Below are 288,358 nucleotides of genomic sequence, written 5' to 3'. Positions count from 1 at the left end.
CTATCGTGTCTTTTCAGACCTAACAAATCCACCAACCTCTTCTTCAGAAGACTAGACTCAAGGGTTAACTGAAAGTCTGTAGCCTGTGAACAAAGGCCTGACATTCCTTATCCAAGAGAAGTATAAGGAGCCCAAGACCCTATCCAGTTTGTACTGACTTTAGGGTATACTCATAGCCCCTTCTTCCTGTCCTAAGATTACCTCCTGATATCAGGGGCTAAATTTTGTCTTGTTCTGGTGTTAAGTCTCCACCCCAAAATGAACATGGGATGTATGGTACATAATATGTACAATGTGCATGCTCCATCTTTCTTCATGAATAAGTTCCCCTGCCCTTTGTTATCAATATATATGTGATCTCAATCCCTATGATTATTAAAAAAAACTTGTTCTCTCTGTGTTTGGGTAGGTGGATTGGAGGCTTGTCCTCCCACCTCCACCTTTGGCTGCCTTCTTAGTAAACCCTTTTCTTGCTGCAAGTCTGATGTCTCAGTGATTGGCTTTGCTATGTATCAGGCAAACAGACTTGGGTTCATTTACATTATGAGAAGATTCAACACAATAAAAGTATTCTCTAAATTGCTTTCAGTTGGGATTTGATGTTGCTTTGGTGAAATAAATAGGACTGAAGAGCCACCACTTAAAAGCTTGTGTTTGTGCGTGTGTGCGTGTGTGTGTGTGTACATGCCTGTGCATTTGAATATGATCTGGAGACTTCCTTTGTAAACCTCTGACTATTTACCAAACCACTCTTCTACACTATGGGAAATATAAAGTGTCATAAGATATGGATCCTGCCCTCAAGGACCCTAGATTTGGTTTCAAGAGTTGTGAGAAGACCGGGATGCCTGGATGGCTCAGTCAGTTAAGCAACTGCCTTTGGCTCAGGTCATAATCCTGGGGTCCAGATATCCAGCCCAGCATCAGGCTCCTTGCTCAGCAGGAATCCTGCTTCTCCCTTTGTCTGCTGCTCCCCCTACTTGTGCTTTCTCTCCCTCTCTCTCTCTTTCCCTCTCTGAAAATAAATAAATAAAATCTTAAAAAGAAAGAACTGTGAGGAGGGAGACATTGTTCACATTAGCTGATATATTTAAAAATTAGGCATGAAGGCAACAAAATCTGCTTAAAAGAATTAAGATTTACATAGAAAGAAATGGCATGGTCGGGGGGGAGTACAGTAAGTGTTTAGAAGAAAACAATTTGACTACTTTGGCAGAAATCAAAATAAGTGAACATCAGCCATATGGGACAACTGGAAACCTACCATGTAGTAATAACCAGTATTCATATCTTGTTATATGAACTTCTGGTCTTTTTATGTATCTGTACATTTCCATAAAATCAGGGTAAACTGAATATACAATTATGTAACTTTCTTTTTCCACTTAGCAAAATAAAATTGCCATTTCCCCTATTAGTAGATATTCTTTTTAGCTTCATACTGTTCTTATACAGTTGAATCCCCAGTTTTTGTCATTTCCATTATGATGGTCAAAGAGGAGCACGATTTAAACAAATTCATATCGACAGCAGATGAATTTGATATTTGAAATTTAGACTGTTATTGACAAATTCTGCAATGGCAAAAGACAAGTGGCCATGTTATTTTTGAGACACTGTTATTGCCTTATAAATTTATATAGTGGGTTTGATTAAAGAAACAAAGGAAGAGGATCTATAGACAGTATACTATGCCTTGTTTTACATTCAAATAGTCACTTTACATGCATTACGTTTTCTTAATGAGGCTTTTTGTTACAAGGCTGTGATGGAATTTAGTTGTTTTTTTACTGATGTGTGTTGGAAGAGATGGAAGAGTCCATTAGTATCTGTGCTTCTTCTGACTGTTTGTGGATACTGAGAGGATAGTACACTTTTGCATTTCCTTATGCCGTTAATATTATTTTTGTCTGAAGAGAAGGAAAATGAGTTGTATGCCTGTAACTTTCTCCAAGCTTTTCTCCTAAGTGCTATTACTGGCTTCTCAGTTTTCCTTTCTCTTTTGTACTTTTCTGCAAAGATTTCATATCCTGGGCATCAGGAGAATAATATCTCCGGAAAGGGTGTTTTATCTCTATTTTGTATAAAGAAATAAAAGATGGGTTCTGTGTTGCTTAAAATATATACCATTAACTTAATGGGGAATTGATACAAATAGGAGAAGTGATCAAGATAAATGTACTTTGTAAAAAGTGTGGTTGTCCTCCAAAGAAGAAAATTCAGTTAAAAAAAAAAAAACACATTTTTTTATTGAGTCTATCTCTGTAGCACTTTTGTGTTCTTTAATCTCTTTTCTATTCTTTTTTATCACTTGGATTTTGAAAACTTAATTCTCTGTGCTATACTTCAGACAGTAAAAAGTATATCCAGAATGAGAAAACTTCTTAAATTTTGGTTTTTATTAGAGCAAAGATCACTGAATGGAACAAGAGAGAAACAAACCCTATAAGATTGATGGAAAGAGAAAGAGAATGAGAAGTTGAAGAAACAGAGGTGCTAATAATGAGGATTTGTTTGGTCCCAAACTACAAAGCATTCTACCAGGCAAGCACAAATACCTCATCCTCTTGTGCTAAGTCAAAGAGGCTCCTCTTAATACTACTATTGGTTCTTGGCAGTTATAAATATAATTTTCTATCAATAAATGGGGAAACTATTAAATTACAAGTGAAATGCCTGATCAGTTTTCTGGAACTCAAAATATACTCCTGACACATGACTTCTTAGTAAATTAATAATATGCAATCTTAATTTGTTTTCTGATATAATTTACCATTTATGTGATGATTTGACTTCAAGTCAGTTAAAAAAAAAAAAAAAGGAGTAGGTTGGCAATTATTTAGATAAATTTCACAGGACAGTAATGTCCCAAACCCAAATCAATGTTTACTAAGAATCACCATGCATTTGTTTGGTGAACTATAAGATAGGAAAGTCATGCTTGAAGACATTCTCTTCCAAATGTAACATTTTGGTTCAGTGTGAGTTCTACTTAGAATAAATCACTGATAGTCAATATGATTTATTTAGTGAATTGGCCTATCTATTTGTTGACAGGTTTTTTCTTTTCTAAGCACACAAAATGGATTCTGAAAAGTACTCCTCTTTCTGGGACCTCCTGTGCTCTGTTCTATCCACAGTGCTATGTCAGGGGCTATGGAGAGCAGAAGGATAATTCAGACCAGATATTAAGGACTTAATGCGTAAATTATGTGATTATTTAACATAGTGTTTTTGTAAATAGATTTGATTTCTTATTAAGTACATAAATCATAATTATTAGGCTAGTGCTAGAGGAGATACTATAGCTTTGGGGGCTTAGGAACTTAGATTCAGATTTTAAACCTATGTTTGCTGGTGAAGAGTTATGTTTTTTTGGGTAAGTCACTAACATCTTCAATACTTCATGACTCATTCATAAAGTGGAAATAATAATATCTAATGTATACAGTTGCTGTTAGGAGGAAATAAGAGAATACCATTAAGTAAATTATACTATAGTAGTTCAATGCATAAAAAGTTTCAAAATCCTCTCCTAAAAGCTCCTCAAGGCTAGAGATTTTATCATACTCCTTTAGCAACTTCTCTGTATGGTATCATACAGATTATGGACAAATAGGCTAATGTCTCTGTATGAATGCAAAAGTAATTGGGAAGATAAATATTTAGTCACTTCAACTTCTGTTCATTTTCAAATCCTTAGTTTTATTTTAAATCCTTTTAGATTTTATTTACATGAGGCCTCAGAGCTGTTATCTTAGGTAGTACTGCAAAAACTTTTAAAAACATTATTAAATTTAGAAACAGTCACAAATCGTGCTTTGCCAAAACTTTTTTCCTTCCTTCCTTCCTTCCTTCCTTCCTTCCTTTTCCTCATAAAAATGTAGTATATCCAAATGGATAGTGTTTCTTTTTCTTAATCTTTTTCTGGTATAAAATATGTTCAGGTAAGCAGAAAAAATATATATGATTTTCATCTATCACTTCTAAGTATCTGAGAAATTGCAGGATATGGCACTTAAGTCATACTTGAGATTTTCACACAAAAAATATAAAGCCATATATATTATTACTAATAAATCATAAATTAAAATAAGCTCTGATCTGGAGAGTAGTAATCTCATGTGTCAAATATATTTAAAGGTTAAATAGACTAATGAAAGAGTTTATCTCCATATGCTTATTAATTTGTTTTCTCTTGTATTACAGAACACTGAAGCAGCTTTTAAAACATATCTTGTCTAATACACATGCTCAATATTGTGATTAGCTAGTCAAATTATCTGTGCTTTAGTAAGCATGGACATCCAGCCAGCACTGAAAGAAATCCTGGTGTAAACTTTAAATCTTGGGAAAACCATGTCAAAAATATTAGATTATTTTTGATATGTGCTTCTGTCTATGGTTAATTTTCAAAAAAAATTTAGCAAATTTAAAAAATGGTGGTAAGCTAATAAAAGTAGACTATAATCATTGTCCAAATTCCAGTCTACAGTGGGCTACAAAGTTTCATCTCTTTCCTAGGAAGCAGAATTCTAACAGAAGAAAGTGAAAATTATTTTAGGTCAAGTTGATCAATCTGGCTTCTCTGCCATAGGTTGTGTTTGGGATGCTCTATATTTTAGGTATTTGCTGACTGTGTAATTTGTAGAAATCCCATTACTGATGTGTTCAACCAAGAGTTCCAGTTCAGACGGGCCCATATCAACTAAACCATAACTTTGCAATATCCGACTAATATTAAAACTTATAAAAACTCTTGGGTATTAGTACAATGCCTCTGGATTCTTGATTCCCAACTTTTGATTAAGGATTGTATTGGAGAAGAGGAAATTCCTTTGATATGACCTGGATACCAATTGTCCCAACTCCAGTAGAAAATTAGTTGCATGACCCATGCTTCCTTTACCAGCAACAACAATATAGTAAATATCAGTTAAGTTTCCTGATCATCATGGCAGCCACCCCTGTGGCTACCCTCTTAAATTATATTCTTGCCTGAGGGAGAAAGAGACTGCAGGTGTGAAGTATACTTTGAATAATATCCAGACTCCTTGTAAGACTGCATGGCCTGACCCTTAGCACTCTCTACAACTTCATTTGATACCACTTTTCCTCTTATTCAAACTCTCTCTGCAGTGTTCTCTCAGGTTCCTGGAAAAAACAGCCAGTTCTTGCCTTAAGACTTTGTACATAATGTTAACAGAGAAGAAATTAGCAAGAGTGCCATTTCAGATCAAGGCCTTGGAAGGTAGCTTCACACTGATCTCACAGGATCCAAGGACTTCATACTCCCACTACTCTCAACCACTGGCTAAGGGCCTCAGGTGACAGGGGATGTCAACTCTCAAGCACTCCATTCTCCATGTCTACAGGAGAAGTGTCTGCAACAGCCCCTGGTAGAGTCTGCCAAATAAGACTTGCAGGTGCAGGAGATTGAAATCAAAGGCACACTGAAGCTGGAGGAGGGCAACTCAGAAAGGAGAAAAAAGAATCTGGGCAGTGCACCAAAAGGTCTTATGGCATTCATCTCATAAAGAGTGTTTTATCTCTAATAATGATCTACTCCTCCTTTGTGTTTTGATTCTTCTAATCCATACTCACAACTCTGGGGCTAATTGCTAAAAGGAAAAGTGTTACACATCAGTGAGTTGTCCAAGTAGTACTGGCAATTGGCCTGAGTTCTAAGTACAGAGTAGAAGATAAAGGATTCAAATACAAAGGATAAATCAAAACATTTTCAATTTCAACAGTAACAGCAAAAGATGATATAAATAACTGTGGAAGTAAAGTTCCTTTAAACCTGGGTGATGGACATTGGGGAGGGTATGTGCTATGGTAAGTGCTGTGAATTGTGTGAGTACTGATGAATCACAGACTTGTACCCCTGAAACAAATAATACATAATACAATAATTTTTTAAAAAATCAAGGATATAAGAAAACAGAACTGATGGCAGTCAATGGAAGACTGGCATATTAAAACAGGTTCCTGGTTTAGCAGACCTTTTCCTCTGCTAGAAGGAAAACTCCTTAAGCATCTTCATAGCCCTGCTAGGCAAGAGAGATATGCGATTGGATGCCTGGCCCAGTTGTCTAAGACTGAACAACCACTTTATTTCATAAATTAAAAAAAAAAGAAGTCTCTATAAGCAAGAAGAGAAACAACACTCTATTATATATTCCAACTAAGAACTCCTTAGAATGTAAAAGAGAATTTGTAAGATACACTGAAGAATGGTAGAGCCCCAGGTTAAGTAAATGGATGGGTGATTTGTTTTGCTATTCCACATTCATTCTGCCTTCTTTTGGTGACAGCACAGTAATTTCTTGTTAAAGAATTACTACTCTTCCATTGTAAGCAATATGGTGGAACTGTCAGGCAAAGTGCACTTTTCTTAGCCAAGGAGTGAATATGTGATGCATAGTAGGTCAATCCAACATTCTCTCCAATCTCCTGCTGGTCTTTGAATCAAGCAGAGGAACACAAGAATGAGAAACAATTGAAGTCCATGCATTCTAGTGTCAATATTCAAGTAAAATGGAATCCTGGTAGCAGGGTGATTTGAACAGCAATTGTTTCTGTTTCAACTATGGTATCCCAGTCATTTCTTTGATTCTGTGATAAATGCAAATTTACAATAAACTTAATTGGTATGAATAGCAGAGAGAATTGGTGGTTAATTAGCCCACCTCCTCTCTGCTAAGGTATAAACTTCAATATCAAAGTTCTTTATTATTTGAAGCAATTTAATTCTAAATGGCTGAGATTCTAGTTTTACTTCCAGAATATGTGTCACTGGAAGTATGCTTAATGAGGGCATTACTCTGTATCCAGAGACTTCCAGACACCTGTTACTTAGCAGGTGTTTAATAAGCATCATATTTACAATAGCAAATTGTGAAGAGAAATAAAAATTATAGGAGTTATATTGAATAAGTCATTTAATGCTTTGAATCTTTTTTCTTTCAGCAGTGAGATAAAAAGACTGGATATCAAGCTGTAGAAACCTATGCTTCTTTCAAATTTTCTCCTCTCCTCCAATGTAACCAATAATTACTGCTTACTGTGTACTGGTTTCTAATCTTAATTCTTTATACACACTATTTCATCTAATTTTTATGATAACCCTATGAGAAAGACATTAGTATAAGTTGAGAATTCATGTGGCCACAAGTGGCAGAAAACCACTTACACTGACTAACTTAGACCCATTAATTTATTTACTTCACACATACACAAAATCTAAGCTTAGGCAGCTGATGTCTTGTTGATGTCAAAACTAGAACTTCTGAAAGAAATTCTCTTGGCTTTTCCTCAAATATTACAAGATTGCATACCCAGCTCCTTGCACTATGTCCCTGTTTGAGGCAAGTAAAACAGAGAAAGGTGGGAATGTCCAGAACTCAGATCTCTTTTCTTTCCCCATCAAGAAAGAACATGCTTTCCTCACAACCAACAGTCAACTTCTCCTTACATCATCTTAGCTAGAACTGTTATGCGGCAACCCTTAGCTTTAAGTGAACTAGATAAAATTTTTAGCTGGAAATATTTCCAGACCTCAGAGTACGGTTCTACTGGCAATGAAAAAGGGAAGAATAAATGTTTGGATGAAAAATGATATTGTCAGCTGCAGTACTTTCCCCCCTTTTTAATTTTTTTTATTTCTTTATTTCTGTTGAGGTATAATTGACATATAATATTGTATTAGTTTCAGGTGTATTATATCGTAACTCAATATTTGTACATATTGCAAAATTATTGGCACACTAAGTTTAGTTTACATCTATTTTTAAAATTTTTTTTTCTGATGAGAACTTTCAGGATCTACTAATGTATCAATTTTCAAATATGCAATACTGTGTTATAAACTATAGTCACCATGTTGTACATTATTTATTTTATGACTGGATGTTTTATACCTTTCGATCCCCTTCATCCATACTTGTGCAGTACCTTTTTAATTTCTATTTTATGCTTGAGGAATGAGGGCATCAAAAGAATAACAATCTCTCACAGATGGTAAATGGGGAAAAGAGGAATTGGAAGCTAAGCAGTCTGATAGAGAATCCAGACTCCAAACAATAGTAGAATCAATGCAATACAGAACCACAGAGAGGCAGCCAAAGCTCTGTAGAATGTCCACCTGCAGTAATTAAGTGTGCAGAAACCAACTGGATCAATGGGGCGAGATTTTTTAAAGATAACTTGTATATCTGGTGTTAATATATTGCAAAAACTATTTTTGTCATCTCATTGTGTATACTGGGTCTTAAATTTCCATTTAAGGAATCTGAATTAAATCTTTCAGGTTTCTAGGGGTGCCTGGGTGGCTCAGTGGGTTAAAGCCTCTCCCTCAGCATAGGTCATGATCCCAGGGTCATGAGACCAAGCCCCGCATTGGGCTTTCTGCTCGGCAGGGAACCTGCTTCCTCCTCTCTCTTTGCCTGCCTCTCTGCCTACTTGTGATCTCTATCTGTCAAATAAATAAATAAAATCTTAAAAAAAAAAACCTTACATGTTTCTATATTTCAAGATCATATGCCACATTCTATCATATAAATATATAATAAGCTTTTAAAGAGAATGTGAGGTGATATAAATAGGCTCATTTCAGGAAGCCAAATCCTAGACTTAAAGCATGACCCAACATTATTTAAACTTCTGTTAGTTAATAAATTACAATGAGATTGTTTATTTATACATAAAAACAAATGATAGTAGATAAACCATTTTTCAGAACAGATTAAACGCACATAAAATTTTTAGCAGAGTACATGGACACACTGTAGACAATGAATGGCAAATTATTTTAATTATTTATGAGTATTTCTGAGATTTTCTCATTACCAGAAGTACATATACATTATACTAAATGTTTTAAAAATAAAAGTAAAATCAAGAAAATACAATAAAGATCAATGTGATTCTTACATATTGTATCACATTTTCCCTACCTGAATAGTTCCTGGAGTAATACATGTCCCCCATAACTAATCAAATTGAGCAGAAAAACACAGTATAAAAAAACCACAATTTACAGTCCCACTCCTCTTCAAACCTAGTTCCACTTTTTTAGGAAAACTCCCAGACTTTAGGTAATATAAATCTATAACTATTTCTTGATCTATCAACTACAGAAAATATCTATTGACTCCCCAATGTGAATAATAAAGATTAAACTAAAACTACTTATACTACACTTTTCATTTTCTCCTTCAGTACTATACAATAATTCTTCTATTGATTATATTTTCAACCTTAAATAATATACTTAAACCTCAATTTCTTGTTCCATTAACATTCAGCTATATTTTCTGACATTTTAAGGTTAGAATTTTAGTTCCCTTAACTCTCTCTTCCACTCTTCTCTGTTCTCTCTCTCTTCCAGGTCAACATACTACCTTTTGTAAATTATGCTTTAATTTTCACACTATTGACATTTTTAGTATTAACATTTTATATTGCACCTTCAACCAAGTTTATCACACATTGTCCTTAGGTTGATGTTAAAAAATAGTTTCACATTTTATGATTATATAAATATGTTTTGGTTATCCAAAAAGTACCGTGGAAAGGCTGTTTCAAATCTTTAAGTATAAACTAGGTTATTTTAAGTTCTCTTCTGTTCTCCAAGTTACTTACATTGCTCTTAGAATAGACTTTATATCTGAGTTTCTTTATTTTTCAATTCTGCTAGGTCTCCTCAGAGACTATTATTTAAGTCCATTTAAGAAAGAGTAATGTGGGTAATAGGTTCTTCCTTTGTAACTGATCATCCGTACAGTTTCCTTTTGAGTTTGCCCACTGATAAGGAACTTTGACCAGAATGTCTACATAGGGTAGAATAAGGCCCAACCTGTTAGCTGGCTGGCCATTGAGTTTCCTCCACCAAATGCCAAAATGACCATGATCCTGTTACTAACACTGACAGTCACATTTGGAGCCTTAACTTTCATCAAACTGTTGCTTGATAGAAAAACCCCACTTGGGAGTTTTATCTCAGAAAACTATCAGATGCCTATGGTCTAAGACTAGGCATAGGAATGCTACTTGGTTTAGTTCTGCACCATGACCATTCGGGTTCCCATTTGCCCTTTGCCCTTAACTGTGGTTACTGCCCCTGACTCCATAGCCTCTAGGGAACCCAGAGAACAGACCGGTTCCAAAATTCTCACCCTTGGATGTTCTGGGATGTGTGGTTTTCTTCACAGTCATCCATAACCCACTCCCATGTGATTTCTAGCTCTTATTCAGTTATTAATCACCTCCAGTTATCCTTCTTGTTAGTATATAATCATCTTGTATTAATTTGAAACATAGGAAATAGCCAGTGTTGAACCATTTTCAACTAAAAAACAGTTTTAAATGGTTCAATCAACGTACTACATTCTGTAAGCTCTGCTTTTCACTATTTTTATGTCAGTCAGTTCTCAAAGAGGACAAGAGGCATAATTATACTAAAGCTATCCATCCTGAATTGGAAGCTTATAGTATTTTTAATGGGAATATTAACAGGGATGTAAATTGAGCCCTGCTAGATTATGGGACCAGACAAAGCCAGTTCTTTCTAGCCTAGGAAGGTTAAAATGGTTTATCATAAGGAAGAGAACTTTTTTTTTTAACTCAGTATTTTTCCACCTAATACCCTGAACATTTTGCAGATCTTAATTAAAATGATAATGGGAAATTTTGGCCTAGTAATCCTCCCTCACTGAAAACAAAACAAAAAAAGCCCTTAAAATACAACTAACAAAACCTTTGTATACCTCAAATACATGCTTTTTCCACAAAAACTTTAGATTAGATAAAGTCTGAGGGTACAAAGTACAGACTTTCTTCCTTGACAAAGAAGTGTAAACTTAGCCGATGGCTATCTTGAAAAGACACAAATAGGAAAACACACCAGGATGTAATCACATGGTTGGAGGCCAGGAAGGCAAAGCAGACGGTCCCTGTTTCACTTCCCTTTCCCACACGCTGGACAAGCTGCAAATGTGGTGAGCCCAACACTGACAGGCCAGAGTGTCAGATTTAGGACTCCCACACAAGGCTGCCCTGCCATCATCTCCAGATTGCTGTACAAGATCTGCAGCTCTGCTCTGCTTTCTGCTGCCAATAAGAGAGACATCAGGGCAGCAGCTCTGAAGAAGACAGGATGTGTTTGCGTGTTTACAACTTTAGATACTGCAGTAGCCTCTCCGACGGCACAGTAACAAGGCGCTCATACTCCTTAGTATTCTCAGTATTTGTGCCCTGGGAGTCTAAGGAGGTGTCTGAAAGAATGCAACCTGGCCCACATGCCAGGAAAAGGTTTAGATCCTGTGTACACATTAATGCTTCACTCATGGACCAATTAATGATTCTGTATAGAGCTGATATTTTCAACTACTTTCAAATACATTCTGCAAAGATCAACTAAACTTCTCTGTTCTACTTAAGTGCTTAAAATCTCAGATTAACCTTTATTCTGCCACGCTGTCTTAAGCTGATTAAGTTCCTAAAGTAGAAATGGGTATCATATTCTGATTTTTTTAAAAGGGTTGGGGGGGGGGCTGGAAATATTGATCTAACTTAGATTATAGCTGTATTGTGGATTGAATAACCTTTGTAATAAACAATTTTTTAAACTGCTAACTTTTACAATAGAAATGTGTTGCTTTTGCCAATCTACATCAATTTTCCTGTAATCTGGTAACAACTTCCAACTTTACATTGATGTGCTGGTTTTTTAGTGCAATTGTCCATCATGGTATCTTGCAAGGATACACACATAATTCACATTTTTCCTCTCCCACTCTCTAGAGAATCTAAACCATGAGCATGGTGAACAACTACTGAAGATAGTTTCAGCTGATTCATTCCAGGGGTAAGTAATGCCCTGAAAAATTTGATCAAAATTTTCTGTTCTCTAGACCCCTGGACCTCTCTCTGTTTTGTCCATTGCCAGCCTTATTCTTCGAATACTTCTTCCATTTTCTGAGCTATCCTTTTTACATCAGTAAATTTATTTATTTATTCTGCTTAAGAAAAGCAGAGTCAGTTCCTAAGAAACTATTAGAAAAAATGTAATGATCTATTAGAATGAGGAGATGCAAAAATATCCAGAAACCATGATGGAGAACCTGGTGTACAAGTCTTATAATTAATGGCAGCTTTTCTTAGCCACCCATAACACTGTAAATGAACCATTCAGTTCAACATTGCTAATTCAGTATCAATTCTGCCCTAAGAAACAGCCCATTCTTACTGAATTGTGCCTCATCCAACTCAAATGCAACAGATTCAAATAAACCTATGACATGATTTTTATGTCACATATGAGGTCAGGTAGGTACAAGGTCAAGATGAAAAGTCAGAACAAGAAAAAATAAGACTCTAGAATAATGTTATCCAATTTTTTCTTCCCTAACTCCTTGCATAAAAACATTAGGGTGATAATGACAGTAAAAAATGACATCATTATGCAGAAGCTGCAGCTGAGGAAGCAACAATAATTTTAAAGAAGGGCAGAGCTGAAGTAAGTGCATATATGTTCAAGAGATGGGGAAGGAAAAGAACACATGCTTCTCCTGGGACTGAGAGTGCATGTAATTTAAAACAGATCTTTAAAAAGAAACTAAGACCAGTCCATCAGCTTTGGTTTCAGCAGAGGGATCCTCTCTGAAGAGTATTTTCTCTTGTAGGAGAATAGTTAGGATACCAGGTGCTACACAGATAAAAGGAATAGTGTACAGATTCATCACTTATTTGAGGTAGGAAACTAAGATGGGTTGAACACTATGAAACATATAAGTGCATTATGAAAATCATCTGAGGACCTGACATTAATGAAATAGGGAAAAACGTTTTATTTAGTGAATTTTAAAAAATTAAAATCTATTAATAAAATTTCATTGAGCTACCTAAATCATTTTCTTCAGTGACAAACATATATTAATATACACATGAATATGTATATATAATACATACATATTAATATAATGTATACCATGTATATTAATACCCATAAAATGTATACTGCTTACAACTGTGTGACTTTGGCTAAATAATGTAACTGTTCTGATTCTTTGCCTGCAAAATAAATATAATACCTACCACATCTAGTTATCATGAGGATTAAATAGGGTAACATATAGAAAGTACTTAGAAAAATATACATGTTATTATATGAATGATAAATCTCATTTTACTTTGATAATAAACATCTCTGATCCCCTTATTATCCCTACAGTACTGTGTCATTAATTAGTGACAGGAAAATAGTTATTATCCCATTGAAATTTTTCTGGGTTTAAAACTTGAAACTTTGTATTATACAACTTTTTTTATACTAATAGACTGGCCTGATTTATGCCGTCAATCACTCAAATAAATAATTTTAAGTAAATACTTTGTGGCCAATCCTGTGCTCTGTAAAACAGATGCAAAGGTGAAAACAAGTGTTCTGCTACAGATTCTCATGATTATGTCCCAGTAGTTGAGAAGAAAGCTCAAATAATAGAATTTAGATGAAACCCTCTGTACGCTGTGTGAATATAATTCATGTGTGTGACTTGGTTTATATGACATGTTAACAATGAACAAATCAAGCTATCTAACCCAGGAAAAGCTTCGGTTCTGTAGGATAGACTTATTGCCTCTTTCTTTGTACCACTGTTAAATTTTTTATGTTAAGAATTAGCATTAGGGCACCTGGGTGGCTCAATGGGTTAAAGCCTCTGCCTTGGGCACAGGTCATGTTCCCAGGGTCCTGGGATCGAGCCCCGCATTGGGCTCTCTGCTCAGCGGGGAGCCTGTCTGCTTCCTCCTCTCTCTCTCTCTGCCTGCCTCTGTGCCTACTTGTGATATCTGTCTGTCAAATAAATAAATAAAATTTAAAAAAAAAAAAAAGACTTAGCATTAAAAATAAAGCTTGAGGAGTGCCTGGGTGGCTCAGGCAGTTAAGTGTCTGCCTTCAGCTCAGTGTCCTGGGATCAAGCCCATGTCAGGCTCCCTGCTCAGCAGGGAACCTGCTCCTACCTCTCCTCCCACCTTGGGCTCTCTCTCCCTATCTGTCAACCTGTTTCTCTCCCAAATAAATAAATAAAATCGCTTAAAAAAAAAAAAAGTACTGTTTAAAAAAATTAAAAAAAAAAAAAAAAAAAAGCAAGCTTGTCTATGTAAGTCAAATGAAGAATGATGGCATTAGGTTCCCAAAACATTATAGGTTAACTGAAGTTGAAATAAAGTGGGTCCATGGGTATTAACATTCTACAAAGCAAAAGCATTTGTATTGTCTTCCAAAAATACATTCTTTGAGCTTGTTAACCACCCTTCCCCTCTGCCAGCTAAAGGATACTTCATTTTTCCTCTGTTGTCAGTGACTTCCTTTTAGATTTGCTTTCCACCCCTAGAAAATTGCTCACTACAACAAAAGAAGATCTAACAATAATCTGAAGCCCAAAGGGTTCAATAGATAAGAGCTTACTATTTTGATAAGCATAAGGCTTTGAGTTCTCCAGATGGGTTATTTATAATAACCACATTAAATCCTTAACCAGTCAAATTATATAAACCATAATACCATACCTTCGGTATTTTAAGGGATATTTATTAGGTCTAGTTGTTGCTGGATACAACCTTCCTCATTTCTTGTCACCCCAATAAAAAGTATATTCTCTCTTTCTTCTTTGGAGGATCACCAAACATTTTTAAAGACTTGGTAAAAAGTTGAGTTCACTGAGCTAAAAATATGACATACCAGTTCACTGCCCATTCCCTGAGCCACACTCTCCAGGCTTCCAGAGCATATATTGGTTGGTCACAAATAATAAAAATATGACTGATATTGAATGGAACAAAAATTTTCTAAATCCTCACTATGAGCTAGGAACCGTTCAGATTCTTTGGAGGCATACTAATGACAACAACTAACAATACTTGATTCACTATTTCTAAAAATTGTTCATTTCCACAGTACATATACTAAAATGACATGAACTTACTCTACGTCATCACAAAATGATTACATATGATTTTTTTAAAAAATCCCTTATTATCAGGCACAACAAAAGCTTTTCTTTCTTTCCAAATGGCTGAGACCATACCAAGCTTTGCCCAAGCTGCACTAATGAGGAAGGGAATTTTTTTCCCCCACACAATAGCCTAAAGCACATTCCCTTATTAATAATGTTATAAGTTTTTTTAGTCTTTACAGCAAATTTCCATTTATGGTTCTGCTTTAACAGACAGCTGGGAAAATTTTGTAAGAGTTCATCATTTTTCCATCTTTTCTGTGCCATTCAGTTATTCTGAAAAGTTAAAATAAAGTACACCCTTGGGGTTACTGCACAAATATGTACCCACAGGATTAGATGTGAAACAATTCTGTGCTGCTTATGTTTTACATTTGTTACTCATTTCCAGAGCTGATAAACATTTTTCACTTTCAGTTGAAAGTAAAGGAGCTAAAAGAAAGCTAGTCTCATTCGGGGGATGTTATAGTCACAGCTCCTTAATGTTCTAATGCCTTTCTTCACACCTAGAAATGTGTGAAGCTACCTTGAGAGTGTGCTACAGGGTTTCAGTTACTTATTAGTATTCTTAACCATGAATCTTACTGTCAATAAGAAAATGAATTTTGCTTGGAAATCACTGATAAAATGGAAGTCTCCTCCTAATCACCTCTTGGGTTAAAGCAAGTCAGAGCTGAGATTACAGAAAGGTGGTGATTTCTTCTTATGGGTTTGTTTTGTTTTTGTTTTTTGTTTTTTGTTTTTTTTTAATTCAGCTTCTTTTCAAAGGATTTTGGAATTAGGACTTAGGTAACTTCTTCAAATTCAGAATATAATTTCAAGTAGGGAGAAACCAAATCAAGTACCTGGAAGGGAGAAAATACAATTTGTCCCTCAACGTCAGGCCATTAAGTCCCAACACCTCACATCCATGTTCTCCTTAAGCAATTATTTTCCAGTGACGGAGGAGCACGCTGAGAACAGACTGAGAGGCAGTCTTGGAGAGTGCCAATATTTTTGCAACTGTAGTACTAGATGTAGAAAAATCAATGGCTGTCCAAGAAAATTCCAAATTACATTTGGGACATGTTTAAAAATGGTATCATTCACTTTGTGGTGCTACTTAACATTTGCACTTAATCACAGTTTGTTTTGCAGTGAATCTACGATTTTAGAAGGAAAAGAAAAGCCTCCCAAGAAAGCAAGAGTGAAGAGAGAAAATATTTACAGTAAACGGTTTGAGGGATAAAGATCTTTGCAATATACAGAAATGAAGATTAAAATGGCTACAAATCTCCAAATCACCCACAACCCACCTCAGTACAAAACCAGTCCAGAGTCAGCAGAGGTATCAAGCTAGAGCTCAATTTTTATCTAATGTCAACTTGATAGGATGGGGAACATGTGATATTTAGAATTAACATAATTCTTGGGGTACCTGGGTGGCTTAGTTGCTTAAGCAGCCAATTCTTGGTTTTGGCTCAGGTCATGATCGCATAGTCGTGGGATCAACTCCCACATTGGGCTCTACACTCATTGTGGAGTCAGCTTCAGATTCCCTCTCCCTCCCTCAAATATCAATAAAATCTTTAATAAGAAGAAAAAATTAACATGATTCTTTATGACCATAAGATCACACAGTGAAGAACTAATAGCAAATTTCTCCACAGTGAAAAATACCATTTTGCTGATCAGTTCTAGAGTTGGGGCAGTTCATCCTTTGAGCTGAAAATAAATTTTTCATTCTCCTAATTAGAAGATGATCATCACCAAAAATAAATGTTTGAGTCCAAAACAAGTTTACTTAAATAATTTCAAGACATCATCACATAATACAGAATGTAAGTTAAAGAGATCCTACAGGGGCACCTGGGTGGTTCAGTGGGTTAAGCCTCTGCCTTCAGCTCAGGTCATGATCCCAGGGTCCTGAGATTGAGCCCTGCATCAGGCACTCTGCTCAGCAGGGAGTCAGCTTTCCCCTCCCCCCTGCCTGCCTCTCTGCCCACGTGTGATCTGTCAAATAAATAAATAAAACATCTTTTAAAAAAAAAAAAAAGATGTATCTTTTTTACATCTCCACTATAATAATGGGATATCAATTTAAAAATTAAAAAGTCTTGGGACACCTGGGTGTCTCATGGGTTAAGCATCTGCCTCATGGGTTAAGCTCAGGTCATAATCCCAGGGTCCTGGGATTGAGTCCTGCATCCAGTTCCTTGTTTAGTGGGGAGTCTGCTTCTCCTTCTGCCTGTTGCTTCCCTGCTTATGGGCTCTCTTTCTCTCTCTGACAAATAAATAAAACCTTAAAAAATAAGTAAAAAATAAAATTAAAAAGGCTAACATTATCAAGTTTTAGAGAGAGTCTAAAGAAAATGTCAGCCTCATTCTGGAAATAAGACTAAAGTAATCTCATGATTTTAGAATGTTTGCCATTTTTTTACCCTATGATCCAGCAGTTCTATAACTCAATATATAATAGAAAGAAATATGTATGTATATGCATCAAAAGACATGCACCAAAAAAAATTCATGGTAGTATGATTTGTAATAGCCCCAAACTAACAAAATCCAAAAGATTCACCAGTAGTTGAATGGATTTTAAAAAGCACAGTAATTTATATAATTATAATTATAATGGATTTTTAAAAGCACAGTAATTATATATTGGATTATATAGTAATTATATATATAATTATATAATTATAGTAATTATATATATAATATATATGTTATATATATATTATATATAATAATGAATAAAAATGGATTTTAAAAAGCACAGTAATTTATATAATATAGTAGTGAAAATGAAAACAGAGCTCACAAAATAAAATATATATTCATGTTTTTATTTATAAAATGTTCAAATTGAATAAAAAATTGGTTGGCTTAAAGCAAATTTATTAACTAACAGTTTTGGAAGCTAGAAGTCCAAAATTAAAGTGTCTTATGGACCATGTTCCCTCTAATAGTCCTAGAATAGAATCCTTTGCCTTTCCTGATATATGCCAGGATTTCAATATACCTATTCTTTAAAAACAGATTTTATTTATTTGAGGGAGTAAAAGAGAGAATGAATGGGGGCAGGGGAAGAGGGAGAAGGAGAAGCGGATTCCTTGCTGTGTGGGGAGCCCAATGCAGGGCTAGATCATCAGGACCCTGAGATTATGACCTGAACTGAAATCAGAGGCTTAATCAACTGAGCCACCTGGGTGCCCCTCTACATATCTTTTTGGAGGGAAACAAACTCAGAACACACTAGAAATTCTTGGTGTAAAAGCAGACTGAAAAACAGCTGAGATTGGATACAAAGCTTTAAGCGTTCCTACATAATATATATAATATATACGTAATATATACCAACAGCCTTTATGATGCCGTGTTAGTCAATAATAACTGAGAAGCCAGCATTCAAGATAGTTTCTCTGAATACAACCATACTTGACTTTCCTACTATCAACACTAGTGTATATAAAGACAACACTGCCCAGGTCTTTAAGCTATATATATATATTCCTGGTTCAAGTTCAAACAATACACAGTCAAGCCATGTTTTTTTCTGTCACAGGACTGATCAGTGATTCTATGATATTAAGAGTGAAGCATCAAGTCATGGAAATGTTAATCTAATGCAGGGATAACACATATGTGGGTTCTGTAAACCATTACAGTCTACATCCAAGGTCATCACAGACCTTAATAAGGGAAGCAGAATACACTCCAACACAGACTTCACACTCTATCTCAATACCACATTACAGGCAACCATTCTTAATTACCTGGAGTTGGTATATGAGATGAAACTTATGATCAGTGCATATTAAACACAGCAAAATCAGCCCTACATTACATGATCAGGTCAGGCAAGTTTGATCTCTGCCACATCCTTCACTTCTTCCATTTGGCCCCTTTTTCCTCCCTTCATATTCTCAGGATTATCTGGACATCTCTGACAATCCGTGACTCAATGGTTTGTAGTCTCAAAACAGATTGCTCACCTTGGTAATTAGCCACAATATTTCTGAACATGGCTCTATTTTCAGCTGCTAACTTTGATCACTTCTGGACTCAATTTTTCTGGTTAAGTAATAGTGTGTTTATTATAACTATAATGTTATGGGGTAATTTATAACTGGAACTATTGAAAATACCTTGACACCAAGGCATGTACTTGATTTTGGTAATAAAGATGATACATTGTAACCATAACCATAACCATGGGCTTTGACTCTTGATTTAATTGGTGAGTTCAAATGCTGACTGGGCCACTCATTCACTTTGGGCAAATAACCTTTCTGGTCTGTGCCTTTGGTTTCCACCTTTGTATAATGAGGATAAATAAAAGTCCCTACCCTCACAGGGTTGTTGAAATGAATGAATGATTTAATACAGAAATGTCTTAAGACATTTTTTGGCATACAGAAAGCATTTCACACTACTTAGTTATTTTAATTGTATAGTTTTGCAAATAAGAGTTCTAGGTATGATGATTAAAATTTAAAGGCTAAAAACAACAAGAATTTTTATTTGGTTTTCATCTATATGTTGGTACTGTATTAGATTCTGGAGATAAAGAGTTGTGTCTTGAAAGAAAATTTAATGAAAGAGAAAGACAAATAGAAATTAAAATGGAATATGGTAGCTGCTATAATGACTTTATTTAGCATTTGTTATAAGAACATGCTGACATGATGCAGTTTTATTTATTTTTTAAATGATATACTAGGTATGTTATTTTTGTTGTTTTGTTTTGTTTTGCTATACAGGAGAGAAACTGTCCAGTTAAATCAAAGAAGTGCTTTTTACAAATGTCTGATTAACATGTCTTCCTGTCTCCTCCCTCTCCCATTCTCTCTTACTCTATGATTTTCTAGCCCAGATTATTATATATTCTTGGACTAATATACTTTACAGATGAGTGAAATTCTTTAATATTTGATATTCGGTTTCTAAGAAACTTCCCTGTAATTCAAAGTTAGGTTTGTTGGTGAGAATTTTATGAGGTTGTTCTACATTAATTCATTTATACTTTGGGAAAAAAATGTGTGTATGAATATACATATAAGAATATATATAATTTTAATTTTGGCTTACAAAAAAGGACATCTAACTAGACACAGCAGGTAATTTATTACAAACATGACATATTTTTTCTCATGCTTTAACTCTGCAATTCTACTTTTCATAGTTCCTAAACAAAAAAAAATATGGTCAATCTTCAAAGATTGTTTTTAACTTGAAATTGCTTTCTAGTCTGTAAAGCAAATAAGAAGAAAAACATCATAAAGGTGTTTTCCTATTTCAACTTGACTTTTTAACATAATAATGAAATACATGCATCTTAAAATATCACTTGATAGTCACCAAATAAACAGGGCCAGGTAGGATAACATGTCTTGGGCTCTAACATTATGCTATTTCACATACATCTTACCATTCATAAATAAATATCAGAGCACCCAATTGTTTGCACATTCTGAAATAGAAATATGTTTAAAGTTTAAAGTCCACACTTAATTGCTTTAGGCATTAGCTAGAATTCTATGATGATAAAGAAGTGTAAAATACTGAGGCTATATGCTAGTGTTCAGTAACATTTTCAAAATACTCCATGAGACCTAAAACTATGTAAAAACTTTGACTACAGGGGTGCCTGGGTGGCTCAGTGGGTTAAAGCCTCTGCCTTTGGCTCAGGTCATGATCCCAGGCTCCTGGGATGGAGCCCTGTGTTGGGCTTTCTGCTCAGCAGGGAGCCTGCTTCCTCCTCTCTCTCTGCCTGCTTCTCTGCCTAGTTGTGATCTCGGTCTCTCAAATAAATAAATAAGATCTTAAAAAAAAAAAAAACTTCGATTACATTTTTTTTTCCATTTTATTTTATTTTATTTCTTTTCAGTGTTCCAGCATTCATTGATTACAATTTCTTAACAAAAGATCTATCTCTGTGGTAAATGTCAAAAGAACTCTAAAATTGCCATTTGCTTTCTTAATAATGGAATGTCTTGAATGAAACTCTTCCCAGCATACTGAAAGAGGACATGCTGGAGCCATGAATCTCTAAGTCACTTTAGTTTCATCCTATCGACAAAATTATTTATGCAAATAGAGAATGAGTTTAATACATTTCTTCCAAATTCACTATTATAATCTCTTTAGCATTTTCCCCATGCTTTTCTAAATTCTTTAGCTACCTATAAACTTAACTCTCTATAAACTTCTTTATGCATAGTTCCAACAACAGATGTTGCCCTTTGAAATCTGCTTTGAAATCACTTCCAAGATGTAACCAAAAGTAAGCAAGTTGGGGAAGAAGGGCTGACCTTAGTTTGCTTTTTATATTGCAATAGCATCAGCCTATTATAAAAGCACATTTTCCTACCCCTGTTTTGTTTGAGACACTGAACTCTCTGTAGCAATTAAAGCAAGAGTGTGTGGTTTCTGTTGGGTAGAGTTTTAAATTTACTCTTTCTGTGTGTTTGCTGGGTAGTGTCAGGCCTGGCCTGTGCTATTCTCATTTTATTTCAAGTTAATTTAAGAAGGTCTTCAGTCATCCTTCAGAAATATGAATGTGTTGTCATAAGCAGCAAAGGATGGTACTCAATAACCATTAGGAAGGAAGAATAACATTGAGCACAAATACAGTTTGTGAATAAAGGCTGTTGTTTTTATAATCCTTTGGAATGAAAGTAAGAATGTTATTATGTTCAAAATAATAAAGAGTTTTTTTATACTGAAAATATTTGGGTCCACCTTGGATTCACCTAAGCTTAGTTTATACTGTTGTCATCATTGAAGCCATGATTTAAAATCAACCAAAAATTGCAGAGTATCAAATAATATTTAAACTTAAATACTATTTTTCATCACTAGTTAGCAATCTTCAGACTAAATAATATTTATTTCAGAAATTATTAATTTATCATGAATCAATAGTTTGGTAGGGCTACTTTGGTCAAAGATTTTATTTATTTATTTATTTTTATTTTATTTTTAGATTTTATTTATTTATTTGACAGAGAGAGAGATCACAAGGCAGGCAGAGAGAGGGGAGGAAACAGGCTCCCTGCTGAGCAGAGAGCCCAACGCAGGACTCAATCCCAGGACCCTGAGATTATAACCTGAGCCAAAGGCAGAGGCTTTAACCCACGGAGCCACCCAGGTTCCCCTGGTCAAAGATTTTAAATATCCTAAAATTTTCTGGCAAATACAATAGTAACTCAATACAATAAAAATTTTAAGAAATAACAATAGCACAAATTGTAGGGCTATTTATATAATACATTATTCTGTACCAATATTCTTAATACATCTATTTTGTATGAGGTGACTTTTTAATTTTCTATTTGGATCACTCTTTATGCAAAAGGGAAATAATAGATTTTTGTTTGTTTTGGGATTTTGTTTTGTTTTCGTGATTTCCATAAATGACTTTCCATTATACAACCTTTAAATACCATCAGAAAACAAAATACACACAGAAGAAATCCAGAGAGCAATCTTTTTAAAGGTCTCACACTACATAAGCTGTACAGATATTTGAGAATGTTTGGTCAACAATAAAAAAGAGAAAGGTATAGCAAGAGATGAGTTATCTTCAAAACTAAAACCTGCAAGAAGAGATTAGATTCATTCCAGGTGCCAAAAGAGTTGCAGAACTGGGAATGAAATAGATCTAGGAATCTTGTGATGATTAAAGCTCTCTGGAAATGCTCAGTGTTACCTCAGTAGGTAATGAGCCCTTGTGACTCTAGGTATTCAAGTAAGTTTGGATGGCAGTGATTAAAACTACATGATTTTCAAGGAGTCTTCTACCTCTGATGTCCTAGGTCTCTATAAGCTGAGTCTAAGATATATAGTTTAATTTTTCCAGTTTTATTGAGTTCTAATTGATATATAGCATTGTATTAGGTGTATAAGGTACATAACATAATAATTTGATATATGTATAGTTTGTGAAATGATTACCACAGGAAGTTTAGGTAAGATCCATCACCTCACATAGTTACAATTTCTTTCTCAACATGAGCATTTTTAAGATCTACCATTAAGTAGAAGCTGTACTTACTTCACTGATCTTTGTTTCACTTTGAGGGAAGGAGCCATACCTGTTTCACTCAACAATACCTAAATCTAAGACAGTTCCTGGCATATTGCACACATACACAATTTTTTTGCAATTTTTAATATTTTTCTCCAGGTTCAATGAGATATTGATATTGAGCACATGTAAATTCAAAGCATACAATGTGATGAAAAGATACATGTATATATTGCAAAATGATTACCACAATAAGGTTAGTTCATGTCTCCAATTTGTCACACAATTATAATTGTGTATTTGTGCATGTGGTAACAACATTTAAGGTCCATCTATACTTTTAAAAACTTCCAAGTATATAATACAGTATTATCAATTATAATCCCCACACTGTGCACTAGATCTTACTTACTAGATCTTAGTTTGTTTCTATTAACCAACTTCCCTCCCATTTCTCTCACTCCCTAGTTCCTGGTAACCACCACTCTACTTTGTTTCTGTAAGTTTGGCTTACATAATTTAATAGATTCCACATGTGTGAGAACTGACAGTATTTGTCTTTCACACTCTGACTTATTTTATTTAGCATAATATCCATGAGGCTCATCCATGTTCTCCCCAAAAAAACCCAACCAACTTAAGACAATGGCCAAATTTCATTAAATTCATTAAAACTGAACTTTTTAAGTTAAACTTTTTAAAACATCATCCCATTTTGGTATCAGAAAGACCCGAAAGAGTAAAGCAACATTTCTTGTCTTCCTCTATCTCTTCTTCATCTCTGTGGAAAGGGAAAAGAGAAAAATTTAGGTCCATTGAGCAAAAAAAAAAACTGATTCCCACAATGTCTAAAGGCAATCCAAGACCCATTGTCTAGCAGTTTTAAGCAAGAGAATTATTTAGAAGCTTATCTTATCTTTTGCTTCTCTTTGTGAGTGTAGACACAGCCTTAGGAAATGTAAGTTGCTCAACCTGACCTCCAGTTGAGAGAAGTCTGCCTTCCATAAGTGAGCACCAATAAAAAAGTGGCCTGTATTCATATGCTTTCATTAGTGGGATATCTAAAAATTAAATTAAAGCTTTCATACTGAGACCATCCTCCCACACACAAAAAGCACTTAAATATTATCCGTTAGGTTTTACTTCTGGTCTCTGTGAAGACCTAATGTGTGACAATTACACCGTATTGTATAGAAATCTACGAGGAGAATTTTGGCATTGTTTATCTTCATGTCTTTTTGTGTTTGTTTTTTTTTTTAAGGATCTAATCTAAACAATAGTGGAGCAAAAAACCCAGCAAAACCACCAAAAGACAATAATTCATTGCATGGAATGAATGATGAATAGAGTTCTTTTATCTCCTGACTTTTTAAAATGTTGTTCTGTTCTCTACTGGCAATTCTTTGAAATTTCCAACCTCTTCAGATCCTCTCTGAGATATTTTTCATCAAGTAGAAAAGAAATAAAGAGAGAAAACAGAAAGGATTAAGCTAAAAAAAATTTAGAGCCGACATAGTCTCATGTTTGTGTGTATTTACTATATTTAAAAACAATAATGAGATTTTTTTCAAAGTATTTCAAGGAATTCTCTATATTCTAAGATTAATGACTATCTAGGCAGGAGCTAATATATTTGTTAACCAATAATGTGCTTTATTGTGTTATGGGTTTAAACATGGTGTTTAATTTTTTTTTAATGACAACATTGTTTCAAGAATCACAATTAAAAAGCCCTTCAAAACACGACAAAGAATTCATTAGTCTAGTAGAGTATATTTTGTGTAATTGATGATAACTGTGTAATGATGTGGTAAGCTGGCAATTAGGCATAATTTGCTTATGCAAGTGAGTTTTAAAAAATGGGGATCAATATTCAATTTACACCTTTGTGAAAAGCAATTAGTTTAATTGATGGGGGGAAAACCCTCAACAATGGCTAATTATTCCAAAATGACCTGAAACACTCATGTAAATTATTAGAATTAATTATACATGAATGATTAGATTCTATAAATCATTTCTAAAACCTTGAAGTTTCTACAGTTAGTCATTCATAAAATGTAGTAGAAAAGGTGATTTCATAATATAATGGATGCAATTTAGAGAATAATCATCAGGTTTTCCCTACATATACTGGCACGAAGCCACCTCAAAACAGACAATAATGGATATAAACAAAACAGGTGCCACTATTTCTCACTCAGGTGTAATAGTTCAACAAAGAAACACTTACCAGTAAAACACCATTTTGTATAATTATTATTTCTCTCTCAAGTCCTACTGAGTGTCTACCTGAATTCCTGAGATACCTGTAACATTTTATATTCTTTTCAAAGGTAAAACTCAAATACCTTGATTTACTTATCATCAGCCCTGGTTTTTGTTTATGAAATAGACGAAAATTTACTCTTATTCTGCGTTCTGTTCTTCACATAACCTTTCCATTCTCATCATTTCTATGAAAGAAGGAGAGCTTCATGAATATCAGAAAACAGCACATTTTCTGTCCATCTGAAATTACTTTTAATTTAGGACTGAGTCTAATTATCAGTATGTCAATCTATTATTGGAATACCTATAAATTCACTGCTTGCCTTTACTGAACTCCAAGTGGCATGACTGAATTTAAATTCAGCGCAGTCACAAACAACAGTGACTACTTGGGTCTGATTTCATTCTTCAGTGTCAAGTTATAAAATTGAAGTTCTGTTGATAGGAGAAGTTTGTTTCAGGTTAAGGTGTTTCTAGCTTACAAAGGTAGTATTTTTTAGGAAGGAAAACACACACACATATGGAAGATAGGTGATGTTTAATTAGGCTGCCAATTTTAGTAGACATTCCATATTTTAGAATATATAGACTTATTGCAATACTTTTCCCTACAGACAGTAAATAAATCCCATCACACAAAGGTTAGTTTTCTTTTAAGCTTGCCTGAACAATGCCACTTGAGTTCATTCTAAGATAGAGTTGGATGTTTTCACTGTTTTTAATTTTTATCCATTACTCTATCCCCAACTCATCAATGGCTTCGATAAAACCTGGTTTTAAAATTTTCAATTCTAGTCTTCATTTTTGCCTTCAACATCACAGCTTTATCCTTACGTAAGTTGAACTACGGAGCTGCACAGTGGCATAATACATTGTTATTAGCATGCTATAAGGACTCTGCACACATTCTCACAAATTATAGAAAGGCATTAAGCATGAATCTCGGAATGCCCAAGTGCATTTTATAATGGCTCTGATAACACTCTGAACTATATTACATTTTTGTTCTGAACAGGAGCCCCTCAGAGAGGAGGTAAAAAGTTATCTGCTGTCAAAAAGCCTTGATGTGTTTCCAGTCATGGAAGTTTCACACTTGAGAACTGAACACAGCTTTGTATAGAATATTCTAACCTTCTCTAGAGAATGAACAAGTCTGAACACAAATAATAGAAACTGTTGGGCTCTAAGCTCTGCCACTGGCTCCTGATCATGGTAGGCCTTTTCGTAGCTGGTTATTGAACCTATAAAACTTTCAGTTATCAACCTTGTGATTCACCAGGACATGTAATCTGGACCTTGGAGGGTAACCAGGGGTGAAAGTTTCTTATCTAAGCATTGCAATAAGAATTTCAAATTTATGATCACCTTTCTGAATTTGAAGTGTAAGTCATTAGGTTTTTTAAATAAGCCCTTTTATGACTTATTATAGGTTTGTATTTTTGTATAAACTACAACTATATGATATGAGTACAACAATGTATGTATATGCTGTTGAGTCATAAATGGAAAAAGAAAATGAGAACTAGAATGAGAAAATGATTTTCTTGGGTTACAGAGAACATTGATCCTAGAACTAGGATTAATCTACAATATTTTATTTCTGGGTGTGAATGTTCTGTATTCGACTGGGCTGCACACCTAAAGAGTTGGTATGATTTGCTCTCTTCAGCAAGCAGAAGTCCACAACTAATGTTCCTGCATCAATCCCAGGTCCCCAGTATATAGCTTACACACAATATATTGAACCTCACCAAATGTTAGGACAACTGACTTCAGAATTTTAAGTCTTAGAATTTATGAAACAGGAGAGATTTTAGAGAATACCTAAATAATCTTAGTTGTGTATTAAAATCCCCTGGGAAGATACAAATACTTACACCTGGGTTCCAGCTGCAGCTAGTTTGATAACTAATTTTGAGGTTCAGCATTGAGATTTTTTAAATTTCTCTACAATATTCTTCTGTATAGCCAAGGTTGAAACCAATGATCTAGAGGTAATATTTATATAAATTTATATACCTATAGGGGGCTAAAATTTACATCCATGGGAAGTTGGGCAGTTATGAGAAAAATAACGAAGTCTCTTAGACCATTGCTTAGTTTTTCCATTCTTGATTGAACAATGGGTAAGAAATAACTGCCACTTATACTTTGCGTGGCAGGTCACAAGAAGTATCAGGTTTATGTTTAAGTAGAGAATGCATGACCATGTAAAGGGGCAAATGCTCTTAAGCTGCAGCTGACTTTGGGCCTAGAGTTTCAGGATCTACTGATTTTGTCAATAGTATAAAATTTAGGATTTTTTTTTTAGGATTTTTTTTTAATTTAAAACTGTCTCATGTTTTAAAAGTTGGCATAATTAATTAATTTAAAATTAAAACAGGAGAGCTTTATGGTCAAAGTGTGGAAGGAAGACAAAGGAAGTGAGCAACTGCTCCAGTCTGTTCTTTTTTTTAAACCGCCGGGTTGGGGTGGAAGTTTAGGTTCCATGTGTGGTCTCCACAGATTCTGCAGTAGGAGAAGGGAGCTCATTACTGCCTGACATGGATGAGAGATTGTTTCTCACTTTGCGTTCTCTGACACCACCCTGGTGGGAGGTTAGAACATCTCATTTCTACCTAGTAAATGTGGCCTAGGCTCCTCATTTGGCTGTTGCTGGTGGAGTGGGACTATAGTCTTTTCAGAGGTGTTTGGCTGGAGTAAAGCAGTATTATCCAAAAGTTTTCCTTCTTGTGAGACTTTTTTTTCCACTCTTTTGGCTAGAGAGAGCAGGCTTTTGTTGAGCCATTTTTGTCTTCACTCATTGACCTTTCTGGATTGCTGACTCTTTACCGCTAAGTCTGGGCTGTGAGACTCAAAAAGAAAACCCAAGGAATTCACCATCATGTTCTCTCTTAGTCCCAAGATCTTTAGCCAGTACACCTTCTTCCCTTCACCTTCAAAGTCTTATATCCATTTTGTATAAAATGTCCAGGGTTTGGGGTTTACTTAGCAGGGAGTAAAGGTGGGAAAGTATGTCAATTCCATTTTTCTAGAAATGAAAGTCTGTTACAATATGATTTTCAAAAGAAGATTCTACAATATCATTTAGTAACTCTTGTAATGTCTACTACCTCTGTTAATAAAAATACCTTTCTTCATAAACAAGTTGTGGTTTTTTTCCATTAAAAAATATATTATCATCTCCTGCTATTGGATAGCACCTGGGACTTATAAAATGTAATCCTTTTCAGTGCTTTGCTTTCAGTTCTATAGCATGAATCTAGGAACCCCACCTCACTACTACAGTCCCTGAAAAGCTGGTATATGCTACAGTATATACCAGCTTGTGTTTACAAAGCGCATGGACAACATTTGCCTGGCTGCACTGGGTTGGATTACATGAAAAGCTCTGCATTTCTATGACATTCTCACCATTTCCCTTCCATTGACATCTAAAATTTCACACAGCAAATAATCCGGATGAGAATCAATCAAGCAAGTAAAATATAAATTAAGGTCTAATCATTGAATTCAAACCCTAGAAAAGCTGGCAAATGCAACATGTCACTGGTATTTATAAAGCTATAAAAATTATACACTAGTGTGTGTGTGGATGTAACAATCTCATAAAACTTTTATAATCATTATTGTAAAATGAATATTCAAATCAATAAAATAGATTAGATACAAAATTATTTTCAAACTCCCAAATCAGCATATTGTGCCTTACTTATGGTCATTGTACAACATTAATAGGGTAAGCTTGTGATTATGCCACTGCCTAAAATTGTGCATGTAGTGTACCCAAAACATGACCCGACTCAAAACAAGGGATCAATAAATGCCTGTTGATTGAATGCTGAATGAATTAAACATGTGCTTTTACCCCACCCCAAGGTTCTCATTCTGGTACTTGGGAACTGTCCCCAAAATGTCCCCAAGTTTCTAGAAGAGTACTACTCCGATTCTCATAACTGTAACAGCTGACAAATGCTTTTGAATGCCCAATATACATGCATATATACTACTTAACTTACAGAATTCCCATTTTACTTTCCTGTCTCAATTTAATATCACTGTGGGTATGTCAGTTCCTTAAGAAGATACATTCCTCACATGTGATTTGACTTTCCTCTGATCTTATGTTTTATGAGCCTATGGATCAACATCTGTACTCATCAGTTTTAATTACCATGCTGACTGTCAAGATTATTTCATTCAGCCATCCCCATGTGTCAGTGTGGGTCAAGAAATATACTACTTCAGAAGACTACCAAAATTTTTGTATTAAATCTACAACTTCCATGTCAGGGGACAGCAGGACCAAATCTCTCACGATATGTAAAAGCACAACAATCAAGACTCTCCTGATATTGCAAGGGCACAAAGAATTAAAAAAACAAAAACAAAACAAACAAACAACAAAAAAAAGCACAATCCCATCTTAAGAAAGTCAATGATAACCTGATGCTAAGCAACTTTAAATAAAATGGTATTCTTCAGCTTCATGAGGTGACTCCACTTACAAAAACACACAAAAGTGTGTTTTATCATAAATATTTAAAGGATTCTCTTGTGCAAGAGGAAAGAGACAGGTTAAATGTTAACAAGGGAAGAGTATGTGTCAACATTTAGAAACTCAGGTGGACAGACTGAGTGTCCATACGAGAAGTAGCTGACCAAGTTGATTTGCTGTAGAAAGTATTCCCTCGGAAGATAATGAGTTCTACCACTCAAGCTACTTAAGTTCAGAGGAGGCATCAAACTCTGGAGTAAAAATGACTCAATTCAAAGGGAAATTCTCAACAGGAATTGACAAGGTTAGGTTAAAATTCCTCCTAACACAAGCATTCTAGGGTTCTATCAAAGATGAGCTCAGATTGTACTGTTTGCCTGCAAAGTCTCACAGAAAGAAAGAAACTAAGAAAAAAAAAAAAAAGTCAAAGCATAAATAACTGAAAATAGATGCTAACATAGAAGTAACACCTACTCTACAACTAATTGCTGGTGTGATTTCCTCTAATTGCATGGCTGTGAATGTGTATTTTCTTTTGAAATCTTCTGCCAAGACGGCTAAACTCAAGCATAGTTTACAGCAGCTCTAATAGGGGGATATATTTTGGAGTAGAATTTGTTGAGCTCCCATCACAAAACCTGTCATTATTCTATTTCATCTGCTAGACTTCAGTAGCATTCTCAGGTGACAGTTTCCAGATTAATGAGTGGATTGTTCACAGAGAGGAAAGTAAAATAAACACTTTTCTCTTAATGTAATGCATTAAAGAATTAACTTTATGTCTGCCCATTTTATAGAAGTGGTATTTCTAAGCCCTGTTAAAATTGTTTTATAGGCTTCCTAACTGCTGTAACACATTAGGGGGTAATCACATTAGATGTTGCCTGCTGAGTCTGGCAAGACTTGGTCAGTAGTTTAAATGAACTCTTCCAATAATACAGTCAGCTCACTAGTAGCTGGGTGACTCTAATTGAAATAACTGGACTGCACCATTAGTCCAAATAAGCACTTCACTTCCATTTATGCTTCATTTGAAACCAAGATTAAGAAGATGCCACTTATAAAAATGATCTTCATTATAATATTGCCCTCAAAGGTCACAATAGTGAGACTATATTATAGGTGAAACCTCATACTGATACACATTTTTAAATCATTTGTCTGTTAGTTTTGATTACAAGTACCAATTAGCTACTTAATCAAATCACAGAGATCTCTATGATATAATAAATCTCAATATATTCATTTCAACTGACCACTGTTAGATGAGGATAAAGCAGACTTTATGTTGATATTCTTGACAAAACCCACTCAGAGTTGATGGAGATCATCCTTTAATAATTGCTCCAAGATTCCCCTGCCCCACCATCCATGATCCCCACCCCTTGCTTCCAGACCCTTATGGAATCATCTTTCACACTATACCAGGGTTGGTCTGTGTAATTATAAAATATAGCATAGGTAATAGTATGTCATTTTAAAAATTAGGTTGAGTTGCTTCTCTTGGATCATTCTTCCTGAGGGAAGCCAGCTGCCATGTTGTGAGGATACTCTGAGACTACTGAGAGGGCTATATGGCAAGGAAGTCAGTTATCCAAATGCAGCAAACTAATAAATGTTTGCTGTTTCAAGCTCCTAAATTTATGACCATTTTTTATGCAGTAACAGGTAACTAAATTTCAGCACTTAATAAATGGGATGTTACAGTAACAATTCTAGAATAGGAGAATGATTTTGGAACTGAGGAGAATGTTGGTAAAAGCTTAAAGTGTCTGGAACACAAGGACTTGAAGGAAGTTGAAGAAAATGTTATAGAAAAATCGAGCTTACCAATATGGTTGCCTATAGTAGTGTATAAGACAAAAAATGTGCTGAAATAACGGGCTGATTTTGCCTACTAAAGATTTTCCATACAAAGTATTAAAAGTGTCCTTTGGTTTCTCCTTGCTGTATATGAGAAAATATAAGGGTAAGATAAACTAAAAAGAAAAATTGTTACATGAAAAGAGGTCATTATCATCGCTAATAATACTGTATTAATATGTAATGAATAGAGATGATAAGACAATTTCAATAAAATACTCAAAATATATAAGTTTTGAACAGATTAACACATAGTAAATCAAAATTATAGTTAAAAACATATTTTTGGTTGAAGGATTCCACTCTACCCTACATTAAAAAATAATACAATTAGGGGTGCCTGGTGGCTCAGTTGGTTAAGCATCCAACTAGATTTCAGCTCAGGTCAGGATCTCAGGGTAATGAAATCAAGTCCCACATCAGGCTCCTTGCTGGGTATGGAACCTGCTTAAGATTCTCTCTCCCCCTTCCTCTGCCCCTCTCCTATCTTGCTGAAGAAAATAATAATAATAATTCCAAATAGATTTACAGGTGAAAATTATCAAACCATCCAGGATAACTTATGCTTATTCCTCCTAGGGCTACTATAATGAAATACCACAAAATAGGTGGCTCAAAACAAGAGAAATTTATCCTTTCCAAGTTCTAGAGCTAGAAGGCCAACATCAAGATGTTGACAAGGCCATGATCCTCTTCTAGCTACTGGAAGATTATTTTTTTTTCTTAACAAACCTTATATTTAGAGCAGTTTTAGATTCATAGCAAAACTGAGTGGAAGGTATAGAGATTTCTCATAAACTCCCTGCCCCCGAACAAGTAAAGCCACCCCCATTATCAGCACCCCCACCAAAGAGATGCATTTATTACAACTGATGAACCTACATTCATAACATCATTATCAACTAAAGTCCAGAGTTTACATTAGGGTTCACTTCTGATTTGGGGCATTCTATGGGCTCAGACAAATACACATGACATGTATCTACCATTATTTTATATTATATTATATTATACAGAGTAGTTTCAGTGAAGTTCAGTGAAGTTTTAATAATCTTTGTCTATTTATCCTTCCCTCTTCCCTAACCTCTGGCGACCACTGATCATTTTACTGCCTCCATAGTTTTGCCTTACCCAGAAAGTCATAAAGTTAGTATCACACAGTAAGTAGTCCTTTCAGATTGGTTTCTTTTACATAGTAATATGCATTTAACTTTCTTCCACATCTTTTTATGGCTTGATAGCTCATTTTTTAGTGCTGAATAATATTCTATTTTCTTGACGTACCTAGGTTATTTATCCATTCACCTACAAGGTTGCTTACCAGTTTGACAATTATGAATAGAAAAGCTATAAACAACCACACACAGGTTTTTGTATGGATATATATTTTCAACTTCTTTTAGCAAATACCAACCAGTAGGACTGCTGGATCATATGGTAACAATATGTTTAGTTTTATATGAAACCACCAAATTGTCTTCCATAGTGGCTGTATCATTTTGCATTCCCAACAATTATGAATCTGAGTTCCTATTACTTCATAACCTTGCCAGTGTTTGGTATTGTCAGTGTTCTGGATTTTGGCCATTCTAATATGTGTGTAGTGGTACCTCATTGGTGTTTATCGTGCATTTCTTAATGAAATGTGGACATCTTTTCTTATACGTATTTGCCGTCTATATATTTCTTTTGGTGAGAGACCCTTTAAGGTCTGTGGCACATTTTAATATCAAGTTGTTTATTTTCTTATTGTTGAATTTCAAGAGTTTTTGTGTATTATGGATAATGATTTTTTTTAAGATTTTTATTTATTTATTTGACAGAGAGATCACAATAGGCAGAGAGGCAGGCAGAGAGAGAGGAGGAAGCAGGCTCCCACTGAGCAGAGAGCCTGATGTGGGACTCGATCCCAGGACCCTGAGATCACAACCTGAGCTAAAGGCAGAGGCTTAACACACTGAGCCACCCATGCGCCCAATAATGATTCTTTATTAGACATACCCTTTGGAAATATTTCTCCCCAGTCTGTAATATGTCTTTTAACTCTCTAGACAATGTATTTTGCAGAGCAGAAATTTTTAATTTCATTGAATTTCAGTTTATCAATTTTTTTCCTTCATGAATTGTGCTTTTATTCTTGTGTTTAAAAAAATCATTATCTAACTCAAGGTCATCTACATTTTCTTATATGTTATCTTCTAGGATTTTTATGGTTCTGTATTTTATACTTAGGTCTTTAATCCATTTTGAATTAATTTTTATGAAAAGTCCTGCCTTTTCCAGTGGCTCCTCCTCTTCTGAGATCCTTTCATATGTTTGTTTGTTTGTTTGTTTGTTTCCTGAAAATCCATCGGAGCTGTTTCAGTCCCTACTATTCTTGGCCATGGTGGTATGGAGACTGGCAGCTGTGAAGTTCTATCACTGTAGGACCAGTCCAAGTCCCTACTGTCGCAAATGGCTATTCCTCTGAGATAGATGAGATCACACTAAATCAAGTGCTTCCCTTAGAAGCTTTCAGGGTCAAGGAGACCAATGCTATATCTGTTGCTGGAGCATTTATTAAAGGAAAATTATTTCTGAAAGAGTTCATGTTAAAAATACATGTACAACCAGGAATCAGTTGATTGAATTGGACATGATAGGGATCACTAACTAGTTTTTCAAAGAGAGGTCTCAATGAAAGAACACAATGTAGACACGCAGCTATCTTCCTTTTAAATAAGTCTTTGGTGTTATTGATGGACACTAAGGGAACATTTGACAGACAGTTTGAGAGATTCAGCTACAATATTTGTCCTTGGCAAAATGATAAGCTTAATATAGATATATGACCTATATATTCCTATCCCAAAATGTCCAAGAGGATGATGATCAGAATCTTCAGCTCTTTGCTGAGTGTGGCTAGCTGGCAGGAGGTAAATATTCCTAAATCCATTTCAAAGCCTGAAATTTTTTCACTGAGAACTGAAGTTACCCAAATGAATCTGGGGAAGCTGATGGCGGCACCAAATTTTTGGGAAACTTCCTAAAGTTTCCAGAGAACCAACATAAGGAACTACAAAATGTTTGAGAAAAAATACATCTTTTCCTATTTCACCAAAATATACTGTTTTCTGCTACCTCATCATGACTTAAAAGGAGCTATCATTCTGTATTTTGATGGAAAATTTAAAGAAATAGATGATGAATTCACCAAAACTTGAAAATACTGATTCCTTGGATTCCTTAGTCCTGAGAGCCTAGATAATAAAAAGATCAGAGAATAAAATCACTTGTCAAAGTCTGGTGGACTACTCCAGACATATAAAATCTGTCAAGATGAAGAATTACCATATCCCCAACCCATGTGCAGGCCACAGCAATAGGCAACAATTTGGTGGCCATAACAACTGTTAAAGACACATGTATCAAAAAGATGAAAAACATATGGTTCTTGTTCTTACTTTTATTGATGTGTTGTATCACATTGACTGACTTGCGGATGTTGAACCAATCTTGCAGCCCTGGAATAAATCCCACTTGGTCGTGGTGAATAATCTTTTTAATGTACTGTTGAATCCTATTGGCTAGTATTTTGTTGAGTATTTTCGCATCTGTGTTCATCAAGGATATTGGTCTATAGCTCTCTTTTTTGGTGGGATCCTTGTCTGGTTTTGGGATCAAGGTGATGCTGGCCTCATAAAATGAGTTTGGAAGTTCTCCTTCCACTTCTATTTTTTGGAACAGTTTTAGGAGAGACACAGAATCTATACTCAGAAAACTATAAAGTACTCATGAAAGAAATTGAGGAAGACACAAAGAAATGGAAAAATGTTCCATGCTCCTGGATTGGAAGAATAAATATTGTGAAAATGTCTATGCTACCTAAAGCAATCTACACATTTAATGCAATTCCTATCAAAGTACCATCCATCTTTTTCAAAGAAATGGAACAAATAATTCTAAAATTTATATGGAACCAGAAAAGACCTCGAATAGCTAAAGGGATATTGAAAAAGAAAGCCAACGTTGGTGGCATCACAATCCCGGACTTCAAGCTCTATTACAAAGCTGTCATCATCAAGACAGCATGGTACTGGCACAAAAACAGACCCATAGATCAATGGAACAGAATAGAGAGCCCAGAAATAGACTCTCAACTCTATGGTCAACTAATCTTCGACAAAGCAGGAAAGAATGTCCAATGGAAAAAAGACAGCCTCTTCAATAAATGGTGCTGGGAAAATTGGACAGCCACATGCAGAAAAATGAAATTGGACCATTTCCTTACACCACACACGAAAATAGACTCAAAATGGATGAAGGACCTCAATGTGCGAAAGGAATCCATCAAAATCCTTGAGGAGAACACAGGCAGCAACCTCTTTGACCTCAGCCGCAGCAACATCTTCCTAGGAACAACGCCAAAGGCAAGGGAAGCAAGGGCAAAAATGAACTATTGGGATTTCATCAAGATCAAAAGCTTCTGCACAGCAAAGGAAACAGTTCACAAAATCAAAAGACAACTGACAGAATGGGAGAAGATATTTGCAAATGACATATCAGATAAAGGACTAGTGTCCAGAATCTATAAAGAACTTAGCAAACTCAACACCCAAAGAACAAATAATCCAATCAAGAAATGGGCAGAGGACATGAGCAGACATTTCTGCAAAGAAGACATCCAGATGGCCAACAGACACATGAAAAAGTGCTCCATATCACTCAGCATCAGGGAAATACAAATCAAAACCACAATGCGATATCACCTCACACCAGTCAGAATGGCTAAAATCAACAAGTCAGGAAATGACAGATGCTGGAGAGGATGCGGAGAAAGGGGAACCCTCCTACACTGTTGGTGGGAATGCAAGCTGGTGCAACCTCTCTGGAAAACAGCATGGAGGTTCCTCAAAATGTTGAAAATAGAACTGCCCTATGACCTAGCAATTGCACTATTGGGTATTTACCCTAAAGATACAAACGTAGTGATCCAAAGGGGCACGTGTACTCGAATGTTTATAGCAGCAATGTCCACAATAGCCAAACTATGGAAAGAACCTAGATGTCCATCAACAGATGAATGGATCAAGAAGATGTGGTATATATACACAATGGAATACTATGCAGCCATCAAAAGAAATGAAATCTTGCCATTTGCGACAACATGGATGGAACTAGAGCGTATCATGCTTAGCGAAATAAGTCAAGCGGAGAAAGACAACTATCATATGATCTCCCTGATATGAGGAAGTGGTGATGCAACATGGGGGCTTAAGTGGGTACGAGAAGAATAAATGAAAGAAGATGGGATTGGGAGGGAGACAAAACATAAGTGACTCTTAATCTCACAAAACAAACTGAGGGTTTCTGGGGGGAGGGGGTTTGGGAGAAGAGGGTGGGATTATGGACATTGGGGTGGGTATGTGCTTTGGTGAGTGCTGTGAAGTGTGTTAACCTGGTGATTCACAGACCTGTACCCCTGGGGATAAAAATATATGTTTATAAAAAATAAAAAATTATATTAAATAAATAAATAAATAAATAAATAAAATTAGAAAAAAAAAACAAAAAACAACAACAACAAAAAAAAAAAGATGAAAAACATCTGTGGGTGTAACAAACCACTTCTATTCCCAAATTACTTGGAGGCCAAATACCTAAGGAAGACTTTGTAAAGCTATTCTGCGGGGTGACAGAGATGCATGGGTAAAAATTTGGCTAGTGTTAGCAGCAGCATTTGGGAAGTAAAAGAGATGTACAAACAGTACCTGTAGGATATTAAGCACAATAATGCAAAAATATCTTCCATGAAACGTATAGCCCTGCCACACTGTTTTTTTGTAATCTTTACCACATAAGTGATTGTTGGTAATAACTAGAATCATTTGGATGATTATTTGGACATTATAGCTCAACTATGCAATATGATAATAGAATTGACCTATATCACCCTGTACTCCTGGGCACATGTTTGGTAGTCCGGAGAACAGGATGCTGTAATAGCTCATAAAGGTGCTGCCTTGGCAGACTCAGCCTTTATACAAGCTTTATAGTACAGCACCAACCCACAAAAATCTGTATCATCAAGGTTTTCCTGCTCTAAAGTCAGATTCTGCCAAACTATCAGAAAGGAAGGAAATTTAATCCAATTTCAAAGAAAAATACAGATGTATAATCAATTTTCGATTAAATATTGACTTTGTCTCTATGCAAGCATTCAAAGTGCTTTCACCAGAACAGAGTAAAATACCAAACACCTCTGAAGACTGAAAAATGGTTTAATTATTTTACTTCAGTGTTTGATAAGCAGATTTATATATACATAGTTAAATCATTTTGTTAGTATGTAGCTTCCTGATTTTGTGTTCAAATACACTGTCATATTTGTCTGTTTATAATGATGGAACTTATATTCTCCTCAAATTCTACCCCTGGGTTTTAATTAAGCCATATACTGACATTTTAAAAAGTTGTGAAAGGTGTTAAGTCTGTGTCTAAATTCTTGTTTTGCATGTGGATGACCAATTGTTCCAGTATTTAAAAGATAGTGCTGGGCGCCTGGGTGGCTCAGTGGGTTAAGATGCTGCCTTCAGCTCAGGTCATGATCTCAGAGTCCTGGGATCGAGTCCTGCATCGGGCTCTCTGCTCAGCGGAGAGCCTGCTTCCCTCTCTCTCAATGCCTGCCTCTCCATCTACTTGTGATTTCTCTCTGTCAAATAAATAAATAAAATCTTTAAAAAAAAAAAAAAAGATAGTGCTTGCTCTATTGTCTTTTCTTGATTCCTTTGTCAAAGATCAGTTGACTCTAACTTAAGCGGGTCTATTTCTGGGCTCTCTATTGTGTTCCATTGATCTAGTAATCTTTTATTTTGCCAATATCAAACTGCCTTGATTACTATCACTTAGAATAAATCTCAAAATTGGACAGTATCAGTATTCCAACTTCGTTTTCCTTCATTACTGCATTGGCTATTCTGGCTCTTCATATAAATTTTAGTAGTAAATCATTCTGGCTCTTCACATAAACTTCAGTAAATCATCAATATTGACCAAATAACTTGCTGGGATTTGGGGTGAAAATGTATTGAAACTGCATAGCAAGTTGGGAATTTATGGCATCCATGAACATAGAATACCTTTCTATAAAGTTCTTCTTTGATATCTTTCATCAGAGTTTTGCAGTTTTCCTCATATAAATTTTATACATCTTTTGTTACATTTACACCAAATTATATCATTTTTGTACATTAATATAAATGATAGGTTTTTTCATTTCAAATGCCACTTGTTCATTGCCATTTTGTAGAAAAGCAATTAACTTTGGCATATTAACCTTCTATCCTGCAACCATTTTATAATTACTTATTATCCCAAGAGATGTTCTGCATATTTTTTGGATTTTCTATACAGATGATCAAGTTATTTGCAAAGAAACATAGCTTTGTTTCTTCCTTTAAATCCTGTATACATTTTACTTGCTTTTCTTGTCTTACTGCATTAAGTAGGACTTCTAATTATAATATTGAAAAGCAGTGGAGAAAGGGAACATCCTTACCTTGTTCCTGGTCTTACTGGAAAAGCTTCAGGTTTCTCACAATTAAGTATACTAGCTGTAGGGTTTTGTGTATGTGTGTTTAAAGATATTATTTATTTATTTGACAGAGAGAGAGATCACAAGTAGGCAGAGCAGCAGGCAGAGAGTGAGAAGGATGCAGGCTCCCTGCTGAGCAGAGAGCCTGATGCAGGGCTTGACCCCAGGACCCTGAGACATGACCTGAGCCAAAGGTGGAGGCTTAACCCATTGAGCCACTCAGACACCCCGCTTTTTTTTCAATAGGTTTTTTGGGGTTGGGGGGGGTTTGTTTTTTACTTGAGGAAGTTCTCTTCTATTCCAAACATAAAACAGTATTGGATTTTGGAAAATGCTTTTTCTGTGTCTATTGATATGATCATGTTATTTTTTTTTTGGAGTACAATGTGATGGATTACATTAATCTTCAAATGTTGAAATACACTTGTACATCTGGGATCCCAGTTGTTGGTAGTGTATAATTCTCATACATTGTTGGATATGATTTACTAACATTTCACGTATTTTTCCATCTATATTCATCAGAGATACTGGTTTGTAGTTTTCTTGTAACACCTTTGTCTGGTTTGGCTATTTGAGTAATAGTGTTCTTATAAAATGAGTTAGGAAGTATGTCCTTTGTTCTATCCTCTGAATGAGATCACAGAAAACTTATATAACATTTTTCTTAAATGTTTGGCAGAATTCACCAGGGAACCCATCTGGGCCTGGGGTTTTCTGTTTTGCAAGATTATTAGTTAATATTTCCAATTCTTTAATAATTGTACAGCTCTATTCACATTGTATATTATTTTTCTGGGACTTTTGGTGAATTGTATCTTTGAAGGAATTGGTCTTTCTCATAGGATATCAAATTTGTGGCCATAGACTTGTTCACTTGTTCACTATTCTCATTATCTTTTTAATGTCCATGGAGTATGTAGTGCTGCCTTCTCCTTCATCTCTGATAGTAACCGTTTGTTTTCCCTCTCTTTTTTTCTTAACTTGCCAGGTTAGACTCTTATTGAAATTATTAATCTTTTCAAACAAACAGGTTTTGGTATTGTTTTCTTTTTCTATTGATTTCCTGTTTTCAATTTCATTGATTTCTGCTCCAGTTTTTACTACTCATTTTCCTCTATTTTAGAAAACTACTTTCCTAAGGTGGAAGCTTAGATTACTTACTTTTTATCTTTCTTGTTTTCTCTTATATACATCTGATGCTAAAAATTTCCCTTTAAGCATGACTTTCACTGAATCCCCAAAATTTTGAAAAGCTGTGTTTTCATTTTCATTTAGTTCAAATATTTTATTTTTTTTTTAAGATTTTATTTATTTATTTGACATACAGAGATCACAAGTAGATGGAGAGGCAGGCGGAGAGAGAGAGGGGGAACAGGCTCCCTGCTGAGCAGAGAGCCCGATTCGGGACTCGATCCCAGGACCCTGAGATCATGACCTGAGATGAAGGCAGAGGCTTAACCCACTGAGCCACCCAGGCGCCCCTTTATTTTATTTTTTAAAAGATTTTATTTATTTATTTGAGAGAGGGAGAGAACATGAGGGGAGAGTTCAGAGGGAGAAGCAGATTCCCCACCAAGCAGGGAGCTCCATGTGGGACTTAATTCCAAGACTCCAGGATCATGACCTGAGCTAAAGGCAGTTGCTTAACCAACTGAGCCACCCAGGCACCAAATTTCAAATATTTTAAAATTTATCTTGTAATATCTTCTTTGACCCATGTGTCATTTTAAGTGTGTTATTTAATCTTTGCATATCTGAGGACTCTCCAGTTTTCATTCTGTTACTGATTTCTAGTTCAATTCCACGGTAGTCTGAGAGGAGACATTGCGTGATTTCTATTTTTTCAAATTTGTTAAGATGTGTTCCATGTTTCTGAATGTTCCATGTGCTGGGGAACTTTGGGGTGACACAAACCAGACCCTAACCTTTCAACCCACCTATATTCTACATTTATCCCATTCTAACATCTCCCAAAGCCTTAACCCTTTCTATTATTATCTCTAAATCTAAGATTTTACTGAAATATAACTTAAAAAGTCCCAAGTCTCATCATCTAAAGCACCTAAACTATGTATGGGTAAGATAATGGATATGGTTCATCCTGGGGCTAAAGTCCTCTCCATGTCTGGACATTTAAAACATAAAAAACAAGTTACTGGTTTCCAAAATGCAATGGTGGTCTAAGCATAAGATACATTCACATTCAAAAGGAAGAAATTTGAAGGAAAAAAGTCCACAGGTTCCAAGCAAGCCTAAAAACCTGTCACAGCAAATTCCATTAGATTTCAAGACCTGAGAATAATCCGCTACAGCTTTGTCTGTTGGGCCAGATCAGGGTAGCCCCGTACTTTAGTCCTCCATGGCAGCATCTCTCCTCTGAGTCCATGGCAGTATCCATCCCACTCTCTCTGGCCTCTGAGAAGAGAGTCTTTCTTTTCTTTCCTTGAAGGATAATACATATTTGCAGTGAACAGCTTTGGCTCCCCAATTCCTACATGTAGTATTGCAGAAGGCCAGCACCTTCCTTCATTTCTTTCTATGTCTTTCCTCATCAGTCCAAATGGGAACATTTCTGCAGACAGCTGATTAGACCCCTAAGTCACATACCTAATCCTTCTAGCAAAAACAGAACCAGGCACATATTTTTTTTTTCCCCCAGAGCACACTTCTGGATCTTTTGAAATATGGATAGACTGAAAATTTTCCATATCATCACGCCCCCTACCACTTTATAACAAGGATCAACTTTCTTTCGTTGTCCAAAATGTGTTCTTCATGTCCATCTAAGATCCCACCAGAAATACCTTTAGTTCATATTCTTTTAAAGATTTTTTATTTATTTGACAGACAGAGACCACAAGTAGGCAGAGAGGCAGGCAGAGAGAAAGGAGGAAGCAGGCCCCTGCGGAGCAAAGAACCTGATGTGGGGCTTGATCCCAGGACTCTAGGATCATGACCTGAGCCGAAGGCAGAGGCTTTATTTAACCCACTGAGCCACCCAGGTGCCCCTTTAGTTCATATTTTTACCAACAGCCTCTTCAAGGAAAACTAAACTTTTTGTAACACGCACCTCAAAAATTCTTTCAGCCTCTACCCATTACCCAATTCCAAAGCGACTTTCAACTTTTTTGTTATTTGTTGTGGCAGTGTGCCATTTTCTAGTACCAAAATCTTAAATGGTTTCCTAGGGTTGCTACAATAAACAATCACATATTGGGTGGCTTAAAACAACAAATTTATTCTCTCATAGTTCTGGGAGTTCGAAATTCAAAATCGGAAATGGGGGAAGGCCACATGCTCACTTCCCCAAATTCCAGTGGTTGCAATCCTTGGTGTTTTTTGGCTTACAGATACCTAACTTCAATCTCCTCTGTTGTCACAAAGCAACCATCCCTTTGTGTGTCTGAATCTTCAAAGAGCATTCTTCTTTTTTTCAATTTGTGTCTGTGTCCTTTTTCTTCTTACAAGGTCACCAGTTATACTGAATTAGGGACCACCCTAATGACCTCATCTTAATTTGATTATGTCTACAAAGACCCTATTTCTTTCTTTCTTTTTTTTAATATTTTATTTATTTATTTGACAGACAGAGAGAGCACAAGCAGGCAGAGTGGCAGACAGAGGGAGAGAGAATAGTAAGCTCCTCGCCAAGCAAGGAGCCCAATGTGGGACTCGATCCCAGGACCCTGGGATCATGACTTGAGCCGAAGGCAGTTGCTTAACCAACTCAGATACCCAGGCGTTCCAAAGGCCCTATTCCTAATTAAAGTTATATTCACAGGTACTAGGGTTAGGACTTTGACATATATATATATATACATACATACATATATATATGTATGTATATGTGTGTGTGTGTGTATATCTATCTATCTATCTATATATATATATATGGAGTTGGAGAAGGATACAACTAAACCCAAGACAGGTGCATTTTATATTTTTTTCTGGGAAATTAGGTAAAAGAACAATAGCTGCTATGATTATTTTAAGAGTCTAATATAATTTTAATTTAAAAATAAAGATATGTATGATTAAATAAGAAAATATTATATAAGAAAATAAAACTTTAGACACATTTTGCTTATTAATAAAAATGCAAAAATCAACAGTAAAGTATTAGCCACATTAATCCAACAGCACACCTACACAACTTACAATACAATAGCAAGTACAGCACTGTGTTCTTATGCTTAATAGTTTCGGGGTAGCTTCAGAGGTTATAGGTACATTTTTCGAGGTATTCAAATATTGTTCTGGTGTCATTCCTGGAATCCCATCTTAGACTTGTTTCTGCATCCATGCAATGATTTTTCGAAAGAACATAGTTACATGTACTAAACCCATTTCTCTCTAAAATACATAAATGAGGGTACCTGGCTGGCTCAGTTGGTAGAGCATGCTACTTGAACTCCGGGTCATGAGTCCAAGCCCCACAATGTGCTGGGTGTGGAGCCTACTTAAAAAACTTTAAAAAAATAAATAAATACATAAAAGAGTTTCCATTTCCTGCATTAGAACCTGATTGAAACTACTAAATAATGAAGAGTTTGCCAAATGGTGAGTATAGGGAAACCTCATGGATTCCTAGAGTAGGGCCATTCTGGAGAGGCACTCCAGTCCCTAGTCAAATTCAGTATAAAAATACCACATTCCAACTACTTTAGATCCTGGGTGTATAAGCCAAATACATGCTCACACAAGTCTGCAAGAAGATGTTGGCCGAAATCTGATGCAATGATACTGGTGATGTTGTAAAACTAGAAGTGAAATGAACACCAACACTTTTTTATTACTAAAAAAGTGATTAAGAGGTTATACATGCTTGTATTAGAGAATTGCACAGCATTAAGAAATGAACTGGGTATACCTGTACCAACATAGATATCTTACAGAAACATATTAAGTCCAAAAGTAAGAAATAGAGTATGATCAACAGTACACTATTTATACAAATGTAAAACAACAGAACAAATGTTAAGAAACAGAAATTAACAAACAGGTACCTATTAAATGCTTTAAAGACTCTGTTTTGCTTTGTTAGGGAAGAGATAATAGAAAATGAGGTACAGGGACAAAATTAATTGGTTTCATTATCTGTCACATAAAAGTAAGTTTCCATGTACTTAGTAGTACATTAATTTCATCCGTCTATACCTGCAGTCAAATAATTAGAATTTTATATACCTAACACAGAGAAGTTACACACTAAAGCTTAGTTGTAGTATATATGGTGTCTCCACAGAAATGATGGTACCCTCCCCCACTGAATAATCTCTGTGAAAGAAAATTCAAAACAGAGTAAGCATTACTAAGAAAGTCATTCAAAATAGAACCAAAAGGACATTCAAAAAGTAGGGCACATATACAACTCCTGCTCCAATTCTCAGAACACCATAAACTTTTGACTTTTGTCAACTATAACCTGTCAACTATAACCCTACCACCTCCAAGAACACAACCTTCTACTTAGCACTGAAATAATATAATAGCTGTTAGCCAAATAGCAAACCATGTACAGATACTTTAAATCCTGTCAGTATCAGTCATAACTCTTTCAAAAATAGTTTATATAACCTTGTGGGTTTTGCCTTTATAAACCTGCATTACCAACTCACAATTCTGAGCACACTTTCAATTTTGGCCTACTGTGCGCCTTCCAGACTGCAATCCTTAAAACACCAAATAAATGCTTTTGATTGCTTTACAGCCTCTTCTTGACTGACACATTTTTGTAGTTAGATAGAACTGACCATCTCCCACTAGAAGGGATAAGACATATCTGGCTAATTCCAAACAGGATATTCTGATTCACTTTTGCCATGATGATCACTGTAGCTAATCCAAATCTAAGTGTCCTACCCTTGGCTGCAAGGATAGCTTCATGGCTGATCCTATGCACAAGAAAGTCAGGATTTATACTGGGAACTCTAGGTCACAGATTTCCCAAAACTGCCATTGACCTTTTGCAAACATAAGGGATGTCTACAAGTAAATTTGGCACACCTGAGGACAAATGTAGGAGACTCACAAGAACAAGGGCCCTGGACTTTATGTTTACATCAGCCAATAAATCTCCTTAAATGTTTAAACCATTGAGAGTTGAATTGTACAGCACAAAGGACATCCTCATTCAACCAAAAAATATACACTGCTTGATCTCTGATTCCTTTTTTTCTTTCTCTTGCTGTCCACTAGTATGTGTATGTGCAAGCACAAATATACTGATGCATGATTTACTTTATTGGCAATACTGAAATACTCCCTATACTGTGGCAATACTCCCTATACTGTGTAGTATAGGGAGTACCCACCACGATATCTAAAGAAGTGACCCCGCATGCACTTACATTTCCATTTGTCTTGCAAATGTGAGGAAAGAACTACTAGATTTTCCAAGTCCTTTCTGGAGGAAAAACAGAACAATACCTATTCCATGTGTAAAACAGGACTATTTTGAAGTTCAAATAAATTTTTTTAAAATTATATAAGTATTTAAAAAACTAGCATCGATAACAGCATTAAAAAAGTAAAACCCCAATCTCCTTGAGTTTATCTTGTACTCTACTCAACTTCCTGCTGCACAAAGGAAGGACAAAATGTCACTTTTAACTTTGAATTCCCCATCTTTTGCCAGTGTGTTTCACAAACTTAACTTCATTTAAGCATAGTTCAGTGGCAAATTTCTATATATAGCTACACTTTCAAGTTGCTTAAAGATATAACATAATTGGGTGTACCTTTAACCCAATGGTTTAAAGTCCTAAAGGAACGAACAGTATGCACACAACATCTTCCAGTATTAAATAGCCTGGGATCAAATAAAATGCAATGAACAATGTCTGCTCCTACTGAACTGGAAATGTTGTTAGTGAGATACTGGACACAGATGACAGTGCTACCTCAAGAAACATAATGAGGGAGTTTTATCAAGCCAAACCTTTTAAATCGTTTGAACTCCATAAAAACCTGCAGGCATGACAGATTAAATGTAATGCTTACCTCTGATTCTGAGCTGCGGCTTGTATCGTCTAATTCCTGTAAATAAGAACAGATGTGCTGTTAGAAGGTTTTGATTTGTGTTTTTATTTTTCAAAACCCATCTAGCATAGTGAGGTTTTTCCATTTGGGGGATGGTGGAGTAGCTTTGTTTTCTCGCTCAAGCATGTCAGAAATGGGAAAGTAAGTCTCACTCATCTCCATCCTATTAAAGGAGAAGCTCAAAACAATTTACAGAGATGGATGTGTTATTTAAAGATGGATGAAAAGAGACTGATCTACCCAAAGACATCTTCAAATATTTAGAGCAGGAGAAAAACATTACTTTAGCAAGTTTAGAAACGTAACAATGATGAGTTTCAACTTGTATGCACGTTATACCGGCAGCAACTTGAGAAGTCAATAATAACCTCAAACAAATAAACAGGGTAAAGATACTGCAGGCATCCCATCTCTAGGTAAGCCATCTACTCCTGTAAATCACATACCCTCTGCTCTAAGGATACTCTTTAGCAAAACACAGAGGCCTCAGCTTTAGCACATACAAAAAATATAATTTACAAGTTTGGCATTTTCATTTCTGCTGATGACAGTTTCATGAGAGCCTCACAAATCTAATTAAACAGTTCACAGACATACAATTAAATATATTCTCATGACAATGCTATGGGGAGGATGATGACAATACCTTTTCCTTATACTGAATATTTTACCCAAAAAAACTACAATAATGCAATAAACATTGCATAGTGTCATAGAAAAACAAATAAATAGGTTTATTACGATTACAGCTACAGAGCTGCATGTAATAAAATAATAGGTTTTATATTTTTATTTTCTGAGTGATAATATTTATATTCTAACTATAGTCTGCAAATTAAAATTATAAGAGAATGAATCGTCAGCTCTCTTAACATGATGCCATAAATGAAAAGCAAATAGTCAACTTATATGTTCCCCCCACACTATGAAATGAAATTACTTTTTAACATTACATTTTTTAAAGTCAAATCACCAGTTTCTTTTGGCATTATGTAAATACAATTTTTGCCTATATATATATATATATATATATATATATATATATATTTGTTGTATTCACATAAAGCCAAAATGTGTGTGTGTATATATATATATATGTATATATAAAATATATATAAATAAAAGTTGTATTTACATAATGCCAAAATGTGTGTGTGTGTATATATACACACACACACACATTCTATTGAAAATTACATATTTTAAAAATAGTAAGCAACCAAGAATACAGGCAAAATACAATAAAGCCAGAAAGCAAAAATCCATTTTTTTTGGTTACTGTTATTTATGTTTGTGATTGTGAATTATGAATGACTATAAAGCAATTAACTCAGTTCATCAATATTATTTGGTTTTATTATATTAGCAACCATCTACTACCTTTGGGTAGCAATACTACTGAAAAGACCAAGATTGAACAGCTAGTTTCTTTTTTTTTTTAACTTGACAGAGTGATAGAGCACAAGTAGACGGAGTGGCAGGCAGAGGGAGAGGGAGTAGCAGGCCCTGCTGAGCAGAGATCCTGATGAGGGGCTTGATCCCAGGACCCTGGGATCATGACCTGAGCCAAAGGCAGACCCCACCCAGGTGCACCCAACAGTTAGTTTCTCATGACAGTGAGAAATCATCATTTGAGATGATTAATTGGATGATTCATGCCATCTGTACATGATAAGAATTATAAGTCATGGGTGCCTCAGTGGCTCAGTTGGTTAAATGACTGCCTTTGGCTCAGGTCATGATCCTGGAGTCCCGGGATAAAGTCCGGCATCAGGCTCCCTGCTCAGCAGGGAGTTCTGGTTCTCCCTCTCACCCTCCCCCTCTCATGCCCTCTCTCTCTCTCTCCCAAATAAATAAATAGATAAATAAATAAAATCTATTTAACAAAAGAATTACAAGTCATATTTCTATTATCTTTGAAACACTGGTTCCATGCAAAGTGAAAAAATTATTCCAGAAATGTCTGCTAAATAAATTCAACTGCATATATATATTTGAGAGCTGCTTACATACAGTAGTATGATGGACAAAAGCATAGGCTTTAGCATTTAAAAGACCTTAATCTGACACCATTTACCACCTATGTGACTTCTGGCAATATTCTAAGTGCTTAACTGTCAGTGTACCAATCTGCTGGGCTAATACAAACTTCTATACAGGGTTGCCAGGGGAAATGAAATAAGACAATAATACATGTAAAGTATTTTGCTCTGTAGACTCTAAGAAATGCTAGCTGTAATTATGAGAAATTATTATTATTGATAAGTCAGCTCTCAATCATCCTCTAATAATCCTACTAGATTAAGTATTATATTTCATAAGTATTAATAACATAACATATACTCTATTTAAGCCTTGACTTCAACAAAGAAAAGGTTTGTCTTAGAATGGGGACTATTATGTGAAAAGTTGAAAAAAAAAGGAACAAAGATAAGTCCTCATTAAATACTTGCATAGTCACAAGTTTTGGTTTAGATAAAATAAGATTTTTCTTCAGAGGAACACAAAACAGATTCCTCTTTGATCTATTATTTAAAAATTGGCAGTACCCCACCTAGGCCAGAAGCGACATTATTTCAGTTTTTCATACATATTTTTAACCTTTCCTGAAAAACATGTATAAGACTGTACATGACACTCATAGAAAAACAAGATGCTGCTTCCCGCCTGTTCTCTATGACTTCACAATCTTAAGAATCCCACTCAACGCAAAAGCATATATTCTTCAAAAAAACTGTGAGAGACAGGACAATGAAGAGGCATTTTCAGATTTTTTTAAAAGATTTTATTTATTTATTTGACACAGAGAGAGAGATCACAAGTAGGCAGAGAGGCAGGCAGAGAGAGAGGAGGAAGCAGGCTCCCCACTGAGCAGAGAGCCCGATGTGGGGCTTGATCCCAGGACCCTGAGATCATGACCCGTGCTGAAGGCAGAGGCTTTAACCCGCTGAGCCACCCAGGTGCCCCAGCATTTTCAGATTTAAAGCAAGATTATTAGAAAGAATGCCTAAATAACAACAAAGATCATAAGACTTTATATTTAACTTTCTAAGTAGAATATATAGTCACATGGATCAAAATCTAAAACTATAATAAAGGTATATGCAAAAAATTTTCCCCTATCCCTGTCATCCCTCTGCAGTTTCCACCCTGCTTAGGAAAACTACAACCAAAGACCTAAGATGGAGGCATTTTTAATGAGGGAAAGTACTACTGGCACAGCAGTACAGAAACTAGCCAACTTTTGTTTTGTGGTGAAGACTTTTGAGCATTGTGATACTTAACACTTGTTCTGGAAACATTGCTCTGTTCAGAGAATATCCTGTAAGAAGTCACTCTATAACAGGTCTCTTCTGATTTGTTTAGTGTATATTTATCTGGGGCCGTTGCTATTTTAGTATCTTGTTGTCTCATTCATCTATTCTTCTGTGGATAGAATGAAAAGATGGAAAAACTCATCTCAAAAAAGAGAACAAGAGGGAGTACTGACTACTTGGGACCTAATCAGTATGGATATAAGTAAGATGTTAGAAATAGAGTTCAGAAAAATAATTATAAAGACACTAGCTTGGCTTGAAAAAAGAATAGAAGACACTAGAGAATTCATTTCTGGAGGAATAAAAGAAATAAAATCGAATCAAGTCAAAATCAAAAAGGCTACTAATGAGATATAATAAAAATGGAGGTTCTAACTGCTACAATAAATGAGACAGAAGAAAGAATTAGTAATATAGAAGACAAAATAATGGAGAATAAAAAGTTGAGAAAAAGAAAGATAAACAACTACTGAATCACGAGGGGAGAACTTGAGAGGTAAGTGATACCAAAAAGTGAAATAATATTAGAATAATTGGGATCCCAGACAGAGAGAGAGGCCGAAGGTATATTTGAGCAAATTATAGCTAAGAATTTCCCTAATCTGGGAAAGAAAAAAAGCTATGTAAGTCCAGGAGGTAGAAAGAAACCCCCAAATTCAACAAAAATAGGTCAACACCTCAACATATAACAATACAGCCTGCAAATTTCAGAGACAAAGAAAATCCTAAAAGCAGCTCAAAATGATAGTTCCTACAAGGGTTTCTACAAGGGTAGAAACATTAGATTGGCAGCAGACCCATCTACAGAGACCTGGCAGGCCAGAAAGGACTGGCATGATATATAGTCAGGGTGCTAAATGAGAAAAATACACCGTCAAGAATACTTTATCCAGCTAGGATGTAATTAGAATAGAAGGAGAGATAAAGAGCTTCCAGGACAAACAGAAACTAAAAGAATTTGTGATCAATATGCCAGCCCTGCAAGAAATATTTAAGAGGATTCCTTAAGGAAAGAGAGAGAGCTCAAAAGTAACATTGACTAGAAAGCAACAGAAACAATATACAGAAACAGTGACTTTACAAGAAATACCATGGCACTAAATTTCTTTCTTTCTTTCCCTTTTTAAAAATTGTGTTATGCTATACTTTCAATAGTTACTCTGAAGGTAAATGGGCTAAATGCTCCAGTCAAAAGACAAAGGGTATCAGATTGGATTTTTTTTAAAAAAAGAAAAAAGCAAGACCCAGCAATATGCTTCTACAAATGACTCATTTTAAGCCCAAAGAAACCTCCAGAATTAAAGTGAGGGGGTAGAATACCATTCATCATGGTAACAGACATCAAAAGAAAGCTGGGGTGGCAATCCTTATATCAGATAAGTTAGATTTTAAAACAAAGACTCTACTAAGAGATGAGGAACAACACCATATCATAATCAAAGAGACTATGCAACAGAAGATCTAACAATTGTAAATACTTATTCTCAACATAGGAGTAGTCAATTATAGAAACCAATTAATAACAAAATTAAAGAAATACAACAATAATAATACAGTAATAGTAGGGGACTTTAACACCCCACTCATGTCAATGGACTTATTACCTAAGCCGAAGATCAACAAGGAAACAAGGATTTGAATGACACATTGGACCAGATGAACTTCACAGGTATATTCAGAGCATTCCATCCTAAAACAATAGAAATACATTCTTCTCGAGTGCATTCTCCAGAATACACCACATACTGGGTCACAAATCGGGTCTCAACTTGTACCAAAAGACTGGGATCATTCCCTGCATATTTTCAGACCACAGTGCTTTGAAACCTGAGCTCAATCACAAGAGGAAATGTGGAAAGAACTCAAATACATGGAAGTTAAAGAGCAGCCCACCAAAGAATGAATGAGTCAGCCAGGAAATTAAAGAATTAAAAAATTCTTTAATTAAAAAATTTATGGAAACAAATGAAAATGAAAACACAACTATACAAATCTCTTGGGATGCAGCAAAGGCAGTCCTAAGGTGAAAGTATAGAGTAATACAAGCCTTTCTCAAGAAACAAGAAAGGTCTCAAATACACAACCTAACCTTAGACCTAAGGGATCAGGAGATAGAACAACAAATAAAGCCTAAACCCAAGAGAAGAAAAGAATGAATAAAGAAGAGAGCAGAAATAAATGAAACAAAAATCAAAAGAACAGCAGAACAGATCAACAAAAATAGGAGCTGGTTATTTAAAAGAACTAATAACATTAATAACCCCCTAGTCAGACTTGCTAAGAAGAAAAAAGAAAGGACCCAAATAAATAATGAATTAAAGAGAAGGGATCACAACCAACACTGAAGAAATACAATTGTTAAGAACATACTATGAGCAAATATATACCAACAAATTAGGCAATCTGGAAAAAAATGGATGCATTTTTGAGACATATAAACTACCAAAATTGAACCAGGAAGAAATAGAAAACCTGAAGAGACCCATTACCAGCAAGAAAGTTGAAGGAGTAATCAAAAATCTCCCAAGAAACCCAGGATTGATGGCGTCAGAGGGGAATTCTACCAAACACTTAAAGAAGAATTAATACCTATTCTTCTGAAGCTGTTTCAAAAAAACAGAAATGGATGGAACACTTCTGATTTCTTTCTATAAGGCCAACATCACTTTGATTCCCAAATGAGAGATTCTACCAAAAATGAGAATTACAGACAAATATCCTTGATGAACACAGATGCCAAAATTCACACCAAGACACTGGACAATAAGATCCAACAATAAATTAAAGGGATTATTCACCACGACCAAGTGGGATTTATTCCTGGGCTGCAAGGGTAGTTCAAAATGCAAATCAATCAGTGTGATGTGCTACCTTAATAAAAGAAAGGATAAGAACCTTATGATCCTCTCAATAGACACAGAAAAAGCATTTGACTGACTAAAACTTTTCACAGTGTAGGGATAGAGGGACCCTATCTCAACATCATAAATGTGATATATGAAAAGTCCACAGCGAATATCATTCTCAATAAGGAAATATGAAAACTTTTCCCCTAAGGTCAGGAGCATGACAGAGATGTCTGCTATCACCACTGTTGTTCAACACAGTACTAGAAGTCCTAGCCTCAGCAATCAGATAACAAAAAGAAATAAAAGGCATCCAAATTGACAAAGAAGTCGAACTCTCACTCCTTGCAGATGACATGATACTCTATGTGGAAAACCCAAAAGACTCCACTCCAAAATTGCTAGAACTCATACAGGAATTCAGCAAAGTGGCAAGATGCAAAATCAATTCCAGAAATCAGTTGCATTTCTATACATTAACAATGAGACAGAAGAAAGAGAAATTAAGGAGTCAATCCCATTTACAACTGCAACCAAAACCATTGATACCTAGGAATATGCCTAACGAAAGAGCCAAAGCATCTGCACTCAGAAAATATAAAACACACATGAAAGAAATTAAGAAATAGAAAAGAATTTCATGCTCATGGATTAGAAGAACAGATATTGTCAAAATGCCTGTACTAACTAGAGCAATCTATATATTCAATGCAATCCCTATCAAAATGCCATCAACTTTTTACAGAGCTGGAATAAATATTCTGAAAATTTATATGGAACCAGAAAAGACCCCAAAAAGCCAGAGGAATGTTGAAAAAGAAAATCAAAGTTGGAGACATCACAATGCTGGACTTCAAGCTCTATTACAAAGCTGTCATCATGAAGACACTATGATACTAGCACAAAAACACACACATAGATCAGTGGAACAAAGCAAAAATGGACCCTCAACTTTATGATCAACTAATCTTTGGCAAAACAAGAAAGAATCTTCAATGGAAAAAAGACAATCTCTTCAACAAATGGTATTGGGAAAATTGGACAACCACAAGCAGAAGAATGAAACTGGACCATTTTCTTATACCATACACAAAAGTAGACTCAAAATGGATGAAAGACCTCAATGTGAGACAAGAATCCATCAAAGTCCTAGAGGAGAGAACAGGCAGCAAACTCTGTAACCTCAGCTGCCTCAACTTCTCACTGGACACGTCTCTGAAGGGAAGGTAAAAAAAAGCCAAAAATGAACTATTGTGACTTTATCAAAATCAAAACCTTTTGTACAGCAAAAGAAACAGTTGACAAAACCAAAAGACAACTGACAAATGGGATAAGGTATTTGCAAATGTCTTATCAGATAAAGGACTAGTATCCAAAATCCATAAAGAACTTATTAAACTCAACACCCAAAGAACAAATAATCCAATTAAGAAATTGGCAGAATATGCAAACAGACATTTGTCCAAAGAAGACATACAAATGGCCAACAGACACATGAAAAATTGCTCAATATCACTGGGCATCAGGAAAATAAAAATCAAAACCACAATGAGATACCACCTCACACCACTCAGAATGGCTGAAATTAACAAGTCAGGAAACAACAAGTGCTGGTGAGGTTGCAAAGGAAGGGGAACCCTCCTACATTGTTGGTAGGAATGCAAGCCTGTGCAGCCGCTCTGGAAAACAGTATGGATGTTCCCTAAAAATATGAAAATAGAGCTGTGCTATGACCCAGCAAATGCACTACTAGGTATTTACCCCAAAGATAAAATGCAGTGATCTGAAGAGGTACCTGCACCCCACCGTTTATATAGCAGCAATGTCCACAACAGCCAAACTACAGAAAGAGCCCACATGTCCATCAACAAATGAATGGATAATGAAGATGTTATATATGTGTGTGTGTGTGTGTGTGTGTGTGTGCATGTGTGCACACGCGCGCCCATGTGCATACACAATGGAGTATTACTCAGTCATCAAAAAATGCAATCTTGGGGCACCTGGGTGGCTCAGTGGGTTAAGCCTCTGCCTTTGGTTCAGGTCATGATCCCAAGATCCAGCCCTGCATTGGGCTCTCTGCTTGGCAGGGAGCCTGCTTTCCCCCCTCTCTCTGCCTGCCTCTCTGCCTACTTGTGATCTCTCCCTCTCTGTCAAATAAATAAATAAACATCTTTTTAAAAAAATGCAATCTTGCCATTTTCAACAACATGGATGGAATTAGAGGGTATTGTGCTAACAAAAATGAGTCAATCAGAAAAACAATTATCATATGATCTCACGCATAGCTGGAATTTAAGAAACAAAACAGAGGATCACAGGGGAAAAGAGGGAAAAATAAAACAAGATCAAATAAGAGAGGGAGACAAACCATAAGAAACTCTTAATCATAGGAAATGAACCAAGGGTTGCTGGAGGGGAGAGGGGTTGGAGGGATGGAGTAACTGGGTGATAGACATTAAGGAGGACACATAATCTAATGAGGACTGAGTATTATATAGAACTAATGAATCACTGAACTCTACCTCTGAAACTAGTAATACACCATATGTTAATTAACTGAATTTAAATTTAAAATATAAAATAAGTTCGCTTATCATTTGTTCTATATCTATATAACCTCCAGTGATGTCATCTTTCTCATCTGTGATATTATTGTCTTGCTTTCTCTTTCTTTCCTTTTCAGCCTGAATAGAGGTTTATCAATTTTTTTTTTTGAGAGAGAACATATGTATGCATTTAAGCAGAAGGGGGAAGAAGCAGAGGGAGAGGAAGAGAGAGAATATCAAGCAAACTTCCAAGCCCAGCATGGAGCCCAACACAGGGCTTGATCTGATGACCCTGGGATCATAACCTAAGCCAAAATAATGAGTTGGACGCTAAACCGACTGAGCTACCTAGGTACACCTAGAGGCTTTTCAATTTTATTGGTCTTCTCAAAGATCCATATTTTGGTTTAATTCATTTTCTTTATTATTTTGTGTTGTCAATTTCACTGATCTTTTTTGGTCTGATGTTTATTTTCTTTTTCTTGCTTACTTTTAGTTTATTCTTTTTCCAATTTCTTAAGGTCAAGTCACCGCATCATTCTTTTTCATATAGACATTGTATACCATTTCCTTCTGTGTACCTCCTTAGTGATAACTCATTAAATTTGATACACTGTTTTCATTTTGTTCAAAATGCTTTCTAATTTCCATGTCGATTTCTTCTTTATCTATGTGTGTACAGTTTAGTTTGGATGTATCTGGGGAGTATCCCAGAGATATTTCTTTGATTATTATCTATTGTAATTCTCTTACAAATAAAATACTTTGTATAATCTCTATTCTTTTACATTTATTTAAAATTGTTTCATTACCCTGATTGTGATCTTTATTAATAAATATTTATCATGTGTGCTTAAAAAGAAAAAAGAAAAACTACTATCAGCATCCACTATTTAATTCCAGAGTTCTTTAGACAAAAACACACAAATATCAATAGGTATCTTTATTTCTTCCTTTCATGTACAAAATTTAATCTAACACCCATTGAGTGATTTTTATGTATGATGCAATTTGTCAATAGTTTTAAATCCACTACCTCATTTCATCTTTACAGCAAAATTTTATATAATTACGGAGTGAAGTCTACTTACATCAAAACCACACATGAATACCTAATTCTGTAGGGGACTGTGTACTGTGTCTTGTTACCAAGTACTAAAGTCCAACCTGTATGGAATAAAATATACTGCTCTCTGCTGCCCACTGCCCCCTACCCACACATCTTGCTAAATGGACAAGTGTATTCAGACTAAGGCCCTTAGGTCACAGGAGAAATATTATTGAGATTTTAAAATATGCAATAGATGTGTGCATATAAGAAACATCTATTGAAAACCCTTATATTATAGGACAAATCCATCAGTTAAAGCTTAGTCTCTCAAGAAGCATTTATCTGTCTGTCCTTATGAGCAATACTTAATGATTGAGAAAGAAGAACCTATTAACCTGAGGAGGAAATAGAGAATGGATAGGGAAGCCTGATCTCTGCCTTCAGGCACACATTAGAAGCAATGATCAGTAAAATTAAAGCTTACTCTATGCAAGAGATATGATCATCAGCCATCAGTGGTATCTTACTGTGTGGGGGGTGAAAATGAAAACGATGGCTATTAGAACAGTTTGAAAATAGTTCCATACATTTAAAAAAAAAAGATATCATCATGAAAAGTTATATAGCAGCTATTTGTAAAAACCTGTATTTTTAGGCAACAAACATTTCACAAAAATCATAATTAAATTTGCATCTTGAGATTACACACATTATGCATTTATCCCCACCCAAGACAAGCAAAATAATCCATCAAGTTTCCCTCAGATTTCTCCCCTGAGGGCAAATTTATGACAAGGGGGCTGCAGATTGTATGGAAGGCTCTCATGTTGCTAGTTTGAACTGATGGAGAATTGAATGTATTAAGACTGTGTACAGTCTCGTGCTTTCAAAATTAGCCACTTTTATTTATGGTGTTATATTGCTTGAAGCAGTTTACATTTTCAATAAATAATTAAAACATAACTCTTCCATAACTTATTCTGCTTCTGGGGAAAAATAATACTAGAAAACAAATGACATATATTTTACCGTGGAGTCACAGGGGGAAAGTAAATAGAAGATGAGGAAAAACTAGGTCTTAACTATTTTTAAAAAAGACAAAAACTGTCATTTTCCCTAGTAATCCAAGTTTCCTTTTTTTTTTTTTAATGTGCAACTTTCTAAAATGTGCACTATGTGGTCTAGGATACCTGCTAAATGTACATCCATTTTCCATTTACATAACCCCTTAAAATCTAACTGGGAACACTATTATTCTAAACTCTCATAGCTTTGTCAAGGTATAACTGACATACAATAAAGTGCACATATTTAAAGCATTTTATTTAATGTGTTCTGATATACGTATATATCCATGAAATTACAATTAATATAATGAACATAGCCACCATTCCAATAGCTTTTCATGCCATTATAACCTATCATACTCTCTCTAGGCAATCATTGATCTGCTTTTAGTCAATAGAGATTAGTTAGCCTTGCAGAATACTTTTGAAGTTGAATCATAATGTGAAGATTTTTTTAGTCTGGTATGTTTCAGGACAACTATTTTGAGATCAATCCATATATAATTTCATGAGTCAAAATTTGGTTAGTTCATTTCTTTTTGTTGCAGAGTATTATTCCATTGTGTGGATATACCACAGTTCATTTTGCCTTTTACCTTCCATGGTTATTTCAGTTGTCTCTTCCTCTGAAGGTAACTGGAAGCCAGTGTTTTATAAAGTCTAGTAGTTTTTCCCAACTACCATCTTCCTGGGTTATTATGTTTAATATTGTTAACCAAACACTGGTACACTGAGCTTTGCCTTTCTTCCCTTTCAGTTCCCCCAAGCCATTGCTGTTCTGTTTCCCATATTTCTGACAATACTCCTAAACTCTTCCTCACATGTCTTATTTCTCTCACTTCCAAATGAAGCCCATCCTTCTCACTGGACTTGGTCCTCATGCTAACCTTCCTCTCTTCAAAGAATCAAGTTCTCCTAGTAGTTCACTGATCACGTTCATATTGAACATTCCTTATATTTGAACTTCCAGACTTGGATCTTTTTTTTGTTTTGTTTTGTTTCAAACCAACATCTTTTTTCTGCTAAAAATGGCTTTCAATTCACCTCATTTAATTGAAGTATCATTTACTGAGATAACTGATGGTGTTCCCATATGCAAACAGTTTTATTCATTTCTCATCCCCTTAGGACTTCAATGCATCTGCAAATTTTGCAATGCCAAAAGAACATCCCCTTGTTTACTACCACTGTGACTAATTCAACTAAACTTATTACCTTAAATTCAAATTAACATCTTTAACTAAAATTTTCCAGGTTTTTTGTGATAACATCATTTGTCAAGTATCCCAAACTCAGCATTTGAATTAATCTTGACTTATTCCTTTTCTTTAACTGCTATGACCAAACCCTAGTCTTTTTTTCTTTTGAAATTTGACTCAGAATAATTCCTTTTTCTCAATTTTATAACTCTCACTTGTTTGTTTTTTTAAGATTTTATTTATTTGACAGACAGAGATCACAAGTAGCCAGAGAAGTAGGCAGAGAGACGGGGGGGCAGGCTCCCTGCAGAGAGCCTGATGTGGGCTCAATCCCAGGACTCCAGGATTATGACCCAGGCTGAAGGCAGAGGCTTTAATCCCTGAGCCACCCAGGCACCCCCTTCCCACTCTTTTACAGGGAACACAAACTCGTGATTTCTTGTTGATCTACTATTTTTCATGTACCTTTCCAGTCTCCTCTGCTTACTGCCATCAAACCAGCCTCTCTGAACACAACTTTATCTTGCATTCTTTGATTCACAACTCTTCAGAGCTTCTCAATTACCTTCGTTAAAAAAAAAAAAAAAAGAAAGAAAGAAAGAAAAGAAACAAAAAAGTCTGGCCTCCAACATCTGGGTGAATAATCTGGGAATTAGGCTACCCAGAAAATCAGTCTCTTGTTCTTTCCCAGTTAATACCTTCCTTATCTAACTGGCAGCCTAGTCTCTGCACATCCTTTACTGTTGTTCAGACTAGTTCTCCAGCCCTGTATAGTATAGACTCTATAGTCAGACTCATCCAGGTTAGAATTCTGACACTAATTTTTGCTCATGTCACTTTGGTTTGATTCTGTGTCTTCATTTTTATCTACAAAGCAGGGTCAGGAAGATTACAGATAATTTGTAAAAGGCCTGGTATATATTAAGTGATCAACAAACTATCATGATTAAGTAAGCTCAAATTTCAGAAAGTGCAATAACTTAAACCTAAGGGCAGTCTAACACAATGTTTAATAAGAGTACTGGCTCCTGAAATGAACTGGCAGGATTAAAAAGGTCACTCTACCATTCTCTAGCTACATGGCCTGGGAAAATTCTTTAGCTGTTTGTATCTCAGTTTCCTTATTTGTAAATTGGGATGACATAATTATTCACCTTATAGGCTTTCTTGTTCTTTGTTTTTTCTCCCAACACCGTTTACTGAAGAGACCATCCTTTTCCCATTACATACTCTTGACTCCTTTGAAGTAAATTAATTAACCATATATGTGTGGGTTTATTTCTGGGCCATCTATTATCTTCCATTGACCTATGCATCTGTTTTCATGCCAGTATCATATTGCTTTGATTACTATAGCTTTGTAGTATACTCTCAAATCAGGAACTTTTGTCCTTTCTCAAGACTGCTTTGCTTTTGGCTATTTTGAGTATTTAAGGGTTCCATTAAAAAATTTAAAAATTTAAAAAAAAAATCTTTTTTTTTCTCTATTTCTATGAAAAATGACACTGGAATTTAGATAGGCATTACCTTAAAACTGTAGCTTTCTTTGGGTAGAATGGACATTAAAACGATTTTAGTTCTTCCAATTCACAAGTATGGAATACCTTTGTGTTTTCTTCAATTTCTTTCACCAATGTTTTATGATCTTCAGTATACATGTCTTTCATCTCCTTAATTAAATTAATCCCTAGGAATTTCATTCTCATAGGGATTTTCTAATGGAAAAAATAAGATCATCCGTAATGGAAATGAGAGAAATACCTGGTACTATCCTTGTTGCTTATTTGAAATTTTATTTTTCATGAAACTCAGCTCTATGGTAGTTTCTGGGCTTGTTCCTATGGGATATATTCATCATTAAACTGTATCCATCTTTATTTAAATTGACTTTTCTCATTGCCCTGCAATATGAAAAAGGTATAAAAGTAGAATTTTGGGGGCGCCTGGGTGGCTCAGTGGGTTAAGCCGCTGCCTTCAGCTCAGGTCATGATCTCAGGGTCCTGGGATCGAGTCCCGCATCGGGCTCTCTGCTCAGCAGGGAGCCTGCTTCCCTCTCTCTCTCTCTCTGCCTGCCGCTCTGTCTACTTGTGATTTCTCTCTGTCAAATAAATAAATAAAATCTTAAAAAAAAAAAAGAAGTTATTCTAAAAAAAAAAAAAGTAGAATTTTGGGGGTGCCTGTGTGGCTCAGTGGGTTAAAGCCTCTACCTTCGGCTTAGGTCATGATCCCAGGTTCCCAGGATCAAGCCCCACATCAGGCTTTCTGCTCAGCAGGGAGTCTGCTTCCTCCTCTCTCTCTGCTTGCCTCTCTGCCTGCTTGTGATCTCTGTCTGTCAAATAAATAAAATAAAATCTTAAAAGTAGAATTTTTGCTTACTATGAATTCAGCTGAGTTGGGATTATTGGTACCACAGACAGTTCTGGTCCCTGCTTGGATTCCTGTTGATGGTTTAGAGTAAACATCTGATAAACATTCATCTTTGTATGGTGGTATATTAGTGATGTAATAGGTTCCCTCAACTTATCCCATACCTGTTCCTAATAATCTTCTAGAACAAGCACAGCAAACCATAGCACAGGGGTCAAACCTTTAAAGTTTATTTTTATAAATAAAATTTTTATTTTATTTATAAATTGTATATAAAATAAAAATAAATTTTTATTTAATATATTTATATTTATATTATATATATAATATATATTTATATTATTATAATATATATTTATATATGATATATACATGTTTATATATCATATATAAATATATACATATATTATATATATTTTACAAATAAAATAAATAAAATAAACTTTATAAATAAAGTTTAAATGGAAGGCATCCATGACCACTCATTTGGATACTATCAATGGCTGCTTTTGCTCTACAAAGGCAGAATAGAGTAGTTGTGACAGAGACTATAGAGCTTGCAAAGACCAAAACATTTACTACCTATCCCTTTACAGAACAAGTTTGCTAACACTACTTCTAAAATACTAATTCCCTCCCTAATGACAGAGAGATGTTCTTCCAACAAAAACTTCCAGACAGAAAACATCATTTAGTCAAGTTTTCTTATTACTTTGGTATTTGTCCCTACTATGGACATATACACTCTAATATAATAAGTACTTTTATATTGGTTTTAAATCAGCCAATTAATTCCTTTTCAACTGGCCAATTGATTTTAAAGATTAAAAAAAATCAAGAAAAAAACATTTGCCTGGGACCATGTAGTAAAATAAATGGCTGAATGAAAATGTTTTACCAGTACCTCTCGTGTGCAGAAACAACCTTAGAATGTGCTCTACCAGCTATTAGCATTTATACTAAATTCTTTTTAATGACTCATAAAGTCAAATGGAGAGCAAAGCAAATCAGAATTATTAGGCTGGTATTCATGTCCCAACAAGATATTTTTTTTTATTTTTTTAAAGATTTCATTTATTTATTTGACAGAGACACAGCACAATTAGGCAGAGCAGCAGACAGAGGGAGAGGGAGAAGCAGACTACCCACCGAGCAGGGTGCCCAACACAGGACTCAGTCCAGGACCCTGGGATCATGACCTGAACCAAAGGCAGCCACTTAATTGACTGAGCCACTGGGGCACCCCCCAATGAGGTATTTTTAACCACATTTCTCAATTCTCCCCAACTCAATGCATACTCCCACTATCTTAGACTCTTCCTTAAACATTAAAGCTATCTGTCATTTTCATATTTTTCACTAAGATCATTTCTCTGCTTGAAATTCCCTTCCACCTAGCACCATTTTTTATCTCTGAAACACTATTTATAAAATTCCCACTCAAATGTCATTCACTCCATGATATTTTTCTGTCACTTCATCCAATATTATTTTTAACCTACTTCCTTCTATTTTGTGTTGTAACAACATGTCTCTCTTTGATGAATACACTGTAAATCCTTGGGGGCAAAAAATCATATGTTTTAAGTGTCAATGGAATTCAAAGACTATAAGAGTAATTCCAGAGCCCATGCTTATAATCCTCCCAATAACCCTGAAGACTAGGAAAGAAATAAGAACTGCTGAAAAGTTTCCAGATTATAGGAATTAAGAGATGTAAGAAACATCTAAAAAATAAAAACTCTAATGTAGAGACCAGTATTGGGAGGGAACCTCTATACAGCTTCCAAATTATTAGAAATCTTCCTAAAATTTCCTAGAACTATCCAGACATCATTGTAGAGAAGCTAAAAAGACATCTGTTTAGTTTTAAACAAATGACACATCAATAAATATGACTGTTAAGCTCCATTCAGTCTCAGATTTCAACAACTTTAGGTAAAATGCTGATAATTTTCTCTACAAACTTGGATTTAGTATTAGGCAAGTAATTTGAAAAATACAGCTGAAATAAAATAGTGCTATAAGGACTTATTCCTAAAAATGAATATTCAGAGTTCTCTCATTATGTCTTTTCACTTCTAGGCCAGTATTTTTGACTTTAAAAATTTTTAAGTTTAAAAATGAGGAAACACAGGTATATGCATATATGTGTTTGTGCATACACATATACATATACAGACATATATACATATATATACACACATACATATATATATTATGGGATACACACATAAATACACAAATATATGATCTATACATACATACACATGGGATATTATCAATGTATACTCTCTTACAATACCTCCCTATTGCTTTATTTCTATCAGCATATAAGCATGCTACATCTCTAATGTAAAAGCAAATAAAAAATCTTCTTTCACTCCACACATTGTTGCATAATGTGAGTATATATGTATATCCCATAATAAATATTCATTAAAAGTAATTATCTAAATTTTTTAAGTGAAATGAGAAAATCAGTATGAGACATAATGCCACCATACCAATAATGATGGTTAACATTTTGAAAGAAATATGCACAGAGCTCCCTGTTTCAGTAGCACTGTCTCCTCCCAAAGTTTCCACACAAACTGAGGCAGATGAGAGGAAGGAGAGCATCATGGTCTCCCGGTAACAGCACTCTCCTTTTCCTACAATACACACTTGCCATTCCACCACAATCTGGTTCACAGATAGAACTCAAATCCTGTCTCACATGTCTATTTACTGTCTCACATGTCTATTTATCTTAGTGACTCTAGGAAGCCGTTACCAGTAGGGCTCTTTTCTCTGTAAGGCACTAGAGATGTCAGCCTGACTCCATCTCCTATTTACCTTGAATCCTAGAGCTGTTCTGCTTTAGTCCAGCCTTGTGGACATCATGGCTCCAGTAAATTAATTCAGATATTCAGCCTGTTCTCTGAGCATCCCCTTAACTATTTAGCTTTAATTGGTCCTGGATCTTCCTGACCAAGACTTCCTCAGTGACCCTCTTCAAATTGTGAAAGTTTTCTTTTCCATGCCCCTTATTACTCTAGGCTTGATGGTAGGATATATCCCCTCGGCTCTTTGAAGCCTCTTTCAGACCATGATTTCTCTCTACTCCCTGAAATGCCCAGATCTGTAGTTAATGTCATTAAGATTCTACCATCTGCCTCCTATCTATGTTCTAGGCAGTGACAACCCCTTGGGTTCCCTCTTTCACATTCCTGAAGATTTTAGCACATGGACCACTATTACTCTTTCCAACCCAACTTCAGTTATAAGCCTTGGTAATTTTAATAATAATCTGAACAATTTTCCAGAATGCTGGCTTCTCAAGTCCTTGGCCCTCTGCCCTTTGATGATCTTGTCACCCACACTATCTCAAGCCACCCACTCTCATGTTCATATCTAGAGGTTTTTATTTCTAATAACTATGCCTCATCTATAATCTTTATTTCAATTATTTCATTTTCCAGCCTTTGACTCTTAATCTGACCAGCTGCAATGGTCTTTCAATCCCACAGGATTTATTATGTATCATTCCTAATGATTTTTATTGTTACAAAGTGAAACAACATCTCTCATTTGCATCAATCCTCAACTCCTTTATTGACTCCTCTTTCTCCTTTCTGTCCAACTCCTTTCTTCACCCTCAGCTAACAGTCTTGCTTCCTACCTTTTTGAGAAAACAGAATCATGTAGAAGACTACTCCACTTGTACCAATAACTGGAACTATCAATTTTCCTCTGTCTGTAACTTGCATATCCTATATTCAATTCTACTATCGTTATGGATCATCTGTCTGTATTCCCAATAAAGACCTACTTTGTTTCTGCAAAGGAATTCATTTCCTTTTGTGTTATCCCAATCATTGTTTCTTCTATCCTAAGTATACTTAATTTTTCCTCTCTACTACATTATCACCATCAGTATATAAGCATGCTATGTCATCATTCATGTAAAAGCAAAAACAAAACCCTTCCTGACCCCACATACCCTGCTATCCATTGTTCCTACTCTTTGCTGCTTTATAGAAAATCTTCTACTCTTTACACGTCTTTTTCTTCCATGGCCTTAAAATACTGCAATTAATCTTACATTTTTACCACAGTGCCAAATGATCATACAAATACCACCAATAAGCTCCAGATTGTCAAATGAAGTTATCAACTTTTAGCCATTCTATTTTACTATAATCTGTATTTCAGAGTTTAACATGAAATCCCATTGAAATACCCACTATTGTGGGATTTGGGTGCCATTCACCCAGTTCTCTTCCAATCTCACAATTGTTCCTTTTCTTTAGGACTTGCTGGCTCTGCCCATCTCAGCAAGAGATGTATAGGAATATTCCCTTTGTATACAGGAATAGGAATACTCCATTATAGGACTACTCCAGGAATAGTATAGGAATACTCCAGGATACAGTCCTTGGATACTTCTTTTTCCATCTGTATGCTCTCTAGATGATCATGCACAGTCCTTAGTTTAAGAAGATTTCAATGTCATGTACGCACTGATGACTTGAGAATATCTATTTGTAGTCACATTTGTATATCCAACTGCCTGACATATCCCTTTGATGCAAAATAAGAAAGTTTTAACATACCCCAAATTAAATTTCTGATTTTCTCATAATCCTATTCTTTCTTCAGTCTTTTCCATGCACACTTTCACTCAGTCAGGTTAGAGACTTAGACTCGGCTGTCCACTCCTTCCTTCCTTACAGTTTCCATCTTAAATATTCTATCTTTAAATCATTCCAGATCTTTTACCATTATCATCCTGTTTCAAGTCATCAACATTCCTTATTTCATTTTATGAAAAAGCTATCTAATCAATCTTTCTGCCCCCAATCTTGCTGTTTTAGTTCACTGTGCAAAGGGGAAAGTGACGCTTTTAATTGGTTATTTAGGTCATGTCACTTCTTTGATCACTTTATCAAATGGGCTTTCAATCTCAGTCATAGTTAAAGTCTTAATTCTCATAGTGGCCTACAAGCCATCTACATTTTGGCCCACATTATCTTACCTTCTATCATCTTCCCTCTAGCTAACTCTTTTGCAGCCTTAACAACATTTATTTCTTGTGTATATCCAATATTCTCCTACTGGGACATCTTGTACATACTCTGTTGTTTTCCTGTAACAGATCTTGATTGTATGCATACACACCATAATTTATTAAAACTATTCCCTATTTATGAGCAATGTATCTTTTTGTTTTGTTTTGTTTTACAAATGATTTTACAGTGACTATCTTCAAACATCTATCTTTGTATACTTTCTGAATGTTTCCCCAGGATATATTTTCTAGTTTTAATTTTCAAAAATGGTTTTAAATTAATCTTTAAAATATTTGTGGATGCATACTCTACCTATTCCACTAAGCCCTTGTTGGTTTTTATCATCTTTTAAAACATTCTTTGGAAATTTGGTGGGCAGGAAAAACACTTGATTTTTCAAATTTCCTTGAGGAGAATGTGAATTAACATCTTTCTCAGAGGTTTATCAGTGCTGTGTGTTCCACGAATGAATTGACCATCTTTTTCCTGGGTTTCATATCATGGCATTTACACTTTTAAAAAATTGATTTTTAATAATAGCAATTAGGTTTATACAAAATCTTGAAGAATCTTCTTATGAGTAAGCTATGAGGGTTGGTATACGAACTTTATGATGTCTACTCTGGTCATGTGGAAACATCCCCCCCATCCCCACTGCCCTTTACTGGTTCTAGATAACTAAAGGCTAAAACAACAAAAGTTTATTTTCCCTTGTTCAATATGTCTTTTGTGGATCTCTAGCAAAACTTTGTTCATCACAGTGCCGTAGAGAGTCATGCCAAGGAGCCAGTCATTATCATATACGTTGCTACTTGTAATGTCCAAGAAGTATGGAGGTTTAACTCAGCAATTAAATGTTCAATTAAATGTTCCACCACTTCTGCTTACAAAGTATCATATATAAATAGCCAACTTTCCAACACAATCACAAAAAACTCCATAAATATAATTTTACCAGGTTCTTAAGAAGGAAGGCTGGAAATGTTTGCTGAATAGGACTAATAGCAGCAGAATAAAGCAGTGCTGCTTAACCAATCTGGACATGCAGCATGAGTGAGAAATTAAACTTTTGTTGTGACACACCATTGTGACCTTAGCATATTCATTTATTACTGCACCATGGCCTGGCATATCTTGATTAATACAAATGGAGAAGGCACAAATAAGTGCAAAACCAGTAATCTTGAGATTGGCATATCCAATCAGAACTCATGAATAAAAAACTATCTCCCCCCCCCAAAAAAAAAGTTGGAGGGGTACCTGAGCGGCTCAGTCAGTTAAGTGTCTAGACCCTTGATTTCAATTCAGATTATGACTCAGGGTTGTGAGATTGGACCCCATGGTGGGTTCCATGCCAGCTGTGGAGCCTGCTCAGGATTCTCTCTCTCCCTTTCCCTCTGTGCCACCTCCCACTTCTTCTCTCTATTAAAAAAAAAAAAAAAAAAAAAAAAAGGCTGACTGATTTTACTGGGAGAAAGCTTGTAAAAGAGAGGTAAGATATAAACCACAAACCTTAGGGGGAAATTTTTTGAAAATGCTTGTTTTACCCATAGTACATAAAAGATTATTTACAAAATTCATTTTTCTACCAAGTATGGAGGATAAAATATAGAGAGGAAGTTCATATTCTCTCTAGAAATCATCATGGGAATAAAGAAATCTAATTTCTGGCTCAAGTTCTGCTGTTAACTAGCTGTGGAATTGGAGGAGAATTATGTACCTTCTTAGGATCATAATTTCTTAATATAAAACAAGACATTGTATATACAAAAATGGTCCTGAAATTTTATTGTTCCTGAGAATTACTTAGAAAGTTTATGAAAAATTCAGAGACTTGGATTGCACTCACCAAATGTTCTTATTTGGTAATTCTAGGTAGTGTCAAGGAATCTGCTTTTAAATGAAATCATTACCCTCGAAAATATTTTTTCTCTCTTTTCCATTTCAGCATTACTCAAAACTGCTACCATATGGAAACAAACTAAGCATCCACCAACAGATGAATGACTAAAGAAAGTGTACACACACACACACACACACACGAATATTATTCAGTTATAAAAAAAAAAAAAGAAGGAAATACTGCCATTTGCAAAAAATTTGGATGAAAGTTGAGGACATTATGCTAAGTAAAATAAGTCAGAGAAAGATGAATACTCTGTATTCCACTTGTATGTTAAATCTAAAAGACAAAAAAAAAAAAAAATCAAACTCAGAGAAACAGAGTAGACTGTTAGAAGCCAGGGGCAGAAAGGAAGGAATGGGTGAAAGCAAAGGGTACAAACTTCCAGTTACAAGATGAATAAGCTCGGGTATCTAAGGTACAGTACAGTGACCATACCAACACTGTATGGTATAACTGAAAGTTGTTAAGAGAGATCTTAAAAGTTCTCATCATAACAACATCAACAAAATGAAATCATTTTGTTGAGGTGACAGATGTGGTAACTCAAGCTATCATTCTGTAAATTATACGTATTTCATATCATCATGTTGTATATCTTAACCTTATACAATGTCATATGTTGATTATATCTCAATAAACCTAGAAAAAGAAAGGCAAAAATTCTAAATTGGCAGTTCAGATAGTTAAAAAATCTGCCCTTTGAAGACATTCTCCAATTTATTATGCAGGTAACCTACGGATAACACTTTGAGGACTTCTGATAGAGAATGTATAAGAAGTGTCTGTCATTAAACATAAATAGTATTTGGGGAGGAGTCAAGACGGTGAAGGAGCAGGCTGAGACTACTTCAGGTAGCAGAACATCATCTAGATAGCTTATCTAAAGATTGCAAACACCTACAAATCCAACAGGAGATCAAAGAAAAGAAGAACAATTCTAGAAACAGAAAATCAACCACTTTCTGAAAGGTAGGACTGACAAAGAAGTGAATCCAAAGCGACGAGAAGATAGACTGCAGGGAGAGGGGCCTGCTCAAGGCAAGTGGCAGAGCAACGGAGCATAAAATCAGGACTTTTAAAAGTCTGTTCCACTGAAGGACATTGCTCCAGAGGCTAAACCGGGGTGAAGCCCATGCAGGGTCAGCGTGGCCTTAGGTGCCACAGGGTCACAGAAAGATCGGGGGTGTCTGAGTGTCGCAAAACTTGCAGATATTAGAATGGGGAAGCCGGCTACAGAGACAGAGCCGAGGAGTGAGCTCCCAGCTCGGGGTTACCTTGAACCAGTCTCAGGCTCAGTGAGCTTAGAGCGCAGCCAGAGGCCAGGGAGATGGGAGTAAATGGGCACTATTCTCTGAGGGCGAACTGAGGAGTGGGGCCCCGAGCTTTCGGCTCCTCTGGGACAGAGACCAGGAGGCCGCCATTTCCTTTCCCATCCTCCGGAACTCTACGGAAAGTGTTCAGGGATCAAAAGCTCCCCAAAGCGAACACAAGCAGATTACTCAGCCTGGCCCCTGGTAAGGGCGCTGCAATTCCACCTGGGGCAAAGATACTTGAGAATCACTATAACAGGCTGCTTCCCCAGAAGATCAACAAGAAATCCAGAGAGGACCAAGTTAACCTACGAAGGAGTGCAGTTTCAATACCAAGGAGAGCAGCAGAATTCCAGAGGAGGAGAAAGCAAAGCATGGAACTCATAGCTTTCTCCCCATGATTCTTTAGTCTTCCAGTTAATTTTTTTTTCAATTTTTTTTCTCTCTTCTTCTGCTAAAATTTTTTTAACTTTTACCCTTTTCTTTTTTTAACGTTTTTTAACTAGTTTATCTAATATATATATTTTTTTTTTCTTTTATATATTTTTTTAATTTGTTTTCTTTTTTTAATTGTTTCCTTTTTTTTTTCTGAACCTCTTTTTATCCTCTTTCTCCCCCCCTCACGATTTGGGATCTCATTAGATTTGGTTAAAGTATATTTTCATGGGATTTTTGCCACCATTTTAGTATTTCACTTGCTCTTTCATATACTCTTATCTGGACATAATGACAAGACAGATAAATTCACCACAAAAAAAAGAACAAGAGGCAATACCAAAGGTTAGGGACCTAATCAATACAGACATTGGTAATATGTCAGATCTAGAGATCAGAATGATGATTCTCAAGGTTCTAGCCAGGCTCGAAAAAGGCATGGAAGATATTAGAGAAACCCTCTCAAGAGATATAAAAGCCCTTTCTGCAGAAAAGAAAAAACTAAAATCTAACCAAGTTGAAATCAAAAAAGCTATGAATGAGATGCAATCAAATATGGAGGCTCTCATGGCTAGGATAAATGAGGCTGAAGAAAGAATTAGCTATATAGAAGACCAAATGACAGAGAATAAAGAGCTGAGCAAAAGAGGAACAAACAGCTACTGGACCACGAGGGGAGAATTCGAGAGATAAGTGACACCATAAGATGACACAACATTAGAATAATTGGGAATCCAGAAGAAGAAAGAGAGAGGGGAGCAGAAGGTATACTGGAGAGAATTATTGGAGAGAATTTCCCTAATATGGCAAAGGGAACAAACATCAATATCCAGGACCTGCAGAGAACCCCCCTCAAATTCAATAAGAATAGGTCCACACCCCGTCACCTAACAGTAAAATTTAAAAGTCTTAGTGACAAAGAGAAAATCCTGAAAGCAGCCCGGGAAAAGAAGTCTGTAACATACAAGGGTAAAAATATTAGATTGGCAGCAGAATTATCCACAGAGACCTGGCAGGCCAGAAAGAGCTGGCATGATATATTCAGAGCACTAAACGAGAAAAACATGCAGCCAAGAATACTATATCCAGCTAGGCTACCATTGAAAATAGAAGGAGAGATTAAAAGCTTCTAGGACAAACAAAAACAGAACGAATTTGCAAACAACAAACCAGCTCTACAGGAAATATTGAAAGGGGTCCTCTAAGCAAAGAGAGAGTCTAAAGTAGTAGATCAGAAAGGAACAGAGATAATATACAGTAACAGTCACCTTACAGGCAATACAATGGCACTAAATTCATATCTCTCAATAGTTACCCTGATGTGAATGGGCTAAATGCCCCAGTCAAAAGACACAGGGTATCAGAATGGATAAAAAAACAAAACCCATCTATATGTTGCCTACAAGAAACTCATTTTAAACCCGAAGACATCTCTAGATTTAAAGTGAGGGGGTGGAAAACAATTTAACATGCTAATAGTTGAGAAGTAAGCAGGAGTGGCGATCCTTATATCAGATCAATTAGATTTTAAGCCAAAGACTATAATAAGAGATGAAGAAGGACACTATATCTTACTCAAAGGATCTGTCCAAAAAGAAGATCTAACAATTTTAAATATATATGCCCCTAATGTGGGAGTAGCCAACTATATAAACCAATTAATAACAAAATCAAAGAAACACATCAACAATAATACAATAATAGTAGGGGACTTTAACACTCCCCTTACTGAAATGGACAGATCATCCAAGCAAAAGATCAGCAAGGAAATAAAGGCCTTAAATGACACACTGGACCAGATGGACATCACAGATATATTAAAAACATTCATCCCAAAGCAACAGAATACACATTCTTCTCTAGTGCCAATGGAACATTCTCCAGAATAGATCACATCCTCAGTCCTAAATCAGGTCTCAACCAGTGTCAGAAGATTGGGATCATTCCCTGCATATTTTCAGACCACAATGCTCTGAAGCTAGAACTCAACCACAAAAGGAAGTTTGGAAAGAACCCAAATACATGGAGACTAAACAGTATCCTTCTACAGAATGAATGGGTCAACCAGGAAATTAAAGAAGAATTGAATAAATTCATGGAAAGAAATGATAATGAAAACACAACGGCTCAAAATCTGTGGGACACAACAAAGGCAGTCCTGAGAGGAAAATATATAGCAGTACAAGCCTTTCTCAAGAAACAAGAAAGGTCTCAGGTACACAACCTAACCCTACACCTAAAGGAGTTGGAGAAAGAACAAGATAGAAAGCCTAAACCCATAGGGAAGAGAAATCATAAGAAATAGAAACCAAAAAAACAACAGAACAAATCAACGAAACTAGGAGCTGGTTCTTTGAAAGAATTAATAAGATTGATAAACCCCTGGCCAGACTTATCAAAAAGAAAAGAGAAAGGACCCAAATAAATAAAATCATGAATGAAAGAGGAGAGATCACAACTAACACCAAAGAAATACAAACAATTATAAGAACATACTATGAGCAACTCTACGTCAAAAAATTTGACCATCTGGAAGAAATGGATGCATTCCTAGACATATATAAACTACCACAACTGAACCACGAAGAAGTAGAAAACCTGAACAGACCCATAACCAGTAAGGATATTGAAACAGTCATCAAAAATCTCCAAACAGGGATGCCTGGGTGGCTCAGATGGTTAGGCTTAGGTCATGATCCAAGGTCCTGGGATTGAGTCCCGCATCAGGCTCCTTGCTCGGCAGGGAGGCTGCTTCTCTCACTGCCTCTGCCTGCCTCTCTGCCTGCTTGTGTGTACTCTCTATCGCTGGCAAATAAATAAAATCATTAAAAAAAAAAAAAAAACTCCAAACAAACAAAATCCCAGGGCCAGACGGCTTCCCAGGGGAATTCTACCAAACATTTAAAGAAGAAATAATTCCTATTTTCCTGAAACAGTTCCAAAAAATAGAAATGGAAGGAAAACTTCCAAACTCATTTTATGAGGCCAGCATCACCTTGATCCCAAAACCAGACAAGGATCCCATCAAAAAGAGAACTACAGACCAATATCTTTGATGAAAACAGATGTAAAAATTCTCACCAAAATACTAGCCAATAGGATTCAACAGTACATTAAAAGGATCATTCACCACGACCAAGTGGGATTTATGCCAGGGCTGCAAGGTTGGTTCAACATCCACAAATCAATCAATGTGATACAACATATCAATAAAAGAAAGAATAAGAGCCATATGATACTCTCAATAGATGCTGAAAAAGCATTTGACAAAGTACAGCATCCCTTCCTGATCAAAACTCTTCAAAGTGTAGGGATAGTGAGGGCATATACCTCAATATCATCAAAGCCATCTATGAAAAACCCACCGCAAATATCATTCTCAATGGAGAAAAACTGAAAGCTTTTCCGCTAAGGTCAGGAACATGGCAGGGATGTCCATTATCACCACTCCTATTCAACATAGTACTAGAAGTCCTAGCCTCAGCAATCAGACAACAAAAGGCAATTAAAGGCATCCAAAATGGCAAAGAAGTCAAACAATCACTCTTTGCCAATGATATGATACTATATGTGGAAAACCCAAAAGACTCCACGCCAAAACTGCTAGAACTTGTATAGGAATTCAGTAAAGTGTCAGGATATAAAATCAATGCACATAAATCAGTTGCATTTCTCTACACCAACAACAAGACAGGAGAAAGAGAAACTAAGGAGTCAATCCCATTTACAATTGCACCCAAAACTATAAGATATCTAAGAATAAACCTAACCAAAGAGGCTAAGAATCTATACTCAGAAAGCTATAAAGTACTCAAGAAAGAAATTGAGGAAGACACAAAGAAATGGAAAAATGTTCCATGCTCCTGGATTGGAAGAATAAATATTGTGAAAATGTCTATGCTACCTAAAGCAATCTACACATTTAATGCAATTCCTATCAAAGTACCATCCATTTTTTTCAAAGAAATTGAACAAATAATTCTAAAATTTATATGGAACCAGAAAAGACCTCGAATAGCTAAAGGGATATTGAAAAAGAAAGCCAACGTTGGTGGCATCACAATCCCGGACTTTAAGCTCTATTACAAAGCTGTCATCATCAAGACAGCATGGTACTGGCACAAAAACAGACCCATAGATCAATGGAACAGAATAGAGAGCCCAGAAATAGACTCTCAACTCTATGGTCAACTAATCTTCAACAAAGCAGGAAAGAATGTCCAATGGAAAAAAGACAGCCTCTTCAATAAATGGTGCTGGGAAAATTGGACAGCCACATGCAGAAAAATGAAATTGGACCATTTCCTTACACCACACACGAAAATAGACTCAAAATGGATGAAGGACCTCAATGTGCGAAAGGAATCCATCAAAATCCTTGAGGAGAACACAGGCAGCAACCTCTTCGACCTCAGCCACAGCAACATCTTCCTAGGAACATCGCCAAAGGCAAGGGAAGCAAGGGCAAAAATGAACTATTGGGTTTCATCAAGATCAAAAGCTTTTGCACAGCAAAGGAAACAGTTAACAAAATCAAAAGACAACTGACAGAATGGGAGAAGATATTTGCAAACGACATATCAGATAAAGGACTAGTGTCCAGAATCTATAAAGAACTTAGCAAACTCAACACCCAAAGAACAAATAATCCAATCAAGAAATGGGCAGAGGACATGAACAGACATTTCTGCAAAGAAGACATCCAGATGGACAACAGACACATGAAAAAGTGCTCCATATCACTCGGCATTAGGGAAATACAAATCAAAACCACAATGAGATATCACCTCACACCAGTCAAGTCAGGAAATGACAGATGCTGGCGAGGATGTGGAGAAAGGGGAACCCTCCGACACTGTTGTTGGGAATGCAAGCTTGTACAATCACTCTGGAAAACAGTTCCTCAAAATGTTGAAAATAGAACTACCTTATGACCCAGCAATTGCACTATTGGTTATTTACCCTAAAGATACAAACGTAGTGATCTGAAGGGGCACATGCACCCAAATGTTTATAGCAGCAATGTCTACAATAGCCAAACTATGGAAAGAACCTAGATGTCCATCAACAGATGAATGGATCAAGAAGAAGTGGTATATATACACAATGGAATACTATGCAGCCATCAAAAGAAATGAAATCTTGCCATTTGCGACAACATGGATGGAACTGGAGCATATCATGCTTTGCGAAATAAGTCAATCAGAGAAAGACAACTATCATATGATCTCCCTGATATGATGAAGTGAAGATGCAACATGGGGGCTTAAGTGGGTAGGAGAAAAATAAATGAAACAAGATCGGATTGGGAGGGAGACAAACCATAAGTGACTCTTAATCTCACAAAACGAACTGAGGATTGCTGGGGGAGTGGGGTTTGGGAGAAGAGGGTGGGCTTATGGACATTGGGGAGGGTATGTGCTATGGTGAAGTGCTGTGAAGTGTGTAAACCCGGTGATTCACAGACCTGTACCCCTGGGGATTGAAATACATTATATGTTTATAAAAAATAAATTAAAAATGAAAAAAAAATGCCAGGTTAAAATAAATAAATAAATAAATAAATAGTATTTTAACAAGAGTTCTTTCAAACAATGATGGTCTATGTCAACAGGGGGTCACTTGTTTTTTTCCTTTGAATATGGGGTAACAAACCATTTTTTCATTTATAATAAAAATTATAAAGTTTTTACTATCATTATTTCCAAGGGCTGACTATTAATATAATGATTTGCAAAAATAAACATGCTATGGTTTTATAAATCACAAATACCTCTGGTTAAAGTCACACAGCCAAAGGCTAAAATTCAACAGCTTTGGAAAACAATAAAATAAATGTTTCAGTTAAAAATGAAATACCAATTATCCTGCTAACCATAAAACTGATGGAGAAGAAAAGGAGAAAATTTTCAGTTAGTAATTTATTCCAAATATGTTAAAACTATACTACCAAGGGATAACAAAACAAAACAAAGTATTTATCAATAAGCTAAATTGTTAATTCCTTCTCTGCTATTAATTAGGCTAGGGGTGGGCTAACACCTACCTCTGAGTGGGTTAGCACTAAATTACAAAGTTTCGTAAAAGCAGAATCAGCAGAGAGGATTCCATCTCTCCAGAGTTTATAAATGCAACTTGTCAGGGAAAGCAATTTGTTTTTGATGTAATATTTCTATTATATGCCCAATGTTGTCTTTAAATTAACAGAGACTGATCACTTCCTAGCAGAGACTGATCCACCTGCCTATGTGCAGAGGTTCTACTGTGAACATGTAAAATTGTGAATAGGTGGGATTTTGCTGGCATTGGGAATGACACAGTAACAGTTAAATTGTATAATGTGTTTTCATTCAAACATTCCAAAACTTACTAGTGTGAACTTTTGTTCTCTCAAATATTTGTGATGTTTACTTTATATTTACTTCATCAGTGCTACCAAAGTCTTGCCTATTACAGAAGGTAATAGTAACATTAGTATTATTTAGAGTAACCAGTATTTTGAAATTTATTATTAAAGATAAAATCTTTAATTCAATTTTACAGTTCTTCAGTTTGTCAGTTATGTTGGTCCATTTCTGATTACTGTGGCTAATTTATAATCCACAAAGCACAAAATATTCTGAGTTCTTCCTAAATCTATATATTTTTTAGTAAAAAAAGGTCATTTCACTTCTAAAAATAATCAAATTTCAGGATGCGGCTAAATGCACAAAGTAGTCTCCCTATGAGGAAGAAAGTATCCCAAACTATAAGTATATTAAATAATACCAGCCCCATAATTGACTAGAACACACACATTCAATCCTATCATTTTACCTGTGAGAAAACTAGGATTCAGGAAGCTAAGTGATTTTCTCATTAGTGACAAATCTGGGGGTAGAATCCCAAGTTCCTTGAAATTCTTTGAAGTGAAATTTCCAGTTTGCCATTCATAGCAATTAGTCTTGGTTTTGAGAATCAAGAACTCACAGTACAGTTTTGCTTCTCAGAACCAAAGAGCAAAGACAAGGCATTGACATGGTTTGGGCTCAAATTTGGCATCTCCCAGAAACCAATAACCGTATGTCCAGCAGTTTCTTTGATGTACTGTAGTAGAAATGGAAAGTTCACAGCACAGGGTGGTTTCAGTATTTTTGTCATGGCCACATAACAAAAAAAAATTTCTAGCACCTAAGAAAGAGTAAAATATTCAGTAAGGATTTTATGGTAGCATTCAGTGAAAAAAACTGCATAGATCTCACAAAGTGAGTTCTACTTCTTTCAGAAGAAAGTCTAAAAGTGCAATTGTAAATGGGATTGACTCCTTAATTTCCCTTTCTTCTGTCTTGCTGTTGGTGTAGAGAAATGCAACTGATTTCTGTGCATTGGTTTTATATCCTGACACTTTACTGAATTCCTGTATAAGTTCTAGCAGTTTTGGAGTGGAGTCTTTTGGGTTTTCCACATATAGTATCATATCATCTGCGAAGAGTGATAATTTAACTTCTTCTTTGCCGATTTGGATGCCTTTAATTTCCTTTTGTTGTCTGATTGCTGAAGCTAGGACCTCTAGTACTATGTTGAATAGCAGTGGTGATAATGGACATCCCTGCCGTGTTCCTGACCTTAGCAGAAAAGCTTTCAGTTTTTCTCCATTGAGAATGATATTTGCGGTGGGTTTTTCATAGATGGCTTTGATGATATTGAGGTATGTGCCCTCTATCCCTACACTTTGAAGAGTTTTGATCAGGAAGGGATGCTGTACTTTGTCAAATGCTTTTTTAGCATCTATTGAGAGTATCATATGGTTCTTGTTCTTTCTTTTATTGATGTGTTGTATCACATTGACTGATTTGCGGATGTTGAACCAACCTTGCAGCCCTGGAATAAATCCCACTTGGTCGTGGTGAATAATCTTTTTAATGTACTGTTGAATCCTATTGGCTAGTATTTTGTTGAGTATTTTCGCATCTGTGTTCATCAAGGATATTGGTCTATAGCTCTCTTTTTTGGTGGGATCCTTGTCTGGTTTTGGGATCAAGGTGATGCTGGCCTCATAAAATGAGTTTGGAAGTTTTCCTTCCATTTCTATTTTTTGGAACTGTTTTAGGAGAATAGGTATTAGTTCTTCTTTAAATGTTTGGAAGAATTCCCCCGGGAAGCCGTCTGGCCCAGGGCTTTTGTTTGTTTGGAGATTTTTAATGACTGTTTCAATCTCCTTACTGGTTATGCGTCTGTTCAGGCTTTCTATTTCTTCCTGGTTCAGTTGTGGTAGTTTATATGTTTCTAGGAATGCATCCATTTCTTCCAGATTGTCAAATTTATTGCCGTAGAGTTGCTCATAGTATGTTCTTATAATAGTTTGTATTTCTTTGGTGTTAGTTGTGATCTCTCCTCTTTCATTCATGATTTTATTTATTTGGGTCCTTTCTCTTTTCTTTTTGATAAGTCGGGCCAGGGGTTTATCAATTTTATTAATTCTTTCAAAGAACCAGCTCTTACTTTCGTTGATTTGTTCTATTGTTTTTTTGGTTTCTATTTCATTGATTTCTGCTCTGATCTTTATGATTTCTCTTCTCCTGCTGGGCTTAGGGTTACTTTCTTGTTCTTTCTTTAACTCCTTTAGGTGTAGGGTTAGGTTGTGTACCTGAGACCTTTCTTGTTTCTTGAGAAAGGCTTGTACCGCTATATATTTTCCTCTCAGGACTGCCTTTGTTGTGTCCATAAGATACCTAGGAATAAACCTAACCAAAGAGACACAGAATCTGTACTCAGAAAACTATAAAGTACTCATGAAAGAAATTGAGGAAGACACAAAGAAATGGAAAAATGTTCCATGCTCCTGGATTGGAAGTATAAATATTGTGAAAATGTCTATGCTACCTAAAGCAATCTACACATTTAATGCAATTCCTATCAAAGTACCATCCATCTTTTTCAAAGAAATGGAACAAATAATTCTAAAATTTATATGGAACCAGAAAAGACCTCGAATAGCTAAAGGGATATTGAAAAAGAAAGCCAACGTTGGTGGCATCACAATTCCGGACTTCAAGCTCTAGTACAAAGCTGTCATCATCAAGACAGCATGGTACTGGCACAAAAACAGACCCATAGATCAATGGAACAGAATAGAGAGCCCAGAAATAGACCCTCAACTCTATGGTCAACTAATCTTCGACAAAGCAGGAAAGAATGTCCAATGGAAAAAAGACAGCCTCTTCAATAAGTGGTGCTGGGAAAACTGGACAGTCACATGCAGAAAAATGAAATTGGACCATTTCCTTACACCACACACGAAAATAGACTCAAAATGGATGAAGGACCTCAATGTGCAAAAGGAATCCATCAAAATCCTTGAGGAGAACACAGGCAGCAACCTCTTCGACCTCAGCCGCAGCAACATCTTCCTAGGAACAACGCCAAAGGCAAGGGAAGCCAGGGCAAAAATGAACTATTGGGATTTCATCAAGATCAAAAGCTTTTGCACAGCAAAGGAAACAGTTCACAAAATCAAAAGACAACTGACAGAATGGAAGAAGATATTTGCAAACGACATATCAGATAAAGGACTAGTGTCCAGAATCTATAAAGAACTTAGCAAACTCAACACCCAAAGAACAAATAATCCAATCAAGAAATGGGCAGAGGACATGAACAGACATTTCTGCAAAGAAGACATCCAGATGGCCAACAGACACATGAAAAAGTGCTCCATATCACTCGGCATCAGGGAAATACAAATCAAAACCACAATGCGATATCACCTCACACCAGTCAGAACGGCTAAAATCAACAAGTCAGGAAATGACAGATGCTGGCGAGGATGCGGAGAAAGGGGAACCCTCCTACACTGTTGGTGGGAATGCAAGCTGGTGCAACCTCTCTGGAAAACAGCATGGAGGTTCCTCAAAATGTTGAAAATAGAACTGCCCTATGACCTAGCAATTGCACTATTGGGTATTTACCCTAAAGATACAAACGTAGTGATCCAAAGGGGCACGTGTACTCGAATGTTTATAGCAGCAATGTCCACAATAGCCAAACTATGGAAAGAACCTAGATGTCCATCAACAGATGAATGGATCAAGAAGATGTGGTATATATACACAATGGAATACTATGCAGCCATCAAAAGAAATGAAATCTTGCCATTTGCGACAACATGGATGGAACTAGAGCGTATCATGCTTAGCGAAATAAGTCAAGCGGAGAAAGACAACTATCATATGATCTCCCTGATATGAGGAAGTGGTGATGCAACATGGGGGCTTAAGTGGGTACGAGAAGAATAAATGAAAGAAGATGGGATTGGGAGGGAGACAAAACATAAGTGACTCTTAATCTCACAAAACAAACTGAGGGTTTCTGGGGGGAGGGGGTTTGGGAGAAGAGGGTGGGATTATGGACATTGGGGTGGGTATGTGCTTTGGTGAGTGCTGTGAAGTGTGTTAACCTGGTGATTCACAGACCTGTACCCCTGGGGATAAAAATATATGTTTATAAAAAATAAAAAATATAAAAAAAAAAGAAAGTCTAAAAGTTCTGAGTAAAAAAAGTTCAACTCACCAGTTAACAAAGAAATATCCCTTAAATTCCATAAATCTCTTTGTTCATAAAACAAAATTCTAGTCTACAATTTGATAAACCAAATGGATTTTCTCACCAGAAAGGTTATACCCTATGAAGACAAATAGTTCTGGGTCCTATCTCCAAATTTATATCAACTGTCATTCTATATTTTTTGAGATATCTCCAGTGGATCTGATTTGTTTCACTTCCTCAAATGATTTCTAAACAAACTGATAATATAGAACTTCTCAACATACAAGTCACTTTACAAAGTCATGGAGTGACTACAATATAGGGCAGGAAAACAGTAAACAGATTTTCTTATGCTTAGTAAGTTCACAAAACAATGAAAGCCCATCTCCCAGGAATAGTGCTTCTAATATGCCACAATGGGGAGAATGTTGGGTTTGGATTACTTTTTACAGTTCTTTAAATTCTGAGTTCTCATCAAGAACAGGAAAACCAATCACAGCCAAGGATTAGTGCTATCCATTAATGTCACATTATATAATGATAAATATATATAATCAAATGAACTTGGTGATTGGGCCACTACTGTTGGACTTTATAACTTTCTTCTTGATTTAATTCTTTTGTCGATTCTGTGGCAGGTCAGGATGGTTTTCATTTACAGAATTATGTCTAGGTATTTCTATTTGTAAGACAGAAAATGGAGATAAAAACAAACGGTTTAATCAAACAATACAATTTGGTCAGAAACTTTTTCTTTGTAGTTTTCTGCATGTTCTAAATGGCATGTCCCCTGGATACTTTAAAAGATTTCAGTAGAGATTATATTTGTTCCAGTACTTTTTGTGAGTAGTACCAGTGTTTTCACTGTAACAGAATTAATATGGGGCAAAATTGCTCCAGTTTTTGTTGTTTAACAATCAAAACCACTGATTAAATATACATTTATATGTCACATGGATAATATTGATTTCTTCTCTCTAAACTATCTGCCCATGAAGCCAGACCTCTTATCCATTTGGCTCAGTATTGTACACTCCATTTATGATTAACAGCATAACAGAACTCAGTAAATAGTTATCAGTGAATGAATAAGTGAATGAAGACAACTTTAATATGTGGATTGTAAACACCGGTCAGGAATAATGTACTATGCATTTCTTTTGTCACAGAATTCCTTCCAGTACATATAATTGGGAAACCATTCTTTTTTTTTTTTTAAGATTTTATTTATTTATTTGACAGAGAGCGATCACAAGTAAGCAGAGAGGGAGGCAGAGAGAGAGGAGGAAGCAGGCTCCCTGCTAAGCAGAGAGGGCTCGATTCCAGGACCCTGGGATCATGACCTAAGCCGAAGGCAGAGGCTTTAACCACTGAGCCACCCAGGTGCCCCTTGGGAAATCATTCTATTTATACTTATGCAAGCCCAAGAATTTTGCCCAAATTAAGAAATAAAAAGGTGTCATCAAAAACAATCAACATGTTTTGCATCTGTACTGCTTAAGTGATAATGTAAATGATATTTATTTAAGACATGACCAAAGATAACACAATAAAACCCTTCAAAAGAGGTATCCAGTATTTTGACTTCATATACACTTTTTTTTTTTTAAATCAGGGTAAATTTTATAGTCTTTATTTTACCTTTTATGAAATAATAAACAGTTTTCTGATACTGTCTCCTCATTTGTTTCATGACAGACATAAATAGATGTAGGCCAATATTTAATATACCTTACATGCATTATAACCTGTATTATCTAACTTTAACCTGATAGCATTACCAGGAAACCATTTTTTTCTGTTATGCAGTGGGGAAATTGAAGATAAGAGAAATTAAAGTAGTTGTTGATTGTCACACAACGAATATGAACCAGAGCCATCTTGCGAAGTCAGGTGTTTGGACACCAAACACATTTTCCACTACTTTGAGAAGCCTGCAGTTCCATAGCTGGCCAAGATACTGGGGGTCTTGTTTCCAGAGTAATCTGACCACTTCCCACAATCTCATATTTTGTCTTTTAGTAATTTAACTGTTAGAAATTCATGGCAAACAAATATGTTCAAGTTCTTTCTCCTTCCCTTGTCAAAAAGCAACAGAATATCTGAGATTTTTCCTAATTTTGAAAACTAATCTCACTTTTAACTATAAAACAGATTTGAAGCTACAAAAAAAAAAAAAAAACCACATAAGAAATCACAAAAGAAACATGTAGGAACAATGCAAATAAAAATGGAACAAAGGAAGGAAGCAAGGAAGAGAGCAAGAGTGAGAGAAAGCAAGACAAGAAAGAAGAATGATTTCAGGACAGACAAAAGAGCATTCCCCAAAAGCCAGCTAGTCCTTTCTGTTTATATACTAGTCAATTATAGATATTATAGATAGCTATATATTGTATTTTTATTTAATAAAAATGAAAATGTGCATGCCCCAAGGCCACCAGTGTTTGTAAAGTGTGTTTGCTATAGTGCTTTTGTTATAGAAAAGAAATTGGTAATAAGTTGAATGTTTTTGAGTAAGAAATTCCTGAGCAAATTACAGCATATATTTCTCATTAAATATAAACTAATTATGATTTTCATAAGTTAGATTCATATGTATTGATCTGGAAAACTGACTATAATAAAGTGATAAGCTAAAAACTAAAAGCAAATTGCAGAGTGATAATCTTAGTATGTTCACATTTATGTGTACAAAAATTTAAAAGATAGAAAAATGCATTTGTGTTACTAGAACACAGTGAAAAAACTGGCAGCACATGTGCCAACCCGTTAACACCAGTCATTTTAAGAAATATAGGTCTGGGAAAAAAAAAAAAAAAAAAAGAAAGAAAGAAATATAGGTTTGGAACAAAGAAGGATTTTATTTTATTCTCTCTATATACCTCTGTATTGTTTGAAGTTATATTACTTTAAAATTAAAAAGAAAACCTTTATATTTTTAAGCTTCTACTGAAATCAAACCTACACTGTCAAGATATCATGATATACATCAATTATATAGTAAAATAAATGAAATAAGGCTCAAACTATCTTTTCAAAAAAGTTCTAGGGTAAGTTCCAAATAATAAGTTGATGACACACACACACACACACAACTGTAATTGTTCCCCTCAGTCATTTGTTTCTAATAGTAAACCCATCTAAATACTTTCAGAATATGAATCAATGACACTCAGTAGATAGAATTTAAGCCCAAAGTTCACTTACTGTAGCTAGCTATACTACACATCAGTACAGAAGTGTTGGGGATACGCTGAAACAAAGAAGATTTCATATTCATGTACTATACAGCAGAGAAATATCTATGATGGAACAACACCATCTCACAGGCTTAGAAAAATATATGGATGTGTTTTTCAATGTTCTTTTGAAACCTTTATTAATTCAATTTTTTACTTTAAAATTAGCTAGAGATCACCAAAAAAACTCAAAACACCATAGTAAGGGGGTCATAATCAAATCTAATATCACTCTTGAGAGGTCTTGTACTATATTAATTAAAAATACTATAACTTATAAGTCCCTGAGAAAATATCCATATTTGCACATATTTAACAACCGCCTCCTGAATATTTGCCTCATCTCATGTATAATGAAAGTCCTCCTTATACCATAGTGTTAATTATAAAAGAGAGAAAGAGAGAGCAAGAGAGACAATGACAAAAAGGCCAGCAAAAGATAGATAGTTGGAATGGAAAGCTGGGAGAGAAAGATGAAGGGAAGTGGTAGAAACAGAAGGGAGAGAAAGATTCAACTCTGAGACTCAAGCTTTGGAGCTACAGGAGATGCATAAGAATGTACACATATTAGATGAGCATAAATTGGATAATTATTTTAGTTTAAGTATTTTACAATATCTTCATCCTCTAAATTGTCAATTGCAACCTAAAAACAAAACAAAACAACAACAACAACAACAACAACAACAACAACAAATACTGAGAAACTGAAAAGGAAGTCAATAGCCAACAGACAGTTGTTGCTTAAAACAACAACAAACATAGCTATGGTATACCCATCCACTGAAAAGAGTGTTACAGAAATGCATGGGCAGACATGGAGACATATTCAATATATTAAAGACAAAAAGCACATTAAAATATAGACAGTATAATCTCATTTTGTTTAAATCTATGTTTTGAAGGATATGAATAAAGTATCAATAGTAGTTGTTTCGACATGGTGCAAATATAACGCTTTTGCTTATGGCTCATCTACATTTCTGGATAACTTGAACTACTTATTCAAACAAAGTTACAATGTTACTTTAAAAATAAGAAAATAAAATCTCCATTCAGATGGGATTTCTGGGTAGACTGATAAAAACCTACCTGGAGGTGCGTGTGTTTTGCACAGGGACAGATGGGAAATGGCAGTGGGAATCTAGGAGCATTTACACTACCATGTGCCCCTTGGCTGAGTTTTAGAATGACTGACAAAGATTTTAAGAATACTGATGTCTGGGTCTCAACCTCCAGAGTTCTGACTGATTTCATCTTGAGCTGAGGTTTGAGCATGAACCTTTCTAAAAGCTCTCCCAGAAATGCTAATGTACAACCAAAGTTGAGTAACACTACCTTAATGTTTTTTCTTTCTTCTTTTTAAATATACTTTATCCCATCTCAGGGCCTCTTTCCTCATTAAAATAGATACACAAGGAGGAAAGACACCACAGTTATTCTAGGTCATGTCATCTTCTGCATCCCCAACTCACCTTCACCTTGTACATTCTCTTATTTCCTGGCTCACATCTCGCATTCCTTTAAAACACTTCATAGTATCACAAAAATTTTGAAACTCCTTCCCACAAGGTTAGTTTGCTAATTACTATTCTCAAATTACAATAATATCAATTGAGCTGCTCCTACTCTCCCACAAGAGTGAGCATATCAGCTTCTATAGCCCAACCCCACTCACCTCATTAACCAATACCCGGGAATGCATATTTCCCCTTCAATGGGAATGCATATTCAGAGTTCATGCATCAGCTTTATAACTCTAAAATGTACATACATATCAATTGGATATAAATGCCATGGTTTTAGGTAGAACTACATCTGAGAGGAATAAAAATATTAATTAACTCTTAATTATCTTTATATGACCCTCGAATCACCTTAGTAGAGTTTTTTTTTTTTTTTAAGATATTTATTTATTTATTTATTTGAGAGAGACAGAGAGAGTAGGAGGGAGAGAGAGAATCTGAAGCAGACTCAGAGTCTGACACAGGACTTGATCCCACGACCACAAGATCGTGACCTGAGCTGAAACCAAGAGTCAGATACTTAACTGACTGAGACATCCAGATGCTCCTGAGCAGACATTATTTAGCCACAACGTCAAATCTGATAAAATAATAATTGTGTAGCATGCCCAGTGATAGGGCTAAACCGAGATTGCCAACTCACTTTCTCTTGCAAAGTTTTGAACTCTGGTGTATGAAAAATCAGTACAATTTATCTATCATTCACCTCATAAACAACAAAAATACTTAGCACTGAGGTAGCACTTTTCAACAAAAGGACTCCAAGCTCTTTACACACACTTGTTTCAGTAAGCCTCAAGACAGCCTTAAGCACTAGATAGACAATTAGCACCACGCACATACTCCTGAGAAACTACAGCATGGAGAGGTGAATAAACTTGCTCAAGCACACATAGCACGTAAATGATTTTGTTGTTGTTTTTGTTCTTCATTCAATGCACACTTTATTAAAATCTTTCTTTTTATTTTCCTTTACTTTTTACTTTTACTTTATTTTTTACTTTCTTTACTTCTTACTTTCTTCTTACTTCTTTTTACTTTCTTTTTACTTTACTTTACTTTTTACTTTAACAAGTGAAAGTTCAGCATGTCATCATCCAGCGTATGATTCAAGAGTCTAGGAAAATCACTTTTTATATTTTCCAGAAGGCCTTATTACTTAACAGATCTTAGACAGAATCTGCTAATTCCTTTTTCATTATTTATGTTTAATTTAAGATGAAGCATCATACTGGCTGCTATTAACTAATGCTGCATGTACTCTTCTGTTGCCCTACTCATATGCAAGTGATGTCTTCTCTGACCACAACACATTTTTAAATATAATTTGTAGGATTAATTGATTGCTTTACAGATTCCAAAATAATCACACTTACAGTAAGAACTTTCATTAAACTGTATCATAGTAGAAACTATTTCTCTTCTGTAGAGGTAAAGGCTAATAACTAGGCATAAATGGTATTCCACCTCCTCTGTGGGATAATATTAGTAATGAAGGAAAATGTTGATACTCATTTGTCCAAGCAGTCTTATACTAGGAAAGTATACCATTATAAGTTCAAAGATGCCAGCCCTCTAGCTTATATTTTTTCCATTTTATTGAATACATGCATTTGATTTAAGAGAACTACGTGATTTTAAGTTCATTTGGTAGAGAGCTCTGATTGTATTTCAAAAAGTCCCTAGGCCATTTAAGGTTAGAAATGTGTTATTTCATTTACACTCATATACCATTTATATAAAATGTCCTTATAGCATAATGTTCAGAGACAAAAATTGTGCTATAAGAAAAAAAGGTGTATCTAGTCACATCCCGTAAATCAGATAAATGTAAAACTAATCTGAATATCAAATCTAATCTTTATTGTATATTTTATCTTATTGTAACTATGTATTTAAAAGCTCTATACATCAAGGAATATATCTAATTTATCTTTAGACCCTGCCAATGTTTGGCACAACATCACACACAACTTTCTGTGTGTTTTATTCAATGAAAGAATGAATGAGTGAATTATTAAGTGGAGAAAAGCATGTGAAAAATAAGTAATGGTCTGTGAATACTGAAATAACTGTGAGACTTGAACAATTAGGGAAGGAAAAGGTGAGTAGAAGTATGTGATATGTGATAATTGGTACCAGGCACAAAGAGAAGATTTATTAAGATAAAGGAAAATATATGCCATTAATAGTACAATTAGATTGATATTAAAAGTTTAACAGACGTTTTCTAAGTTTTAATACCTATTTTATGTAAAAAAGAAAAAAAAAAGTTAACCCAAGTTTTTTTTGTTATAGCAGAATGCAAAGAAAACAATGGATAGCTTTCAAAAAGTCTCTAGAACCCTTAACACATCAAACAATGCTAAAATATTAAAACATACCAGCTAAAGTCAGGGAATAAGAAGTAGGGAAGATAATTTGTAGAGAACGAGGGCAGGCTACTCCTGAAATAGGCCACTTTGGCATAGGATTCAGTGAAAAGTAATAAACACCCAAGAGATGCAGGAAAAGCACTCCCCACTCAAATGTTTCATTTTAAACTGGAAAAGAAAGTCTGCACCAGAATTGCCTAATTTTATACTAGAAAAGAGAGTCTGCACCAGGAAGACAGCTATTAACTCCCCTTTACCCATGGAACCTATCTGTGTAACAGGGTAACCTGTTTTCCCAAACATCTCTTCTCATCTTGCTAATGAGAGTTTTCCCTTTGTATCTTGACACCCTACACCTCTTCTTAGCTCACATACGTTTTCTGTTGCTTCACTGTGTTTGGAATTTCATGCTTGTGTGGATTTCCTATATATACATCTATTAAATTTTATTTTCTCTTGTTAATCCGTCTCATGTAAGTTTGATTCTAAGTCCAGCTAGAAGGACCATAGATCAGAGGAAGGTCTTCCTCCCCAACAAATTCAAGAGACTCAATCATTTACAAGTATTTCATTTCATTTTAAATTTCCTACACACACACACACACACACACCTGGATATTTAACTCATTATTCATTCATTTACTAATTGATTCAAATATGTTTTGTATGCCTAATATATGCTTATCATTCACTTCCTGTCCCCAAAGAACTTATGGTGGTCTTGAGGAATCTAGATCTGAATCAGACAACCATGTAGTTTTGAAACCATGTAATTTTGTACATGAAACCATGTAATTTTCATATGTATCAAGAGGGATAAGTGATGTTTTAAGAATATAAAGCTGATAAACTCCACATATTCTCAATTTAATATGACTCATTATCCTTCTTGTCCGTCCCTAGGCACCTCAGAACTGGATAGGGTGAAAAGATCTCATGATTTGGTGGCATTTCACAAATAGGACAAAATAAATGTGCTACTGCCACCTTCTCTCTTTTCTCCCTTAATGAAAATAAATTTTTCAATATACAGATTTAAATACATAGAATAAAAAAAGATGGGTTTGAAGGTACATGAGAAAGAGAAGATAACCAGTCCTTTAACAATGTTGATATTAACATGAAAATCTATTTCCACTAGTTTCAAACTTGAACTAAAACTCAAAAGGCATAATAATTTAAAGTTGCACTTTTCATATATTCATTAACTTTTTTAAATTGGAGAAGTCGGTTCCAGTTTAAACATCATTGGAGGTAAGTTTTCTATCCTGCATCTACACACAGGTTCAAGAAGAAAATGTAGCAGTAATTTCTTTGCAATATTTTTTAAATGTTCTGACGGTAACAGACAAAAGCTAATATTTTGACTTGTAATTACTAGAACATTATAATGAGAAGAAATTTTAGTGACTATGTATCTGTTGTATTACTTCATCCCACAACCCTGTTTCTTAAATGAGGGACATCACAGCCAGAGAAACCAAAGACGGTTAGTAGAAATTCAGTCTTCTGAAAAGGATAGGGATGAGCATAGCACGGTGGGAAAAAAAAAAAAAGAAAAAAAATCACATTTGTGGGAGTCAGGCAGAGGAAATCTTATGTCCTCCCTCTGGGTATTTTTCATCTCTGTTTAGAATGCTTTTCCAAACCACAAACTGCATTCTCAACTTTCAAGCTTCTTCTCAAGTTTAACATAATAACTTTGTGTTCGCTATTCCTACTCTGCTCTTAGAACCTATAAAATTTGTTTTTGCAGTTAGTCACATAAGTATTAGTTTTTCCTGTCAAGTACTCAAGGGCAAGGAGTTTGTGCTATGTATCTTATTATGCATTATTTGGCTTTGTACTCATTTTAAGTCTCTTGCAAACATGAAATGGCTCAAAGATATTATTCAATCCACTAATTAATGAGGAAACAAGTAAGATGTTAAAACTGGTTCCAAGAACATTTGAAGATATGAGTATTTATAGACAACTTAATAAAAAATGTTAGGATAAAAATACTTGGTGAAATACAGGCCTAATTAATGCCCAACAGAACAATAAAAGGTAACTTCTAGATTTATCACTGGCCACAGCTATGCGTATCTCCACCAGACAAACATTTACAATTTAACATGTTAATTCACTAAGTACAGTCCTATATTTAATAATAAAGTGAGTTAAAGAAAATGCATTACTTAACACTTGGATTAGTATATGTATATATAGCATATAGAGAGATATAGATAAAAATTAACAATATTGAAAAATACACCACCCACATTTTCCCTTACATCAAAGGATGTTTTTCTTAACATCCAGAAATTGTGCCCAAATAAAAATATTTGTCAAATAGATAAACAAATAAGTCAACAAAGTCAGCAAATATGTTGTTATGTCTGAACATCAGCTTCCTTATCTTTAATGAAAAGTTATAGATTTAACTTATAGGGAAAATAAAAGGATTATAAATGTATATCATATGCCTAGTGCCTGTTCGTATTAAATATTCACTTCTTGTCCCCACTTCTCTTTCTCCTTCTTTGTTGTTTCTTCCAGCATTCCTGTTGCTGTTCTATGAACTACTCCCTAATTAGTGACATAGAGTTTTCCATGTATAGCTCAAGTCCAGCTTTATCATGCCTTTATATGATGGCAGAAAGTCTTGAAATACAAAATACATGAGACAGAGAGATCTAGAGCAATGCACACCACAGCTGTAAATTTTAGCTTATTAGTGCAACCTCATGGCACCTTGCTTCCTTGCTTCTTATATTATCTACCCAAGGCTACCTGTACTTTTCCCCTCAAAATCTCTACCTTTTAGTTTATCACATATCCCACAGGATTTCATCTCAGAGATATACTACTTTTTCTTAATTTATTATGCTTCTAGCTGTGGAACAAAGATGGCCTGGAGCACTTTTAAATCAGGGGTGTGTGATGGAAATTATTTTTTCCTTCCTGTTTGTCAGTGGCACAACTGAACCTCCTGTTTATTTCCCATTAAGCATATGGAAATGCTAGTCATCAATTCACAATACCTGTGTTTTCATGGGAGGGGGTGGTGATGGCGGTAACAATTAGCTGGTCATTAACTCTCGCAATATGCCTTGTCAGCCTGCTTCTATTTGCATAATGAACTAATGGCTGCAAAGGTAGAGTGAAGGGGGCATGAAAGAGATGATTACCTTGGAATAAAAAATGATGACCTTGCTTCTTGAAGACAGTAATGCTTGGAAAATTTTTTAGTACATCAAAAAGAAAAAAAGGAAGCAAGCAGTGGGAATCATGACCGTATGACATGGCAATGATAATTTTCAAGATAATCTATGTTTTCTACATGTTTCTTTGTTTTTCAGTCTAAATCATTTGACTGTTTAAGATTGATATTACTGACTCAAAACTTAAAGAGCAAAAACCGAAAATCATCAATTTCATTCCCATTTGTAGTTACACATAGGCTATTTTAAGTGGCTGTTCTTTGAAATTCTGTAGAGGTATACACAGATAGAAGGTATTGCTTTCAAGTAAATTTGTAATTAACTATAGTTTTCATAGGCAAGATATATATTTAAACACTGGAATAGGCAGATGTGATAAAGGTGCAGATTAAGTAAATAAAACCAATTACCTATTTGGTAGGATTAAAAAAGACTAATATAAGGAAGGGCTGACTGCAGGGGACTGGTCAATGTCCTTTCAATCATTTGGTAAAATTCAGGAGTGTAGATGCGAAGAACAGAATATAAGGTTATAAGAACTAGAAAAACAGAAGACATATTTACTTTTCCTGTTCCAAGAGTCCACCACAAATAAGATTTGTATCTTACATAAACTTTTACAGTGGAATCTAAATTGATTTCTTTCTCTACAATAAACTGGTGAACAGTTGATTATCATACAATAAATATTTCAAATACTTGGAAACAGTTAAGTGTCCTCTTAGCTTTCTTTCTACAATATAAAATTACTTATAAACTAACTTATGAATCATGCACATACCTTTAGAACAAGAACAGTACATAAATTAACAATTCCCCTTGAGGAATAAACTCATGTGTTCTTTTAAAATATATGCTACACTTTCCATTTATATAACATTGTTCTGCCAAAGTGCATGGGGAGTTTCACATATATCATTCTAATAGCAGAACTTTGTTTACATTTAGCATCTTTATACAAGGAATGCAAACCAGTTTGGGGACAAATTCACTCTTTACAACTGTTCTAGAAAACACAGAAAATCCTCTCTACATAAAAGAAAAGTGTTAGTGTTTTCTTTTGCATTAGATTTGGTGTTATGTTTCATGGATCAAAATTCAGGGCAGAATTCCACTGGAGAAAGAAGGAAGGGAAGGGAGGAAAGAGAGAAGGAAACAAAGGAAAAAAAAAGAACAAAACAACCCATGAACTTTGTAATATCTTCTTCACTGTCAATTCTTTCCTCTCATTTTATCTTTTCTATGTCAGTGACTTTGCTGATTTCTTTGTCCCCCAAATTATCCCTTCTATAACTCAGAATCCCTCTCAACTTACAGCTCATCATTCTTTCCATTATGAAATTTAGTGTAACCTCCTCCTCCTCCTCAATACTAACCAATTCTTTAAGTGTTCCTAACTTCCATCATCGTGACTCAGTTGATGCTCTTGTCTCATCCAGTCATATACATTGCTAGAAATTACCAGATCTTTCGGAAAAGAATATGGCAATACATACCTAGAGAAAAAAAGTCTTTGAAACCATAATTTTTTTTCTAGAAACCGATACTAGAGATACCATCAAGTGAGAACCGTAATTATGTCCAATATGTCCTTTATAAGTAAAATACTTGGGGGTGGGCGATAAGGAATAGCAATGTTTAAAAAATAAGGTTTGCCCACTTGCACGCTTCTCTAGATAAATTTCTAGAAGCTAATTTTTTATTTGTATTTATTTATTCAAAGTCACTGTTTTCTTTCTTTCTTTCTTTCAATCTTTAGGGCATATTCATTCTCCCATGCACTTGGAGTCAGAATTTCTAATTCATCCTTGCTTTCGTATTTCAACACTATATAAATGTTACCAAATTCTACTGGTTACAAAATCACAACATTTAGCTCATCACTCACTCCCTCCCTTCTAATTTCCACAATATTCAAATGTTTAGTCATGTTTCTTCTCACTGGATTATAATAACAAACCTTAAACTGATGTCTGTGTATTCTGTCTTTCCTAATATCAATCTAAGCACAATCCTTCTCTATTAATTTCATGGATTTTAAGACGTAATTTTTTGATCCTTCAAGACTATGTACAAATTATTCACTCTGACGTGTACGATCTCTAATAATATTTCCTTCCTCTATGTATTTAGGTATGTAGTATTCTCCACCAGCCCTTCTCCCTTTGACATGTTGAAATCCTCTATTATTAGTCCTTCTCCATTTAAATTCTATCCTGCCTTTGCTTTTTAAAATCATTATCATTCAATAAATGCCCAAAGTTTCCCTAATCCCTTTATTTTGTCTTCTTTACTTCAATATCCATACCATTAGGTTGGTATTTTTAAGAAGCACTTAATTTTATCTACCTGTCATGTACTTTTGTGTACTTTTCTAATTCCCGTTATTAAATCTTAGAACCACTGAGAACAAGGATATTGAGAAAATACATGCTATTGAAGATATGATTAGTCTTGTGGTAAAACCTGTCACACTCAAGCATAAGGAATAAGAAAAGAAAGATATAGAGATGGGGAAATGGGCAGCCTTCTGGTTTTTGCTTTTTTTAAAAAGAAATTACATTCTATCCATATTGGGATTAGATATGTGTAATTTAAGAGTAGTCTTGAAAACTCAGTTCAGCAAATATATGAAAACAAATAGTAAGTCCTTCCGCAAAATGCTTACTTACCTAGAAAAGAAGCACAAGCTACAGCCACTGCAGTTTGGTTCAAAATCCAATACATGGTCACCTCTGTGGTTTCAACCATGCATCAAAGCATATTTTTTAAAGATTTTATTTATTTATTTGACAGATACATATTACAAGCAGGCAGAGAGGCAGGCAGAGAGGGAGGGAGAAGCAGGCTCCCCACTGAGCAGAGAGCCTGATTGCGAGGCTCCATCCCAGGACTCTGGGATCATGACCTGAGCTAAAGGCAGAGGCTTTAACCCACTGAGCCACCCAGGTGCCCCTCAAAGCATATTTTTAAATAAAAAGTACCATTCCACGAGTATCAATGCTTGCATACTAAGAATTACACACACAGTTTTCAATCATTGTGGTTTGTTTCCACGATTTTCTTTGAATCCTGTTAAGACAGAGAAGGCCTACCTGACAGAGTTCTTGAGGCAACTGTTTCTCTTTGGAGCCCAACAACCTACTACAAACTACTTTAAAATGTTTCTGGAAGTAATAAATCATTAATTTAAAATGAATCTTTATTACAAAAGCTTGAATGTACTTGAAATATATGAGAAACCCTTGAAGTTATGAATATATAAACCCTCAAAGCTAGTCATTTTATAAATAAAAATCATTAATTTTTAATCAAAAGAAGTTTTCTTCAGTGTAGGCTCCTAAATGTTTTATATCCGATATTCAGTGAAAGGTTTGCTCTTTTTGGATGCGTTATCCTTGATGCCCTGCTCATTCTATTTGCCTTAATCTCAGATGCCGTTCCAGCATGTGTATATAATTGATTTTATAGAACTTAGAGTTCAACCCAGCATCCAGCCTGACTTTTGTAGAAAATACAGCAGCCTGATCATTTTAATTATTTTGTTCTTAATTTACATTGTTTCTGAACTATGTTAGAAAAAAAACCTCTTTTGACTTCCAAGATAAAATTTCAGAAAGGATATTTTGAGATGAATTTCTCTTTTACGTTCAAGTAGGTTATATGGTCTTAAAAGATTCCTCTGATAGAAGACAGCACTGAATTTGCTGGGGTTTTCTATAGCAAGTGACAACACAGCAGCTTATTATTTTCAAAAGAATGCTATTGGTTACTAAACACACAAACATTTATTTAATTTCCATTAAGAAGGCATTTTTTAAAGTCATATTTTTATAGTTAGTTTCTTAATTGATATTTGGAGTCCACTTTATTTTTTATTTTATTTTAAAGATTTTATTTATTTATTTGAGAGAGAGAGTGAGAGAGAGAGCATGAGCGAAGAGAAGGTCAGAGGGAGAAGCAGACTCCCCATGGAGCTGGGAGCCCGATGTGGGACTCGATCCTGGGACTCTGGGATCATGACCTGAGCCGAAGGCAGTCGTCCAACCAACTGAACCACCCAGGCGTCCCTGGAGTCCACTTTAAAATGTTTACAGGCACACTTAATAAGTCCATGAAAAAAAGAAAGTGTATAGAAGGTATTTTTAAATATTATCTTAATATCAAACTCTGTGCTACAGAATTCTAATAATACATAGTCTAGAAAGAAACTGGAAAGCCAAAAACATAAAAGAAACTAAGAAAAATAAATTTAAAAAGCAGTTACTTTAATATTAGAATATTCAAAGAACACTACAGATCTAAAACTTACATGTCTATACATCCATGATGACAAGCAACTTGGAGATTCTAAACTCTTCATAATGTAGTTATGCTTTAAATAAAACTACCATTATTTAATCCTGAGTTTAAACATTTTCTTGTAAAAAGGTCAGCATATGTTGCCTAATTAACTTTGGAAGTGAACAGAGGTTAGAAGAACAAAGGCAAAATGTATTGCAAATATGTACTGTACAACTGGAGTACTCCAGTTGGTAAATTTGTTTCCAACTATGATAAACATTAGCAATTCAGAAACCCCTATAAATGTATATTGGAACTCAACAAATAAGTAAATGGATGGTGGATATTGGGAGCCAGACTTCTCACTGTTGGTGTGGGGGATTGTAGACAAGTAAGGGGGAAGGTTAGAATGATCAGTGTTTAAAGAATTACAGTTAAAAACATCAGCACAAATTCACACTTAGTATAATATAGACACAGATGAATACATCTAGAATTATCTATAGATAAATATATACACATGGATTAGTATATACACATATATTTATTTTTCCTCCACAAAGAGAAGGAAGCAACCAAACTCCAGTAGCAACAAGCACAGCCTGCACCCAGGTCAAAGGAACCATGATTCCTTGGAGAAATGGTTGATTCCAGGGCTTGGACAGGGAATATGTAAGATTATCCTGGAATGTCCTATAGTGCCAGAAAGAAAAAACAAACAGAAAAAACTCTAAACCGAATTTGCTAAAAATAAAACCAAACCAGAACAAACAAAACAACAATATGGAGTTATGTCAAAAGGACACAGGAGTCAAATGAAAGAGCTCCTAACAGCCATAACTAGAACAATATGGGAGCAACAAAATATGAAAATGCAGTATTAAATTATAGCCTCATATATAAAAATAAATATCTGAGTCCATACTTATACAAATCAATGATTGAATAAATAAATGGAAAGGAACAGACAACCTGTACAAAAGAATCCCAAATAATTTATATAGTTAATTACCCACTAAAAGAGGTAGAGCATAACTTCCCACTCCTTAAAGTTTATAGGACTTCCTTCTAAAGAATGCACCATGGAAAGTGGAAAAAAGAATAACTTCACAAGGGAGAAACCTGACAAACACTATGTTGGCTAGGTGATAAAAGTCAGTGTCAACAGAGATAAGTCATGTTGATAGCATGTGCTCTTGATGTGATGTGAGAATAGCACTTTAACTCTGTATTTTCTCCTAAAAACCCATAACCACAGTCTAATCATGAGAAAAGCATCAGACAAATCCCAACTGAGGAAAAGTCAACAAAATATCTGCCTATAGTCCTCAAAACTGTCAAGATCATCAAAACCAAGGAAAGAAATGTCCAAGAAACTGACATGGTCTAAAGGAGCCTGAAGGAGACATGATGACTAAATGTAATGTGGATCCTCGATGGGATGCTGGAGCAGAAAATGATGACCAATGTCCATAGTGGGCTAACAATAGGGGAAACTGGGTGTGGGCTACATGAGAACTCTCTGTACTACAAGCACAATTTTTCTGTAAATATAAAAGTATTCTAAATTAAAAGTTTATTTAACAAATATACTGACAACATTCTTTGAAGTGGTAGAAATGTTCTCTCTTTGACCTTAATAGTGTTTATACAACCGCATCAGAACTGTATGCATGAAAAAGGTGGAATTTACTGCATGTTCTTTTATCTTACTTAATAAACTTAACTTTGAAAAATGCTCCATGGCTTATGGCTGTCAGGAAATCTGTGAAAATGGTAAATCTCAGACATGTCTCACTTTAAATAGCAAACATGAACAGGAAAAAGATGTAACTCTGTTGCATTATGTGGAAGCACAATGACACTGATTAAAGAACTTTTAATTGATTTAAAATATATTGCATATAGATTTAGATGTTAGTGACTAATTCAGGTCCTATCAACTTGTATTAAAGGCACTGCAGTACAGAGTAATACTTTAGCATAGGGTGTTGGGAGTTAATTCACCTGAGATTTGAATTCCAAACCCTCAATTTTCACATCAGCATAATGAGAAAAACAACAGTTATATCATAAGTTATGATTATTATGCATATTTTAAGATTCAATAAGATAAATCAAATTTAGAGTTAACAGTCATGCATAAATTGGAAGAGGTGCTCTATTAGCAGTACAGCACTATTATGTTTATTACAATGTAATTTTATGTTTATGAGCATGTATAATGGATATCAACAGAGAGGGGAGAATAGTGAGCTCTAATTAAAGGGCAGGCCAAACACTTCCAATAGTTCTCAAAATACAGTCTGTTTTTTTACCCCGGTTTCTGATAGAATATTAAGAACTAATGCTAAATGCATGTTGATTAAGTTGTAACAATCCCATTTCAATTTGGAGGGAATCAACCGCCTAATTAGTGAACTTTTGCAATGACCAATTTGCTTCTCCTGGAAATCTAGGGTAAAGGGCTCACTTAGCAGTTTTTATCCACACAAAAGAAACTATTTTCTCCCTTCTGATAAATTGTGTAACTCAAAGGTCAATAATGGTATCATGCATCACAAGTCCTTTCTCGTGCCTCACAGTGCCGCAGGGCACCCATTCTAATGTGACCTGTCAGCCCCTACCTAACAGATTTAGTACTTATTTGTAATATATTAATGGCTTCATTTTTAGATTTTGCTTTCTTCCCAGAGAGCACTAAGAAATTGATTGCCAGCTCACTGAGTTGAGAATGGAAACAGATTGTTGAGTATGAATTACGATCACGAAAATAGCATCAAGATTGCAGATTTGAATATGATAAATAAGAGATAAGTAACACAGGAGTTAGGGAGCCAGCCTGGGTAGTTTTACCATTAGAAATGGAAGAGATGAGACTTTCTAATATGTTTTCAGCTTCAGGAAGAGTTGCCAAGGCATTCAGTAAGACATTTCCATCAACCTCAAAAGACATGAACATTTATTTTGCTTTTGTTCTAAAGCATGGTGGTTTGCACAGGTCTTTAAAAATACACACCAGACAAATGGTCCTTATTTAATGTACATTAAGTGAAAGAGTAGAAAATATATCAGATATGGAGTTAAAAGGCACATATTCTTACACTGCCTTCATTATTCTACCAATATAATATCAGGGATGGTAGTCACTTCATCTGTCTAAATTATCAGATTTTCTACAGTCTGCATCATGACGTTTCTGTGAGATTCAAATCAATTCATGAAAGAAAGAATTGATAAGTGGAACTTCATTAAAATTAAAATATTCTGCTCTGCAAAAGACACTGTCAAGAGAATGAAAAGACAAGCCTCAGACTGGGAGAAAATATTTGCAAAAGACCTATCTGATAAAGGACTATTATCCAAAATATACCAAGAAACAAAAACAAAACAAAGTCCTTTCAATACTAAACAGTAAGAAAATGAACCTGTTTAAAAATGGGCAAAAACCCTGAACAGACATCTGTCCAAAGCAAGTATATGAATGCCCATTAAGCATATGAAAAGATGTCCTACAAATAAACCAAAAAGTACAAACAGAACTGTAAATACAGAGAACAACCTCTGATGTTTGCCAGATGAGGGGGGTAGGGGATGGGCAAACTGGATGAAGGAGAGTGGGAGATACAGGCCTTTAGTTATGGCATGAGTAAGTCCTGATAATAAAAGGTTTATAGTCAATGGTTTAGTAACAGTGTGGTATAGTGACAGTAGCTATACAGCTATAATTGTGGTGAGCATAGCATAGCATATAAATTTGTCCAAACACTATGCTGAACACCTGAAACTAATAAAATGCAATGTGTCAAGTAGACTTCAATTTATTTATTTTATTTTATTTTAAGATTTTATTTATTTATTTGACAGAGATCACAAGTAGGCAGACAGGCAGGTGGGCGTGAGGGAGGAGAGGAGGGAGCAGGCTTCTTCTGAGTAGAGAGCCTGATGCGGGGCTCTATCCCAGGACCCCAAGATCATGACCTGAGCCGAAGGCAGAGGCTTTAACCTACTGAACCACCCAGGCGCCCCAAGTATACTTCAATTAAACAAAAAAACACAGGGGCTCAGCGGGGAGCCTGCTTCCCCTTCTCTCTCTCTCTGCCTGACTCTCTGCCTACTTGTGATCTCTCTCTTTCTGTCAAATGAATAAATAAAATCTTATTTAAAAATGTTTAAAAAGAAAATACAAAAATATTTGATATCATATGTCATTAGGAATTTGCAAAATAAAACAACAATGAGATACTACTACACTTCTATTAGAATAGAAAATCTCTGAAATACCGAGAACACCTGATGGGATCATTTTGCCCAGTCATACCAAGGGCTCCTGAGAATTTCTGGACTCTATGTAAATCAAAATATACTTTTAATATAACACAACTGAAAATTGACCAATCACCTCAGTTTCTTGGGTTGAAGTAGCATTAGTACAGTAAAGCATCCTTCTGAGATCAGAAAAAACAACAGTGAGCAATGGCACAGAACAAAAAAGTCTCTCTTTACTCAAAAAAAAAAAAAAAAAAAAATTAGCACTGACCTCTGGAAAGATCAGTAGGAGGAAAGGCTCTTGATTGAAGCACATAGTTAAAATGGAGGCAAGAAATTACTCACAGGTGAGATTCCAGGTTTCTCCTGGAAAGAGCAGGCTTCACACAGGGAGGGGTAGCTGGGGATACAGGAAGCTGTAGAGGGGAGTGCCTCCAAGAGGAATGCATGCCCACTTTGCAAGGCCTGAATATGGGTTCTAGAGGCAGGAGGTATCATGAGGCATGAGTGGATTCAGAGGCTGTCAGCTCTGATACTGGGTTTGGTGATCACCCTCAGAAGTCATCCTTAGGTTTCTAGTCCTTGACCTTTATTCTAAGTAATAATCCTCTTCATCTCCCATCTCCTTAGGGTCAGGTCAATTCATGGAAATCTGGCTAAAGTCGTAGATAGTTATGAGGGTTTCCTGAGGGTGAACACAGGGAAAGAAAACTGGTCATAAACAACAGTATTAAAATGCAAGTTTTGGGGACAAACAAACCTAGATCCAAATCTTGCCTCTACCAAGAACCAGCTGTGGACTTTGTTTTCTCATCTGCAAAATAAAAGACAAGCACCTGCCACAGGGCTGTTGTGATTACTGAGAGAAGATGTGAAAATGAAAGTCATCTTAGTTGCCTAGCAAACTACTGGTATAGTCAGTACTATAATAATAAGAAAAAAAAAAAAAACTAGGAATTTTGATCATTATGTAAGAAAACAGCCAAAGGGTGATCAAGCAGGTAGAGAATAACTTGGCAAATGTGTGATCAAGAATACAAAGTAAGCAGGAGCTCTTAATGCCCAAAGATCTGTGCACGAACAATGTAGTACATTAAAATAGGTGACTGATGTCAGCATTCTGTGACCATCTCAAGTGAACTCAAGGAGGAGTCAAAAACATCAAGATAATTAAACAGGGGCATGCAAACAACAATTTTAAACAATCAGATATGGCAGGAAAATAAATGTATTAATATGACATAAGGGTCTTTCTGGTGTCTATGTAAAAATCAGTAAACCTTAATTTTAACAACTGTAGAAGATTATACCTTGTGACACACAAATATTCAGAGAACTGCTGGCAAGCCCATGAGTCCCTTTCCCCTTTTTGTATATATAAAATCCCTTGTAGCTAACAAGATTTGGAGCAATTCTTCAGAGCAATCTGAAAGACATTTGCAAGCTATATTTCTCTGGAAGACAAATAAAGCATTTACTAACAAATAAAGCATTCACTAATCTTCTCTGAGGATGGTTTTCTTTCAGTTGAACCAACAACCCACAAAGGACTTTCTCAAACAGAAAAATAACTAAGTGTTGATAACTAAATAATCAGGTGGTGAATCCAGTGCTGGGAAACAGATGGAGTTAACGGTCCAATATAACCCCCAAACTACTGACAGTGGGCGTTTAAAAAGAAATGAGTCAAAATTATCCTTTTTAGTTTTTATTTTTATTTTAGGATTCTGATTTCATCTACAGATAGCAGTATACTAGAATTTGTGATTTGGAAGATATACGTGGTATTTGTGCAAATACTGACGTTTATACATACTGGTATTACATGATTCTCAGGGGAATATATTTTCAGTTATCAAAAAAGATACCCAGGAAAATGCTACATTTAGAATATTTCTTAGAGACTCACATGTCTAAGGGTTTGTGAAGTCATAAAGCAAAGTTTAGTGAGATATTTACCAAACATTTGGTTACAGGATATTTTTTACGAGAAAGGCTTGTATCTCCAGCACTAGAATTCCTGGTACAGTATTTTAGATGGAAACTGGTAGGTCATTTGGTCTAAATCATTTATATTTGATGTTCACTTATTCAATGAGTTCATTTATCTAGATTTTTAAAAGGTTTATTTTGAAATTGTGTTATTAATTTTCATCAAAACAATACAAAGATGTGAGGGTTTTTTCAACATTTTTGTGTTTTGATAATGGAAGTACTCTTGCATAGAAATGATCTTCTTAGTTTAGCATTGTCCATGGCAGCATTTGGCTGATATAGTCACCTTTTCCTCTTAAGTGTTCCTAGACTTTCTAATACAAACTTCTGTGAAAAGCCGGGTTGACTTTCTATATACACTTAATTTTGTTGGCAGTTTCCCAGTTTTATATTTTGCTCTGCGTATGCTTTGATTTAGCATATTTTTCTTTGTTTTCTCTGTAAATGCACTTAACATGCCAACATTATATTTTTTCTTTTAATATGTAAAATTGACATTTTTATGAAGTTGCCAGAATTTTTTCTTAAGTGTCTATTTTCATCTCATTCATAATTGGCAGTATTTCACATAATTTAGAGATTTTTTTATATTCTTCATAGTAAATGAAACAGCTTTCTGTGAGTTTCTAGATCTCACTTATTGCATCCATTACTTTAGAAGATTTTCATTTGTTTGCTTTGACAATAATGCTCATATGATCTTCCTAAGAAATGTTCTGATTACTTGCAAAGAAAGAACTAAATATAATAGTTCATTTTTCTCAAGCAATACTACTTCTATTTAATTAGATCCATTTGAATTTTTCTCCAATTAACAATTTCTCAGACCTTGTCATCCTACTTTTCTTCCTTATTCCACTGCGTAATTTGCTGAAAATATATACTACACCTGCTGCTTCTATTTCTCATTGGTAATACTCTGTAATAGATTGCTATATTTTTTTACTAAAACTCTATATCCATGTAAACAATAATCAGCTGTATTAGTTTCCAATTGCTACTATAACAAATCGGTACAAACTTAGGACTTGAAACATCTCAGATTTGTTATTTGGAGATCAGAATGCCAAAATGGGTCTTACTAAGCTAAAATCAAGGTGTCAGAAGGGCCCTCTTACTTTCTGGAGAATTGATTTCTTCTTCCAGCCTCTATAGGATAACTGCACTCCTTGGCTTATGGCCTCTTTTCAACCTCAAAACCAGAAATAGATGAGTCTTTTTCACAATCCACCACTCTTATACTAACTTTTCTGCTTCCCTAACCCATACATAAAAAAGCCTTGTGAATCCATTGGTCTTACTTGGATAGTTCAGAAAAGTCTGCTCATTTTAAGGTCAGCTAATTAGCAACCTTATTTCCATCTTCAACCTTAATTCCCCCTTGCCATGTAACATAATCACATTTACACGTTTCAAGATTAGGACAGGACATCTCTGAGACCCTGTATTCTGACTACTACAATTTCCTATCACTAAATTTAATGACCTTTCTTCTTTTCATCCTATATTTTTTTTTTTACCTCAATTGACTTCTTTTCCCTTAAAATTCTCTATGGCTATGTCTACTTTATTTTTTCACTGTTCTACCTTAGTCTCCATTGCTGGTAATTTTTTTTTTTTTTTTAAATTCCATTGTAGTGTGTTGAGTGAAGTTTCCTATGGCTTATATTCCAACTTTTTGAGAAATTCTCTATTTTTCATGTAAAGGTATAATTTTTACTCTATGCTGATGACTCCAAAATGTACATTTTTAGCACTGGTAACTCTCTTCTCTCTCCCTCCCTTTTTCTCTCTCTCTTTATCAACTCAGCCCTATATCTTCTAAATTTTAGTGGATAATTTCACTTGGTTATTCTTTAGTCCTCTCAACTTTACCATATCTGATGCCAGGACCTCGGCTTCATAGCCGTGTCTTTTTAAAACTGTGGAGTAAATTGAAAAAAGACAAGACACTGAAGTTTAGATTCTAGAAAAGATTATTGATAGAATTCAGTCTACAGCAGCATGAGGTATGAATGTCTAACTCAAAGATTTTAATATTCCCTTCTTCCCTTCCACAATTCCTTCCAAAGTTCATAACATCCCAAAGTATAGGACAGGGAATAAATGAGGACACTTCAATATGGTTGAAAAAAATTGTCTTGCCTTAGATCATTTTTGCCCATCATTCAGGAACATTTGTCCTTGGAAGAACCCTAATTTCTTTACATTAGAGTAGTCATGTTATATCAATAAAGGACTGAAGGATCCATCAATCAATGATCTTGTTGTTGAATCATTCTTCCACACCAATTATCAATACATCGGACACATATTAAAGTATAACTTATACATAATAAGTAGGTAAAAGATGACACAATCAGTGTCAAAAGAAGTGTTTATCATCTTTTAGCTCTCTTTATTAGATTAGAAAATGCAAGGTAGAGAGCTGGAACATGATTCAATCCTTAACAAATTCTGACTTCAGACAACTTAAGTGGAGACATCAGAATAATCCCCCAATTTTTCAGTTCCTAAAGTATTTGTAATAATTCCTCCACAAATAGCCTAATCCTTTTGATTTGATTAGTTCGGGGATTACTTCATACAACATTCTGTCCACTCCTTAAGCTTGGACCCTCTGCCAATTTAAACTACTTCTACTCAACATCCTTTCTCTTTTCCCTTCCACACCAATTAGTCACCATATCCTGTGAATTAATCTCTTCTACTGATGGCTTCCATTCACATTCAGTGCCTTCTTCTAATTCTTAATTCCTGAAAATTTAGATATCACAATAGCTTATTAATGCACTCCCTTACTTCCATCTCTGTCCCCCTTTTTTAATAAAATGTACATATCACCAATTAATCTTTCTCACTCACCAATTCCTTTTTGTTCTACTTCAAAAATCTTTAATAGTTCTCCAGTGCCTAGAGGGTAAAGCTTCAAATATTTAGACTGTTTTTATGAGTCTTCACAGCTGGTCAGACCTACCTTTTCAGTTTCATTTGTCACTGCTGAATCATATCAACTGTATTCCTTGGATCATCTCAAAATGGTTAAAAACAAATCAAAACAATCTAATTTAAAGAAATGTTCCAGTAGGCTGGAAAAAAATAAAGGTTTCAGAAAAATTAGACCAATTTATTTACTCTGTGACTTTTCAGAATCTCTACTATACTATTATTTTGCATGGTAAAACCTCAAGAAGCATAAAGTGTTGTTTATTTAAGCATAAAACTCTTAGAACTTAGTACCATCCTAACACACTCTGGCAGTTTTTAAAGATCCATATTCTCTCACAATAGATATTAAGGCCTGAGTTAATATCATTTTTAAAGAGAGAACTAAGTAAACAGGCATAATTGTAAGAAAATTAAAGTAAGAAAAATTAAAAGTCAATCTCAAATGTGACTGTAGACATTGGTATCTCACTTAGTGCATACAAATAGTACTTGTAAGATCATAGGCAATGTTGAGACTATATAGGGATATCTGGGTGGCTTAGTCGGTTAAGTGGCTGCCTTTGGCTCAAGTCACAATCCAGGATCCTGGAATCAAACCCTGCATCAGGCTCCTTGCTCAGCGAGGAGTCTGTTTCTCCCTGCCTGCTGTTTCCCCTGCTTGTGCTTGGTATCAGTCTCTCTCTCTCTCATCACTCACTATCTTTGTGTCAAATACATAAATAAAACCTTTAAAAATATATTAAGACTATATAATTACTAATAATGACTACTACACACTGCACTAAATTAGTAACATTGTCCCCAACTTACAGATTTACTATGGAAAATAATGGTTCACTGATTTACTAAAAGTCACTCAACTACTAAGTAGTAGAGTTAGGCTTTAAATTTGTATCTTTATCTAATTTTAAACTGTCAGGTTCTACCAAGTACTGAGTGTTTTCCCTCCTACTGAAGAGAAACAAAGAGGTTATGGTGGTGATTCAGAAGAGAGTTAGAATTATGATATTAATAGAAAAGATATATATGAAAGTATTTCTTACCCAGCTAGAAAGGGAAGAAAAAGATAAGCAAATATACTGTATAGCCACTAACTGCACCAAGGGAGTGTGGCTGTACTAGTGAGAGTGAGAGCTCTCTACTACTGAGGGCTTATTCTGTTGCCCCCGATAGTCACATACTTATGCTGTTTCTGCAGTAGACTCTGCAGCTATCTCAGGGAGCCTGCTTCCCTTCCTCTCTCTCTCTGCCTGCCTCTCTGCCTACTTGTGATCTCTATCAAATAAATAAATAAAATCTTAAAAAAAAAAAAAAGAATAGAGTACACACTTATCCTGATGAGCACTGAATAATGTACAGAATTGCTGAATCACTATATAGTACACCTGAAACTAATATAATGCTTATGTTAACTATACTGGAATTAAAATTTTAAAACTTAATTAAAAAAGAAAAAAAAAGAATGAACTTAAGGTAATGGTAAGGATCGTATAAAGCATTGTTGAGGGACTACTATTGTAAAGGGATTATAGGGGCGCCGGGGTGGCTCAGTGGGTTAAAGCCTCTGCTGTCGGCTCGGATCGTGGTCCCAGGGTCCTGGGATTGAGCCCCACATCGGGCTCTCTGCTCGGCGGGGAGCCTACTTCCTTCTCTCTCTCTCTCTCTCTCTCTCTCTCTGCCTACCTGTGATCTCTATCTGTCAAATAAATTTAAAAAAAAAAAAGGACTATAAAGGGATTTTTAAGGCAATCGTTTAAATAAGTACACATATAGTTTAAACAAATTAATATAAATGTGACAGACTCAAATAAAATACTTAGGCAAATTTATGGAAAATTGTATATGGCCAACCATGTATACGACTACAAAAATTATTTTTGTAGATGCTAAGAAAGCCTTTCATAAAACAACACTCATTCATGATAAAAGCACTCAAGGAAGTCAAAATTAAGACATTCTTTCTTAACCTGATGAAAACATATTTACCTTAGCCTTCAAGTTAGTATCTTATTTTGTAAGGAAATACTAGAGACATTTCCAGTAGGATTAGGAACAAAGTAAGAATACTCATTATCACATTACCACTTCACATTATTCCACAATGTTGGCCAACTCAATTAAATAAGAGAAATCAACAGGAAACATAAAATATAAATAAAGAAGAAGTAAAACTACCTCTATTTGCTGTTGTTATAGTATTATACCTGGAAAATCCTAGAGGCTCTATGTACTCTAACAATGAACAGAGAATGTGAGAGTATGAGGAAAATTTTAACACTCCTGAAAGACACGAAGGAAGACCTGAACAAATGTTCAGGTTTAGACTCCTTAGTTCTTGTAAAAAACAATTCAACACTGTAAGAACGTCAAGTTCTCCATAAAGTGATTTATAGGCAAACTTAATTATACCAAAAAAATCATAAAGTTAGATAAAAATGATATTAAAGTTAAGATGGAAGAAAAAACATGGAAGAGTATCCAGGAATACTCTGTGAAAGATGAAATACATGGAACCACTAGCCTTAGTAAACATTAAAGGATACCTACAAAGTCTCTCTATTTGAAACAGTATGATACCTACACCTAAAACTAATGTGATATTGTATGTCACCTATACTTCAATGACAAACAAACAAATAAGTGTGGTACTAGCATATGAATACACAAATAGACCAAAAGAATAACATGTCCAGAATTAAACCTCAATACATATGGGAATTTTATCTATTGTAATAGTGGCATCTCAAATCATGAAGATAGAAATACATTTGTTAATAACAGATATTAAAACAGCTGGAAAGCCATTTGGAAAAAAGATAAACTTAGATCCATGTCTTACACCACATACAAGAATAATCACCAAAAAAACCTGGAAGTCTAATTAATGAAATCAAGCAAGTACTTGAAAACATGAGTAAATTTCTCTTTAAACTTAGTATAGTGGAAGACTTTCTATTGCTCAAATTCACAGGCATTAAAAGGAAAAATTTAGTAAAATTTGACTGTATATTTTTTTTATTTCTGGAGGAAAAAAATCCAATATAAACAAATGAAAAAAAAACAACTGACAAAATGGGGGAAAATATTGCAACATATACCATAGAAGAGGACAAATGGTATATATGGTTGACCTTTGAACCACACAGGTTTGAACTGTGCAGGTCCACTTACACATGAATTGTTTACAGTATAGTTCTGTACATGTATTTTCTCTTTTTTACGTGTACTTTCTCTATGTTATGATTTTCTTAATAACATTTTCTTTTCTCTAGCTTATTTTATTATAAGAATACAGTATATAATACATATACAAAATATCCATTAATTTACTGTGTTATCAATAAAGTTTCTGGCCAATTGTAGGCTATGAGTTAAGTTTTGGGGGAGTCAAAAATACATGCAGATATATTATTCCCTGGTGGGTCAGTACCCCAAACACCTGTACTATAATATTCATCATATTAAATATTAACATTTTGTATATATAACATTATATTAAAAACTAATGAACAAAATACAAAATAAAAATGGACAAACATATGAATGACAATTCACATTAAAAGATATAAAAATGGTTCTCAACATATGAAAGATCTCCTCAAAAAATGTAAAATTCACATATGATTGAATAACTATAAATTAAAGCCACAGTGAAATACCAGTTCTCATCTACCATCTAGGCAAATTATACACAAAAACATATTCTGTTGGTAAAACTGTGAATAAAATTTGTATACCCCTTCTGAAGGGAAGTTCGACAATACTTGACAAAATTACATATGCTTACCCCTCCTAGGACTCTACCCTGTGGATATCCCCTAACTACATACACATAAGGTAATAATTTGAATTGTTTTTTATAATACCTAAATACCTATACACCAGAGAGCGGTTAAATAAACTGTGGTACACCCTGCTATTCAACATAGTACTAGAAGTCCTAGCCTCAGCAATCAGGCAACAAAAATAGATTAAAGGCATCATAATCAGCAAAGAAGAACTCAAACTCTCACTCTTTGCAGATGATATGATACTTTATGTGGAAAACCCAAAAGACTCCACTCCAAATCTACTAGAACTTGTACAGGAATTCAGTAAAGTGTCAGGATATAAAATCAATGCACAGAAATCAGTTGCATTTCTATCCATCAACAACAAGACAGAAGAAAGAGAAATTAAGGAGTCAAGTCCATTTACCATTGTAACCTAAAACCAAAAGACACCTAGGAAACAACCTAACCAAAGAGGCAAAGAATCTGGACTCAGAAAACTATAAAATACTCATGAAAGAAATTGAGGAAGACACAAAGAAATGGAAAAATGTTCCATGCTCATGGACTGGAAAAACAAATATTGTGAAAATGTCTATGCTACCTAAAGCAATCTATATGTTTAATGCAATCCCTATCAAAATACCATCCATTTTTTTCAAAGAAATGGAACGAATAATCCTAAAATTTATATGGAACCAGAAAAGACCTTGAATAGCCAGAGGAATGCTGAAAAAGAAAGCAAAGTTAGTGGCATCACAATTCCAGACTTCAAGCTCTATTACAAAGCCATAATCATCAAGACAGTATGGTACTGGCACAAAAATGCATAGATCAGTGGAATATAATAGAGAGACCAGAAATAGACCATCAAGTCTATGGTCAACTAATCTTCGACAAAGCAGGAAAGAATGTCCAGTGGGAAAAAAATACAGTCTCTTCAACAAATGGTGTTGGGAAAACTGGACAGCCACATGCAGAAAAATGAAACTCGACTATTTCCTTACACCACACACAAAAATAGACTCCAAATGGATGAAAGACCTCAATGTGAGAAATGAATCCACCAAAATTCTTGAGGAAAACATAGGCAGCAACCTCTTTGACCTCAGCCACAGCAACTTCTTCCTAGGAACATCACCAAAGGCAAGGGAAGCAAGGGCAAAAATGAACTACTGGGACTTCATCAAGATCAAAAGCTTTTGCACAGCAACGGAAACAGTTAACAAAACCAAAAGACACTGACAGAACGGGAGAAAATATTTGCAAATGACATATCAGATAAAGGACTAGTATCAAAAATCTATAAAGAACAAACTCAACACCCAAAGAACAAATAATCCAATCAAGAAATAGGTAGAGGACATGAACAGACATTTCTGCAAAGAAGACATCCAGATGGCCAACAGACACATGAAAAAGTGCTCCATATCACTTGGCATCAGGAAAATACAAATCAAAACCTCAGTGAGATACCACACCTCATGCCAGTCAGAATGGATAAAATTAGAAGTCAGGAAATGACAGATGCTGGCAAGGATTCACAGAAAGAGGAACCCTCCTACACTGTTGGTGGGAATGCAAGCTGGTGCAGCCACTCTGGAAAACAGCATGGAGGTTCCTCAAAAAGTTGAAAATAGAGCTAGGTTTCTCAAAAAGTTGAAAATAGAGCTACCCTACGACCCAGCAATTGCACTACTGGGTATTTATCTTAAAGATTCAAGCGTAGTGATCTGAAGGGATATGTGCACCCAAATATTTATAGCAGCAATGTCAACAACAGCCAAACAATGGAAAGAACCTAGATGTCCATCAACAGATGAATGGATAAAGAAGAGATGGAATATATATATACAATGGGATACTATGCCACCATCAAAAGAAATGAAATCTTGCCATTTGCAATGACATGAATGGAACTAGAGGGTATTATGCTGAATGAAATAAGTCAATCAGAGAAAGATAATATCATATGATCTCCCTGATATGAGGAATTTGAGAGGCAACGTGGAGGGTTTGTGGGGTAGGAAAGGAAAAAATGACACAAGATGGGATCGGGAGGGAGACAACCGTAAGAGACTCTTAATCTTAATCTCACAAAACAAATTGAGGGTTGCCGGTGGGAGGGGGGTAGGGAGAGGGTGGTTGGGTTATGGACACTGGGGATGGTATGTGCTATGGTGAGTGCTGTAAGTGTGTAAACCTGGCGATTCACAGACCTGTGAATACAGGTCTAATAATACCTTTTATGTTAATAAAAAATTTAAAAAGTAACTTTAAAAAAATAAAATAAACTATGGTGCATACACACAATGGAGTACTATGCAGCTTTTAAAAATATAATAAGGAAGATGGCTTTGAACCAATATTGAGAGACTTCCAGGAGATATTGTTAGGTAAAAAAATTAAAGCCTCCAAAGCATCTATAGCATACTATTCTTCTGGTAAGAAAAAAGAGGATATTAAAAATACACAAGTATCTTCTCATTTGTGTAGAGAGACTGCTTATGTACAGAATAGGTGGGAAAGGGGGAGAAGGTTGGAATAAGACTAAATAAGCAAGGATGTGAGAGAGTCATACTTCATTGAGCATATCTTTTTGCATAACTCTTAAAACTACAGTGATATTTCACATAACTTTTATATACAACCTAAGTAAATAATTAAAAGCAACCAGCATGTGAGGGGACAAGGATCTCTAATGCAAAACAAACATTAAGAAGTAAACTGTATTACAGTGAATATCGTGACCACATGCTGTAAGGCTAAGGATCAAAATAACTTGACATAAATGCGTCAGTCTGGTTAGTAAAAGTGTTTGCCACAGGGACATGGGTTAACCATTCCGAAACTACTCTATACGTATACCAGATTTCAAAAAAATATGTAAATAGATTGCCGGGAATGAGAGTTGGATTTCTCATTTATAAACAAAGAGGAAAGTCTAGAATAAACCCTGTATTATTGTGTTGGAATCAAGGGTATCAGTATAAACTCATGGTTTTATATACAAGTACAGACATACAGATTCAGAAACAGAGATATATGTGCATGCATGGGCTACTACACATACCTTCCTAATAACAATGAAGACGTCCAACACCCATACCTATTTTCTAAATGCCGCGCTCCAGTAAAAGAAACCCTAGCTCCTAAGAGAAGGGGTTGATTCCAGTGCTGCAATAAGGAATATTCAGAATGAGACTGGAATATGCTGTGGTGCCAAAAAGTACATAAATACTTAAAAAAAGATGGCAACTTGTTGAATAAATATCAGCAGTCAAGCTGAAGCAGCTCTTAATGGCCAGAGCTGAGTAACTGGAGCAACAAAATAAATGATGATAATACTGAATATTAATACCAAGAATAAAATAAATATCCATGGATACATACTAAAATAAAAAGAATAAATAATTCTTCCTCACAATAGAATTCTTTTAATAACTGTAGAAAGAAAAAGACAATTAGAAATTAATCATTAGCAAAACACAGCAATAATAAATATTATAGACAGGATCCACTAAAGAATGATAAAATTGGCAAGCAATATTTGAGGAAAAAAATTGATTTTCTCAAGGTATTTCTACCAAGATACTTAACAACTACAAAGGAAAATATAATAACTTTGGAGTGGAGCTACCCTGAAGACCCCATCATAACCAAGTATTCATGGTAAACCTAACAAGTAAAAGACATAGTAACATTATGAACCTTTCCATATGTTGTTTGAAAAGGACACAAAATCATTTCTCTTCTATTCTTGCAAAAAACAAAACAAAACAAAACACATAACCTCCTTTCAGTCATGATAAAACATCACACCAACCCAAAGGAACAGTCTATTAAAAAATTAAAAGAAATACATAAAAACTGATCAGTAATCTTCCAAAGTGTCAAGGTTATGAAATGTAAGGGTAAACAGGATTATCACATACCAAAAGAGACCAAATAAGTGTGACAACTAAATACAAGGTAGGATGTCAGGTAGAATTCTAGAATAGAAAAATAAATAAATAAATAAATAAATAAATATATAAAATATATAAACTGCATGGCAATTTGAAAATATCTGTTTAGTTAATAATATTGTAGCAATGTTAATTTCCTGCTATTGATAATCATATGGTTACGTGAGTTGATATTAAGGAAAGCATTATAAGGGATAGAAAAAAGGTCTTTGTATTTTTCTATTTTTTGCAGCTCTTTCATCAGTCTAACACCAGTTCAAAATAAAATATATATGAAATTCTCTTGGTTTCTAAATAGCCACAATGCCTAGCAGCTACCATATTGAACAGTGCACTAGAATAATAAAGGATAACACTGGAGTATTGATACTAAGTACTTCATGTGTACTAACACTTTAATCTACACAAGTTATTGGTAGGCACTCGTAGTAGACCAGATTTATACTAATGCACTAAAATTTTAATTAATTTGCTCAATATAACATGGGCAAGGTAACTAATATAAAGTGACTAATGTTCAAGCCAGTGAATTTAAGTAATCTGACCAAGTCGTAGATATAATAAGTGATGAAGGCAAGTTTGTACCCAATTAAGACTGACATAAAAATATTTGTTTTATTCTGCCTTACCCTGCTATCAATCCAAGGAAAGTAACAAGAAATGAGGAAATGGAATATTCATTAAAATTCCTTCCTACCTCTTCACTAATTTCTGCACTGCAATTAATAATAAATAACACCATCCATATATTACATACTATTAATATGATAGGCTTGACTTTTCATAAGTCAACAAAGTTCTTAAAATTCCCTATCACTTTAATTGAGCAAAATGGAATTTAAACACATTACTGTAATCTTTGTGTATCACACAGAATGGATCTTTGTTGAGTTCACTCTAATAAGTCTTAATTATGAGGTAGTTCAGTGTATGTATTATTCTACATATATAACACTCCAGGGTAGCCTATCCTTAATAATGGAGGTCTCTGACCATTTCTCTATTTCTTCCTGAACTGTCAGGGAATTTGAAAATTATTTTACCTTCTATATGAGATCATTTCAAGACAACTTTGCTTACAAAGTAGCTAAGCCCAAGATACCTAACAAAGAAGTGGCAGTAAATTAGCAGGAGAAGGAGACAGGCATTGAAGTCTAGTCAAGTCAGCCCTAAAAGAAGATGAAATCCCTGGTTTCTGGTTTCTGCTGCCTTTTCACAATATCACGTTTGGTGTTTGTCACTGAGCTCTAGACTTCAGAGGGTGAACCTGAAATGACTTAAAATTCCTAACAGTTTTAATATCTAGAGCATTTTTTTGTTCTTAATACCTACCAATAGGATTTATTATGAATTTTTGAAAAAAAATTTAAAAGCACAAAGAAATAAATCAAGGATTATATCATTAGCATTTGTTTCCTTCAATTCTTTTTTTCTTTCTCTTTTTCCCTTGCTCTACCTTTTTACTTGTTTCTTTCTATATCTACTAATATTTTCAATTATTACTTTTTAAAATTAGTATCTTAAATTTTAACAGACTCCATTCTCACCTAAAATATATTATGAACATTTTCCATGTGATTCTATACTTTTCTATGAAAATTATTCTATATGATTTTATATTATTCTATGATAGCAAATATGGCTACATGGTATTTTATTGATTAGATATGCCATGGCTATTTAATCAATGCCTGTTTTTTAAACAATTAGGTATGCCAAATTTTGACTTTTCATTTGGTTTACTTACAGTTAAATTTTAGAAGTCAAAATCAGACTTTAGTATTTTACAATCAGGGCCTCAATTCTTTAAATTTGGTAGTTTGGGATCAGATTTTGAATGTAAAATTTGACAGCTATGGTATTCAGAGTCTTTAGAAACCTAAGTTCACTAAAAGGATAACATGCTTGACACAGTATATATAAAACCAAACTGAAGCTAAATCAATCTCAAATGATGGTTTCAACAATAGAGAAAAACAATATGAGAGAATTTGCAACACAAGTCATATACTTCATGAACTCAATATTGGTGTCATATTAAGGGAAACAGCTATCTTGTTTTGTATTCATGGGACTGTATTATACATTACAGATGCCATTGATTTATCTTTTTAACAATCATATTAGAGAAATATTAGCCCCTAAGTTTAAAAGCTCCTCAATAAAACATTGTTGAGATCCATATTGGTCAATTCAGTTGAAAAGATACACATTAAATACCTTAACTTTTAACTGGTTATCTAACATTGATCTTTTTAAACAATAAAAGAGTATGATCATAACAAAGCTGAAAAAAAGTTATTTAAATCCATTTAAATCTCTCCAGAATTTTTGGGCTTAAAATATGTATGTCAAACTAGACAGTCCAATGAATTTATCTTAGTTTTATTTTAGAGCAATGGAGATTGCAAGAGTGAAGTAAATGAGAACCACTGTTAACATGAAATTTAGCCAAAGGGCACCATTATTATAAAAAATGAAATGATGGCAGAATGGCCCTTAATTCTTTTTCTATATCAACACCTATCAAATGCATCATTACATTTTCTATTAAAACAGAATCTTACAAGTCCTCCTATTTGCTGTCTCTGAGGCAAGGGTATTTCTAATTAGTGTCACTGTGTTTAGAAACTTCTACAAATGTCTGGTGTCTTGTTAATTCTTCAACTGCCAGTTATATGTACATTTAATTTAGAGTAAAAATTTTATGGATTTTAAAATCATACATACAAAAGTGCTTCTTGGATGCTATGCCTGCCGTATCAATATAAAATTTTCCAGTTGCTTGTGAATTTTGTTATGCAATTATATCCTAGTAAATTAGCACAGTGAAAATAGGAAACACCTGTATATTCCAACAAGTCACAAAGGGAAAGCTTTTAATGGTCTGAAATTCTGTTCACATTCCATCAACAACAACAACAACAACTAAAAATAAAAAAAACCTTACCTTCTTTTTATCATCCTCAATTATGACCTTCTAAAACTCCTCTGAAGGATATACTGAGGAGAAAAACTTTTTTTTTTCAAAGAGGCCTTGACTCAGCCAACATATTTGAATTTTCTATATCCAAATCTCAATATATTCTCAGATAACCAGTGTTATGCAAATGGCTCAGCATTTGAACTTTGAATGGTCTGGGATGATCAGATTGGACCATACAGCTGGTATTATATAAAACTTGAAATAAAAATCCTTCACAGCTGAAATTTTCAGATACAGCTGTTCTAAGTTTCACTGAATAAACTGCTTGGGCCTTAACATAACATTTGGATACATAGTATCAATCTCATAGTTATCAGCAAATTTTACTTGAATGAAGATGGACTTAATTTCCTGACCCATTACTAAATAATTTTGAAACATTGGGAAAATTATTTAATTCTCCAAACCCCAGTGGTAGATTAATAGTAATAAGTGCATCCTTATAACACAGTGAGTTTAGTATCATCTAAATAATACATGGAAACCACTCAACTAAACTAAATAAAACTAGTTGAGATCCTGGAACAGAAAAAGGGCATTAAGTGAAAATGAAAGTAGCTGAATAAACTATGGAATAACAGTTAATAATAATGTATTAACAGTGAATCAATAATTATCAAATACATCAGCCCAATGGAAAACATGAATAATAGGGAACATTGGGTGTGAGATATATGGAAACTCTCTGTACCATTTTTGTAATTTTTCTGTAAATCTAAAAACTATTCTAAAAAATAGAATTAAAAATATAGTATCTGCTAAAACCAAAACTGGAAGTTGGGAAAGAGTATGTAAATGAAAGTATTCTTTATGCAGAGTAATGTGCTAGGGATATGTCTGAAAACTCTAGGGGATCCTGTTGTAGAAAGATAAGTCCCTATGTTAAATACTGTTTGTTTTGCCAAGTATAAAACTGTATAATCAGAAAAAATGCAATTATGTGGGATTTAAGATATAAGACCAAAATTAACATTCAAAATCAGAAAGATAAATATTTGTTTAATTATGCTGTATGCTCTAGGGCTTGTTTTATGACTTTCTTTTCTGGTAATATTTTGATTGTTTTACCTTCCAGAAAGAGTGACTTACCCTTAATTCAAAAACTATTGAACAGTGTAAATTTGGAAATTGTCAAAGAGATAAAAATGGTCATTGACTTGAATTAATCACTGGGTTACACCGATGTGATTCAAGTATCAAAAAAAAAGTCATGATGGGGGGCGCCTGGGTGGCTCAGTGGGTTAAGCCGCTGCCTTCGGCTCAGGTTGTGATCTCAGGGTCCTGGGATCGAGCCCCGCATCGGGCTCTTTGCTCAGCAGGGAGCCTGCTTCCTCCTCTCTCTCTCTCTCTGCCTGCCTCTCTGTCTACTTGTGATCTCTCTCTGTCAAATAAATAAATAAAATCTTTAAAAAAAAAAAAAAAAAAAAAGTCATGATGGGAGTTTATAAATACCATTTAGTGTATCTTATTTTATGTGTTACACATACGATTTAAATAAAGTCATGAAAATGCAGTCAACTTTAGGATATTAGGCATACAATTGCAGTAATAATTTAAAGAAAAACAGAGGTAGTTTTAAAAAGATAACTTTTTTTTTCCTCACAGAGCAGTTCATAGTTTAGCAGTCCAAAGTTGTTTTACTCATCCCTAATATATGGCTTCCTTTTTTAGTTCCAATTTAGATGTTCAAATTACACCACCTGCCAGGAAGAGGCATGTGGAAAAAGAGCAGGGTTCACTTGCACTCACTTTCCAGGCATAATCTAGAAATCACAGACAACATTCTAAGCACATCCCATTGGCCAGAACTTTGTTCCATAGCTAGTGCAAGGAAAGCTGAGAAATGTATTCTCTTTTTAACCTGGTAACTAGCTAAAACGAAGAAGAGATACTGGTAGATATTTCGCCATTTTTGCTACAGTAATGTCCATGTTCCACATGACAGAATCTTGCATATAAAGCACTCAAGGAACATGGTAAGAAGTGGATTGTGATTCATTAGGTCTGAGATGGAGTCTGAGGTTTTGCTTCTAACAAACCCCCAAGTGGTACCAGTGTTAATTATCCAAGAAACTTTGATTTTCAAAATTCTAGCCTTTTGCTTATCTTAAAAAACAAACAAAAACAACAACAAGAAAACTGCTGTTTAGCCAGATACAGAATGAACTGGGGTTTGGCTTAGTTAATACTTTTAGGGTTGCCTTTTTTTCCCATTGCATGTGGGACAGTGCCGGTGATGGAAGGAGGAATCACAAAAAAATGTACTAGCTTTGTGACTAAATTTAGAAATAAGTGCACCGCGTGCAAGAAAAAAATTACAGCATATGAATTGAGAAAATACAGTATATTTCAAAGGGCAAAAGAAGAACTGTTAAAAGTGAGTTTCTACTCAAAAATAACCTATTAGATTTTATATTATACTTTTCTCTGTATGGCTAAAAAAAATCTTCTTTTTGCACTGAACATATATATGATAGTGGAAAGATTAGATATTTTCCTCTCTGTTTTGCAAATATATACCCCAGGCCCAATCAGTAAAAACTGGGATGGATAGAAATACATAATGTAAACACATCCACAAAATCTACCCCTTGTAGTGGGGGATAACTATCAGAAATGACCATGTGTGAGGACTGCAAACACTCTGTTAAAATTCCTAGAATATGAATGTAGCCATTTCCAGTTCACCTGCATAATTAATCCAATGAAAAATACATTACTATTTATTCATCAACATTGAAACTTCTAACACATGATTTCTAGAAATAAGATAATCAAGTGGGTTTCTATATGTATTTTCTGAGGGAAATATTCATTCTGAAAGTAGAGCTAGGTAGGTCCATGCTGCCTATGCTTATGGTCGATGGAACTGGTTTCATCACATACTCAGTACATGCTAGTTGGTGGCTAGGATAAATAAAGAAAAATGACACTTCACAGGTCACTGAAAAATGTATTGGCTTGTTTTAGATATTTTTAGTTCTAAATACTGGCATTTTGATCTACAGATTGAATTATGTTACATCTCTTCCCTCTGAGAACATAAAAAATGCATGTGATTAAGTAAGAGAAACATGATTATCATATGGTTTCACTCATACGTGGAACCTAAGGAAAAGTGCAGAGGACAACAGGAGAAAAGGGGGAAAACTGAATGGGAAGAAATCAGAGAGGGAGACAAACCATATGAGACCCTTGACTCAGGGAAACAAACAGGATTGCAGAAAGAGAGATGAGTGGGGGTATGGGGTAACTGGGTAAAGGGAATTAAAGAGGGTGCCTGATATGATGAGCACTGTGTGTTATATTCAACTAATGAATCATTGAACATTATATCAAAAACTAATGATGTACTACTGTACCGTAGCTAGTTGAATTTAAAAATTTTAAAAATGTGTTTAATTTCTCTAAAATCCTAGTTAAAACTTTGTATGTCACAGGCATTTCATAATGTGATCAATACCAGTTGAACTATTTAGAAAGGAGTGTATAGAATCACAGCCAAGAAGGCATTGGGAAGTCTTGATATCTAATACATTACTCATCCAGCCTCCTTTGAATAACCGCATACATTGTTGCCAAACTTTTACTTAAAAACATACAGGAATGGTGTGGACACCTGGGTGGCTCTCAGTCAGTTAAACTTCAGCCTCCAGCTCAGGTCATGACCTCAGGGTCCTGGGACCAAACCCCATGGCTGGCTCCCCACTCAGCAGGGGGTCTGCTTCTCACTCTGCCTCTGCCCCCTCCCTGCTCATGTTCATTCTCTCTCTCTCCCATTCTCTCAAATAAATAAATAAAATTTTAAAAAAATACAGAAATGGCAAAATAATCCCCTCCTAAAGTAGTCTATTTGGACAGCTCTGAGATTAAACGTTCTAATCATGAAGCTTAAATTTGAATACTGTCTTAGAGAATAAGAGGAAATTCAATAAGTCAAGATTATTCCAGGTAGAGGGGATCAAGGAAGCTATGTAGAAAACACAAGAATGTAACAACAGAAAGAATGTGATAACAGATTCTAAGAGAGAAAAAATACATATATAATAAAGTTAATTTTTATTAAGCTAAGTATTTGGGATGAATTTTATAATAAAGCATACTGAAGAAAGTCGTTGGTGGTGGTAAAGATGGCAGAGAAGTAGCAGGCTGAGACTACTTCAGGTAGCAGGACATCAGCTAGATAGCTTATCTAAAGATTGCAAACACCTACAAATCCAACAGGAGATTGAAGAGAAGAAGAACAGCAATTCTAGAAACAGAAAATCAACCACTTTCTGAAAGGTAGGACTGGCGGAGAAGTGAATCCAAAGCGATGGGAAGATAGACTGCGGGGGGAGTGTCCGCTCCCAGAAAAATATGACTTTTAATAGTCTGTTCCGCTAAGGGACATCACTCCAGAGGCTAAACTAGGGTGAAGCCCACGCGGGATCAGGGTGGCCTCAGGTCCCGCATCGTCACAGAAGGATCGGGGTGTCTGAATTGTGGCAGAGCTTGCAGGTATTAGAATGGGGAGGCTGGCTACAGAGAGAGTGCCAAGGAGTGAGCTCTCAGCTTGGGGTTACATTGAACTGGTCACAGGATCGGTGAGCTCGGCACGCAGCCAGAGGCCAGGGAGACTGGAATAAATGGACACTGTTCTCTGAGGGTGCACTGAGGAGTGGCGCCCAAGCTCTCGGCTCCTCTTGAACTCTACGGAAAACATTCAGGGAAAAAAAGCTTCCAAAAGCAAACCAGAGCGGATTACATTAGCCCAGCCCCTGGTAGGGCGGTGCAATTCCGCCTGGGGCAAAGACATTTGAGAATCATTACAACAGGCCCCTTCCCCAGAAGATCAAGAAATCCAGCCAGGACCAAGTTCACCTACCAAGAAGTACAGTTTCAATACCAAGGAGAGCGGTGGAATTCCAAAGGAAGAGAAAGCAAAGCACAGAACTCATAACTTTCTCCCCATGATTCTTTAGTCTTGCAGTTAATTTAATTTTTTTTTCTTTTTCACATTTTTTTATCTCTTCTGCTAAATTTTTTTAAGCTTTTACCCTTTTCTTTTTTTTATACATTTTCTAACTAGTTTATCTAATATATACATATATATTTTTTTCTATCTTTTCTTTATTCGTTTTCTATTTTTAATTTTTTTTTCTTTCTGAACCTCTTTTTATACCCTTTCTCCCTGGACACGATTTGGGATGTCTTCTGATTTGGTTAAAGCATACTTTCCTGGGGTCTTTGCCACCCTTTTAGTATTTTATTTGCTCCTTCATATACTCTTATCTGGACAAAATGACAAGACAGATAAATTCACCACAAAAAAAAAAAAACAACAAGAAGCAGTACTGAAGGCCAGGGACCTAATCAATACAGACATTGGTAATATGTAAGATCTAAAGTTCAGAATGACGATTCTCAAGGTTCTAGCCGGACTCGAAAAAGGCATGGAAGATATTAGAGAAATCCTCTCGGGAGATATAAAAGCCCTTTCTGGAGAAATAAAAGAACTAAAATCTAACCAAGTTGAAATAAAAAAAGCTATTAATGAGGTGCAATCAAAAATGGAGGCTCTCACTGTTAGGATAAATGAGGCTGAAGAAAGAATTAGCGATATAGAAGACCAAATGACAGAGAATAAAGAAGCTGAGCAAAAGAGGGACAAACAGCTACTGGAACATGAAGGCAGAATTCGAGAGATAAATGGCACCAAAGGTGAAACAACATTAGAAAATTGGGAATCCAGAAGAAGAAGAAAGAGAGAGGGGAGCAGAAGGTATACTGGAGAGAATTATTGGAGAGAATTTCCCCAATATGGCAAAGGGAACAAGCATCAAAATCCAGGACGTGCAGAGAACCCCCCTCAAAATCAATAAGAATAGGTCCACACCCCTTCACCTAACAGTAAAATTTACAAGTCTTAGCGACAAAGAAAAAATCCTGAAAGCAGCCCAGGAAAAGGCTGTAACATAAAATGGTAAAAATATTAGATTAGCAGCAGACTTATCCACAGAGACCTGACAGGTCAGAAAGAGCTGGCATGATATATTCAGAGCACTAAACAAGAAAAACATGCAGCCAAGAATACTATATCCAGCTAGGCTATCATTGAAAATGGAAGGAGAGATCAAAAGCTTCCAGGACAAACAAAAACTGAAAGAATTCGCAAACATCAAACCACCTCTACAGGAAATACTGAAAGAGGTCCTCTATGCAAAGAGAGAGCCTAAAAGTAGTAGATCAGAAAGGAACAGAGATAATATACAGTAATAGTCACCTTACAGGCAATACAATGGCACTAAATTCATATCGCTCAACAGTTACCCTGAATGTTAATGGGCTCAATGCCCCAATCAAAAGACAAAGGGTATCAGAATGGATAAAAAAACAAAACCCATCTATATGTTGCTTACAAGAAACTCATTTTAAACCCGAAGACATCTCCAGATTTAAAGTGAGGGGGTTGAAAACAATTTACCATGCTAATGGACACCAGAAGAAAGCAGGAGTGGCAATCCTTATATCAGATCAATTAGATTTTAAGCCAAAGACAATAATAAGAGATGAGGAAGGACACTATATCATATTCAAAAGATCCATCCAACAAGAAGATCTAACAATTTTAAATATCTATGCCCCTAATGTGGGAGTAGCCAACTATATAAACCAATTAATAACAAAATCAAAGAAACACATTAACAATAATACAGTAATAGTAGGGGACTTTAACACTCCCCTCACTGAAATGGACAGATCCTCTAAGCAAAAGATCAACAAGGAAATAAAGGCCTTAAAGGACACACTGGACCAGATCGACATCACAGATATATTCAGAACATTTCATCCCAAAGCAACAGAATACACATTCTTCTCTAGTGCTCATGGAGCATTCTCCAGAATAAATCACATCCTCGGTCCTAAATCAGGTCTCAACCAGTATCAGAAGATTGGGATCATTCCCTGCATATTTGCAGACCACAATCCTCTGAAGCTAGAACTCAATCACAAGAGGAAATTTGGAAAGAACCCAAATACATGGAGACTAAACAGCATCCTTCTAAAGAATGAATGGGTAAACCAGGAAATTAAAGAAGAATTGAAAAAATTCATGGAAACAAATGATAATAAAAACACAATGGCTCAAAATCTGTGGGACACAACAAAGGCAATCCTGAGAGGAAAATATATAGCAGTACAAGCCTTTCTCAAGAAACAAGAAAGGTCTCAAGTATACAACCTAACCCTACACCTAAAGGAGTTAAAGAAAGAACAAGAAAGTAACCCTAAGCCCAGCAGGAGAAGAGAAATCATAAAGATCAGAGCAGAAATCAATGAAATAGAAACCAAAAAAAAAAAAAAAAGTAGAACAAATGAACGATACTAGGAGCTGGTTCTTTGAAAGAATTAATAAGTTGATAAACCCCTGGCCAGACTTATCAAAAAGAAAAGAGAAAGGACCCAAATAAATAAAATCATGAATCAAAGAGGAGAGACCACAACTAACACCAAAGAAATACAGAAAATTATAAGAACATACTATGAGCAACTCTACGCCAACAAATTCGACAATCTGGAAAAAATGGATGCATTCCTAGACATATATAAACAACCTCAACTGAACCAGGAAGAAATAGAAAACCTGAATAGACCCATAACCAGTAAGGAGATTGAAACAGTCATCAAAAATCTCCAAACAAACAAAAGCCCAGGGCCAGACAGCTTCCCGGGGGAATTCTCCCAAACATTTAAAGAACTAATTCCTATTCTCCTGAAATGGTTCCAAAAAATAGAAATGGAAGGAAAACTTCCAAACTCATTTTATGAGGCCAGCATCACCTTGATCCCAAAACCAGACAAGGATTCCATCAAAAGAGAGAACTACAGACCAATATCTTTGATGAACACAGATGTAAAAATTCTCACCAAAATACTAGCCAATAGGATTCAACAGTACATTAAAAGGATTATTCACCACAACCAAGTGGGATTTATTCCAGGGCTGCAAGGTTGGTTCAACATCTGCAAATCAATCAATGTGATACAACACACTAATAAAAGAAAGAACAAGAACCATATGATACTCTCAATAGATCTGAAAAAACATTTAACAAAGTACAGCATCCCTTCCTGATCAAAACTCTTCAAAGTGTAGTGATGGAGGGTATATACCTCAATATTATCAAAGCCATCTATGAAAAACCCACCGCAAATATCATTCTCAATGGAGAAAAACTGAAAGCTTTTCTGCTAAGGTGAGGAACACGGCAGGGATGTCCATTATCACCACTGCTATTCAACATAGTATTAGAAGTCCTAGCCTCAGCAATCAGACAACAAAAGGAAATTAAAGGCATCCAAATCGGCAAAGAAGAAGTCAAACTATCACTCTTTGCCGATGATATGATACTATATGTGGAAAACGCCAAAATCCTGAAATGGTTCCAAAAAATAGAACTTGCATAGGAATTCAGTAAAGTGTCAGGATATAAAATCAATGCACAGAAATCAGTTGCATTTTTCTTCACCAACAACAAGACAGAAGAAAGAGAAATTGAGGAGTCAATCCCATTTATAATTGCACCCAAAACCATAAGATACCTAGGAATAAACCTAACCAAAGAGGCACAGAATCTATACTCAGAAAACTTTAAAGTACTCATGAAAGAAATTGAGGAAGACACAAAGAAAGGAAAAATGTTCCATGCTCCTGGATTGGAAGAATAAATATTGTGAAAATGTTGATGCTACCTAAAGCAATCTATATGTTTAATGCAATTCCTATCAAAACACCATCCATTTTCTTCAAAGAAATGGAACAAACAATCTTAAAATTTATATGGAACCAGAAAAGACCTCGAATAGCCAAAGGGATATTGAAAAAGAAAGCCAATGTTGGTGGCATCACAATTCCGGACTTTGAGCTCTTATTACAAAGCTGTCATCATCAAGACAGCATGGTACTGGCACAAAAACAGACACATAGATCAATGGAACAGAATAGAGAGCCCAGAAATAGACCCTCAACTCTATGATCAACTAATCTTCGATAGAGCAGGAAAGAATGTTCAATAAAAAAAGACAGCCTCTTCAATAAATGGTATTGGGAAAATAGGACACCCACATGCAGAAAAATGAAATTGGACCATTTCCTTACAGCACACCCAAAAATAGACTCAAAATGGATGAAGGACCTCAATGTGAGAAAGGAACTCATCAAAATCCTTGAGGAGAACACAGGCAGCAACCTCTTCGACCTCAGCCGCAGCAACATCTTCCTAGGAACATCGCCAAAGCCAATGGAAGCAAAGGCAAAAATGAACTATTGGGATTTCGTCAAGATCAAAAGCTTTTGCACAGCAAAGGAAACAGTTAACAAAACCAAAAGACAAGTGACAGAATGGGAGAAGATATTTGCAAACGACATATCAGATAAAGAGCTAGTGTCAAAAATCTATAAAGAACTTAGCAAACTCATCACCCAAAGAACAAATAATCCAATCAAGAAATGGGCAGAAGACAAGAACTGACATTTCTGCAAAGAAGACATCCAGATGGCCAACAGACACATGAAAAAGTGCTCCATATCACTTGGCATTAGGGAAATACAAATCAAAACCACAATGAGATATCACCTCAAACCAGTCAGAATGGCAAAAATCAACAAGTCAGGAAATGACAGATGCTGGTGAGGATACGGAGAAAGGGGAACCCTCCTACACTGTTGGTGGGAATGCAAGCTGGTGCGACCACTCTGGAAAACAGCATGGATGTTCCTCAAAATGTTGAAAATAGAAATGAAATCTTCTCATTTGCAACAACATGGATGGAACTAGAGGGTATTATGCTTAGCAAAATAAGTCAATCAGAGAAAGACAACTATCATATGATCTCCTTGATATGAGGAAGTGGAGATGCAACATGGGGGGTTAAGAGGGTAAGAGAAGAATAAATGAAACAAGATGGAATTGGGAGGGAGACAAACCATAAGTGACTCTTAATCTCACAAAACAAACTGAGGGTTGCTGTGGGGAGGGGTTTGGGGGAAAGGGGTAGGGTTATGGACATTGGGGAGGGTATCTGCTATCGTAAGTGCAATGAAGTGTGTAAACCTGGTGATTCACAGACGTGTAACCCTGGGTTAAAAATATATTATATGTTTATAAAAAATAAAAAATAAATAAAATTAAAAAAAAAAAAAAAAAGGATACTGTAGGTGGCAGAGTAGGAAGACCCCAGGCTTGTTTGAAGTGTACTTCCCAAGAATACAACTAGTAACTATCAAACTACCATAAATACCCAAAAATTGACCTGAAGACTGACAGAACAAATTCCACATCTAATGAAAGAGAAGAGACCACACTGAAGAAAGTAGAAAGTGCAGAGACATGGTTTAGGGCAGAAATGGATCCTGGCTGCTATGGAGAAGTAGCAGCCAGGGTCACAGAGAAGGACGAAAGAAGAGAGAGGAGTGCACAGAGGCATGCATGGGGAAAACATTTCCTGTTAGCAGCAGAAAATAAGAGGGGATGAATTTCTTGAGTTTGTGCAATCGGTGGGGCTTAAAGACTGGAGAGTTAAAGATAAGTAGGTATGGCTAGAATAAAGCCCAGAGGGTACCACCCTACTCTTAGAAAGAAGGCAGATAATCAACCCAGGGGCAGACAGCAATCTAAAGAGTGTCTGAGGCACACAGTGGGGAAATTATTTGTTTTTTCTCAGAGCGTGTCCCTGAGAAGCAGCATTCACAAGGAAATCCCTTCGGTAACAAAGGAGCTGACCAGTACCATTTCCCCCTCTTTCCCTTCAGCATAAATACAGAGCCACCTGCAGGAAGCAGTGCAGCCCAGGGACTGGCTGCCTAACTTGCTTACCCAATGGACTTGACCTTCTCAGTAATGCTTTCTTTTGTTCTAGCACATTGGGACTTCCCTCAGAAAGTCAGCACAAACCCCTGCCCACACCATATTATCCTATCAGAGCGTTTTGTAGAACCTTAGTTCCAGTGGAGGTGGTAATAGGTCTTATTTCACAAGTAGACAAGAGCACATGCAGTTAAAATTCACCACATACAGGCCAGGGACCCAATACTGCCCACAGCAGACAAGGAGAACCTCTCCAGATGACTAGCCTAAAGGACAGAGAAGTTAGAACACGATAGCAAAGTGCATGCTGGACTTGAAAAAAGAACTGAAGACCTCAGTGAAACCCTTACCACAGAGATAAAGCAGTTAAAAAAGAATTAACCAGAGATGAAGCATGCAATAACCAAAATTAGAACCACACTTAATGTAATGAACTGTAGGCTGGAAGAAGCACTGGAACAAATTAATGACCTAAAAGAAAAATAATGGAAAACAATGAAGCTGAACAAAAGAGAGTAAGAAGAATTACATAAAATGAGAATAGTCATAGGGAATTCAAGGATTGCATAGTTACATTTATATTATAGGAATCCCAGAAGAAGAAGAGAGAAAAAGGGGGAGAAAATTTATTAGAGAAAATAATAGCTGAAAATTTAATCTGGAAAAGGAAACAGACATCCAGATCCAGAAGACACAGAGGATTCCCAACAAAATCAACAAAAGCAGGACCATACAAAGACATGCTGTAATTAAATATGCAAAATATAGAGATAAAGAAAAATCTTAAAAGGAGCAAGACAAAGAAATCCTTAACTTATCAGGCTAAAGAAACTGGGCAAGCCAGAAGAGAGTGGCAAGATATATTCAAGTGCTGAATGGGAAAAATCTGCAGCCAAATTACTCCATAGTGAGGCTATCATTCCCAATAGGAGACATAAAGACTGTCCCAAACAAAACTTAAAGGAGTTCATAACCACTAAATGAACCCTACAAGAAATACAAAAAATACAAAAGGGGACTCTTTGAGTGGAAAGGAGAGACCAAAAGTGACAGTGTAAAAGTAGAAAACACAGAAGTGGTAAAAATGAATATTTTTGTAAAAAATCAGAAACAAAAAAGGACATAAAATATAATAAATATATATAATATAAATAAATATATAATAAATATAATATAATAAATAAATATAACAAATATAATAAAACATACCTAAAACATGAAGAGAAGAGGGTAAAAGAATGGATTCAAACTTAAATGACCATCAACTTAATATAGACTGCTATATGCAGAAGAGGTTACAGACATATAAACCTAATAGTAACCAGATTATCAAAAACCACTAATAAACATGCAAAGAACAAAGAGAAAGAAATCCAAATACATCACTAAATAAAATCAGCAACACATGAAAGAAAGACAAAAAAGGAACAGAGAAAATCTCCAGAAACAGTGACGAAAGAGGTAATAAAATGGCAATAAATACGTATCTATCAATAATTACTTTGAATATAAATGGACTAAATGTTTCAATCAGAAGACATAGATAGGGTGTCAGAACAGATAAAAAACAAAACTATATGCTTCCTACAGGAGATTCATTTTAGACATAAAGACATCTATAGATTGAAAATGAGGGGTGGAGTAATATCATGCAAATGGATGTCAAAAGAAAGTAAGAGCAGCATTACTTACAGTGGACCAACTAGACTTTAAAACAAAGACTGTAAAACGAGAAAAGATGGGCATTGTCTAACCAATAACAATCCAACAAGAAGATAAGATAATTTAAAATATTTGTACACCCAACATGGGAATACCAAATATATAAAACAATTAATAACAAACATAAAGGAACTAGTAGATAATACAATGATAGTAGAGGACTTTAACACCCCATTTACATCAATGGACATATCATCTAAACAAAATAAACAAGGAAACAATGGTTTTGAATGACCTACTAAACCAGATGGATTTAACAGACACATTCAAATATTCCATCCTAAATCAGAATACACACATTCTTTTCAAGTGCAAATGGAACATTTTTCAGAATAGATCACATATGAGGTCATAAAACAGGCCTCAACAAATTCCAGATCAAAGCTATTCCACATACCTTTTCTGACCAAATGCTATGCAACTGGAATTCAATCACAAAAAAAAATCTGGAAAGACCACAAATACATGGAGGTTAAATAGCATGGTACCAAAGAATGAATGGGTCAACCAAAAAATAAAAAAGGAAATTAAAAACAAACAAACTAAAAAACACGGTAGTGCAGGGAAATGGAAACACAATGGTACGAAACCTTTGTGACACTGCAAAAGCAGTCCAAAGAGGAAAGTACATAGCAATATAGGCCTACCTCAAGAAGCATGAAAAATCTCAAATAAACAACCTAACCTTACACCTAAAGGAACTATTAAAAAGAACAACAAATGAAATGTAAAGTCAGTAGAAGGAAGGAAATAATAAAGATGAGAACAGAAAGAAATTATATACAAGTACCAGGTACCTCAGTTAAGCGTTAGCCTTCAACTCAACTCATGATCCCCAGGTCCTGGGACTGATCCCTGTGTCCCGTTCCCTGTCCACTGAGGAGTCTACATCTCCCTCTCTTTCTCTGCCCCTCTCTCTTGCTCATTATTCTCTATCTCTCAAATAAATAAATAAAATCTTTTTAAAAATAAAAAAGAAAGATATTATATATAAACAACAGAAAAGGTCAAGGAAGCCAGGAGCTGGTTCATTAAAAAAATTAATAAAATTGGTAAACATTAGCCAGACTTACCAAAAAGAGCAAGGACCCAAATAAAATCACAAATGAGAAAGGAGAAATAACAACCAACACCACAGAAATAACAATTATAAGAGAATATGATTAAAAATTATATGCCAACAAATTGACAGCCTAGAAGAAATGGATAAATTCCTAGAAACATATAAGTGACCAAAACTGACCTAGGAATATTTTTTTAAAAAAATGAACAGACTGATAACAGACAACAAAGAAATTGAATCAGTAATCAAAATACTCCCAACAAACAAAAGTTCAGGACCAAATGGCTTCAGAGGCTAATTCAACCAAAGATTTAATAAGAGTAAATACCTATTCTCAAATTATTCCAAAAAATAGAAAATGAAAGAAAACTCCTAAATTCTATAAAGCCTGCTACCCTGATACCAAAACTGGATAAAGATGACACCAAAAAAAAGAGAACTACAGGCCAATATCTCTTAAGAACTTCGATGCCAAAATTGTCGACAAAATACTAGTTAAGTGAATCTAATTTTTTTAAAAAATCATTCACTGTGATCAAGTGGGATTTATTTCTGAGTTGCAAGTATGGTTCAATATTTGCAAAACAAATCACCATAACACACCACATTAATAAAAGAAATGATAAGAGCCATGTGATCATCCCAAAAGATAGAGAAAAATCATTTGACAATAGCACTCATCCATGCTAAAAACCCTCAACAAAGTAGCTTTAGAAGGACTATACTAACATAGTAAAGGCCATATATGAAAAAACCCACAGCTAATATCTTCCTCAATGGCGGAAAACTGAGAGCTTTACCTCAAAGTCAGGAAGACAAGATAGGGGTGTCCACTCTCACCACTTTTATTCAACATAGTACTAGAAGTCCTAGATACAGCAATCAGACAACAAAAAGAAATCAAAGGCATCCAGACTCGAAAGAAAGATGTAAAACTTTTATTATTTGCAGATGACATGATACTGTATATAGAAAACACCAAAGACTCCACACCAAAAAACTGTTAGAACTAATAAACAAATTCTGTAAGGCCTCAGGATAAAGAAGTCAATGTATAGAAATCTGTTGCATTTCTATACATCAATAATGAAGCAGCAGAAAGAGAAATTAAGAAATCAATCCCATTGACAATTGCACCAAAAATAGTAAGATATCTAGGAATAAATCTAACCAAAGACGTGAAAGACCTGTACTCTGGAAACTACAAAACACTGATTGAGGACAACATAAAGAAATGGAAAGACATTCCATGCTCATGGATTGGAAGAACAAATATTGTTAAAATATCTATGCTACCCAAAGCAATCTACACATTTAATGTAATACCTATCAAAATACCAAAAGTATTTTTCACAATCCTAAAATTTGTATGGAGCCATAAAAGATCCTAACTAGCCAAAGCAATCCTGAAAAAGAAAAGCAAAGCTGGAGGCATCACAATTCTGGACTTCAAGTTATATTACAAAACTATGATAATCAAAACAGTATTCTACTGGCACAAAAATAGATATATAGATCAATAGAACAGAATGGGAAATCTAGGAATGAATCCACAACTATGCAGTCAGTCAATCTTTGACAAAACAGGAAAGAATATCCAAAGAGAAAAAGACAGTATCCATGAAATGGTGTTAGCAAAACTAGACAGCAACATACAAAGGAACTAAACTGGACCACTTTCTTACGACAAACACAAAAATAAATTCAAAATGGACCAAAAACCTAAGTGTGACACATGAAATATAAAAATCTTAGAAGGGAACACAAGCAGTAACTTCTTTGACACCAGCTATAGCAACCTTTTTCTAAATATGTCTCCTGAGGCAAGGGAAACAAAAATAAAAATAAACTATTGGGACTACACCAAAATCAAAATCTTCTGGAGATGTCTGAGTGGCTCAGTCAGTTAAGTGTCCACCTCTTGATGTCAGCTCAGGTTTCCATCTCACTGTCATGAATTCAAGCTTTACGATTCACACCCAGCATGGAGCCAAATTGAAAAAACAAATAAACAAACAAACAAACAATCAAAGGCTTCTGCACAGCAAGGAAATAATCAACAAAACTTAAAGGCAGCCTATGGAATGGGAGAAGATATTTGGAAATGACATATCAAATAAAGGGTTAGTATCCAAAATATATAAAATATATATAAGGAAATTTTAAAATTCAACACCCAAAAAGTGAAAAATCCAATTTAAAAATGGGCAGAAGACATGAATAGGAATTTTTCCAAAGAAGACATACAGATGGACAACAGATACCTAAAAAGATACTCAACATCACTGATCAAAACTACAGTGAGATATCACCTCTCACACCTGTCAGAATGGCTAAAATCAGTAACACAAGAAACAACAGGATGTAAAAAAGGCCAGGATGTAAAAAAAGGGAAACCTCTTCCACTGTTGGTGAGAATGCAAACTAGTGCAGTCACTCTGGAAAAAAGTTGAAAATAGAACTACCCTGTGATCTAGCAGTCACACTACTTTATACTTACTCAAAGGATACAAAAATACTAATTCAAAAGGACACATGCACCTTGGTGTTTATAGCATCATTAATTATAGTAGCTAAATCAGGGTCCATCAACTATAAATGGATAAAGAAGTCATGGTATATAAATACAATGGAATGTTACTTTGCCATGAAAAGAATAAAATCCTGTCATTTGCAATGACATGAATGGAGCTAGAGAGTACTGTGCTAAGTGAAATAAGTCAATCAGAGAAAGACAAATACCATATGATTAAGAAGCAAAGCCAAGAAGCAGAGTGAAAAGAGAGAGAGAGAGCAAGAGAGAAGAAAAAAACAGACTCTTAACTATAGAGAACAAACTGGTGTTACCATAGTTAGATGATGGGAATTAAGGAGTGCACTTGTTCTGATCAGCAATGGAATGATGTATGGAATTGCTGAAATGCTATATTGTAAAATTGGAACTAACACACTGTATGTCAACTAACTGAAAGTTAAATAAAAACAGAAGAGAATACCCACTGAGCTCTGTTGAGAATGCACATAACATGAGGGAGACATGCTTTAAGAACACCTGTATGTCACAGGGCACTTGGATGGCTCAGTCAGTTAGGCATCTGACTCAGTTTTGGCTAAGGTCATGATCTCAAGGTTGTGAGATCAAGCCCTGAGTCCTGCTCTGCACTCAATGGGGTCTGCTGGAAGATTTTCTCTTTTCCTCTGCTCCTCTTTCTTTCAAAATAAATAAATAAATCTTTTAAAAAATCTGTTGCATCTGTCAGTGGTATTCTAGAAGGACTGGGGAAGAGCATAGACTGACAACAAGTAGAAAAACTACTAGTCAAAGCTGAGAAAGAAAAAAAAAAACTTGAGTTAAATGATTACAGTTGAACTAGCCTCAGGTAAACTATGGCAGAGAGTATAAATGTCTTGCCCTTATCGCTTATATTTATCATTTTTACATGCACCAGGGGACCTCCAGCTGCCAATATCTGCATATCTTTGTCCACAATCGTTTCTCAGAAGGCCACTCTGCCTGATGTATCTCTGCTAGAAAATCAACACTCCTTCACATTAATCTTAAACTAATGATGAGGAGGAGTATATAAATACCCCAAGTCCACTGACAATCAAGTGGGATAACTCTCGTTTTTTGTACACTGTTTTCCAGTCTTCCTAATGGGATTACGCTTACACACACCAGTTGTGGTTTAGTAACAAATTACTGCCTACCTACCCTTCCCTGTATCACTTTCCCACCTCCCTCTTCATTTGCCTCGTACCTAGTAATAAACTAGTTTCCTGTGGATATTCAAATTAGGGTCTGCTTTGGAAAGAACCCAGGTTATGCGCTGACTTATCAAAATGGAAACACTTTCGATGAACACTTGAATTTAGAACATCATGAATGAAGTTTAAAAGGCTCTGAAGAGTAGTAGGCTAAGGTAATTAATTAATTGCTTAATTTACTTATTCAGTACTTACTGACTTTCTACCAAGTGCTAAGCACTGCATTAGATGCTAGAAATAAACGAGTGAATGAAACCAAACACAATATCCACCCTTGTGAGGCCTATGCCCTAAGAAAGTATTTTACTTAATAAGACAACTAAATGTAAAAATAACAACAGAGACAAATGCTACAGAGTAGAGGTCCATGGTAAGTTATTACTATGATAATACATAACAAAAGAAATGGGCTCCCGACAGGTTGGGTCAGAATTTGACAAACAAATAACATCTAAGTTAAGATCCAAAAGCAAAAAAAAAAAATGTACAAAAATTTTGTATTAAAAGGAAACATGTAGCATTACAGAGGTAGAAGGAATGCCAGTGTGACCCAAAGCAGAGCACAGTGCTTAAGAAGGCCACAAATGCAGGATCTTACATGACAACTTAAGGGTTTATAGCAGACAATTAGCTGTCCACTTAAAACTGTGTCTAACCATTTATAAGGGAATTCTGTCACTGGAAGTGGCTTTGCATTGGAGGAACATATCCACAGACAAAATTCAGTTAAGGTATCAGATGATCTCTGGCCAATAGACTATGTTAAAATTGATGTGCATATCTGGGATAACATGTTTAAGAAGCAATGTGACTTCTTCACCCTCCCTTTACTTTTCCATCAGAATGCAGAGAAGTCTGAGTCCTGAAGGGATGGAACCTAAATTGTCATATCATAATTAGGCTGAATCTTGGCAGCCAAAACACCTGTTTTGTTCTGGTGTGTTAATGAAAAGTTGTGTTAAGGCAATAAAATTTGGGATCTATGTATTATAGTAGCTCCTCTTTTACTACCTAATACAATAGTTATTCTAAGAGAAATTCTAAGCCATTAAGGGATGTTAAACCACGGAATAGAGGTCATTATGGTTGGTTTTGGAAAAACGTTCCTCTTGCTATAGCCTGCAGATGAAATATGAAATGAGGCAGAGCTGGTGCCGGTATTCTAACTAGGAGCCTTTTAGAGTAGCTATGATGAGAGTTGGCAATAACCTGGAACATGTGCAAGATCAAGTCTTCATTAGCAGCACCTATATGTCAGTTTTGCTTGCAGTGAGAAAGGAACAATTCCTAACTTACAATTTGTTCTTTTCTTGATGCAAAAACTCTCATTACTTTGTTTGCCATGGTGTGTGTACAATATAACTAATGGGAATACCATTAACTACTGAAAGCTGTTGGCCCAAAAGACTCACGCACCTGTATTTCACAATTTGTGAAACATAAAATATACAAGCACTTATTCATCCCATTTCATGGTACCGCAAACTGTCAACTAAATCTGTGTTTTTAAAAACCATTAATTTAGGGACGCCTGGGTGGTTCAGTTGGTTGGGCGGCTGCCTTCGGCTCAGGTCATGATCCCAGCATCCTGGGATCGAGTCCCACGTCGGGCTCCTTGCTTGGCGGGGAGCCTGCTTCTCCCTCTGCCTCTGCCGGCCGCTCTATCTGCCTGTGCTTGCTCTCACTTCTCTCTCTATGACAAATAAATAAATAAAACCTTTAAAAAAAAACCATTAATTTAATAAAATAGCATATGTGCTAGAAGGGATAAAAAGTTTATTAAGATAATTAAGCACAGAATCATATGCTTCAAGCTTAAAATATAATTCAGTTAATCATGATGTGGCAGTTAGTAAAAATGACATCAACATGATACAGAATTCATGTTGATGATCTTAATTTCACGATATGAATGCATATGGATAATTCCAAATTTGCACCGGTTGATTTGAAAAAAATTTCAGAGACCTATACTCCATAATGATAAGAATAAGAATGATAGTGATAGTATCACTATAAATAATAACAATGTGGATCTGACAGCATAGAATTCCTACTGCCTGCTGACTATACATCTAAATGTCACTGCTTCTTAGCAACCAAAGACAGATTGGAGAGTTTTAAACTCTGCAAATTACCAGAACCTGTTTTTTACCTAAATTGACATGTCCAATTATTTATCACAAAAGCAATCGTTTTGCTGAGGCTTATCCATACCATCTCTTTAAAGGATTATCTCCAAATCCATAAAGACCAATTGAAAGTGGGCGGGGGGGAACATGGAATGTTAAACAGTATGAACTAGTGGATACAGTGAGGTACCGCTTGTAAGATGACCTGGAGTTAGTTATTTTGCCCATTCATTCTTTTATGCATGCATGCATTCATTCCACCAATAGGCAGAATTATATCTCAACTCTGTCTTTTTCCAACTATGTGATCTTGATTAAGTTCTTTAACCTCCCTGGATTTAGTAACTGTTCTGCCTAATTATAGGCTTTTACTAACATCAACTAAATCAAATTTTAAAATATGTGAAGGTATTCTGTAACTGTAAAGATCTACTAACAGTTTGGATAGTAAATCATTATGTGAAGCACCAAAACTTAACTTGCATGCTCTCTAATCTACAACGCAGTGATGCAAGAGAGATCTCATAGGGAAATGCTTTTGTGAATGCTAGTATACTAACAATTGAAAAAAGTTGTAAACTCTCTATTTTCTGAGTCATTCCCACCATACTATTCCCTAATCTTGTAAAATTATTATCTCCTGTGTTAGTAATTACAAAGCAATTTTTCCTAGTCTTTAAAGTGAATTAATTCCTGAGAGTCATAATGAATCCTGGACAACTGCTACATCGTACTATGTTGTAATACATTAACACATCAATGCATTTAATGTGATCGTGCATCTTCTGTTGCAGAATGTCTATTTCAGTTCCATTACCTAGAAAGAACAAATGAATCTGAGGGTGAGATTAACAAGATTTGACAATGCAAATTAGCGGCTAGATCCACCCTGCACATGGGAGGTACCCATGGAGAGACATTATAACGTATAATGAAGGGAGTTGTTCCCTTTCTTATCTCTTCCTCATTTGCCAACACAAAGAAAAAGATATCATTCCTCCAGTTTAACATAAATTGATTTTTTGGCATAGGAGGAGGATCCCCTAGTAAAAGCTGTGCATTCAAGAGTATAATGAGATTGATTCCATGCTTTGCAAATAAAAACACATGGCATTTAAATTTGGCTACTTCAAGGATGAGTGAACGATTAAGATGAGCACATATGTTGAAGAAGAAAGTGAAATGAGAAATTGTTAAGAAAGAATACCATGACATGCCAAACAACTGAAATGCCCTTTAGAACTGTGACTTAACATGCAAATTTCAATCTACTGCCCACTCTCTACTGTGAGCCAAGCATGTTCAAGTACAAAATTACCAGAATATCACCAGCATTTCCTTTAAAAATAATAATCCTCATTGTCTGGCATCATATATAACAGGAGGATATGCAAGATTATTTACTCGAAATAAAATTAATGATAAAGAGGTCAGGTTGTATTTCTCATACACGTCAGTAAATTAGGTCACCATGAATTAGTATGAGAACTGTTTGGTTGTTTGTTGTTGTTGTTGTTGTTGTTACTGTTTTCTATCACAGGAATTTTGATTTTTTGAGGAGACAAAATTTGTAGAACAATGAAACCACCCACAGTGTGGATTTAAAAAGAACATTTCTTTATACTCTACTGAGTTTCCTTAGTCTTCTTTTAGAGGTTATGCATAGTCTTCATTTATAAATATATTAATATTAGTATTCATTTATTAATATTAATTTACTCCTTCCTCTTCACTAGGCACTAGAAATTAAAAATTTAAGCATTAATACAAAGTAAGGCCTAAATGCCAAAAGGACTAATATCTGCTGCACAGACCACACTCTATGACAAATATGTACAAATATGTGTATTTAGTTTTACACAATTTTCACACATGAAACCTTCACACATGAAGATGTATGTATTCACCACCACAGTCAGGATACAGAACAGTTCCATCACCACAAGGATCCTTCATGCCCTTGTATTCATACCCATATCCTTACCAACCCCTCTCCTTGTCACCTCTTCTGCCCTAAAGCCCTGGCAACCACTAATCTCGTCTCCAGTTCTAAAATCTGTCTTTTCAAAACAAACCTAAATAGATTTAGATAGTATGAAACCCTTTTGGATTGTCCTTTTTTTTCACTCAGCATAATTCTCTGGAGATTCATAGAAATCACTGAATATATCAATAGTTTGTTTCTTTCTATTGTTGAATATTATCTCATGATATACATGTATAATTATTCTTTCCCAAATTAAAATATAACTATGTTTTTTCCAGCTTGGGGCTATTATTAATAAAGCTAATATGAATATTTGTGCACAGATGTTTGTGTTATTGTACCTTTCAGTTTCAGGGTACAAATGCTGTATTGTATTATAATTGCATGTATGGTTTTACAGCAAACTGCCAATCTCTTCTCCAGACTTGCTATAACATTTTATATTCCTAAAATGTATTGGTGGCCAATTTTTCTACATCTTTAATTTAGTATAGTATTTTTACTGTTTTTTATTTTAGCCATTTTGATAGGTGTGTAGCAATATCTTACTATGCTTTTAATCTGCATATATCTAATAGCTAAATGATGTTGAACATCTTTTCATGTGTGTATTAATCATGTGTATACTCTATTTGATAAAATATCTCTATATATCTTCTGCCCATATTCTAATTGGATTGTTCTTTTGTTTCTTGAATTTGGAAAGTTCTTGATATATTTTAGGTATCAGTCTTCTTTCTAATATTTGGTTTACAAATGTTTTCTCTCAGTCTGTATCTTGTCTTTTTATCTTTTAACAGGATCATTCACAGAGTACCACTTTTTAACTTTGATGTGATCCAATTTCTCAATCTTTTCTTTTTTGGACTCTATTTTGAGATCAGTCTAAAAATTTTTGCTTATCTCTAGATCCTAAAGATTTTTACCTGTATGTATTTAAGTTTTATAATTTTTCTCCTTATATTTAAGTCTGTGATACATTTTGAGTTAATTTTTATATAAGGCTTAGGTCTAGACTAATTTTTATTCCTGATGTTCAATCACTATTTGTTGAAAGGCCATCTTTTCATTGAGTTGCTTTAGCACCTTTGCCAAAACCAGTTGGAATTCTGAATCTAATTCTGGGTTCTATTTATCTATGTGTCTATACCTCTGTCAATGCCACATTGTTTAGATTATTGTAGCTACTATTTGTCTTCAGATAGAGTAGTTCATCTCACTTCTTTTTTTTCAAGACTGTTTTAGATGTTCTAGTCTTATCCCTTTCCATATGAATTTTAGAATCAGTATTTCTATATAAAAAATTGCTGGGATTTTTATAGGAATTATACAAAATATCACTGATATACACAGTCTTGCTAAAAACAGATAAATTCCTAAGAAGCTAATTTGGCAAAATTGACATTTTTGTATGTTTAGTTTTCCAAACCATGAACATTGTATATCTCTCCATTTATTTAGGTGTTCATTGATTTCTTTTAACATCAATTTATAATTTTCAGAATATGGATCTTGAAAATATTTGGTCAGAGTTATATCTAAGTATTTCACTTTTCTTGGATCAATTATAAAACAATTATCTCACATTTCTCATTTTCATTTTGTTTTACAAATGGTTTGTGTTTTTAATTTTGATATGCATGTTAATTATTGGTTATAGAAATGTAATTAACTTTTCTGCATTGATCTTATGTTTCTTAATCTTTCTAAATTCACAAAGTAATTTTAGGAGCTTATTTGATAAAGCTTCCTTAGGATTTACACGGATGATCATGTCAACTGTGAATTAGAACAGGTGTATTTCTTCCTTTGCAATCTGTATACTTTTTCTTTTTATCATTATTATTTTTTTCCTATTGCTACGGCTACAGCTTCCAACACTATGTTGAATAAAAATGCTAAGAGTGGACAGTCCTTACGTTGTTCTCAATCTTTTTTAAAGTTTATTTGCAGGCATTCTTTATTATTTTGGAGGATTTTCCTTCTATTACTGGTTTGCTGAATGTTTTTATCATGGATGGGTTGGATTTTGTTAAAGAAATTTTGGCATAGACTGATAAAATTATATGATTCCTCTCACTCAACTTGTGATATGAAGGATTATATTGATTGATTATCAATGTTAAAGCAGTCTTGTCTATCTGGAATAAATCTCACTTGGTAATTATGTATAGTTCTTTCTATGTATTGCTAGATTTATATGTTAACAAGTTCCACAACAATAAATATATATACCTCATTATTGCAGTCTGCAGATACTGTGCTTTTTATAAATTGAAGATTTGTGGCAATCCTGCATCGAGCAAGTGTACTTCTGCCATTTTTCCAATAGCATTTTCTCACTTCATGTCTCTGTGTCACATTTAGGTAATTCTCACAATATTTCTAATTTTTCATTACAATTATATCTTTATGGTGTCAACTGATATAGCAAACTGCATTATTGTCTAACTTCAAAAGACTGCCACAACCTTCAGCAACTACCACCCTGATCAGTCAGCAGCCATCAACATCCAAGACCCTCTACCAGCAAAAAGATTATGATACACCCAAAGCTCAGAGAGTAGCATTTTTTAACAATAAAGTATATTTGATTAAGATATGTATGTTCTTTTTACAGACATAGTAGTATTACACATGTAATAGACTACAGTATAATGTAAATATAATTTTTATATGTATTGGGAAACAAAAAAGTTCATTTGACTGGCTTTATTGCAATATTAGCTTTACTGGAATGGACTGGAAACAAATCAACAATATCTCCAAGGTATGTCTATACTTTGTGTGAGTGGGAGTAGATAACTAGTTTTTTATTTTAGAGAACTCAGAATAAGGAGGAGCATATCCAGTATGTTCTAGAACCCCAGCCCCTCATTCAGGTATTCTAAACATTAATTTGATGCTTTGACTGTATAACTTAAGAGTTGTTTCCTTCATAGACCAAGTGAATGTTTGTTGTTGACGTTTTTTATGTAGAAGGGAAAGGGGAGTATATCCGATGTGTGGTGACCAAAAGGGCCGACTTTGGTGGTCATCAGGGATATTCAGAAATATTCCAGTTTTTCTCCTTCCAAGCACATGGTAAGATTGTATTTAATTGGCCCCCTTGAAATTAAGCATCATTTTGGCCATTGCTATAGAAGCAAAAGTTAAATGTGTCATTTTTCAGGTACAAGACCTAAAGTTGGTATTGATTACCATGTTTTCTTTTTCCTGCTATAATGATTGTAGAAGAATAATCTTTGGCACTTGAATCCTTGACTATTTGCAGTAAGAACAGACTACCTTACCATCCTTTCTCAGATGTGGAGTTCAAAAAAAGGAAAAAAAAAAATATTGGGGTTTCAAACTACTGAGATCCTGGGAATTGTTTTGTTTGTTTGTTTGTTTGTTTAGATTTTATTTATTTATTTGACAGAGAGAGATCACAAGTAGGCAGAGAGGCAGGTAGAGAGAGGGGGTTGGGGGGAAGCAGGCTCCCCGCTGAGCAGAGAGCTCGATGTGGGGCTCGATCCTAAGATCATGACCTGAGCTGAAGGCAGAGGCTTTAACCTACTGAGCCACCCAGGCACCCCGATCTTGGGAATTATTATTTTTCTATACCCTAAACCAGACTAACACATCATATTTTAATCCAATTTATTCTTAAATTGAACAAAAAGGAAAGAGTAAAGTATTGAGTTAAGGACTATATGGACAATAGAAATCTAATACCAACTGGAAATTTTTACAGATGCTAAATTTTACTTTTAAATTATTGTTAAAGCTGAAAATAAAGCCTAGCTAACAGAGCCAGATCTTCAGTGAAAATGAACAAAATAGCACGTCTTTGCACTGAACTATCTAGTTAATGAGGTGTGGTTAAAGTTGCATGTAAACCAAGAGAACAGAAAGAAGTAAGCTCATTTTAATCTCACCAATTTGCACTCACTGCAAAGGAGGTCAGACTGAAACAGTTAAAAGTCTTAATTACTGAACTCAACACAGCAAAAGTATCTTTATACATTTAAGAACACACAGTAACTGGACTGCCTGGGTGGCTCAGTCAGTTAAGCATCTGCCTTTGGCTCACGTAATGATGCCAGGGTCCTGGGATCAAGACCTGCATCCAGCTCCTTGCTCAGAGAGAAGCCTTCTTCTCCCCCTGCCTGGTGCTCCCCCTGCTTGTGCTTGCTCTCTGACAAATAAATAAAATCTTTAAAAAAAAAAAAAGAAAGAAAGAAAGAAAGAACACATAGTAACTGGAAGTAAGACAAAAAGCATGGTCAGTTGAAACTCCATTTGGTCGACTATAAAAATGTTACATAGAAACAGAAAATACCAGACTAAACAGAATTATTAACTTCATTGATGGTAAAATGTGCTTCAAAATTCCACACAAACTCTGTTAAGATTAAATTTGCACTTGAATCTTGGTACTAACTTTATTACCAAGCAATGTTTTGCTACTAAAAACACCTTATTTCCAATTTCTGATCAAATTAGCACATATTTAAAATTAGTGCAACAATTTAAATCAGTAGAGCAGAAATTAAGGTATACTCAAAATATAATACAGAAATTTTTAAAAAATAACAGGATGGCCCAAACAGAAAAGAGTATGTACTACATTTAAATATTTAGGGGCTTGAATTATCTCACTAATTGCCCAACTAGAGATATTTGGAACCTGGCTGATTGATTTGAATATTTTCTAGCAAATGAATAAAAATCAACTAAATTCATAATGGTGTGTTTATATTTTCATACCTACTGTACATTTTACTGAATCATCACTATTTACATGAAAGTCCACTAATTAAGTGGTAGGATCATTTTGCACATTTGCACACCTTCATTAAGTACCTTTTGCAATTAAGCCTAAACTCACTTAGAAGTTTTTGGAAAGAATCATGGGCAATTAGAATTATAATTATGGGCAATTATAGGTAATTCTTTCTTACTGTTTGTGACTTAATTTTTAGTTGTGTCATTATTAATTTTCCAAATTATCAAGTCAAGCAAGAATTATGTCCAATCATAGTGCTTTACTATACGGTCCTTGAATTTTCTAGCATATTCAACACTTGTTAATGAGCAGTACAGTCAATTGAATCCATTTATAGAAAATAGAGAATGTTTTGTCCAACTAGACTACAGGTGGCATATTGAATGGATTACGCCAAAACCCAATGACTGTCTGCCAAGTGAAGAATAGAAGTCTTTGCACCATTTGGAATCCATAATCCCTCATCAAAAAACCAACTTTAGGTGAAATTCATTGACTGACTGTAGCACATCATCTTTTCTGAGGAAGATACCAAGTTTTTGTACCGTTATAATGTTTTACTTTAAAACTGAAAGCACATCACTAAATATGAAAGATGTCCATATACTTCTTACACATATGTATTTCTGAACGTACCCCTTACTAAACTCCTGGAAATTCTCAAATTTCAATTAATGACATAGTTTTCAATGATTATAATGAAGGTAAAATGATAGAGATCAAATGTGGTCAAAAATCAGAAAGGTTTTCTCAATTTTCACATGAGATCAAGAATTTTGGCTTTGATTCTACGTTTGTTTTTTTTTTTTCACATCCAGCATGTGACAATGTCTACTTAAAGTGCTAAATTTGTATTAGCAGTTGGATATATAGGAATACAAATAGCGTATAAATGATGCTTAGTGAAAGATATAAAAATATTTTTATGTCTTGGGGCTCCTGGGAGGCTCAGTGGATTAAGGCTCTGCCTTCGGCTCAGGTCATGTCTCAGGGTTTTGAAGTGGAGCCCCACATCAGGTCTCTGCTCAGCGGGGAGCCTGCTTCCCCCTCTCTTGCCTGCCTCTCTGCCTACTTGTGATCTCTCTCTCTCTGTTAAATAAATAAAGAATATCTATTAAAAAATATTTTTTTATGTCTTAAAATCAGGCAGGAGGTAAATCATAGTAGATTGTTATTAATATACATTAAGTATCAATTTTATTCTTCCATAATAATATCTAACATTAACTAATCAAGTATATGCAAGGCACTACAATTGTATGTGCTTAAAATCTATCTATCAAACAGATACTCTTATTATCCTGTTTGACCACATCAGAACTGAGACATTACTATGGCCTCAATGTTTGTATCTCCAACATTTATATGTTAAAATTTTAACCTGCATGAATGATTGATGATATCAGTAGATGGAGCCTTTTGTAGGTAATTAGGTCATGGGTTGGAGCCCTCATGAATGGATTAGTATTCTTATAAGAGATCCCATAGAACTCCCAAACCCTTCTGAGGAAATGAGAAGACAGGAAAAAGTCTCTAGCTATGAATTAAGAAGGGCCTTATTCAGCTATGCCTGTGCCTTGATCTTGGACTTTCCCACTTCCAGTATTGTAAGAAATAACTGCTTGTTATTTTTAAGTTACCTGTTATTTTGTTAGAGCAGCCCAAAATGGTTAATAGAGTAGTTCTTTATTAGTAACCTACTCTAAATCACACAACTAGTAAATAGTACATTTGGTATTTAGACTCAGTCAGTATAGCTCTACCCCAAGCATACTGACCAGTACATTTCACTGGAATTCAGGGCTGAGGAAAGATTATCAGGAGCCCCAGGCCACCAGTTCCATCCTCTTAAAAAATCTACTCACAGTATGTAAGAGGAAATCAGACTGCCAAATAAGGGCATTGGCATGGTGATGAAAAGAACTATAAAATATGGGCATTTTGGAGAGGCCTGGGCAAAGGAACAAAGAAGAAAAGAATAAAAATCTGGCTGGGGTGTGAACTGTAAGGTTTACTTGGAGAATAAGGCCGGAAGGGATGCAAAGCTAGTGCAATGCTCTTCTCAAGAACTTGAAACATGAAGATGAGCTTTGCTACCTGTATTCTACACAGCAGACTGTCAGAGGAGACACTGAACATTTTACAGTGAATTGTGAGCTGGAGATATTTGAAGAGAAATCCTTAAGAAGATTAATTTCATTGTTTGGGGGGTAGTGTTAGTAGAAGGTGATCAAATTATTTAACCAACACTTGATTTTGAAAACAGTGATAAGAATTCTGTGCAACTTATATGGTTAAGAGATAGGATAAGACACGATTAAAAAAAAAAACTTTTTTTAGATCTATTTTTGTGAAATGCTCTAGGCATCTTTTTTTTTTTTTTTTTTTTTTTTTTTTTTTTTTTTTTTTTTTTTTTTTTAAGAGTAGCAGGGGGAAGACAGAGGAAGAGGAAGAAAGAGTATCTTAAGCAGGCTCCACACCCAGCACAGAGCCCAAAGCCCAATTAGGTGCTTGATTTCACGACCGACCCTGAGAAAATGACCTACACAGAAATCAAGAGTCAGACTCTTAACCAACTGAGCCACCCAGGTGCCCCTGGGAAACATCTTTTAAAGTAACTCCCTGATAGCTTGTTTCTTGCCGTTTGTCATAAAAAATTAAACACCCTGAAGTATTATGATTTTTTTCTAGTTGATGTGGATTATGTATATAGTATATAAAACATACCTAATTAACTGTGGAAATATATGGACAAAAATTAATTATGAATATACATTTACCTTCTACATCTAAATAATTATACAAATTCTATCAAATAAAATAAGCTGAGCTGCAAAAGGCAGCATATGTGTCTAAATAATAAAATGGTATACAAATAACTCCAAAATACTAAGTATCGCAATGGATGGTTGCATTATTCATGCAGTAGAACAATACTTAACACATATCAATACAATTCTCCTTTAATAGTGAATCCCCCAAGCAAAGTAACCATTCCATTTTGCTGCAAGGAGAAATTCCATTTTACAAACTTGGCTACAGAGCCTCATACATATTTTATAGCTAGTAATAGGTATTTTCCCAATATAAATTTCATGTTCCAGTGTAAGAAGCAGTTTGTAGCAGCTGTTGTATAATTTTTAAATTACAAAGACCTTAATCTTCATGATGTGTAAAAAGTAAGTGATAAAACATAAGGAAAATAAAAACAGTTTGGAAATAGCTGTGTCTTCAAAAATTAACAATCTGAATGTTCTACTATTTTGGCGACTGTAATAGAAAACTTACATTCTATAACATTTTCAAATTGTGTCAGTGCACATTCATTGCAGAGTAATGAAAAAGAAAAAAAAATGTTTTGACCTTCCAAATTACCACCATTGCAAATGCCCAATGAGAATGGAATTTGTCTATATTATTTTATGATTTTGTCATTTTAAAATCAGTTCCACTGGGTAAATGGGAAGGACACTGAAATTATATAATCTTACAGTCTGAATTTTAGCTTTGTCCCCACCACTGAACCAAAGGCTTAGTAGGCATCACTATATCTCTTGGGGTCTCTATTTCCTTATTTGGAAAAGAGAAGAGTAAATTAAATCTATAAAATCCTTTGCAGCTCTAAATTTCTCATATTTCCTGAATTAAGTCTCTGATTCTTATACATGATGTATTTCTGTTTTCCTTTTACCATGCTTTATCCTATTAGTAAAAGACTGGCCAGAGAGTTAATGAGGTTAAAACCACAGTTACAATTCCACAACCAAAGACAATCCCAGCCATTGTGAACATTCAAGATTCTAGTTATGTAGAATCTGGGATAGATGTAGAATCTGGGATAGATATTATTAATTGGAAAACTCAAAGCATGTTTATTAATGTTTAGTAATTACTATAATTATATGTTAGACATCTATATCTTAGAACATATTATTTTCCACATTTCCCACTCTATGTGGTAAAAGCCTACAATTCTGTCACCATCTTCTACCAAATGCCCAATTCACAATAATTTCCATAAAAATAAATAATAGATTGACATCCTATTTAAATATGAAGACAAAGATAAAAGGAAAAGGGGAAAGAAACACTACAAAGAAAGCTTTCTGTCACATATTTCTGAATAGCTCTTGTATGTGTACATTGGCACTGTAAGTTGTATAGAGTTCATTTTTTATTGTGTAGTCAAAAGACAAAGACTTTAAAGATGGCACGAAGGTAAAAGTAAAACTGTGATATTTAAATTCGTTCTTGCTACACAAGGACATTTCTCTGTCCTTCACCACTTGCCTCCTTTACCAAATATAATAACATGCCTGATTTCCACCTTGGTTTGCTCTACAAATTGGAATGACCCTTCTCCTTTTATTCAACCTATAGGTCTGTGAAGACTTGCAAATTTAAATGCATTGCATGAAAAACTGTGCTGGTTTCAAGAGGAACTTCTCAACGGGCCTAACTGTGATGAGAGAATATTAATGATGTGTAATTGAATGTCTTGCTCAAGATTTTAAATGGCAAAAAGGGTAATGACTGGTATTTCAGGGGGAAGAATTCAGCAAAGTCTGTTCTAAAAAAATGACTTAGAGATATAAACGCCTGGTTCAAATTCCAACTCAATCCTTAACTAATTGTATAACTTTGAACAAATTCCTCAACTTCTGTGAATCACAACCTATTTGCCAAGCGCACAGTTAAATGAAATCAAGAATGACAAGCATGTGACCCATATGCTGTCAAAACTCCAATTCCTAAAAAATATGATCTTTCACTAATTGTTCATATTACACTTCACCACTGAGATTTGAATCTTCTTCCACATGGTGCTCAGAAAGCCCTACAAGTCAACTGAGGTTGGTATCTGGTATAGACTGAATTTCACCCCACCCCAAAATTCATAAGTTGAAATTTCTAAACCCCCGATGTGATGATATACGGGTGTGAGGCCTTTGTAGATCATTAGGTTATGAAAGAAGAGCTCTTACAAATGGGAATAGTACCCTTATAAAAGGGGCCCAAGAGAGCTTTCTCTCCTCTGTCTTCTGCCAAGTGAGGACACAGCAACCAGATAGCCATTAGCTATTTGTAAGGGAAGCAGCCCTCTCACTAGACACCAAATCAGTTAACACCTCGATCTTGGTACTTCCTGGTATCCAGAACTGTGAGAAATAAATCTCTGTTGTTTATACGCCACCTAATCTATAGGCACTCTGTTATAGAAGGCCAAAGGATCTAAGACAGCACAGGACCTAAAACCTACCTATTGTTTCTCTAAGTTCTCCTCCAAGTGGGACATTTTCTAAGTCCATGGACATGACTGAATGCCCTTGAGTCATATAGTCATGGCACATAATTTACTCAGCTATTTCTACCATTTGCTCTTCTGTATTAACACATTTTCCCTCATATCAATTCAAAAGCTGGCTTTGAATACCTACTCACTGATCTTCATCTGATTTTTAATGGGAAGTGTTCACTTTGGTTTTCACTACTACTCAGGAGGTACTCTAGCCATGGCTTGGCATTAGCCTAGGGAAAACAGTTGGAGGTTCAGTAGTGCCAGTGGCAGTCCTAGCTGATCTCACTAATAGCTTTTCTTTATAAATATGCTCAATACTATCAATTTCTACTTTGGTGACAGAAATGGTAAATTTTAAAACTGTACTTACACTTCCCAGGGGAGGAATGAGCTAAGTGGTATATATTTGTTTCTCAATGTTATTCACAACTGCACTGCTGTATTTAACCTTCTACTATCTACAAGCATGAAGAAGGATTAACTGATAAAAGAATTCAAGTGCTTATAAACAAATTATTATTTAGTCTCAGTCTTCAGAAATAAGAAGTATATGTACCAAGAAGACATTCCCAAACACTGTATCACAGAACACTAGTTTTGAGAAATAGTTTGTTAAAAAAAGAAGTGTTGAAAATATTGGGAAGACACAGCATATTATATCCCTCTCTTGAAGACTGGGCCTGTATATTAATATGGCTTGAGAACTACAGTAAAGAGACCCATTTCTCTTGATTTAATTCACAATTTTTCAAACAAACTTGGCTGAAAAAAATTTTCTTATAACACTTCTTTTTTTTTTAATTAATTTTTTATTTTTTATAAACATGTATTTTTATCCCCAGGGGTACAGGTCTGTGAATCACCAGGTTTACACACTTCACAGCACTCACCAAAGCACATACCCTCCCCAATGTCCATAATCCCACCCCCTTCTCCCAAAACCCCTCCCCCCAGCAACCCTCAGTTTGTTTTGTGAGATTAAGAGTCACTTATGGTTTGTCTCCCTTCCAATCCCATCTTGTTTCATTTATTCTTCTCCTACCCACTTAAGCCCCCATGTTGCATCACCACTTCCTCATATCAGGGAGATCATATGATAGTTGTCTTTCTCTGCTTGACTTATAACACTTCTGAACATTACACAAAACTAATAGTATTCTAGCATATACAGTGTGAAACACAAACTATTGTAAAAGTTAATGCATACCTTAGTAGGTAAATAAAACAATCATAAAATGGGACTTTTTAAAAGTCCCATAAAACTTTTAAAAGTTCAGTTCAGCTGAACTTTTGCAGGGAAAGCTACTCAATGAAATCTATTTGCATTATTTGCATTACTTTAGCTAGGATGAAGTCCAAGGGGAGCTAATCGGACAATCTGAGGTCAATGAGAAGAAGATATCCAGTAGCCTAACCTATTAAATAATAAATTGTTTTTACATTCTAACAATGAGAGTAACTCTTAAGGGAATACTATTTGTGTTTAATATAAGAAAATTAAAAGGAACAAAGAGAGATGAAAATTGTGTTTGCATAACGTAAATTCTGTTTACAAAAGGAGACAAGTCTCAGGTTATCTAGGCACTGTAAAGAACGACTTCAATCCTCCAATTCAAATGCATAGAAAACAGAATATAGGACTTTCGATTGGATGCTGAGTTTGAAACACCTGTAAACGTTTACTGTAAATTCCTCTTATGCCTCAGAGTCAAAGACAGTGCTCCTTATTGATGTCCAGTGAAATTTAGTAAGTGAAGATGGTGAACTTGGATTAGATCAGTGACCAGTAAGGCTGGACTATCGCTGGCATCACTTTTAAACTTTGTAAATATTTTTATTCCTGTGGACTTCCACAAAAACTTCTCAGAAGGAATATGTGCGTCCAAAGCTTTCTATAGTTTTGGCTTTGTTAAAATCTAAAAACCCCGCTTGGTGAAATCTACCTAATTCTACTTGTTTCCAGCAAGGAACAGAGTTTGATCATTTTGGGTTTGGGGGGAGAAAGGGAAGTAGTGTGGAAGGTAAGGCTTGAGCCAGTTTTATGTTTCACTGAATTAACCAACTAGTTGGGCATTTCATATACAGTAATTCATTATAATAAAGTTTTTGACAGAGTCACAGCCAGCAGCAAAAAGATTTATTCACTGTGAGGCAAGAGAAGAGGTAATTAACAAAAATATGTGGATACTCCACCTCATTTTCAGTCAGAGACTTACAGAATCTTCCAGCATGTGATGTGACTACTGATACAAATATATTTTCATGTCTTTTAATTTAGCAAACACTTACATAACATTTAATATTTGACAGGTAGAATTATAAGTGCTTTATAAATATGAAAATGATTTTCCCTCAAAGCAGTTCTTGGTACTATTAATTAGCCTGCTCTACAGATGAGGAAACTGAAGAACAAAGGTTAAGTCACTTTCCAAAGACTCTAAGCCAGTAAATCATTGAGACCGTATTTGAACCCAGAAATTCACTCAAGTCTGTACTCTTATTATGTTACATTATGCAGAGTATGAAATTCTTGTGTTATACTGTTTCTTAAAACAAAACTGTGTGTGTGTGTGTGTGTGTGTGTGTGTGTGTGTGTGTGTGTCTGGAATTCAGATTGGAAGAAAGACTGCAAAATTCTTAGAACTGGAGGGAGTAAGGACAGCAGGCACTTCAGCTAAAAGACCAGCTCTAGTTTTGTGGTTATAAACCAGCAGCTTAGAGAAACAATTTTCTTGATTGAAGTACTACTATTAGAACAGCTTGTTCTAGAACATACAAACTTATTTTTATGACATGTTTAAGGAAATTATTTCAAATGTAACTCAAAATTACACATGAGTATTTGGAAAGACCGGCTGGTAGATTGGGCACTTAGAAATTTGGAATCTAACTTAGTATCAATCAAAGCAATACTTCATACTGTACATTTCTGTTGAATAAAATGCAAAATAATCACTGTTTTTGATATTTTTATTTTTAATGTATAGATTACAAGGCACAGAAAAGGGTGATAAAAATTCAATTTTAAAATGCTGATAATGAAACAAATACTGTGTTAGATGGAAAACCCAACATACCAATTTTGTTACCTTTAGTTACCCAACTGATTGGTGGGAATGAGTATAGCAGATATTTATCTTATCATATGCATTTAATTAGGCAGAAATCAACAAATAACACTGCAGAACTCCATAAAATATTATAATTTTAAATTATCTTTTCCAAGGAGACATTTTGCTTTCACTGATACGTTTTGTAATTTATTACCCTATTTTTCTATTGCTAATAAATGGTAAGCATTGGAAATACAGTTGTAGCATGTCTAGAAAACTCAGAGTGGATAATGAATTCATTTATTACATATGAAGTCAAATAATGCGAAAACTGTAAAAACCAGAGAGGAATATTTCAAGTCCACTTTATGTCAGTAAATATTTTTTGAGCTCCTATTTTGTAAAAAGATAATCCAGCACACATTGGATAACATCAAGGTGAATAATATCCAAGTGTTCCTCCTTATGTATCTATGAGGTGTAAGTTTTATAGAATATATATGTATACCCCAAATTTACATGTTTAATGATGTAAGTGTATACACACACAAACATGGGCAAAGACACACAGATACATATTTGTATATCTGCTGGTATTATCTTTAAATAAAATGTAATGGGCTTTGAAGAAAATCTCAGGGATAGCAAATAGTTGTGTTTAAGAAATACTTTATTACCACCAGTTTTATAAGCAGCAGCAGATGTTAGTAGTCGCATATAAAAAAAACCCATACAACGCTAGGTTTAAAAGTTATCTGGAAAAATTGAACACTGAATGGGAAAATAATTTAGAAAAACCTTACATAAATTTATTTTTATTTTTGTGATAGATCACAAAAATATCTGTTTCTAAATAAGTTTTAAAAAGCATTTCTAATAAATATAAGGTAAAGTAATAACTGATAATAAAGCATTGTATCAGTTTAAGTTGTGACTTTTTATTCTTGCTCAATGGCATATAAAATAATGGTCATCTTTTTAAAATAATAGCATCTCAGATTTACTTACATTATATGCCTCAATAAATTTTCTTGATTAAAAGAATAATGAACTACTTTACTACAAAACCATAGATCACAGTCATAAATTTATAAATCTGGTCCAATAATCTCATTTTATAGATTTTGAAACTGAGGCCAGACAGAGGCCAAAAAAAAAAAAAAAAGAAAGAAAAAAAGTGGCATCCCCAAGGTCACATTGTATTTTAAGGGCAATATGGTACAAGAAATAAATATTCTGTAGTCCTTACCTATACTTTTTTCATCAACCATGTGCCATTCCAGAAAAGTCATAATTTCTACCTATGACTTGTGCAATCAACTAGACTCCTGGATATCCACTGAAAAAGGTCAATCTTATTTTGAGAGGCAATGTCCTTTACTAGAAAACCCAAAACAGGAACCTTGACGTTAGAAATAAAATTGAATCCTAACTCTATACAAGCTCTGCATGATGTAGAAAAGACAATTAACTTCTCTGAGCTTCATCTATAAATGGGAATGATGACATGACAAGAATTAAAAACTTTAATTTTTTAAAAAAATTCTAGAGCTAGACACATAATAACATTCAGAAAATGGTAGTATCCTTATTTCCCTTCTTACCTCATTCTTGCATAACTTTTATCACACACACACACACACACACACACACACACACACATGCTTCCCTTACATCAGGGATATGTCTGAATCTTTTCAATAATGTCATATTGGTCCTATTTTAGGTTTGTTATGAGATTTGGTTGTACTCACCCTTTGTTGTTTTTATTTTTTTGTTTTTAAATTTAAAAAATATATATTTATTTATTTGACAGAGAGAGAGAGAGATCACAAGTGGGCAGAGAGGCAGGCAGGGAGAGAGTGGAAAGAAGGCTCCCCACTGAGCAGAGAGCCTGATACAGGGCTCAATCCCAGGACCCTGAGATCATGACCTGAGCCGAAGGCAGAGGCTTAACCCACTGAGACACCCAGGTGTCCCTGTTGTTTTTATTTTTATATTGAGGTTTTAATAATGCTGGGATAACTAAAGTCTTATCTTACTATGGGAAATTACCTAATTTTGTATCAGATTATATAACTTAAAATTGGTTTTCGGTTACTTTAGGTAATTCCAGAGTTTATACAAAATTCTTACACTTCTGTGTCCAGATTTAGTTTTATTCAAAGATGAGATCTTTATTAAGAGATACTTAATAGTCTGTAAGTCAATATTTTTGAGTAAACAGACTTTCTAAAATTATTTATTTATGCATGTATACATGTTATTTATACCTATGCATGTTATATATGTAAATTATATATATAGGTGTGTGTGTGCGTGTGTGTGTGTGTGTGTATACTTAGGAAATGCCTTTTTATTTTTTTTTTATTTTTTTTATTTTTTTTTTTTAAGATTTTATTTATTTATCAGAGAGAGAGAGGGGGGAGAGAGCGAGCACAGGCAGACAGAATGGCAGGCAGAGGCAGAGGGAGAAGCAGGCTCCCTGCTGAGCAAGGAGCCCGATGTGGGACTCGATCCCAGGACGCTGGGATCATGACCTGAGCTGAAGGCAGCTGCTTAACCAACTGAGCCACCCAGGCGTCCCAAGGAAATGCCTTTTTTTTAATCTTAAGGAAGAATATACTCATTCTTTTCTCTCAGCATACTCAAATCCTTTCATATTTGTCATTTAATGTCAACATTCTAATTTCGACCTTATGGATATAGTAACAAATAGTTATTCAGCTAATCTGGAACTATTAATATTCTCAAATAACTTTCTGCACATATCGAAGTATAATTGTCAAAAAGGTGAAAATATGATTTTAATGCACATATAGTAAAACTGCTTTTCCTCATGAGGTAATCAGCAGGAAGGCAAAGTTGGTTTGAACAAGAATTATTAGAACAAGGGTGATACAGGCATTGAAGAAAATTGTTTACATAAGATTGCTAGATTAGACTGGTTATACAGGGCAAGACAATCATAAATTTTGAGGAAAATAATGATTTGCCTCTCTGTCAGACAAAATCTAGAAGTTAATTAACATGTAAATTCAAAGAATCTTGGCTTTTAATTCACAGTAAAAATTAAGTCAAGCAATGATACATTCCTCAAATGTAGATAATTAAACAATCCTTGGGTGGATCTGTTAAACAATCCTTTAATCTAATATTTCTGTAAGACCACATGCTGTTCTCCCTTGGCCTACCTTCCAAGTTTGGTTTATCTTTCCTACACTTTGTGCCTGACCAGCTTCCAAGATCAACTGACACTTGGAAAGATAGCAAGAATTGTTTGTTCATTAGATAGGAAGTATGATGCAAGCAACAGAATTCTACTTAGGATAACTTCAGTGTAAAAGGAATTTATCAGAAATAGTATGGGATAACTCAAATAATAAAGGAGAAGCTGGTGAGCTAAGCTGGAAAAGGAACCAGAAACAGGGCATCTCAGTTGATCAAAGCAAAGGAAGTAAAGACAATATATTATTTTCCTAAGCTATTGCAACAAATGACCACAAACTAGGTGGCTTAACGCAAAAGAAACTTAACTTTCTCACTGTCCTGTAGTCTAAGAGTGGAAAATCGAGGTACTGACATGGGCCAGACCGCCCCTCCTTCTCTCTCTCTCTCTCTTTCTCCCTGAAAAACCCTTTCTTACCTCTTCCAGCCTCTGGTTGCCCAGGCATTCCTTGTTTGCGGCAGCATGACAACGACGTCTGCCTCTCTCTCCACATAGCTACCTGACCTCCGTGCCAGTGGCCACTTACACTGGATTAGAGCCCACTCTAATTGATTATGACCCCACCTTGACTACATCTGCAGGGACGCTATTTCCAAATAAGGTCATATTTAATACCTATTGAGAGTTAGGACTTTAATATATTTTTAACTGGTAAATAATTCAATCCACAACAGAAAGTCTCCTTATTACAAGAGTGAATCAATTCCAACCATTTTTTCAGTCTTACGGGATTGTACTTGAGGCTCAAAATCCTGGAAGAAAAACTCAGGAGAGTCAAGTTTTGATCACATGTTTAAAAAACTTCCATGCAGTTAGGTTGTTAGTGTTTTCTAAAGTATAGTTTCCTTATCAAAACAAAGGCTATGGCTGCAAAACCAAAAAAAAAAGTGCACTGCCTATGTTGTAATAAATCTGTATTTCCTCTAGTCCCCCCAAATCTATTCATCTCAAAGATTTCAGTAAGTTATCTCAATTTGGTTAATTAAAAACCTTGTAGGATGAATCTTGATAAATTTGTTAAATGAAAATAGAATGTTTTTTACTCTAGATTTTTCTAATATCTTTTATGAAAACGTTCTTCACCATAAAATTGCTCTAGTAACACAGTTTATAACCATATTTATATATTTAGAGGGAAAGCTGGCAGATAACTGGCCCACATTGTCTGACTTTATTTTTGTTACTGCAGGCTGGTGAAGAAGTTTAAAAATAAAAATTAAAAGCACCTTAAATTTGTGTGCAACTTGCAGATACACAGCTGAACTGTACCATGCTGAGCACCTTTAATTTTATTTATTTGAAAAAGAAATCGAAGTCCTGCTGTGATGGTGGCAGCCATGCTACCAGCAAAAATAAGTGTCATTCTACCCACGTGGAATAAAGAGATGGGTAATCTGGGAAAGGCAGATGTTGTGCTTCTTATCTCTGTCTTGTGGAGCTGGATAACAATAATATGAAGAAGTAAGAAGAAAAAGAAAGTAATTCCCACACATACTTGTGCTGGCTGGAGTTATGTTTACATAAAGATACCCGGTAAGCGTTTTGTTTGGAGCAGATTCAGGATATTGAATTGCTTATTTGCAACTCCTAATAAGGAGTAGAACTAATTCCCTGAATGGAAAGCACTCTCAACTACAGTACATTAAGCACCTTCTTAATTAGTTACTTACAGTGTAATTATAGAAGCACTTGACTGAAGGCTGGGTTAAGGTGTGAGGTGGTAACATTATTTTATTTTTTTAATTCAATTTAGTTTTTTTTCAGTGTTCCAAGATTCATCGTTTATGCACCACACCCAGTGCTCCATACAATACGTGCCCTCCTTAATAGCCATCAACAGGCTCACCCATTTCCACAACCCCCTCCCCTCCAAACCCTCAGTGTGTTTCTCAGAGTCCACAATCTCATGGTTTGTCTCCCTCTCCAATTTCCCCCAACTCACTTCTTGTCTCCTTCTCCCTATGGTGGTAACATTCTTAATAGAGAGTCACACTTAGAATGGGTTAAAAGCCCCAAATGATTAATCCTTTCTAAGATGTCATTTAAACAGAAGAGATGTGATATCTTCAAAAGGACATTATACATTCAAAAAGTTTCAAAATACAAACAGAAGAAAAAATACAACATGCCTGAATTCTGTTGTCATTGCTTTGCAATATTCGAGGACAGGAGAAACATTCCTAAGATTGTGGCTTCTAAGATAATTATTCAGAATTGACACTTCAAGAAATGACTTGAAAGTATCTGGATGACTCTTCCACATACATGATTTACTTGATATAAATTGGAAACATTGGATTAATGCCTCAGAAACAGATTTCAAGTAGGGAGAACTCTCTTATATAGTCATCCTCCATCTTAGGAAAACTTGGTTTTGAGAAAGAATGCATAACATCATATGACTGTGGATCTCTAGTTTCTGGTTCTGCATGTAAGGGACTTGAAAGTTACCACTCTCTCTTAACAACAAGTTAAAAGCCTAGTAGACAGAAAAATCAGCAACTCTTCCTGGATCCGTTAAGAGTGGAGAGGGCACAAGGTAAACCACAGCCCCAAAGACTCAGGAGACAGACTACAGAATACAGGGATCCACAATTTACAGGAGTAGAAATTCACATACAGAAAATGCCCAAGGAATGAGGGCTAGCATTGACTGTAATTGACAAATTGCTGGTGGCTCACTGTGGACAACTCCGAGAGTTAAAAACTCTACGGGGACACAGCCATCAGGGGCTTCCACAATTTTGTAAAATTTACCTCCAGGTGCTTGACCAGGGCCCCACAGTAGATATCCAAAAAAAAAAAAAAAAAAAAAAAAAAAAGTCCCATTTAGCTTCTGGCAGAGGAGAAGAGAAAAAGGAATCATTATGGAAAACACCAGAGTATTCTGTTCTTCTTATAAGACCTGCCCTCAGTGGGAACTAGTTATCAGACACTAAGATGATGAATTATTATCAACACCTAACTGACCTGAGGGAAAGAAACAGAAACTATTATGAACCTCACATTCTGGAGGCATAGGTTCATAAAAAGGGCAGAAACCTAACTGTAGGACTACAGGATGTTTCCCCTTCTCCTATACCTCAATGCCACATTACTAAGGCTTATTTACAGGAGTTATGTTTACCCATGACATCATGTCTGGCTAACAAGAAAAAACTACAAGGCACACAAAAAGGCAAAAAAAAGAAATTTGAAGAGATGGAACAGGCATCAAATCCAGATAAGCCAGGGATGTTGGGATTACACTGGGAATATAAAACAACTGTGATGACTATGCTAAGGGCTCTAATGAAAAAAGTAGACATCAAGTAAGAACAGATGGGAAATAAAAGTGTAAAAATGGAAATCCTAAGAAAGAACCAAAACAAAATGCTGGAGAGAAAAATTCTGTAATAGAAATGAAAAACACCTTCGATGGGGTTTTTTTTTCGGTAGACTGGACAGATTCTGAGAACAGATTCACTGAACTAAAGATGTATCAGTAGAATTTTTGAAAACTGAAAAGCAAAGAGAACAAAGACTGGGGAAAAAAACAGAATGAATTATCCAGGGACCGTGGACAACTACAGCAGGTGTAACATATATAATGGGAATACTGGCAGGAGAAGAGAGAACGGAACCAAAGAAATATTTGAAACCATAATGGTTGAGAATTTCCCCCAAATTCACGTCAGGAACCAAACCACAGATCCAGGAAAAATACCAAAGAAAATACACCCTACATCTAGGCATACAATTTTTGCTTTTTTTTTTTTTTTTTTTGAAGTTATAATTGAAAGAAATACATATATTTAAAATATATAACATAATGGTTTGATAAACATACACATTGTGAAAGGATTCCCTCGGTCTAGTTAATTAATAACTCACTACCTCACAGTTACCTTATTTTGGGGGGGAGCTGTGGTAAGGGGTATGAATGCTTAAGTACCACTCCCTGAGCAAATTTTAGTTATATAACATAGTATTATCAACTAGAATCACCATTCTGTACATTAGATCCCCAGAACTTACTCATCTTATACTTTTACCAACCTCTCCACATTTCCCCAAACCTCAAACTCAGGTAGCCATCATTCTGTTCTCCATTTCTATGGGTTTGACTTCTTTTTTACACTATGAGTGACTTTACAGAAAGAAGTTGGCTCATTATTTCTATGATCTGACTTTATATTTTATAAGTAATATCATGCAGTATTTATTTTTCTGTCTGGGTTATTTAACTTAACATAATGCCCTCCAGACTCATCTATGTTGCCACAAATGTCAGGCTCTCTTTTGTTAAGGCTGAATAAATATTCCATTTTGTGTATATCCACCATATTTTCTTTATCTATTCATCCACTGATGAACACTCAGGTTGTCTCTGTATCTTGACTACCATGAAAATTGCTGCAATAGATATGGGAATACAGATACCTGATCAAGACATTGATTTCATTTCCTTTAGAAATGGAGTCAGAATAGGGATTTCTGGATAGGTATTTCTATTTTTAATTTCTTAAGGAACTTCTACATTTTTCCCATATCGATTGCACTTATTTACATTCCCACCAACAGGGTATAAGGCTCCCCTTTTCTCCACATCCTTGTGAACATTTGTTTTCTTACTTTTTTCATAATAGACACACTAAAAAGTATGAAGTAGTATCTCACGGCTTTGATTTGCATTTCACTGATGATGGATACTGTTGAGAATCTTTTCATGCGACTGCTGGTCATCTGTATGTCTTCTTTGGAAAAATATCTATTCAGGTCCTTTGCCCATTTTGTAATTGGGATTTTTTTTTATTTAATTTTTTTTTTTTTTTGGCTATTGAGTTATATATGATCCTTGTATATTTTTGATATAAACCCTTACCCAACATACGATTTGCAAATATTTTTCTCTCATTCCATAAACTGCATTTTCATTTTTTCAATGGTTTCTTTTGCTCTACAGAAGACTTTTGTCTGAAGAACAACACCAACTAAGGCCTGAATGACAAAGAGAAATTAGCTATGTGCCACGAAGGAAGGACACCGTAGGTATAAAAGTCTAGAAGAGAGAGCCAACCTAGTGCATATGAGAAATGGTGTGCTTGTGGCTACTAGGAAGACAGTGGAAGCTGGATGAAAAAGCTGCAAGAGGTGAAGACAAACCTGGGAATTTGTTTGTTTATCTTCCGTTAATGAGGAGCCACTAAGGCAATTTAAGTAAGGGAGTGAAAGGAAAGGAACTGCCTTTGAAAACATCAGGTTATGATGTAAGGTGAAAGCAAAGAGAGAAGCTCAGTGTGGATGGGTTGATGGGGTAAGAGGGGTAGATGGGGCAGTTAGGGAGCTGTTAATCTGGTATTACATAGCTGTTAGGGAGCTGTCTCTTGAGAGATGAGGAAGACATGCAAGGCTGCGACAGTGGAGATAAAGTTTGGATCCTGTCCATACACAGCAAATGCTAAGCATTTTATAACTGTAACTTCATTTAATCCTTTCGGTGTATTGTTAAAATTGAGGAAACCAAAGCTTAAGAGGTTAAACAATTTGCACTTAGCTTCTGAGTTATAAAGCTGGGATTTGAATTTTTAAGTCTTTTTTTTTCCCCCTCACAAAGCCTAAACTTTAACTACAAGAAGCATTAAGAAAGTATGGGAGTAACGGGGGACGTGGTGGGTGGAAGTAGAAACGGAAAATGGAGATGAAGTAGATGAAAAGGAGGTGTTTGTTTTATCACACACAGAAAAAGTAAAATGAAATACAAGTGTGGCAGGCCAAATCTGAACTCTTGTTTGTGATAGTTCAAAGACTAAAATTTTAATATAAGACACTATTTTCTTCATGCTCACATTATTTTGTGGAGTCAGCCATCTTTCAACTACAAATATTTCAGTGGTTAAATTCAAATCATAGTGGCTTCAAAATAAAATATTTTCATTTAAACACACTCTGATCCCTCCTTCTCAAATTCATGCTATCCTCTTAAAGAAATTTTACACTGTTTTGATTATAAGCTCTTTGAATATTGGGGTATGTCTCTCCCAGATAAACAGAAATAAGTAATGACCATATATACAGTGCCTGACTCAAACCAGGCAGTGCACAGAAGCAGAAAATTCATGGGGGCACCCAGGTGGCTCCATCGGTTAAGCATCCAACCCTTTATTTCGGCTCAGGTCATGATCTCAGGGTCCGGAGATGGAGTTCCATGGGATCCCCACTCAGCAGTGAGCCTGCTTCCAGATTCTGTCTCTCTGTCCCTTCCCCTCCAATCATGCCATTCTCTCTTTTTAAAAATAAATTAATCTTAAAAACTAAGAAAATTCATTTATGTTTTTTCTCATGTGATCACCAAAACTGGTCTCTAAGTTGGTAAGTATTTATTGGACTTGGTTTATGTGCCACTCCAGATTTGCTCTCTACCTACTCCTAAACCTTACCTGCTTGCCAGTGAAAATCTCAGTACTCCACCAAACACTTCTGGCTGCCCCAATCTATCTAGCCACGCTAGGTAACAAAACTCTGAATGGGCCGTGGGGGGAGCTGGAGAGTTAAGGCTTCATAGGATTAAATAGGACCACTGAGAAAGAGAATATGGGAAGGAGCTTGGAGATAAATATTTCTTCTCCTCATCCTTCCATAGTATGCTGAATCATGGTAATTCTATATAACCTGTCTGGAAGATACCTTACATGCAGTGACATTGTCTTCTTGTAAAACTGTAACCACTTTGGGAATAATGGACCATGATGGATTTGCTTCCAGGGATTCCCTGTTTCTTTGCCCTTTTCCCCCTCACTCTTGCTGCCATAGAATTGTATCTCCCAATAAATATTAAGCACACAAATTCTACCTCAGTCTGTCTTATTGAGAACTCGACTACAACAAACTGTTACTGTTGTATTATTATCAGCCAAACTCCTGTTGTTGCTGTTGTTACATTGTTATTATTATGATGATTTGAAAAATTAAATCTGAGATCAAACAAATAATAAAGAGCTTGAGATTTGAACCTTCGTCAGCTTTACATCAGATATCTGCCTTGTATCTCATAGCTACTTCAAGGTTCATGGATGGCATTAGTGATTGCAGTGACTTGAACTGTGTCCCTCCAAAAGATATGCTGAAATCCTAATCCTTGTACTTTAAATATGACACATTTGGAAATAAGATCATTGCAGATATAATTGATTATATATTTATAGTTTTAATTGCTTGGAAGATGATGTCACACTGAGTAGGATGCACCCTTAATCCAGTATGACTTGTTTCTTCATAAGAGGAAAAGAGACAAAATAGACACATGTGACAATAGTAAGAGAAAACAGAAACAGAGATCAAAGTGACATGGCTCTAAGCCAAGGACTGACAGCCATCACCAGAAGCTAGAAAGAGGCAAGAGAGGATTGTCCCATACAGGTTGCAGAGGAAACATGGCCCTACTGACATCATGATTTTGGACTTCTCGCTGCCAGAACTGTGGGAGGAGAAATTTCTGTTGTAAGATAGTATGATAAAACAAACAATAAAAGGTTCATAAATTCTATGACCCAGAGCAAACTGTGTTATTACCATTTTAAAATATTACTTTTAATTTTTTCTTATGAAAATTTTCAAATATACATAAAATAGATTATATTGATATTGATAACTATCTAAACTGTCTAGTTTAGACAGTTTAGATAGTTATCAATATCAAGGAGATATCAATATCAATATCAAGGCAGTCTTGATTCATCTACTGCTACCCATCATTCTCTCACTCTACTAGCATATTTTAAATCAAATCCAAGATATCATATGATTTTCTCCATAAATAATTCAGTGTCTCTAAAATATTATGAGTCTATTTTGTAACGTAATCATAATATTATCACACTTCATGTGTTTAAAAATGTTTTCCATATCATCTGGTCAATATTCAATCTTCCTCAATTATTTTTATTATTTTGTCTATTTAAATGGGAATTTTTAAAATATTTTAAACTGGGTTTTTTTTTTAAATGTCCAATACATATCATTTGGCGGACATCTCTTATGTCTCAATCTATTGGTCCCTTTCCTTCCTTTATCTGTTGTTCACGTCATTAATTTGTTGAAGAAGTCATTTGTCCTGAAGAGCCTTTCGCATTCTGAATTTTGCTGCTTCTCTGTGGTGTTTTTCAACATGTTACTCTCTTCTTCATGTGTGTGTCCTAAAATCTGGTAGGCAGATCTTGAAGTTTGGCCAAATTAAGGTTCAATATTTGGGCAGTGATCATTTGTCAGTATAGGTGATGCTGAATAATTTTTATTGTATTTTATCAGTAAGTACATCTCTGTCTGGTGTGTATGTATTTGTGTGCAAGCTACTAAACTTATAAGTTGTCTGCAAGCTCATCTATCCATTATAGAGCTTCTTACCAGTTATTTGTTATTTGATTATGGTTTCAATACCTCTTAATTATCTTTTTTTCATTAGTAGATACAAAGTGGTAATAATCTAATTTTATCCCTTCTTCTACATTTATTATTGGAAATTCTTCTATATAATGTACTCTGTCTATATTAAGGTACAATTTGCACAGGAAAAGCAAGAAAAGTGTGTGATTCCTTTCTTTACTTATCATTTTTTATATCATTATGTGCTCACATACTTTACATTTTGGTACATTTCAATCCAGTGTCCTTATCACTATTTTTAATGTTCACATTCCCATGTTCTCTGGGATGGGAGTGTACCCCTAAAAATAACCATCATTTCCTTTTAATGTGAACACACTACTAGTGGCTTTCTTGTTTGGGGTTCAAGAAGATATTCCAGGTTCATATGTTTCCTGCCACAAACCTGGACTCAACTATCTCTTCCAGATATCGTGATTCCTTTTATTAATAAAGGAAAAGGCAACTAGAGACCACAATATGTATGTGGGGACTATTCATAATACTTAGATGGTCATTGTCTCCAGACTTTTTCATGGACAGACCTAAAAAATGTGGTGTTAAGACAAAATACACTTTCAGTTCACTCTGATAAATTCAGTTCAAATGTTGGATGAAATGCTTTTGCTTAACTTCTTTAAATTTATATTTGCACTTTTTTTCCTTTTAACGAAGTCCTATTTTCTAATGACACAAAAAATTACATATGTACTTTATCCCCAAATATTACCCCAAAACATGTGGGTAATAACAAAAATAACAATACCAATATGAAAATATTATTATAGATAACATTTTAAGACTTATTTGGCACATCTTTGTCATTGAGATATAGTCCACAAAGCCTGTACAAATTATTAGAATTCAAAGTTTCTTGAAATAATTCTTCCTCACTTTATTAAGCCACCAACTTTATACACAGGTTCTTTTGTTTCATTTTCCTTTGGAATTCAGGGTTGTTGTTGTTTTTTTCCTAATTTTATATTATTATATAAAACTGTTGCCTGCAACTAAATTCAAAACTAAAACAATAAAAACTGTTTCTTTTATCTTATTTCTTTCTTCCTTCCTCCTATAATTCATCATTATTATCATTTTTTATTTTACCTTTCCTTAGTTGTTGTTGTTGCTGAAAGATGACTATCCATTCTGTTCTGCATCCTTCCTGGAGTGTAACTGTTTAGTACCCCATCATCCAGATTTAACTATAATTTTATTTCATTGGTCCTATATTAATAAGCATTACGTCTCTTTTTTTTTTTCAGTATTAGGAAGAATGCTATAATAAAGTATATTGTACATAAATCTTTGATTCTCCTCTCATTATTTCTTTAGGATAGAGTCCCAGAAGTATAATTTCTAATTTGAGTGTAAATTTTTTAAGCTTGGTTATGTAAGTGCCAGGTTGCTTTGCCCAGATTTGGTACTCAAGAGCACTTTCTCTCCCACACCAACTAAAGTCCCAATTGTCTGCACTGACAATCTCACATGAATATGAAAGTCATTATGGTATAGCCCATTTCTATAACATTTCTTTCTTCAGTGAATTTCATCAAGTTAAAAGGTAATGAAATTTTCTATGAAATTCCAAATCATTCAAATCAATACTATAATGCAAAACCTTTAAAATGTAAACCCATAAAATTTCTGCACTATGCCTTGGCATTTCCAGAATGATGTGCAAGTTTTATGTCTGATTTACTTGTTCTTTCTAGTCTCTTAGCACAAAGTTTTATGGGAAAGAGGTCAGAACATTCCTAAAAGCTTCCTTTCCAAGTCAGAATCCCAAGCAGATCTGACTTTTTGTTCCTTTGTGCTCATAATCTCTCCCCAACAAAATTTACCTGTTTCATGTCAGCTCCCATAGGAGCTTCATAAATGAAAAGTAGCTAATCTGACAAAGTGATGAGAAACACAAAATCATCTTCAAACAAAGTCAAACACAAAGTCAACTGTGTTGGATGGCTACCAACAAAACTAATACGATATAATTGTAATACTAGGCATCTGTACCAAGAATGATCTTATCACATCTGGAATATTTATTAATGAAATAATTATTAAGTATTAAACATCAGATGCTATCCCAGGGTCCCAAGGTTACCTACCCTGATAGAGCACAGTCTGGAGAGTGATACAGATACATGTTCTCTGGCAAAATGTACTTGATACTCAGTTTTTAATCCCAAGCATTAAGAGCAACACTGGCAAACCAGTATGTACAAAGGAGTGAGAGAGTAGTGAGAGTAATTGAGCTGAGTCTTTTGGGGAAAAAAAAAGTCTAGAATATGGAATATTTAGCTTAGGAAGCATAGATGGGGTATGTAGTTCTTCGGCGGTATAAATTCTTATAAGGATTCTTGAACTGGAAAATCACATTCTAGACAAGAACTTAGCTAATGCTTGCCAATTATTTCTTTTAGCGTATACACTTTATCAAGAACACATAAAAAGACATACAGGCAATCCTCACTTTGCACAGATTAACCGAAGTCAATGCATATCAAAAGAATGTGGGGGAACCTGCCTGGCTCAGTTGGTAGAACAGCCGCTTTTGATCTCAGGGTTGTGAATTCAAGTCCCACACTGAGTATAGAACTTGCTTAAATAAACTTTTTTAAAATAGTGTGTGGGAACTGTGCAAAACAAGGACTGTTTGTATATACACATAGTCATACATCTGTGTTAATAGGGTGCTGTGAAAGTGAGGACTGCCTGTATCTAACTGAATGCCATGTAGCAGCTGTGTGGCCTCAGTGCACGCCCTCTCCCTAACATGGTCTGGTGACACTTGAAAACACTGTGACACCCTCAGAGTTTCTTAGAGCAGGATTTGAAAACTAAAGTGAGAACACCATGAGGGAAAAGACTTGTTTGTTTTTTCTCCTATTGTAAGCCTATTCCTTAGCAACAAATTTAGGAAATAGTCAAAATACAAAAACTTTGTATGGGTTTGTGTAATGAATAAACTGGTCCACCTTCTTTTGGATAGGTGCCAGGTTACAGACTGTTAATGCCTCCTGTGCTATCTCTCGCACTGAACATACTACCGTTGGCATTAATCATTTGTGAAAATTTTGGTTAAATATCTGCCTCTGCCCTCCAAAATATAAATTCGATGTTTCAATGACTGTGTTTTGCTTGCTCTTTATATTATCCAAAATGTCTGTAAATAGGTACTCACTAGATACTACTGACTGGATGAACTGAATAACAAAAGGAAGCAGAGAAAGGAAGAAAGGCCGAAGGGAGAAAACAGTCTACTAACCTTTCAGACTTCATACATTAAACTCTTTAGCTATAGAAAGAGGTGCAAATAAGTTAGAGGGTGCAACTAATGTCTTTTACAACTACCATACTAACGGCATGGCCTGTTGTTTGCTGATTTTACTCTGTGCTAGGCTTTATGTTAAGATCTTTATGAGTTTCACCTTATTTAATCTTCAAAATACATGGATGAAGTAATAACTTTGTATTATCCACATTAACTGTTTCAGAGAACACCTGGATAAAGCGCTTCCGATACTTTTTAGTAAGTGCCTCCATGTTTGGAAACAGTATTAGAACCTCATAATTCTCTAAAACAGACAAGTGTCAGCATGACAGTCTTTGACCCTTTTTGAAGCATAGATTTCAGACTCTGTTTTGGACTGGAAGGGTAGTTCTCACTTCAAAATCACAAAATCACACATTTCATCCTGTAGGGATGGACAGACCACTCCTACTTATTTCCAAAGAAGGAATGAACAGGAAATGACCCCTGCAAAGTATGACAAGGCCAGAAAGACAAACTATGTTTTCTTTTTCCTTCAGGAGTGGCTTGAGAAAGCAAAAATTGAAAGATATTTTCTTTTTGTCAACCTCTCCTGCCCAAAGGGGAGAGTCAAGTTCAATGAAATACGACATAGTGCTTTGAGATCTGAGGAGCAAATTATACCAATTCAAAGTGTTTCATGTAAGTTAAAGGTGGTTTCATGTCCTTCAAAAAGAGTATCAATTTCCCTTTTCATAGGTTTGTGCTTTGAAACAGTAGAAAAATCAGAACCTTATAATTTAATCTTTTCTGCTTTGGGGGACACTTGCAAAGATTTGGGGAATAATAACACGATGCCTTCCACTCTGAACTTTTACGTTATATATCCCCTGTGGATTTCCTAAAATAAGACTGAGGCTACTGAGAAGAATATTGCTTTCTAAATGAAGCCAATAACTTCTTGACAATTCTTCATTAACAAAATTCACAATTTAGGGGCACCTACTGAGCAGTGAGTGCAATGTATTGACAACTAGAGCAGTTACTGAAAACCTGGAGCAGTCATCCTTGTCAGGGTTAAGTGCATTTTTAAAAACAATTTTTGCTGATACTCCCCAAGAGGGAAAGTAATAAATAGACCCATCTTCTGTGCTTCTATTTCTGTTACATTAATCCTGGAGTTTAGTATTATTGTAATCATTCTTTTATATATGGTAAATGCAGTCCCAAAATCTTTGGGGACCCTTCTTGAAATGCTTTCTTGGAGTGCAGGGGTACCAATTGTACCATCTGCGTTTCAGTATAAAATATATTTTATGTAAGTGTAAAATATGTTTCATTTCCAAAGTAACTCAAGAGTCTATTAAATATAAGAGCCTTCGCCATCGCAATCACATTTAAGGAGATTAGAAAGAAACAAAAGACTTCCGACCACAAAGACTAACTGCTGAGTGCTTGCTTTTCCTCTTTTCTTTTAATCCCTTTGTGCTGCATTATTGAACAGGCCTCTTGGCTCCGGACTATTCATCCTAATCACCCGTGCTCCCATCACCTGCCACATGCCTGATTCTTGCAAACCAGATCCCAAATACCAGGCTTCTGAGTGCCTGAAGGGCGAGAGCCCTAAGAGGATTGCTCAGATTTAAGCAGGCTTCTTGCCTTTTGGTAACCGCCTCCATGATTTGAGAATTACATAGAAGCTCAAAATCCCCTAAACTAAAGGCACCTTTTCATCTAGTAGTTCTTAACCCTCTTTGGACACTAGACCTTTTAGAGTCTCCAGCATAGGTTATTCATCCTTTCTCCAGGGGAAAGAAAAGCATATACACATAGAGTATTATATACAATTTCCAGGATATAAGAGTGGATATTTCTTAAATTCTTTTTTATTTACTCACCAGGGGTCTGAGATGAAAAAGGCAAAATGAATTCCAGCTTGTCTATGGTATTTTTATTACAAAAGATGCCCTCCCCCAGTTTAGTCTGGATAGTGAATACTAGCTTCTGAAACAGACAAATCCTGAAATTTAAGAAGTATAATGTAGTTATTTGGTGTGTGTGTGTGTGTGACTGTTTTGTTTTCTCTTCTAGGTCTGAGGTGGGGTCAGGCATTGGGTAGAATGTGTGGCTTCAAGATCACAAAAATGAAAGACCATATAGGAAACTGATCATCTCAAACCACGTGTGCTGATGTCAGTTTTGTTTATAGAACAAACATGTGTTCCAAACCCATCTGTAAGAAAAAGTAGACTATGATAAGACAACTGAGTATTTGGTGTGCATTATCTGGTAATGGTATCTGATAATATGTCTGGTGTCTGATCTTATTAGATTAGTGTCTACTATGTCTCTGCTCTAACTTTTCCTGGAGAGAGAGAGAGAAAAAGATTTGAGAAAGAGAGAGAAACCAAGGCCATACTACTATTCAGAGTTTAGAAAGGGAGTTAGCTGTTCCTCAAAATAAATCAAAATGTAACTTTATGTTGGTTAAGAGGATTCTTTCAGAAGAATGTTCTGATTCTTTGGAATGTTCACTTGAATAATAAGAGAAAATACCTAAGCTTGTTATAATTAGAATTTCCCTTCTTTTGACTGGATCTTAAAATAAAACAGTATCTTGAGAGATAAACCCTTCCTCCATAACACACACACACACACACACACACACACACACACACACGACACAAGTTGGCTTTTATACTGGTGATACGGTACCTCAAGCCCCAGCTATAACCTCTGGCTTTCTCGTAGAGGGACAGATCACAACCTGCACGGCTGAGCTATGTTTTAAGAGGAACAATTGATACTACAATTAAAACACTGAACATCAAAAAAACCCAAAAAACAAAAAACAAAACACTGACCATCTATATTCAGGAGAAATGTGTCAGGTTGCACGAGTCTTTAACAACTGTGGCAAAAAGGAAAAAACAGGAGAGATTGTGGTAACTTCATCAAGAGTCTACTGGATTGTTTCTGATAAAAGTGCTCTTCTTGACTTGAAGACAGTTTCCTCTGAGCATGTGAGGTGAAAGATATATCTCTTCCTCTTCTTAAAAGGCCATTAATCCTATCAGTTGGGACCCCATTGTTATGACCTCATTTAACCTTAATTACCTCCTGAAGACACTGCCTCCTAATAAACCCACAATTGGGGGTTAGGGCTCAACATATGAATTTTGGGGGGAAACAACTCATTCCATAGCAAGTTGATACTCAGATAACTTCTGATTTTAGGGGAATAGGAAATTCTCTTTTCTAGAAACCCATTTTCCTAAAGCTGGCCTACATTGAACTTTTTATTTATTCATATCATTTATAACTACTTATTGAACTCTATGCAACAGCCACTAGGCTCTAATGATAATACGGTAGGCAAAACAGACAAGGTCCTCCTCTTTTCATGTTTACTGCATAATGGAGGAGGCAGACTTGATCAAATTTTGCAATAAACATTCCCCTTAGTAAGGTGATAATAAATACTATGAGAAAAAGGTAGCTATCAGTATTTGAGTTAAACATGATGGTAAAGGGTGTTGAATGCTGCCAAGAGGCCAAATCATGTGGTTCTTACCTTCCAGTGATCATCTGAGGTTTTATTTATTGATTTATATTTTTTTTCATCTGAGATTTTAGAGATACTCCAGGGGTGGCACCAGTGCTGGAGCCAGATTATGAAAGGCTGAAGAGTGAATGAAAAGTGAAGAAATCAAGATAGTAAGTGGATGCTTTTTGGTGTTGTTTTTTGTTTTTTGTTTTTTTGTTTTTTGTTTTTTTTTTTTGTTGTTTTTGTTTGTTTATTTTTGAAGGGGGAGAAGTTTGACCATTAAATGGGAAAAATCAGAATCTTTTCTGGAAATCCTGCCATTTCATATCAGAAGTTCTATGGGCCACCAGTTTTCATAGGAAGACAGCCCCCAATTATTTCCTTCCATAAAACTGACCAGCAGAAAATTTCCAAATATTCCATGCAATCCTCAAGAAACTGAGCTGATAAGTGTTTCTCAACATTCCTCAACTTCATAAAAATGAACCTTGTTACAATTGAGAATTTGTACTGGTAGATTTTTTTAAAAGAAGAAAATAAAGCAAAATGAACACTGCATAAATCAGTATAGCTACTTCTAACTTAAATGTTTAAGAAAAATTAAGAATTTCATCACCTAATTCACCCATTTAAAGGCCAGCCATTTTGTTGGAATGCTTTAGAGAACATCTTATGTACCCTTCTCCTTCTAAAGTGAAATCTAGCATACCTCATTCTATTCTTAAAAGACTTGTTGTCAACCAAGAACATTGCTGGTTGACTGTGTGGGTTTTAAAATATGGAATTATGATAAACAATGCTAAATGACTCCAATTTGTGATGCTCTTCTGAGATTTTGCACCTGTATCATATGGTTTTTCTCTTCCTTCTTTGCCAATTGAATCCCCAACTCCTGATTCCCCAGATAGCAGATGCCCCAGTGCCAGGCACTGAAGAAGTGCTCAACAAAGACTCTATGAAAGAATAAATATCAGCCCCCATTTCATCTTGTGCCTGCTGTCAGTGTGCCTGCTTCTCACCATCCTACTCACTTATGGTGCCTCTAATTTCCTTCAAGCTGGAAAACCAGCTAAGTAATTATAACTGTCTAAGATAGAAGCCAACAGAGCTACTAAGTAAGCAGAAATACCCATCTCCCCAAGTAAAGTGCAAGAAACAAAGTTCAACCACTTAGCAAATTCCAAGTTAATATTTGTTTGCCTATCATTTGTCAGGCATATTTATAATTTTTGAAGTTGATGAAGAAGCGATCTTCAGATAAGAAAAATAAAAATAAATTGATATAATTTCACTTAGTTTAGTATAACACTTCTAGAATTCCCAGATTTCTTACCAGCATCTTTAGGTAGCCACATTAATTTTTCTTTGAAATTATACATACCAAAGTACTAGTCTATCTTACAAATAATCAAATATTAGATTTCAAAGGAACCCTATTATCTCTTACCCCATGTACCAATCACTAACCCAGTTAAGATTATTTCTGGAGTACCCCTCTTGATACTATCCGATTTTATCATCCCATTGTTGTTACCGCAGGGAGCGTATTAGTATCTCTGCACCAAACTACCAACATCCCACCACCTGGTTTCCTTCACTCCTCTCTTCTTATCCATTCCTCCTCTACACAGTATCTGCGGTGATCTTTCCAAAGTTCAAAGACCTTTTATTTAAACTCTTTAGTGTCTTCTTAACACTCACAGGACAAAGCCTACACTTCTGATGGCAAAAGAAGGCTTTTTAGAATTTGGCCCCAGCTTACCTTTTCAGCCTCATCTCTTACCATCTCTCCCTCCACCCTCTGAATTCCAGCGCTGTAAAGCTAGTTCTTAACCCCTGGACAATCTCTTTACCCTCTTCTCATTGTTTCCTCCTGCCCAGTAACTTACACTTCTTATTGACCTTGACTTATAAATTACTTCTTCCTGGTATCTTCCCTCACAAACACTTTCAGAAAATAAAGTTGGAGACTTCTCATATATTTCCATGGCTCTCCATGATTAACCGTAACATAATATAAGGTATTTCACACATGTTACTCTTTCCTGATTTCCTACCTGTCTTGTCCATTAAATCCAATGATCCCGGACATCACTGGTTTGTCCATTCTGGTGTCCCTTCTACCTACCAAAGTGTCTTCTAGAACTTAAGATATTCAATAAATACATCTTAAGTAAATGAATAACGTCGTTTAGAAGAGAAGGTTCCTCTCCCCTCCAAGAGTATTTCTGTGTGGACTACCTTATATAATATTATACCAGACAACAATAAAACTCCTATTTTCAAAATGTGCATTAAAATAAATACCTCTCTTTATCTTATATATTTAAATATTAAGCCCTTAGGTGAGAGGGACAATGTTTATTTCATTCTTACTTTTATAGCACCTTCAACAGGTGTATGATTACTTTGTTGACAATGATAGTGCTGGCGTTGGGTAGTAGTGATGGTGGTGGTGGCGATAACAGGACAGATCAGAGACTGAGGGTGGAATTTTCAAAGACCTGAGCTATACTTCTAAGTGTGTTATATAACCCATAGATAATTCAGAGGAGGTAACCCAATTTTACACCAGCACACCACTATTTCATATGTCTTTGTTCGAAAAAACAATGCATCTCCAATGTGACTTCAGCCCAAGCCTTTTTGTTTTTTCTTGAAAATCTTGTTTGTCCCAGGGGTGGTACACAAGGAACCCATTTCTAAGAATACATCCTAATTAGGATATCTTCAAATTATAGGAACAAACCACATTTTGCTTCCTAACACCTCCAGAACATTTTACAATTTACATTAATTAGACAAACTGGGTGGTGTTCTAACAGGTACATTAATCTGACTCCTCGGAGTAAATCAAGTAATTAAGATTAAGGCTATTGTCAGAAAGGGGAAGGAACTCGTCCCCATGCTGAATTACATCTCTGTTTGTGATTCACCTCTTTCCCAACAGGTTTTTACAAAACAAATAAAATGGGTCTCTGAATGAGTATGTATTTTTCATCCTCTGCTGATTTGGAGCCTCTACTGGGACAAGTATTATATACAACATTATCTGTTGTTCAGAGTCGGAGAGAAAAAAAAAAAGTGACAATCCTATTAACAAGAAAGGCTGTCAGAGATTCTTCTATTGGGAAGTTCATATTAAGCAATTCCAGGCATGCAACCATTTTTAAATTAATTCACAAAGGCAGCCCAAGTGTATTATACTTACCATTGTTGTCTTTCTGCGCCTAGTACTGCATGTACTTGTCCATTACTTTTTGTCACTTCTTTTACCAGGAGAGAAATTCAAGACAACTTTAATGTTAACTAAAACTTTTTAAATCTCCCCTAAATTTTAAATACGGGTTGTTCGAAACAAACCAATCTCTGGACTTTAGCCAATAATAAAGGCGCTGATCTCAGAGGTAGATGACATGTTGGTTAAGCATGAAGTCTTTGGAGTAGGTAGCTGGATTACAATATTAGCCCTGTGACTAAACGATTATGTAACCCTGATTCCCCTCTCAGAGTTTCCACTTCTTCTCTACAGAAGTAATAACAACAGTACCTACTTCATAAAACTGTTGTGAGGTCTGAGATAATTAACATGAGATAGTGTGAGAACTGAGATAATGAAATGTGTTAATGAACTCTGTGCCTGACCGTGGAATAAGTATTCAATAGTATTTCGATATTGATATTATCACTTTGATTTGATAATATTTGTCCCCTTTATGTGTGTGTAGTGTGGTCTTGTTCAAGAAACAGATTAAATCCTATAATTGGGACCAGTATATTATGTTTAATATGTTTTAAGAAGTTTAATGTTACCCTTCTGGAGAGGAGTAGGTAATGTTATGCTTCCTTTGGACATCGGTAGGTGCTGATTTGACGGAGTGGCAGGTGAAGAAAGAAAGTATTTAAGCGCCACCTGGTGGCATCTTCTTGATTTTGGCTTCTGCTCTCTCCACCACCAATATTTTCACGAATCCCATAAAGATCGCACGAAATGAAGTCTTGGCCCATTAAGTTAATTAAGCACTACTCGGCACCATGGTGTGTATGACCCAGTCTAAGAATTTTCATGATCCAAAATTGAGACTAAATTTAGAGTAACGTCTCTCTTTTAACTGTGAATTTAGTCACGGCCAAACTCTTATTAGAATGATTTTAGATTATGTGATTTCTGGGGTAGGCACACCAAAATTAACTTATAAATTGAATGTTCACATAATCTAAAACACTTATCCACCGTTCATTAAAATTTAAATAAAATTTCTTTCTCTGGTGCCAGCATTCTCCGCCAAACTATGAATTCAACCTCCTCACCAGCATCTATCCTAAACCAAAGCACAACAGGATACTGAGAGGTTAATACTGTTTCTGAACCACCCCCAACCCCCGCCCTCACGTATCCCCTTAGCTTTCAAGATTCTGCATATGTAATAGTTCTTCCCTAGTCCTGCAAGCCAGCTGTGACACAGTGACAAGATGCAGCCAAGTGGATCGATAATAATAATAATCCAACCACCACATAGGCAGGGGCCATAAGTTTCATTGACTTTAGTGGGCAATTTGTGCACTTCATGCAATGTGGCCACATATGTCTGGACCTAGAAGGGAAAAGATGGCAGCATATCCATTAATGCAGGTGGTGGCAGCCAATTAGTGAAATTAGAATAACCTTGTCCAAAGATTCATACTTCCAAAGGTACTACAAGCATTGCCATTGGATGTGCTTTCCTTTAAATGGGAGGTTCTGACCGTGAATGAATAGCTCTCTCGTGGCCCAATTAAGTTGCTTCTTTAACCTCTACGCTTTTTTGTAAGTTGGATGAGTTTAATTATAGTCTTTTAGTACCGACAAAAGAACCTGGCTAGTTCTTATACTGAGAAGGTGCATGAGTGCTTAAGAATCATGTTCTGAGGTTTCACTAACGTAAGTCTGATTTGGAAACTATCCAAAGTTGTTGATTACAGGAACTACCATTATGGCTCATAATGTCTCCCATCCATTCCCTCTCCTCCATTCCCAAGGCTAGTACCCTGGTTTAGACTCTCGTTATTTCAAGGGTCCCTTAACAGTTGCCCCAGTCTCAAATCTTTATCTCTCAAGTCTGTATCATGTAGTGTAGCCAGAGTAATCTTCATGTAATAAGCTTCTTATATTGTCATCCTCCCACCCAAATGCCATTTTCTAGAAACAAAAGTCAATGCTTATGTACATATATATACCTATATGTACGCATACAGAAATCTATGCATATATACATATGTATATATATTTATTTGAATTCATTTCAAATGGCTTTTTTCTTTCTTTTTTATTTAAATCCAAGTTAGTTAACATATAGTGTGATATTGTTTCAGGAATAGAATTTAGTGATTCATCATTTACCTATATTACCAGGTGCTCATCCCAACAAATGCCCTCCTTAATGACCATCACCCATTTAGCCCATCTCCCTATGTACACCCCACCCCACCCGCAATAATCCTCAGATCATTCTCTATAGTTAAAAGTCTCTTCTGGTTTGCCTCCCTCTCTGTTTTTATATTATTTCATTTTTCCTTCCCTTCCCCTATGTTCATCTGTTTTGTTTCTTAAATTCCACACATGAGTGAAATCATACCGTATTTGTCTTTCTCTGACTTATTTCACTTAGCATAATACACTCTACTTCTATCCACGTTGTTGCAAATGTCCATATTTCACGTTCTGATGGCTGAGTGATATTCCAGGGTGGGTGTGTGTGTGTGTACACATCTTCTTATCTATTTATAATTTGACTATTGTAGATAATGCTGCTATAAACACTGGGGTGCATGTGCCCCTTTGAATCATCACATTGTATCCTTTGGGTAAACACCTAGCGGTGCTATTGCTGGGTCATACAGTAGCTCTATTTTTAACTTTTTGAGGAACCTCCATACTGTTTTCCTCCATACCAGTTTGCATTCCCACCAAGAGTATAAGAGGGTTCCCCTTTCTCTGCATCCTCTACAACACCTGTTTTTTCCTGAGTTGTTAATTTTAGCTATTCTGAGGGTGTGAGGTGGTATCTCATTGTGGTTTTAATTTGTATTTCCCTGAAGGTGAGTGATGTTGAGCATTTTTCATGTGCCTGTTAGCCATTTGTATGTCTTCTTTGGAGAAATGTCTATTCATGTCTTCTGCCCATTTCTTAACTGGATTATTTATTTTTTAGGTGTTGAGTTTGATGAGCTTATAGATTCTGGATACTTGTTCTTTATCTGATATGTCATTTACAAATATCTTCTCCCATTCTGTTGGTTGCCTTTTAGTTTTGTTGATTGTTTCCGTCACTGTTCATAAGTTTTTTATCTTGATGAGGTCCCAGTAGCTCATTTTTGCTTTGGTTTCCCTTGCCTTAAGAGATGTGTCTAGTTAGAAGTTGCTGTGGCTAAGGTCAAAGAGGTTGCTGCCTGTTTTCTCTGAATTCATTCAAATATTTCTAGTAAAACAGATTGACCTTTTCTCATCAATATTTTCTACTACCAATAATGTATAAATTCACATATACAAACACATAAATGCGTAATATTAAAAAAATCTAAATGTTTATTCTGGCATTCAGAGTCTGCCATTGCTCAGTCCTATCCATAGTACCAACCTGGCTATTATCACAGTATTCCCCTATATATATCTTCCAATCCTCAGTCAAACTCACTTAATTATTATTCCCAGACTTTTACCTATTACTGGAAAAGAGAAAGCCATTCTCTATCTCTGAACTCTTATCTCCTCATTATTAAATAGGAATAACAATACATTTCTCACAGGCTGGTTTTGAAGACTGAATTAAATGAAGTATTTAGATTGGGCTCAGAGTATTCACGTTAGGTCTTCCTCTCTTCACTTTATCTGTATCTAAAGGCAATTATCTATTTCTCTTGGAACATCGAACATTTCCTATACAGTAGTTTTACAACACAACTGAAAAACTCCAGGTCAGATATGGAAAAAAGCTGTCATCCCTATTTCTTCATGCTATTCCTACGTTCATAATTTAAGTCCTTTCCCCAGAGCTCAATGAGAACCTCAGAATGCTTCAAAAGAAAGTTCAGTATTAGTGTGCTCTAACCGCCTCTGTTTAAAATCAAAAACAAACAAACAAAACAGGGAATTGCAAACTTAGACAAGCGATGGCTACCCACTATCAGAATCAGATACTCAGCTCCCTAGACAAGGATCCCTTCCACTCTACCACATTGCACTGATGCTCTGATGCACACATGTTCCTAGAAGCCCCAAAGGCTGCAATGAAGGAATTTAATAGCAGTGAAGTACACCAATCAATAGATTTACTATTAGGACATATGTTGAGAAGGTAAGGGAGAGGGAGGAGGAAAAAAAAAAATCACCTCAGGTCTCTAAGTGATGTACCTTCAGATCAGAAAATATCCTTCTACATATAAGGAAGTCTTTACCTTCAAATCTTACATTGATTCTTTAAGAGTTTGATTAATTTTTTGATTTAAACACAAGCACTACTATATGTCACTAGAGGATTTGAGTCTGGGTGATGCCAAAAGATTCTCAATATGGTCTCAGAAGAACATTCAGAACAGAAGCCCACTCATCATACTGTTGGCCTAAACATCTACAGATTAGTTATCTGTTGCCCCTCTGCCAATAACTCTGCTGTATTGATGGGGAGGGGGCGGGATGACAGCTCTTCAGTAGATGTAACGGGGAGTAGCCCATTAGTAAAATGATAATATTCCCTTTTGTAATTGGCCATGATCCTGGTAAAAGAACTGGTTCTCTAACATGAACTCTCATAAATGATCTTGTCTTGCTTAAAAATGTAGACTCCCTGATAATATGCCCAGATCCCAATTGCGTATAGTCAAGGAGCCTTTGAGAAATATCATTCTAAAGCTACAGGTCCCAATCTTGCATCACTGGCAGACACTGTCTATACGCACCCATATGTATTTGCGTACATATACATACAAGTATGTGTGTGTATTCCCAACAACAAAAAGTTGGTGATATGGGCCTCATTAACAACTTTTCGAAAATCTTCCCTGTAAAAGAGCTGTATAAATTTAGTCTGATAATGGGGAATTATGATATGCCTAATTGGTATTTTGAAAGCAAAATGATGGAGTAGATAATACTTTACCAAAATAGTTTACCATTTAGTCACACATATAAACATGTATGTGTATGACCTCCATCTGACAATGAGTGTGAATGCAACTTCCTCTCCAAAAACAGTGACCAAAAGATAATGAAAGTCATATAGAGGAAATTATAAAACAAAGATATCCACATAAATTAGTTACAACATTAATTATGAAAGAATTTCCCAGAAATGAAATGAGTTATATACTTGGAAGGGATGAGAAGGGAAGGTCATTACCTAAAACCAGGGACTATGGGAAAAGGTATTATTGGGGCACAAATTATTTTAAATTTATTGATAGATATGTTAAGGTCAAAGCCTCTGTAACATCTTTGTTGTAGAGATATTAGCTAAGCAATTGAATATAATTGAGGATTGAGGGAAGGTGTGGTCTAGATGAGGGTTTCTGAACCTTGGCACTACTGACATTCTACCTAGACATTCCTTGGCTATAGGAGGCTTTGTTGTGCGCTATAGGTTGTTTGAAAACCTATAGTCTCTACACACGAGATCCCAGTAGCCCGCCATTCCTCTAGTTGTGACAACCAACAAAGTCTCTATATATGTATTGTGGGGGTAAAATCTCCCTGGCTAAGAACCACTGTTCTAGGCATATAGATGTGAAAGTCATAGCTGTATAGGTGGCATTAAACCAGTGAGAAAATGAAGCATGTAAAGAATTAAACTGTGAAATATTAAAATAATCAATGGAGTATGCAGGGCAGGGGATGGGGGAAGCTAAAGAAGTCTGACCTAAGAGGTCGGGGAGAGACCAAGAAAACATTTTCTTTTTAAAGGTGAAAGAATTTCAGGACAGAGTCATGTGCTCTAAAGAGACAAAATAACTTAAGGATAGAAAAGTATCCATTTGATCTGAGAAATAAAAGATCATTATTATCAATGAGGCCAGGTTTAGTGGATTGGTCAGGAAAGAAATGAATTGCAATGAAGGCAGAGAACATGATTATTTCTTAAAGAATGTAGCATATAAAGGGAGGAGAAAAGAATGTACCTACATAGGTACTCAGAGAAGAAAGATTTTTAGATATATTTTATTTATGTATTTTTACTGGTAGGACAGATAAGAATGTTATAGGTTAAAAAAGAACAGGAGTGCGTATAATGGAAGAAGCTGAAACACCGGGTTTGGGGATTCTTGGGAACAACACTAACTTTATTGTTTTAAATCTTATTATACAAAGTGATTGTAACCAGACAGGGAAGCCTGATGTCTGGGTTACACTGCTGATTTTACTATGAACTGACAGCATGACAGGTGTCCTTATTTAAGACTCCATTTTTGAACATATGAAAAATGAAGCATTTAGAAAATAAAGGAACATTAAGAAGTTAAGGTCAAAAGAAAATGTCAAATCTGTGAAAGGAAAGGACAATGCCTAGAGACAGCAAGATTGGATGCTGTGGGCAAAGAGTAATATTAAATCAAAACCCGATCAGCCCAATTATAGCCCAACACAGTTACTTCTTTATGGATTTTTTTGGGAAGACATTTGGATTTTTTTTTTCCTTGAGAACTATAACCTGTACAATAACTACACCTTTTGGGGGGAAATTTAAAAATTTTTTTTAAAAAGATACAGAGATCGGTGAAATGCTATTATTCTTTCACAGCAATGATCAACTTTAGACTACTGTTGTTGGCCCATGGTTCACTATTCTTCCAACCTCAAACATAATTTGGGAATATTTTATTTTTTGCAGAAAGAAGAAGGAGGAGGAGGAGAAAAAGAGAGAGAAGGCATGAGGAAGAAAAGAAATAATTACTCAACTTGCGCATATATTTGGAGTTCTGAGGGTCATATCATTCCAAAATAATAGAGTATCAAGTAATCACATAAATCCTATGACTCCATTTTCTCCTCTTTACATGGAGGAAAGTTGATATTATGATCTCTGGAGTCTCTTTAGTGTAATTATTATCACTCTTAACACGTCCTGGGAACCCCAGAAACTTTTGTTATCACAGTAAAATTTAGTAGCTAACGTTGTGGTAAGGCTATGTTTCTGTGTGAGTGTGTGTGTATGTGCCTGTGTGTGTGTGCATCTGTATGAGTAATTGGGCATTTTAGTTAAGTCAGGCGATTTAAGTATATTAACTTTTTAAACCATAAAATCATCATCTAGTTCCCTGAGGCAGTAATTTACTAAATGGTATTCTAAGTAGCCTGGAAAATTTAATGGAGCCTCTAAAAAATGACCAAAGGCTTTGGACTGGAAACTGTCCTTAAATTGTCCAGCATAAAACCATGTTGGCGCAAAGATGGCAGCCATTAACAATGTTTCATATATAATGTATATGTAGCCACAAACATTTTGGTGATTTACTCCCAACAAAATGCGCATTTGCTGACATGGAAGAGCAATCTTCAGAGGAAATGGCTCTGTAATGTATGATTTGATATGTCTTCCAAATCAGGCTGCCATTAAATATAAAAGATTTGGCCAGGGGCTGGCTGGCTCAGTTGGTGGAGCACGCAACACTTGATCTTGGGGTTGTGCATTCAAGGTCCCACGTTGGGTGTAGAGCTTACTTTAAAAAAAAAAAAAATTGTCCATGGGAGTCAATCAAATAAATGTTCATTCAATGTAATGAAGGATTTTATCAAGAAAAAAAGACAAACAATAATATCAGAGTACAGGATAATATTGAAATACAGTATCTCAGAAGTAGCCAAGCTTTTGCCTTAACTTGAATTTGATAGACTTTCTCAACAAATAGTCAAGAAATAAAAGTATTACCAGAGTTATCACCTTATTATAAGAAATGTGCTCTACCTTACATTCACACATAGATAAAGATCTATAAGACAAACCATGGCAAAAATGTGTGTTAATCAATAAAAGATACATTATTTTAAAATGAAAGGATCATTGAAGAAGGTGTGTGAAAGCCAAATTTTAATCTTCTATCTCCTATTTATTAGCTTTAAAACTCTTCCTTTACCTTCCCCCATATTTCCTTCATCTTCCCCATATTTCCTTCACATATACTGTTTATTCAATTGTGGCTGAGTTTCTTCTTCTCAAGCACGAGAGATAAATCTTGATTAAAACACACTCCATGAGCTTAGTATAACCTCTAATTTGTGGCCACAGGGATAGGTGTGTGTAATCCAGGCACTGGCCAATCACTACATAGTATTCCAGGGCCTTCAAGATTGATTCAGGGATGGCTCAGTGAGCAGAAAGCTCAGTACTCTCAGTAAATTTAAATCAGAAAACACATAGCCTCAGTTCTGCTGGCAACCATCTCGCGAATAGGGTCAAAATATAAAACCAGTATATGGAGAAAGACCCACAGCAATCACAGAAAAGTCAAGCTTTTATTAAACCAGGGGTTATCTCAATCAACCTCTGGGCTTCAGTTTACATGTACCAATTAATCCACTTTATTGTTCAAACCATTTTGAATGGATTATCTTTATTTGCTCTCAAATGCATCTTTAACTACTACAATAAGATGAGGTCTTAATTTCATTGACTTGCACTTTAATTTCTTCATATGGCAATGAAGATGCAAATCTCTTGTCTATATTAATGATTTATATGAATATCCAATCAGACATGTGAAAATACTTTGTAAAATATTTTAACACATGTAAGGTGCTATTTGCAAAAGAACACAATTTTATTTATCTTTCAGGAATCAAAAAATCACTCTCAGATGACATTAAAAAAAATTTTGTTAGGTCCTTTACTTTCCTATGTTATACTGGTTCCTCTTGAAAGATACGTAGTACACAAAGTGAGGTGTAAAATTGAGTTATTGCACATAAAAAGTGAATTTTCTCTAGCACATTCCACTAAGGAGTGTAAGAAGAGTCTGTCTCTTGATCTGCATTTACTCTGAAAAGTTTCACTCATACTAGGGCATAAGAACAATTTTGTCACTCCACACAGCTCTGAATTACAGCAGCCTACAAAAGTTTTCCCACCTTTTATAGACTACTATGTACTACTATGCATTTCCATTAAACGATGCTAAATGATTCTTATATTGGGAGATATTTTTCAATCTCTGCATATCAGCATACTTAATGTAAGCTATTCTTAAGAATGCATAGACATATATACAGTTTGGAGACACAGACATACACTTAGCTGTGTTTGTCTTTAATTGTGTTTGTGGTAGACTCTTTCAAATTTTCACCTCTCTCTCCCCAAGTAATGGAATTATACATTCTAAACTTGTTTTGTAACTTTGCAACATTGTTTATCCCCTTTGAGCCTGGATATAAGTTTGTAAGTTGCTTTGACCTATGTGAAGCTGACAGATGTGACACAGTAAATGACTTGAAATGCTTGTGTGATTGGGACTGTCCTACTATACCTCCCCTTCGATGAGAGCATTCCAAGCTATCCTTCTGGGAGTAAGAAAAGTGTATAAATGAGATCCAAACCACCCAGCCAAGCCCAGCACAGATTAAAAGAGCTAGCAAGCAGAGCCCACAGACCAACCAACCCACAGGCAACTCAGAGACACATGAGAAATAGTGATTACTGCTCTAAGCTAATGAATTTGAGGAGATTTACTCTGCATTTTTTGTGGCAAGAGCAAATTCATACAACTATGTGTTTGTGTGTTATGTATATGTGTGCGTGCTTGACATTGTGAGTTGTACGAATATATATAATCCATTGTCCCTAAACTGCAGCGAGCTAATACTCCAAAAAGGGGGGATGGATGCAAATAACAATTAAAAGAAGATGTCACAAATTTGTAAAGACCTTTAAAGCCAGCACTGATTTCATCACCCTTGTACCTATAGTATCTGACATATGTTTTGGGTTGCATGATTCCAACTAGGCATCACTTGTCACAAAAGGGATAAGTGATAGCACCTACAACCAATGGCCATGTTTTTTAGTTGGTCATGACTGACTGGAGTCTAGAGGGTGATTTTTACATAATTTCTTTATTTTAAGTTTAATCTTAATACTCCAAACTCTGTCTCCAGAATGACAGAAATCTAGTAAGGATTAGTTTATTTGATTCATACTCCCTTCAAATAGCTATCCTTGTGGACCAACAAAAAGCTTTTTTTTTTTTTTTTTTTTTTGTGGGGTAAACTATCTTATGCTCTCACAATCTTTCTTCTTTCACAGAATACTTTGGGACCCTTCAGCTGTTCTCATGTTCAAGATTCTAAAAGATTATTAGAATTTTAATATTGAGATTGAATTTTTGCTTGTATGAAAGAGAATCTGTTTTTACTTGACTGCAAGAAATATTAAAGACTATATTTTATTATGTTATCAGATGTTATGTTATAGGAAAATGACATCAGAGGAAGGAGAGAAAAATTAATACAGGTAAAATCAGAAACATCAGAAAAAATTATGACAGATACATAGCTCTATTTGTTAATCTGATAAAAAAATATATATATATATTTTTTTTTTTTTAACAAGCCAGCCTTCCAAATATACCTGAACTGTGTCTGCTATAGTCCTAGCAGAAAGTTTTCAGTGAACTGAGTCCAAAGTAAAAGCCTAGGTGGAAATTTTGGTTTCAAGACTAACTCATGTACACAAGGTAAATTATTCAGGGTCCTCCAAAAGGACAGCAACAACAATATGTATGTATATATATTTAGTTGGGGGAGAGAAGGAGGGAAGAAGAGAAACCTATTTTAAGGAATTGATGCATGTGACTGTGGAGGCTGACAAGTCCAAAATCTGCAGTGTTAGCAGGCAGGATGTGCACCCAGGGAAGAGTTAATGTTGCAGATCAAGTCCAGACACAATCTGCTGTCAGCATTTCCTCTTTGTGGGAAGCTGAGATGTCCTTCAACAGATGAATGGATAAAGATGTGGTTCATGTATACAATGGAATATTACTTGGCCATCAGAAAGGATAAATACCCACCATTTGCATTGACATGGATGGAAATGGAGGGGATTATGCAGAGAAAAACAATTATCATATGGCTTCACTCACATGTGGAACATACAAATGGGAAGAAACCAGAAGGGATTTCTGGATTCAGGAAACAAACTGAGGGTTACAGAAAGGAGAGGGGTCGGGGGATGGAGTAACTGGGTGATGGGTATTAAGGAGGGCACATGCTGTGATGAGTACTGGGTGTTATACACAACTAATGAATCGTTGAACACGACGTCAAAAACTAATGATATACTATATGTTTAGTAACTGAAAATAATAATAATAATAATAATAATAAATAATTTCCTCTTCCTCTAAGGAGATCTCTTTTTCTATTTAGGATTTCAATGGATTGAATGAGGCCCAACTACATTATGGAAAGTAATATGTTTTACTCAGAATCTACTGATTTCAATGTTAATGTCATCTAAAAAATACTTCCACATTAACATTTAGCCTAGTGTTTGACCAGGTTTCTGGGTACCGTGGCCTAGATAAGCTGACATAAAATTAACTATCAGACAAAGATAGATTATGGATAGGAAAAAGCAAACTCAATTTCCTTCACAAAGAAGTAGTTTTGTGAATTTTAGGTATACCTTTGTTAGAACAGAAAGTCTAACAGAAAGAAATATAAAGTAAAATCATCTTATAAACAGTGTCAAAATTATATAAAACTAAAAAGCCAGGGGGGAAAAAATCACTGGTTAATAATTACTAATTTCTTTGATAAGGCTTGAAAGAATTTCAATGGGAAAAAGACTCTTCAACAAAGGGGGTTGAAAACTGGGCAGCAACATGCAAAAGAATGACACTTTCTTATACCATACACAAAAATAAATTCAAAATGGATTAAAGACTTAAATGTAAGATCTAAAACCATAAAAATCCTAAAGGAGAATATAGGCAGTACTTTCTCTAATAGTAACATTTTTCTAGATATTTCTCCTGAGGCAAAAGGAACAAAATGAAAATAAACTATTGGGATTACATCAAAATCAAAAGCTTTGCACAGCAAAGGAAATAATCAACAAACCTAAAAAGGCCATCCATTTGGAATGGGAGATGATCTGCAAATGACATATCCAGTGAAGAGTTAGTACCCAAAATATATTTTGGGTACTAAACTTCTAAAACTCAACACTTTTATTCAAAAAGTGAATAATCCCATTAATAATGGGCAGAAGAGGGGCGCCTGTGTGGCTCAGTGGGTTAAGCCACTGCCTTCAGCTCAGGTCATGATCCCAGGGTCCTGGGATCGAGTCCCACATCGGGCTCTCTGCTCAGCAGGGAGCCTGCTTCTTCCTCTCTCTCTTTCAGCCTGCCTCTCTGCCTACTTGTGATCTCTGTCTGTCAAATAAATAAATAAAATCTTTAAAAAAAAATAGGCAGAAGATATGGACAGACATTTTACAAAGAAGACATACATATGGCCAACAGACACATGAAAAGATGCTCAATATCACTCATCATCAGGGAAATGCAAATCAAAGCCACAAGGATATTATAACTTTACATCTGTCAGAATGGCTAAAGTCAACCCAATAAACAAGTGTTGGTGAGAAAGTGGAGACAGAAGAACCTTTTCGCACCATTAGTGGGAATGCAAGCTGGCGCAACCATTCTGGAGAACAGTATGGAGGTTCTCAAAAAGTTAAAAATAGAACTACTCTGCAATCCAGCAATCTCACTACTAGGTATTTACCCAAAGAATAAAAAATACTGATTCAAAGGGATACATGCACCCTGATGTTTACAGTAGCATTATCTACAATAGCCAAATTATGGAAACAGCCCAAGTGTACTTTGACTGATGAACTGATAAAGAAGGAATGGTATAGATAATGTATATACACACACCATTCCTTCTTTATATATATATATAAATTCCTTCTTTATATATCTATATCTATAGATATATCTATATACACGCATATATGTATGTATATATATACACACAGAATGGAATATCAGTCATAAAAAGAATAAAATCTTGCTATTTGCAAGGACATGGATGGAGCTAAAGTGTATAATGGTAAGCAAAGTAAGTCAGTCAGAGAAAGATAAGTACCATATGATTTCACCCATAAGGGACACTTAAGAAACAAAACAGATGAACATAGGGCAAAAAAGAGAGAGAAAGAGACAAACCAAGAAACAGTCTCAACTAGAGAGAACAAACTGATGGTTAACAGAAGGGAGGTGGGTGGAGAGATGAGTGAAATAGGTGATGGGGATTAATAAATGCACTTGTAGGGATGCCTGGGTGGTTCAGTCAGTTAAGCCGCTGCCTTGGGCTCAGGTCATGATCCGAGGGTCCTGGGATCAAGTCCCACATCAGGCTCCTCACTTGGCAGGGAGCCTGCTTCTCTCTCCACCTCTGCCTGCTTGTGTGCACTCTCTCCCTCCCTCTCTCTCTCTCTCTTTGACAAATAAATAAATAAATAAAATCTTAAAAAAAAAAAAAGCACTTGTATGATGAGTACTGGGTATTGCATGGAAGTGCTGAATCACTATATTGTACACCTGAAACTAATATTTCACTGTATATTAACTAACCAGAATTTAAATAAAAACTTAAAAAAAATTATCAGTTACTTTCCAGATCATTGGCTTAAATTTTTTCCTGTGTATAAATATTGCTTAAATGCCAGTTGTCTGTTTGCCTTAGAATTCATAGCAGTATCATTGTCATATAGAACAAAACACTTAAAGTTTTCTTGCAGAAAACATGAATCTTAAATATCAGCAGAATATCATCTTTATTGTGATGTGTTATAGTCAAAAGAAAGAAAAAAAAACCTTTCTATCCTCAGTGGGATTTTCTTCCTGAAAAACACTGAAAGTCTATTATAAAGCTTGTCATAAAAATCTCTCTCTCAGCCCTAGATTATCCTGTAACTACCTAGCGATCCAATACGAGGTATGATGTTATTATAGAAAACTCACATCCTCTTGCAAAAGAGAAATCTCAGTAAGACCTAAAGAAATAATAGTGGTCTTCATATTTGTCCTTTTCTAGAAGAAGATGAAGGCTATCTTAGACTCATTCAGGTTCTCAAATATAAACCAATTTGTCAAAGAATTTCCAACACTTCTAAGTGCAGTGTAGCTTCTCTGGGTCACCCAAACACTTCAGTATTATGTTTTTGTTTTTCAGAGCCTCTCAATAAAGGGATTCACCTTGATTCTCTTTTACCATCTTATTGTTCTACTGTCACTTAGCACGTTTGCTGTTATAGAAAGTTCTACAATTATAGACATTCATATGATTTTTAACATTCTGACTTGTATACTGTATTTAAAAACTGGAGAAAATGCTTGGAAATTTTTAGATATGTGGGTGGATATGATAAAGCAGGCTTATCTTTTTTTTTAAGGGCTCAAATACTGGGGACAAATAATAACAACTAATATTTATGGAGCATTTCCTATCTGCAAAGTACTGGGAGCCCCCTGAAGGCATGGGCTTTTTCTGTATTATTCACCATAGCCACCCAATATCTAAAGTACTGTCTAGCTTATAATAAGCATTTGAAAATATTCTCAAACCAGCTTTTGAGCTAGATCCATTTTGTTCTTCATCTTTAATACAATGTAACTGAGTCTAACCAGTTTGTGGAATTGTTGGGAACAACTAGTTTAGTGGAATTGTTGTGGTTAGAACTCATACATACCTGAATCCAAACGCTGTTCTCAACCTCCACACCATACTGCTTTTGACTTCTCAAAATTTACAAGAGACAAAGTGATTGTACTAAAAACTTATGAACTAGATTATGTTGGCTGTCAAGAATAATTCTTGCCGTCATGGACCCTATGGAATGTAATGAGAATCATTATGGTTTAGGCAGATGTAAAATGACAAATATTGGATTATTTCACTTACATGAGCTAGCTAGAAAAGTCAAATTTATAGAGACAGTAAGCAGCAAAGAGGTTAAAAGGACTGGGGTAAGGATATATTGGGAGTTAATATTGAATGGGTACAATTTCAGTTTGAGATAACAGAAAAATTCTCGATATGAATGGTGATGATGGGTGTACAACAATGTAAATGTGGTTAATGCCACTAAACTGTACACTTAAAATGGTTAAAGTGGTAAATTTTATGCTATGTATATTTTATCACAATAATTTTTTTTTAATTTTAAAGATTTACTTATTTTAGTTTAGAGAGAGAGAGAGGGAGCACATACACAGGGGGTAGGGACAGAGGGAGAGGAAGAGAGAGAGAGAGTCTTAAGTAGAGTCCGCACTGAGCTCAGAGCCCAACACAGGCATCTACCTCATGATCCTGAGATCACAACCAAAACCAACAGTCAGATGCTTAACCTGCTACCGGGTATCCCAGCAATAATTTTCTTTAAATATTCATGTTTTAGAAGACAGTGGACAAAAGTTGTGTTTAAAAGACATGTGCTTGTATGATAATGGTTTTGGTTAAGAGAAAGTTTAGTGAGGTTAAAAATTACCAATATAAATTTAATTATTGACCTAAAATCCATTTTATTTTTCAAATTATATATTCAATGTATTTATTCCCTTTTTCTCTGAATATTCTTAAGATTTTACTTATTTATTTGCCAGAGAGTGGGAGATAGAGCACAAGCAGTGGAAGTAGCAGGCAGAGGGAGAGGCAGGCTCCCCACTGAGCAAGGAGTCTGATGGGGGACTCATCCTAGGACCCCGGGAACAAGACCGGAGCGGAGAGCAGACCCTTAACCGACTAAACCATCCAGGCATCCCTTTCTACATCTGTTTCACAAGTATTGCAAGCTTTCCAGTAGTTCTTGACCTTTTGGTGATGAGAAGAATCTTTAGAACCTACTATCATTTATAGACCCCTTTCCACAAAACCCACAAATATGCTTATGTAAACAGTTCTGTGTAGGAACACTGGATTCAAAGACACCATGAGGCCCTAGCTGGTACCTCTGATCTAAATGACAAAAGATCACATTTTAGACACTGAAATCTGATACAGGATTATTTTTCCCCCTAATGAGTCATGTCTAAAGGGAGGGGGAGGGGAAAATACATTCTATTCTGGGGGATGGTAGAGTGCAAGACAAGTCATTCCAAGTGCAGGTATCCCTCACTTTTGGAAAGTTTGAATTACATGACTTTGATTTACAAAAGGCTTACATTGGTACCTATTTTCACTACCCAGAAAAAAATCCAAAGAGGATTTTCACTTTTACCAAAAAAGGCAAAAAGCAAAAATAGCATTCAGTGTCTGTTTTACAGCAAGCCATTAGAGAGGCAGCCCATACCCTGAGCAGTGAGAAAGGCCCCTCCAAAGCTCCTTCCCCAGGAACCCCACAGCATCTCATCATCAAGCAGCCATAGTTCTGAACGGTGTCTGTAAGCATCTGTGTTTTATCTCGAGTTATTCTCTGCATCTATTACCAAGATGTGTCTTATGGTATCAGAAAAACCTGAGAGAAGTTATTTTTTTATTTTGGAAGTGCTCAAAAATTTTCCATATAAATTAATAGTAACTGCTTCTTTGCTTTACGTCCTTAAAGCTGATAAACAGTTTCACAAGAACCCTCTACTTTCGGAGAGTGGGGACACCTGTAACTTACTAGACCAAGTACCCATGACACAAGCAGGCCAACAAGCCTTTGCCAACCTTACAACACTTGATACTTACAAGATTTCTACATTGATCTTTGGCCTCTATATTGAACCCACCTATCATTCTAACATGTTATGCTTTTTTTTTTTTAATCTTCTTTGCCACATTTACAGATTTTATCAATAGTACATTACCACACCTCAGGATTTGGATATTTAAATAAAAAATAGTCTTAAATTAAAAATCTCCAATGATGGAATTATAGGCATCAGCAGCAGAGCCACTTGGAACATTCTCAGGTTTTCAATGTGTATGTGGTATGTGGGAAAGCTTTACCAGAACTGAACTAAAACAATATGGATAGCTATCTAAAATAGACAGACCAAAGTGAAACTCCTCTAAAATAGGATTCATGATTTCAAGATGCAGAAACCAGCTCTGGCTCTCCCATGTAGAGTGGAGGGAATTAATTAGAAGTTTTTAGACTCAGTGACAGAGGGACAGCTCACAAAACAGGCAGTAATGAAAAGCCCTTCAGAGGCCAGTGATGGGAATAACCTGGTGAGGAATGGGATCAGGGCGCTCTGCAACTTCTGAGAGGCAATCAGCTGGAATTTACTGTAATCATCTGCTGATGCTACCATGCCTGGAGAGCACTGTCACATGGCAATCCAAATAAATTCTCACCACCCTTCAGTCTGCTTCACTTACTCAATATTCAAAAATAGATTCTATTTCTTTAGGAGAGAGGTGGCTATAGACAAGAAGAACTGAGGGGACCAGAGGTAGTCCCTAAAACTGCATCCATCACTTTTTTACCTTTAATGTATTTGCCATATTCAACCTATAATTAATGTTTTTAAAAACCAAATTGAAATATAAATTCCAACTTTTTCTGCTCTAAAGAAACATAAATATGAAATTACATATTTTTTATGCTAGCTGTATATATATTTTATCTAGCAGGTATTAACATACACATAAAACAACAGTAATCAAAAGGTAATAAGCTGCCACTTAAATCTATTTCATGTATCACCAGTAGTACATTAGTACATTTTGAAACTCCAAGATAGACAACACTCAAAAAAATAAATAAAATGAAATAAAAATAGAAATCTGAGTATTTAAATCCTTCTGTCTTAAAATGTTTGAACCCTCAATATTTCCCCTTTCTTTTGCAGAGTTTATAACATTCTATTTGAATATTAAGTCTGTATGTCTTTAGGTTGACCTTACTAGAACCACAGCCTGAGTAGAAGATTCTGGTTCAAGAGATATTTTTTAGGTTTTAGGCTGGTGAGGGAAATCACTCTCCAGAGACTGAGAATGAAGGAAACAGGATAAAATGCAGGGTAGACTAGCCTCAGTCTAATTACAGAGACAAGTGGAAGAAAGCTTAGCACCACAGTTAGCGTCACCTAGAGGCAAAGCCATGCCAGTAAGTCATTGCCCTAGAGCATATGGGTGGGAAGCAAGTGGGGAGCAGAGTGCAGCAGCCAAATTGCTGTGAATTATTACCACCCACTTTAAGTAGAGGTGATTTGGGTGTGATACCGGCTGTGTCCACCACACAGAAAAAGCTTAAAAAATGCTAGCGAAGTTTTGCTACTTTAAAACTCTATTACATCTGTATATGAGAAAATCAGTAGAATTCTATTATGCATGCTAAATCCAATTTTTCAAAATGGATATAGTTTCACTGCTATATAATTTTGACCATTAGCCAAAGAAATAGATATCACACTTAAAAAATAAGTTCCAATTTATTTATACAATAAAACAATAAAAATTTTGTTTGGGGATTTGAGTTGGGATTATGTTCATTCTTCTCCTCTATAAAATGTAAACAACAGAAATCCCCACTGAATTGTTTTGAAAACTTTATTGATTTATGAAGAGGGCTTAGGATAGTGTATAGTACATATAGTGATCTATACATTTTAGCTATTATCTGTTTTACATTTTGGCTCTAATTTACAACTATAATTTTGGTATCTTCCCTATCATCTGTGCAAAACCAGTAAATCCCTTTTCATTAGTTTTAGTATCCACTACCATTTTACTATCAATTAGCTACATCCACAAAAGAGAAAATGCCAATTATGATTAAAGACCTTCAAGTCATTCCAGGACTCCACTGCATGCAGCTAATCCTGGATAAAATACATAACTTCTATACCTAGTTTGGTTCTTGTTTTCTCACAAAGGTACCATTCAAAAAATGTTTAAGTTGAAGCATGCTTTGTAATTGTCTTCCTTAATTCAAAGAAAAATCAAGATGTCTTTTCTTTTCATAAAGGACAAGAAGCTATTTTAGAAATTGATATGATAGTGGCTAAGGCAATGCTATAGACTGAATGCTTGTGTCCCCACAAAATTCCTATGTTGAAACCTAATCCGTAGTCTGATGGAATTACAAGGCAGGGCGTTTGAGAAGTGATTAGATCATGAAGGAAGAGCCCTCATGAACAGAATTTGTGTCCTTATAAAAGAGACCCCAGACATCTCTTTCTCCCCTTTGGCATGTGAGGACACAATGTAAAGATACCATTGATGAGCTGCGAAGCAGAGCCCCCCTGGACGTGGCATCTACTGTTACTTTGATCTTGGATTTCCCAGCCTCGTGAACTGCAAAAAATAAAGTTCTATTTTTTATAAGCCACCCAGCCTTTTTTTTTTTTTTAAGGAAGACAGAGAAGGGTATGGGTATTTATGTGGAAAAGAAACATGAAGTTGAGACCAGAAAGCATCTTGAAGACGTATTCTCCTCACCTTTGACAGCCAATATGCAAATAAATTTTTAGCCTGATTTGATTTCTATGACAGTTCTTTTTGAACAAAAGGGGAAAAAATCTTGTTCTTCATCCTCATTCTCTTGAACACATAGTAAATTAAGAACAAAGTAATGAATATGGAAATTAATCAAAAGCAAAACTAAAGTTTTCACACACATATTTCTAAGTGAATTAATGATTTCCCTTTATTACAGTAAATGTGTCAAGACAGTAAAATGTGAGGAATAATTAAAAATGTAAGATTAAATGCTGTTGAAACTTTGCCCAGCCTTATTAATGCAACGCTAAGCTTAAGCAAAAACCTGGGATAGAAATAGAAATTATAAGAAAGTGTTACAGCCAGCAGTTTTCAAGTAAGTGTCTAAGAAAAAATGAACCAAACGATAATAGCTTTAAAAGAGAAGTCAAGGGAAGATACAAAAGCAATTCAATTTCAAACGTGGCCAAGGGCAGGGAATGTACAAATAAAGAATCTAGTGTAGGCAACTAAGAAAAATAATCTTTGTAACAAGTCAAAGGGTGGCTTTGAAAAAGAAGATTCAATAGTCTTGTAGCTAGCTTTTGGCATTGTTCCATAAAGGAGGATATGTACTAAGCTTTCTGCATGGACAAAAGTATGTTTCTTAGGGAAGAGAAGTCAGTCCAAATGTTTCAACTAAACTAGTTGCTTATCTTGGCCAAAGAGGAACATTTTGGAAAACCATACCAACCTCTCCAAAATGGTAAGAGGTTAGGACTATTCAGGGAACCAACGGCTTGAAACTTCCTATGGAAATAGGTGTGCTTACATCCATTTTTAGAAAATATATGTCTAATCCCATTTGCATAGGATTTGTGTACATACATTTGTATGCTATATCTTAGAGAATATAAAAATAAAAACACATAGGCTCTTCTCTTGAGGAGTTTGCCTTCTAGTACAGGTATGAAGGAGCCCAGAGGAGAGAGGACCCGGCATTCATTTCTAACCATGGAAGTTAGAAAAACCTGCATAGCTGAGAGTATAGGATAAGAAGGCAGGTGTTAGGTAGAAGGGTTTTCAGGCAGCGAGGCTAGCATAGGCAGAGACAGATATATCATTAGGAGAAACTACAAATATATACATTTTCCTGATTAACTCAAAATATAAGGTGGCAACCGGGAAAGTGGATAAAAACAGAATAGGCCAGAAATACAGGAGAGAATCAGATAATTAATGACACTGTTATAATGCTAAGGGATTTTTACTTAACCCTGCATATGTTGGGATCCAATAGAGCTGTGAGCAAGATAATGGAAAACGTGCAACATCATGATTTTTTAAAAAATGTTCCTGTGACAACAATGCAGAGGATGGGGGCATATAGTAAATGTTCAAGAATGCTTTAAAGACAGGGCACCTGGGTGGCTCAGTGGGTTAAGCCGCTGCCTTCGGCTCAGGTCATGATCTCAGGGTCCTGGGATCGAGGCCCGCATCGGGCTCTCTGCTCAGCGGGGAGCCTGCTTCCCTCTCTCTCTCTCTGCCTGCCTCTGTCTGCTTGTGATCTCTCTCTGTCAAATAAATAAATAAAATCTTTAAAAAAAAAATTAAAAAAAAAAGAATGCTCTAAAGACAGAACTGGATCCAAATTACAACCTTACTTAAAAACTGTAAAACCTAAACAACCCTCAGTGTGGTTATGTGAAAAGTCTCAGACACTTATAGCCATGCCCATGGTTGCTTGTTATAAGGTTTAAATGCAAGACTATAAAGCCTTCATACAGGGCCTGAGAATATCTGTAAATTAAAGGCAGGTATTGTTATTATTGCTAGGAAAGGGATGAGACAAGGGGAAGGAGAAAAGTTAGGAGGCCACTGGAATAACTTCAAGGTGCTGAGTGGGAGTGACAAGAGCAAGAACTAAGGAGGTGGCAGTAGGGACGGGAATGTTGTGAACCTATTCAGAAAATTTTAAGTAGAATCAAGGAGTTTCTGATTGATATGAGGTAGAAAAGGAAGGAACAGAGGATGAAAGTGAGATTTCTGGTGTTGGCAGATGAAGGAAGATCTGGATGGCTCTCTTAAGCATTGAGATTCAAAGCAATTGGAGTCAGAAAGGCTAATGGAGAGAAATTAGAATCTGCAAGTCATTCTTACAGCATAAAATGTGATTTTGTCTATGGGAGGGGAGACATGTATTTCTGAGAAGTCCTTTACATACTCCACATTCTTCTCCAAACAGACATGTAGAGAAGAAAAATGAGAGAGATGCAAAAATCACACACAGAGATAATAAATGTGCATTTTAAAGTAGTGAATTGATGCTTGAAGGATTATGTTGACTAAAAATGATTTATAAAGACATTCAAGATCTTATTTACTTTTAAATATACTATTAATAATGCAATATTTTCTCCATGCTTGATTTCATTGATATTTTTTGACTATTTTAAAATTCCAGGAAACACAAAACACAGTTATGGGTAATTATGATTCCTCAATTTGCTTATCTCAACACACAAATGACAGTCCTTCCAAGCATCTATAAACAATTCAGCTCAAGTATGAATGGGTTTAAATGTAATATATTTAATTTGCTAAAATTTTACAACATTTCCCAAGAAAATAACAGTTTTAGCATTTTTACTAAACAACTTTTTTCCCCTATGGCACTTTAGAAGTCAGCCCCTGCAATTTAATCTTTCAAAGAATCCTTCTGCTGATAAACTACAGAGAGTACATGTGGCTGATTTGACCCAAACCTTTCAGTTAATAAATACGAGAGGGAGTCTTATAAAAGGAAATGCAATCAGCATTTTCACAGAAGGTTTTCCTGAAGGGTAAAAATAATAGTGGAGTGTGACTCACTTTTATACCTGGGAGCAGAAGATGTCCTTGCAAAACATCTTGGCAGAGCTCTAGTTGGACAGACATTTCCAAAAGATAAGCAAAGCATGAAAGATATGAACAACACCAGACAAAATGAAATGAAATAAAAGCATTTTCCAAAGCATTTCAAGTGACAGCATAAAAAAAGTTTATTTACATTTATCAAATATAAGTTAAGTGACATTTTAAAAACAGAAAGATGGACTTCAAGATGTGTCAAGATGGCACAGACAGCTTTCAATATTTAGTTAATTAGTTTTTTACCAGAAAGTCTAATTTTACTTCTTAGGATGAATATAAAATTAAGATAAATCTCCATTATATATTTAAGTAAATGTGCTCAAATTTACTGTATGCATTATTTGACTTGTATAGCCAAGTGTCAGGTAACAAGCTGCTTTATGTAAGTAGGTAGGTATGATGGCACATGCTTTAACAAGAAATTTCATGTGTAATTAAGATTAGAATTAACTTTTTTCAATTACATCTCCTTTATTCCTCATACACTCATTACTGAATGAACTTGTTTACTATCCAGAAAGCTCACTGTCAGTTAAAGAGAGAGAGAAAGAGAGAGAGAGAAATAGATGCACAAAGGCACAAACATTCTCAGAATCATTGCCCTGGAGACTCAGATATTGAAAATAAAATGGTTTAGTCTTTTTAAAAGTTTACTTAAATGACATCCTCTTTGCATTTCATACATTCATTTTGTAAGGGAATTCTAGAATGGGCCAAATACGACATTCAAGCACATTTAAAAAAAAAAAAAAAAACCAATATTCTAGATAATTGAAGTCATAGACATTTTTGGTCTTCAAATGCTTAGAAACATTTCAGAGAAAAGTATTTTGGGGAGTATTATCTAACTATTTCAACTTCTCGCTGTCCTAAACTGCATGTATTTTTGATTTAGATAGATGATAATTTGATACAATCACCTATGCCAGATATTTTTTTTATTTTTTATAAACATATATTTTTATCCCCAGGGGTACAGGTCTGTGAATCACCAGGTTTACACACTTCACAGCACTCACCAAAGCACATACCCTCCCCAATGTCCATAATCCCACCCCCTTCTCCCAAACCCCCTCCCCCCAGCAACCCTCAGTTTGTTTTGTGAGATTAAGAGTCATTTATAGTTTGTCTCCCTCCCAATCCCATCGTGTTTCATTGATTCTTCTCCTACCCACTTAAGCCCCCATGTTGCATCACCACTTCCTCATATCAGGGAGATCATATGATAGTTGTCTTTCTCTATCTCAGATATTTTTAAAGACTTATTTATTTATTTGAGAGAGATAATGAGAGCAGGAGGAGGGGCAGAAGAACAGGGAGAGAGAATCCTCTAGCAGACCCTAATGAGTGTGGAGCCCACCACCATAAGGCTTGAGCCCACAACCCAGAGATCATGTCCTGAGCTGAAACCAAGAGGCAGATGCTTAACCAACTAAGCCACCCAGGAACCCCTCTGCCAGATATTTAAAGAGAAACTTACCTGGGTATCCATGCAGAGATACTCTACTACTAAAGTTTATAAATCTGGAGAAAGAGAAGGACAAGAAGGGAAATTTACTAAATTGTAACTCTCATTCATGAATCCCTCTGGTCCCCAAAACAATTTTTCTCATTACTAAGTGTCTACTTTGTATGTTTTTGATGCTCTCATATTAGAGTAAAAAGTTTCTTTATTGAAGCTGAGAATTTAAAATATTTGACATATATGAGATATAACATAAAAATGCCAATCTTCTTACAATTTCAAATAATGCATGCTCCTTTAGTAAATGAAAGAAAAAAATCAGCACTCATTACAAGAAAAAGAAATGAAAATTACAAATTAGAATTCGTATCTTGATATTTTTTAAGCACATAAAGATAGAAACTTAGATCACTGAATCAACAGATAATTTATGATTTTCAGGGGTTTGTCTGTTTCTGTTTTGTTTTTAAACCAGAGATGCTGATTTTACTTATCTTTTAAGTGCTAAATTTGTCCTCTGTGATATGTGAATATAAGACTGTTGGCCAAACAGTACATTAAAAAGATTACCCGCCATGATCAGCTGGGATTTATCCCTGGGATACAACGGTGGTTCAATATCCACAAATCCATCAATGTGATAGAACAAATCAATAAAAGAAGAGAGAAGAACCACATGGTCCTCTCAATTGATGCAGAAAAAGCATTTGACAAAATAGAGCATCCTTTCCTGATTAAAACTTTCCTGATAGAGGGAACATACGTCAACTTCATAAAATCCATCTATGAAAAACCCACAGTGAGTATCATTCTCAATGGGGAAAAACTGAGAGCTTTACCCCTGAGATCAGCAACATGGCAAGGATGCCCATTCTTGCCACTGTTCAACATAGTACTAGAAGTCCTAGCCTCAGCAATCAGAAAACAAGAAGAAATAAAAGGTATTCAAATTGGCAAAAAAGAAGTCAAACTCTCTCTTTGCAGATGACATGATACTTTATGTAGGAAAGACTCCACCCCAAAATTACTAGAACTCATAGAACAATTCTGTAATGTGGCAGGATAAAAAATCAATGCACAGAAATCAGTTGCTTTCTTATACACTAACAATGAAACTGTAGACATGGCAATTAAAGAATCAATTCCATTTACAAGAGCACCAAAAACTTTAAGATACCTTGGAATAAATCTAACCAAAGAGATAAAGGATCTATATTCAAAGAACTACAGAACTCATGAAAGAAACTGAAGATACGAAAAGATGGAAAAACATTCCATGCTAATGGATTGGAAGAATAAACATTGTTAAAATGTCTACACTGCCCAGAACAATCCATACTTTCATGCCATCCTGATCAAAATACCAATGGCATTTTTCAAAGTGCTGGAACAAACAATCCTAAAATTTGTCTGGAACCAGAAAAGGCCCAAATCACTAAGGAAAGGTTGAAAAAGAAAAACAGAGTTGGGGGCTTCACATTGCCAGATTTCAAGCTTTATTACAAGGCTGTGATCACCAAGACAGCATGATACTGGCACAAAACAGAAACACAGACCAACTGAACAGAGTAGAGAGTTCAGATATGGACCCTCAACTCTATGGTCAAATAATCTCCGACAAAGCAGAAAAAAATATCCAGTGGAAAAAAAGACAGTCTTCAATAAATGGTGCTAGGAAAATTGGATAGCTATGTATAGAAAAATGAAACTCAGCCATTCTCTTACACCATACAAAACAATAAATTCAAAATGGACAAAAGACCTCAACGTGAGACAGGAAGCCATCAAAATCCTGGAGGAGAACATAGGCAGTAACCTCTTCAACACTGACCACAGCAACTTCTTTCAAGACGCATCTCCAAAGGGAAGGGAAACAAAACTGAAAAGGAACTTTGGGACTTCATCAAGATAAAAAGCTTCTGCACAGCAAAGGAAACATCAACAAAACAAAGGGGTAACCCACAGGATGGGAGAAGATATTTGCAAAAAGGCTAATATCCAAGATCTATGAAGGACTTCTCAAACTCAACACCCAAAAAACAGATAATCATGTCAAAAAAAATGGGCAGAAGATATGAACAGACACTTCTCCAATGAAGACATACAAATGGCTAGCAGACATATGAAAAATGTTCATCATCATTAGCCATCAGGGGAAATTCAAATCAAAACCACATTGGGATACCACCTTACACCAATTAAATGGCAAAATTAACAAGGTAGGAAACAACAAATGTTGGAGAGGATGTGGAAAAAGGGGAACCCTTTTACACTGTTGGTAGAAATGCAAGTTAGTGCAGCCTCTTTGGAAAACAGTGTGGAGATTCCTCAAAAAATTAAAAATAGAGCGACCCTATGATCTGGCAATTGTATTGGGCATTTACTCCAAAGATACAGGGTATTTACGCCAAAGATACTGGGTATTTGCCCCAAATATACAGATTTAGTAAAAAGATTTAGTAAAAAGGGCCATTTGTACCCCAATGTTCATAGCAGTAATGACTACAATAGCCAAACTGTGGAAAGAGCCAAGATGCCCTTCAACAGACAAATGGATAAAGAATAGGTGGTGCATATATACAATGGAATATTACTCAGCCATCAGAAAGGATGAATACCCAACTTTTGCATCAACATGGATGGGAGTGGAGGAGATTGTGCTCAGTGAAATAAGTCAAACAGAGAAAGCCAATAATTATATGGTTTCACCTTTTTGTGGAGCATAAGGAATAACATGGTAGACTTTAAGAAAAAGAAAAGAAAAGTGAATTGGGGGAAAGCAGAGGGAGAGATGAACCATGAGAAACTGTGGACTCCTGAAAAACAAATTGAGGATTTTAGAGGCGAGGTGGGGGCAGGAGGAATGGGTGAGCCTGGTGGTGGGTATTAAGGAAGGCACGTATTGAAAAGAGCACTGGGAGCTGTACATAAACAATGAATCTTGGAACACTGCATCAAAAACTAATGATGTGGGGCGCCTGAGTGGTTTACTGGGTTAAAGCCTCTGTCTTCAGCTCAGGTCATGTTTCCAGGGTCCTGGGATCGAGCCCTGCATCGGGCTGTCTGCTCAGCAGTGAACCTACTTCCACCTCTCTGCCTGCCTCTCTGCCTACTTGTGATCTCTGCCTGTCAAATAAATAACTAAAATCTTGAAAAAAAAAAAAAACTAATGATGTATTTTATGGTGACTAACATAACACAATATGGCCATTCATTATCCTGAAATTAGGCATTACTGATTAGAAAGCAAAAAGTGAACAATATAGGGAGAAAGCAGGCTATTAAAAACAGAAGAGAAAAGGGACTTAAATTCCAGTCACTATACCCTGGATGTATTAGAGATACATACTGATGCAATCCATGATGGTTTAACCCAGTGAATTGGGATCAGCTCAGAAGAACAAGAATTTGTGGTAGCTAAGCCAGCAGAGTTCTCTTGCTAACACTCCTCCAAACTCTTACTGGCTCCATCGTTGTGTGTTGTGGAGGAAGGAGAGAACATGGGACTCTATTAATGATGCTTTAGAGGCACCACTCTACCTGAAGCTTTAACTAACAAGAGTAATGCAGACAAGTATGAAGCTTTTACATGACCAGCCTTTGACAGCTATACTGGATGTGATGAAAAGGAATGACACTGGTGCACTGTTCAGATTCAGATCTTTCTGTGTTTGGCAGAGGGGCAGAGAAGCAATACCAGATTCTTTGCTAGCAAGCAGATAGGGTAATCTAATGATTAACCAGAAAAAAAAAAAAAGACAAAAACCATTAAGTAAAAGATAAATGACCATATGTACATCCTGCATTAGTGGAATAAATCAAAATAGTTCTGTGTATTTAAATTTCACCAAAATGGATATATACAATGGAATATTACCCAGTCATAAAAAAGAGTGAAGGGCTGCCATCTGCAACAACACAGATGGACCTAAAGGGTATTATGCTAAGCGAATTAAGTCAAACAAAAACAAATACCAAATGATTCCACTTACATGTGGAATCTAAAAGCAAAACAAATGATTACAACAATAACAAAAAGCAGAAACAGACCCATAAATGCAGAAGACAAACTGATGGTTGCCAGAGAAAAGCAGAGTTGGGGAATGGGCAATTTGGTGAAGGGGAGTGGGAGGTACAACTTTCAGTTATAGAAAAAGTCAAGGGAATGAAAGGTTCAGCACAGGGAATATCAATGTTATTATAATAACATTGTATGCTGACAGGGTAGCTACACTTGTGATGAGCATAGCATAATATGTAACAGTTGCTGAATCACTTTGTTGTATACCTGAATCTAATATAATGATGTGTGTCAACTATACTTCAATTAAAAAAATTTTCACTAAGATGAAAACACACCAACTGTACTATTTTCTATCTTTTCTTGTTTCCAGGTAATATATCATCAGCATTTTCTATGTCCCTATCTTTTCATACATACTCATTAATAATGACAAAGAACTTTTATTTTTAGTCCAGACTTCTTTTTCCTTTAAACCTTAATATCATGCTGCCATACCATCCAGGCTTTATGAAAAATAATTTCCATTAACTTGACAGGTCATTGTCTTGTCAATTCAGGTAATTAAGGACTAGCCATTGGTCCCTGTACCTATTATGTAATCTCTTTTGTCTCATCATATTCATGAATTTTACAGTGTTTGTCAGGCTATGGTAGGCTTAATTAAAATCAATGGAGTTGAAAGTCTATGATTTCTCTTTCTCCCTCTCTGAAGGATTCCATTTTCCAAAACACCATAAGCAAATAAACTGGCATGTGGATCTTTCTGTAGCTGTGTAATAGTCACACACACTTAACTGTATATATTTAGCTCCCAGCAAAATTGCCTAATTTTGCATTTGCTAGCTAGCCAGCAAACTCCAGGTTTTTTCCATCAGAGGGGGAAGCTCACCCACGGATTTTGCACATAGAAGTAGTCCAATTACTAGTAACTACCCTTAACAAAAGGCTCAGAAGATGAATCAGTCCAATGCTCTCACCTTCCCCCAAGCTGAGTTACAGTGTTCAGTTCTCCAAATGTGAAGTAGCTGGCAAAGATGCTGTTAGTGTGGTTGTTTTCTGGATTTAAAGTGGAAAGATGGAAGCTACAATCAAGGGGAAAAATTTCAACTAATGAAGGGTCAAATTAATATAAGACTTTCAAAGGCATCAACCATAACATTTCTATAATTGGCACTGACATCAACTGATATCCCTTTGATTTTCTCCACAAAGAGGATAAAGACTGAACTGGCAAAATTAGCAGCTCAGATTTATGCTGCCCCTTCCAGGCTGGAAGCCTTGTCTAAGACAACGTCATGAGCATTTTTCCATTTCCAAAAGAAAAACAGTATGCTTCCCATCTGCCAGACTGTATGACTAAAATACAGAAACTTGAAAACAATAATTGCTAGGTCTGATTTTGTCACACTCCAGGGCAATTCCAGTTTCCTTGAGGGATATAATACTAAAATATCTATTTGAACTTACAAATATTTAAATTATGCATATATATTTAAAAAAATATATTACAACAAAGCAAGTACATACTGGAAGATCATTGGTAGTAAAGAGGAAATCCCAAGATGTTAATGACATAATAAGATATAAGAAAATTATCACTTAGTTTTCATGCATTTTGAGCAACACATACACCTGTTTCTTATCTTCACCTTAATCCTTTCAGAAAAAAAGCAACATTCAGCACAAAGAAGTCATGTGAATTTTCCAGAATATTATGGATCAAATCTACCTAGAAGTGTACCAGACATCCTACAACACAGATAGCACTATATATTTAGCTAATCTTATTCTAATTAATCTAAAATAGTTCTAAATATGTCTAATAGCATTCTACTTTATTAGGGATTTTTAAATTTGTTATTAATAAAACTTTTTTAAAAAGTCTAAATAGCAAATACAAAGCTGCCATTTTGAAGCTGTATATCCTTTCCTATATGCTAGTTTATTATACAATTAAAAATATATTGAAGTCAAAGGTCAGGCATTACAGCCAAAGTGATATTACTATCTGGGAAGTAATGCACTGGCAGTTACAAACTTTTGACTGATGTGGATATTGTCTTCTTCTCCAAAGATACACTGTTACCAGCAATGCCTATTACACAGAATGTTGAGAACACTGTCAAAGAGATACTAAAGGGGCGCCTGAGTGCCTCAGTGGGTTAAAGCCTCTGCCTTTGGCTCGGGTCATGATCCCAGGGTCCTGGGATCGAGCCCCACATCAGGCCGTCTGCTCCATGGGGAGACTGCTTTCTCCTCTCTCTGACTGCCTCTCTGTCTACTTGTGATCTCTGTCAAATAAATAAATAAAATATATTTTTTTAAAGAGATACTAAAATGACTCCTGTTGTAAATAGTAAAATTTCAATATGGTTCTGAAAACATTAATTTAACCAAACTGAATGCTTGAAAAAGTGCATCCAGAGAAATAAACAGTTCTACTCAAAGAGCATCTCAATGGTAAAGAGTCAAAAAAGGAGGCCAGTTGTAACTATGTATACTTTGCAAACACTGTGTCATATCTTGGTGATTATACTATTGTTTATCAATAAATAATACAGTTAATACAATTTTGAGTCCTTCCATCTCTGCCAATAGTCCTAAAAGTGAAAAATTTACTCTTTAACCTAAAAATAAGAATAACTGCCCCAGACTATATTCTCATTCAAGGCTTAAATTCATTTGAGAATGTCTTCACTAAGTGGTTTACCAGCCTGCTTGAGGTGCTCAAAAAGTAAATGCTAAATACTTCCCAAGATTATCCATTCATTCTGATAATAGCTGGGAGTTAGGAAAAAAATACCCTTATTTGACTTGAATTTTATATCCTTAGATTTTTTCTTTCATGGCCTGAGGGGCACTATAGAAAAAAAAATATAAATCTATTTCCATAGGTTCTTTAGGTATTTGACACTCATTTCTGCCCTCACTCCCACTTAGATTTTCTACTTTCCATATTAAACATAACCATTGATGTCAACAAAACTTAATGAAGCATAATTTTTTAGTAACTATTAAGTATTTAGTAACCATACATATTTTAATAACTATTTAGTTATTATTCTAGTCAGTGTTTCTACATACTGATAAACATGGAATTCCTGCATTTAAACATATCACCTAGCCTGCACAAAGTGACAGAGAGATAAACTGGCAACAAACATTCAAGAAGTGCCTTTTGTGTGCCACATACTTCAGAAGGATCTGGGAAGACAAAATTAAAACCAGACTGTAAGTTCCTTGAGTGTGGGTCTTGGCTTGGTCACAGAATTTACCAAATATGCATGTTAGTTGAATGAAGATACAGATCCTGCCATTCAGATAACAGGAGAGTTAAATGTGTAACAATCAAGTGTTATTCAACATGAGATATCACAACAGGTAGAAGGAAACCACAACTCTTAACATTTAAACTGAGAATTTAAGGCATTTAAGAAATGAGTAGGGGTACATAACAAGTATGAAAAGGAAAGATGGGCATTAGGTATGAATGAAGTAGCACAAAGTGTGAGAATCACATGCTTGAGAAACTCCTCAAATAGAGAATTATTTAAGAAAGAAAAGACATCTCAAGCGAGTGGGGGAAAACATACATTATTCCATAAGTGTTCATCAGTGTTGAAATAGTTAACTCTGTTCTTGAAATAAGAAGTCTCCATTCAAGTCTCAAGTCTCCATATCACCATTTACCCAAATGAATACCAAAGATAGAACACACATGCACATACATATACAGTATGCATATATATACAAAAAAACATATACACACCTATGTGTACATGTGTGTAAGCTTTTGTTTATAATTTTTTAAAAATGTAGAATTTAAAAGGGTCTTCTTAGTATTCTAAAGAAAGATATTTTACTGCTATATTTACTACATATTACTATGTGTAGTTTACTATTATGTTTATTTTATGTAGAAAGAAATTATAGTCAGTATTAAAACACAGTAGAGTTTGAGGGTGAAAGATCGGAGTTCGGAGGAAAATACTTATGATATATATAAAAAATAAAGCAAGTTTCCTTTATGAAAGAGTACCTACAAACTGGTGTGCCTGGGTGGCTCGGGTGTTTAACTGTCTGACTACTGATTTCAGCACAGCTCATGATCTCAGTGTTGTGGGATCAAGCCCTTTGGCAGGCTCTACACTCAGTGGAGAGTCTGCTTGAGACTCTGTCCCTCCTCCTTTACCTACCCCTCCCTGCTTGCATACTCATTCTCTCTCTCTCTCTCAAATAAATAAATAAACTTTTTTTTTTAAAAAGAATACCTAAAAATTAATAAGACAATGAAATATTTTAGAAATGTGGGCAAAATAAATAAACATGTGTTTTATGTGAAATATATAAATGACCGATAATCTTGGGTCAATCTTTTGTTTGCATTTTCTGTTTGCATTTAGGTCATCATTTGTTTGCATTTTCTGATTATAATGTGAACTCTTATTAAAATAACAATTAGAAGTTTCCAGTTTGCAATCTTTTGGATTAGAAGTCATCATTCCGTCCTAACAAAAAAGCAAAGTGAACAAAGTAAAAAATCAACTCTTCTTTGATCCCTAAGAGTAAAGCAGCAAACTACTGTTCCCAAAGGTGGAGAGACACTAGACAAATACAAAGTTCTCTACAGAAAAGTAGAAACCCCCACAGGACCCAGTGCCAGGGTAGGAAAGCCTAAACTAAATTAATGAATTGCTGGAAGCTCAGGATGTTTAACTCTTAGAGTGAACACCTCTAGTGGGCCCGGTCAATGGGTGGCCCATCTACTTTTGTGAACCTTACCTGTAAGACCTGGACTAGAGTCTCACAGTTAATATGAGAAAAAAAAAAAAATCCCATTGTACTCCAGGCAGAGGGAGAGGAAAAGGAACCACTGTGAAGTATGCCAAAACATTCTTTTCTTTGTAACGTTATCTGACCTCAAGAGAAACTATTTTAGCAGAATCTAAACTATTGTTTGTTTGTTTTCAGAGGCGAATCAGTCTGGAGAAAGAAAAACACCCAATTTCAACCACATAGCCTTGCATGTGGAGGAAGAGAAATGCTCAATTCCAAACTCCTATAACTTCCCACCTAGAAGAAAGGAAATACGTAACCTTTAGGCCGCTCTCAGCCCTCCTGCCCCATGTGGGGGATGGGAGAAGACAACAACTGTTAAGACCACCATCCAGGAGCACAGGCTCACTTAAACACTGAGAGACTGAATCAAAAGAATATGTGCTGTGCTTCGCTCACTCACACTTCTCCACATTACTGAGGCCTATTTACAGTAGTTCCTTTTACCTGGTGCATCATGACTTTCTTTGAAGAAAAAAATTACAAGAAATACCAGAAGGCAGAAAAAAATGTTTGAAGAGACAGAACAAGCGTTAAAGCCAGATTCACATATGTCAGCAATGTTGGAACGTTCAGACTGAGAATTCAACACAATTCTGAATAATATGCTAAGGGATCTAAATGATAAAGTAGACAGTATGCAAGAACAAATGGATGACATAATCGTTAGAGGTGGAAATCCTAATGAAGAGCCAAGAAGAAATGCTAGAGATCAAAAACACCAAAACAGAAATGAAAATGCCTTTGAGGGGCTCATTAGAAGATTGGACATGGTCGAGGGAAGAATCTCTGAGTGTAAGAAGAACTTTGTAGAAAATGCCAAAACAAACAAACAAAAAAAAGAGATAAAAAATATTTTTTGAAAAAGATCAGAACAAGATGAGAATATTGTTAAAAAGTTTAACACATATGGAACAGGAATACCAAAAAAAAGATAGGAAGTGACAGTAGTACTATTTGATGTAATAATATATAAGAATTTCCTCAAATTAACGTCAAATACCAAGCCCCAGATCCAGGAAGCTCAGGAACACCAAGCAGGATAAATGATGAATATCTACACCCAGTCAAAATGCAGATAAAATAAAGCTAAAAGAAAGAAAAAAGCCAGAGGGGGAATGAGGGTGGCAGGAACACCTTATACAGGAGCAAATATAAGAACTATATCTAACTTCCCCTCAGAAATTATGCAACCAGGAAGAGAGTTAAGTGGAATATGTAAAACCCACTAACCTAGGATTCTTAACCTTGCAAAATTATCATTCAAAAATGAAGGGCATGAATAGGCAGAGCACAAAGGATTTTTAGGGCAGTGAAAATACTCTGTATAATAATATAATGAAGGATACATGACCTTATACATTTGTCCAAATGCAGAAAATGTAGAATACCAAGAGTGAGCCTTAAGATAAGCCATGAACTGTAGGTGATTATGATGTATCCGTGAAGGTTCATTAATTATAATAAGGGTAACACCTGGTAGGGGGTGTTGATAATGGAGGAGGTAATCCATGTTTGGGGTCAGGAGCTATATAACAAATGTCTATACCTTCATCTCAATTTGCTGTGAACCTAAAACTGCTCTTAGATAACTGGCTTTCACATGTGCTATGTACATTACCAATCCTTAAAAATGAGTAAAATATGGAATGTAAATTTTAAATTTATCTTTTATACACTGGAAAAGGATAGTTTTAATTCCCAAAGTCTCTTCTAAATGAAGCAAGTTCTACATTCTAACCATGAGGCATATTAATTAGTTGTTCATTTGAAAAGAAAACTTTTAATAGCAAATATAATCCTTGGGGATTGTTTTTCAAAACCAGTTTTATGTGTGTATTACGGTGGGTTATTTTTTCCGATTTTACATTATACTTAACACCAACACCCTTAAGGGGTAAAATAACAGGACTGTGACAACCTGTGTTGATTAAAATAAACACATGAGGCAATACTGCAGAGAAAAATAGGCAAAGTGAAGTTTAGTTGTTTGTCTTATAAAGTAAAGCCCACTTTATAAGATGACTGGACTAATTTATTTCTGCAACTTATATATTTAAATGTATAACCACATGTAGCATGTGAGATAATTACGGTATTCCTAAGGATCATCTGAGGTGTCAATACAAACAGTAAAGACTGATAAAACCTCAGTGCCCCACAGAAAAGTCCCCACTCGGAATAGATATTATGGTAGTAGATGCCCCCAACACTAACCTTCCTCTGATTTATTATAGTTTAATATCATCCCTAGCAAAATGTTCCAAGTTCCTGCCAAGCCTCCACCAATTTCTGAAATGACACTTCTAATTGAGAATATCTGCTAAAGCTTGACTGGCACATAGAATGGACTCAAGATGACAGTATTGATTGTCACCATTCTTGAATGAAAACAAAATCAATTTTAAATCTTCATTGTTTTCTGGGTATTCAGGGTCATAATGACTGCCAGTCTTGGTTTAGGCACCACTACTATCTCTACTTGGCTTCCTTGAACATTATTCTTAGTTTTTCCTCAGAACTCTTTGGCCCTTTTCTCTTTCTTGCACACCCTTGCTGGCTCATCTGCTGCCTTTTTAAAAATTGAAGTTCCTGAATTCTTGGTCTTCCTTTTCCACTTCTCTGCTTTTATCAAGTGTCCTGACTCAATGTGTCTATACACTGGCAACTCCCACCCACATTTATATCTCCATACAGGACCTCTCCTAGGAATGCTAGGCTCATACATGTATTTATTTCCTTGTTTTCTCCACTTTGATATTGAAAAGACATGTAAAATTTCCCAGTCCAAAACTCAGGTCCTGATTTTTCACCTTTAAACCAGACAATTCCATATTCTTTCCACAACTCAGTAAATGAGAGCTACATTGTGTCAGATGCTCAAAATTCTTGGAGACATTTTTATTCAGCGATTTATCTTATACCCTACATCTAATCTATGAGGTAAAGCTTTTGCCTGTACCTTCACACTACACTCCTCAAAACCCTTGCTGCTACATTTTGATCCAAGCCACTAACATCTTTTGCCTGGATAATTAAAGTCATACCTTTGATTCCCTCTTGTCCCTCACAAAGCCAGAGAAATCCTGTTAAAATACAAATAATGTTTAATCAATTTTTGTTCAGAATACTCAAAAAGTTGCTCATTTCAGTAATTATGTAACAGACAATTCCAAAACAGTGAGAATAAAAAAATAATAATAATCATTTATCACTGCTTCTCAAAGTCCTTCTCAAAAACAGGTCGTTTTGGCTTTCCACTCAGATGGAGTCTGGAGTTGATGTCATCTTGAAGCCTTCCTCACTCACAGATCTGATGCCTAAGCTGGGAGAACAAGAATACCTGGAGACTGGACCCACTGGGACTCATCAGGCATCTCTCTCTGCCTCACTTAACAGATCTTCCCATGTGGTTTCTCCAATACTGCAGCCTTGGGGCAGTCAGATTTCTTACATGGCAGCTGGCTTTCTCTACCACGAGGTTCCCAAGAGAACGGTGAAGGTTGTATGACTTTTGTAATTTAGTTTTGTAACTGACACAGCATCATTTCCACCAGATTCCATTGATCAAAGAAGACAGAAGTTCAGCCAAGTTCAAGGTGAGATGGAGAGCCACCTCTTACACACTGTGCCTGTGATAGCTTTTGCAATGCAATTATGATGGCTTTTCCATCTCTCTGGTACTCTTTTCATCACTGTTATATTTTCAAACTAGTTGCCACCTTGCTGTTCCCTCCACCTGAAATGTTCTTCCTTCAGATATTCAACTGGCTCATTTCTTCACCTCTTGCATGTATTTGTTCAAGTGTCTCCTTTCCAGCAAGTTCTTATGTGAATACTCAATGTAAAACTCACCCCTATTCTCCAAAATTCCTTATCTGCCTTCTCTGAGTTACTTTCTCTCACAGACTTAAAATATTTTCATGTGCTATAAAATTAACAAATTCAGGGCACCTGAGTGGCTCAGTGGGTTAAAGCCTCTGCTTTTGGCTTGGGTCATGATCTCAGGGTCCTGGGATTGAGCCCTGCACAGGACTCTCTGCTCGGCAGGGAGCCTGCTTCCACCTGCCTCTCTGCCTGCCTCTCTGTCTACTTGTGATCTCTGTCTGTCAAATAAATAAAATCTTTTTTAAAAGGAATTTTTAAAAATTTAAAAATTCATTTTATTTGTGGTTTGTCTGTACTCCATCAAAACTTGAGTTCCATTAGGTCATGAATTTTTGTCTTTTCTCTTCCCTGATGCATCCCAGAGTCTACAAAAGTGTGAGCACATGATAGGTCTTCAATAAATATTTGACAAATCAGTGGAGGCACAAATATAGTGAATGATGGAAAAATAAAAGATGAATATGTAAAATTCATAGGAAATATTATTAAATGAAATTTATTAGCTGTTTGGGCTATGTATGTTGTACACAGAAGTGAATTAAAGCTTTAAATAAGAGGGAAGATCCTAATGTTAGTATTGATTTTCTTTTCCCCACAATGAATGATGTTTTGAAGAGCTTGATGCTAACAGTAGTTTAAGTTCATTCAATATTGTCATAGGAGGGAGAAAATCATTTGAGACCTCAGATATTAATATTCCAATCCCTCACCTTCTGTCTGTTTGAATTCATCTATCACTTTGGAGATAAAACTGGAAGAGGGCACAAATTCATCACAAGGTGAGGGGTTTTAACACAGAAGGTATTTTCTTCTTTCCAGTAATGTCTCAGAGTAATGAAGTCCTGACAAAGCCAGGAGGGGAGAGGAATTTTGATTTTTGTATTTCAAATTTCTAATTATTTATTATTTAAGGGCGTGTGATTTTTGAGTCAGTATAAAACTGAGTCTACATCTCAACTCTGTAAATCTCTAACTACATGTGTTTGGAAAAATTCCTTAATGTTTCTGATCTTCAAATTTATTCTCATCAAGAAAATAAAAGACAGTAATAACTATCTCATGCAATATTGGGAGAATAAAATAAAATTATATATTATGATAAATGTACTATATTTAGAATAGCACCTAGCACATAAGTATCAATAAGAGTACACAGAATTTTTCCCAACATTTGCTTTTTTTTTTTTTTAAAGATTTTATTTATTTATTTGACAGACAAAGATCACAAGTAGGCAGAGAGACAGCTAGAGAGAGTGGCAGAGAGAGAGGAAGGGAAGCAGGCTCTCGGCCAAGCAGAGAGCCTGATGTGGGGCTCGATCCCAGGACCCTGGGATCATGAACTGAGCCTAAGGCAGAGGCTTTAACCCACTGAGCCACCCAGGTGCCCCCTAAATTTACTTTTAATTGTAATGAACTTATAGAGAAAAAATATATAATTTACTCAGAATAAGCTTAAAAATGAATTTCAACATAATATCCTTTCCAGAATGAAGTCCATTAAAAGTAGGCAAGTGTATTTTAAGCATAACTTACATAGAAAGCAGTAAGAAATAATAAAACAGATGGGGTGAGACACTGAGAGTTAAACATATTTTTCTTCTTTTGTGGGACACAACTTGCCCAGTTGTGCATGAAACTCTTCTCTAGATCTTAGAATACAAAGAAAGTTCAGATCAAAATTTTCAGAAGTTCAACTCCTTACAACCTCAGGCTTTTATTTATTTGTTTCATGTCTGGTTTGATTTTGTCTTTTTAAAAGTCTCTTATATAACAGAAATAGTTCCAGAGAAAAGAGGTTATGCACTTCAGTAATAAAACTCTTTAGTTGTGCCAAAGGGACTAAAACTCAGGGTATTATTTCAATTTAGTCAACTCTTATGTATTGAGTATCAGTTAACTGTCAGGTATTATAGGATACACTGAGAATAAAATGATGAGTAGAACACATTTCCAACATTCCCAAAGTTCAGTGGTTTGTGGCTTAACTTTGGAGAATACTATTCTTTAACCAAAGTAGCACAATGTACATCAATATCCAAGGCTGTGATAAGTCCTGCAATAAAGAAACCTATTTGACTTCCTAATCACTGAGTATCTCTCAAACTCACTTAGCAATGAGACTCTTCCTTTGTTTAACATCTATAACTGATATGCTATCTAACACATTCATGTTCATCTGTTCATTTTATCCTACATCCACATGCTTCTTCTTTCATTGGGATGGTTTTTAAATTTAAAATTTTTAATTAGACATCTATTTAAGAGAGAATTTTGAAATCCCTTCCATATGTAGGAATTGAAATTAGCCAGTTTTGTGTGAAGAAAAGATGAAAAATAAGCACAGCCAAACTCAAAGTTTCTTCTTTGGTATGTACCAAGAAAACCATATTTTAAATATTGTTGTAAAGCTGCTTATTATATATTAAAATATAAAACTGTACTGATTAGAGCTCCTTCAAGTATCCCTAAGGTTATATGTTTTACATATCTGGCTTCTGAGGAAGCAATGATTTAAAGAATGAGTGTCTTTGCCAAAATGGCTTTGAAAACCAAAAGCATGTATTATATATCCTTTGATCAGCGTGAGAAGCCTGTGAGAAAGGCAAGTGACTGGCATGAGATCACATTCCTCGAAAGTGGTAGATCTGGAACTCAACCCTATGAAAGGAACAGATTAATTTAAGCAAGACACACTAAACTCAGAGTTTTTATTCCAACTTTGAGATAATTTCCCAAAGTGTTAGGCTAAAGATATATATATATATATATATATATATATATATATATATATATATATATTTTTATCCAAGAGAAAATAAAGAAAGCAAATTTGAAGTGAAATTTCAAAAACTAAAACATTCAAATTATTTTCAAATATTTTAAAAGTTATATTTCTAGTATTCTCATCTTCACACAAACAATTTAATTGATTTTACAAATTATCCCCTTCAATAAGGCTATTCAGAAGAGAAACTTTATTCAGAGACACTGTTAGTATTTGCTGTGTTATCGTAAGAACTGCCTTCATGAGACAAGTTCATTCAATACAAATTTCTATCAGTAAGAAGAAAATAGGGATTTCTGTTTGAAGACAGTGTCGTCCCTTCTGATGTTAGCATCCAGAGGTCAAGGATGAAACTTAAATATTTCTAGCTTCCTATATAACACTCTAGGAAACTATCATCAATAAATTTGCTTTTTGAAGAGATACCCCATTTTATAATCTAGTCATTTCCTTTCCCTGAGAAATTGAACTATTTAAGTGTCATACTACTTTAAGATAATTAGTTTGGGATGAAAATTTTTATAAGTATATCATTCATAATTTATTCTTCTTTTCTCAGGTAGAAGCAGTGCTGTATATCACTTAAATCTGCCACTGGAATTGTGCTCATTATTTGGGAGTTGCTTTTATTATTAATAGTAATACACATAAAATAGAATAATAATGAGTAGTAATAATATGCAAAGAGTATGCTAGGTGCCTCTGGACAGAATTAGTATTTCTTGCTTAGTGTTCCAACTTGCACATTCTTCTGTTGTGTCAACTATACTATCTTATTACTTTGGTGTGCTCACTTTCTTCTAGGGAAGTATACTGCCTTTGATCTCTATACCCTTAACTGCACTCAATAAATGCTTGCTATAAAAATTAATGAGGGGCACCTGGGTGGCTCAGTGGGTTAAAGCCTCTGCCTTTGGCTCAGGTCATGATCTCAGGTCTTGGGATCGAGCCCTGCATCGGGCTCTCTGCTCAGTGGGGAGCCTGCTTCCCCTTCTCTCTCTGTCTGCCTGCCTCTCTGACTACTTGTGATCTCTGTCAAATAAACAAATAAAATCTTTTAAAAAAATTAATGAAAAGAAATGTTAATTTGTTCTTTTTTTAAGGTAGCATCTGAATGAATAACCTCTTCAACTTAAAATGCGTCATGTTTAAGAGTTGTAAGGATGTGGGTACACCGGGCTTCCTCACAGCCTCGTGACTTTAGGGGACTCACTTCTTACATGGCAGCTGACTCACCCTAGAGCAAGCATTCCAAGCAAGATGAAATGGGATCTGATAGTCTTTACAGAACCATCGTAGTGTCACTTCTACTATATCATACTGGTTACAAGCCACAAGGCCAACTCAAATTCAAGGAGAGAGGAAATAAATCACATCTTTCCACAGAAAAACTGAGAAAGAAGTCGCTGCCATCATTAGTTTCCCACGATTTTTTTTTAAAAAGATTTTATTTATTTATTTGACAGAGAGAAATCACAAGTAGATGGAGAGGCAGGCAGAGAGAGAGAGAGGGAAGCAGGCTCCCCACTGAGCACAGAGCCCAATGCAGGACTCAATCCCAGGACCCTGAGATTATGACCTGAGCCGAAGGCAGAGGCTTTAACCCACTGAGCCACCCAGGCGCCCAGTTTCCTGCAATTTAATCTGTACCCCCATTAATGACATTTGCCCCATTTGACATAATGTTTGATCTGACAATTAATAAAATCATAAGAAGAGAAAAATTGCATAATACACAATATAGTAGTAACAATTACATTTTCATTTGAGTCCTTTGTTCTTGATTACAGAAGAAACAATTTATCAAGGAAACAAACCAACTCTGTAATTGTTTTCTGAGATGAGAATCAATGAGTTTACCTTCAGCTACAAAATATATCACCTTTTTAAAATAAGACAATTAAACACCAATTTTTGGAGACAAAATTGCAGACAAAGGATTCTGAGCTACATCCATGACTCAGTATTAATAAATGAAGTTGGAATAAAACCTGTGATTCATCTATGATGACAGAAAGAAGAGAGCTACTCCTTTTAGTGCATTGAAAAATACCTGGTTAAGCATTTCAAGGGCTGGGGAAGAAATTTTATTGTAACATAGGTTTGTATGCATAATGAAATAAATGTCTTGAATACTCTTGAAACAAGGAAGGATAAATGGAGAAAAAGGTATGCAGACGGAATATATTTTTAACACTACAAACACTACAATTCATGGTACAATCATTTTAACTTTTTATTAAAATAGAAATTAGGATAAAGCATTACATTCCGTAAATAAAAAGTGTTGGGGAATAAATCATTTATCAGAAAGACCCTAAGAGACCACAAGACAATCCAAGTTGTCTTGACTGTTTGAGGGATAAAGTTGAAAAGAGAGACATGTGAGATGAAAGGAGTGCCTTTATAGATCCTTAGGAAAAACACTGGTAGTACATGAGTGAACTAGGAGATCTCTATCTGAAAGAGGGGTTTTATTCTTAAGCAAAGGAATTTTAAACTAATATTACACTGTATGTTAACTGGAATTTAAATAAAAACTTTAAAAAAAAGAAATTTTATAGAACTTATGGTACCACTGCACTTAAGAAAAGTAAAAACTCTAGGGGCGCCTGGTGGCGCAGTTATTGAGCATCTGCCTTTGGCTCAGATCATGATCCCGGGGTTCTAGGATCGAGCCCCGTATCAGGCTCTCTGCCAGCGGGAAGCCTGCTTCTCCATCTCCCAATGCCTCTGCTTGTGTTCCCTCTCTTGCTGTGAATCTCTGTGTCAAATAAATAAATGACATCTTAAAGAAAGAAAGAAAGAAAGAAAGAAAGAAAGAAAGAAAGAAAGAAAGAAAGAAAGAAAGAAAGAAAGAAAGAAAAGTAAAATATACATCAGGGGCATGTGGGTGGCTCAGCTGATAAGTGTTCAACTCTTTATTTAAGCTCAGGTCATGATCTCAGGGTCGTGAGACTGAGCCCCACGTCAGGCTCCCAACTCAGCATGGAATCTGCTTGAGATTCTCTCTTTCCCTCTCCCTCTGCCGCATCTCCCAACTTGCACACCCACAAACTTTCTCACGCTCTGTCAAATAAATAAATAAATAAAATCTTTAAAATATGTACCAGATAATATTATTGTACATATATCTATAACATGAGGCACAAAACACAATCAGTGAATGAACCAAGCAATGAAAGCAGAGGAGACACCAGACAAAACCCAATATTTACTTATTCTTCTATTCCTTAGCCTGTGAAGGTGGGACTGGTAATAATAGAAAATAAACACTATTTATATGCAAAGTTATTTAACAGTTTCAAGTATGTATGTATGCATATTTATGTATTCACACACACAAGTATTCACACACTTGCATGTATTGACATTCAGTAAAATTTATATACTTTATTCTACATTTTGACAGTCTATGGCCTATCAAATCCAATCCACCTGCTGTTTTATTAGAACACAACCACACTCATTCATTTACTTATTGTCTATGGCTGCTTGTGTGCTACAAATGCAGAGTTAAGTGGTTGTGACAGAGAAAATAACATAATCAAAATTAAAATACAGACCACTTGCCCCCTTATAGAAACAGTTTGTTGACCCCTGGTTTATTATTCCAAAAACTAAATATGGTACTCTCTATATATACTAGTAAGTAACTGTAACCTCAATAATAATAAAAATTTCTATCATTTACTGAATGCATAGTTTGTACTAAAAATCATACTAAGCTTCCTACATCTTTCCTATAGATATAGGAAAGATGTCAGGGTTTGAAGCCAACAGCCAAGAAAGAATTCTTGAGACATCTTTGGTGCAAAAAGGCAGTTTTATTAAAGCAAGGGGACAGGACCTGTGGGCAGAAAGAGCTACACTGGGGTCATAAATAATGGCCCATTATACACTTTCATGTTGGAAGGGGGTTAGGGATACCTTAAGTCTCTAAGGAATTTGGAAGCAAGGTTTCCAGGACTGTGAAGGGGCTAACTATTGTTGGTAAAGGTCATTTACTACCGTCTAATAAAACTTTAGTCATGTGATGCTTCAGATGTATATATTAGTGGGTCATATGCTTCAGAGATGATTGCCAACATGTATCTTGGGGAACAGAGATAAAGAAAGTTTCCAAAGGAATTTTTATGTGTTAAAGTAGACTTACAGGATCCTAGGGGTCAGGCATCTTAGTCTTTTACCCTTAGCAAAGTATTAACATCCAGGCAATTGAGTTCCTAGAGGAATGTCACTCTGCGTGTTTCAAGGATTTGTCAGTGGGCGGTAAGCAGTAAGGAAATTTAATAAGTATTTTTCTGCCTTTGTTTCCCACAGCACTATGACTGACAGGCTCATCAGAATCACACAGAATGGGAAGGGGTCAGTTAGCCAGAGGACAGAATGATAGTTATTCAAAGAAATAATTTGCAAACATCTACTACATTGTCAATATATAAAAAATGTTAGCCTGAAATGACTTATTAAATGGATACCTAACCAGGGTGCCTGAGTGGCTCAGTAGGTAAGCATTTGCCTTCCGGCTCAGGTTGCCATCCCAGGGTCCTAGGATCGAGTCCCACGTAGAACTCTCTGCTCCCAGGGAAGCCTGCTTCTCCCTCTCCCATTCCCCCTGCTTGTGTTCCCGCTCTCACTGTCTCTCTCCCCCCTGTCAAATAAATAAATAAACAAATAAAATCTTAAAAATAAGAAAAAAAATGGATACTTAACCTCACTCACACAAAATGAAACTGGGTAGTATCTCATTAATACAAGAAATAATCGGTGGTTTTGCAGAGGTAAATATTTCCTTGAGAGTGTGCTGAAGGGAACCTTTGTATTATATTTCCTGGCCTTTCACAACAATCAAATGAATAAATAGAGCCTATTTAAATAATGCCAGATAAAACTCAGTTTCTCCAAATAATCCACAGGGGTGGAAATTCCATATTAAAAATTCTGTTTATTTCCATTTATCTTGTCAGATTTTTAGTATACATTTTTTAAAATTGCATATTTTATTAGACAAGAGTACCCATATATATCATTATAAACAAGTACAGTATTAGAGTCCACAAGCTCAAATTTTATTACTAACACGAGTATGTAATCAAAATTTTAGGAACCATTGACGAACTACTCATCCCAAAATAGTAAATAAACTAAGAGTTGTAATAATCCATATTAAGTTATAACTAGGTAGTTCAGCAAAAGCCACAATTTTATAGAAAAATCCATATATCTAATTACAAATGAATATACATGACTCCAAAATCTGAAAACCAATGACATGGAAAAAAATATGACACTGGAGTGTACCTTCACAAACTTAAATTCAATATATCTGTGAAGAACTTTCCATCATCCACCTAAGTTTCTCACTTTGTATTTTAGTGCCATTTTAATATCAGTCCTAATCTCCTAGAAATGAATTCTTAAAACTATGCTGGCCTCTTGTTCTGCTCTGGGTACCCCATCATATTAGTCACTGAACTGAAGATTCTTGCTTCATTCCTCAATAACGTCTCCCACACCCGTCACTCCCTTGTCATATCCCAAACATCCTTTAACGGGCTTCCAGTCAGCAGGTTCTCTCCTTTCTGGTCCTCTGCACCCAGAGGCTAGTGGTTTATCAAGGAATATATTCCATGAATACATTCCATGAAAGGTACTCACTCCTTTACTCCTAATTTTACACAAATTACAATCCAGGCTCAGCTTTTCTTCGAAACACAGTTGTAATCTCTATTCAAAAAATGCTTCTGTCACATTTTTCTCTCTTCTATTTTAGGAAGCTCTGCTTGCAGGGTATTCATATAATAGTCCTCTAAATAGTCCTTACTGTTTTACACTTTCTACCTTATCACTCATCTTCCCCTTCCTCCATTATTATCCCTGTAAATTATAACCTCTAAACAAGAGAGTCTCCCCCTCCCCACCCATGATGAAAGACCCTCCCACTTTTATATGAATTCTCCACAACTTCTATTAGAGTGCATTAGTAAAAACTCAGTAAATATTTGCAGCTTTGTGCTGTGGTTGCTTTGCCATAAGGAACAGTGGTTTCCTAGTAACATTCATTGTTCCTAGTGCCTGAGGTAAGAAATACATTTTACCATTTGTGGACCTAAAAGGAAAGGTAAACAATTTCATCAGAAATCTAACAACAGGGCGCCTGGGTGGCTCAGTGGGTTAAGCTGCTGCCTTCGGCTCGGGTCATGATCTCAGGGTCCTGGAATCCAGGCCCGCATCGGGCTCTCTGCTCAGCGGGGAGCCTGCTTCCCTCTCTCTCTCTCTCTACCTGCCTCTCCATCTACTTGTGATTTCTCTCTGTCAAATAAATAAATAAAATCTTAAAAAAAAAAAAAAAAAAGAAAGAAATCTAACAACAAATCTGAATGCCATTTAGTCGTGGTCTTACTTTTTCAGCTAACCCAGATCTTAGAAGACACAGGCACAGTGTCTGTGTCTAGAAGACAAAACACCACATCGCAGCTTCAGTTTAGTACATTAAATAACAGTGTTCACTTGAACGAAACCATACTTCAGAGGTAGTTAACATAAAAAGAAAATTAGCTGCTTAGGTAGAAGCCCAGCCTAGGCTAGATTTTCCATATTTTCTTTTCTCTATACACCTAAAATGATCAAATGATTTTATTATTCAATTTTCTTAGATAAAAATGATACATTAACTCTGCCTATAATAAGAGCAGAAGACATGGGGAGGTCTTAGCAATATGCTTAGGGAAAATGTTGGCTTTTGCTACATTATTTACTATAGTTACATATCTTTGCAGTAAAATTTAAGAGAGCTATAATGAAGGATAATATTTTACATGTTTATTACCTTAAACATAAATTTTCAGAACTCAATTATACCTATAACATTCCAAATCTTCTGTGCAAGTCATTAATTTTAACACCCAAGGCAATGATCATTTTGACCAAAAAAAAAGTTAATAAATTTAAAAAAAAATCTAGTCAAAGAACAGACCTGCAATTAGATTTTAGTTGATAAAGGCCTATCTAATAACTATGCTATGCAGCTATGCAGGGAAAAAAGGGCAATGATTCATAGTATGTATATAGATCATCTAATGATAATCAACATGTTTTTTGTAAAATGAAGATAATATTCCCTTACTTTAAAGAGTTAAATGAATTCTCTATCTAATATGTTTAAAAGTCTCTCTCTAGTGCTCAGATTTTAATGAAATGCAGATCACTGCAATTCTTCATGTTAAATAACATCTGGGATTGTTCTTTAATCGAGTAAATTGGGTTAAAATATTGTATTTTTATTACTAGCTCAATAGCTTAAAGAGGTATTAAACATTTAATTATTAACCTTGACATGAAAGACTCGGAGAGATTTCTTAGATGATTTAAGGATTCAAAAGTTCTCTCTTCTGAGTTAAGTTCAGATGCAAGGATAAAGCAGATCTAACCAGCCTTCCTGAAATGGGTGTTTGACTTTAATCGAAAGAAACAAATAATACGGCATGTTCAACTAATTTCTACCATTAGTTGGGCAAATCATTCATGGAAGAATATATGTTTTATATGAAAAAATATCAAGTGACCGATCTCAAATATTAGTAAAATCACCATTACTAAACCACAGAAAAATCTAGTCTAATGATTCCTTCATTCGATAAATATTTGCTATACACCTGTTAGGAGGAAACTGTCAGTCTAGGCAGTAGGAAGAGAATAGTGAATCAGTTCTCATAACTCATATTCTACCAGAAACAGACACATATAAATACATATTTTTTAAAAAAATAAATAATTACAATAAATAGTACCAAGGGAATTAAGAGGTTATATACAGTTAAGTGGCATAGGCAATGGAGGATAAATGTTCAAAAATCGATTCTTAAAAATAACACACACACAAAAGCACGTGGCTGTAGTGTTTGTCATTTTCTGTTGTGTAAATAATCCCAGCAGGGCTGATTTCAAGCTACAATATGACATGGCTGAAAAGAGAGTTGGAAGAGATGCTGCCCTCAGTTCTAATGGGCTGTTCTAAGACCGCTCTAGCCATACCCCAATAAGGCTATGTTAAATTGAATAGGTCTCTCTGGGAAAATGACACTTAAACCAAGGTCTGCATAACCAGAAAAAATCATGTGTGGAGAACTATGTAAGCCATATTCTGAGCAGAGAAAACTGCCAGTGTAAGGTCCCAAAGCCAATACAATCTTAGACTGTTGGAGGAACAAAAAGATCAGTGAATCTGAAGGGTAACAAGCAAGAAGGATGCAGAATGGGTTTGGAAAGGTAGCCAAAGCCTTCGCACAGAACTCTATAATATAGGGTATAGAATTTGGTGAGGATGTTACTGGAAGATCTCTGAATCATTTTGTCATGATTAAAACTCTTGTATTTCCTCTGTTCTGTCCATAGTGAAGGAAAAATGTTATTGCAGAAGGAAGCACAGATCTTGGCTCACTGATGATAGGAGGAATATGAGAAAATATTTGGGAGCTAATTTAAATAAAACTTTTGAATAAGTTGTAAGCATCAACATAATATCTCTAATTATTGCCTCCAACTTAATACATAATTTGCTTCATCCAAAGATTTTTTTCTGCTTTTGTTTTCTACAGCCAAGTACTCGTGTCATTCATGTGGTCACTATTGTCATTTCTAGAAAATGATTCTATCATATAAAAACAACATAATCTAAAATGACTTCCTGAGATCTTGACCTAAGAGCTTATATATAAAACAAATGTTTTTTAAATTGTGGCTATAATGGCACATAACAGCAGGCATTAGATGCCATGGACGTAATATCTGGCAAATAAAATGTTATGGACTCCAAGGGAACTGTAGATATTTCTAACCCTATTCAAAAATGTACTGTAACTGTAGACAGAATGTCCCTGGGCTACAGAAAAGCACAGATGGTATTAGTGTTTATTAGATCCATGACGGTTGTTTTAAAAAATATATCTGAAAAACACTAAAGTTCTGCAAATATGGCCAGAGTTGGGAGGTCAGAAACAACAATGCAAAGTAGAAACGCATCGTGGGTGGGAGTGAATAAAAATATTTCTATTAACAAAATCTGAGGGTAACAGTTTGATTTTAAAAAAAAGGAAAAACAAAAACCAGGAAACATTCATTTATACTGGGCAAATAATGAAATCAGTTACACACCGTGTTTATAAATTTACTGGATGAACATTGAGTCTCCACTGGACTAATAATGGAGTAGCAAGTACCACCTGAGTTCACAGTCTTAGGGGAGGACCAATATATAAACAGAGGAAAAGAAAAAGCAGAACTGGGACGCCTGGGTGGCTCAGTGGGTTGATGCCTCTGCCTTCGGCTTGGGTCATGGTCCCAGGGTCCTGGGATAGAGCCCCGCGTCGGGCTCTCTGTTCAGCAGGGAACCTGCTTCCCTTCCTCTCTCTCTGCCTGCCTCTCTGCCTGCTTGTGATCTCTGTCAAGTGAATAAATAAAATCTTTTTTAAAAGAAAGAAAGAAAGAAAGAAAGAAAGAAAAAAAAAAGAAAGAAAGAAAGAAAGAAAGAAAGAAAGAAAGAAAGAAAGAAAGAAAGAAAGAAAGGGCGAGCAGAACTGGTAAGTTCTCAAGTAGAAGTAGGGTGGAATGTGATAGAAGCCAAGAGGAGGAACAGCACTTCAGGTGTGAGAAAGACTACAGGGAAGAAGGGGCTCAGGTATGGGTGGAAAAAGGAATTCCACGCATTTCTCTGAGGATTTCAGAATAGCTAAAATATAAACTAGTTGCAAGAATGAAGATGAATGACGTTTAAAGATGTTAAAAATAGTTTGCATTGATATTGTATGCTTGGTAAGAGTTTGGATTTTACTATCTTTGCCTTGAGGAATCAGAAGCCTACCTAATCTTTTTTTATTTTAATAGTTTATTTTGAAATAGCTAAAGATGAGCAAGTTTTGAAACAATACAGAAATCCCCATGTACCTGTGTAACCAAAACACATTGTCCAAAACAGAAAATTAATATTCATATAATACTATTAACTAGACTGCAGACCTTATTCAGATCTCATCAGCTTTTACAGAACTTTTCCTTCCCTAGGTGTATAATTCTATGAAATTCTATCACACATATGGATTCGTAAAAAACAAGCAGCCACCACAGTCTGTATACAGAACTGCTTCATCATCATAAAGAAACTTCTAGTGTTACTCCTTGATAGTCACACTCACACCTCTCCTTCACAAACCATTAATACCTCGTGATCACTGATCAGTTCTCCACCTCAGTTTTCACTTTGAGACATATAAATGGAATCATACAATAAGTAAACTTTTCAGATTGGCTTTTTTTTTTTTTTTCATTTAGGATGATGCCTTGAGATATACCCAAGTTGCACTGTGTCAATAGTTTCTTTTTGCTGTTGAGCAGTATTCTGCTGTCATGATGTACCACAGTTTGCTTAACCATTCACCCACTGAAAGCAAACTGTGTTGTTCCAGTTTGGAGCTGCTATGAATTTTTGTATACAGGTTTTTGTGTGAAGGTTACTCTTTAAGACAAATACCCAGGAATGTAATTGTTGTGTCACTGGTGAATATATTATTAACTTTATATAAGATTACCAAACTATTTTCAGAATGGATGTGTCGATTCACATTTCCACCAGCAATGCAAAGGAGATGCCACTGTTTCTCATCCTTGCCAGCACTTGGCATTGTCACAATGTCTTCCCATTCTAACAAATGTGTCATGGTATGTCATTGTGACTTTATTTTGCATTTCCCTTATAGCTAGTGAGCTTGCACTGGATGCCTTTAATGTACAAATGTGAAGTCATAATGTAAAAGAAAAGTAACTTGGGGGACCATGTACAGAATAGAATAAAACGTCCAAGGATGGAAGACTAAAGAACAACTAAGGATGGGGAGATAAGTCAGGATGATCAGATATAGTTCACACATCTTTTATTGAAAATCAAATAACTTTATCTTATTTTCAGTAGAAAATAAAGCATTTACAGAAGGCAAAGGGAGAATAGATCAGATTTAAAAAGTACTTGAAAGTAGACGCATCAGGCTCTCTGCTCAGTGGGGAGCCTGCTTCCCCCTCTCTCTCTGCCTGCCTCTCTGCCTACTTGTGATTTCTGTCTGTCAAAAAAATAAATAAAATCTTTAAAAAAAAAAAAAAAAAAAAGAAAGTAGACGCAACATTTGTGGGGATGAATAACAAAATGACTCGATGGTAACTCATTTATGTTTAAAACCGTGAGTAGACAGAGATATAGTAACAAAAATTAAAAATAATGAAGAGAAAACAGTTTAGGGAGAGAGAGAGATTTGTAGACACTTTTTGGCTATATTAAAACTGAGGTGTCTATAGAGCATACCAAAATATTTGGCTGAGCGGGGAGAAACATTATTCCAAATGGACGTTTGGTATCACAAAGAGCCAAGACCTATTGTATTAAATGGGATATTTTGCTTAAAATCATTGTCATAACTTTTTTAGCAATATTGTTGGCAATTAATCTCTGACCCCTAGACCAGTTCACGCCGAAAACAATACAAACTCAAAAGCCATTTTGGTTGAGGAGCTGATGTGAACCAATCTTAGGGAGAAAATTGTAATATGCTAATAACCTAATACACTGTTACTCTGAAGGAGAATTAGAAAGCCAATAATTATTGGAGAGTTTTCCTGAAGTTCTAGAAGCCTACCTACTCTATTAAAAGAAAGATGGCATTTGCATTTCCATCCATGTGTTCTTTTCATGATTAGAGGAATCATATAAGACCACACACTTAGCAAATCACACCTCAAAAACTGTTGCTACCACAGCATTTTTGGTTTTTTTGATATAAGAAAATGTCCATATATATCACATGTACATATATATATATATACTTCTATCACGTCATGGCGTATCTACTATTAGTCTAATGTTGATCTTATTATTCATGTTATATACTTCAATAAAATTCAATTACATAATAATATATATTTAAGAAAATCAGAATACAAATAGTAGACTAGTCATAAAGTAAAATGTTTTACATATATTTCAACTGATTCTCCCAGTCACCTCATGTTGTAGCCTCAAGAAAAACTAATAATATCTCCATTTTAAAGATTAAAAAACATCCTTGAACCAGAAAGAATGGAAAGCACATGACATTGTATATGGAAGACACTCTTCCTAACTATCATTTGCCCTCCTTTGTTTTCTCTTAGACTGAGAAATGGAATCTTTCCTCAGAACCAGCTAAGTCCTGATAAATCTACCTGAACCACAAACACAAGATTAAAGGCAAATCCACATATAAGCTGTTACCAAGAAAAGAAAGAAACAAACAAAGAAAGAAAGAAAATGGAAAATTTATGAAGCACTGTGATCACATTTAGAAATTTTTCAATTAGGGACACCTGGGTGATATAGTAAGTTAAGCACCTGCCTTCAGCTCAGGTTATGATCCCAGGGTCTTGGGATCTAGTCCCACATCAGGCTCCTTGCTTAGTGGGGAGCCTGCTTCTCCTTCTGCTTGCTTCTCCTTCTCCTTGTGTGTTAGCTCTCTCTCTTTATGACAAATAAATAAAATCTTAATTTTTTTTTCCCCCAGTCAAACCGTTCTGCCAATTCCTAAGTGTGCTGATAGTGCAAAGAAACAGATAGCCACCAAGAAACAGCCAATGTTTCTTCCACCAAAGAAACATTTCACCACCAGTGATATAGGAAAGAAAAACTAGTAGGCTAAAGTAGGCTAAAGTGATTAAGTGTCTGCCTTTCGCTCAGGTCATGATCCCAGAGTCCTGGGATCCAGCCCCACATCAGGCTCCCTGCTCAATGCGAAGTTTGCTTCTCACTCTCCCTTTGCCCTCGCCCCGTTCTCTCTCTCACTCTCTCAAGTAAATAGATGAACAAATATATATTTTTTTAAAAGGAAAACTATTAATAAGTATAAATTCTACTAAAGTTGAAAGGCATGTAATATTCATATAAATGGAGTTCACTTTGCCACTTCCTAAAGGAACTCAAGAAAATAATATGGAAAATAATTATATAGTCAGGAAAAATAATATCAGCGATAAACTTCAAAAATGATTGACAATATAGGGAGGGAAATGTTGGATTCAAAGAACAACAACAAAAAAGACTGAAGAAATGATCAAAGCCTGCCAAAGATATTCACACTGAAGGAACTATTTTTTAAAAAAGAACCATGAAACAAAACAAAAACCCATGAGTAAATAAATAAAAGAAAAATGACCACTAAAAATAGAATATGAAATAATAAATAAACCCTGTCGTAAATAAGAAATTGCAGAGAAAAATATCACTGCTACTTGCAAAAGTCAAAATTAATGTGGCAAGGAAAAAATACTCTGCAATGCAAAGTATATATTAGGAGAGCAAATTGGGAAATAGCTTAATTAACTAGGTAGTTTATTCACGCAAAAGAAACTGATAGGCCTAAAAACAGATTGACTCGACTGGTGCTTAATTAAGGTATTAGAAGAAACAAGAAATTCTGTCAATGTAGAAACCACAGTTAAGGAAAAAAACTGAGGCCAAACATGCTAGCTGAATGGGAAGGCCCAGCTCTTTGAAAAAGGCCACAGCGCCATTTACCAGTGATATTAGAAAAAAAATCAACAAGTGCCTTTAGACCTATTTACCAAGTTTTTACCTTTTGAAACATATTTAAAGTTACAAATAAAAGGGAGGGGGTTAAGTATTAAGGATACAAACCATCTTCTATTCAAAAGCTTCAATGACAGTACCACTGTTGAAAATTTATTTAAAAAAACATACTTTGGTAACAGACAAGTCTGTTGTTATATGAATAACAAATGTACATCTATGGAACTACAAATATGTAAAGACGGAAAGTATGTATCACTCTTTAACTCTAATGTAAATGAAAAACTTAGGGCAGTCTATGTCCTAAAAAACCAACTACGAAGTTCAACAACTGCAAAATTTTTAAGCAAGAGACAGTTTTCTAATAGAATGTAAAAGTATGTAGCTGTTAGAGTATATAAGGGAATGGACTATATCAATGTAGACAAAGAAGTATTGGAAGAAATAAAATGGTTGCTATTTAAGCACATTCGCTTTTCTCTCCCAACATACAAAGTTTTAAATTAAAATATTTATTCAAAAATAGCTGCTATAATCAAATGAATATTTCAGTAAGTGGTATCAAAATAATGGAGCTTGAGGTGCTGAAAATGGATATAAAGGCCAATTCAGGGCCATGTACACCTTGACTTAAATACCAGAGAAGTCTTATATTCATTCATTTAATAAAGATTTATAAAATATATGGTAAACAATGTAAACACTGAAAACAAGTCCTCCTCATGGAAATACAGGATTATGTTGAACAGAAATGGCATGCATGCCTTCTTTCCTCACTCACTGCAAAAAACAACAACAAAAAAACAAAAATGCAAAGAAGTTGGAAAGCTCAGTACAACATATTCATTTCAAACTGAGGGTTGCTGCGGGGGCGGGGGGAGGGGGTTGGGAGAAGGGGGTAGGATTATGGACATTGGGGAGGGTATGTGCTTTGGTGAGTGCTGTGAAGTGTGTAAACCTGGTGATTCACAGACCTGTACCCCTGGGGATAAAAATATATGTTTATAAAAAAATAAAAAATTAAAATAATAATAATAATATCAACTTATGCACACCAATAACTAAGGAAGAGTTGCTGTCTCTTTTGATGATGGAGACTCCTGAAGTAAGACAATTAAAATTAAGAAATAGTTTGGTACACTGCTGGAAGCCAGAGAGAAAGAGAAACACTAAAGACCTAGCCCAGCTAACTGTGGAGTAATGGTAAGGACATCAGCATCTGCAACAAACACAATTTTCTCTTCTTTAAAATGAAAATACTAGTATCTACCATATTATGGTAGATACTTGAGCTAATACATCTAAGTGGTTTGAAATTGGACAACAGGCACACATAAAATACTGGCATTCTTTTTTACAGATTTAGACTTAAAAGTTATTTCTTCTTCCTCTGATACAAAACATGGCTCTAGTTTCAAACTTTCATTTCCATATACTTAATAAGTTTTGCTAACAGAACAATGCATAGTAAAAGTTCCCAGTACTATGCTTGACTCAAAGCAGACACTCCTTAAAATGTCTGCTGAACCCAAATCTGTTTAAAAATATAATTGGAATCTTCTGAAATAAAAGTTTTAAAAATTAGAATCAGGTATATTTCCTCCAAAGAATTATGAATCTCATTTTCAAATCAACTAAATCTATTTTTTTTCAAAGGTTGTGTTACTTAGGGACAAAGCACATCTAAATGAAACAAGATAAATCAATGCTCTTTAGAACCTAGAGAAATTAATTACAGTGGATTGTCATGATAAAGACCATGAAGACTCTGGAGCCGAACAGAAAAAAAAATACGGGAAGGAAATAGCAGTATCTTGGATGAAGCCAAAAAGGCTGGTATGAAGAGAGTTATGTCTCCAAAGGTTAACTAAAGTAGAACTGAAATAAAACCTGGTGATCTTAATCAACGTGTGTAACTAAAACAGCAAGTTTCCAGGGGGATCTATTGTAGGGGTATAGAGAGCACAGCCCTGACTATCAATCTTCTTGCCTAAATGGTATAAGTAACATGCATGAATATGTAGCTCAGTTCTCAAGAAAAAGAAGTGTGATTCCCTAAAATTTGTTCCATATTATTCAAATTCCTGTTATGAGTAAGTAGAAGACTAGAAAACACAGGTAATATAGCAGCTGCTCTTTATGTAGGACTCTGTAAACTACTAGTTTTTTTCCATGTGACTAGACTATGTCTCTGAATATTACTCTTGTATATGTTATATCAAAAAGCCTGAATGCATAAAAGGAGAAAGAGTGAAGTGATAAAAAACCAATCTAAATAGAAATGATTAAAGGAACTAGGTACAAATACTTAGTCTAAGGAGGCCAACATTTCAGAGAGACATCATGGCTGTCTCTTAAGAAGTGAGGATGTGGGGCGCTTGGGTGGCTCAGGAGGTTAAGCCTCTGCCTTCGGCTCAGGTCATGATCTCAGGGTCCTGGGATGGAGCCCCGCATCGGGTTCTCTGCTCAGTGGGGAGCCTGCTTCCCCGCTTTCTCTGCCTGCCTCTCTGCCTACTTGTGATCTCTCTGTCAAATAAATAAATAAAATCTTAAAAAAAAAAAAAGAAGTGAGGATGCTATTATATAAATTATTATTATATAAATCATATAAATTTTATTATTATATAAATTATTATATAAATATAAATGTGATGTTAAATAAATTATATTCTATTATATAAATAATAGAAACATTTTCTCTGTGAATCTTAACAGTAGAAACAGGACAAACGGGTCAGTGTTTAAAAGGAAAATTTCAGCTCAGATGTGAGGGAAAAATTTTTCTAACAGTTCAAATTATAATTATTTGTTGTTAAACAATTCTAACATACTTCACAAACTAATACTTACAAAATCAAGTTAAAATCACTATCCACTTTTGATAGGGAATTGAGTTGTGGTGCTCTCAATACCATCTTGAGGGAAATGTAATTTGTGAAATGTAAAGTGGCACCATCTATCAAAAAAATTTTAATGGTTATGGCTTTGGTATTCACCTAGCAATTCTCCTTTCATTTTTCCACGCATGATTATAAATACATCTGTTTATATTTGTTCAATGAAGCATGTTTGGTAATAGATTGCTTAAAATGGAAATGTGCCAAATACTCCACAAATAGATGATGGCACCTTCAATCTATGCAATCTTTCATCAAAATGAGTTAGATTTCTATGAAAACTCTAAGATATTATTAATAGGGAAAAAAGAGCTTGTGAAGAGAAACTGTTGAATAAAGGTTTAAATAAAATCCATATATGTGCATTTGGACATATATATATATATATATACACATTCAAATTCATACAAAATGACAAAAGAAAATATGTACTAAAATGGTAACCGTGGTTGCCATTAAAGATCAGAATACAGATAAAATAGGAAGAAGAGAACAGTGGGAGATACTTTTAAATCTAAGTAATTCTACATTATTTCAGCTATATCATTCAAGCATTGCCTATGTGATTATTAAAAAATGAAACAAAACAAAAACCCAAGTTTGTCAGCCTCTTTGTTATGAGAATTGTCTCATGTGGAAAATGTTGCCTGAGAGAGAAAAGAGCTCATGGACTACTTATTCTCCTAAAAACTCTATATATTCCCCACAACTAGAAATCGGTATATGTGTGAAAATGAGCTGGTGTTTTGAATGTTCTTAAGATTTTATTTGTAAAGTAAATAAACAAGACTAAGCCAATATTGAAAAGGAATTAAACTTGTCAGCATCAATTTAGTTACGTATATGTTGAAATATTTACATTTTATCTGCCCTATCATCCTCACATTTAAAATGTTCCTCCTCAACAGTTAAGTCTTAGTTATGTATTTACTGATGCAACAATGAAATGTAAATGGAGCTTTCCAGAAAGATGAAATGGAGTATGCCACATTTTTAATAGCTGGCCTGTGTTTTTATGTAGTCTGTAATGCTTTCCTCTGACAATCCAAACTTCAGTTTTTTAGGAAATCTTGGAGCTCTGTCCATTCCGCCCCACCAGCTTCAGGTTCCCTCATCAACCTACCCCATACGTATAAACCATCTGTTTGTGATTTTTCGGCTTTATCTGAACATCTTCACAAAGAGGCCATCTGTTCCCTTCTTTTAAATATCTATTTACAGTACTTTCTCTCTTATCGACTTTACAACTATTTTTGCATATGTCAAAAATTCAATTACATAGTCACATATTAGTATGTCATCTTCTCAGGAGGTGTCTTAGACAAACTCCTAGGTGATCCAAAGAGCATGGATAATACTGAGAGGCTAAAAAAAATTCACCTAAAATCAAGGGGGGTGGGAGGGACACCAAAATAAAAGTCTCAGCAATGCATGAAATCGATAACAGATCTTAGATGTCCTAGAGAGCCTTGTGCACATGATTTCCAAAAATCTCTCACTTCACTATGTACAAGAACAATATGAATTTGCACTGCAATTTATTTTTCTGCCATTAGTAATATATGCCTATTACAAATGTGCACTTTAGAGTAAGTATAACTTTCAGTTGAAATAGAAAAAAAAAAAAGAAAAGAAAAGCACAAATAGATGTTTTAACAGCATTTGTATAATTCTGGCGCAAATTTTTAGGACCAGCCTACCAAAGGAAATTCCTAAGGTTAAATATAAAGCAAACTTTTAATGTGTAGGGGTGTTTGCTAAAAGCAGAACACTGTGATGGACATAAAAAGCTGAAACATTAAAGGCAGTCAGCTCTTTATTTTCTTTTCTTCCCTGGGAGCAAAACACCAGCAGAAGAATTCTGCAGATAAATCGTATTTCCAACTGTGTTGAGGAGCTCAGAGTTGTGAGATTATAATTGGGACAACAGATTCAGATACCATCACCACCAGTTCTTTTCACTCACATTTAAAAGTAAAAGTAAAAAAAAATTACTGAAATTCCCATGTGTATATAATCATATATATGATTAAAGTTTCATATATGTATATACACTACACAGATATATTTCTAAATTGTATTTATAATAAAAAGAACAAATCAAGAACAAATGAAGTATATTTAAAAATCACTGTTAAATTTATTTAGACATCAACACTTTTTTTTTTAATTTTTAAGATTTTATTTATTTATTTGACAGAGAGATGACAAGTAGGCAGAGAGGCAGGCAGAGAGAGAGGAGGAAGAAGTCTCCCTGCTGAGCAGAGAGCCCGATGTGGGGCTCGACCCCAGGACACTGAGATCATGACCTGAGCCAAAGGCAGAGGCTTAACCCACTGAGCCACCGGTGTCCCAGAAATCAACACTTTTAAAAAAGATTTTGACCTGATAAAAGCGATACAGAGATAGAGAGAGAAAGAATGTGAAACAGAGATTTAAAAAAAAAAAAAAAACACACACACAAAATAGGGGCACCTGGGTGGCTCAGTCCATTAAGTGTCTGCCTTCTGCTCAGGTCATGATCTCAGGGTCCTGGGGTCAAGCCTAGCAGGGAGTCTGCTTCCCCTTCCCGCTCTCACTCTCAAATAAATAAATAAATAATTACTAAACATAAAAGAAATACATCTGTTTCTTAAAGGGTGGACAGACATTTTAGCATTCTTGTCTGAGTGAAGTTTCTTATGTTGAGTTTTACACCGAAAAGCAATATTCTTTCTTCCTCCCAGAAGACCATAGAGCAACAGCTTTTAAGTGGTCAACAGTACATTACACTAACTCATTTTACAAATGGGTTTGTAAATTTTGACCTTTGTTAATAAGGTAGGCAATTTCAAGAACTATCAATGCAGATATGTCCAAATATGTATCTTACTATACAGTAAATCTGAATTTAACATTCTGGGCCTAGAATAGCCCTCTATCTCTGTCTGCCTAGAGCAGACATAATATTATTCTCATTTGTTTTTGGTGGAAAATGCAGCCCGGTGTGATTATTTCTGTGATGCAATCCAATTATTAAAATTCCACACTCATGTCTCCAAGCCCCTAATATTACTCCTCCCCAAACTCGTGGCCCCCAAAGTGATCTACACACTGTTGGTGCTGGGCTCCCCTTTCTCTGTGGGCAGTCCTTGCAGAGTACTAAGATGAATAAACCTCCGCCAACTTCTGCAGAATAAACTGGACTCTTGAGAAACTCTGATGTTCTTGCCGTGGCAACCTGAGGGAACACAGGCTGCTCGGGAATTCCCTCTGGCACCTTAGCCTCTTTCTTGACCCTTTCTTCACACTCCAGGTCATCTGCGAAAGGTTGGAGTGGGAAAAAGTTCAATGCCTTTTCTGCCCCCTAGCACAGGAGGAGGTAAGATTACAGAATTCTCTGCCTTTCCCCTGCTAGTCTTCTACATGGCCAGAGGCTTGGGTTTCCACAGGAGAGTCTTTTGCCATGCCCTTTCCTAGCAGGCCCTGCAGGAGCTGACTGGCAATCCAATGGGCATTTTTCTGAACCTGGAAATGTGGGACACTTAGTTTACTCTGCTTGTCAGTATTGTCTTTATTCACTGATCTGGGACATTTGGTTTTTCTCACTTCTTGGCTATTATGAATAGCACTGCAATGAACATGGGAATGCTAACATCTCCTCAAGATCCTGACCTCAATTCTTCAATATCAATACCCACAAGTGGGTTTGCTAAGAGTTTGAAGGATATGTACACAAATTCTTCCCATTTGGAACACTCTTCTCTCTTTATCTTTTCAACCTTTGGATCTCAATTTAGTCAAGTCCTCCTACTGCCCTCTCTCCATTCATCAATTACGTCTTCCTTGCACTCAGACTGCATCCATTCAAAATACAGTTCCATCACCATTAATTTGCAGTATAACCTGGGACAGAGTCATTTAATCTGCCTTTGCCACAATTTTCTTATTTGTAAAATAAGATAATATTAATACTTTTTAAAACAGGGTTGTTGGAAAGACTGCATGAGTTAATACAGGAAAAACACTCGAAATACATAAATGCTTCATTGTCCTTAGAGCTATGTAAATGTTAGCTATTATTAAGTTTAGTGTTGGTATTTTATTATTAGTGTGGTGGTGGCAATGCAGGTTGCTTTGGGATGAACCATGATCATGTTAATTTTTCTCTACCTTTTGTTTTCCAAGCACCTACTACAATGCTAGATACACAAAAATATTTGCATAATAAATATTTATTGACAAAATAGATAAATGGCATGGCTTACTGATGTTTGACTATCTAAATTGTTATCACTCTTGGATAACAGTAAAATCCATTAAGAACAACAGGGCTGTGTGTCAACTATACTCCAAAAAAAATTTTTTTAAAGAGCAAAGGAAAGATGACTATGGTGAAATAAACTCAGATAAAATTCTGATTTTACTGCCAGAGAATATGTCTATATAAGGAGAGGTAACTGACTAATTATAGTTAGGTCTATAAATTTTATCAAACAGTGTTCTAGATACTTTGATACCACAATAATTCTCCTCACTTTAAATGTAGCAATTTTTATTTCCATCAAAATATCATGAAGCAGCAAGGTGAAAAGGATATTATGTCTATCACTCAGGGGTCTAGCAGAAAACAGAAGACACACTCAAAATAGATAATTTGAGAAGAGTCTAAAAACAGGAACTATTTTTAAAAGTGTAGGCAAGTTGTAGGAAAGTGAGAAGAGGAGCCAGTAACCAAAAGGCAGTGTGTTACCAGGGTATGAATGAAAGGTTGCAGGGAGAGAAAGGTTTACTGGAACCTGGAGGGTCAGCTGTGTGGAGAGGCCAACCTGGCAGGAAGTGTGATCTTTCATGGAAGGATAGTCAGCATGTAAGAAGCAAGCCAGAGAAATAATAACCTTGACTTCACTTCCCCTCAGATCCTTCTCCCTCTCTCCTTTCTTCAGAGGCTGCTCACCACTGCTGCAAAACTAGAAGTCAGTAGAAAGGAAACCCAATGTCATAACCCATATTCGGCAGCTCCATGAATACAGTAGGTGGAAAATAAATCTGGAGGGGCAAAGGAACAATATCTGATGCATAAGGTCAACTAAGCTTGAGAAACAATTTTCTATTCTGCAGGCTTTCTCAGAGCCTTGAAATGCTAATGTTAATTATGACACAAATGTAGTTACTACAGAATCTCTGTTCTTAAAGAACACCTCAAGACTAGGAAATGTCCCTTGAGTGACACTTCGGAAAATGATGGACCCTCATAAATATGAAGAGTTAACCAATGTTACCTTATGTATCAAATTAATTTTGCCTGGAGAGATGCTATTTTAATTGGAACAGTTCATATAGTCCACCTCCCCAAGTCCCAAACTGCAGAATTCTTTTGAGTTCCAAATGACTATGAACATTCAACTACTCAGACAGCACAACCGGCAGACAATATAATGGAGACTTTCAGCAAGGGAGTCATCTGACCGAATACCAGAGGTAGTTCTTTTATACCATCTCTAACCTAGTCTTGCCACTTTCCATTTGTATTTATCAGGCGTAGAACACTGTGAAGTTTTTAAAACTAGATTCAGAAACAAATACACACATAGTTCACACAGGTAGATGGCCATCCCTTTTGCCTCACTGAAAAGATTTTGACTAGGCCCATATTACTTCTAATAGAAGCAAATGAATTTTCCCTTTTCACAACTCAATGTGGAATTGAAGAATTCACTGCTCTCAAAATTGGTTCTCACAATTTGACTTTTTTCCCCCCCATAAAACTGGGTTCTAAATAAAGTTCTCAGTATATAAATGAACACAGAGTGCTATGCAGGTGGATTTGCCCTTGGTAAGACACAGCTGTGCCTATCAAACACAAAAATATGGTATTTAATTTTGGGAAAATTGCTAACGGCAGGCGGGATTGTACAACAGAAAGTCACCTTCAACTGTCACTCAGGAAGAAACAAAGATATCAGGAACAGTATTATTTTTCCAAATGCTTCCAGGCTAGAATTGTATTCCATGCCCTTCCAGAAGCACTGAACAATGACATGGGTACTAGTTGCCAAGCACATACAGCTGCGTGTCTATTTGCTTGGGATGTGGGTTGAGGTCCAAGGGAAGGTGAGGTTACGCAAGTGAGCACTGGAAATAGTGCCAGCTCAGGGGGGAGAAAAAAAGAGAAATAAAATAGTGTCAGCTCATCCGTTATATGCCAATTCTCCTGGTCAGAATGAATTTCAAGATGGAATTCATATTATAATGCAGTCTTCATTTATTTTTCACTGATATTCCTCATTTTTTATCCCTTACGTTGGCAGAGCTCAAACAGCAGTGTCTCACCATGGTGCAATTACTTTTTTGGCAACTCCACTTACTTGTGGAGAATGTGTAGTGGCACAGAACACCTCCAGGCTTATAAATACAGGTGGGCCAAGTTAACCAATTATTTAGAGGCAGATAAGTCATGTAGTTTAGCGGTTGTCTGATTCACATTACTACTCCCCATGTAGAGAATTCTTTTTTCCCCAGGGAAATGTTATGGAGTTTTACTAGGGAAAGCAGACATCCTGGCACTAGCAACACATGGTAGACTGGAATACATTCGAAGGCTCTCGTCCAGTATTTTGGATGTAGTATATCAGTGCTCTCACTGACTGATTATATAGCAGATAAATAAAGACTGGACATCACAAAAGCAGCCAGCGTTGCCTAGAGTGTCCTGCTTTTCTGTTGTCTTTTTACTGCCATTTTAACTCAAAGGACACACCTTCCTTCTTTCAAACATATTCTACTTTACAATGGCAATAGATTCCATTAAATGACATTTTACTTCACAAATTATTTCCTCATGCATAGGTGTCTTTATTCCCCTACTGTATCATAATTTCAACAAAGAGTCAATTGTTCTGCTCATTAAATTCACTTCCTAACCTTCTCTGTCCCCCCAAAACATGAATAATACAGCCAAATTTGAAATGGCCATCTATGTTAGCCCAATTAACATATGGTATATACACATGAATTACAAAGAAAAACTAGATTTTCCTGGGCTTCATATCCTGAAAATATCCAAAAATATCTTATGAACATAAACTTCAAAATGTCAATCGCATTTACAATTATGAATAATAGGAAACTGTTACTCCCAAGGGAAATAATAAGAGAAGAAATGTTTCATAGATGTTTTTTAGCAAAAGTATATGATTTGCATGTTTCTACCAAAAGGGAATAAAGCCTTTAATATGGAATATCCCCCAGGCCTCTTTTTTGGAAACAAAATTCATAACCACCTGCCATTTGACGAAATCTAATTGCTAATATAGCATACGCTCCTCCAAAGTGTTCACTGGCATTTTCAAAAAAAAATTAAAAAATAGAAAAGGAGGCATGGAAGCCTCATCTATAGAGAGAGAGAATAATATGTGTAGCATGTTTTTGGTATGTGCGTTTTTTTCTATTAGAAGCAAAACATACCAGAAGTATAAGTGAGCATGATTTATTCCTTCAGCAATCGTGTTAACTATACCAGACAGATTCAAACAATTTTTTTAAATGGGTGTCAACTCTATTCATAACCTTTCAGTTCTGTTTTTCACAAGGAATATGCATAAATACTGAGCTTTGTCTCACACTGCGTTATTCTTATTATTTATACTATGCATAATTAAAATTTGGGAGACTAATAATAAAAATGGTAAGTACGTTTGAAATATATTTTGCCTAGTGAATTTTCAAAGAACACCAACTTGGGATCTAGAATCTAGAGTTAACCCAGGATCTCAACAGTGATGCTAGAATGTGATAACATTCACGTCGCCCATTTATGATTGCAAATTGAAGTGTCGCGTGCCTAAATTTCTTATGTGAATAAGTTTAAAACCTTTCCCAATAATATAGACTGAATTTTGCAATAGAAGGGAGGTTACTGAATCAGTGGTTAAACAAAGATCACCTTAAAAATGTGTTTGGGAGGGGAAAAAAAGTGCATGCCCAGAAAAACTGAAATAATAGTGTTTCCATAAATACTGAGTAACAGAGTGAAACAACATTAGCCTTTTATGTCCAATTCTGCTACAATCCCATCACAGCAACTGCAGAAATTGGTAAATAGCTCTCTTACTATAGGCAAGTGACCATGTTTGATATGCTTTATGCTAGACACTGTGTAAGCATTTTAAATACATTATCTCATTTCTCTTTTAACAGCCTGTGAGGTTTGTAATTTATTCCCACTTCACAAATGGAGAAACTAAAACTAAGAAAAACTAAATAGGATTCATATTTGAACACTGCTTTTGACCCCCTATTCTTGGGCTCATACTTTGAAGGACATATATAATAAAACTGTAAAGTGAGAAATTCTGAATTTTATCGTAAACATAATTTATTTGCTGATTCCAAGACAGGCATCTATATCTTTCCATCATTATTCTTCTATCCAGACAATTTTACAACCAGCTTCAAAAGGTGATTTCTGGAGTTCTTCTCCTTATATTTCTCCTAAGTGGGCTTAATGTAGGTGTTTCTACATTACTGAGAAATAAGCAAACATTTTTGTATCTCCAAATAAAAGGAGAGATGTAACCAGCATGGGGAGTCCAAAAAAAGTTAGTTACAGAGCAAACTGGGAATTTATTATATTCATGAACATTGTGAATATTCAAATTGTGAAACTGAGTTAGGGGCATACAATAATACCTATAAAAAGTGTTTAAGATAACATGAAAATTTTTACAATACTAAGAGTAAAAAAAAAAGGTTTCATAATGCCTAAAATCTTAGAACTACTTTACTACTTTTATCTACATTTTTTAAAAATTCCATTATGCCATAATTTTGCTATCTTTGTTATATGATAATCTAATTCTTACCTTTGTAATGAATTTTTAATGAAAAGACATGCAAAATATGTCCATAGAAAATGGACACATTATGTGTTGTGTGTGTTCTCCCTTTACTAATTAACACGATGTGGCAGTATCCAACTCATCTACCTGGGGCTCTGGGTCTTGCACCAGTCTGTTCTATACTTAAGGGGAACCATTTTTGTTTACTTATTTAAATGAGTGGAATTCAAGGAACGATGGCATAATTTAACAGAGAGGGTGACCATTCCGAGGGCCTTTTCCTATTGACCATTTGTACTGCAAAGCCTCACTGTTTGAGGAGTTAATACAGTAGAGTGTTGAAGTAAGACAAATGTAGAGTCAAGTCTTGATTCTACCTTGGGAAACCACTAAACTTCCGTTTCCTCATCTGTAAAATGTGGTTAATGATAGTAGCAATGATTCCAAAGGGTTCTTTTGAGAAGTAATATTATGAGTGCACAATAAATGCTACTTCCAATGCCATTACTACTCCTGCTGCTGCTGCTCCTCCTATCGGTGCCTGTTTCTTCTTAATCCCGGCCCACTGTTCTAGTTAATAAATCCTTCCATTCGTGGCTAGATTGACCCGGTTATCCCTACATACTATCATTGTCTCCCATTTCTACCTCCTCTAATGTATCCTGCAAACCACTGCCTGATTATATACAAAGACTGTATTTTAAACTATAAGGAAATTATTTCTCTTTTGGAGTTATAAACAGAAACCCATGCTCTAAACTAGTGGTTCTGAACCAGGGGTGATTTTAACCTAAGGAGACATTTGATAATGTTGATTATGTCTGGGGGGAACTTTTGGTTGTCATAAGGAGGAGACTGTCGTTCTAGTGGAATCTAGTGACAGCGGCCAGGGAACCTGCTAAACATCCTACAATGCCCTGGATTCCCCCCACATAATAATGAATTATCTGGTCCAAAATAACAATAGTGCTAAGATTAAGAAACTCTTCTTAATCAGGCTGTGCATGCAACGAACTATAAAATACGAAGAGGAGCACATGGACTCTAATCAGTGTCCTGGAGAGCATGGTCCAAGTCATCTTACCTTCCATTCATGGTGGAAAATTCCCTCCATTTTTTTAAACCTGGAAGTATATGATCAGCTATAAAAGTAGAACACTTCATCTTCTGAGCATAAATAATCAGCTGCTATCACCAAATAAGTAAACACCCTCATGCATGAGAAGGCTAGGCCAACTGATCCTTTAAGATCCTTCTCAGTTCTGGCATTTACAATCTCTTATTCAAAACCTCCAAATGTTCTTCTTTGCTAACAAATGAACTCACAGTTCTTAGCATGGCATTCAGTGCCTTCTACAACTTGTTTCCTGTTTGGCCTGTATACTTCCTATTGTCTCCTGACACGAACATCCATTTCAGAAAACTTGCGTTGTTTATTGGTGCCCGTACATAATCTTATCCTCTCTTTTCTATTAGCCCTGGCCAATCTCCTCAACCCATCAGGGTTTATAGCCTCCTATTGCTCTTATTATCTGTTCTGTTTATTTGCCCCTTGGTAGTATAGGTACTATTTCATTTTGTTTTGATGTACTTGCTGTATCACTTGGAACTTAATTCCATCTCTTTAAGAAATAAATTATGTAATACATTGTTTATCCTGTACGTCCATCCTCTCCCATTTCCTTTAAGACACTACACTTGTCCCACATATGGCATGGAATATACCTCCCATTTAGAATGCTGGTCCTGGGATTAGTCCTAAACCATTTGCTTTGACCTATTTCTGATATCACATCCCACCCTAATGACTTGCCAAAGTAATTCAATGAAAAGCATTCCAAGACTGCATCTTTATTCAATGGGAGAGAGGTTTTGATTGATTAGTAATGTCTTTCAAGGGTGTGACATAACGTTGTGCTAGCAGGCATACCAAAGATTTGCCATGCCTCTTCTTTCTCTTTCCTGGTGTTATCAATTAATTTCTCAATTTCATAACAGATGTGATCTCCGTAATGGATTTAGGTATGGAATCTGCAAATGCTCATTTGTGTTCTATAGACAAGACAGACTAGATCACCATGTAGTCCCACAGATGATCTAGTAGCGAAAAGCAAATTGCTGTCATCTTAACCAGGGATACTTTAGTTATTAGTGAAAGAAATCTATCATAAACACTCTCTTTTTATCTTACCTCAATTTCACCCTGAGTGTCTTCTCTCTCTTCCAGATGGGCTTTCACATCTCTATCTCTATCTTTTTCTAGTTGTCTCTACTGAAAAACTATTACTTCTTTTGTTGTAACCAAGGACAAACACGACAAATACATAACCCCTCAAATGAATCATTATTATTTTAAAAGATAAACCTAGACTCACAAGTTACTCAGTCTCAAATTCAAATGGGCCCCAAGTAATCCAAATTAATAACTGATTACCAGAGAGCTAAAATAAAGAGAAACATTGGCTGAATGGCCTTTCCTTTGGACAGCAGTATGCATGCAAATCTTATTAACAAAGTATGTGACCTGCATAGGTGTCCCCCCAAAATTTACTTTATATACATTTTTACATGGGCAAAATAATCCAGTGAATTAGGAACTGTCCCTAACTACTACATCATGAAACTGACTACAACAGAGTTTTAATGACAGTCCATTTAGTAAGAGAAAGACTCAGGTATAAATACAATCTGTCTGATTCCAGAGCCTGAGGCTTCTTACTTATATCAGAGAGGAGACCCAGAAACCCATTCTTACTACGTAACAGAACAAAGTCAAATGCTTTTGTATTAAAGACCAAAAGTAAGAAAGAAGAAAGAAAAGAAGGAAGCCAAATTAAAAAGTACAGTATAACAAAAAATAAATTAAGGAGCACCTGCGTGGCACAGTCGGTTGAGCGTCTGACTCTTGGTTTTGGTTCAGGTCTGGCATCAAGATCATGGGATTGGGCCCCATGTTGGGCTCCCGACTCAGCATGAGGTCTGCTCCAAATTCTCTCTTCCTCTCCCTCCCACATGCTCTGTCTATCAAATAAATAAATAAAATATTTTTTAAAATAAAATTAATTAACTGTGCACCTGCATGGCTCAGTGGGTTGTCTTTGTCTTCAGCTTAGATCATGGTCTCAGGGTCCTAGGATCAAGCCCCACATCTGGCTCTCTGCTCAGCAGGGAGCCTGCTTTCCCCTCTCTCTCTGCCTGCCTCTTTGCCTACTTGAGATCTCACTCTCTGTCAAATAAATAAACAAATAAAATTAATTAAAACAATGGTAATAATTGCTACATTTATTGACTGCTTGCTATATATGGCATAAGCTATGTACTTGATGCATTTAATGCTCTTACTGACCCTATGGAACAGCGATCATTATTATCCCTGATGACAAAACAGATGCGACAAGAGAATAAGTCACTTGGTCAAATAATAAACCTAGTTAATTGTGAATTTAAACTCAGTGTTTAAGAGTAAGCAGTGTGATTCCAGAGTCCTGTGCTTTTAATAGCCAAAAATTTGACAGAAGGTATCTCTCTAGGGAGAGAAGGAAGAAAGAGATGGACTTACTGTTAAATCACGTATGTCCACTTTATTAAAATCTATACATGTGTACATATATATATGCTATGTGAACATATATATGTGTGTATGTATGTATATGTATATATATACATGCATGTATGTACATATACACACTCATATATTCTGTATAAGTGTACAAAATAAATTTAGTCTTTCAGATATTCAAACCTGAAAACGCATGCTGGTGTGCGATTTTCCCCCCCTCTCCTTTGCATAGGAAAACTGCCTACTGGTACTTCTCCTTTTGTCAGAGACTGATAAGGGCTGTACAATCTTGTAGTCAAAACATCTCACTAAAAAGCTTCTTTGGCGGCAAAGCCTAACTTGGAGTGTGTTTGGTTTCCTGGCTGCCTTATTTGTTTACAACAATGCTCTTAAAATTGTCTCTGCCATCTGTGTAAGGTCTAGTTCCTTGAATGAGAATGAGATATTAAAATGCCATCCAGATGTCTAGATGCATATCCGCATTAACATATTATGCAAATTGTCACAAGGCACTTTTTTTCCTCCTTAAACAAAACATATTTTTAGATGGAGTGTAAGAAAGTGAATGTGTGGAGGCAAAAGAAAATTTTCAAAAAGGTAAAGAAAACAAGATACATTGGATTTGCACTGCTTATCTTCTTATAACCATGCCTTATGAAACCATGACTTAGAAATGATTTTGTGTCTATCACTTTGAAATAAAAAAAAAATCAATGCAACAGAAAAAGCAAAATTCACCTTGAAAGATGAAAAATATGAATTCGTGATATACTATTTTTATAAGAGATATCATATATTAGAAACATTAGTGGAAATACTAAGAATAGTCTTTGACTCAACATCCCAATTCACATCTGTCATACATGATTTACTAAAGTTGTGTCTCTGTTCTGTATTACAATAAAGAACAAGTAAAACTTTATTTCAGATGTATTCAGTTGCTAATTTAAAATTTTAAATAATGGCACATTAAAACAGTTCCATGTTTACAGTTTATGGATTGCATGAGGTATGTGTGTTGAAAGTTTCTTTTAAAATGTTGTAAGGGGTGCCTGGGTGGCTCAGTGGGTTAAGCTGCTGCCTTCGGCTCAGGTCATGATCTCAGGGTCCTGGGATCGAGTCCCGCATCGGGCTCTCTGCTCGGCAGGGAGCCTGCTTCCCTCTCTCTCTCTCTCTCTCTCTTGGCCTGCCTCTCCATCTACTTGTGATTTCTCTCTGTCAAGTAAATAAATAAAATCTTTAAAAAAAAATGCTGTAAGAATTTCCACTAAAAATATGGCATGTTGGCACATAACAGTCATCTTAGATTTGAGAAATATATCTGATTTGCAAAGGTAAAGTTATCTGATCCCTTTCATAATTAACCTGCACTAAACTCAATATTTCTTCTAGTCACTATGTTCCTTTTATAAATTCTGACTATACTTTCTTGAGCAGGGAGTAAATTTTTCAGCTCTCATATATGTAAATTTAAATTCAAAAGTTGGTCTTTGTCCTCCACATAAAAAAGAAAAACAGCATTACTTTACAAAAACATTTTGCAACCTCAAATAAGTATTGCTAAATTGGAATTTAAGTTGCAACAATATTTACTTACAATGAATTCCAGAACATGTTCCAGAGCTAATTAATTCATTATTGCTACTGAAGACCTTGACACAGAGTGGATAGTTTAATATATAATTAGCAAAGCAAAATAAAACTAAACTAAAATTGTTTTAGGGTCATCTTATCTCTTAGCATGTCTTCAAGGAGAGATTTTCTCTTTTTCTCAATGTGTTGATCCAACAGACAACTACTAAAAGCCACTGGAAGTAGTTAATACCTCCCAAAATGTCACATCAAGCCTTTTCAGCAGAAATGGGGCATAACCAAATAAAAATTTATTTACAAAAACATTAATGGGGTGTCAGAGTGGCACAGTTGATTAAGCGTCCAACTCTTTATTTTGGCTCATGTCCTGATCTCAGGGTCCTGAGATTGAGCCCAGCCAGGTTCTGTGCTCAGGGCTGAGTTGGCTTATGACTCCCATTCTCTCTCTGCTCCTCCACCCTTACACGCCTGCACTCCCTCTCTCTTTCTCTTAAATAAATATTTTTTAAAATATAATATTAATGGGAATGTGGAATATGGATTGAAAGTAGATAAGCAATAGCAGAAAGGAGGTAGGAAAGGTTTAGAAATAACAAGTTGAAATTGAAATTGTTCACTAATATACAATGCTGTCTGTTTTATTCCTCTACAGTGTAACTGTGTCAAGGAGTACAAAGAGAAAATGAAGACAATTGTCTAGCAAATTCAGTTCAGCAAGCTAGCTGGAAAGAATAAGATGATTCAGACATCCTTTTCACCCAGTGAGCTTTTCTAATAAGTTTTCTCCATGTTCTACCTGCCACACATCCTTGCTTGGATCTGGGAGATGAACCATCCCTCCTAACCTCTTTATCTACAAATGGCCATAGCCAATTGTCACCAAGTGTCTCAAAGTTCTTTCCAGTCTTTACAAGCAAGACTAAGACAATTTAATTCAACACAAACCGATATCCTTTTCTGGAAAATTGACACAAAACCTAGTAACTACAACTGTGGTCAGAATGCTAAGGGAAAATACAGAGGTAGCACTTATCACCATCGATCTTTTTTCTCAAAATGCTGGAATTATTGACCTTCAGGAAAAGAACTACTAAAGAATTGCCATGTAAACAATTCCTAACCAAATAACCCAAAGTATGCTGAGACTGCTGATTTTCTATACAGGATGAGTAACAAGAAAGAGATACAATATTCCGTGTGCGGGAAGTCTGTATTTTACTTCAAAATGCATTTCAACAAAATTAGCAGAAAGATAATGCATCTGTCCCACTACAGTGTCCTACATACAGTTTGGACCTCATGCAGTTAAGATTCAGTGATCTGAGTATCACCTGAGATTGTGGGAGAGTTTATCACATGCTCCAGGTCCAATTTTAAGTGGCATTACTTAACAAAAAACAAATTCTGCTTTGGAAAGATAAACCACCAAAAAAAGCAAACTCATTCTTCAAGAATGCCAACTGACACAGTCTAATGCAAAATACTATTCTTTCATTTATTGCTAATGTTGGTGTTCACTGAGTAAATACCGAGCACCAGTTATGTGGCAGTCACCATCCCACTGCTGCCAGTCGGCCACTGCAGGTCTGTGGGAAGTTCCCTTTTAACACCACAGGAGTGGTCAGATCTTTCCCTTTTCAGTCCCTCCACCCTCCAAAGCTCAATTTGCAGACTTCAAAATCTTAATTAGGCCTTTCTACAGCTCAAAAATTTCCAAAGACTCATAAAACCTAAAGAAAAAAAGACAAGCTTGTTTATAATATTTTTAATTTTTTCACTCTCTGGCCCAAACCTAACTTCGTACTTTCCCCTTTATACTTTTCCAACTTTGTTCAAGGACTTGAAAGTTCATTTAATCTGTTGCCTCATACTGTTCCACCTCTTTGCTTTTGCTTGTATTTTTCCTTCTTTGGGGAATGTTTTATCTCCAGACCTCCAAGCCTTCCTGACTTATCAAGAAAACTAAGGAAATGACACTGGACAGATATAGCCCTGACTCTTACAGAAGACTTCTTCCACAAAGGTCTCATCTTCTACTTAAAATATACTGCTCATTTTAAAACTCAGTTGAAGAATACGCAAAAAAAAAAAAAAAAAACCCACACATCATACATATACAGTGTATGAGTTTTCATAAACTAAACACATAGCATTTAGCCCAGAAGGTCCCTTCTGGTCCTCTTCCCAAGTCACTATGCCCCTCAATGGCAACTCTCCTGACTTCTAATGGCACAGATACATGTCTGTCTATGCTTTTCATAAATAGAATGATGTAGTATAAACTCTTTTGTATCTGGCTTCCTCCACTCAACATTATGTTTATGACATTCACCCATGTTGCTACATGCAGTTGCAACTTATTCCCATGGCTGTATTACATTATATCATGCAACTAGGAGACAGCTTAGTAATTCACTTTACTGTTGATGGACATCTGGGTAATTTCCAGGTTCTTCATGATAGTGTTGCTGTGGATATTTTAACTAATACATAAACATCTATATTTAATTAATATATGAGCATATGTATGCATTTCCTTGGGGTATATAGTTGTTTTTAAACTGTCTCTTGCCCTTCTCAAGCTATAAGCATCTTTAGGGCAATGTCTCTAGTTACTTTCTTTTCCAATTTCTTGCCTACAGCATTCAGGCAATGAATATGGATAATTATAAGTTGACTATGTTAGTGTATAAAAGCCATTGGGAAATACCACTTTCTATAAAATGAGAAATCAGGCAACAAATCATTTCCCTAACTTTCTATTTGTTATTATCATTACTACCTTCAATAATCTGATCACCATTGTCCTAATAGAATCCAAATATTTCCCTGGTTGGCACAAGTTCTCCAGGCTGACCCTAGGGAAGGTCAGTCATCTTGTCCTAATTGCTATCATCTTCAACTTCAAGCAACAGAGTTAAAGTGATAAAAACTGCAAAGAAAAGCTATACATTAAGTTATAACTATGTTAAAAGAGTCACAATTAAGATAATATACAGTATCCTACATACAAAAGTCCATGTAATTTCCTAAAATGAGCAAATCTCCCAGTCAATGTAGCTGATTCTGGTTCCCATAAGACTAATAAAGTCAGTGTATGGCTCTCACTAAAAAGGAGATTTGTGTATCCCCACATAGCTCAAGAGACCCAAGAGAGATACTGTAAATTTTTCCACTAGCAAAGGAAAAATGGGCAATGAATTTTGCTAGTTTTAACACCAGATTCACACATGCTCTAAAAATGTTCAAGGGCAGCCAGTCCTTATTTATAGTAAGACACTCTTAACACCAGATCCAAACTTCCTAAGTCTTAAACTTATGCTTAGATTTGTGACCATTCATTGTCACTGATGTAGTTAAATGTGTTGTGAGGAGCCCAGGTAAATCCACTTATAGGGAACATACCTGATCTCTTTAGCATTTTCTGTGAAATAGCACACAGAACCACAAACATGCTCACCTGAACAGGCTTGACAGACGCTTTAAGTGATTTTAATCAAGTCTGAGTACTCCTTCTAGCTAACTCTCCTTCACTAACTTCTTTTATAAAATGGCTTGGCAAGCTTTATTTTTCCTTACCCATCACTTTCCCTGACCCCCAACACTTCTTCTGGGGACCAATCTCATTACATTTGAAATTTTTAAAAACTGAGCCAGTGTGCTGATTTTTAAGGTCATGCATAAAAGAGTCAAAATGTTTTATTTAATTAACCAAAAAGGATCTGTCGAAAAATATACTGATAGTTTGGCTTTTGATAATATTGTGAAGCATGTGTAACACATACCAAACAGATATTCCAAAAGAATGTATAAATAACTGAAAAATTTAAAAATAAATTTAAAATATTTAAAATGACAGTGGACCACATGAACATTTTTTGTGAGAAAAAAGGCTGGTGATCATTTGCATTTTTACATTTCTTCCCAGCAATCCTTTCTACTTTTTAATAAAAATACTATTTTTATTATGCTTACTTACCTCCCCAGATAGTATATCCAATTTCCCTATCTTTTCTAAGAAAGACAGATTTGAGAAAGGTCTTCACTTACAGATACATATCTTGCTGAACACTCTACCAGTGTGCTTCTAAATATTGTAGCATAAGAAATAAAAATTTAAGTATTATGAAGAAGCATCAAAGGAAAAAAAGACAAAAGGAAGCACTTTCTCAATTATGGATTAAGAAAAAAAGTTATGAATGATCTACAACTAAGCTTGCTAATTCATTATCTACAATGATTAGGAAAAGTTCAATGTTCCCAGTGAAGCAATTGGGAATTAAGAAAATAAGTAGGTCCAAATGTCAGCCCAAATTGCTTGCCTCATCTGTGGGGTGAAATAGATCTAAAACTTTTTTGAGAAACAGATCATACTCAGAGATATTCTCACTTAGCTCAACTTGGTATTTGTGCACACAAGCATTGAGGATGTGAAGATACCCTTTTTAGGCACTTAACAACATTCAGGCATCTTTGGGCCTGCAGGAATCTGTTAACCTTCCCATCCCCCAGATGCTTGCAAGTCTGGGGACTCTCTGGAGACTGGTCAACTTACAATTAATTCTTCCTGTTTCTGGGAAGAGATGGTGGTTAAAAACAGTCAGGACTGTTCCTGGCACATGTTACAATGAAGTTCTGACCATATTGCCCTAAGATACAATGTATGCATGTTGTAAGAGAAGGAAATACAGGTATTTAACCCCCAAATACAAATGTATTGATCTGAAAGTGCACCTGCACCCCAATATTTATAGCAACAATGTGCTCAATAGCCAAACTGGGGAAAGAGCCAAGCTGTCCATCGACAGATGAACGGATTAAGAAGATGGAGTATATGTATATATACATAATGGAATATTATTCAGCCACAGAAAGGATGAATACTTACATTTACATTGACATGGATGGAACTGGAGGGGAAAATGCTAAGTGATATAAGTCAATAAGAGAAAGACAATTACCATATGGTTTTGCTCAAATGTGGAATATAAGAAACAGTGCAGAGGAACATACAGGAAGGGAGAGAAAACTGAATGGGAAGAAATCAGAGGGAGACCAACCATGAGAGACTCTTAACTATGGGAAACAAACAGGGTTGTGGGGGTGGTGGGGTGGGGAGATGGGATAATCGGGTGATGGGCATAAGGGAAGGCACATAATGTGAGGAGCACTGGGTGTTATATGCCACTGATGAATTATTAACACTACATCTGAAACTAATGATGTACTATATGTTGGCTGATTGAATTTAAATAAAAGAAAATTTAAAAAATAAATAGAAATAAGCTTTCTACACAAAAAATGGGGGAAAGAAATATACAGACATGATTTTCTATAGAATTTTTATTTACTTCTGCCTAGAAAATCATACAAGTCTGTTAGTCACCATGTACTGAGTGTTTAGTATGAGCCAGAAAATGGTCTAGACATTTTGTACACATTCTTTCATTTAATCCTGTATCAATATCTCCCCTGTCATAGCTCCTAGTTCTTATTTTTACTTCACCTGATTGATGCTAGCCACCAGGTATAATCTGACAGTAGCTTGCCTAAGTATCAACAGCAAACACAATTTCTGCCCTGGGCTCCTGTGTCAGAGCTGGAATAGACTCCTGCGGAACTATTCTGATACACGTGTGCAAACTTGTAAGTCTGTAACAGTTAACACCCACAGCACTAATGTTGGCCAAGACGGGAAAGGTGGTCTAAAAGAAATAGTCTCCTCCTCAGTCTTGTGACATTTCAATGGGATAGTCTGCACAAAGGACCTGGAGCAGGGCTGAGCCTCCATGCCCACAGCAGTGATCAGGTAAATAACCTAACTCTGAATTCGCTTTCACTTTTTCACCATTATATTCTTCCTAGATCTACTCCTTTCAGATCACTTCACAGAACAAACCACCTGCATTCAATTCCTTATTTAAGGTCCGCTTGTAAGAAGACCGAGACCATACAAGTCCTAATTTACAAAGCCCTTATACAATTTAACCATATTTTAAGATGAAGCTACTGATGCACAGAGAAGTTAAGTAACTTGTGCAAGGTCACACAGTAAGTATAAAAACCTAGATGTGTGAGTCTTGTATTCTTACTACTAGAGTGTATGGCTTTTCTATCCCCATCAGGATCATGTGGAATACAGGGAGATGTTCTCAAAGGAAAAGGGACTATGCTATCTGCAGAAGGCAGATAGGATAGAATGCTGAGTAAATGTAGTAAGTACACGCATGCATACATAAAATAGCCACACTCATCTACACAACTTTCTTCTCTTTGTCTGCTATGTAAATCTCAAACTCTACCAAACTATTTCAAACACTCCCACAGGTATACTAATACATTTATTAAAAAGTCAAAAGATCCTTAGGTCTGATAAAATTAACAGCAAGGATCCTCCTGTCTCATATCTTATTCATTCTACTGAACAAGGAAATAAAGAGATGCTCCGATTTAGATAACAGTTATTTCTTGGGATAAAAGCCTATAAAACTAAAAAAAAAAAAAAAATTAAAAAGCCTATAAAGTCAGCCATATCCCTCAGTGCCCTCTATGATTCACATTCATCAAGTGACTTGGAGAACAAAGGTATTCTATTAGTATAGCATACAACAGCTTAGCAAATAAATCACAAACCAGTTTTTTAAAAGTTGAATATGGAAAGCATAATAGTTACAATTTACTGAGCACTTACACTATATGTATCAGTGTATCAGAAAAGCTAGCAAATATAAGATAAATTCTTTGTAAAGGGATATTAATTGCATTTTCAGATAATATGTTCATTGTGTTTTCAGATATCTTGTTCAGGGGGTACCTCTAAATTTAAACAAAGAATCCAGTTATAAATTATCTGAGAAAATGTAATAAATGTTCTTCAAAAAGTCTCAAACTGTAAGAAATATACTGCATTTATTTTGCAGTCAGTAACCATTGTGACAGAATTCAACGTGTGATTCCAAATTCAGTGCTTTACTACAAAGCTGTCCAATAATAACCGAGTAGAACCTAACAGTATTGGGTGTCTCTATTTCAATTTATTTTATTGTCTATGAGCACCTACCATAATCCTCTTGAGGGCTAGAACTCTCTCAAGCAAATAACATATTGAAAAGAAATTTTCTTTCTGTGGTCACCAGATTGTCTCCTAAAGTAGTTAAAACCTGTAAACCTCTGTTATATAGCTGGGCAATGCAAAATGATGAAATACAGCAGTTAAAATCTAGTCACCAAGGCTGTCTGAAATGTTTAAGGGTGTGACCAGCATTTAGGTATGTTTTAAAACAGTGAGATTCCTGCCACCCAGGCAACTCCAATTACTGAATGTCAGACTGACCTTGATGCCATCTAGTTTCAGAATGAAGAATGTTCAAGGCCATCTCTCCTGACGCCTTAGGAATCTGTACCCACACAGATGGTCCTATTGTCTTTACACCTGCTGAGACTCACTGATATAAAAGTTGGGTTTCTGGCAGGTTTATGTATTATTGGGACATTTCTACCCTCCCATCTCATTGTAGTGTGTTCCAAACTCCACTGGAATGGGGAGAAGCCATATCTCTAAGTCCCCTCTCTCTCTAGGAACCCTTCCAGTGGTTAAGAGCATGTGCTCACAGTACACTGCCTGGGTTCCTATCTTGACTTTCCCCACTCCCAAGGTAGTCTACTCAAACCTCTAATTATTTCAGTTTCTTCCTTTGCAAAAGATGGTTCATAAAAGGGGCGCCTGGGTGGCTCAGTGGGTTAAGCCTCCGCCTTTGGCTCAGGTCATGATCCCAGGGTCATGATCCTGGGATCGAGCCCTGCATCATGCTCTCTGCTTGGCCGGGAGCTTGCTTCCCTTCCTCTCTCTCTGCCTCTCTCTCTACCTGCCTCTCTGCCTACTTGTGATCTCTGCCTGTCAAATTAATTAATTAATTAATTTAAAAAATCTATCTTTAAAAAAAAAAAAAAAGGTGGTTCATAAAAGAACAACTACTCCAGGGCTGTTGCAAGAAACAAATAGTTCATATAAATTACATTATACGGTCCGCACCATCAGGCTGGTCTCAGACCTCGCTGGCATCTTGGTTTCAAGGTGGCCTCAAACGCTGAGCCCATGACACTGGTGCGGTCGAGCAATGATGCCCAGTGAAACTCTCTGGGAAATTGCAAAAGCCGAAGTGGAAAAACATGGAAGTAGTGGAGGTGAAGGTGATGGGCTTGAAATTGGAGAAAAATCTGTTTTCTTCATTGGCAGTAAAAATGGGGGAATGACTACTATTATTCTAAGGTGTCTTGACAGGGATGAGCCACCAAAACCAACATTAGCTTTGGAATATACATATGGAAGAAGAGCAAAAGGGCATAATATACCAAAAGATATTGCTCACTTCTGGGAACTAGGTGGAGGAACGTCTTTATTGGACTTAATCAGCATCCCCATCACAAGTGATACCTCACGGACATTTTCTCTTGTTCTGTTTTGGATCTTTCGTGGCCCACCATGGAAAATCTGTTGCAAGCCACAAAAAGCCATGTGGATAAAATGATAATGAAACTGGGCAAGACCAATTCTAAAGCAGCTTCTGAAATGAGACAGAAGATATGGAGTAATATGCAGAAGGACCATCCAGATCGTGAATTAATCGACCCATTTCTAAAACCTCTGGTCATAATTGGAAGTAAATACGATATTTTTCAGGATTTTGACTCTGAGAAGAGGAAGGTTATATGCAAGACCCTTCGATTTGTTGCACATTATTATGGAGCATCGTTAATGTTTACCAGTAAATCAGAAGCTCTATTACTAAAAATACGTGGAGTTATCAACCAGTTAGCATTTGGCATTGACAAAAGCAAATCAATATGTGTGGATCAGAATAAACCACTGTTTATCACAGCAGGATTGGATTCTTTAAGTCAAATAGGATCTCCTCCTGTTCCTGATAATGATATTGGAAAACTTCATGCCCATTCACCAATGGAGTTGTGGAAGAAAGTGTATGAAAGGGTCTTTCCACCAAAGAGTATCAACACACTAAAAGATATCAAGGACCCTGCAAGAGACCCTCAGTATGCTGAAAGTGAAGTTGATGAAATGAGAATTCAGAAGGATCAGGAACTGGAACAATACAAAAGAAGTTCTTCCAAGTCTTGGAAACAAATTGAGCTTGATTCTTGAACCTCATTCAACTATAGTGTATTTATTTTTTCTTCCCCCCCCCAAAGTAAGTTTATTTTATTAATTAGCTATAATGGTAATAAGTGAAGGATGCTGTGTAATTTGTTAAAGGAAAAGTGGCTTTTCTTGTATTAGTGCAACACTCTGGATACTTTTAAGTCTTTTACAAGGGGAAAAAGTGTAATTACATGCAGTATTTTTTAAAATAAAAAGAATCTTCTTTCTCTAAAAAAAAAATAAATAAATTGCATTATACAGTTTTTGATAAATAGTAAGAATCCATAAAATTCCAGTCTTATTAGGAGTCCTCTGTCTTCGACCCAGGATCTCAAGTTCAAAGCTAAATTTCAGTCTGCACAACAAATTTCCATATTTTTTTCTTCATGTCTCTGACACTCAATCTCAATTTCTCCCTGCCTTTAGATGCTCATTCAGGTCAACCCAGGTCCCATTTAATGACTTTGTCCTCCTTGCTTTACAGTTACATCCTTCCAAGTTCATCTGCTTTACTTTCTTTACCAGGTTTTACTTCCTATTTTTAATCCCAGTCTCTGCCTCACAACATAAATCTCTTTTTCTCACTTATATTCTATACTTTTAATTCATAATACCTGACTCCTGTGCCATTCATTTATTCATTCTTTCAATAAATAAAGTGTTTATCATATGTGAAATAGGGAAGTACCACAATAAGACAGCAACAGACCTATTAATAGCTTGTCTCTTGTCCCTCAGGTTCTAATTATCTTCAGTACCATCACCCTAAAGCACGTATGTGAATCAATGTACATCCCCTTTCAAATATCAAATATTATAAGAAATTGTATATACTTAGGTGAAGTCATAAAAGATCTATAGGAATGTACACAGTCAAGTATCAAACTGATACTGATTTCTACTATGTAATTTTGCCCTCCAAAGCATGGTGACCTTTCTCCTAAGGTTATCAAGGAAACACATGTGTGCATAAACACCAATCATATAACACTCTACATTTTCCTACCAGTAAAATAAATACCCTACATTCGCCTACCAGTAAAGTAAAACAAGGATTCAAAGTCACTTTCTTTTCTTACAGGCTTTTTTACACTGAGTTTTTTAACACTTACTTTTCTTACAGACTGCTGTAACAGAATTCAGTAGACTAGGTGGTTCGTTAACAATAGAATGTTTTTTTCTCACAGTTCTGGAGGCTGGAAAGTTTAAGATTAAGGTCCCTGAGATTCAGTATCTGGTGAAAGTCCTCTTCCTGGTTCCCAGACAGCTAAATGAGCTGTCCTCACATGTCCTCACATGAAGAGGGGTCAAGAGAGCTCTCTGAGGCCTCCTTTATGGAATCACTAATCCCACTCATGAGGGCCCTACCTTCATGAGTACCTACCTCTTCCCAAAGGCCTACCTCTTAACATTATCACCTTGGGAGTTAGATAGGTTTTCAGCTGATGAATGGAGGGTTGGGAGATGCATTCAGTCTGTAACAGTGACACGTTGGCATATTTACTGAGCTCCTATTACTTCTCAACTTCCTTCACGATATTCTAACAAAGTGGCTCAGATTCCAATAGTTTCCATCCTAGTATAACTACCACCAAGGGAAAAAAAAATTAAAGTAACAGAAGAAATACGAAAACTTCCTATTTTATAAGCCCCTCCACACAAATATATTCTCCCCCTTTACTATCTCTGTCTCTTTTTTTTAAGATTTTGTTTACTTATTTGACAAAAGAGTTGAGAGAGCACAAGTGAGCACAAGTGCAGGAGCAGTAGGCAGAAGGAGAAGGAGCAGGCTCCCCGCTGAGCAGAGATCCTGACAGAGCACTGGATCCCAGACCCAGGGATCAAGACCCGAGGCTAAGGCCGATGCTTAACTGACTGAGCCACCTAGGTGCTCTTCCACCTTCACTATCTTAACCACCTTTATAATCAACATTAAGGCTTCACTTTAAGTATTAGGAAACTGACTGCCTTTAAAATATTGCCAAGGTCTTTCTGTCCCTGAGTTCATTTGCTTATCCACACTTAGTCTATATTCTGAATAGTTTTGCACCCTGATTCTGTTTGCAAAGCATTAGAGTTACCACTGAGCAATTAAGTGTTTCACACGCATAAAATTACAGTTGTAAATGCATTCAGCATATTATTTAGTGATTAAAATATATCTTCGTAGATTAAGTAATAATTTTTCTTTGGAATGCATATGATGAAGACACATTTAAAGTCAAGAGGAATGAATTCACTGATTCACCTTAAATCATCTACTTTTTAAATATTGGAAGTACAGTAAAATATTGAGTTATACAAGTAATTTGTAGGTTAGAAAAGAAATAAATGTGTGTTTTTATCCTGAAGAAAGCATTTATCATTACCTTAGATGCTACCAAGATTATAAAATAATGAATCTACATCTTCCCAGCTTGAATTGATTGGAAGGATTCTAACAACGTGAACAGTATTTTCAAAATGTAATTGATCTTCCCTTTGACTAAAATAAATTACAAAAAGGTAAAAACATGTTCAGTAGTGCTAATGACTATCTCAACTGCTTACCAGAAAGGATTACAACTTTAGTCAGATATTTTTAGGACAAGACCAGTTAATGATCAAGAAAATTATCCATATAATTCAAGCAAAAACAACAAAAGCAATACTTTGACCTAAAACATTGACAAGTTGAGATTCTACATTTAAGTTAACTAGTCTTCATCTCCGAAGAAACCAGTTTGGTCATAAGTGTATACACATAGAGAGAGAAAGAAAGAGAGAGCAGTTTTTCTGTAATCAATGGGGAAAAAACTGGGCCAGCTAAATAAATGAATTTATTTATTTATTTTAGCAGAGCGAGGGGCAGAGGGGGAGAGAGAATCCCAAAGCTGACTTACTGCTGAACAAAGGGCACAAAGAGGATCCTGAGATCATGACCTGAACAGAAATCAGAGTTGGATGCTTAACCAAAAGCCACCCAGGCACCCCAAAAAATCCATATTATTAAAGTTCAATTTCATATTACCTAAAATTTCTCCTGGACAAGCTGGTATTAAAAGTAGAAATCTGAGGTAGTATAAAATTTAAACTTTTTTTTTCTCCAACTTTATTGAGATATAACTGACATATAACATTGTGTAAGTTTAAGGAGTACAAAATAATGATTTGATATATGTATATATTGCAAAACGATTACCATAATAAGGTTCATTCACACAAGCATCACCTTACATGGTTAAAACTTTTCACATCGGTGCTTCACTTGTGCTGCATGACTCATTGTGGGTGAAGTCTATCTTCCTTTCCCTTGACTTTGGATGTGGCTATAAACTCACTTTGCTCAGCGATTACAGCAGAAATAAAAGAATGCCAGTGACACACCTGTGCTGAAAGAGGACATGCTTACACTCGTCTTTTAATCTCCACTGCTACCATATAGAAAGCATGGTCCAAGAATCATGAGAGATTTGTGTCATAGAACAGCCCACCTAACCTATAGATCTGCACTGAGAAAGAGCCAACCAGTCACTGCAGCCTAAAGCAAAATGTCCTAACTAAGTCTAGTCTTAATAAGCCACATCCTAAGCAACCTGCAGACACATGAACAATAATAAATTATTAGTATTGTTTTAAGCACTGAGTTTTTAAGGTTTATTACACAGCAAGAATAACTTGATATATCAAGAGAATAAGTAGAAAACATTGCTTTAGTTAACTACACCTTGTTAACTGTTCCCCTATTTCCCATTGCACAGACAGATTTATGTCCGTTAGCCATTGAATTATTCAATATTTTTATGAAAACCCTACTAAGTGCCAGATATTGTATTATATACTAGGGATATCCCTATAAATAAATGAACTGTCCATGAATTTTAGTGAGGGATAAAGAAATAATTAGAATACAGCTTGATAAACGTTGAGGAAAGAACTGAATATGTTTTATGAGAACATTAGGATTTTCAATTCTTGACTTAGCTGATCAGTCAGGGAATACTTCCTGGAGGAAATGACTCATTAGCTAAGTTTAAAGAATGAATAGAGATTCAGTTACCTCTCTGTTCTACTGGTAACAGTGGTCTTGAGTTTGCACTGACAGTCTAACTTATGAGACACAACACACTTCAACTAGCACCAGGTTGACTGATCTTTAAGAAACAGCAGAGAGGCACCTGGGTGGCTCAGTTAGTTAAGTGTCCAACTCTGGATTTTGGCTCAGGGTCATGAGATCAAGTCCCGCGTCAGCTCCATGCTGAGTGTAGAGTCTGCTTAAGATTGTCTCTCTCCATCTCTACCACCCTACATTCTTTCTTTATCTTAAATAAATCAATCTTTGAAAAAGAAAAGGCAGAAAAGTAACAACTAGACATGTACAACAACACTGTAGAGTTCTTATGACTCCCAGGCACACTTTCTTTGATATTCCACACTCAAAAGAAGCATAATCATGAAAGACAACCTAAGCATATGCAGAATTTCAGCTGTGAAGTCCCAGCGCTGAGCTCAGTCCATCTTTTATACCTAATTTTTTAGGCAGTCACTCAAGAATGTGTAACTTTCCCTCACACTTTAGGGTAGCTACCACTTACCAATACTAGCTACTCAAAAAAATGGGTGCTTCAGCCAGTCCTATTGTCCCCAGCTAGAATCTCACTTATTTTGACAAAAGATACATATATTCCTAGCAGCTCCTTCAGTTGATGGCATAGGCATAATTGACCATGAGTAACTCAGGTGTCCAGGAGGCTACAGAAAGGTTACAGAACCAGCTTTTTTTCATCCATGGAGCTATCCAGAAGTAAGAGTGGAAATGCAGGGGAACACAGTTTGAGAAAAAAAAAAAAAAGTTGCAAATGGAAGGAAAATCATGCTTAAAAACCCTAAAGGAAGAGTTGGCAGAAAAACTGGGTTCAAGATGTTGGCGTAGGAAGATTCTGAACTCTCTCCCACAGATAAAACAAACATGCAACTATATATGAAATCATTTCTTCTGAAAAAGACCAGAAAATAGATGAGCAGAGCCTACACAATAAAGGACAAAAAGGACAGCACTGAGATGGGTAAGAGAGGCAGAGACACCACCTTGCAAAAAAAGAAAAAAAAAAAAAATACCACCCAGGCACAGCAATCCATTACTGGGAAAAATCTCAAAAATATGAAACTTTTCCCTGAGTAGTAAGAGGTTTGTGCTCCACATCCAGCCCTCTAACCCTTAGATCTTGCCTGGGAGAGATGAGTCTTCTAAATGACAAGCTTTGAAAGCTGATGGGGCTTACTTCCACAAAAACCATACAATTATAGAAAACAGAGAACCCCCTCTTAAAGGGCTCGTGCACACCCTCAACTGCCCTGGGAAACCAGGGCAAAACATCAATTTGAAAAGTGCCTAGACCATATGTGAAGATCATTTACTAATCTTAAAGCACCTACAGGGGAGGCTGGAAAATTCTGCATGGATGGAGACACTGGAAGGTGCCGTTATCTGTAACCTCCTCTTACCTTGCTAACACTGGTGCTGGCCAGTGCCATTTTTGGACTATTCATTTAACTTGCTAAAGCCAGTGGGCATACCCACCTAAGAACCCTGCAGGGCAACCAAACCTTAGAGCCAAGCCAAAAACCATCCTGACCCCACCTCAGTGCTGTAGCACAGCCAGGAGTTTCAGGCAGGTTGGGCACCAGCCCTTACCCATGCTATGCTGTAGACATGACTTTGCCAGAGCAGCAGGTACATGCAGCCCATACAGGAGTTTCCTTTTGAGTGCCTGTCTTTGGTGTTAGGGCACCTTGTGCTTCTGGGCCCCATGTGACATCTCCAACACAAGGCTGCTTCTTCAACAAGGGGAGAGGTAGTTGATTTGCTAAATACACAGAGACCAACACAGAGAGTCAGGTAAAATCAGAAGACAGAAGAACACATTCTAAACAAACAAAAATACAACAAAACACCAAAAAAATATGTTAATCAAACAAAGTTAAACAATCCACCTGATAAGGAGTTCAAAGTAGTGGTCATAAAGATGCTCCCAAAATTGTGAAAGAATGAACAGTGAGATCCTCAACAAAGAGATAGAAAATATAGGAGAGTTTTATACATAAGCTACAGAGGCGAAGAATATAGTAACTAAACTAAAAATACACTAAATGCAAAAAAAAAAGACAAAATTCAGTATCTATTTATGGATAAAACTCACAAGAAAATGGATGTACAGTGGATATAGAGGGAACATAACCAAACATAATAAAGGCCATATATGACAAATTTGTAGCTAACATTATTTTCAATGGTAAAAACCCAAAAACCTATCTTCTACAATCAGGAATAAGACAAGGATGCCAACTCTTGCAACTTTTATTCAACATATTACTGGAAGTTCTGGCCACAACAATCAAGCGAGAAAAATTAATAAAAGGCTCCAAGTTGTAAAAAGAAGTAAAATGGTCACTATTTATAGAGATGACATGATACTATATATACAAAACCTAAAAGATCCCCCCTAAAATCTCCTAGAATAAATGAATTCAGTAAAGTAGCAGGACACAAAATCAATATAGAGAAATCTGTGGCATTTCTATACATGAATAATGAATCATCAGGAGAAAAAAATTAGGAAAAATAATCTCATTTGCAAGGTGATATCTCATTGTGGTTTTGATTTGCATTTCCCTGAAGGTAAAATATGGTGAGCACCTTTTCCACATGTCTGTTGGCTATCTGTATATCTTCTTTGGAAATATATCTGTTCATGTCTTCTGCCCATTTTTAATTGAGTTACTTGGGGGTTTTTTGGTGTTCAGTGTATAAGTTCTATATATTTTTCAGATACTAACTTTTTATCAGACATATCTTCTCCTATTTGGTGGGTTGTCTTTTGCTTTTGTTCTAAGTTTCCTCCATTATGCAAAAGCTTTTATTTTGATGTAGTCCCAAAAGTTTAATGTTGCTTTTGTTTTCCTACATATCTAGAAAAATCTTTCTATGGCTGATGTCAAAAAGATTACTGTTAGGGGCACCTGTGTGGCTCAGTCAGTTAAGCATCAGCCTTCAGGTCAGGCCATGATCCCAGAGTCCCAGGATCAGCGCTGCATCAGGCTCCCTGTGCTCAGCAAGGAGTCTGCTTCTCTCTCTGACTCTTGTCCCTCTCATGCACTCTCTCTCTCTCAAATAAATAAACAAAATCTTAAAATGACAGAGAGAGAGAGAGAGAGAGAGATTACTGGTCAGATTGACTATAATGAAAAACAGAAGGAACAAGTGTTGGTGAGAATGTGTAGAAAAGGGAGCCATCATACATCACTAGTGGGAATGCAAACTTTTGAGATTTCTCAAAAAATAAAAAATAGTGTTACCATATGATCCAATAATTCCACTATGGGTATTTACCCAAAGAAAACAAAAAACTAATTCAAAAACATATATGCATCCTTATGTTTACTGTAGCATTATTTACGATAGCTAAGATATGGAAGCAAACCAAGAATCCATTCATAGATGAATGGATAAAGAAGTGGTATGCATGTATCTATGTATATAGATGTATATGTGTGTGTATACACACACACACACACACACATATGTATATGTATATAATGGGATCTTACACAGCCATAAAAAAGAATGAAATCTTCCCATTTGCAACAACATGTATATGGATGTACAGGGGTTAGTGCTAAGTGAAATAAGTCAGTCAAAGACAAAAACCATATGATTTCACTCATACATGGAATTCAAGGCACAAAACAAAGAAAAAGGAGACAGACAAAAAAAACACACTCTTAAATATAGAGAGCAAACTGGCAGTTGCTAGAAGTGAGGTAGGTGGGGTGATGTATGAAATAGCTGAAGGGGATGGGGATTAAAAGTACAGTTACCATGGAGAGCACTGAGTAATGTACAGAAGTGCTGAATCACTATACTGTACACCTAAAACTAATATAACACTATATGTTAATTATACTGGAATTTTTTAAATTAATAAATAAAATTTTTAAAAAGAAAAATCCGGGCGCCTGGGTGGCTCAGTGGGTTAAGCCGCTGCCTTCGGCTCAGGTCATGATCTCAGGGTCCTGGGATCGAGGCCCGCATCGGGCTCTCTGCTCGGCAGGGAGCCTGCTTCCCTCCCTCTCTCTCTGCCTGCCTCTCTGTCTACTTGTGATCTCTCTCTGTCAAATAAATAAATAAAATCTTTTAAAAAAAAATAAAAAATAAAAAGAAAAATCCTATTTACAAAAAGTTTTCCTCATAAAGAATAAAATACCTGGAAATAAATTTAGCCATATAGTAATAAATATAACCAAAGGACATAATAATGTACAATGAAAAAAAAAAGTCTCTCCAATAAATGCTGCTGAGAAAACTACATAGACACATGCAAAAGAAGAAAACTGGACCACTATGTTACATCATACACAAAAATTAACTCAGAATGGGTTAAAGAACTGAATGTAAGACATGAAGTTATAAAATTCCCAGAAGATAAAATAGGCGGTAAATTCCTCAACATCAATCTTAGTGATGTTTTTGTGGATTTGACTTCAAAGGCAAGAAAAACAAAAGCAAAAATAAGCAAATGAGATTACAGAAAACTAAAAAACTTCTACACAGAAAAATAAAACAACAACAAAAAAAAAACCATCAAAATGAAAAGGCAACTTACTGAATGAGATATTTTTGCAAAAAGTTTTATCTAACAAAGAATTGATATCCGTGGGATGCCCGGGTGGCTCAGTTGGTTAAGCATCTGCCTTGGGATCAGGTCAAGATCCCAGGATCTTGGCATCGAGTCCTACCCACATCAGGCTCTGTGCTTAGCAGTGAACTTGCTTCTCTGAGCTCTGCCTGCCACTCCCCCTGCTTGTGTGTGTGTGCTCTCTCACTCTCTCTCTGACAAATAAATAAAATCTTTTAAAAATAGAATATCCAAAATATACAAAGAATCCATACAACTGAACAACAACAAACAACCCAATTAAAAAATAGGCAAAAGTCTGAGTAGACATTTTTCCAGAGAAGACATGTAGGTGACTAACAGACACATGAAAAGACACTCAACATCACTGCTAGGGAAATGAAAATCAAAACCACAATGAGATATCACCTGACACCAGTTAGAATAGCTATCATCAAAAAGACAGAAGATAAGTGTCGAGGGTATGTAGAGAAAAGGAAAACCTTCCCATAATGTTAGTGGAAATGTAAACTGGTGCAGCCACTATGTAAAACAGTATAAACATTCCTTTAAGAAATTAAGAATGGGGGCACCTGGGTGACTCAGTGGGTTAAGCCACTGCCTTTGGCTCAGGTCATGATTTCAGGGTCCTGGGATCAAGCCCGCATCAGGCTCTCTGCTTGACGGGGAGCCTGCCTTCCCCCCTCACTCTATCTGCCTCTTTTCCTACTTGTGATCTCTGTCTCTCTGTCAAATAAATAAGTGAAATCTTAAAAAAAAATAGATAAAAAAATTAAGAATAGATCTACCATACAATCCAACTATTTCACTTTTCAGTATTTACCCAAAGAATACAATAATGCTGGTTTGAAAAGACACATCCACCCCTAATGTTCAGAGCACCAATATTTATAATAGCCAAGTTAGGAAACAAGCTAAATGTCCACCAATGATGAATGAATAAAGAAAAAGTGGTATATAAACACAACGGAATACTACTCAGCCATAGAACAAGATGGAAATCTTGCCATTTGCGACAACTTGGATGGACCTAGAGGGTATAAATGCTAAGTGAAATAAATCAGATGGAAAAGACAGATGCCATATGATTTCACTCATAAGAATCTAAAACAAAACAAATGAACAAGTATAACAAAACAAAAAATATTCACAGACACAGAGAACATCTTGGGGGTTATGGGGGGGTGCAAAATGGGTAAAGATGTTAATTGTATGGTGATGGATGGCAACTAGACTTTTAGGAGTGATCATACTGTGCACAGTGTGCATAGATGGCAAATTAAAATGCTGTACACCTAAAACATATAATGTTACCATGATTATTTTTTTAAAAAAATTTGAGGGAAGAAGAAAATATCTCATCATTATTCTGGAACTCAAAATAGATTAATATGGGTAAGTTGTAAAATTTCACATGATACAGTATGAAATGGGGCTGAATAAGTAAACAGAAATAAGAAGTAAAGATAAGCAAAACTGTGTAGGCTTTTTATAAGCGAGAATAAGTAATTCGGAATTTTATCCTGAGAGGGACCAAGGAGCTTTAAAAGGCTGTGGAATCACACACACACACACACACACACACACACACACACACACACGCATGCACAATACATGCATATTATATATATATATATATATAACATATATGCACACACATAATTTATACATACGTATGTGTTTGTATGATTGTATGATTGTTTTGTCTACAATGTGAAGAATAGACTTGTACAAAGATAATACTCTTCAGTTGATGACATGAGGACACAGAAATAGATATATTAGAAAAAAATATCTAAGAGGTGGCAGTGACCTTAATTTTTGATCAATGGCATGGAATTAGAAAATTAGTCTAGTTTTCCAATTAGAAAATCTTTTGGAAGAATCAAAAATATTATTCAAATTTCTGGGTTTATCTATCGGTTACTACATGGAAAAACTAAGACAAAGACACTGAATTCCACCTTGCACAGATGATTTTGAAGTATCTGTTGGGGTCCGTTATCAAAGGAATGAGACTGAGACAAAGTGAAAGTTATGGAAAGCTTTATCTATGCCAAGCATTAGAAGTCAGACTGACTGGACAGGGCCGCCTCCGAAGAGAGCGACCCCCTCCTGATCTCATAGGCTGGTTTTACAGGGAATACCGCAGACCCAAGGTACGTGGTTTCTATTGTTAAGGTGTTTACTCCTGGAATTGATACCCGGAACTGATACCAGGAACTACTAGGGCGTTTACTCCCAGAATGAAGTCTGTGGATGTAAAGAACAATATGGCTACCTAGGCAATATGGAGTCGCTCTGGCTAAGCAAGCCTTAATAGTTAAACAGGTTTTAACAGTATCTAGGGAACAAGCAAACAGAATTATCTAACTAGCTACTAGTCCAGCTACTGGACTAGTAGCTAGTTAGATAAATAAATATGGAGCTCAGAGCTGCCTGAAAGTCAAATGGGATTAACATATAGTTACAAAAAGTCCTTGGTCATCTCTAGGGATTATTTTAGTCATTTGTGAGAGTCAGAGCAAGCTTTCAGGGGCTGAAGAGTGATAGGGACATGAAGAAGTAGAATGAACAAGTATTGCTATGGTTTGGATATTTGTGTCTTCCCAAAATTAGTATGTTGAAATCCCAATGCTGTGTGTGACGGTTTTAGGATGTGGGGCCTTCGGGAGGAGATAAGTCATAAGGATGGGGCACTCGTGCACAAGATTAGTGCCCTCATACAAGAAATCTTGAGGCAGCCCCTTCTGACATATGAGAACACAACCATTAGTCTGCAACTGGAGAAGGGTCCTAACCTGACATTGCTGGCACCCTAATCTCAGACTCCCCAGGCTCCAGAACTTCAAGAAATAAATTTGTTTGTTTATAAGCCATCAAGTCTGTTGTATTTTATTATAGCAACCTGAATGGACTAAAAAAGTGTAGAATATCTTATATCTTATCATGCATTTAACTACACTGAAAACACAAGTAAAATACATGATGGGAACTCTGTCACAGCTAGTCATTTGACAGTGACTTTTTTGACTATAGATACAAAAAAAGTAATTTTTTTTTCTGGTCAATTCAAAACAAAAAAATTCCTTCTGAATGATTTTCATCTGGGATTACGTAGTTGCGCTAAATTTCACTGCATATAATTATTTCAATCTCTTCACAATTTTCAAATTCCATTTCATTTAAACTGAATAATAAACTGATTTAGCATACATTAAAAAAAATGTGTTTTTCTTATGAAAGACATCCCTCCTGCACTATAAGAACCTATGGAAACTCTAATCTTTTATTTTAATTTTTGCCCCCAGTTATCCCTTCCCTGGACATGTATTAGTGAATACTTTAATTCAGACCTCTAGTCTCACAATCACAATGATCATTGTGTTTTCTATTGCTGCTTATGACTTTCAATTTCATTTAAAAGAGCTAACTAGCTGTAAATTAATCAAATTCACATTAATTATTTTCTAATAATTTTAGGAGCTGAATTACTAGACACATTTGATATTGATGACTAGGGCAGGGATACAACAGAATTGCCCCACAGTTGTTTCAAACACCATGAGCTTTTTGAAAAACACTGTGTTGAATTGAAGCCCTTCCAGAAAGTTGAATCTGGTCATTGCTCCTTCCTCTTCTCCAAAAACATTCTATATTTCATTGTTGTCTTGCCACCTGTTACTCCATCTGTTTCAATGGCTGTGTTAATAATTTATAAACTTTCCCTACACTATATCTCACTCCTAGTCAGCTTCTTCCAGTAACAACTCCTTTAAAGGATTAATGTCCCTTACATTAGACTTTTCCCTTGTGTACTGTCACCGATGTAGTCTCCATTTTAGGAAACCAGAGAATAAGTTAGTTCTCATAGCTATTTTCTTTTCTTTGTTTAGCCCATAAACCAGAATACCTCATGAAATAAAAACACACTAAGGAAAAAAAAAAGTGATACAGAAGCTGCAAGTCTATGGTAATTATCCACAAACAGTTTAAAACTAAGTCATTAATTGTATCTACTTCTTTTTTGGTAAAAAAGCAAAAAACAAAACATGGACAAAAAAAACAAACCAAACCAAAACAAAACAAAAAACCCAGCAGAACAGAATTATTTTAAAACAACTGTCTTTCACCTATTTTTTTCTAGTGCTGCCTCTAAGAAGGAATCACTTTTGATCATTTTAACTCTTCTCAGTTTCATCAGCAATTTTCTACATTACATACTTATGCCATTTTTCTATATTGAGATATAAATATATATATTTTATATTATATATCATTATATATTCATATTATTTATATAAACAATATAAACATAAAAACCCATTTTTTTCTCTGTCATGAAGATGAGACAGTAACCTCACTCAAATAACGTCACATATCCTCATTCCGTTCTTCTGAGTATGATACTTCTAGTATTAGTCCGTTGGGGCTGCCATAACAAAGCACCACAGACAGGGTGGTTGAAACAAAGAAATATATTTTTTTCATAGTTCTAGAGTCTAGAAGTCTTAGATGAAGGTGTCATCAGGGCTGGTTCTGAGGCCTCTCCCCTTGGCTTGCAGGTAGCCCCCTCTCCCGATTGTCTTTACATGTTCTTCCTTCTGTCCACAATCCTGTCCTAATCTCCTCCTCTTAGAAGGACATCAGTCACATTGCGTAAGGGCCCACCCTAATCATCTTACTTAGTATTAGTTAATTTGTTCTTTAAAAGCCCAATCTCCAAATACAGTCATATTCTAAAGTACTGGAGGTTGTGCGTTAATACTATTATTGTGTGAATATTATTTATTACAGCATCAAGTAGCATGCCTACACTGATAAACAGCATAAAAGTATGTTACTAGGTCTCGCAGCTCAGACCTAGGAGCTGAGGAGAGATTTTCAAGTGTAAAACCCCACTATAATATTTGGTTTTGTTTTTCTAAACTACTAGCAATTGTACAAAGTAATAAAACGTTTTAGTATGTCTCCTTCTAGCACCATGACTTTCTTGTCATTAGATATCCCAAATTTATAATTATAGTATAAGCCAAACAGAAAGCACTTTCTTCCTGAAAACATTCATCCAGACCACAGATTTCTTGCTTTAATTTGAACTGATTGTTTTTTAAGTATGCTGTACAGCTACCATTCTAAGATCTTATTTTACTAAATATCTCTGTTAATTGCATTACTGTCAGGATCCTCTAACTTCATTTCTCTTATATTACTCTTTTATTTCCCTGAAATACATTCTCAAGATTTTCTTCCTGAAAAATTTAGACTTTTATTATCAGAAGTGTGGCAAGAATGTACCAAATTTGAGACTACAAAACCTCATCTTGATCTTTAATTGTCTTGGTTAAAGACAGTTTTTGTTCTCAGTCTTTATATTTTTTCTCATATTTTATTTATTATCTTCACTGGTGTCATATCTTTTCCTCTGAATCAAACTCCTATCTCTTAACTTTATCTATTTCTCTGTTTTGTTTTTTAGTTGTATTATGGACAGTTCTGTTCATCTAATCTTTGACTATTTCTACTGACTTCTTCTTTTGGCAATTTATATTATGTATGTTTCCATGTATTTCTTCTGGCAACATGTATCATGTATCTTTATGAAATTAAAAAAAATACAGTCTATTTCATAATACTCCATTCTCATATTCTCATACATAATAAGGACTTGTTCTTTTGTAACTCTTTTCATCATTCAATACGATGTGGAGGACTTAAATCCTTTGCTCACTCAACAATACTAAGTTTATAGTCCAGAAGGCTTTTAAAAAGACATTCTTAAGGGGCACCTGGATGGCTCAGTCAGTTAAGTGTCTGCCTTCGGGTCAGATCAGGATCCCAGGGTCCCGGGAACAAGTCCCACATCGAGCCCCACATCAGGCTTCTGATCAGTGGGAGGTCTGCTTCTTCTGCCACTGCCCCTCCCTCACACTCTCTCTCTTCTCTCAAATAAATAAACAAAATCTTTTAAAAAACTTTTTGGGGGGCAGCTGGGTGGGTCAGTGTATTTAGCCTCTACCTTCGGCTCAGGTCATAATCTCAAGGGTCCTAGGATCAAGCCCTGCATCGGGCTCTCTTCTCAGCGGGCAGCCTGGTTCCCCCTCTCTCTCTGCCTGCCTCTCTGCCTACCTGTGATCTATCTCTCTCTCTCTCTCTCTCTCTCTCTCTCTCTCTGTCAAATAAATAAAATCTTTTAAAAAAATTTGTAAAAGACATTCTTAATACTATTAGGCTTATAAGGGGCGCCTGGGTTGCTCAGTGAGTTAAGCCCTGCCTTTGGCTCAGGTCATGATCCCAGGACCCTGGAATCAAGCCCCGCATTGGGCTCTCAGCTCAGTGGGGAGCCTGCTTCCCCCTCTCTCTCTGCCTGCCTCTCTGCCTACTTGTGATCTCTGTCTGTCAAATAAATAAATAAAATCTTTTTTAAAAAGTACTGTTAGGCTTATGGGATGCCTGGGTGGCTCAGTTGGTTGGGCAGCTGCCTTCGGCTCAGGTCATGATCCCGGCGTCCTGGGATCGAGTCCCACATCGGGCTCCTTGCCCCGCGGGGAGCCTGCTTCTCCCTCTGACTCTGCCTTCCACTGTGTCTGCCTGTGCCCGTTCTCGCTCGCTCTCTCTCGGACAAATAAATAAATAAAATCTTTAAAAAAAAAAAGAAGAAAAAAATAAAAAGTACTGTTAGGCTTATAATAAACTATTTTCATGGAAAGCCTATTTGTAAGTGATCTGAGCAGATTAACTGTCTATTTGGAAAAAGTACATACTTATTCAATTAAGAATTAAGAATTTTAACTTAATTAAACTAAGGAATTCTATTCGAGTTTGACAAACTTTACAGTGATTGTACCTAATTGGTCTTGAATAAAGTATGCACTTTAATGAATTCTGAATCTATTAATCACATGAGGAGTGGGCTAAATTAATTTTCAGTTACAGCCACCAGCTTGACTTAAGAACTGGTAAAAAGGAAAATCTAAAGAGATTATAAAAATTTGGAACAAATCATTTATTTATATCAAACCATAACTTGAAAGTTGGAGCAAGAATAATTTTATATCTGGCATTATTTGTTCATGTTAACATTATGGAAAATACAGATTATTTGATAAATTTGAATGATTTCCTAGCTGCTAGCAAGTATAAAGACCTATCTCTTTTCTAGCCATGAAACAGTAGGTTTCCATGGCATAGGTTTTTACTTTTATCCTCAGTTCTTAGTATACAGATAAATTGATCTGTATGCCAGCTAGTGTTCTCAGACTTTGAACTAAAGTCAACAACTGGGTGAGATGTAGAGGTTGTATCTCATGGGATGAATGTATATACACATTAAAAGAGGACAGAGGATGTGAATAGAGGAAAACCCTAAGAGGTATATGATGACAACAGTAGCTTATTACCTAGATATACCCAGTTTTCATCCCTTAGTTCCCAAAGGAATTCTGATTTTTTTCCCAGAGGGCAATGAGCTGAGCTTCCCTTGCAGCTAAGAGAGGCTGTCCAACATAACCACAGCCACTGTACCATAGGAAAGAGTTACGGAGAGTAAATCTTCCTGACATAAGCAGACAAAACTAGTCAAAGGAAAGACTGTTGACCTCTGCCCTTGGTCTTTATTCCTCCCCGAAATATGGTTGCAACAGTTGGTGGTACAGCAGTCATCACATGAGTATAAAAACCGTAATAGTGAACAAAACAGTAGAAGGAGCTAGGACAGATTGTGTAGTCCATCAGCAAGAGAACCAGCCCTCATCTTCCTAAAGCATAATGTTTTTATATGCAAGAGTGTGTATCTGCCTTATTATATTTGTTTCATTTTTTATTATTTACAGCTGAATTTAATCCTTCTGATATAGAGACATCATGAGCAATGTAGTAATTAAGTTGCTTAAACTCTCAAAGCTTCAGTTTCTCATCTAAGAAAGTAAAATAAAATGTGATAATAGTATATTATTGTTATGATGATAAAATAAGATAATGAACCAAGCAACCTGTGCACATTATTTATTGCTGAATAACAAATTTCTGCAAAAATTAGTGGCTTAAAAATAACGACAAACTTCTATAAATGCTCACAATGACAATGAGTTAGGAATGCAAAAGTGGCTTAGCTGGGCATCTCTGGCTTAGAGTTTCTCACAAGATTTAGTTATGTGTTTAAAAGCTGAAGTGACCTAAAGCCTTGACTGCAGCTGAAGGTTCTGCTCTCAAGTGACTCACTGGTATGGCTGGCAAGTCAGTGCTGGCTATTGGCAGGAGGCCTCAGGTCCTTCTCACACAGAATCCCACACAGAGGAACCTGAGTTACCTTAAAAAAATGGCAGCTGTCTTTCCCCAAGGCAAATGATCCAACAGAGAGCCTGAGAAAAGCTATCCTTCTTATGAGCTGCTGAAATTACACAGCATCATATTCACTTCATTCCATTCATTAGTAGCAAGACAGAAAATCCGGTCTACATTCAAAGGAAGGAGAATTAGTCTCTAACTTTAGAAGGGAAGACTACTCAAGAATTTATGAGCTTATATTTTTAAATACCACAGAGAGACAGTAAAGGATCCTTCCCTTCCTGCAAACTTCTAGCCTACCTTTTCCACAGAGACTGTAAAGGATCCTTCCTTTCCTGCAAACTATCTAGCCACACACACACACACACACACACACGGACACACACATATTCTTCACAAATTCCCTCTGTTCCCAGAAAGAAAGCCTAGGTTTCATATAAAAAGAAACTAGTTTGGTGGTCTTTTGTTTTTTGGTTCCACAAAGCTCTTAAATAAGATTAAACTTTATTTCAAATAATAATTTTTTTAAAAGATTCAAGCTTTCCAGAAAATTCATTATCAGTCACTGGTAAAATACATTAAAAGTCACTGCTTGTTATTATAAAAAAAATATAGCATGTTTTGAACGCAAATCAAATTCCTCAAAACGTAGCACCTATATCAGCAAGAAGTAGACATACTAGGGTTAGCATATGGCGAGTATGGCCCTGACCCCTGTTTCTAGAACTAAATGATGTGTGACTATAGCTGAAAGAGACCGATTTCCATAAGCTTGATGTGAGGAGCGGTTTCTTTAGTCTCACCATCTGCTGCTAGTTAAATTTTTTGCGCTTGCAGAATGGTATTTTTACTCCCCACCCTCCACCCCTTTAAATGCTGTAATGAACAAGAAGAATTATTGAAAATGAGGAGAACTATTTCCATACATATTTTAAAATACTTATTAATGGGAGTCGAGTACCAATTTCATTTTTGAAAGCATACTTCAGCCTCCTACATCCTGGAAAATTTTTACTGATTATTAATTATAGCATCATGTTAAAAATGCCTTTTGATGCTTTATGATGGTGGGAAAAAATCACACTTCAGTGTTTTAATGATTAGTTAGTTATAGGCTTGACAAAAATCTCTGCATGTTTTAGAATAATAACTTGGGCACAAATCTACTCAGCTTCTATTACCAGTTAAGGATCCACTGGTCTTCAAATCATTTCAAGTGTCTGTAAAGACACAGAGAGACACATGTAAGAAACGGGTTCTACGATTAGAAGGAACTGACCTGACATGGGATGTATCTAGTGTGTGGAAGCTGCATAACCATCACCGAATGTCTTTTGTATAGATCATCCGCTTGCCATATTGCTGTGGTCAATTTTTCCCACTTGAAACCATTCTCATTCTCCCTTTTCTCACCTGAGGACCTCTGGCTGCCAAAGAAAAAAATCTTAACTTTCTTTTCATCGGTCCCAGGTTAAATTGCAGAGTAGGGTTTAAGAAGAACTTGACTGATTTTCCTCTCCTCAGTAAAGGCTAAATAAAGGGATAGGATTCCAGAGGGAATTGAAAGGAGTCTCTGTTTACATATGCTGAGATCTGAATTAATGTCCTTCTGACACCAAAGCCATACTATACCACACTTCTTAGCTGTCATTATCATTACAGAGACCAGAACTTGCCACCAGATAAAATGCTCTTTAAAAGGGGAAGAATATTGCAAGTAAATATTATTCATGAAAATTCTGTGGCCTCAAGTTAAAAGCAAACAAACAAGAACAAAAAGATAACCAACCAAACAAAAACACTATTATCCCTTATTATGATAAAATATTTTACAGGATAGGAGCAGTTTTTCTACTAAAAAACAGATGTCTATACCCATTTTGAATGACTTATTTCCTTCCCAGATGTTAACTCTGCTGTGTAGTCATAAGTACTGAGAACCATCGAATGTCCCCATTCAAAGTACCCAAGAACCAGCTAAAGAATTTTAATTGTGAGATGCTTCTGTGTTACCATATTTTAGGACACTTGGGTATCCTATAAAATTGTTTCTTTCATGTAGGAGACATAGGTAGACAAAGCCTAAATCTTTAAGGCTACCTAGTTTTCCTGGAGTCCTTATGAATGTTAATTTTGAAATATATTGATGCACCAGAAAAGGAATGAGCTGCTAGTCTACCAGATGACAGTGTGCAGATCTATAGACTCAAATACCCTGTCCCAAATGTGGGCAGATCTCACTGTGAGTCTATCCTGTTGTACTACAATGAGCTCTACACACTAATTATAAAGTTTTCTTTTCTGCTACAAAACTTACACTGCCATGCCATAATTAAACCAAGGAAGTCACTATTTTCTTGGTACATTATTGGAAAATTGACCTTTTTGCATGACCCAATGGAGGGAATCTTATATACATATGTGATAAGTACCACTCCTTTTTAAATTCATCCCTCAAAAAGCCAAAGAGAAAGGGAAAGGAAATAAATGGTAAACATTTGGAGGTGAAGTGTCATATTTTTGACAACTGGAGTTTATGTTACTAGCCGTTGGTGGGGGAGGGGAAGTCTAATATATTTCTTAGTCCCCTCCCAAGTAATCATGGGTCATCCTCATCTACAGTGCTCTCAATGGTTCCTTATACATATCTCTATTAATTTTTTTCTCTATCATAGTTCATACCCTATTGAAACAATACGCATTTCACTGATCTTGGTATCCCTGAGTTTTGCACACAGTAAGTCCACGACAAATATTACTGAAAGAACTGTTTTATGAAATAAAGTGCAATATCCCACTTGGAAGATCTAGCTTCATTAACTCAACTATAGATTTATCTTATTTTAAAATACTTTTTGAAAATAAGCATGTACATAGTGAAATAATTATGAAAACATTTTGAAAATCACTTCATATTTTACAGCTTACATTGATGTTTTATACCATTAGCACAGTGGGGAAGAATTCTCTTACACTGAAAAAGCCACAAAACATAATGGATAGCAATTTCTTTTTAGTTTATGTTTGTTTCACTATTCATAATGATTGCTTTGCTACTATTCTCAATTATTATGGATGTCAAGATGCAATTAATATCTATCACAGCACCAAATATACTCCTCAGCCAACAAGTATCTAAACAAGTATCTAATTTTATAGTTTAACAAGTATCTAAATCTATAGTTTTTACTATAGTTTGTTTTCCTGTTTCTATAGAAATATGTAGCAATGTTACTTTATTCCTCTCCTGGAGAATTTAATGCTTTCTCAGGCACGAGAAAAGTCAGTACTAAGTAAAAATGCTGTTTCTTTTATGTGCAGGAAATGAACATTTGGTAGTATTACAGATACAAGCTAGAAGGTTCAGTCACCACGAGCATTTGCTCTCAATCTGATTCATACAGCCATGTTAATCAAATGGCAAGTCATCTGTATCACTAAGAACAACAGCATTGACAAGTAGGGATAATATTTGTCTTTGAAGAGGGACACCTGGGTGGCTCAGTTGGTTAAGCAGCTGCCTTCGGCTCAGGTCATGATCCCAGCATCCTGGGATCGAGTCCCACATCTGGCTCCTTGCTCTGCAGGGAGCCTGCTTCTCCCTCTGACTCTGCCTTCCACTCTGTCTGCCTATGCTCGCTCTCGCTCGCTCTCTCTTTGACAAATAAATAAATAAAATCTTTAAAAAAAAAATTTTGTCTTTGAAGAGACAAGCTAAAAATGTGTATGGATGAGTACGTATCTGGAAATAATACTAATACTTCACTGAAAAAAAATCCTAAGTCTAAAGAATGTTGGCTAGACGGAATTTGAATACCTGAGAAAAGATGTAGGATGAAAAATCTGACAGACATTGAATTTCCAGGGGAGAAGGGAGTTGGTTAAGGATCATGATATAATTTGGAAATCATTTGTTTAATTAGATTGTGCACTACTTCCCTAAAAATTTTAAGAATTATATTGCTTTTCAAAATGACTAAGAATTGCTTGTAAAAGCTGTGCTGTTTTTTGCTGTATGCCCAGCATTAGTCATTGGAACCAATGACATGTAGACAAAAGCATATCCTGGGTAGTGAAAATGGATCTATGAAAAACACCCCAGAATTATTAAACAGCTCCTGGGGTTCTGGTTGACCTCAACAATGCCACAACATGAAACCCTCCACCCCCCCATTTTTTGGTGGGGGGCGTGAAGAGACAAGGGAGAGGGAGAGAGAGAATCTCAAGCAGACTCCATGACCTGCACAGAACCTGACAGGGCTCACTCTCACACACCTGGGTCAAGATCAGAGGCAAAATCAAAGAGTTAGACGCTCAACCTACTGAGCCACCTAGACACCCTGAAACTAACTCTTTTGTATCAGAACTGATCTCCTAAGTTTCAGCTTATTTTTTTTCAAGTTATTGAAAAGAACACAAGTAACTAATCTGCCAGACTTAGAGATAGTGAATGACCCTTGAGCAACAGAGTTCTCACAGAAGCAACTTCCCAAGATGATTCCCCTAAAATACTTTTATAAACTAAGTTAGCCTTTTTCCTAGGCTCATTTTCCTTTTTGACAGACATCCTGAAGGAAGGTCCTCAAATTTCAAAGCTATCATTCAACGGTCTTTGATAATAGCATTTGTCATTCTGTGTGCATTATTTTTGGCAATAAAATATGGGTAAATGTTAATAATGACCTGAAGAAAACCAAGATGAAATAAAGGGCAGAATTTCAACAGCATGTTTATATATAGTTCCTATAAATGGATGGCCTGACTTCCACATACTGATCATATTTCTTTTTGTTGAACCTATAGCATCATCAAAAGAGCATCACCAAGTCTGAGATAAAGAATGTAAGGACAGTTTTGATCACAAAGAGCTTTCCACTAGATATCATGGTCAATGCCAAGCCTCGTATTAATAAATCCATTTTGTCTTTAAATGTGGCCATAAAAACTAAAGTTGTTGGCTGAGCTATTAAAATGAAAATTGTAAGCACCATGAAAACATATGATAACTAATTAATGGAAATTCATTGGAGCTCTCAAATTTAATATTTTCCTACCACTCCTTTTTGATATCCAGAACTCAAATTCTAAAAACAGTTGAATGGATTTGCCTCACTTTCTTAAATCATTTTTTCTACAAAAGTTATTTTGAAAATTCTCCCACCCCACCTTCCTAAATACTTTTTGCTAAAATTTCTTTATATTCTGTCTTCAACCATGTTATATTCTCTGATAATTTAAAGTAAAGAAAAAAGAAAAGAAAAAGAACACCAAAAACCTTATTAAAGTGTAGCTTTCAACTAGTTATAGGAACTTTCATTTCCAGAGAATTTGGGAGTGAACAGAAAAAAAAAAAAAAAAAAAAAAAAACCATGGCTACTGAATAGGGGATAAAGAACCTGAACGGTTACAGCAGTAATAAACATTTCAATTGTGCAACAAATACATCAGGTCGGATGAAGTATGCTTTTCTCTGTGACACATACACATATATACACACATTCCCACTTGCTGGTATCCCTGCTAATCACATAGAACACCTGATTACGTCCTCCAAAACCTGCATGGATTCCCAGCAATGTATCACAAAATTGGAACACAGAAGAAAATTTTTGGTTATTGGTGAATAATTTTCATATGTGTTTGTTTTCCCTTTCTGCTCCCCAATCTGGCAGGCACACTGATTCAAACAATCACCCTAAAGTAATGGCTACAGATGTTACAGGGTGGTAAAAAGTACTTTGTAAATATCCCCTTGGTTCTTCAAGTTTTAGTGCTGATTATTTCTCATAGTAGAAATTATGTTTCCAAAATGTGTTCTGTAGCTGTTTCTCAGGAGCTTCCAGGAAAGAGGGAATATAAGATGAAGTAGGATTGGTCTAACTATAACAACATTCTAAAATTGCCTCTTCTTTCAGTATCAAAACATGTCAGAGTCCTTGAAGCTTCTACTGGTCATTCCATAGAGATCCCAACCCACACTTATTACCTGTATGCCCTGCTGTGGGTCATCCTGACTTCCAGCAGGCAGACAGATATCAGTTCTCAACTCAGTCTACTGAAAATAAACTCAAAAAGCCTCGATAGTACGGGTCAGACCTTTTCTCTCTGCTTAACCTTTTTAACTTTATTTGGGAACCCACTGTTAGTGCAAGGGAGGTCTGTACAAATATTACTCCAAACATTAACAGTGAAGAGATACCAAGTCTCTCCACTTTGGGTCTTCTCTTTGCCTACCCAAATACGCTCCCTGGATTTTGAAGCTCCAGGCATGGAAAAGTAAGGCATCCCTCCTTTTCAATTTTTGTGTTTCCTTTCTTTAGTCTAGCGAAGAGGACAGAAAAAAGTGTAAATGGGAAATGACATAATGGAAATATAAATTGGGAGATGAAATATAATATGATGTAATATAATAAAATATAATAATTTTATCCATTTTTGTTTGGAGAAAGGGTCATAAATTTTTACCTGCATTTAGCTTTTCTTGCATTCTTATTCTCCTTGCCATCTGGCCCTAATTTCTAAAACACATTCACATATGCCTTCCAGAACACACAGATAAGCAGGTGCTCTTAAAGGTTAGTGGACACAAACATGCAATTATTTAGAGGGCTTCTTCAAAATGCTGATTTCTTGTATCTGCCACCATTTTCTCCTTTCATTATTCAGAAAATCCAGGTTGCAGTCAAAGAGAATCTGCAATAAAAAAATACTCCTGGTGGGGGCGCCTGGGTAGCTCAGTTGGTTAAGCATCTGCTCTTGGCTCAGGTCCTGATCCCTGGATCCTGAGATCAACCCTCATGTCAGGCTTCCTCCTTAGTGGAGAGCCTACTTCTCTCTCCCCATCTGCTGCTAGCCTGCTAGGACGCTTGCTCTCTCTCTCTCTCTCTCCCTATCAAACAAATAATAAAGATATATCTGGTGATTGTGATATACATACCCAATGATGGAATCACAATTTGAGAATCGTTATACTAAGAGACAAGAAAAGTCAGAAAAGAGAAAGATTAAAGAAGATAGATTTCAAAGATTTTATAATATTTCAGTGAAAATTAATCTTCATAAATAGTTATAGAGCATTATAAGAAGAACAGAAACATCTTACACAAGAAAACACTATGTATAAGAAACAGCTGTGACTTACTATGTATGAACTACTGAACATTTTTTAAAAATCACTGAATTGTGTAACTGGAAGAAACCATAGTAGAATGTATTCTGGCCAGGGATGAATCCAGGTTTTGCAAATCTGAGAATAACATTTCATTTGGGAGTACTTTCTTAAGAAAAAAAAATATATATATACACACACACATATATATATGTATATACATATATATAAAATATGAATATAAAAATACTCAGATAACCTGTGCAAGAGTCCCTGAAGCTTAAACTTCATAAGCCTTCCATAAACTCCTCTGTGATTTCCACCATCTTTTATGAGGATGAGGAATAGAGGTAAAAAAAAAAAAAGCTAAAAATGTTAACCATGTTCTCACTAAGTCAGAGGTAAGACTGAAAATAACCACTAGATCTCCTGACTTCTCGCACCATACTCATATATTTATATATTCAATATTGAGTTTTATATACATGGTTTCTTGTTTGACTTCCATACTAGGAATGATGTGAACACCCACAGGGCATCCTTTGAAGTGGAAAGGAAATGCTTTAGAGTAGCCATCACTTACTGCTGAATATTAAAGAGTAATTGGCTTTATAAATCCATAAGCAAAGAACAGGTTTTGGTCCATTTTGAAGTCTTTCAATTATTTTCAGTGACAAGTATCAGTTTTATGCAACATCATCATACCTGGTCCTTCATATTTTAAATAAAACCAGCTGAAATTTCATTTAAATTGTGAGAGTTTAAATGTGTTAATTTAAATGTGTTTAATGAAGATAATTTAATAGATAAGTCCTCTATTTTAACATATTGTTTTGGGCATAATAATAGAAATGTTGCAAGGTCTCCAAAATACATATGAGTGTTTGGAGGATCAAATATTCTAAATGACAAACACCAAACCAGGCTGAAAAGTGGACGCATTTTTGAATCAGCTTTCTAACATGCAATTATTTGTTTTACTATTTATGGATAATGCTGTTCAACAAATTAAAATAAAAATGGTGTATTTGAAGAGTTAGTCTAATACATGACTCACTTAGGAATTGACATAAAATGAGTATTATGAGAACAAAAATAAAATATATGCATAGCTTTTTTAATAAATCAACTCATTTATTTTTATAACACCTTTTAGAAATGAAAAATCTCCCAGAATAAAAGCCAGATACACCATAACAAAAGTAAATTATGGAAAAATAAAACTTTAAAAGCCTTATTGGGACTTCAATTCCTAGGGATATAGAAATGCTTTATTTTTGAAAGTCGATTTGAAAGAATAGTATAATCTCAATGATATACAAGTAGCCTGCCACTATCTGTGTTGTTTGGCCTCAACTGTTTCCACACATCAAACTAACTCTTTGTAATCCTGACTTCCCAGATAATTATCAAATCTTTTGCTTTAAAGGTTTCTATACACATGTCAGAAGAGGACTATTTTAATTATAAGGACACTTCATTCAAATCAGTAAAAAAAAAAATGTTTTTAAAAGTGGGCAAATGATATGAACAGGTAATTCACAGAAATGAAATACAAATAGCTAATAAATACATGAAATGAATTTGAACCACTTAATTAAAGAAATAAAAAGTGGTACCACTTTTCCAATATTTTAAATGTGATAAAACACATATAACAAAATTCTGCCACTTTAAGTGTTCAGTAGTATTAAATATACTTGCATTTTGTGCAACCATCACCACCATCCATGTCCAGAAATCATCTTGCAAAATTAAAAATCTCTATCTTTGAGACAATAAATCTTCATTCCTCCCTTTACCTCTAGCCCCTGGTCACCACTGTTCTACTTTGTCTCCTTGATTTTGAATACTATAAGCATTTCACTTAAGTCAAATCATACAGTATTTGTCTTTTTGTGATGGCCTTATTTCACTTAACATAATGTCCTCAAAGTTTATGTCGTAGATGTGTCAGAATTTCCTTTCTTTTTAAGGCTGAATAATATTCCATTTAATGCATGCACATCTTGCTTACCCATTCATCTGTTCATATACATTTGATTTGCTTCCACATTTTAGCTATTATGAATAATGTTCAGATGAAAGTGGGTGTACAAATATCTCTTTGAAACCTTGCTTTCTTTTGATTATATACCAAGAGGTAGAATTGCTGAGTCTTCTGGTGGTTCTATTTTTAAATTTTTCTTAAAGATTTTATTTATTTATTTGACAGAGAGAGATCACAAGTAGCAGAGAGGCAGGCAGAGAGAGAGGAAGGGAAGCAGGCTCCCTGCTGAGCAGAGAGCCCAATGTGGAACTTGAGCCCACAAGATCTCCAGAACTTGACCCGGAGACCATGACCTGAGCCGAAGGCAGTGGCCTAATCCACTAAGCCACCCAGGCGCCCCATCTATTTTTTATTTTTTGAGGGACCGTCATACTGCTTCCCAAAATGGCTGTACCAGTTAATATTCCCGCTAACAATGCACTAGCATTCCAAACTATCCACATCCTCTCCAGTACTTGTTACTTCCTATTTTTTTTTTTTATAGTAGTCATCCTAATGGGTGTGCAAAAATATCTCACTATAGTATTGATTTGCATTTCCCTAATGATTAGTGACATCGAGCATCTACTTATGGGCTTACTGCCATTTTATTTTTTAAAAATTTCTATTTATTTATTTATTTATTTATTTATTTATTTATTTATTTGACAAAGAGAGAGAGAGAAAGCATAAGCGGGGGAGTGGGAGATGGAGAAGGAGGCTCCCATCCCAGGACTCTAGGATCATGATCTGAGCTGATGTAGATGCTTAACTGACTGAGCCACCCATGCACCCCTTTACTACATTTTAATGTCTTTTCAGAGAAATGTCTATTCAAGTCTTTTCCCATTTTTTAATTGGGTTTTTAGTTTTTTTGTTGTTGTTGAGTTTAGAAGTACAATATATGTTCCAGATATTAATCTCTTATCAGATACATTATTTATAAATATATCCTCCCATTCTGTGGGTTGCCTTTTACTATGTTGAAATTACCTTAATGGACAAATGTTTTTATTTCATAAAGTCCAATGTGTCTCTTTATTATTTTGTTGCCTGAATCCCTGTTATATCCAAAACATCACTGTCAGATCCAATGTTGGAAAGCTTGCACCATGTTTCTTCTATGAGTTTTATAGTTTAGTCCATACATTTGGGTCTTTGGTCCATTTTGATTTAATTTCAGTAAATAGTATCAGGTGAAGTCCTAGCTTCACTCTCTTGCCTGTAGATGTGCAGTTTTTTGAGCACTAATTATTGAAAACTGTCTTTTCCTCATTAAATGGTCTTGGTATCTTTGTTAAAAATGATTTTCCCATAGAGGCACCTGGTTGGCTCAGTCAGTAGAGCATGTGACTCTTGATCCGGGGTTTATGAATTTGAGCCTCAAGTGGGGTACAGAGAATACTTAAAAATAAAATCTTTTTAAAAAATCATTTGACCATACATGTGAAAGTTTATTCCTTGGTTCTCCATTCTATTCCATTGGTTTATATGATTGCCTTAATAACAATATCACATTTTTTCATTTAGCTTTGTAGGAGTGTGGAGATTATGAAGTGTGAGTCCTCCAGGTTTGTTGGTCATTTTTAAGATTGTTTTTGACTCTTCAGGGTCCTATAGATTCCCTAAGAATTTTAGAATAGGTTTTTCTATTTCTGCCCACCCCCCCAAAAAAAATCATTGGGATAGGGATTATATTGAATCTATAGATCACTTTGGATAGTACTGACATTTTAACTACATATATATTTTTAAAGTAGGCTGATGACTGTAATCCTTTTAATATGCTACTGAGTTCTGTTTTCTAGTACTATGTTAAGGATTTTTGCATCCACATACACAATATTAATCTGCAGTTTCATTTTCTTATAGTTTCTTTGCCTTTGGTATCAGGGTAATTCTGGCCTCATGAAGTGATTTTGGAAGAATTCCTTCCTCTTAAATTTTTGGAAAATTTTTCTGCAAAACCAATCTTGGTTTTAATTCGTTAACTGTTCAGTAGAATTCATTAGTGAGGTTATCAGGTACACAGCTTTTCTTTGTTGGAAGATTTGGATTACAGATTCAATCTCCTAACTTGTTATGGTCTGTTCAGATTTTCTATTTGTTCATAATTCACCTTGGTAGATTTTATATTTCTAGGATTTTCTGTATTTAATATAGTTATCCAATTCATTGGCATACAACTGTTCAGAGTACTCTTATATTTTTAATTTCTGTAGAATCAGTTGTATTATCTCTGTTTTTATTTTTTATTTTAGTAAAACAAGACTTCTTTCTCTCCATCTCTCCTTAGTCCATCTGCCTATGAGTTTGTCAATTTTGCTGCTCTTTTCAAAAAATCAACTTTTGGTTTTGTGGATATTTTCTATTGTTTCTCTATTCTCTTATTATTTATCTCTGCTCTAATCTTCATTACTTTTTTCCTTCTGCTAATTTTGGGCTTTCTTTCTACTTTTTCTGGTTCCTTGAATTTTAAAGCTTGTTGGTGATTCAAAATCTCCCTTCTCTTTTAATGAAAACAATTATAGTTATAAATTCCTTCCTTAGCATTCCTTTGCTATGTCTCCTAAGTTTTGACATGTTATATCTTTATATTTTCATTCAATACCCAAGAATTTTATTCCCCTTGTGGTTTCCTCTTTGATCCACTGGATTTTAAACTGCATTGTTCAATTTCCACAAATGTGTAAATGTTCTAGTTTTCTTTTTGTTACTGAATTCTAACTTCATCTGGTTTTTGTTAAAGAATACCACTTTGTATTATATCTACCTTCTACTAAAACCTATTAAAACTTAATTGGTGACCTAACATATGAATCTATCCTGAAAAATAACCCATGTGAACGTAAAAAAAAAAAAAACACACACAAAAAAAAAACAACACACACACACAAAAACAACACACACCCAAAAAAAAACAACACGTATGCTGTTGGTGGGTAGAGTATTTTATATATAATCTGTAAGATCTTCTTAGATTATTGTGTTGTTCAAGTCCTTTATTTCTTTACTTATATTCTATCTGTTCTGTCCATTATAGAGGAGATAGTGTATTAGAGCCTCCAACTATTATTACGGAATTGTCTATTCCTTCTTTTGATACTGTCAAATTTTACTTCACATATTTCAGTGATCTGTTATTGGGTGCATAACTTCATAATTATTATATCTTCTAGCTCTATTGAGCCTCTGTTAATATATAATGTCCTTTGTCTTTGTAAGCTGTTTTTATTTTTAAAAGACGCTGTTAGACTCTGTTCACCTTTCTTCAATGTTTTTCCCTTTTCCTCAGACTCAGTGATGTTCATCATCTTAACGTCAAATTTGCCTACTCAAATCTGTCTCTGACTCCCTCTAGCAAATTTTTTATTTCATTACTTATTCATTATTTATTTTTATTTATTTATTTTTATTTTTTTATTTTCAGCTCCATAATTTTTCTTCTTTCTAGATTTCCTATTTATTGGTATTTCCACTTTGCCTAGATAACATTTTCTTTAATTTTTCTTCATTTTCTTTAGTTCTCTGAGCATCTTTTCAACAACTGTTTTTAAAGTTTTATTTAGTAGACCTATCAGGTGGTTTTCAGGAATAATTCTTTGTTTATTTTTTCTTTAGAATGAGACATACTATTTCTCATATCCTATTTCTTTACATGCCTTGTGATTTTTTTGTTGAAAACTAGACATTTGAATCTAATAATGTAAATAAGGAAGTCAGATTCTTCTTCCCCAAAATTTGTTTTGTTCTGATTTGATATTTGGAGACTGCTCTGTGCTAATGATCAGCCTAAACTTAAACTTAAGACATACTCATGTCTTCTACTCTGCCTTTCGCTGTGCATGCACAATAACTTTCCGATTACTGCTCTGTGCTAAGGATCAGCCTAAACTTAAACTTAAGACATACTCATGTCTTTTACACTGCCTTTCCCTGTGCATGCACAACAACTTTCCAATTTCTGCTGTTATGTGCAGTTGCCTTTGAATGTCCTAGCCTTTATTGTCCAACTCCCAAAAGGAAGAAAAGAGAAAACTGGAAAGGAAGTAGGAGCCACTGGCTCTTTAAATCCCCAGAAGTTCCTTCATGGTCTTGCAACAATACAGTGAGGTCCAACAAAAACTGTATCTTTTTGTCTGTACCTCCTTGATCACAAGCAGCAATTAGCATTCAGAGAGTAGATTCCCAATATTTGTACCAAAGTGTCCTTTTTGCCCACCCTGGCTCCCATAAGTAACATATAAGCTTCTCTTGGAATGCATGCACAGCTACCTGCCACAAAACTGTAGGATTGGGGTAAGCAGCTGTTACTATGCTAAGAACTGAAATATAACCAAAAATCTTTCTTTTTTTTTTTTTTTAACCTATCAAATTACCAAGCGTGGCAAGGATGAGGAATTTTTTTTTTAAGATTTTATTTATTTATTTGACAGACAAAGATCACAAGTAGGCAGAGAGGCAGGCAGAGAGAGAGGAGGAAGCAGGCTCCCCGCTGAGCAGAGAGCCCGATGCGGGGCTCGACCCCAGGACCCTGAGATCATGACCTGAGCCGAAGGCAGAGGTGTTAACCCACTGAGCCACTCAGGCGCCCCAGGAATTTTATTTTTAATAAATGCTGAGATGGTATTTGTATGTCTGTGTGTGTGGGAGCAGAAATTGGGGCAAATTTCTAGGAATCAAAATGACATTACTTAACAGAATTTTGCACATAGTCATTAACTCAGCTTTACTTGCAGACAAAGTATTATATAAGCACTCAAAGATATATTTTCAAGAGCTTTGTTTTCCCCCCAATGGAAATAACTATAAGCATTTCACTAAGGGAAACTAATCAATGGGGGGAAATATGCATATACATGTTATATCGAAAATAAAGTGTTGGGAAGCCTCCATGGCTCAGTCAGTTAAGAATCTGCCTTGGGCTTATCAGGTCATAATCCCAGGGTCCTGTGTCTGGTTCCCTGCTTGGCAGGTAATCGGCTTCTCCTTCTGCCCCTCCCCCCGCTCATGCTTGCTCCCTCTCTCAAATCAAAAAAATAAATAAATAAAATAAGAAAGACAGGAAAATAAATAAATAAATAAAATGTTGACGGTTATCTTTACAGAGAGGGACTTTAGTAAGGAAAGCTTTTATTCATTAGCTTATCTTACCTTTTTAATATAGGTTGTTTTTTTTTTTTAAAGATTTTATTTATTTATTTGACAGAGAGAAATTACAAGTACACTGAGAGGCAGGCAGAGAGAGAGAGAAGGAAGCAGGCTCCCTGCTGAGCAGAGAGCCCAATGCGGGACTCGATCCCAGGACCCTGAGATCATGACCTGAGCCGAAGGCAGCGGTTTAACCCACTGAGCCACCCAGGCGCCCCTAGGTTGTTTTTTTTTTTAACTCCTTTTCCTCTGCTCTTGGATTTCCATGGTGGTAAAATTATGAGCTATATTTTCCTGTGGGAGAAAAATTTATCTCTACCATGGTATCTATCTCTATAAGCAAATAACTGTCTCCATGATAGTAATGTTTATTCCAAGCACCATGCCATTTTGTAGCAGTGGTGTTCAGTGACATATCAAGTCCTCCTAATTGGTATATAATCTTAAAAACAAGATTAAAAATAATTTTTTATAAAGAGTGGGTCAGTATCAGACATGTTTGATAAAGACTGAGTCAATATCAGACTTATAGTATAAATAACAGGGCAGATGTTTGGATTCAGAGTAAAAAAAATATAATTTGAATCATAAAAAATAAATTTAATATTTTTTATTGGATCCCATCCTATATGTAGGCTGCTGAACATATGCAAATATTTCTATGTTAGAATTCACATAGAATAGTGGGAGCCCATGCACTTTTTGGCAGTCATTATCAATTTTACCCTTGTTCTTCTATTTTCAGGCCTCTTTAGCTTATTTGAAAATCTGAGATTAATAACACACTATAATTACGTTGGTAATCTTTGCCATGTAAAAACCACAACAAAATATTTTTGACATATCATAATAAGCATTTCTTTCTCATATATCTAAGTCACTTAGCTGATGTAGGTCAGGCTCATCTGAGAATTCTGCTCTAGGCTGAGCCTTAAGTGACTCAGCTCTGCTCCATTTGTCCCTCATCCTGAGAAATATGACATGGATCAAAGCCTCACACTTCCTGACTTCAAAATATGGAGAGAGAGTCAAGACAGCGGAGAAGTAGCAGGCTGAGATGACATCAGGTAGCAGGAGATCAGCTAGATAGCTTATCTAAAGATTGCAAACACCTACAAATCCAATGGGAGATCGAAGAGAAGAAGAACAGCAATTCTAAAAACAAAAAATCAACTACTTTCTGAAAGGTAGGACTGGCAGAGAAGTGAATCCAAAGCGATGGGAAGATAGACCCCGGGGGGAAGGGCCGGCTCCCAGCAAGCGGCAGAACAACCGAGCACTAAATCAGGACTTTTAAAAGTCTGTTCTGCTGAGGGACATCGCTCCAGAGGCTAAACCGGGGTGAAGCCCACACGGGGTCAGTGTGGCCTCAGGTCCTGCAGGGTGACAGAAGGATCGGAGGTATCTGAGTGTTGCAGAGCTTGCAGGTATTAGAACGGGAAAGCCGGCTACAGAGACAGAGCTGAGGAGTGAGATCCCAGCTCAGGGTTACCTTGTACCGGTCGCAGGCTCGGTGAGCTCGGAGCACGGCCAGAGGCCAGGGAGACGGGAGTAACTGGGCGCTGTTCTCTGAGGGTGCACTGTGGAGTGGGGCCCCGAGCTCTGGGCTCCTCCTGGCCGGAGACCAGGAGGCCGCCATTTGTATTCCCGTCCTCCGGAACTCTACAGAAAGCGTTCAGGGAACAAAAGCTGCAGAAAGCAAACCCGAGCGGATTACTCAGCCCGGCCCCTGGGAAGAGCGGTGCAATTCCTCCTGGGGCAAAGACACTTGAGAATCACTACACCAGGCCCCTTCCCCAGAAGATCAACAAGAAATCCAGCCAAGACCAAGTTCACCTACCAAGGAGTGCGGTTTCAATACCAAGGAGAGCAGCAGAATTCCAGAGGAGGAGAAAGCAAAGCACGGAACTCATGGCTTTCTCTCTGTGATTCTTTAGTCTTGCAGTTAATTTAATTTTTTTTTCAATTTTTTTTCTTCTGCTAAATTTTTTTTTTATTTTACCCTTTTCTTGTTTAACGTTTTTAAAGTAGTTTATCTAATATACACATATTTTTCTTTTTTGTATTTTTCTTTATTTGTTTTCTTTTTTTAATTGTTTCTTTTTTTTTCTGAACCTCTTTTTATCCTCTTTCTCCCTGCTCACGATTTGGGGTCTCTTTTGATTTAGTTAAAGCATATTTTCCTGGGGTCTTTGCCACCCTTTTAGTATTTTACTTGCTCCTTCATATACTCCTATCTGGACAAAATGACAAGGCGGAAAAATTCACCACAAAAAAAAAATATCACGAGGCAGTACCAAAGTCTAGGGACCTAATCAATACAGACATTGGTAATATGTAAGATCTAGAGTTCAGAATGACAATTCTCAAGGTTCTAGCCAGGCTCGAAAAAGGCATGGAAGATTTTAGAGAAACCCTCTCTGGAGAGATAAAAACCCTTTCTGGAGAAATAAAAGAACTAAAATCTAACCAAGTTGAAATCAAAAAAGCTATTAATGAGGTGCAATCAAAAATGGAGGCTCTCACTGTTAGGATAAATGAGGCAGAAGAAAGAATTAGTGATGTAGAAGACCAAATGATAGAGAATAAAGAAGCTGAGCAAAAGAGGGACAAACAGCTACTGGACCACGAGGGGAGAATTCGAGAGATAAGTGACACCATAAGACGAAACAACATTAGAATAATTGGGAAACCAGAAGAAGAAGAAAGAGAGAGGAGAGCAGAAGGTATACTGGAGAGAATTATTGGAGAGAATTTCCCTAATATGGCAAAGGGAAAAAGCATCAAAATCCAGGGGGTGCAGAGAACCTCCCTCAAAATCAACAAGAATAGGTCCACACCCTGTCACCTAATAGTAAAATTTACAAGTCTTAGTGACAAAGAAAAAATCCTGAAAGCAGCCAGGAAAAGAAGTCTGTAACATACAATAGTAAAAATATTAGATTGGCAGCAGACTTATCCACAGAGACCTGGCAGGCCAGAAAGAGCTGACATGATATATTTAGAGCATTAAATGAGAAAAACATGCAGCCAAGAATACTATATCCAGCTGACTTCAAAATATATTACAAGCTACGGTGATCAAAACAATCCGATCCTAGAACAAAGACAGATATAGACCAATAAAACAGAATACAGAGTCTAGAAATAAACCCTCATATAATATCAAAAGCTCTTTGACAACGATGCCCAGAATACACAATGGGGAAAGTAAAGTCTTGCTAACAGTATTTGGAAAACTGGAATGGCCAGCTTGCAAAAGAATAAGCCATAAACAAAAAATCAAATCAAAGTGGATTAAAGATTTAAATGTGATACCTGAAACTATATGACTTCTAGAAAAAAATGTAGGGGGAAAGCCTCATTGACATTGGTCTTGGATATTATTTCTTTTACGTGACACTAGAAGCAATGAAAGCAAAAATAGACAAGTGAGGCTACATCAAACTTAAAAGCTTCTGCACAGCAAAGGAAATAATCAACAGAGTGAAAAGGTAGCCTGAAGAATAAGTGAAAATATTTGCAAACCATACAACTTATATGAAGAATTACTGTAACTTAATAGCAAACAAATAAATGCCCCAATTTAAAAATGGGCAGAAGACTGGGACAGGTTTTCTTTTTATTTCCAAAGAAGTCTTCTAAATGGCCAACAAACACATGAAAAGATGATCAATATCACCAATCATGAGGGAAATGCAAATTAAAACCGCAATGAGATATCACATCATACCCATTAAGATGGCCATTATAAAATAAGTAAAAACATAGCAAAATAATAACCACTGGTAAGGATGTGAAGATACTGAAACTCTTGTGTACTGTTACTGGTAACATAAAACAGGGCACCCAGTATGAAGAACCATATGGAGGTTCCTCAAAAAATTAAAAACAGAACTATCAGACGATCCAGCAATCCTCTTTCTGGGTGTTTATCCAAAAATATTGAAATCAGGATCTCAATGAGATAACTATACCCCCATGTTCACTGCAGCACTGTTCACAACAGCCAAAATTTTGAAACAACCTAAATGCCCCTCAACAGATGAACTGATTTTAAAAATGTGATATATATGTACAATGGGAATACTACTCAGCCACAAAAAGAAGGAATTCTTGTCATATGCTGCAACATGGATGAAGCCTGAGGACATGCTAAGTAAAATAAGCCAGCCACAGAAAGACAAATATTATATGGTACCATTTATACAAGGTATCTAAAGTAGTCAAAATCATCAAAGCAGAGATTAGAATGGTGGTTGTCAGGGACTGGAGGAGAGGAAAATAGGGAGTTTCTCCTCATTGCACTTAAGTTTCAGTCAGGCAAAACAAAAAAATTCTAGGCATCCATTGTATAATATTATGTGTATAGTGTACAATATGATACTGTACATTTAAAAATTTGTTTAGAGGGTAGATTTCAAGTTTTACGTTCATTATCACAAATTTCAAAAAAAGGCAAAATCAATAGAGAAAGTTCTTTTTATGGTCTGAGTTTTACACAAAAGATAATTTTTTTTAAAGATTTTATTTGTTCATTTAAAGAGAGAAAAAGAGAGAGAGGGTGCAAGCAGGGGAATGAGCAGAGAATCTCAAGCAGACTCTGCTAATCACAGCCCCACGTGAGGCTTGATCTCACAACCCGAGCTGAAACCAAGAGTTGGCCACCCAACTGACTGAACCACCGAACCACTTCACAAAAGTCATAATTTTTACTATGTTTCAAGTTGAAGTTGACTGAAAATCAAAGTAAAGCAGGAGAAAAGGATATGAAAAGGCAACAGTCTTCTTATTAATATTGAGTTAATTAATATACTCCACAGTGATCTCTTAGTCATTTTCCTGTTCACCTTTTTTTTTTTTTTAACTATAGCTTTTCTCCAAGTTTTCCAAGCACCATAGATAAGAGTTTCAATTTGGAGACTTACTGAAGTAAAACTTGAATGGAAAACAAATTATTTCAGGGAATGTTGAATCACTTGTAATTAGAACATTTCAATTTTCCACTTCTCATAGTGTATATATGTGCACATGGTGTGCATGCACCTGTCCTAAATGTGTAAGAAGCAAATAAACATCCTTCTGAAGGAGAAAATGTAGTTCATTACCAATACAGCATTCTAATTTTGGATTTGAGCAAGAAATAAGATGGCTTCACAAATACAAAGTTTCAGAATTAAAAGTTGGTATTTGTTCAGAAACTTGAACCCTATTCCACTTTGAGTGGAATCAGAAATTATAAATATAGACATATATCCAAAAGGAAAAGTATTTGAAGGGCATTATTCATCCTACAGTTTCATTGTCTGTCAAAGGATTCCCTCTTGTCTGAGTCTGTGCATAATTTCCTAATTCTAGAACTTCATAGCTTACCAGAAATCAAACATTCTAGACAGATACTTTAGTTACCTATAAGAAATTAAACTTTGTGTAAGTCTCTCCCAGTAATTGATTTGATACTTTACTAACCCTCTGTCAGAATTGCATGGCACAAGCAGTTCCACTTCATCAGTGAGCTTTTATGTGTATAAGCTTTGTAAAGAGCAATATGGAAATTTTTAATTCTCTTTTGAAACTTTACAAACTCTTAATAGAATTTTAGTATCAGAAAGTCTTGAGCAGGGGCACCTGGGTGGCTCAGTGGGTTAAAGCCTCTGCTTTCAGCTCAGGTCATGACCTCAGGGTCCTGGGACCAAGCCCCCCATCAGGCTCTCTGCTCAGCAGGCAACCTGCTTCCCTCCCTCTCTCCGCCTGCCTCTCTGCCTACTTGTGATCTCTGTCTGTCAAATAAATAAATAAAATCTTAGAAAGAAAGAAAGAAGGAAGGAAGGAAGGAAGGAAGGAAGGAAGGAAGGAAGGAAGAAAAATATACACAGCAACAAATAGTCACAAGACGTTTCGGGAATTCATGGCATCTGTCCATGTATTGGTAGGCCCCAGGCTAAGCAGTAGCTGCCCTGAAAATTCTATCAAGAACAATACCATATAAAGTGAATGGTGACTAAAAGACCCAGTAAGATCTTCCCTTTGTAGGAGCTAGAGTTGATGGGCAAGCAGTAAAAACCATGAGACAAGTAGTAGTTATGGAAGTCAACAGTGTAGTAGAAATTACAAGATAGAATACAGAGCATAGAAAATTTTAACAGCAGCCTGCAAACATTTTGAAAGTAAAGCAGAGAAAGTAGTAGGATTACCATAATTGTATTAAGGAGAAATGAATGCTTATTTCAGGACTCAATGCTAGAAGAGGTGATGAACCACCACAGGTACCAAAAGAAACTTCTTTCCGAACCAGAAGAATAGCATTCTGTCCCTCTATGAAACCCTACTCTAGCTGCTGAGGCTCATTCCTATCTTCTTTACCTCTCTTTGTACCTTTATAAGACACCTCCGTTTGACAAGAATAAAACAATAATTCTTCTTTAATTCCTTGTGATTAGAAAGGGTCTGAAGAAAGCATTAATTACTGCTATTTTGACTAATTTCAGCCAGTCAATAGTAATCAAAGATATCCTGACACTTGGACTAACTGGGAAAACGGGTCAAAATTATTGACAGAATTTAATTTGCACTATATTTTAACTCTTTCTCTCTCTCTCTCTCTTTTTTTAAAACGTATTTCTAATTTTGAAAATGGGTAGGAAAGAGGAGTTGTAATGAAGAGAAAAGAGTGGTTGGCAATAGGAAGGGTAATATTATTATATACATTATATTTTTATACTTGTTTAATCTTAGGATTGAGAGGAAAATATAATACTCTTGAATCTATGACTCTATTAAATAAAGAAAGTCAAGGACTGGGAAGATTCTGAATTTACAAAAACAGGAAAGAATATATCTTGCTAAAATAGAATATATTTGTTTTGAGATTTACTTGCAAACAATATGTGTCTGGATGAAAAGAGCACAGCTTAATATTGCATAAGAAAATGTTCCAGGCCACCTTCTCATGTGTGCTTTAGGCATTTCAATTTCCCATACCTGTCCTAGAGAGAATGCTTTATTGCTCAATGAAATCAAGTCTTTTTCCAGTAGTCTTTTTCTACTACTTTATTAAGTAGCTGTTAGCTGGTCAAAGTTGTGTTGAGGGTTCTGGAGGAAACAAAAGAGCTTTCCTTTGAAACTTATCAACAAAGAACTAATAATCTATTTGGAAAGATAAAATGAAAACAGAAAAGTGAAATATGTTCTAAACTTAATAAATACCAACAGTTATCATTTATTAAGAACTAGGTTGGAAGGCCACTTGTATGCATTATGTTCCATTCTTAATTCAATTTTTATTAAGTGGGCATTATTAATTTTAAGAATGAAGAATTGCCAAAATATAAAATATAAAAATATAATGTTGTGAGCTAGAATTGCCAAAATATAAAAATATAAAAATATAATGTTGTGAGCTAGAATTTGAACAAGGTCTATCTGAATCCAAATCCTATACTATATACTATGTTTCCTATACTTAAAATGTGTTTTCCTGGCAAAAAAATATATCCACTGGTATTTATATCATCTGATATCACAAGATTTTTTGGTCTCTCATCAAGATGAAATACATCAGGAAATGAGATGAAATGTTAGAATTAAATTGGTTTGAGACCTCCAAATTCCCATTGCTATAGAAATCATTTTGCACAATG

The 288,358-nt window shown here is 35.5% G+C and overlaps 1 protein-coding gene across 1 annotated transcript; it reads left to right on the top strand.

The window, feature by feature from the left end:
* Nucleotides 1–248,342: 248,342 nt before the first annotated feature.
* On the top strand, nt 248,343–249,646 carry LOC131825794 (cytoplasmic dynein 2 light intermediate chain 1-like). Its single transcript, XM_059165188.1, is given in 2 exon segments — nt 248,343–248,766; nt 248,769–249,646. Coding segments are annotated over 2 exon segments (1,041 nt in total). The 5' UTR covers nt 248,343–248,429; the 3' UTR covers nt 249,473–249,646.
* Nucleotides 249,647–288,358: the final 38,712 nt, after the last annotated feature.

Source organism: Mustela lutreola, chromosome 2, assembly GCF_030435805.1.
Source record: "Mustela lutreola isolate mMusLut2 chromosome 2, mMusLut2.pri, whole genome shotgun sequence".
In the NCBI taxonomy this organism is placed as follows: domain Eukaryota; kingdom Metazoa; phylum Chordata; class Mammalia; order Carnivora; family Mustelidae; genus Mustela; species Mustela lutreola.
Note: the sequence above shows the minus strand (reverse complement) of the source record. Positions and strands in the feature narration are given on the sequence as shown.